The sequence below is a fragment of the Podarcis vaucheri genome, assembly GCF_965113315.1.
Source record: "Podarcis vaucheri genome assembly, chromosome: 2".
Taxonomy (NCBI): domain Eukaryota; kingdom Metazoa; phylum Chordata; class Lepidosauria; order Squamata; family Lacertidae; genus Podarcis; species Podarcis vaucheri.
Genome location: NC_138760.1, coordinates 88544965 through 88833322, shown reverse-complemented (window position 1 = coordinate 88833322; position 288358 = coordinate 88544965). Strand labels below are relative to the sequence as shown.

Sequence of the window (288358 nt, the reverse complement as noted above, 5' to 3'; positions counted from 1 at the left end):
TTTCTAGGGGAAAGCTGTGGGGGAAATGCAAAACCCACTCAGACCCATGCCTAGAAAGTGTGGGACAAGCGGAAAACCGCTCAGACACCTGCTTTCTGTAGGATAATCAGCCTCATAACATGCTTAAGTCTATTGCATGAGAGGGTTAATACCATAGAGTAAGCTGTCCTGCCAGGCTTAGCTATGTCACTTCCCCTTACCTTGGGAGGAAATAGGTAATCAAGCCTTTGCAGCCTCCCACTCTAGCTGCGAATTCACCATGAAAAGAGGTCTGAGGTGCTTCCTCCAGTTCAGCCACAAGGCTTTCAGCATATACCAATAGTTTAGGAACTATTAACACTTTGTAACTAAACTATGTTTTACTGCCTGTGCATCTTTTTCTGACTGATGTATAGAAAAGCACATCAACCTGACCTTTGTAAGAGAGTTTGTAAGTAAACTATTCCTTAACTTACCAAATGTGTGGTCTGTTCCTATGCTGGGGGAAGAGGGAAACTTTGGAAGGAACTTTTAAAGGCGACAAATTTGGAACTCACTTGAAAGAGCATATCTTAAAGGTTTTACAGCCTATATTTCCATGCTTTACTTTGCTGCTTCCATGCTTTGCTTTGTGATTTTAAATCTCTGCTGGAGTTCTCTAACCGAACAGTAGTTGCCCCAAACTTGGACCTTGGCATTCAAGGAAATCTCCCCCCCCCCCTCTTTTCTTTTTTGAACCAACACTTTCTAGACATGGGACAAGCAGAAGTGTGAATGAGCCCTAAGAGGGGGAAAGCGATGGTACATGTTCAAGTAAAGGAGGGATGTAAGAAGAAAAAATAGCAGTGTCAAACAATGGCAAATGTTTGCACAAAGCACTGTGGAACACTCCCAAGCATTTATCTCCCTGGTTACTTTATTTGTTTTAACTGAAAAGCAGCTTGGAGTTTCATTAGTTTTGTTAACATCAATAGGAAATTTGTTGCGGCCCTTAATCGGAGTAGGGTGCCACATTCAGCCTATCCTGACTTCGTTTCATAGTAGAATACAGAGGAAGAATAAACAGACTCAGGACTTACCAATTATGGCAGGAATGTCTAGATGAAGAATCAGCCAACATTTATTGGGCAATCCCCAGGGAGCACATCAACAGAATATTACACTCAAGGCTATTTTGTCTCAATGAGTCACTAAAAAGAGGAATCCAGAGATTCTTGCACAGCCCAAACACCTCTGTAAACAGGGACCTTTTCCTGAAATTTACACCCCCAGTTCTGCATCCATCACTTTGCTGGAAATATCACAGTTCAGCAGAGCACTTAATAGCAGATCCCATATTTGTGGGAGGCAGGCAGATTAAAGGCAGCAGGACTGCCTGTCCCTCACGCACATCACAAACACTTGGAAAATTGCATTTAGAACTTGGGAAGGTCATTTTTAAACAGGGTTACAGTAATGGGGTGAACTGGGATTAACAGGAGATATAACTAAACAAATGGTGGATTACAGTGGCTGAAACCATATATACACTTCCTTGAAAGTTAAACTCAGTGGAATCAGTGGAACTTACTTTCAATAAGCATGTTTAGGATCAGGTATTCAGCAGACATAATATGCTGCTTGAGCTGTATTCTAGCATTGCAGAGGGTTGGACTAGATGACCCTCAGGGTCCCTTCCAACTCAACAATTCATGATTCTATTAATAAAAACTACTGACATCTCCAGTCAATATTTTGCAGGGATTCAAACATGTATTGGGAAACTGGCATTTGTGCAACTTTGTTACCCTAGTGTAATAAATCCAGTTGTTCTTTTGTGTGTTTGTTTGTTTTTAAACCTTTTTGCAGGTAGGAAAGTGAAAGGGAAATGCATTGTAAAGAGCTCCTGGGTATAGCCTTATAGTAGCCTATGCTAGCACGAATCTGCAATTTTAATGTCATGTTCTTACCATAGGGGTTTCTGCATAGCCACAGCACAGCAAGAATTTTCTTCCAGATCTCACTTTTCCCTTTGAACTTGGACCTGTGCAGTTTTCTTTGCTTTAGAAAAGAGTTTCTCTCCCCCCCCCTCTCTCTCTTAATACACACAAGAATACGTGCACAACCTGTTCCCTTCATGTGCCACCTGCTTAGTTACTTGAGAGCTGACAATTATTTTCTCTCACAGCTGAGCTGTACCAAATGTTTCCTAATACTCAAAAACTTGTAAGGATTGCAGGAGAGAGGGAAGGAGGGAGGCAGGCAGGCGGTTGAAGAAGACCTCAGGGTTTACTCCAGCTGAACCGCCACTCTCTTCACCCACAGAGCCACCTATCACCAATTGCTCTGTGGGAAGGATCCTGATATTGGTATACACATGTCAATATCAATTACTGCAGTTTTCAAATGTTTCTGACATTATTTGTAAGCTGCCTCAGAAAGATTTGTAACCTGAAGAGTGGCGTATACATGTAAATCAGGCAGGGGCTACTTCAGCCCAGACATGGCCTTCCAGCAGTGGTGGCTGATGCCCAATGGGAGCAGAAGTCAAGGAACACAACAGTAGGTGAAGCCAATGACAGGATACAGGAGCCCCGAGAGTGTAATGTCTTGGCAACCTAAGTAGACAGGAGGGAGTCAACCCAGATTTCCTTTCTGTGTCAAATGGTCATGTGACCCAGCTTCCCATGAGTCCCTTCCTCCTGTGGCTGCTCCCTCCCTCAGCTGCCATGTCTCTTTCTCCTCAGCTGCCATGTCCTGTTGTGACATCACCACAGTCCAGAGCCAATGGCAACAGCTGGAGATGCACCTGAACAGCCTCCCAGTATTCATCTTGTGGGGTGTTGGGGAAGGTGTAATGAACAGTGTATTTAGAAAGATATTTCTTTAGAAATAGAAGCTGGCTGGCTTAAGCCCTGTGGTTCTCTTCATTACTTCCACAGGTGGCCTCGAGAAAAGCCTTCCCATCTTCAGGCATCCTGGAAAGCAAACACATGCACAGTGAGAGGGATGGATACTATCCAACAGACATCTTCACTGGCTTCTGACTAGCAACTTCATCCCTCGCCTCAGCCTGCCTGCTTCCACCGGCTTCCACCCATGAATGTCCACAGGCTCATCCATTTATCTTGTGCCTGCAGGGTGACCTCCACTGCCCACTGAATGCACCCGAACACACACCATTTGCTTTGACCACATTCAAAACCTCCCAGTCACGCACACAGACACATACCAGCTGACTTCCACGAAGAACGCCAAGAGACACATTCGCTCGTCAGCCACTCTCAGTTCAATACGCAAATATCCACACAGTTCATGTCAATCAGCTTCTGAAGGTAAATTCCAACCCTCTTACATGTGCAAGCAACAACCTGCTTCAGCCTTGTGCCACCCACTAGGTTCCAAATGTGAACTCCACCAGCTTCCACCCACCAACATCTGTCAGCTTCCACTAGGTCCATCGCCAGGCTCCAGACAGCTTCCAACCATCGGTATCAGCCCCCTCCATGCTGCAATCCCACTCAGCAAGCAAACTTGCTTTCTATCACTCCATAGCAGCTTGCTGCTGGATGATCTCCTCATTCTGTCGATTAATTCCATGTGAAATCCAGGAGTCCTGAATGCCACAGCTGTTACCTCCTGTGCTCTGTTAGGGAAGGGAGAAAGCCTTTCCCCTTGGACCATGTTTATATCCACTCAGTTGCCATGTGCTTTTGTGACATCACAGGCAGTCCACAGCCAATGGCAACAGCTGGAGAGGCATCATTGATGCCTCCTCAGACCACACAATTGTGGGTGCAGCGGGGAAGTAATCCGTTCTTTTGCTTGGTTATTATTAAAATTATGTTGTTGTTGTTGCCGCTGCTTTTTATTTTATTATTATTATTACCACCAAATAAATGCCACATTTGCATTCATTGCCCTGCCCACTTTTGCCTGTGACCCAACCCAACTGGCATGTGCCCCCTTCCCCAAGAAAATTTTCCAAAAGAGAAGGCAGTCCTCTGGCTGAAAGAGACTCCTCAGCCCTGCTTATGTCAATAGAAACAGGCAGGAAATAATGGTCTGCCATAGGCGACTAATCTCCCCAGATTAGGAAACGTCATTCTCAGATTGTCAAAACCTAACAAGGTACATGAAGTGCAATCTTCATGTTAGTGAGGGGTATTTTGTCACATGCAATTCAGTGCCATAAAGTTCCTCGTCTTGCTTCTGCTAATTCTGCAGAGGAGGAGGAAGACGCTAAGGGGTGGAAAGGGAATGGGGCATTCCTGTTTGTGCGGACGTGTCATTGTGCACGGATGCTGGCAGAGAACCATAACCATGGCTCATGATTTCAGATGTGTGCTGCTCCAAATAGGAGTCAGTTTATGAGCCACCCTTGCCCTCCCCCTGCCCCCCCCCGTGCTGTCTTAGCTCTATTTCTTCAGAATTCTGTAACTCTTGGCTGTGCAACCAGAAGAAAATGATGCCTAAAGCCAAATGAAAGATTTTGATAGCATGGTTATAAAAATAGTGTTAATTGCACAGTGCCTGATTTACACCTCTTCACTTACTGTTTACTGGATCAGAAGCAAACAAGCACCCATTAAAAGGACCTGAGTGAGGATTTCCCAACCATCCTACAGGCACGTTGGTTTTTAAATCTGCTGACATCCCGTCTCGGACAAGTCCTCACCTATTCCAAGAACTTCGTTTGCCCCACCCCCAAGGTCGCTCATGAGCACTGCAATCCATGCTAGAGAACAGTTTGTATTACTCTTATTATCATGATTATTAAACCTTTCTTAGACCAAGGGTGGCATTCTCATCTGGGCAATGATCTGGGCAGTGGCGTAGCATGGGGGGTGCAGGGGGGGCTGGCCGCACCGGGCGCAACATCTGGGGGTTAGGGTTAGGGGGCACAAATCCACTGGTTAGGGGGCGCAAATCCATGGGTTAGAGGGCGCAAATTACTTGCCTTGCCCCGGGTGCTGACAACCCACGCTACACCACTGGATCTGGGGGCTGCATGACAGTGCAAGCATCCCAGCAAACAAGAGGTGAGTTCGATAACATCCCAGCCGGGCAAAAACACTTAAGGCACCTGCAGAGTAGAGCATGTGAGCAGTGCCTTTTTTGTAAACCAATACTCCTATCTCAGAGTGTCCCTATTTTCCAGCATCGTCCAGGATCGGTTTCTGATTTCATCCCAGAATGTCCTGCTTTTCCTTAGAATGTCCCTATTTTCACTGGAGAAATGTTGGAGAGTGTGGAGTTCTCCAACCCCCAAGCTGTCTGAAGGCAATCCTGTATAGGGATTTTAAAAAAAATGTTTAATGTTTTAATATGTTTTTTCATATGTTGGAAGTTGCCCAGCGTGGCTGGAGCAACCCAGTAAGATGTGTGGTATATAAACAGTAAAATTATCATTATGGAATGGGATGTCCCTATTTTCATTGGAGAAATGTTGGAGGGTATGCTATCTTGATAGACATGCAGCGTGCGGGTAGAAGGTACGAAATGGCTGTTGTGTTCAGCAAAAAAAAGATGCTGGTACTTCATACCAGGGAGTACTGGTACAAAAAATGCCCTGCCTGTGAGGGATGCGGACTGGGGAGAATCCCGAGGTCCAGACAGAGGGGCTTGGAGGGCCACATTCCCTGTTGTGATTGCACTGTTGAAGTCTTAAGCAGTAGAAGAGATGCAGCCTAAGCACACATTTGGATCCTTCCATGCTGCCTCTCCTTAAACCACATAATAGCTCTGATCCATTTGCTTCTGCCTAGCCGCACAGATCTATAGCTAATAAAATGGCAAAACCTCCAAGCTTGCTAACTCCTGTCCGTTCAGTGACCAGGGACTGAATCCCAAGGGGCTGTGCTGGTAAGGACCATTAATGTTCTTGTGTGAAGCACCCTGCTTATCTCAATGGGACTTGCACAGGAGGCAATTCCAGGAAAGTGATTAATAAAATGAATTAGAAAACCTGTGTGGGCCCCAGAACTGGAACAGCTTTTGCAGGATGCTGATGGACAGAAACATCAGCAAAGCTCTGCGTAGGAGTGCTTGGTTATAATAGCTGCAGGCGCTGTGGATCAGGCTGAGTCAGAGAGCTCACCCAGAATTACATTTAAAAATGAAAACTACAGAGCAAGACAAACAAGCCATCCATTTCAACTTGAAACAGCAGTAATGATATGCTAAGAGAACTGGCCATGAGGCTATCAACTCACGTCATGCCTAAGAACAAAGCAGTAGCAGCCAGGCACATATAATCAGGAGGAAAACCTATATATAGTTCCATCTAAATAAACTTATTCCTGGGAGACGATGAAAGGAATGGGGGAGAGAAGTTAGAATTGGTAAAAAAAGAGAGGCTGAAAATGGTTGGTTGGTTGGTTTTGAAAAAAGCCCTCTGTGGGTGATCAGTTGAGGCTGCCAGCAAGAGCACCCCGTCCCTCCCGGAGCAGCCCGCTAGGCAGGGATAAATAGAGAAGATATAATGGAGTGGTAGAGCAAGAGAGAAAGATAGAAAAGAAGGGCAAATGGAAGGGGAAATGTGTGCACAAGCCACAGGTAGACAGGAATGTCTGCTACCTGACATCATATGACATCAGGTGATTCAAATTTTGAGCCATGGCTACAAAGGAATATTGTTTTCTTGACTTGAATTCAAGCCAGGATGCAAAGGATCTTGGGCAGAAAAGGGAGCCAAATTCCAAAAGCGCCAACTTTGAGCAGCTTAAATTCAAGCCTTTCTTGAACTTTCCAATACCTGACATCATATGATGACAGTCTCAGCTAAGATGGGGCATGGTTTGCCCAAAACAGCCTGCAAAGCCAACCTCCTTCAAGGCCTGTCGGGCCTAATGAGGCCTGTGGGGTGGAGAGATCACTATGATTACCCTACAGGCCCGATGCAAACTGCTGCTGATGGAAAAATTGCTAAGCAGGCTACCACTCTGAAAAGGGCTTCGAGTGAGTCAAATCAATTAGACGCTGCCACTGAGGCACAATGAGAGGGAAGAAGCAAGTAGCCTGTATCCCAAGCAAAGAAAGCAATTTCCTCTGCTGATTTGATTTGCTGAACGGAGTCGCTAGGAAATTGCGGTGCTCAGAAGCACGGGTCACCATACCACAGAAAGTCATGAGGGGAAGGCTTCAAAAGGGAACAGAAGGACCCCACGTCTTTATACAAGTAAACAAAGCAAGGGCTATGCAGATCAAACAATTTTTGTGTGTGTGCTTTGGGGGGCGGATTTATGTGGCCAAGCAGGATAAAAATACCCCAAGGGCAAGGGAAGAGTCCAATTAGCAATATCCAGTGGAAAGTGGCCCAGTCAGAACAGTTGGCCGGTTTCAACCAGCACTGAACGGAAACTACTCTCCTCCTGATGGCACGCAATGGTGTCTGAATCTGTGTGCTTACGCTGGTTTATGTCTGAAAGGATGTTCCCCCCACCGCCCATTATTTTAGTACAGCGAACCTGAATAAAGGAAAGAGCACTTTGAGAGAGAGTCTGTGTATTCCTCAGAAACAGGGAAAGCAGCATCACAATCCACCAGGTTGCTGAGCCGTCAATCACGGTTCATTTAGCTGGCTGGGTTGCAAGTTTTATATTTTATAGCTATATACTATTTTTAAATAAATAATGCTACTTCAGCCTTTTGGTTGAAATGATGGTCAGTACTGAAGTGGGGGGGGGGGCCTGGGGAAATGGAGAGGAAGCTTATATTCACATTCTTCATATTTATTGGGCCTTAGCAGGATATGTTAAGCTGGTCATAGATGACAAGACTAGGGAATGCCTCTGATCTTAGCATTAAGGCGCCTGGGCTTATAACTGTACAAGCCACCAACGATATAGCAGGTATAGCAGCAGCTGTCTCGGCCCACCCTATCATTTATTGGGTTTCAGAATGCACAAGTGCCGGCTGAAGTTCAGTCCAAGCTATTTATATGGATTAACTAGCCCTGAGTGGAAAGGGTGAGCAGGCTGGGGCTACTAGTACTCAGTGCAAAGGCAGGGAATCCACAGTTCACCTAGCATGGCAGCCCGTGTGGTTCATTTAGGGTACATGGGCATCTGCAGGGGAGATCAAGGCAGGGGGATTTGCCCACCAGGATAAGCAAATAAAACAAAAAAACCACACAACAGATAAAACAACAACAACAATCAGGAAGTTGCTAGCATTTTTAGAATCTGAGATGTGCAGCAAAATATACATCCCCCCCTTTTTGTGTGAAAAATGAGCCTGTTCCTCCCACTTCAGTGTTTCATTCCCCTCTCTTTGGAAAAATACCCACAGACAATCATGCCTAGATATCTCTAGAACTGTAAATCCTAGTCCTCTGAAGGTGGTGGTGAAATAGACCAAGAGCAGAAAGGAAGGGTTCTGAGACAGCTATGCCACCAACTAAGGCAGTGATGGCCAAACTTGGCCCTCCAACTACAATTCCCATCATCCCTGACCACTGGTCCTGTTAGCTAGGGATGATGGGAGTTGTAGTCCCAAAACAGCTGGAGGGCCAAGTTTGACCATCACTCACCTAAGGCATGTGAAGGACTGGAGCATTTCAAATATGCTATATATACTCAAATGAGTGAGTAGTATGATTCCTGCCCCCTCTTCTTCCTAGACTGCATGGGCCCCTTCCATGGGCCAACCCAATCTTCTCTCTCCTTGGTTTATACCAGGTATGGGGGGAACTTTGATCCTCTAGATGTTGCTGAACTCCCATCATCCATGACCACTGGCCATGCTTGCTGGGGATGGTGGGAATTGTAGTACAACAACATCCAGAGGCCCAGAGGTTCCTACACCTGGTTGGTAACAGTAGTCTTCCACACACCGTCCCAAGCCAGTATGTACCTTGTATCCATTTCTGGTGGGCTTCCACATACATCAGGTTATCTTCCAGAACTCTGGGCTTATACAGTGGTACCTCTGGTTGCGAACAGGATCCGTTCCGGAGGTCCATTCGCAACATGAAAAGAGTGCAACCCGCAGCGGCACGTCTGCACACATGTGGGTTGCGATTCACTGCTTCTGCTCATGCATGTGACGTCATTTTGCACTTCTGCACATGAGCAAGCGGCGAAACCCAGAAGTAACCCCTTCCGGTACTTCTGGGTCGCCGTGGGATGTAACCTGAAATAACATAACATGAAGCGGATGTAACATGAGGTATGACTGTACTTATGATTGTCATCACTGACAATGGTCGATTGTCAGTGATCACACTGGGATGCAACGCTGAGCAGATCACAGCAGTACCAATACTAACATCTTCCCAGATCTACTTTGAAAGCCGCCCCCTCCCACTAAAGCTGTTATATAACAGCCCTGTTCTCCACAGTTGCATGGATGACAGCTTGAAGGACCCTATTTTTAGATTCTGCTCAGCTTTCTCAATTAAAACAAAAAGCAAAATCGCTCACGGGGGGGGGGAGATTTCCATTCTGCCATGAAAACAACTTTGCTATAGTAATTAATTGTGCAGATATCAAATCCCCACAAAAGAGAGAACACTGTGGGAATTGGAGGGCACAGCATCACTTTGTTCAGCAGATCATGCACAAAGCAACCCCCCTGATGCTTCTTTCAGAAGAGAAACAATGCAGCAAATATGAAAAACAAATTAAATCCCTAGGGGCACAAGTGAATGGGATCAGGAGAATGACTCAGGTTTGGGTGTCAAGCGAAACCATAATTTAGCAAGGAAAGAACAAGCATTGGATTCATGTGCTTCCTTACTCTGTCCCAGCACTTACATGAGGGGCCTGGAAAGCTTTTATTTGTGGTTGAGACTAAGTAGCTTGCTGTGTAGTTGATACTAACCACAGTTTAGGGTGCACGCATCATGCAAAACTGTGGTTAATTGAAAACCGGAGCAAAACATTTTGAATTCCTCCTCACAGACATGCCAGAAGAGGAGAGGGGGCTTAACAGTTCACTGCAGTTTATTCTTATTCTGCTAAACCAGGTGTCTGAAGATGGCCTTTGAATGTTTTGTGAAAACAAACCCACCCAGATGATTTCAAGTGGTCCTTAAAAATTAGGGAAATGCAAACCCAAAGCTCTAGCTGAATCCAGGTGTATTGTAGCATCACCAACCTAGAAATTGTACATTTTTCAAAATAAATTTTTCAAATATATATATAATAGATCAATACTTTAGCCCTGGTGTTAATAGATATTTTTTAGAGATGTAGTGGTGTACAGAGGCTGGGAAAGTTTCTAGATGCAAAAACAGAGATAAGGGTACACACCACAATGCCTCTTTAATACAATCCCCAACCACAATGCCACTGCTAACATAACAGCAAGACAATTAAAAAATGCAAGCCAGGGAGGGAGGAGGAGGAGAAGGTTGGGTCCTCCAACCTAAGACAGCACAGTATCTTGCATCAACCCAGTGGTCCAGCATGGTAAATGTCAGGTGTTTCACAACCTTCCTGTTTTTTTGCAGTTTCTGGCAGGGAGCAAAGCAGGGAGACTGCCCTACATGGCCAGTGAAGAGTTGCCAACTGATTTGCAAGCTTCTTCTCTGTGCCTTAATTAGCAGCTTGTTGTGCAGACCTTAGCAGGTGATAAGGCTCCTCTCCCCATGCCATAAAAAGCTTCCGAGGCACATACCAAACTCCTTAAGTGAAAAGAACAGGCCAGGTTGCTCCTCTAGTTACATTCATCTTGGTGGGTTCCAAGTTGTGCAGGCCAGTCGTAATTTTTATTTTTACCAATCCTAAAAATGTAAACTAAAACGACCGATTACAAAATAATACCAGCGTTGCTATGGAGGCGACAGCCTGGTTTCTGTCTGCATCTTTAAAAAAAGAAAAGAAATCTGGCTAGGTTAGACTTGTGCTAACCCTCTAACGGATTTTGTGGAGAAACAGTTGACCTTCATGGGTCCAGAGACTCCTCCTTCGATTGAAGCAAAACAATCCTAACATACAGAGCCTGCCTTTTGCTCTGCATCTGCAAGACAAGGTTGTGGGTGCCCATTCAGTCTCGCCCTGTCACAGGGGAACTGACACCTTGTTTCCCACCTCCCCTTCTTTCCCTGGCTAGTGATAAGCATCCTTAACCACTCATCTCAGAGGCGCCCAATGCTTACACCAAACGCCTGTCACCACCTCCTGATGGGCAAAGAGCTCTTGACCCATCAAGCACCTCCTCTGGAGCACACTGAATAAAAGGGGGCTGGTTGTTTCTTCTGGAGCAATGGGGGAAAGCCTTCCAAGTATGATTGATGTCACTCTGTAAGTCTATCTCAAATGAGACTAATTAGAACTGTTTCGTGAGCTTTCTCTGTTAATTTCTTTTTTCTCCTACTCTCATTAAATACGCCTGCATGCTTTGGAATCTGGGATCTTTCGCCTGGCTCAAAGGATCTGTCCCACCCATGAGCTCAAGCCACTTGGTCCACTTGGTTAAAGAGGCAACAATAGCTTGAGCCCCAAGTCTAGGGGCAAGTGGGATGTCTTGCCAAGGGTGCCAACTTGAATAAAATATTGGGGGTGGGCAGGTAAGCCCCGCACCACATAATACATGGTATGGCATGGTGCACACACACCATTTGAATGGCAATGCCCATCAACTTTGGAAGGGCCCAGCCCCATCAAATATTTTATTGAGGGGTGAGTTGCCATGTGTCCTCTTTTCCCAGGACACATCCTTTTTTTTTCCAAGGGTAGAGTCGTCATAGCGATCCATAGTTTAAAAGCAGAAGTCGGCAAATGTATCCTCTTTTTTACTCTTCAATATATTGAAACCTATATGTCTTGTTAAGAGTACTCACCCCACTCTCACGTAGAAGTAAGATTATTTTTAAAAGGTCATAGGGGTGAACCGGCACCACACAGGATCAGATCCTTCCACTTAACAGCTATTAAGCAGAAGAATTTGATCCTACATGTAAAGGTAAAGGACCCCTGCACGGTTAAGTCCAGTCAAACTTGACTATGGAGTAAGGTGCTTATCTCTCTTCAGGTTGAAGGAGCCAGTGTCCACAGGCAGCTTTCTGAGTCATGTGGTCATGACTAAACCACTTCTAGTACAACAGGACACCATGACGAATGCCATAGCACACGGAAATGCCGTTCACCACAGTGGTACCTATTTATCTACTCACACTGGTATTCTTTCAGACTGCTAGGTTGACAGGAGCTGGGACAGAGCAACGGGAGGTCACCCTGTTGCACAGACTGCTGACCTTCCGATCGGCATACCCAAGAGGCTCGGTGGTTTAGACACAGCGCCACCCACTCCCATTGACCCTGCATGATCCTGCTCTTGTGCAAGTGATTTTGCTGCATGCAACTGAAGCTCTTTGTGAAAGAGCAGCACCACATAGGATTGGATCCTTCAGGGGGCAAACCAGGAAGGCAGAGAGTTTGGAAAGTGGCAAGAAGAGGGAAAGGCATAGGAAGAAGGAGATGCCTGGCAGAAAAGGCACCCCTCACCTTTTCATGAACTACTGTATTTTAATATTTTGTTGGAAGCCGCCCAAAGTGGTTGGGGAAACCCAGCCAGATGGGCGGGGTATAAATTATTGTTTTTGTTGTTGTTGTTGTTATGTGAAGATGCAACCACCCAGTTGGTCACTCCATTTCATGATTTACAGGTTTTCTTCTCACTCACATCTGCCTTCCTGCCTGTTGCCCTTCCCCCTAACAGCCCCATATGACTCTGGGCCCTCAACCCAAGCTATAGCAATCTGGGGCTAATGCTAACAAGGCCTGGGTTGTTACTTCATACTTCATGTTACGTTTGCTTCAGGTTATGTGTTTTCAGGTTGCAGACTGCGGGAAACCTGGAATGGGTTACTTCCGGCTTTTGCCACTTGTGCATGCGCAGAAGCAATAAATCGTGCTCTGCACATGCGCATAAGCACCAAATCGCACCGGCGCCTACGCAGATGCGGCGCTTCAGCTGCGAGCGCTGTGGGTTGTGGACGTACCTCCGTCATGGATTACGTCCGCAACCCAAGGTTCCACTGTACTGTATAAAACAAACACACACACACAGTAGTCCTCCTCAGAGTAAATCCATTGAATTTAACAGACATCTGTTAATTCAAGTGGGTTTCCTCTGACCAGAATGCAGTTGGATACAACCCCTTATTTCTAAATCAGCATTTACACAGAGAAATTAGCATCTGCAAATCTGATGCAAGTTGGTGCCCTCTTTTGTGGTAACGTATTTCTTCTTTTCTGGTGATATGGTAAGTTGCCTGGGCGCAGGTTTACCAGCCCAATGAGAATGAGGCCTAAGAAGAACACAACGCCTGCCAAGAGTGTCCCCTGCTGCCTCATCAACCTACTTTCATTAAAGCAAATAACAGAGGAATGTTTGACTGCTACTTGTGGTGCTGCTATTTTTCTTCTAGAAACTTCCCCTCTCTCTGCTCCATCACTACCACCACCACCAGAAGGAAGAACTATCCATCACTCAATATGCCTACAGGGCCAGTGGGAAGCCTTCACAAAAGATTGACTTCTAGCGATTTCCTGACCCAGCATGAGATTCTGAGCAACATGTTGTTTAAAGGAGAGGGCTGCCTGCCTGAGCCAACGCTGTAATTATCGCTCACTGAACAGCATCAGCTCATCGGGCAAGGGGAGGGGCTCAGCAAAAAGAAACCCACCACTCTAAGAACTGCAGCGCTCCAGATGTGGAAGGGAAATGTAAATTATAACTTCCTGGGAGTTTAGATTCATTAATCTCGATTATTTCCTCCATGGGAGATACTCAGGCGAGGCTCTGAGCAGATTCCCACAAATCACTCCTTGAATAAGATAATGAGAGCAAGGCTCAGGACGTGCACAGCTAGCTTTTATTATTCTTCACTGATTCTCAGCTTCCCACTTGTTATGTCAGATCAGGGTAGTCATTCTCCTGCACTACCACCAGCCACCCACCTCAGAATTTGATCACTGGATTATGCTTTGTCTCTGTCTCAGCTTCCTGGAAGCCTTGAAATGTTGACAGGCCTTTGCAGTAGCATAGGAGTGGAGGAGACGCTGTATTTAGGCAGTTCTCTTCAAATGTTTGTCCTAGCCAACGGTAATTCTGTTAAGTTAGTCCATTTTCTACACTACACATCTCTAAGGGAGAGAGTTTCAGTGTGTTCTGGGAAAATCTATAAGGAAGCCTGTCAGGAGTTTGTGAATATCCTTAAAGATGGTCAAGTTTCTTCATAAAATAGGATGCCCTTCAATATTGATTTCCCCTTGTTCTGCACTACAGCAGAAGAGTTCTGGGTAATTTGTGGCATATTTTAGGGAGCAGCACAATGAGGCCCAAGGATGTCAGTGTGCTGGGTGAACCCTGTGTGGATTGTACAAAGCTCCGCAGAATCGTTCACAACACAACAGGAGTTCTCAGGAGAAAAGGGAAAGAACCTTAGTACTACATGCAACAGGACCACCAGCTGAAGCTGACAGAAGGCACTCCAGGCCATCAAGGCTACTTGAGCCTCAAGCGACAGTAGTGGCTCCAGAATTACTCCTAGGCTATGCACTTGCTTCTTCAGACGAAGTGTAACTCCATCTAGATCCCATCTATCTGGTGTAGGGAACCACACACTAAAATCTTGTCGAGATTAGTCTTCAGTCTATTGACTCTCATCCAGTCCATGACTGGATCAGTCTAACCTCATCTGCTGCCACACCCGCAGAGCTGTGTGTCATTAGCATGTTGCAGACAATGCACTTCCAAATTCTGGATGACCCCACTCAGCTGTTTTCATGGAGATGTTAAACAGCATGGGGGATTAAATCGAATCCTGCAGAAACCCCACCCTGAAACCTCACTCACAGGGCTGAACAAAACGACCCAAGCACCACCCCCTGGAAATAGTCATTCAAGTACCACTGGGCTCTAGCCCTTGATCAGCTTGGATCTACTTTTGGGCAAGGTCCTCTCCTGGTTTCTTCCTCAAACTCCATCCAGGTACTAGACCTATATCTTTCAAGAGTTGGCAATCCTATTGTGTGCCTACAATGCAGTGCCCTGGTGCTGACATAAACATTGGCACAAAATCATTTATGCTCTCCTATAGCACCGTTTGGGGGGGGGGAATTATGTACGCTATGAAGAGGCAGTTTAAAGAGAGCAGTCAATCTGCAGCATAAACCATTGACCTTGATCTGACATTTAAGAGACAGGAAACCCAACCCTGCCTACAAGAGGATCTCATTGTTAATGGACTATATTACATTTAATGACATTAACCCTCTGGTGACCAACATTACAAAGCTCTATGGCAAACTAGTTTGCATTGAACCTAGGAGAGCCAGTCTCTGGGTAAAGGGCCTGTCATTTCCCTGAAAGAATTTACTTATACATTTCCAAGGCACAATTTTTTTTTGGGGGGGGGGGGTTGTCGGTGGTTCCTCCTGTAGTTTCACAACTCTTGCAGTTACTCTCAAGACCACCTATATCTGTATTTATCATGAGTAATAAAGACTGAGTAACCACACTAAGTGTTCTTAAAATACAGACTATGCAATTTAATCTCAGATGAATACTTTTTATAGCACAGAAGCATTTCCACACTGGGAAGACACAAGATTTACCCACCAGGGAAGAATGGCAGATGAAGTTGATGGACCACATGGAATTTGCGGAAATGACTGGCAGAATCCGAGACCAGGGGGAAGAGTCGGTGGAAGAAGACTGGAAAAAGTTTAAAGACTATTTATGGAAATACTGTAAAATTAATGAATGTCAGAAAAATGTTGGAATGAAGTTATATGGCTTTAGTAGAAATGCTATAAGGAATTAAGTATAAATAGATTAATAGACCTTTAAAGGGAAAAATATGGTTAGAATGTGTTAAGACAATTATAAGATAGAAAACAGAGGAAGATGGAAAGGAATTGCTGAAACAATTAACAGAAGTGGAATACAAAAAGGGAGGTGTGAGGAGGTCGAGGAAATAAGGGAAAGAAAGATAAGATGTTGAAATTGGATTGTGTTTTAAATGGTTTTTGTTTTGTTTTGTTTTGTTTGTTTCTTTTATTTTGTATTGTATTGTATTGTATTTTTGTTTTTTGTTTTTTTGTAGTGTTGTATTTAATTTGTTAGAAATCTAATGAATATTATTTTAAAAAAAACAACAGAAGCATTTCCACACTGGTGCTCGATGGGTCAGACATTGCAAAACATGAAAAGGGGAACTGGGCTTTCATGGTATGGTTGCCAACGTTTCAACCTGTCATTGTACCTTTTTAACAGCAACTTGACACGCAGGTATGAATGGAGGATAATGTCACTATATTCATACCCTGTGGTAGTTCACTTGCTGATTTAGGATATTAAGTTGCTACTAATAGCACAAGAGCAGCCCAGGCTTTTCTACGGGGTGGGGGGAGGGGAGGGTCAGTTGCTATTGACAACCCTTTTAAAAAATAAAGAAGATGTAGCCAGTTTCGTTTCTGTACTGCATGTTCAGCACTGTTGAGAATTCCATTCCTCCCATGTTGCAGATGTGTGGGATTGTTACATGTCACATGTCTGTTTACATTCCAGCACTGATTACTGGAGCCTTGTGGGAGGAAACTGAGATACGCTGTTTCCGCTCTGTATAGCTTTTGCTTTTGCAGTTCTCTCTCCGAGGAAGAAAGACAGAGAGAGAAGCCATGTTTTTCTTTGTTCTGTTCTGTTTGTTTTAATTTGCAATAAATTAGGCTTATATGTTACTCCTTAAAGCTGAACTTCTGTTTTGAACTCTGCTAATCGTGTGCTCATGCCCCTGGATATGGGTCACATCAGCGTGACAGGAGACCGGAGTGATGAATCCCAGGCGACGCTGCGTTGTGGGGAGGCACCAGGCCTCAGCGTTATCACCCAACAAGCACACGTTCCTGTTTTATTTTTTATTTTTACAAACACTCTCTCCACCCTGCATTCACCACAAGATACACAAAATATACATGTGGCAAATGTGTTTGCTGTGTCAAGCATGAATCAGCACAGTGCATGGCAAAGCATGTGTTTTTAATAAGTGGCCTCACATAATTACAGTGCTTCTGCATTTATGCTATGTAAGGTCCCATGCATGTCCCATATACAGATAAGAATCCAGACTACATTCATACCATACATTTGAAACACTATGATACCATTTTAAATAGTCATGGCTTCCACCAACAAATTTTGGAAGCTGTAGTTTGTTAAGGGTGCTGAGAATTTTTAGGAGACCCCTATTCCCCACACAGAGCTACAATTCCCAGAGTCCCCTTGGAAGAGGGATCGGTTATTAAACCACTCTGGAATATCACCCATGTTGTCTTCTAATATCTAATAATTTCCCAACAGAATTTCATTCACACATGTTGTTACTTTATTTAAAACCAAAGCCAACGCTCTGGGCATCCATAACTGGCACAAGATGCCTCCAGGTTTCTGTGATCCCTCTGTCATCTGAATGATGTGGTTAGCTCAGGCTAATTTGAACAAAAACATCCCAGTAACTTAAGAGGGAAGCTCATATGAAATAGCATTAATACCCTCAGACACACTGGCCTCAAAGCATTTTATGATAATAGATGCATGAGTTGTTGGCTAGTTGGTCCACCTGCCTGCTAAACCAAGACCTCATCCCTTTTGTGTACATCCAAGTCCCGTGGATATGCAGAGAGTCATGCCAGTGGTCCATAAAGCTTTACTACCAACGACCAATTATATTAAGCCATAGAATCATAGAGTTAAGGAGAGGAGCTTCTAGGCCATCTGGTCTAATCTGTTGCTGAATGCAGTAAATCCAGGGTTAGAACATCCCCAACAGATGGTTGGCCAGCCTCTGCTTGTGGACCTCCAGTGCACGAGAGCCCACTACCTCACTACAGTGGTACCTCGCAAGACGAATGCCTCGCAAGACAAAAAACTCGCTAGACGAAAGGGTTTTTTGTTTTTTGAGCTGCTTCGCAAGATGATTTCCCCTATGGGCTTGCTTCGCAAGACGGAAACGTCTTGCAAGTTTGTTTCCTTTTTCTTAACACCGTTAATACAGTTGCAACTTGACTTCGAGGAGCAACTCATAGAACGCGGTGTGGTAGCCTTTTTTGAGGTTTTTAAAGACTTTGGTGATTTTTGAAGCTTTCCCAAAACTTTCCCGACACCGTGCTTCGCAAGACGAAAAAAATCGCAAGACGACAAAACTCGCGGAACGAATTAATTTCGTCTTGCGAGGCACCACTGTAATTGGTTACCTTGTCAAACTACACTTACTGTCACTGTGTTTCTCCTAATATTCAACTGAATCCTGTCCACCTGTAACTTAATCCCGTTGTATCTAGTCCTGCCCTTTGAAGCAGCAGAGAGCAAGTCTTTGCCCTCTTCTATGATAGGTATTCAGATACTTGAAGAGTGCTATCATCTTCTTCAGGCTAACACAGCTGCTTCCTGCAACCTTCCTACCCCCGGCTCCGTTAATAGGACTTGTGCGCTGGATAGTCCTGCATGCCAGCCAGCTGCAGTCACACTGGCTATTTGGGATCTTTGTAGAACAAATGGAGAAAAATAAATTGATAGATCAAGAACATGAGTGCAGGATCATGGGCACATGATGAAGCAGCCATGGACTCATGCTGCAACACAGTTTACAGGTCCCACAAAGCTACTGAGAGTACACCGAGTGTCGGCACAGAGTGATAAGTGTGACTTGAGTTGTGAGCTGGTCATGTGGTGGTGCAACCACATTTCCACTCCACCAAATGAAGCATAATAAGCTGTATTCTCGAAGCTACCAGCATGAGTTTGACCAAACTGTGGGAGGCAGTGGAAGACAGGAGTGCCTGGTGTGCTCTGATCCATGGGGTCATGAAGGGTCGGACACGACTAAACGACTAAATAACAACAACAAAGTGTATTCCAAACCAGGTGTGGGTGTGGAGGAAAGGTGTTGGGGCCTAGAATATGTAGGATCTGGTATGGAACAAGTGGTGGAAAGAGAACAAGGGTAATTTAAACATGTCGCCCACTGGGAGACCTACGGAGCAAAGCCTACACAACAGATTATTCTTGGCCATGTAAATACACATCAAACAACTGCAGAATGACTTCATCCCCTCCTGCATTGCCAAAGCCCAATTCTTCCAAATGACTCATTAAGAGCTGCTCACAAGTGGAGTCAGCTCTTAACAGCTCCCTTCAATTACTTCTCCATAAACATTCCCTTTAGCAGAGGCACACAGCAAGATCGAAAAACATGAGGGGGGAGGAGATCACGCAGCAGTAATTATATACTAGCAGTGAGCAGAGAGCACAGAGAATTTCTCTGCAAACCTGTCAACATTCCCAACCTCACAGTGCATCTCTCTAACATTTGCTTGGATGCTTTAGGTTTCAATCCAATGTACTCTTAGGTAGGAGTAAGTCTTCCTTTTGGGTAGACATGCATAGAGGACTGCAGTGAGGAGCAAACATTCTCATGGATGGCACAACACTGTATATTTTTGAATTTATCCACTATCTTTTTTGTCTCTTGTGCATTCGCACTGCTAATGCAGGTTCTTTCTTCACTTACACATCCAGGAATATAATTGAAGGGCAGACTATAAATATAAAAATATATTTTTACTAATTTATTCATTTTCTTACATTTTAGTGCACCTTTCTTCCACCATAGAACCCAAGGTAGCATACATGTGATTCCTAGGCTGTCACCTATCCAGCCAATGACCAGATCCAGACCTGCTTAGCTTCATCAAGGTGATAGCCTTGTGTGCCTTCAGACTATATCAATATGTGTTACTTCATCTGATTTGATCTGATTCTGAGAATACCAAAAGATCAGAACTCACTATAGTAAGCCATAGTTCTGATGATCCCACTATCATTTTCCTAACCACTTAGTAGTCATGATTTTTTTCAGCTGTCTGATTGTCCCTAGTTATACGTCCCAAGAGGAGAAAATGACCTTCTTCCTTTTCTATGTCTATAGGTAATGATGAGTGCAGCAAGAAAAACCAATTCTTGGAAGATACTGTTTGAGAAGCAATGCAACCATCCCTTTGCACAAAACAAAATTCTAACAATAACAATACATATGTATGTTTATAAATGTGTGTGTGCAACTGCACAAAAAGACAGTATAGACACACATATGTCTGATAGCATTTGATGTGATTTGGTGACCCAGAGATACATACTTCCTACAATATGGTCCAAACTCTGATAAATAGCCCAAAAAGAGATTATAAGAAGTACTGTCTGTGGCAAAAAACTGCAAGTACAACCCAAATGTATCTTTTGAATGTCCCTTTAACACATCTCTTCCCCTAAATTCCACGGATGACTGACCTACACTCTCTTGCCTGCCTCCTTTCCAAACTTCATATGCACTTCACTAGTCATGTGGCATGCTGAAGGTCATATCATATATTCTATTAGATTATGAGCCCAAGGACAGGGACATTGGTCTCACCTTTTAATATATGCAAAGTACTTAGAAATGTTAGGCACCTTAAAACTGTTTATCATTGTTACTGATGGTGATATCATCTTAATGAGCAAGCAGATTTGGAAGCCTCTTCTTGACTGTCCTGGCTTGCAACAGCTACTACAGGCAGCCAAGACTGGAGAGCTCCTATCCAACCTTTACTTTGGCTCACCCTCCACTCTCCTTCGCAGCAGCACTTAGCATTTCCTTGCCAGGCAGAACAAGGAAAACACTCCCATCTTGTTTCCTCTAGTAGCCTCAGGTACCCAGCCTCCAGTGCTTCCAGTGCCTTCATTGCTTCTATTAAGTTTCTCAGGAACAGTCACGACTTCCGTACTGATCCTAATGTCATGGATTCTCCCCCCTCCCTTGTCATCCAGATAACAGAAGTGGCAATTATATTTGTCTCGTTTTTATTGATATTTAGTGTTCCAGCAAGCATGTGTGTTTGGAGAAAGGCTGTAGTTCAGTGTTGGAGTGTATGCATTGCATGCAAAAGATCCCAGGTTCAGTCTCTGTGAGAATTTGTGGCACAGTGGGTCAGTGCAACTCGCTATTAACCAGTTTCAAAACTGTGCAGTTTCAAAACTGATCCTGTCAAAGGTGGGCAATGGGATCTGTACTGATCATTCACATCACACTCAGCACATGATATTTTCCGGTAATCACTTCTTGGGCTATGGACACTGTGATGTGGTTAATGTGTTCAATGTAAGTGGGTTAAATACATGCCCCAAGGACACTGGTTGGATCTGCTGCATTGAATTTAGACACCACCACCCCCCCCCTTGTAACGGCCAGTAGCACTCTGGGATGTTATCTCTTACGTTTTCTAATTCAGCTTTTTCTCCACTGGCAACATTATCAGCAAGGCACACCTGGCACCAGCTGGCAATCTCAGCAATGGACGACATGAATGATCTCTTACCTGTGAAAGAGTACAAGGACAAAATGGGAGAATATTATTGGGACAAATAATCCGCTGCAACCTTGGATGACGTGGTGTCTCATAAATAAATACCATTCTAGGAACAATATCCCCCTGATGTCAGCTATGGTGAGCTGCAGCCAGAGCCCTAATACATCAATAGTCTTATTGTCTTCAGTGGAAAAACAGCCCTTTTGAGACAATGGATGGATTAAAGGTATATTAATCCTAGACATTTCTCAGAAGACATTTCTCAGAAGATACTTTTCCTAGAAAACATCTGAGTTCCCCCACTCTTTCTCATCCCCCCACTCCCCAGAAAAAGAAAGCCCTGAGTTAGTTTTTTTTAATGGTAGCTGCAGTTTCCTCCAGTGGAATCACACTTAAGTCCAGGATGTTGGGGTAGATGCAAAGTGGTGGTCACCATTTGCTGCTGCCGCCACTTGCTGGGTGGATCTGCCAATTTTGGCTTCTCTCCAATTCTCATTTTCCCATTTAAGTTGAATTATCCATCAATAATTTTTTTTTAAAAAAAGTATTTGCAAAGCTTCACCAGCATTTCTTGCAATTCATTTTAGGTGTGTATTTTTAGAGGTGTGTACAGGCCTCAGGCAAGTAAAGGTAATAGGGATGAAGGTGGTGCTGTGGTCTAAACCACTGAGCCTCTTGGGCTTGCTGATCGTAAGGTCAGCAGTTCGAATCCATGTGACGGGGCAAGCGCCCGTTGCTCTGTCCCAGCTCCTGCCAACCTAGCAGTTTGAAAGCACACCAGTGCAAATAGATAAATAGGTATCACTGCGGCAGGAAGGTAAACGGCGTTTCTGTGTGCTCTGGCTTCTGTCACAGTGTTTCGTTGTGCCAGAAGCAGTTTAGTCATGCTGGCCACATGTCCCGGAAAGCTGTCTGTGGACAAACGGTGGCTCCCTCGTCCTTAAAGCTGAGATGAGTGCCATACCCCATAATCAAATTCGACTGGGCTTAACCATCCAGGGGTCCTTTACCTTTTACTTTAATTTAAAGTCTCCAAGATTCACCTTACTCTGTATCCGTGGTTCTTTTTTTAAAATTGCAATCTGTTTGCCTCTGTGCTCTCTCTGCTTCAGCCTGTGCTTTCATAGCAGGGTCTCTGGAGGGACTCACAGCAACTGACTCATGCAGGCGTAAATAACATAAAACTCTCAAATGTCAAACAATAGCCATTTACCTTCTTCACCATCTTAGTGCTAAAACCAAATAGTCAACCATGCAAGTGCCACATCCTGGATCAGTCCTGACAACAGCTGTGGAGCTGAGGACCAGCAATCAACTGTTATATGAAGTAAAACGATGGGCAAATGCTAGCAGCTAAGGTCCTCTTTCTCCATGGAGTTTTCTTGGCAGGGATACTGGTCCGTATAGTTAAAGCTATGGTTTTCCCAGTAGTGATGCATGGAAGTGAGAGCTGGACCATAAAGAAAGCTGATCGCTGAAGAATTGATGCTTTTCAATTATGGTGCTGGAGGAGACTCTTGAGAGTCCCATGGACTGCAAGAAGATCAAACGTATCCATTCTTAAGGAAATCAGCCCTGAGTGCTCACTGGAAGGACAGATCGTGAAGTTGAGGCTCCAATACTTTGGCTACCTCATGAGAAGAGAAGACTCCCTGGAAAGGACCCTGATGTTGGGAAAGATGGAGGGCACAAGGAGAAGGGGACGACAGAGGATGAGATGTTTGGACAGTGTTCTCGAAGCTACAAACATGAGCCTGACCAAACTGCGGGAGGTGGTGGGAGACAGGAGTGCCTGGCGTGCTCTGGTCCATGGGGTCACGAAGAGTCGGACACGACTAAACGACTAAACAACAACAAAGGTCCTCTTAAGATTCCTGCCCTTGTATCAGGAATTAATAAGATATTTGCACAAATGGACTCTCAGAACCCCCCACCCACCCTATTTCTGAACAAAGAAATTGGAGATGGCAGCAATTTGACTGAATTGCTCCTGGGGCAGGATAAATATTCAACAGGTTTTGGGTGGAATGGAGATTCATAGTGCCAGTAGCACAGCTTCTTTCTCCCCCCGCCTCCCCACCCTGGCATGCTGCTGGGAGTTGGGATGGGAGAGAGATTTGGCCCAATAGTCACTTTAATGCAGACCTACCTAATTCTTACCCTCCGAAGGCACACACAAACTGAAACAAAGCTATCCTTCCAACAGGACTGGGATGCAGTTCTCCATTCTATATAAAAAAAATGTGCAAAGATATTAGGATGGTGCTACTGGGACAGAAAACCACATTCCAAAATGTGCTCCTTCAGTATCACCAAGAGGAAGGGTCTTGTGGTTTCACAAAGACAGTCTCGCTGCAGCACAAGCTTCCGCAGGCAGCTACCGTATCTATTTCATTACCTGCAAAGACACAGAGAACTCAGAAGCTGCCTTATACTGTCTACACCAGCCGAACACATTTTGGCACCTGAGGCAGACCCCAAAATCGTGCCTTCCCTCCATGCCAAGGAAGAAGGGGTTAGAGATGATCTACATTAGGAACAAGGGAGGGGCGAGGGAGAAGAATTATATATATTCCAGTAACAAGAAGCCGAAAGCACCAGCCTGACTCTGTTCCAGTAACAAGAAGCCGAAAGCACCAGCCTGAAGATGACGAGTGAGACCTCGTCGAAACGTCGCACAGACACCCCGACTCTTACACGGGAAGACACCCGAAGACACCAAAACCTGCATATATATATATATATATATATATATATATATATATATATGGGATGCTGGTGGCGCTGTGGTCTAAACCACTGAGCCTAGGGCTTGCCGATTGGAAGGTCAGCGGTTCGAATCCCCACGCTGCACAGCCATGGTCGTGTACATAAATAGTTTCTTCTGGTCCTTCAGGATCTCTGATCCAGGAGTAGAAATATAAACACTGGGATCTGCTGCCCTGGTGAACCTTGCCACCTGAGGCAGTCTCCTCCCCTTGCCTCATGTGTGAGTTGGCCCTGGTCTACATTAACCAGTAGTGCTAGGGGTTTAAGACAAGGGTCTTTCCAAGCCCAACCTGAAGATGCCAGGGGTTGCAAACGGTGTCTTCTGCATGCTTTGTATGTAAAGTCGTACTTTGGAGGTCGAACGGAACCAAGGCTTGGCTTCTGATTGGCTGCAGGAAGCTCCTGCGGCCAATCGGAAGCCACGGAAGCCGCAACAGATGTTCAGGTTCCGAAGAACGTTTGCAAACCGGAACAATCACTTCCAGGTTTGCGATGTTTGGGAGCCAAAACGTTTGTCTTGCAAGGCGTTCGACTTCCGAGGTACAACTGAACTCTTAGTTCCTGCACAAGATGGACTGCTCAAATCAGAACACACACTGTGGGCCTTGAAACTCTGACACTGTCAGTAGAACCTGCTTCAGAGCTCCTTCCTCCGCCAAGCCTCATTTCAGCTGAACTTCAAATCTGTCTTTAGTCTCCCAAACTGCTGCTCCCTCATGTGACAAATGTGTTCATAGAGTGTGCTGTTCCTGTTTTACAAGCCAAAGGAAAGGATGACTTAGAAAGTGCCCTGTGCCGGAAAGGTTGCTGCCCTCAAAGTTGGAAATGGGTGGGGAGCTTAGACGAGGGTGGGGAGCCACCCAGCACATCAGTTAGTCCTTTGAACTATTTATAGTTTCTCTGGATTTCTTTTCTATAGTTAAGCCCCCAGCTGTTTGCAAAGGAAAGTGTAAATGCTTGGCAGATAAACTTAGCTGAGGCTCTTCACTTGTATGGGCTCTTTCCTGTATGGCACAGGTCTACCTACACGTACACAAAGTTTGCTGCACCAGCAGCAGGATGCGTGGGATGGGACTGAAGTTATCGCACTTGGCTCGGATTGCTATTCTTATTTTTCTGACATTTTCCAAGTAATATAACACCCCAGGATTTCGCCTGCTGCCAACATCAAGGCCACTAAGTGACGTCCTTTTCCAGGGAGAAAGAACTTCCTCGTGCAAATATTTATTCCAGGCCTCTGTGCTGCAAGTGTGTGTGTATTTATGAAAATTGTGAGTTTGCCTGGTATAAGGTCACTCCGGAGTTCTGTGGCCACATGGCCTTGGTGTCTTGCCCCCTCCTGCCTTGTGACATGCATGCTTTGACAGAAGACCTCAGGAATGGATCACTCCTGACCCCCCTCATGATCCCATAGTCAGGGCAAAATCACACAGGATCAGTTTGACGAGATGGCACAGGCAGGATGTCAGATGCAGGCAAGATTAGAAAACCAGGAATCAATAAAATCCTGCCTTATTAATAGATGGCAAAGATAAGATCTTCACAGTGAGCTGAAGTAGCAAGTTACTGAGCTCTAGAAATGTCATAACTAGCATTTGCCCTCCAGACAGTTGTTGAAAGTAGGGCCAAAAGCCACTTAGGGAATGGGCACCACTCAGACAAATGTTGGTTGGGATTGGTAAAATTATAAAGTGTGGGATTGATGGATGGTAATTGCTTTCAGAGGGAAAGGAGAACATGGATTGAAGGCTTGACTTAATTCATGACAGGAAACCTGCTGGTGTGTGTTTTATTTATTTATTTTAACACATTTACATCTCACCTTACTTCTATCATGGAATCCAAAGTGGTGTGTGCATGCAGTTCCTAGGTGATCACAACACTGGCCAGGGCTGAGGGCAGTTGGGAGTCCAACAACATCTGCAGATCCAAAAGTTCCCAATCCCTGACTCAATTGTATGGACCAATTGTCTGGAAATCTAAACCCACTGCAGGTAGCCAAATTCAGAACAGCCACAGGCCACTGCTAACCTCTGCCTTGCCAGTAGGTTTTGCAGCTGGCAGACCCCCCATGCCCCCCAGCCCTTGAAACATACTGACTCATTTCACTCCTTAACACTGCACAGGCTTAAACCTGGCCTTTCTCAATAATGTTATTCCAACTAGCCTTTGCACCAAAAATTACATAAACGTGCACAATTATCTGATCGTTCTGGTTCCGTCTTCTTAGTTTCCTAGCAAGAGACAAAGATCTTTTAGAAAGGCTCATTTCCATAATAAACACAAATGCTGTTTTCCCAAGTCCTAGCACTTGCCTGAGAACATACACGATGTTCTTTTAACGAAGCCCGGCTCCTCTTCATGATTAATAGAGAAGGTGTCTGATATGTCACATTTTAAGACAGCTGAAATGCTTCAGTGGAATAAGCAGGGGGCTTTGAGTGGGCCAGCCGCAGCAGAATTTTTAAGATGCTTTCATCCTTTCCAGCTGTAGCATTTCACCCACTATGATTAGTTCAGGGCTAGACTAGCGAAAGAGGCAGACAAGTAACTGGATCACCTTCCTAAAATGGAATTTTTCCAATTCACAACAGAGAAGAAGGAAGTTCAAATGCCCTGCTTAAGCAAGTCCAGTGAGTCAGCGCTTCTGAATTCAAGCACAATCCTAATCCCCCCCCCCTCTGCATTAATTTTGTTGACACAGGTGACCTTATATTTCTGCACAATGATTTGGTACTTGGCTGATGCAGGGATCCAGATGGGAATCCTGAAGGATGTTTTTCTGTTTCCATGGTATTGCCTATTTGCTACAGGTGAAGAGCAAGATTTTCCCGTCTCTGAACTGCACATCAAGGCAGTTCATACCAAGACATATCAAGGTACTTCACAAGGCAGTAAGGCAATGGCTTTATTTATATAACACAATTTATATATTGTTTGATCATTTGATCTGCCTCTTTCCCAGCTCTAAAATAGCCTTGTTGAGCTGTGACAATCAGAACTGTTCCAACTGTGATCACACCATGGCTTTCTTTAAAGGCAGTACACTACTGGCAGATTTATTTATTATTCCTCTCCTAATGATCCCTAGCGTAGAATTCATCTCTTTACAGGTGCAGCGAACGGGTCCCATAATTTTCCTTCCCCCCCCAAACAGCCCAAGAAGATTCCAAACTCTAAACTACTCATCTGATCTACAGAAAGGAGCAGAAGACTTCTGCAAAGCCGTTCTGTATTTTGTTCAAATATATATCTCCCCTGCTTTACTTTCGATCCATTCAAAGCAGCCTAGTAACAAATCAAATTCTACTGTGGAAAACCTGCAGTCGACTTTTCATTCTCCAAGGAGAGCTCAAGATAATCAGGGCAGGAGAGAGCTTCTTTTTAGCAGAGTAATCTTTGCCTGCCTTTGGAAACCTACAAACACTTCAAAGGCCCTTGGGAACATTCCAGCCTAATCCCCTTGGATTAGTGGCTTTCAAAAAAATGTTCCGTTCTCTCCTCCCCTCTTTAAGAAAATCAGATTAATAGTGATAATTGTGCATAACAACATTAAGGATGAGCCACTCGATACCTTATCTGGGCAAAGGTCATTGTGTCAGGATCAGACAACAAGGGACTGTCACATCTTCAGGGACAGTAGCAAAAGTGTCTGTCTCACTCAGATGACAAAACACAGTCTAGGCTAGGGCCTCTGGCAGCCCTTGGCTGGAAACACAGAAAGGGTGTCATATGGAACAGCACCAGAAATATAGGGCATTGTCCAGTGAAGTAGATCATCATCATCATCATTTTTAATTTGTATACCGTCTTTCTATCTTACAATACTCAAGGCGGTTTACAAGCTGAAGAAACAAAAAATGTACATCTTATAACAATCTAATGCAATACAAAAATTGTGATAATAAAACATAACTTTAAAATAGGCAACCTCCATCAAAAAAGTAACATTTAACAGTCATTATAATAGTATAAAATAATAATATCAACATATAAAAGTTAAACAGAAATCCACTCAACAATTACAGTAAATAATATCTAAACTATAATCAATAAAAAAGGGCAAGCCACAGTACATAAAATAACACAATACACATTGAGAAGCAGGGACTAGAGGGTAGAGCAAGGCAGGTGGAAGGAGGCCTTGCCTGATGGAGTCTCTCACCTCACCTTCAGGATAAGAACAGAAATCGTGCTCTGGAGGCACGGTGGCAGCGGGAGGCCCCATTAGCTAAGTGCAGGGACTGTTGGCTGTTCAATGGAACTTCTCTCCTCTTCTTGTCCATCCCCCGTGTTCCCTGAAATCTGTTCTGGAGGATCTCCCAGCCCTCTGGGAAAGATTTGGGGAAGGCATAGGGGTACATGGGGAGAGGAGAGGGAAGGGATAGTTCCATTGTTCCATTGCACAAGTGGAAATCCTTGCACCGGGTGATTTTTTAAAATGCAATTTCATCCATAGTGCCTGGGCTAGCTTCATGCCCTGGTTTTGGGTCTCCAAAAATTGGACAGCATGCCTTCATCAATGCAGGATTAGGATTGCTATATTTTGCTTAACTCTCCCCACAATCACCTATGTTATTACTCTCTTTGTAACCAGCAGTGGTCCGTAGCCTATTGGGATTGGTAAGGCAGGGAGGCCAATGACAGGCAAATACATGCCCCGACTGGCTGTTAATAAGAGGTTGGTGGGGCCGTGTTGCATTTGCCCTCATGGACCATCCGCCCCTGTAATATAGTCACAGGCAAATTGTTAAAATCACAGGAAGGGATTGTGATTATTCTTGCTCCCCCATAATTTCATAAAAGTCAGTATCTTCCTCTGCCTACTTTTCCAGCTAAGTAAACTACCCCCAAGATGCTAGTGCCAGAGATTTGCCATATCAGCTCGATCCATTTATCATCCTGCTAGCAGACAGCTGAACTAGCCTGCATAGAGGCTCCTTTGCTGCAGGTGCTGGTCAGCTCCTGCCCACAAGCGGAACAGCTGGATGAGTCACCACTCATATCCCCAAGTGGCAGCTGTGAATTTTCCTTGCCATGCCAAGTTTCGTGCCAAAAAATGGAGAAGCACAAAGGCTGCACAAAGGCAATGACCCAGTCCTGAATATATTTACAGTGGTACCTCGGGTTACATACGCTTCAGCTTACATACGCTTCAGGTTACAGACTCCGCTAACCCAGAAATATTACCTCGGGTTAAGAACTTTGCTTCAGGATGAGAACAGAAATCGTGCTCTGGCGGCGTGGCGGCAGCGGGAGGCCCCATTAGCTAAAGTGGTGCTTCAGGTTAAGAACAGTTTCAGCTAAAGAACAGACCTCCGGAATGAATTAAGTACTTAACCCGAGGTACCACTGTACTAGGAAGCAGATACTGTGGAACTCAAATGGTTCCAAATTAAGTGTGTGTGTGTGTGTGTGTGTGTGTGTGTGTGTGTGTATTTATTTATTTGTTATATTTATACCTCACTTTTCCTTCAAGTGGCTGAAGATGGTGCACATGGTTATAGCCCTCTCCCCATTTTATCCTCACCACAATCCTGTAAGGTGGCTTAGGCTGAGAGGCAGTGAGTGGCCCAAGGCCACCAAGTGAGCTTTGTAGCTGAGTGGAGATTTTAACCCTAGTTTCCAAGGTTCTGGTCTGAAACCACTACACCACACTGGCTCTCAGTTTAGGCTTGGGATGCCGAGGTCTTTGGCTTACATCCAACTAAGTGATATTCAGAGTTGACCCACTGAAATCAATGGACTTAAGTCTATTGATTTCAGTCGCCCTACTCTGAACATGATGTGCCATATTGGCCCAAATATAAGCCGCACGCAAATATAAGCCACACCTCTAAAATTGGAGGGGGGGAGAAAAAAAGAAAATATATGATAAGCCACTCCATTCCTTGCTGCTTCTGGTTGCATACTGGGGGGGGGGCTGCATTGCCAGCAGCCTTCCCCCTTCTTCACTTTCTCCCTTCCCGGCCTTGGGGGAGGGGACAGGGGCCTTCGTACGGGGCAGGCACTGCTTTGCCACGCTCCTGGTGCTGTTTGCCCGTGTTCCTGCCTACATACCATAAGATCAGGAAAATAAGCTGCACTTTAGCTTTTCATTGTCAGAATTTGGGGTGAAAGTGAGGCTTATATTCAGGCCAATATGGTAGTTGAATGCATCCCTTTGTTCCTTGAGGTCTTGAGCTCCAAACAAGCAAGAACAGGGATGATCAACTTGTTTTGCATACAAAGCCATTTCAAGGCTGCTGACCACGCACAACAGTCTTACTGTGACCTTATTGCATATACAGTGGTACCTCAGGTTACATACGCTTCAGGTTACAGACTCCGCTAACCCAGAAATAGTACCTCGGGTTAAGAACTTTGCTTCAGGATGAGAACAGAAATCATGCTCTGGCGGCGCGGCGGCAGGGGGAGGCCCCATTAGCTAAAGTGGTGCTTCAGGTTAAGAACAGTTTCAGGTTAAGTACGGACCTTCGGAACGAATTAAGTACTTAACCCGAGGTACCACTGTATACTCTACGTGGAAATGTAATCTGAATCCTGGTTGGGTGGCTGTATCAAAATTGAGACTCTGGAACCATATCCAGGCATATACAAGAAACTATTTAGAGATATGAAGACATGCTGTTCCAAATGCTATACAAGCCTTGCCATAGCTACTAGCTTTGTTATAGTGTGTGCTCTCTTGATCATAGTGAATGAACCTATCATTATGGTTTTACTCAGCAAGTCACCTGATGGCCAAATAACAGAATGTTCCTTGACGGCTTGAGCCTTTGGAATGTGACATCCGTCACAGTTTGGAGGAAAGGAGGCTGGTTTTGACAATACTTCTCCCCTGTTCCAGCATATGGATGGGGACCATTGCACACAGACCCCACCCCAATCTAGCATGTGGTCTCCACATGTGAATAGATTGTCTGATGGTCATCTGTGCATGTGCATAACATATTTGTTTTCCGAATTATATATATCGCCTGCCGATTGCTATGACCTGAATGTGATCAGCTCACAGGAACAAGAAGGCCGGCTGCTTCGCTGGAGGCACCTGTGTTACGGGATGCAATCCCTGATGAGAACCAAGAGGCCCCATCTATATCGGCATTCTGACGGCTTTTGAAAACACATTCCTTGACCTCTGTCCCTGAGTCTCCTGTTCTAATTGCTGGGTTGTTTTCACGAGATGGTTTTACTGTGTATTTTAATTATGGGTGTCTATATTTTAACATTTGTATAACTAGTTTTTACACTTTGTAAACCACAAAGAAGCCTATTTTGACACTGGCATTAAGCGTTATATTAATGAATGAATGAATCACCAGGAAAACAACTGTACAATTTGTACATTCATAGGTAGTAGTCAGACAACCCATGCCCTCGTGTGCAGATGGGAATAGCATAGGGTTGAACACTCAGTTAGGTAATAGGGAAGACCTGTGCACATTCACTCCCCTCCATGCATTGGGCTAGACTGGAAAGGAGGGGTCAGCAAATATTTTAGCAGGGGGCCGGTCCACTGTTCCCCCAACCTTGTGGGGGGCCAGACTATATTTTGAAGAAAAAAAGAATGAACAAATTCCTATGCCCCACAAATAACCCAGAGATGCATTTTAAATAAAAGGACACATTCTACTCATGTAAAAACATGCTGATTCCCGGACCATCTGTGGGCCGGATTTAGAAGGAGATTGGGCCAGATCCGGCCCCCGAGCCTTAGTTTGCCTACCCATGGTATTGTCTGAAGCGACCCAGAGACAGCTAGGAAGAATTTGGAGTGAGGATAGTAATTTTGAATCGAGAGAGGGGAAAGAGAAATAGTGCTACGTTGAGAGTTTCTACTGGGGGACAAACCTTGTGGTAATTGCAACAGCAAATTTCTGGGAATCAAGCGCAGTACAGTTGTACCTTGATTTTCAAACAGCTTAGTTCTTGAATGTTTTGGCTCCCAAATGCCACAAACCCAGAAGGGATTGTTCTGGTTTGCGAACTATTTTTGGAAGCTGAATGTCCAACAGGGCTTCCGCAGCTTCTGATTGGCTGCAGTTGACTTCCAAGGTATGACTGTATTATGTTGCCTGCTTACAGGTCTGCATTTGCTTCCACTGTGTTCTGCTTGCATATTAATAACCAAAACAAATAGTACAAAGACACCTAAGTCTCTGCCGATCTCATTCAAAGGAAATGAAACCTTGTGTAACATCACCACTAGACTTCTTTCCACTTGGGGAATTGGGAGCGGGGTGCATAACAGCATCTAACACAAATGCACCAAATGGCTTAAAACAGCCTTTGGCTCTTTTTCTTAAATTTACTCTTACAAACCAGTTTGGTTTGGTCAAATAAATCCTGAAAGAAGGCGGCTTGGAGACATGGGAATGCTTGAATTGTAGCTTTTTTGAAGTGGTCTTTAATGGGTTCTGCATGACAGCAGCTGGGGGAGGCAGGCAGGGGAGAGGCAGGATTTATTGGCTTGGGAACAGCAAGCTGCTACTCTGGGATAGAATTATCTGGATCGAACAATCTTTAGAAGCACACCATTCGTGCTAATTTGCCCCGTCTAGCTTGTACGGTTAATGTAATGGCCTTTGTACCAGAGATAAAATTCTGGAACCCGTTGTAATGGCTAGTGAAGAGTTTCAACATCTCTTCTGAGAATGAAAACACAGTGGTGCCAGATTCAACAGAGAAACTTCAGATGCTGAGAAAGTGAATCTCCAGGGCAACAATTAAAAACGCAGGAGATTTTCCTATCTTCTGTGATGGCGGTCTTCAACTGGCAGGTTGTGACCTGCCACTGAGTCATGAAGTGCCATGTCCAGATTTCAGAGGACCCTGGGAAAGATGCCCTCTGGGGACCCCACCACCACCCTGTCACTTTCCCTCTCCTCCAACCTGGAGAGCATTTCACTTTCTTGATAACTCCAACCAGGTTGTTTGTTTGTTTTTAAAAGAAGTGGGGAATGAGCTCCTTTGTCATTTTGATTAGAACATGTTAAACTGCTTTTTTGAAAGTAAAACAGACTCAGCTTAAGGCATGTATATCAGTTCCTAGGTGTGAGCCTACTCCAGTGTTTCCCAAACGTTTTTGGGCAACGGCACACCTGTTTACCGGAAAAAAATCTCGCGGCACACCACCATTAAAGCCCCGCCCCGTGACGTCAGCGCGCAGCGTCACGCCGGGAGGGACGCACAAAAGTGAACGTTTTTTCCCTTCCCCTTGCCGGGGTGGGAGGAGGCAGCAGAGCGAGGGACTGAGGGACGGCGGCAGCTGAGGCGGCGGCGGCTGTTGTGGTGGTGGCGGCGATAGCGGGCGGAGGAGGAGCCGTCGCCGGGAGTTGCTGCTGCTGCTGTTGCTGCTGCTGCCCGGACATGCCGGCCTCCTCCTCCTCCGCTGTCTCGCGCTCCTCCCTTTTGCGCGCGCTGCCCCGCCGCTCGGCACCACCACCGCGGAGCCGCCCCCGGCTCGACACGGATCCTCGCCGCCGCCGCCTCTCGCTGCCCGACTCGCCCGCCTCCCTCCCACGGCACACCAGCCGGTGTCTCACGGCACACTAGTGTGCCGCGGAACACCGGTTGGGAAACACTGGCCTACTCCAAACTGAATAAAGATCTTACCTTATGTTGATGAAACGGATGGAATATTCCACAGCTAATCCAGTGGGAGTTAAATTCATTCTGCCTAGTTGCTGCCTGTTATCTTATTTTGTCTAGGCGGACACCCTAAGTGAGGGAACATTGGGAGACTTGAAAATATAGCTTCCTCTCACTTGATTTGTATACTTTGACAAGGCCAGCGTGACCCCCGTAGCCTTTGCAGGATGCAATCAGAAAACTTGAGAGTGAAATATAAATGTTACTGGCATGCCCAGCTTCTCACCAATATCCAGTTAGTTTGTCCCCTTCATGAGAGTCGAGAAGACCAAGCTGAGACTTACTGGATTCCCTGAATCACCTTCCAGTAACTGGAGCAATATGTTTGCCGCATGCTGTCCTCAGGAGTTCCCCAGTTGTGCTAGCTTAGTTATTGCATTCACTTTTCCTTGCATGTCTCCAGTCATTTCAAAGGCTCATAACCATCTCTGGTTTCATGTTATTTTAAGTGATGGATCACTTCCCACTGGCATGTAAGTTTTTGTTGACTCATTTTCAAATTACAAAGGGAAGAACACTTTATATGGAACACACTCTCAATGTTTATAAAACTTTGTCTGTTTGGGAAGAAAGTGTGTCAGTGCAAGACGGTTCAGGTTAACTCAGCCTTTGCTAACCTGGTGCCTCCCAGATGTTTTAGACTACAATTCCCATTAGCCCCAGCCAGGGGCAAAGGCTGGGTTAAAATATAGCAGTTTCAACATTTTTAGTGCTTCTTTTGTAAAAGTACTGGCCATAATCCAGGAAGGAGTTATGTATAGATCTATTTCCTGACATTTTGAGGACATACTGATGGCCAAGGCAGCCTCCACTGTTCTCCTGATGTTCTGAGCTCCCCACAGCACTCTGCCACTCCCCTTCTGATCTACAAGATGTCTGGCAGGTCTCAAAATGATTTATCATGCCCCTTGTTACATCTTAAGGTTGCTAGGTCCAGGCCCTCAGAGACAACATAAGAATTTAGGGGGATCTACCCTCCCATCCCCCCACAACTCTTAGCAGTATTACATATAATTCGTGGGGCTGTTTCTAAATACAGAGAGTCCATCTTGTTCTGTTTAATTGGTCAAGGGCATGAGAAGTTTTGGAGTGGGGTGTGTAAATGGATCTTCTTACTAGGGGCATTATATAAGCCCTCTTAATTCCTTGGATTCCTTCTCCCAGATCACAGAAACTAGGTTTCTAGGTTAAGCACTTAGATCCTTGGAAATTGCACCGCAATTTGCTGTTTGATCACAGGTGAGTTGACTGTAAATAGCAGTCACACAATAACTGTCATCTATCAATCAATCTTATATAAGCTCCTACTGTTTTTGTAGATGTAGATATGGATAGGGAATAAAGCCACTCCTTCGAATCCACTCATGGAACTGTGGGAAAGTTCAGGGCCAAAGCTGGCCTAGTTCTTCCAGGAGACCTATTTCTGGCATTTCCTGAGGTGTCAGACAGTTAACTGAAAGATACGGAAACTTGGCTCAGCCTCTTTCTCCTGGATTACTAAGGAACGGGATTGTGTGATTACTTGTGAGTGCCTATTCTTAGTTAGCCTCAGCAGAACGAGAGCCAAAGAAACCTCCCATTTCCTGATCCTATTAACGAGGGTCTATTCTGTAACACCGGCGAACCAAATGGAGTGATGCAAGAGAAACTTTCCCCGTACTCCTGTTTCACTACTGTAATTTCCCACCCCTTCCCCCACAGTTGTGGCTATCAGTAACACTGTTTTATTGCCAGATTTGTTGGCAAGCTTCCCTGCTACTGCTTTGAAGGGGACAGCACTAGAGTATGGGCAGTTTTTTATTATGATTTGTTTTATTTTTAAAGGGGGGCATGATTCTCAGAAAGCTTAGAAGTTAAGGGCAAGGAACTAGTGCTGTACAGTGTCACCTCTGGATATGAATTTAATTCGTTCTGGGGGTCCGTGTGCACCCTGAAACATTCGTATCCAGAGGTGGCTGTTCTGCACAGGTGCGCAGGCAGTAGCCCACTTCTGCGCAGGTTCTGGAAGCGTTCCCATTACTTCCAGGTTTGCCGCGTGCGTATCCTGAAGAATACGCAACGAGGGCGGTATGTAACCTGAGGTTCCACTGTACTGCATTCAGGTATGGCTAGAGATATGCAACGAGAGGTGTCTGGGGAGCAACGAGAAGTGGATGATTTTGCAGACAGAGTTCTTAACAGACGTAAGCGGGTGCAGCTGAGATAAAATAAATCTAGAAAGGAGAAGTTGGAATAGTTAAGATGAAAGATGCCCAGAGGGGGCAGAGAGAAAGGGCCATAATTTTTTGTAATGTAAGAAGAAGAAATGGCATGATTTGGTGACAGACTTAATACGGACAGGTCATGGTAGATGGCACTACCCACTACTCTCCTGGAAAACAGGGGTCAAAGCAGAAATTAAGGGATTTCCCCCATTTATGATTGCTAGAGAATTTGTTCAAATTATTGAACAAATAATAAGCAATGAGAAACCTAGACAGCATCTTAAAAAGCAGAGACATCACCTTGCCAACAAAGGTCCGTATAGTTAAAGCCATGGTTTTCCCTGTAATGATGTATGGAAGTGAGAGCTGGACCATCAAGAAGGCTGATCGCCAAAGAATTGATGCTTTTGAATTATGGTGCTGAAGGAGACTCTTGAGAGTCCCATGGACTGCAAGAAGATCAAACCTCTCCATTCTTAAGGAAATCAGTCCTGAGTGCTCACCGGAAGAACAGATCCTGAAGCTGAGGCTCCAGTACTTTGGCCACCTCATGAGAAGAGAAGACTCCCTGGAAAAGACCCTGATGTTGGGAAAGATGGAGGGCACAAGAAGAAGGGGACGACAGAGGACGAGATGGTTGGACAGGGTTCTCGAAGCTATAAACATGAGTCTGACCAAACTGCAGGAGGCAGTGGAAGACAGGAATGCCTGGCGTGCTCTGGTCCATGGGGTCACAAAGAGTCAGACATGACTAAATGACTAAACAACAAAGGCAGGGGTCAGCTCAATATATTTTCTTGCCTGAGGCAGAACAGCAAATGATGCTCACTTCCAAGTTTGCATCATACCCATGGCTGCCCAGGTTGTTTCGGCACCTGAGGCGGACAATCCCACAAACGTATTTCCCTAGGAGTAAACAGACAATCATCAATGAAATAGCTAACCGCTTGCTACCCATTCACGAAACCCAGAGTGATTCCAGATGGGACTTAATATTGCAAATCATTCTGATATCACAGACAGGACATTGGCAACATGGACCCCCCCCCCCGACAATCTTGATTCAATGGAGAAAAAATGCAGGCTGGCATTTTGATGCCAACAACTCATGCGGATAGTGTGAAAAATTTGCATGCATGAGAAACACCCATACCACAATAACTATGGGGAAGGGTTGTAGCTTCCAGGCAGAAGTTCCTAGGCTCAGTCCCTGGCACCTTCAGTTACGGCTGGGAAAGAGTCTTGCCGGAAACTCTAGAGAGAACCGCTATCAGTGTAGACAATGCCAAGCTTTATGGACCAATGGTCTGGTTCCGTATAGAATCATAGAATTGTAGAGTTTGAAGGGCCTCAAAGGGTTGCCTAGTCTAATCTCCTGCAATGCAGGAATCACGGGATTCTTATGTTCTCAACACTCATCTGGAAGCATCCCCCAAACCAGCTGCCTAGGGTAGCCACCACAATCTGCCACACTAATACCTGCATAGAGGTGAGGTATCCATTCTTTACAAAGGTTTGCAGGCCAACCCCTTTGGACAGAGGAAGCTTTGTATTTTGGTCCTTTTCTTCTCAGGATTGTTGGGTAATAAGCAGAATGCGGGACAACCGGGAACTCAAATGGGTAAAAGGTAAAATAATTTCACGTGATTCATTATGTGAAGGTCTCAAAGGGCACCGACTGCAAGCTTATCTGCTGGGTTTTTTGTTTTGTTTGTCCAGAGCTATCGACTTAGGTTATATTTAGCAAAATGCTTCTGCAACTGGGCAAGACTTCCTGTCCTGACAATTCCCTCTGTGTTTGTGTGTTCTTAGGACATTTACCTCTTGACCTCACCATAGTTGCTTAAGTTTCCAGGCCTTGCACACGGTCGGTACGTGGTCCAGGCACCCGTTACAGTGTTCACTTTAACGCTGAATCAGAACAAACAGCAATCCACATTTTCCACAGATTGCTGTTTGCTCCATTTTAATGGTACAGAGCGGGTTTTTGTGGAGAAAGTGTCAGGGCAAAAAAAGAGACATGGAGCTTTAAAGCATGAACCTGTACCTAGAAGCATGACGTGAAAGGAAGTCTGGGGGAGCCCTGAGTGATGCAAAATCATCCTTGACAAAGTTCTCTTTTGCATACCTGCCAAGTGTCTCGCTTTAAGTGGGACATCCTAGATTTACAGCAGCCGCTCTGGCAGCATGGTGCAGGGAGCTGTCCTGGATTTTGGTTAGGGTATGCTTTTGTATGCTGAAGTTCTTGAGACAGTGTAGCTTACTTGTTGTTGTTTAGTTGTTTAGTCATGTCTGACTCTTCGTGACCCCATGGACCAGAGCACACCAGGCACCCCTGTCTTCCACTGCCTCCCGCAGCTTGGTCAGACTCATGCTGGTAGCTTCGAGAACACTGTCCAACTATCTCGTCCTCTGTCGTCCCCTTCTCCTTGTGCCTTCAATCTTTCCCAACATCAGGGTCTTTTCCAGGGCGTCTTCTCTTCTCATGAGATGGCCAAAGTACAAAGTAGCTTACTAGGCACAACAAATAAGTAATGTTTTCATTATGATACAAGAAGCAAAGATCATTCTCATGTAACTGAGGTCTCCATTAAAAATGGTCTGTGGAGAGCAGTTTCCTCTCATCTTTAACATGGGAACCTTCCTTCAATCTGCACAGATTCGCTGGTTCCATGCCACCTTTTAGTTTCACGTGTGCGAAACAATATCTGGCATGCTGGGAACTATGACAAGTTCCTCTTGGCCATCTGAGCCTTCCAGCCAGCTGAGATAGCCAAGAGCCACTAATATTTCTGACATCAAATGCTCAAAAACATGAGTCAACTGTCCTTAACAAAATCACAGAACAATAGATTTCAGCAATACATGCAATAGATCCCGTACCTCTTTTGATTTCAATTCCCTGCAATGAGTCTGAGCTTTTTGGTTATGCTGAGGTCACGTTTTCTGCATTTCTCTGCCATGATGAGGGCAAACGAAACCTGAGCTTTTAAAAAAAGAGAGCAGTCATTTGAAGGCCACACAAATGATCCTTCTGTGCTCTGTGGACCACATTCTGCAATGGTGCTCCTAAATAACAGCAAGCAAATAAATAAAAACCGGCAGTGCTATTGCCAGCCACGGTTTCCCATTATATGGACAGAGCAAACATTATGTAGCAGATGTTCCAGCTTCCCAGTTTTGCCATAACAGCAGGACTTAAAGGAAAGAGTGTGCCGAGAGAGGAACGAGATGGGAGAGGATTTCGATTAGGTTCACATTTATCACCTAATTTCCACTTTCCAAAACCATATGCAAATGGGAAAGCAACCACACTCTCAGTCAGTAGAGCATGATTTTCTTAATCTCAGGGTTGTGGGTTCGAACCCCACGTTGGGCAAAAGATTCCCAACAGATTCCTGCAGGAGGTTGGACTTGATGTCCCTCATGACCCCTTCCAACTCTACAGTTCTGTGATTTGAAATTTGTACTTCTCTGTATTCTGCAATGCACTTCTCCAGCAAAGTATACAAAATTCACATAGTGGGGCAAAGTGTGCAGATACATGCATTTATTGGTGAAAGTAATGAAGAGAGAGATAGTGTGTTATGTTAAGTGAAACTGCAAAAATAAGCTAGGGAATATTGCATACCAAAATGTGTATACTAGGAGAAAGCTAAAATGCTGGTGTGTTTTCAGGAGCACTTTTTGGCCATAGGCTTTACATGGCTCCAGGACTGTGGGGGTCACCCACCCCTGAAACAGAGCACTCATTTAAGGATGGGTATGTGAAAATCCACCACCTTCTGCCCTATTGGAATGCTGGAGCATGCATGGCCTGCGGAGGAGAGAAACTGGTGAAATGGCTCCATTGACAAAGCTGCACAATTCTTGGAGGAGAGGAAGGCTGTAAATAAGGGCAGGCAGAACGGAGCGTAGCCTTGTTTTTGGCAAGTGCAGCAGAAATGCTTCCTGAGGCACGAATTCTCTTTCGCGAGGCAGAAGCTCCAGCCCCACAGCGCCCTCTAGTGCCACGCTGCAGCACTGAGTAAACAGCAGCAGGGAGAGGCAGACTGTCCTTTGCAGCATCAAACTTTATCTCCCATTTTGCCCAGATCGCCTTGCCCTCTGCTTATATCCATGCCATCATAATTAATTTATTACTCAGATGAGCTGACGTTGACCGAGAAGGGAAAGACAAGTAGGTTGCTTTGTTTTTAGCCCTGTCCTTTGCTCATAGGAAGGAAAAAACCAGGCTAACGCGAGATGCATTGGAAGATGTCCGGGTACAGAGCTCGCCTCCGGTCTAAATGGTTCACCCAAAGTGAGCTGATGGGAATGTGTGTGACTGAGCCACATTCAGAAGTGGCCGGGACTGGTTTGGGTGCCTTGAAAAACATTACTGGGTGTTCCCTGCACAGCAAAGAGACGTCAGGGACAAGTAGAGGTTTTAAACAATTAAACAAAAGCATTTCCTGTATAAAGAGGCCGGCTGGCAGGCTGTTTAATCTCCCTTCTTTTAGCAATAAGGACATGAAGGTAAATAGGGACTTCTTGCCAAAGCCGGTGGAGTGAATGACAGGACTGCAGAGTCAGTGAACATGACTCAGTGAATTTTGCTTTCCAAACACCCCTCTGATCTGAGATGGGCATTTCTTTCTTTTTTTAACAGCTTCACTAGTAAAAGGCCATAATGACTGTTAAATTGTTGAATCATAGAATCATAGAGTTGGAAGAGACCACAAGGGCCATCGAGTCCAAAGGTTAACCAGTTTGGCAAAGTGATCTGAATTAGCAAAAACAATGAATGGCATGGCTGTTCTGAACTGCCTGCCATCATCGTTAGATCTACCAACCAGTCAGCATTTTCTCAGTTTGATCCCTAAAATGATGTTCTTGCAAATAGCTAGGAGTCTGAAAAGCCAGAATCTATTAGGCTCTGCTCAGCTCAGCTCTGCCCATTATCTGTCTGGAAAATCAATAATTAGAATCCATCCTGATGAGTATTTGTTATTTGTTATTTTTAAAAAATGACCCAAGGATGCATGATTTGTCTCACAGATATGCTTGCAAAAACTCTGAATTAGAATCTCAAAATGGGCAGATTATCAGATGAAGGTTTGACTACTCTGGAGGTTAGCTACCAGTGATGTTGACAAAGTTTGCAATTCCTTGGCTTGGGATGTTGGCATCCATCTTTCTTGGGAGAGAATGGAGGAGCATTTGGGGGTGAAGTAAAAATATGAATATTAATTTTGACCACTTGCAATGCTCACCGTTAATACACTACTATGCACAAGTACTATGTGCACTATGCACTATTCCCAGCTCTGATTTCAATCTAAGTCAGAGATGAACACCTCCATTCCAATCCACCTCTGCTACGACTGCTACTCCAGCAGCAATAACATTGCCCTCCTCCTTCATACAATGAATGCTGCCCCAGCAATAGCATCTCGAGCACAAAGAACCCTGGGAAATATTGCTTCTCCAGGGCACCTGACTAATGCTGCCACAGAAGCAGATCCAGCTGAAGATATTTTGCTGCTTGAGATGCAACAGCAAATGGCATCCCTCTCCCAAGTCAATGCACGCAGTGCCCAAGGCCACCAAGTTATTTTGGCATCTGGGGCAGGAAATCCCACATGCCCCTCTCTTCCCTGGAAGTAAAAATACAATAGCAATAAACTAAATAACTAACAATATGTCATCCTTCAATGACACCCAAAATCAGCTGCCTGAGGTGGCTGCTTTCCTTGGTCTAATGGTAGGGCAGGCCCATTCAGGGAAGATTGATGGATGGAGAGGAGAGAAAGGGAACTCATTTTCTGTTGCTTGTAGCCATCAGGTAATGGAAGATTGTCCAGAGTGGTAGTGAGCTGGGGGCTCAGAGGTGGCAATTATGAATGAATTTAAGAACTATTGGTGAGGGATAAAACTTTTCTCCTCTTCCAGTCCTGAGCCAAAGCGTAGCTATTCCACAGTAAATGTTCAGCGTGGAAGCACACTCAAGAGAATGAATGAATCTCCCCCTATATCACACTTACTGTTTATCAAATATTTTAGCACATTTACCTATAACTTAAGAATCAAGATCCCAAACTGCATTGTGACCAACCTAAGGTGGGTTCCACTAACAACTCAACCTCTGTAAAAAAAATGTGTTTTTTTTTTCTTTTTCAGAGAGGGATTGATAAAGAAAAGGAGGAAGAGAGGGGGAAGTAGGAAGAAGAGGGGGATGGAGAAAGAGAAACATGTGGGAACAGCAGGCCAGACATATATAGCTAAAGGAAAATGGAAAAGTGGCTTTCATGTACCAAATCGATTGGGGTAAAACATGGGTAACAGGACCAAGGATATCAAAATCTACTGGAACAAGCTATTTTCTACTCACAGTTGCTTCAAGTTTTCCCTCATGAATGGCTGGGCACGGGGAAGGAAAATAGATGGTGTCAGAGCTGCTTGAAGATCCTAGCTCACAGAGGATCACGCTAGCCAGCGATCATTAAGTAAAAGTCTTTATTGAATTACAGTTTCCATTCTCACGCTGCTGCGCGCAACTCTACGTCTAGTAGCTAGATCGACGAAGCTCCGTCTGAGTCTCCGCCCCGTGCGCACCAACTTAATATCCTAGCCCTGCTCCACCTTTTCCGCCTGACTGTCCTCCTCTGGGTCCCTCTACCCCCCGGGGCTTCTTCCTTCCGGGATTCTTCTGACGCTGACCCGGACCCTCCTGCCTCCTTGCGCCGGGCTTTAGGACCTGGCTCCCTTTCCGGGCTGCTTACTGCGCCGCCTTCCTCTGCATTTGAACTTGGCGCGCGCGCCCAACCTTCCACTTTCCTCTTAACCGTTTCTTCGCTCCCCGATGGAGGTGTGGCCACTCCTGACTCATGCCCTCCCTCCTGTGGTGAGCTGCCAGCGCTTGCCCCCTGGCTCCCTTCCTCTTCCCTGCTCTCTGGCGGTGACGCTGGTCCCGATTTCCAACTGCTCTCCTCTGAGTCCCCTCTGGCTCTATCTTCCTGGGGTGCCCCCCTAGACTCCCCCCTTGCCCTGGCCACTGGTGCTCCTTTCTGTGAATCCTCTGATTCACTGGAAAGACTCGGAGATCTCGGGTCGTCGTCATCACTCATCTTTTCTTCTGCCTCCTCCCCTTCGCTCTCTGTTTCCTCCCTTGCCCTTGCCTCTGCTCCTAAACCCCTGACATCCATCCCCCCCTCGAAGCCCCCCATTCCCCCCTCCCCTCCTTCCGGTGCTGGAGCTGGGGTCTGCTGTTGCAAAGGGACGAACGTCGGATATCGTTCGCTTCCCGTGGCGGGCCTCCATCTGAAGTCTCGCGGGTCTCCCTCCCTGCTCTCGTCGACGACGGTCACCTCCGCTTCCATCTCTGTGCCGCCGTGCTCGAAACCAGGGTCGTCCCCGAAAACGTCCATGTCCGTCTCTCCCTCACTTCCTCCTGGCGGCGTTGCTCGTCCTGGGCCTTCCAGCCACCTTCTGCGGAACTGCTCCTCTGGTCTATCGTCCCACCAATACGAGGGTTCTGATGCAGATCCCGAGGGTGACCCCTCCGGGGAACGGACGTCTTGTGTCGGGTCCTCGTCCGAGTCGAACCCCCGGAAAGTGCTGGCCGAAAGCGTGGGCGTGAAAAGCCAGTCGTCGAAAAAGTCTGCTGGCATAGGTCTATGTGGGAAGAGGGCATGAAACTCGTCTTTGAGTAGAGGTTCGTCCAAGGCGTAGCCCGGCACCCAGCTGTTCGCACTGGCCGGGGTGCCCTCCTTGGCGAGAAAGTATTCTACCCCCTCTTCCCCCCATCTGGAGTCCAAAATCTCCGTGACGTCATTGATGCGCTCCTTCTGTGCCACTCCCGCGTGCCCCGTTCTGTCTCTGACCGGACTCGGCGCCGTTCCGGGTTCCTGGAACCTGTGCGGTGCCTTGTAGGGAGTGAGCACCGATCTGTGGAACACCGGATGCATTCTGGAACCCTCCGGAAGTGCCAGTCTGAAAGCTACCGGGTTGACCTGCTCTTCGACTTGGTAGGGCCCCAGTTGTTTATGCCCTAGTTTCTTCTTGGCCAACGACCTGGCCGGCACTGCGTGGGCTGCTAACCAGACCCAGTCTCCCACGTGGAGCTCTTCGCCAACCCTTCTGTGCCTGTCCGCTTGTACCTTGTATGCGTGTTTGGCCAGCTCCAGGTGGCGCCTCAGCTGATCGTGGACTTCCTGCAGCTCCGACGCGAACGCATCTGCTGTCTGCGGCTCCCCCTCCCCCATTCTTTCCAGTCCCGGGAAGGTTCTGGGGTGCCTCCCGTTGTTGGCGAAGAACGGCGTGACCCCCGTGGACACGTGCTTCGTGTTGTTGTAGGCGAACTCGGCAAGCGGCAGGTAATCCACCCACGTCGCAGGCTGTTGATTCGCATAGCATCTCAGGTACTGCTGCATGATGGCATTGACCCGCTCCGCTTGCCCGTTGGTCTGCGGGTGTCTCGCCGACGCCAGGTTGATCTTGACGTTTAGGAAGCCCATCAGCTTCTGCCAGAAATTCGAGATGAACTGCCGCCCGCGGTCGGACAGAATAGACCGTGGCAGACCGTGAACCTTGAACACGTGGTCTATGAACAGTTTGGCGGTTTGCTCCGCCGTGGCCACCTTCGCACACGGAATGAAATGTGCCATCTTGGAAAACAGGTCCACCACCACCAGCACTGCCGTCTTGCCCCTCGAGCTGGGCAGATCTGTGACAAAGTCCAGAGCCACCCTTTCCCAAGGTTCGACCGGAGTTTGCAGCGGTTCCAACAGTCCTGCCGGCGGTCTGTGCACTGGTTTGGCCCTCTGGCAGGTGTCACACCTCGCCACGTAGTCTGCGACCTCCCCTCTCATTCCAGGCCACCAGAAATCCCTGGCTACCAATTCCACCGTCTTCTCCTTGCCAAAGTGCCCGGCCGTGGGCGCGTCGTGCAGCTGCTGCAGCACCTTGGCGCGAAGGTCGTCTCCCGGTACGTAGATGGCCCCTTTACGGATGAGCAATCCATCTCGTAGCTGGAAACCGTCGGCCTCAGCCTTGCCCCTTTGCACCTCTGCCATCTTTGCTTGCGCGAAGGAGTCATCCTGCAACGCTCGCCGCACCGCCTCCAGGTCCACGGTGGCCGCGGCGCACGCCCATACTGTTGGTGCGAAGATGTGCATGGCGGCCGCTGGCGTTGCGTCCTCCAGATACTGTGGCTTACGGGAGAGGGCGTCCGCCATGATGTTAGTGTCCCCCGGGACATACTCTATGCGGAAATCGAAGTTCGCAAAAAACTCAGCCCAACGTATCTGCCTCTGGTTTAGGAACTGTGCCGTGCGCCAGTGCTCCAGATTCTTGTGGTCCGTGCAAACCTGCACCGTGTGCTTGGCGCCGATCAGGAAGTGCCTCCACGCTTTGAACGCTGCATGAATGGCCAGCAACTCCCTGTCCCAGATGGTGTAGTTCTGCTCGGACTTGCTGAGCTTCCTGGAGTAAAACGCTCCCGGCCGCCACACCCCCTGCTGGTCCTTTTGCAGCAGGACCGCCCCCACGGCTCTGTCCGAGGCGTCTGTCTCCACCCTCATCGGCCTGCTGGGGTTGACGTGAAGCAGCTGCTCTTCCGACGCGAAGAGACGCTTGAGTGCCTGAAAGGACTGCTCCGCCTCCTTTGTCCAAACAAACTTCTTTTTCTTGGAGCTAAGCGTGTCTGTGATGGCCGCTGTCTGCATAGCGAAGCCCTTGATAAACTTGCGATAGAAGTTCGCAAAGCCGACAAACCTTTGGACCTCTTTCCGGTTGCGTGGACTCTTCCAATCCAATACCGCTCGAACCTTGGCGCTGTCCATGGCGAGCCCCTTGTCAGACAACTTGTAGCCCAGAAAATCCACCTCCGTCACGTCAAATTGGCACTTCTCCAGCTTGGCGTAGAGCCTATGTTGCTTTAGTCTGGTCAGCACTTCCTTGACGTGTCTGTCATGCTCCTGCTGCGATTCCGAAAAGATCAGGATGTCATCTAAGAAACAGACGCACGTCTTGTAGAGAAGTCCCGCCAACACGTGATGCATGAAAGCTTGAAAAACGTGGGAGCCATTTTGCAATCCAAAAGGCATAACTCTGTATTCGTAGGTACCCAGTGGCGTGAACATGGCCGTCTTCCACTCATCTCCCTCCCGCATGCGAATGAGGTTGTACGCCCCTCGCAGGTCTAACTTGGTGAACACTTTTCCCTTCCGCACCTTCGCCAGGAGGTCGTCTATTCGGGGCATGGGGAAGTCCGACGGCTTGGTCCCATTGTTTAAAATGCGATAGTCCACGACCAGTCTTTTTTGGGGCGTGTCTCGCTTTTTAACAAAGAATACAGGACTGCCCCCCGCTGCCTTGGACTCTCGGATGAAACCGCGCTCCAAATTATGATCTATGAACTCTTTGAGTTCCTGCAGCTCGTCCTCTGACATGGAATACAGTTTCCCTTTAGGCAGCGCCGCCCCCGGAAGCAGGTCAATTTTGCAGTCATATGGTCTGTGGGGGGGTAGCTTGTCTGCCTCCTTCTCGCAGAAAACTTCCAAAAATTCTGCATACTTGTGGGGAATCGCTTGCAGCGTGCCTAGCAGCAGCTGTGACTCCTCTTCCTCTCCTTCCTGCCGGGGCACGATGCAGTGTTCAGCACAAAAGGAAGAGCCGAAGATCAGCTGCCTCTGGTACCAAGCCAGCGTCGGGCTGTGCTTGTCCAGCCAACTCATTCCCAATACAATGGGCGTATCTGATAGTTGAGTGACATTGAAGCTGATGATTTCTTTGTGATTCCCAAGTCGCATCGCCATTGGCGGCGTCTGCTTCACCACTTGCCCCCCTAGCAACTCCCTGCCATCCACCGTGACAACCTGCAGGGGCAGTGTGGCCGGCAGCAACTGTATAGCGTGCTTGTCGACAAACTCCTGCCCTATAAAGTCCGCGTTGCTGCCCGAGTCGATAGTAATTGGCACGTCCATGGTGATTCCATTGGGCAGCTGGAGAGATGCGGTGAGCCTCACCACTGGTTTGGGCGGGAGGGGGTTCACGGGCTGTAAAATCTCTGGGGACTGCGTCACTAACACGTCTGGCTGGGCCCCAGGGCCTCTTCCTCCAGCCAGACTGCTTCGTTTCCCTGCTGTGGTCCTCCTTGCTGCGTTGCTGCAGTCACCATTGCTGAGGCTGCAGTGAGCTTGTGGAGCCTCTGGGGACACTCTTTCGCCATATGCCCTGGCTCCTCACAGACGTAACACTTCCTGTTCCCTCTAGGAGGCTTCGCTTTCACTGCTGCCGGTGCTAGGGCTCTGGTTGCTGACTGAGCCCTTGCACCTCCAACCTCCATAGGTTCGGCTCCTCCTCCTGGCGGAGGCGTGGATTGCGCCCGCGCTGCTTCTCTGGGAAGGAAGGAGGGGCCCCTGGCTGGTTCGCGCCCTCCACGCCCTTCGTCCCTGCTCCACGGACGTTCTTCCAGCCTCACCCCCACTGCCAGTGCCCTCTGAACGACCTCCTGGGTGGTTCGGGGTCTCTCCCCCCTCGCGATCTCATCTTTAATCGAGCTGTGCAGCCCCTCCCAAAAGAGGTCTCTTACCGGGGCCGAATCTCTGTCCCATTCCAGGGCACTGACCAAGGCGAAAAAGCGGGCATGGTACTGTCTGACGCTGGCCCTCCCTTGTCTTAGTCCATGCACCTCCTTCCGGGCAAGATCCACGTCAATACTTGATAAAAAACACCCATCCATCGCTTTAATAAAGGCATCTGCATTCTGGAGCGCCGGATCCTTATCTCTCCATAAATTGCGTAGCCATGCTTTAGCATCCCCATGCAAATGGGACATGATGAATCCCACTCTCTCTTGCTCATCTCTAAAGTCTTTATGCAGCAGTTGCAGTGCGCACAGTACGTCTGCTCTAAAGTTGGGATACTGTTGCAGGTTCCCATCGAAGTGAGAGACCAGCCCGCCTGTTCATCTCGCCAACCCAATTCCCTCCTGCCGGGGTGTCTGCTTCGTCAGCACGTCTAACCTGACCTGGAGATCCCTGCAGGCGGCAGCTGCCTCCTCCTCTCTCTTCCTGGATGCGAGAGCCTCGGCATTCAGTTGTGCCACTGCTTTTCTGAGTTCCTCTATCTGCTGCTCAGCCGTCATGTCGTCTGCTGTTCGTGAGCTCACTAGTAGGCACCTGTTTCTCTCCCCTCCTCGGGGCTGTAGATGCCCACAATTTGGAGACGGAGCTTACTGTCAGAGCTGCTTGAAGATCCTAGCTCACAGAGGATCACGCTAGCCAGCGATCATTAAGTAAAAGTCTTTATTGAATTACAGTTTCCATTCTCACGCTGCTGCGCGCAACTCTACGTCTAGTAGCTAGATCGACGAAGCTCCGTCTGAGTCTCCGCCCCGTGCGCACCAACTTAATATCCTAGCCCTGCTCCACCTTTTCCGCCTGACTGTCCTCCTCTGGGTCCCTCTACCCCCCGGGGCTTCTTCCTTCCGGGATTCTTCTGACGCTGACCCGGACCCTCCTGCCTCCTTGCGCCGGGCTTTAGGACCTGGCTCCCTTTCCGGGCTGCTTACTGCGCCGCCTTCCTCTGCATTTGAACTTGGCGCGCGCGCCCAACCTTCCACTTTCCTCTTAACCGTTTCTTCGCTCCCCGATGGAGGTGTGGCCACTCCTGACTCATGCCCTCCCTCCTGTGGTGAGCTGCCAGCGCTTGCCCCCTGGCTCCCTTCCTCTTCCCTGCTCTCTGGCGGTGACGCTGGTCCCGATTTCCAACTGCTCTCCTCTGAGTCCCCTCTGGCTCTATCTTCCTGGGGTGCCCCCCTAGACTCCCCCCTTGCCCTGGCCACTGGTGCTCCTTTCTGTGAATCCTCTGATTCACTGGAAAGACTCGGAGATCTCGGGTCGTCGTCATCACTCATCTTTTCTTCTGCCTCCTCCCCTTCGCTCTCTGTTTCCTCCCTTGCCCTTGCCTCTGCTCCTAAACCCCTGACAGATGGGATATGCCATTTGTGTCTCACAGCTTTGAAGCAAACATATGGCTTTGGATTCCTAGAATTTCCCAATTCCAATTTGTCTCCAGACAGACCCACGCTTGCGTGAACATTGGCTTTGCAGATCTCTCAGCACACAAGGCCTGTCTGTCATAATCAGAGTATCCTGGGATAACCTCTTCATACTGCTTCCTCTTTTCAGTCTTTGGTTTTAAAAAGGACCTACTTGGCTATATTTTCAGGCACCAGGATATAGCAGAACGTGCCCCAAACTTTCCATACAAGGGCGCAATCCAAAGTTAAGGGCCCAAATTCCACAGAGTACACATTTTGCACAAGTAGGGCTAGGTGCTCTCTGCATAAGTGAATAAAAGAAACTGGTATTCCAGTCAGCTATATATATCAAAGAAGATAGGAAGGATGAATTCAGTATCTATTCATATCCTGCATTTTGTCCTAAGAAGTTTTTTTTACATACACAGATACGTACAAAGAGAGCCCAGTTTTCAGATCAGGCTTTAGAATTGCATCTATGCCCTTATCTATTATTATTAATAGAAGTATTAGAGGAAGAAGCAGCAACAGTTTTATCACCCTCCTCCCTTTCAATCATATTTCAGAGTAGCTTACAAAAGTAATAAAACCAGTGCTTTTTCTGGGGAGGGGGACACAGGGGTACCCAACAATACCCCTGTCTTGGTGATCCCAATGGAGAAAGTTAAACATGTGCTTAGATCCAGATATAAAGAGAATTTGTGCTTCGTTATTTCAAGACAAGAATGTATGATCCGTCTCTCAGAAACCCTTCCAAATATTCTGTGCTGCTTTCTTCACTCAAGAATCCCCCAACAATTCTGCAATACTCTCTTCCTCACAATTTCCAGCAACTTGGAGGCAAATCATTCACAGTGGACCTAAATTCATGAGAGAGTATATTGCACATAGAAATAGAATGATGGTTTCTTTGAATCAGTTATAGATTCACACCCTCAGTGCTCAAAGATATTTGACTGAGAAATCACAGGAAGGAAAGCTATCTAATGCCCCCAAAGACTCAGGGCAAGGAGTGAGGGAGAAGCTGTGTATATGCCCCTCTTGCACTGAGAACCAAAATGCTTCTCCTGTTCTGGAGACCTTCTGCTCTGTGGCACATTTCCCCATTTGCCTGCAAAGGAGAATACTGTATTTGGTTCAAATGACAAAAGTGTAGGGGAGGAGAGAGAGGCGGCAGCTAGGGAAATCTGCTCATGTTGTGCCATGTGAGGACGGCATTGTGCAAAGCGTAGCTGTAAGCAGTGTGTGTGTGTGTGTGTGTGTGTTGAGTTTAAAACTCCCCCCTCCAAAAAAATATACAAAGGGGGCAATGGAAGAGGCGTGTGGCCATTGCCGGACTGTGACACAGCAGCTGAGAGCTGCTGGGCTATGTTAACAATAGCAGTAGATATTAAAAGGTCAGAGGGAGGAAGGGAGGGAATAAGAGAGCGGTTTATTTTAAATACAGTTGATGGAAGTGAAAATAAGCACACACAAAAACCACTTGAGCCAGCATTGGTAGATTATTCCTGGTAGGTTGGAAAGAACAATTTCCAGGGGCAACAAGGGTGGGGTTACTTATTCAAAACCAGTGAATTTCTCTTTTCTTCTCTTCCCTCTCTGGTATCATTCTGCTTTCTAAAAATAGTCAGCTGTAGATGTTCTATTTATTTCATATAATTTACACACTGTTTGGTTGTGGTTGTTTTAAAAAAAGCCTTCAAAGCCTTTTCTTTCCATTCTGTTGGTGCAATTAAGGAAGTGGAGACCAGGAGAGGTTGTCACAGAGGCACCTAAATGTCCCCTGGTTAGAAGAACATAGTTTTCCTTCCCAATCCATTTCTCTCCTAGGAGAGACTGATATCTCATGGGACCAGGAAGAAGACAACAGATCTAAAGCATAACATATTGTATGTCCAGAGAACCACCACCCGCTTCTCTAGGTAAGAGTCACATCTGTTGCTCCGCCCACATTTGTCTCTGGCCACACCCACTAAGAGCAGGTGCTCCCAGGAAGGTTGCCTATTGGGAAATGTGGCCCTTTGTGGGAATGTTCAGGGAGGCAGGAGAGGATAGATTGTTTAATTATATCCTTTCCAACTTGTGTTAACAAGTTCTACAATTTAGCAGAGTAACACCCCCCTTTTTAAACTTGTACAGCAGATAGTGTTTGCCAGGCTTGTATAAACCTCTAAAATAAGTTTCCTTGGTAATTCCCCTTTATTCCCTCATAAAAAGATTAGACACGACACAGTCTTGTATAAAAGTATAAAAGAGTTTACTCACACATCCTGTTCACAGAAAGATCCCAGAAGGCAGACTTAGGTTACAAAATATGTACACCTGGAATCTATCCCATAAAGAGATAGTCCCTTTGTCCTCTCTTGGCTAGAAGCTAGAAGCCAAGAGAGCATCTTAGGCTAAGCAGATGTTGCTTCTTCGACAAATGGAGTCAGAGAGAGAGAGATGGCGGCCAGTCCTATGCTTTTGTTACCTGCACAGGTGAGGCCACACCCACCTCTAGTCACATGCAGAGGAAGTCTGTCCCAGCCTAGGAGGAAACAGGAAGTTCTGACTGGCTGGTCCAGACATCCCCTTTTTATGTCCACTCTAGGGATGTTGTACTTGACTGCTCTGTGTTTCGCATCCCACACCCTTGGACTGAGAAAGGTTTCCCATCCCTATTCTAGGGCACAAGAACATGAGAAGAGCCCTGCTGGATCAGGCCAATGGCCCATCAAAGCCCAGCATCCTGTTCTCACAGTGGCCAACCAGATGCCTGTGGAAAACTGCAAGTCGGACCAAAACACAAGAGTATTCTCCTCTCCTGTGTTTTCCAATAACCGTGTATTGAAAAATATTGCTGCCTCTGACCATTAAAGCAGAGCATAGCCAGCATGGCTACTAGCCTCTTTTAAGGCCATCCAAGATGGTGGCAATCACTGCCCCATGTGGAAGCAAGTGCTATAGTTTAACTATATGCAGCATGAAGAATACTTTCATCTGTTCTGAATCTTCCAACATTCACCTTCCTTGGAGACCCTCAAGTTCTAAGCCATGAGAGAGGGAGAAAAATTTTTCCTCTATCCACTGCCTCTATGCCATGGATAATTTTATAAACAACTATCTTGCCAACTCTTAACCGCCTTTTCTCTAAATTAAGAAGTTCTAAACATGCCTCATAGGCCTTGTAACCTTCTCAAGGTGTGTTGGAAACCCCAACTTTGCATTGTAAATTATATTACTGGGAAACAGACAAAGGCTTCATCCTGACTCATTGCTACAGTCATTCATTTTCATACAAAAACACACCTGTGCACACCCACACAAGTGCCTCACTCACACAACTAAGCATTTTGATTGCTGCTCTGCTCGTAGAAACAGGAGCGGAAAGGTTTTGCTAGTAGGTGTGTGTCTTTTACTGACAACTAAATATCAGGGTTACTAATTAGACATATCTAGCACCCCTGCAGCCAATAATCACAGCTTTGAATAACACATAGTTCTCTGAGTTTTCTACTGGTCAGCACAGCTTCTTGGACGTGACAAATACAGTGGCCTTCCACGTATGCAAAGTTCACATGGGTGGAGTGGAAGTTGAGGAGAATCTGAACCTGTAAGTTGTTAGTGTACCTTCCATACACTGAAGCGCAGCGTATTCTATATGGCTTCTGCACGTTACTCAACCTCATGGATTCCTGCACCTTGTCTAATTGCGACATTTGAAAATGAAGGTGCTTTGCGGTGGTATGTGATCTGAAAACCATCTTGACTGGGAATGTAAAGCAACTCAATGCATATCAAATATGTGCAAGGGGGGAGAAATATTAGCTCATTAAATATATGTGTAAATGTAGCCTCAATAATGTCTCTGAAAAATAGCAACCATTGCCTTATACAGAATTTGGGCAAAGCTAAACATCTAGCCCCACATGCTGAGGCAATGGAAACAATAATCATTTCAAGCTAGGGAATTTTGTGGACAAATCGTTTGATCTTCCTAACATTTATTTCAGAGAAATTAGCAAAATTGGTGTCCAAAGCCAAACCATGTTGGATCAGGACTTTGATACCCAGGTGGTTTGCACAATGCAAAGGCTGCAATCTCTAAATAGCACACTTACCAAGAAGATGCCCCATGCAATTGTGGGACTTCTGATTCAACATACTTAGGGCCACACTGTCAACTATGCAGCTAGATTTTCTATTTACTAGGCAGGTGAGGTTCTTCGGGTGTAGCCCATCCCGTTTCACCACCTGAGGCAAAACAGGAAGTTGCTGCTTCCCCTCTGCCAAAGCCTCATTTACAAAGGTCATGCATCAACTTCTTGCTTCTCCAGTAGCATTGGCTGAAGTGGCGAGGCACCCACAGGGGTGCTGCCCGAGGCTTCAATCTGCCTCATCAGTGGGCTGGTCCTGAGGTTCACATATCCTTAAGGCTTCATATCACAGCAGAACTCCAAAATGACGTCTTCTACCTTTGCAATGTTATAGCATGCAAGAAGCCAATACAGTGGTACCTCGGGTTAAGTACTTAATTCGTTCCGGAGGTCCGTACTTAACCTGAAACTGTTCTTAACCTGAAGCACCACTTTAGCTAATGGGGCCTCCTGCTGCTGCCGCGCCACCGGAGCACAATTTCTGTTCTCATCCTGAAGCAAAGTTCTTAACCTGAAGCACTATTTCTGGGTTAGCGGAGTCTGTAACCTGAAGCGTATGCAACCTGAAGCGTATGTAACCTGAGGTACCACTGTATAGGGGGATAAATCATAGCAGTGCAGGTTGTGGAGGGGAGCAAGGAGAAAGAAGCACACTTGCCACTCAGCATCAGGCTTCCACCTTCCGTGGAGTAAATGGGCACCGCAGCTTAACTTTCAGCAGATGGCATGGACAGTCAAACAGCCATTTTCTGATTCACAAAGAGCAATGAAAGCACTCCTCTTCTATCAATATCCAGCAAGGACCTTTCCTTGCTGGCAATCTTGCCTACAATTCTGAGAAAGCCTCGTTCACCCGGCAGCCTTAAATGGGCACTGGCATGATTCTGTCAAGTCCATTCTGATGGAAAGAGCCTGGCAGCCAGAGCAGAGCCTTCTGGCCCCTGTGCTCTGCCTTCCGGTTCTGCTGACTTGAAAGGAACAGTTCTTGCAGGCTGTTCTGACAGGCAAAGAGATGGTTAGATGCTGCGGTGCAAAAATAAAACTCTGATTCACAACCCGTCGTGTTTCACACACTGTGATGGAAAAGCCAGGCCTTGCCCAGAACAGGGCCACGCTGTCCTGTTATTCAAAACTATGCAGAGGTGTGTTTGCAGATGAAGAATGCCGATTGGTGGGTGATCAAGGCAGCAAATCATCTCTGCCACCTAGGAACATGCTCTTGAATGGTCAGCCCTCACACCTACTGCAGACTGGGAGGAGGTGTGAAACTGGTGTACCTTATGTGAACCAAGAAACTTGAAAGTGGGGCTGAACCAGAGGAAGGAAAGGAGCTCTAAATGTTTTTTTGACCTGTCCCCTGACTGGTGGAAATTGAAAGGCTGCTGTTGTTGAGTGTTGTTCTTTTAACTTTTAACTCTCAGGTGGGCACCATTGCCGTTATAAGAGAACAAGGGGCAGGCGTTCATGGTGAGTTCTGTCACCTCTTTTTCTAGAAAATTGGCACTGGTCCCAACCCTCTTGAGTTGTGTGTAGTATACACAGGGAATGTGGATGTGCATGTGGGTTCAGACGTGCGTAACGACACTAGGGTAAGGTATGCATTAAAATGCATATATTGGTAAAAATAGCATTCAAAAATATTAGGAAAATATACAAAAATGCATATATTAGGAAAATTGCATATTGTGCATATTAAGAGAACATATACTAAAATGCTGGTGAATTTTCATTGGAAAACTGATGTGGAGAACTGAAATTAAAACTGGAAAAATGAGAAACCAAAATTGATCTCTCTGTGTGTGTGCTCTGGTGTGTTCAGTGCTTTTTTCTCATAAAATGTTTACGGGTACTCTCACTTTGACTCAAGAAAATCACCATTTTATAGTTCAAATGGAAAGAAATACAGTAAATGGACAAAAGTACAAAGATTCACAAAATGTTTAAGGGATGTATTTACCCCTGCGTCCCCCCAGAAAAAAACACTGTGTGTGTGTGTGTGTGTGTGTGTGTGTGTGTGTGTGTGTGTGGTACAGGTCTAGGCCAGTTGACTCAGAAGTGGAGCATCCCACTGAGTTCGATAGCAATGGATCTCTATTATTTCTTTATTTCTTTAATTTGTATACCGCCCTTCATCCATAGACCTCAGGATGGTTCACATCTCTAGTAAGTGTGTGCCTTGGACTGCAGCCTTGCCTGCCTTCCAGTTGCTAGAGAGAGGGACAACTTTATCTTGGTAAATTGTTGATATTGCAGCACTCCTCTCATAAGTAGGTACTCTATGTTTACAGATTACTGCTGAGCATTGTAAGAGCAACAATGGACAGTTTATCATCCCAGAGGGGGGGAAAGCTCTGAGTTTTTGTATTGCTAGGACAGCTAGCAAAATGATAATGTTGTTTGTTTTCAGTATTCCTTTGCCTCTGTTGGCCGTGAGCCGTTCAAGGAAGGGACTGTGACTTCTGGTAATGTTTGTGCTTGGCCTGTGAGCCTGACATCGCTTGAGTGTTCTGTTCCTCTTGTGGGTTCAGTGCGATGTAAGGATTTCCTGTCAAACCCCTAATTCCTTGGAACAACAGCGCCTCTGAGATTACTCTTGTCTGTCTTCCTTTCGTGTGCCAACCATAGCAGATAGGGTTGCTGAACAGTGAGTCATAGCTTCCAGATGAACCAATCTAGCTCTTCAGACCTTAAATATCAGTTAGAAAGGTACGAAACAGAGAAGAGTCTAAGGCTCTTGACCTAGCTGCTCCGGCCAACTGTCAAATTCATAGATTCATTCATCATTTTCTTTGTCACTTATCCATAGCCAAAACCATGCTCAATGGGACTTAAAGGTAAAGGTAAAGGTACCCCTGCCCATACGGGCCAGTCGTGTCCGACTCTAGGGTTGTGCACCCATCTCACTTAAGAGGCTGAGGGCCAGCACTGTCCGGAGACACTTCCGGGTCACGTGGCCAGCGTGATGAAGCTGCTCTGGCAAGCCAGCACCAGCGCAGCACACGGAAACGCCGTTTACCTTCCCGCTATAAAGTGGTACCTATTTATCTACTTGCACTTAGGGGTGCTTTCGAATTGCTAGGTGGGCAGGAGCTGGGACCGAAAGACAGGAGCTCACCCCGCCGCGGGGATTCGAACTGCCGACCATACGATCGGCAAGTCCTAGGCGCTGAGGTTTTACCCACAGCCACCCGCGTCCCTCAAGGGGACTTATGACATGACAAAAATTGCATAATTATAAACATAACAAAAGTAGTCATAAACAATAAATAAAACATCAAAAAGTACACAACCAAAGTGAACAATTTTCACATAAATCATAAGAACAAAAAATAAAATATACCAAAAAATCAATTATCAATAACAGCAACAACCCCTTCCCCAACTAAAACCCTAAACAACACCCTTGCACAAGAGTCTGTCCAGCAGCCTCAGCTTTTGTAGATGGAGTCAGTCAGGGCAAGGGTTGTTGAGGTAATGCATCAGCTTGGACTTGTCAGTTTTGATAGTGATGCTTGCTTGGAAAATGCTGAACATTCAAGTCCTTCTGTCTCTAGGCCACATGACCCACATATGCATTCCTGTCAAATCAGTTCTGCACTTAGTTTCTGTGACTTTTGGTACCCACTGAACAGAACACAAGCCTGAAGTTGGCTGTGTTTTTCATTCATCCTAACTCTCTAGCCCCTGCCAACATCATTCTGAAATGTTGTGAGTTACTTCCTGGGGGCACCTCAATGATTTATGCTATTTTCATAATAAAATAGTTGCCTTCTAAAGCAACTAAGGAAGAGATGTAGATCTCTTTTTTTGTTCTCCCTCCTCCCTCCAAAAAACAAAACTTCAAAATTATCTAAATCAGAAACCTTGTATGTACATTGTCAGGTTTATTATCTTTTGAATTATGGTGCTGGAGGAGACTCTTGAGAGTCCCATGGACTGCAAGATGATCAAAGCTATCCATTTTGAAGGAAATCAGCCCTGAGTGTTCATTGGAAGGACAGATCCTGAAGCTGAGGCTCCAATACTTTGGCCACCTCATGAGAAGAGAAGACTCCCTGGAAAAGACCTTGATGTTGGGAAAGATGGAGGGCACAAGGAGAAGGGGACGACAGAGGACGAGATGGTTGGACAGTGTTCTCGAAGCTACCAGCATGAGTTTGACCAAACTGCGGGAGGCAGTGGAAGCCAGGAGTGCCTGGTGTGCTCTGGTCCATGGCGTCACGAAGAGTTGGACACGACTAAACAACTAAACAACAACAAGTTATCTCAGGGGAGATCAAGTGATTCCATTTTTATCTACCTGAAACAATGGCTGCCTTAGGAAGAAAACCACTGCAGCTATTTTTCTAAAAATTTCTGAGGCTTCATCCTCAGAAGTGGATGCCTACAAAAATCATCTGTTTCTGCCAAAATCTTTTTTAAAAGTTACATACATTTCCTTTTTTGCCGGAGGTGGTGGTGGTAGGTGGGTGAGCATTAAAGGTGTCTTGCAGAAAAAACCTTGAAATTGTTTGACTGTAATTTGAGAGGATTTATCCATTCTGGACAGCCTGCATATGCCTGCAAAATTTATCCCCTTCTGTCAAAAACTGTTTTTGATTCCCCTTAAAAGTGAATGGGAGAAAAATAAAGGTTCTCCCCCACCCCCACACTAAAGCATATTCAGATTCAGGCCCCAAGCCAAAGCAGGCAGCCTCTGAAGCACTTTGCTTTCTGAAGCGCTGGACTGAGATCTAAGCCAGTCTTGAGGCTTGTGTACACCTCTAGCTTTTACACAATGCAACAGATACTGTTCACATTAGAAAGTTGAAGTGACGGTGGTAAGGGAGGCACAGGGGGGTTTCTTTTACACTGACTAAAAGAAGTTAAAGATTACAATGTCTGCAAGATTACATTAACTCAAAGGCCACAGTACAACACAGTGCTGGATTAGGGGGCTAATAATGATTAATAATGCAATTATTACAGAGCCTGAGTGGACAGGTGCACAGGAGGGGGAAAACAAAATAGATTATAAAATATTTCCTCAGTAGAACATTTCCTTCTGCAGAAGTAGTTTGTGCCCACAAAAACAAAGACTAATTCTCCAGGACTCAGCCTGTTATTCTTTCTGGCTTTTCCCACCAGCTTTTTCTCACCATTTTTAGATTGTTTTTCTAACCCCAGAGACACTTCAATGGATGAGATTCATTTGGGTACTCTGCAATATAGATGCAAATCACATCTCCTTGACAGATACATGCCTCCGCAGTTGCTACTAATCCAGAGCACAGGGGCGGCAATCACCCTTCACCCAACAATATTTTGTGTGTGAAACATCCCACACTACTACAAGAGGAAAGATTTCCCCTTTAGTGAGGAAGCTCAGAGCCTTTCAAACATCTAGCCTTGTGGACAGCAAAAACTCCTCTATTTTCACTTGTTCTGAAGGGAGAGACCGAACAAAGTCAGCCTGGATCAGCACACACACAGGCCCTGGGACTGTGCGACCTTTAGACTGCACCATGTCAGAGCCAGTTTAAAGGGCAGCTGAGGACTTTCAGGGAAAGATGACAGCAGTGGAAGAAGAGGATGAGGAGACAACACAGCGATACCACTAGGGCAGGGATAGGCAACCTAAGGCCCATGGGCCAGATGCGGCCCAATCGCCTTCTCAATCCGGCCCACTGACGGTCCGGGAATCAGCATGTTTTTACATGAGTGGAATGTGTCCTTTTATTTAAAATGCACATCTGGGTTATTTGTGGGGCATAGGAATTCATTCATTCCCCCCCCCCAAAAAAAATATAGTCTGGCCCACCACATGGTCTGAGGGACGGTGGACTGGCCCACTGCTGAAAAAGTTTGCTGACCCCTGCACTAGGGGAACAAACAACTATGGTATGTTCAAAGTACAAGCCGGCATATCAGAAAAGATTGTTGATGCAGTTGTGGGAATATCGACCAGGTTGGATTGAGGGACAATGTTCTACTCTCTGCCTTATAACCCATTTTCTTCTGTTGCCAAGTCCACCCTGTCTCCACTCTTCAGGTGTGCTGCTTTGTGCCTGGAACAAACCACAAACCAGGGCACTTCAATTTCACACCAGGGGCTCTGATACAGGGATGGCACAGAGGGCTCAAACCCCTACCCTCCTCCAACATTTTCAGAAGGCAAACTGGGGCGCGCACAAACCCCACCAACCCCGTCGCTTGCCCACAGTTTAACATTCTATCCAAACCATAGTTAGTCTGAAATATGGATTATTGAAGTCCAAAACAGCTGGAGGGAACCAGGCGGGAGGAGGCTGTGAAATATTTCAGACAAGAATAATGAGCTTGGGTCTGTATTCACACAGCAAAAAAAAAAAAAAAACCTCTCCTTCGTGCTGCTGGTCTTTCACACCTTGTTTTTTATTGTGCCCACACCCTCGTCCCTTGATACTTTATCCCAAAGATGCTTACGAGGCTAGTAAATAATTAGCTGTTTGTACCATACAAAGAGCTGACAGAGCCTGTGACTTTTGCCTTTTAAGGAAAGGAAAATATGCAGGATAGGATATTTCTCCCACCACCGCTGTATCTTCTTGTCTCCTCCACCTCCTGTAAATGCCAACTTGCCTGGAAAAAGGACTGAGCAAGTGCAGCTTGGAATGTCCTCCTAATCCCCAGGTCAGGGATTGGCATCCGACTATTGAGAAATCGCCCTCGGGTAGTTTTCTCTTGAAGCCACAGCAATGGACTACTAGGATTGTTCGGTCAGCAGCCTTGCTAGATTCTGTGCATAACTTTAGGGTAAAGGAAACCTTGAATACTTTTTTTTTCTGCCAGGGATGCCATGGAAGGAGGATGGGTTTGGGTAGTGGGACATTGCCCCTCTTGCATTTCAGAATAGCTGGGGCTGTGCTTTGGGAGGAAAGGTATTTAGGATCAACTCACCTATTATTCCTTCAGAGTGGCTATTAAAGTGGATAAGATAGATATTGTTATTATTATTTCAGTTATGAATCATTTCCTTCCAGATGTCTCATAATGCATTGAACACATATGTAAAACAACTGCATGTATCAAAACAATTTAAAAACTGCATATAAAAGAACAATAATTTTATTATTTATACCCCACCCATCTGGTTGGGTTGACCCAGCCACTCTGGGCGGCTTCCAACACATGTAAAAACATAATTACAGGCATATGAATGCATGAAGAGAGAATCCAGTGTATGAATAAAGAATCCAGTTTTCCTTTTGCTAGTAAGAAATGACTCTATTGTTAGGTCAGAGCCAGCTCCTTACAGGGTGCTGTGCTGAGCAGGTGCCCTGGAAATTAGCTGGAGGTCTTCAAACCAAACTGGACAACCAATTGCTGGAGATTTCTCTAGGAATGGATTTTCTGCCTTGCGCCAAAGATGGGGTTAAGTAGACTCATAGGCTGAGTGGGCCTTGAATGTTAAGATTGGTGAATGTGGGATGTCTTAAAATGAGAGTACCCCTAAACATTTATTTATTTTTTAGAAAAAAGCACTGCCTATTACGAATGCCTCTAGGTCCTTCAAGCACAGTTGCCTTGTAGCAGGGCCAAGGGATGCATTTATGAAAAGCAAAGCATTGCAAAATTTTCTGTCCCAAACTCATTATCATGAAGCAAATCCTTATCGATTAAAAGAAAGAAAAAACCACCTTGGAAGAACTGTGCCTAGGATTGTACCCTAAGAGCATTTTCAGCCAGAGTGTCTCCTCCCTGCACTTTCCTCACCCCTCTCCAGAGACACTCGGCAAAGAAAGCATTTGCTCAGGAAATGTGCTGTACAGCGAGAACATTTTCCCTCCCTAATTCGACGGTTCTAGGAAATGAAGACCACACAATGAACTGCAATGCATATTCTTTTTTTAAAATTTGGCTGAATTCCAGACAGGAACGCAGCAGGCCGAGAGCCAAAGCTGCTGGTGGCAACCATGTTTGTTGTTTGCCTGACTACCCTGTTCATGTCTGAAGCTGGGAGGCAGTGGGTCATATAGGTATTAGAAGAGTCTTTGGCTCATTGGCCAAACATCTTTTCCTCCCAGCTTGGCTCCCATACCAAAGTGAGCTCAGTCAGGAGGAAAATGTTTGTGGCAACAGGCCATGGGGAAATAAAGTGGAGCTGCCCTAATCCCTGCACCTTTAACATTATATCCTGCCCCCTTCTACATGAATAGGGAAGATACAACCTAGATCAGAATAAGGATTAAGGAGATAGTTCATGAGACTCTTACTCTCAGGATTGTGGGTTCGAGTCCAACGTTCGGCAAAAGATTCCTGCACTGTAGAGGGTTGGACTAGATGACCCTCGGGATCCCTTCCAACTCCCTTCCAAGAGTCCATGACTTCACCAAACCTGGGTTGTGTAGACATTACCATGGATTCTGGCACCAGCGCACTCCTGGTGCTTGAAGCCAAGTACACATAATGTTTTGGCCACCTCATGAGAAGAGAAGACTCCCTGGAAAAGCCTCTGATGTTGGGAAAGATGGAGGGCACAAGGAGAAGGGGACGACAGAGGGTGAGATGGTTGGACAGTGTTCTGGAAGCTACCAGCATGAGTTTGACCAAACTGCGGGAGGCAGTGGAAGACAGGAGTGCCTGGCGTGCTCTGGTCCATGGGGTCACGAAGAGTCAGACACAACTAAACGACTAAACAACAACAACAACATAATGTTAGCCACGATCAGTGCAGTTTTTCTAGAAAAAGAGGTGCTGGAACTCACCATGAACACTTCCCTCATTCCCTTAGAATGGCAATGGCACCCACCTGAGAGGTGCCAGAACTAAGTTCTGGTGAGTTCCTGCTGAAAAGCAAGCCCTGGTCACAATCCATTTTTACCCTGGAGTTTCTTGAGAAATACCCCCATCTGATGTGATTGCACATGCTCAGCTGACAGCAAATGCAGAGATGACAATTTCCTTGCATAGAATGGGATTGCAGGTGCAAGGAAGCAAATCGGGTCAGGGCCGTCTTTACCTGGGGGTGCAAGGGGTGCGGGGCACCCAAGCGCTGAAGCTGCCTTAGCTCTTAACCGTGATCACAGTTGATCGCTGGGTCATTTCCGTTCTATTTTGCGGAAGAGCTGCAAAATCAATGTATCCGGCAGCACCCCAGTGGTGTCTTTCATTTCCACATGATCACAAAAAGAGAAGATGGAATAAAAAAATTCCTTCCTGTAGCACCTTAAAGACCAACTAAGTTAGTTCTTGGTATAAGCTTTCGTGTGCATGCACACTTCTTCAGATTCGTGTGTATCTGAAGAAGTGTGCATGCACACGAAAGCTTATACCAAGAACTAACTTAGTTGGTCTTTAAGGTGCTACAGGAAGGAATTTTTTTATTTTGACTATGGCAGACCAACACGGCTACCCATCTATAAGAGAAGATGGAGCTATTGCTGCCACTTTTTATTTTTTCATGTTAGCGGGTTTCCCCTCCTTAAAAGCTGAACAACTTAGACTTGTGCCCCTAAAAAAATCTCAACAACATTGACCTGCCCCCCCCAAAATGGGGGCACTGGGCAGTTTGCACCCCAGCAGTGCATATGTTAAAGATGGCCCTGAATCGGGTGATATGCATAGGGCAAAGACACCCTGCTTCCTTTCCAGTATGTTCAGCAAGTGCAAATGCAACTTGAAAGTTAGCGTATTGGAAAAGCCTTGCTGCATTTTGAGCCACTAACACTGAGCTTTCCAAACTGCATGTCACAACACATTAGTGTGTCAGCTGCAGTGTGTCGTGTGAACGCTCCCCGTGCTCCTCCCGGGGCTGGAAAGGGGTTAGTTTAACCTCCGGTTTGCTAGTAAAACTGAATTACTGTGTCGCGAAATGATGCCTGTCTGAAAAGTGCATCACCGACATGAAAAGTTTGGAAAGCTCCGCACTCATGTGTATGTAGCCCTGGTGCCCTTCAAATGTTTTGCACTGCAACTGCCTTCATCCTTCACTGATGGCCACACTGGCTGCAGCTGATGGGAGTTGGAGATCAGCCTCATCTGGAAGACACCAGACTGGGGAAGCCCCAACAAAATAGAGAAGTGATGCTTGGCAGCAGCTCATTGCCAGGTGGTTTCCATATGCCAAACTCCAAGGGGGGAAATAAAGATGCTGTAATGAAAATGAGAGACCAGGGTCAACAAAAACAATGAATGGGAATACAGCAGATTGAGAAGTTTCACCTCAGGGAACTTATATTAGGTCACAATCACCGCAATAGGTTCCGTGGTCTCCATTTACACTGTCTTCCCATTATTTGTGTCCATAAAAGGGTCTCCAGGCAGTACGACCATTTGAGAATAAAGAGCCCACAGTTGAGGATCATCTGTAGCTGGTGAGAAGGAAACCCAGTTTCTGTATATTATCCTCAGCTGAACTGTTACACAACCAGAGGGACGCGTGAAGACGGCCGAGTGAGAAATTTAAACAACGTTTCTGCCAAAAACACAAGTTGAAAACTAGTAGGGAGGGAGGGGAGGGGGAAGTTGAGAGAGAAGCCAGGGAGGGTTTGAGATCACAGGCGCCCGGGACGAAAACAACACAGAGGGCTAAAGCAATAGCATGGAAGTCAATGGCACGAACTGGAAGTGTGAGGAGGGTGAGTGCTCATGCATCCCCAACAACGCGGGAGCCCATTTGCACTTGTACCGATTTATATGTGTAGGTGCAAATTCAGAAGTAATTATTACAATTTAAATAGAAATACTATACATCCCAGCAGGCAAAGGCTGCAACCATCAAGTGATTTGAGCACCTGCCCATTCCAGGTGTGTTCCCTGTACATCCAAGGTCCCTGGGGATGTGGGTGGCACCGTTGTCTAAATCCCTGAGCCTCTTGGGCTTGCCGATTGGAAGGTTGGCAGTTCGAATCCCCGTGACAGGGTGATCTCCCATTTCTTTGTCCCAGCTCCTGCCAACCTACCAGTTCGAAAGCATACCAGTGCAAGTAGATAAATAGGTAGTGCTGCGGTGGGAAGGTAAATGGCATTTCTGTGCACTCTGGTTTCCGTCACGGTGTTCCGTTGCGCCAGAAGCGGTTTAGTTATGCTGGCCACATGACCTGGAAAGCTGTCTGTGGATAAACGCTGGCTCCCTTGGCCTGAAAAGCAAGGTGAGCGCCGCACCCCATTGTCACATTTGACTGGACTTAACTGTCCAGGGGTCCTTTGCCTTACCTTACCCAAGGTCCTTGCCCTTCCTTCTTAGGGTTATTTATGTTTATTTATTTTTTTAATAATTTTTATTAACCGGCCAATCAAATCAAATTAAATCACATCACATAAATTCCGAATTACAAAGCCGAATTTTAAATTTTGTTGGGGGGACCCATATATCAAGATCCGAAGGGGGATTCTGATCATCTTCTTGCTACTGCGTTAATGTCCAAATCAGTCCAAACAGAGTTCATAATTCTATCCAGTCTTATCTTGCTGTTTCCACATCACATCTTGTTCATATATTTTCTCTTTTTTCTTTATGATCTCTTCTGATAGTCTCCTTAAGCCGATAAACACCAATAATAATAATCCTGTGTGAATTTTTCCGTTCTTCCAATCCTCAAATCGAGATGGTTTCCATATATCATCGCCTTCATAGATAACATCGCTCTTTCCATCATTAATTACAGAACTGTCGCTCTTAAGTCCCTCTGAGCAGTTTCACCCACAATATAAAAACAGCTCTATTTCTCTATTTCTCCTCCCAGACTCAAGACCTCCGACAGAACTTCCCAATATGGCGACAGCATTTTTATCTGTGTCATTCCAAAGCCCTTATACATTCCACGCTCTTCTTAAAACATGCTTTGGTTCGAAAGTTTATCTCCACACAGCCTTAAATCCACAGCTTAAGTCCTTAAAACAACATTTCTGACTTGTGGGGGGAGGGGATTCTTGTTTAAACACATAAGGAAAGAAAGGAAAGGTTTTTTCCCCTCCCTCATCAGTCATTTGCCATACCGAGTCTTGGCGTATCTTCTCATAATCTATGCTTGTTCCTGCGACTCGTCTTGTTTTATCAGAGATCTCTTCTATTAGCAGTCTTTACTCCCCCTCCTTCCTTGAAATATGGCATTCCTTCATCCAAATTGTTTCTTTTGAAGTTCTTGCAGCTAGTGGCGCGGATCAGGGAAGGCGTCCAGGAGCGCCGGAATCCCACAGGAGGGCTTTGTGCCTAGTGCCCCCATCCCCACAAATTCGGGGGTGGTATAGGGCACAGCAGGCAAGGGCAGTCCCCACCACCATCCTGGGGGGGGGGTAGGGAGGCTAATTACTCCCATCATAGCCTCCAAATTACCTCGTGTGAGTTGGAGAGATGTTATTGTCAGCCATCTTCTGATGCGCCCCCTAGTGGCCCCCCTAGGGTCACTCTGGTTTCCGTCACGGTGTTCCGTTGCGCCAGAAGCGGTTTAGTTATGCTGGCCACATGACCCGGAAAGCTGTCTGTGGCCAAACGCTGGCTCCCTTGGCCTGAAAAGCAAGGTGAGCGCCGCACCCCATAGTCACATTTGACTGGACTTAACTGTCCAGGGGTCCTTTGCCTTACCTTACCCAAGGTCCTTGCCCTTCCTTCTTAGGGTTATTTATGTTTAAACTGGGCTTGAATCAGGTAGGCCACCCAAAGTTTAAGATCCAGGGGAAATGAAAGAAAGCTGGTGTTTGGGGTGATGGAAGTGCAGCTCACTGGGGAAGTCATCAGAAAGCCAGGTCAGAAGAAGATGGCTCCTTTTTGTGAATTTTCACTTACCCAGAGCTTTTAGAAGCCTGTTAAGGGGCTTGGTTTGGTTTACATGTTTCATTAGCAGCCTTTCTTCCTACAATTTGAGCACTGGGACACTTATGGGGTGTCAGGAAACTGACATCAGGGCAGAAGGAGAAGGAGAGGCTCTCCAACTCTGCAGGAGAAGGTACTAGCACCAGGGGGAGGCGCAGCTTGGTGGAGGGGGAAGGAAATCAGAGTAACACCAAGGATCCAGGAGAGCCAATGGAGAAGGAAGGGGAAGGGCTCTGGGATTCTTCCCTGGATGTCAGTGAGGAGAGCACTGGTCCTCCACTACCCACGCCCTCCCTGCGCAGAAGGCTTCCGCGCACTGAGAGGCGGAGAAGATTAGGTGTCAAACAGCTTTTATGCTGGAAAAGGTTTAAGAAACGCCCACAGACAGATTCTGCTAGCGACTGAGGCAGCCACGCTGAGATGGGCTGTCCAGTCAAGACGGTTTAACCCAGGCAGTTGAGCTCCCAAACGGAGACAGTTTACGCATGAGTAACTCCAATCCACTACATGGGGCAATGCTTATCATTACAGTCATTGGGTGGCATTCAACTAAGTTTTACTCTGAGTCGACCCAGTGAAATTAATGAACATGCCTAAGTTAGGTCCGGTGATTTCAATAGGTTTATTCTGAGTAAAACGTAGTTGCATGCCACTCCATCTGGGTCTAATAATCCCCACAGGCTAGCGTTTCACCCTGGCTTTAAAAGGAATATCTAGCTTTATATATATTTCTTACACAAAACTTTCTCAGAGCTCAGTTCAAGATTTAAACATGCTTCAGTGTCGCTCTCATTCCTTGGTCTGTTTATGGCCCTTGCACGAAGTCTCTTGATGGCATCTTTGAGCAGCAAGAGGTCTTTTTAAAAAAACCTTCGGAGGAAGAGCAGGTGAGAAAGGGAACTTTGTGAAGTAGCATGCTCAGAAAGCTGATAGACGTTTTAGTGGGGCTAGCAGATGAAAACCTCCTGGGCCGCTTGAAACCAAGATATAGAACTGGCCTCATTATGTCCTTCTAAATGGTTATCCAAATTTCTCAGAGCAAGCCTTTTAGTGTGGCTGCCTCTCTTCTGGGGAATAGTATTCCTGTCAAGATAGGACAGGAGCCCACTATCTGCATCTACCAGGAACAACTGTTCTGACTGGCTTTCCCAGATGGATAAATAGTTGGGTTGTTTTTGTTTTGCCATGAGTGTCCTCTTGTTGGGGTTTTAGTCTTGTTTTAAGTATATTTGCCTTTTTTCTGCCTTTAACAGTTTTTAATTAAACTGCCTTGAGACAGTTGTTTAGAAGGCAATTAATAAATTGATGATGATGAGAAGAATCATAGAATCATAGAATCATAGAATCATAGAATCATAGAGTCATAGAATCATAGAATCATAGAGTTGGAATAGACCACAAGAGCCATCGAGTCCAACCCCCTGCCAAGCAGGAAACACCATCAGAGCATTCCTGACATATGGTTGTCAAGCCTCTGCTTAAAGACCTCCAAAGTAGGAGACTCCACCACACTCCTTGGCAGCAAATTCCACTGTCGAACAGCTCTTACTGTCAGGAAGTTCTTCCTAATGTTTAGGTGGAATCTTCTTTCTTGTAGTTTGGATCCATTGCTCCGTGTCCGCTTCTCTGGAGCAGCAGAAAACAACCTTTCTCCCTCCTCTATATGACATCCTTTTATATATTTGAACATGGCTATCATATCACCCCTTAACTTCCTCTTCTCCAGGCTAAACATGCCCAGCTCCCTTAGCCATTCCTCATAAGGCATCATTTTCAGACCTTTGACCATTTTGGTTGCCCTCCTCTGGACACATTCCAGTTTGTCAGTGTCCCTCTTGAACTGTGGTGCCCAGAACTGGACACAGTACTCCAGGTGAGGTCTGACCAGAGCAGAATACAGTGGCACTATTACTTCCCTTGATCTAGATGCTATACTCCTATTGATGCAGCCCAGAATTGCATTGGCTTTTTTAGCTGCCGCATCACACTGTTGGCTCATGTCAAGTTTGTGGTCAACCAAGACTCCTAGATCCTTTTCACATGTACTGCTCTCAAGCCAGGTGTCACCCATCTTGTATTTGTGCCTCTCATTTTTTTTGCCCAAGTGCAATACTTTACATTTCTCCCTGTTAAAGTTCATATTGTTTGTTTTGGCCCAGTTCTCTAATCTGTCAAGGTCGTTTTGAAGTGTGATCCTGTCCTCTGGGGTGTTAGCCACCCCTGCCAGTTTGGTGTCATCTGCAAATTTGATCAGGATGCCCTTGAGTCCATCATCCAAGTCGTTGATAAAGATGTTGAAGATGTTGAAGAAGAAGAAGAAGAAGAAGAAGAAGAAGAAGAAGAAGAAGAAGAAGAAGTAGTAGTCTAAAAATCCAAATTAATGCTTAAGATTAAGTCACTTCTTCTGAAACCACCGGTTTCAAACCAGGTATGATTTCCTTACTGCATTTGACATCACTCTATTTGCCAGTGACTATATCCTGAGGCACGCCACGCCAATAAATCTTTACTAATTCTCAGTGCCTGTGTGTAGGAGTGTGTACGTGCTGGATATAAACTCCAGGGAAATATTTATGGGAGGGATTTTAATTCTTCTTGGCTACAGGATTTTGTTTGTTTCCTTGGGTGATGTGTTGGCAAGGGTAAGAGAAGCCTCATGAGAGTCTGTGGTTCTTTGGAAGGGAAATGAGTCTCTGCTCAGGATAACAGACAAGTTTTAACAAGCAGTGGCACCTCACACCTAAGGCCGAAACTCATGGCGTGATGCTGGAAATTTGTGATCTGATCTCCTGATTTGTTTGGTTTTTTTAAATTAAAGCAACCACAAGCATCTCTGATTCTTATCAAGGCAGTAACACTGGGAAAGTAGGTGTTTAACCCTTTCCTCTGTGCTATTTGCCCAAAGCAGTCACATTAGGTTGGAAAGGCATGATACAGGTAAATAAAGAAACCAATACCAGGATTTTTTTTACCTGTAGGAACCAGGGAAAAGAATTTATAAGGGATACTACTGAATCACCCCTTTCCACATATTTATCAACCATCTCAACAAATTCAACAATGTTAGAGAGAACTTACCTTTGGAGAAACCATGCTTATTCTTCTTCACAAGACTTATTCTTCTGTATCAGGAATGGGGAACTTGTGACCTTCCTGATATTGCTGGGACTGCAACTCCCATCAGCTCCAGCTACTGCTAAAATGTTTACCGTTGAAAGGTGGTGTCCTTCATTGGAGGTTTCAAGCAGAGGTTGGATGGCCATCTGCCAGGGATGATTTGATGGATATTTCTTCATTGCAGGGAGTTGGATTAGATGACGCTTGAGTCCTTTCTGACTCCACAATTCTATGATTCTATTATCTCTGTCTTACAACTTGAAAGGATTTATAATCATATAAGGTGGCTCCTGCTAGATCAGACAAGGGAGTATCTAATCCATTTTGTTTCCATCCATCTGTGGAGAGCTCAGAAGCAGGACATGAGCACAGCAGCACTCTCTCCAACTGGTACCCAGAGATGTACTACCTCTGATCCTGGAGATAATAGTGCACAATCAAAATGGCTACCAGCCACTGACAACATTTATTATTGTTGTTGTTGTTGTTGTTATTTATATACAACCCTATACCTGGAGGTCTCAGGGCAGTTCACAAAGAAGATCAACATAAAAACCACAATATATATATAACAAGGTAAATGGACCCTTGTCCAGTCGCAAACGACTCTGGAGTTGCGGCACTCATCTCGCTTTACAGGCCGAGGGAGCCAGCGTTTGTCCACAGACAGTTTTTCCAGGTCATGTGGCCAGCATGACTAAGCCGCTTCTGGCAAACCAGAGCAGTGCACAGAAACGCTGTTTACCTTCCCACTGGAGCGGTATCTATTTATCTACTTGCACTGGCATGCTTTCAAACTGCTAGGTTGGCAAGAGCTGGGACCGAGCAACAGGAGCTCACCCTGTCGCAAGGTTTTGAACTGCCGACCTTCTGATCGGCAAGCCCAAGAGGCTCAGTGGTTTATACCACAGTGCCACCCACACCCCTAGACAATACATATAATCAAAATAACCCAATAACACCCCACCCCCCAAAAGAGCCACATTTTAAAAGGGCATAGGATGTCAATCAGATCAATCAAAGGCCTGGTTAAAAAGGAACGTTTTTGCCTGACGCCTAAAGATGCACAATGAAGGTGCTGGGCAAACTTCCCTGAGGAGAGCATTCCACAGACAGGGAGCCGCTGAATTTTTTATTTTAAAAATCATGAATAAACCTTTTTTGATGGACTCCAATTTGGTGGCCATCACTAGATCTTGTAGGTGTGATAGGAATTTTATGGTCTTAGATATATGGTAATGTTCATAAGTGTACCAACCAAGCACGTACCTAGATCAGCACAGGAAGACCAACATGGAACCATTTTGATTCCTAAACTGAGCAAATGTTTTCTCTGCAAGGTCAAAGTGGGAAACCTTCCATTGTCTCTTTCCTCACAAATCCTGTCTTAAGGGCACATTTAAGATATGAATAGGGTGTGAGCCTGTGACCTGGCCCAGGAACTAAGTATTTATCATTACAAAAGACTGGCCAGGCTCCCCAGGAAATCCAATCAAGTAACCTGCTAGACAGGAGATAAACAACGACAGGAGAAAAGAAACATTCAAATTTCTGTTTAGACCACCTTTTTGTGATGTAGGTATGATGTATCTGAGGGGTGGTCATAGGTTTCAACCCTTCTGTGATGCATGTATGATGTTTCTGGGGGTGGTCTTGATCTACAGGGTGGCAATTCCAAAAGTCTTTATAAGGCCTTGCACGCCATTTTTCTGGGTTCCTCCTCTCTCCTGTGGGTGAGGGGAGCACCCTGTTGCAACAGATCAATAAAGATCAAGCTTACGAGCTGCTTTGCTGCTCAATATTCTCTGGTTGGCCTCTGTTTTCTTCTCCTACCAATAGGGAATCTATGTAAGGACTCTATATGGGCTCTTGGATACCCCATAAGGGAAAAGGGCAATTTTTGTTTACAACATAGGTCTTCCCCTTATGCAGACAAATGTTTCACCACAACTTGATTAAAATTTGGTGGAGTCACCTGGTAACGTTTGTTCCCAAATCATAGCTCAGGGCCCATTTGCTTGTTGTGCCAGCTCCAGGGAAAGGAATTTTGCTTGTCTGAGAATCAAGCACTGTTCTAAGGTACCTGCTATTGTTATCTTCTGCTGGGATTTCCCCACAGTCCCTTGGTTTGTTTCGGACAGGGGTGGGGGGTGGGGTCCAAGACCTTGAATGACTTGATCCAGAGGTGTAAATTCTTACAGGGTCCTTTTGTAGACCAGGTTAATGATTTAACCTGTTCTGAGCTAACTTGCCATTAAACTTCCAAGTCCAGACATTTTATGGAATAAGCTTTAGCCTTGACAGCTATCAGCTCCAAAGGGTCTGAAACCCCAACCACAGACACAGCTTGCTCTGCACATAGTAAAGTCTCACTCATTACAGTGCAATGGACATTCTCCTAATCTAGATTGTGCTGTGTAAGAAAACTTCCAGAGGACAGCACTGAACACGATTCCTTTATCAAATAATCACTGCAACCACACCTGTCTCCTCAGATAAAAAGGGTAACAAACAACAGCTTGATGAATCTAGACAAGAGGTCGCCTGTGCCCCTAGAATGGAAGACTCCTTCTTCACCTTCCGGGGCTATTTGCTAAAGTGGAGCACTGAATCTCCAGATTGTCTGACCTGTTCCTGTTCTGTGCCCTACCTTTTTGGGGTAGATTGACAGTAGATCAGGGTCTACTAACTAACAGATATTGTAGATGATTTGCAGTAGAGCAGAAACAAAAAGCCGCCGCCACCACCACCACCTCCAAATGATGCTGCTAAAATGCTTGCTGGGGGTGTGGGGTAAAACAGGAGTGGATTTTTCTGTGACAGGATTGTGAGCTCAGTTCTGGTAATAAAAACAAATTCTTCAACTGAGCATGAACTCAGAGGCACCCCATTCCTTAATCCTACGCATATGCCTGTTCCTCTGAGTTGCTATTTTACATCTGCCTTTGGCTGATCTGTCTCAGGGTTCCAGTAAAAATGAAAGGTTGAATCCAAACTATTTGAAGCATGCCCACTCACTCAAAAAAGAATTCCAGGAAGCATAGTTTTCCTCCTCACAGTGCTACCATTCCCAGACCCCTTAACAAACAACACTTCCCAGGATTATTGGGGGTGGTGCTTTAAAATGCACAGTGTATATACAGCCTAAGTAAGTTGAGCTTAAGTCCCATTGTCTCGCTGGTTTCAATGGGACCCAAATTCAATTAACTTAGCCTGGCTCCCACATCTCCTGAAGTCTACCTGCCCTTGCTTATACAGATAGGTAGCCGTGTTGGTCTGCCATAGTCAAAATAAAAAAATTCCTTCCAAGTTAGTTCTTGGTATGAGCTTTCGTGTGCATGCACACTTCTGAGTGTATCTGAAGAAGTGTGCATGCACACGAAAGCTCATACCAAGAAGTAACTTAGTTGGTCTTTAAGGTGCTACTGGAAGTAATTTTTTTATTTTGCCCTTGCTTATAGTCACTTGAATGGTCCAGAACAATTTTGCTACTGAACTTCTCAAACGAATTCAAAAAACAACCTGATTGGGTGGCAAGGAAGGGGCAGAATGAGACATTTATATATTTAAAATTAGGTAATCAGAATGGGACGTGGGTGGCGCTGTGGGTTAAAGCCTCAGCGCCTAGGGCTTGCCGATCGAAAGGTCGGCAGTTCGAATCCCCGCGGCGGGGTGCGCTCCCGTCGTTCGGTCCCAGCGCCTGCCAACCTAGCAGTTCGAAAGCACCTCCGGGTGCAAGTAGATAAATAGGTACCGCTTACCAGCGGGAAGGTAAACGGCGTTCCGTGTGCTGCGTTGGCTCGCCAGATGCAGCTTTGTCACGCTGGCCACATGACCCGGAAGTGTCTCCGGACAGCGCTGGCCCCCGGCCAATAGATGTGAGATGGGCGCACAAACCCCAGAGTCTGTCAAGACTGGCCCGTTCGGGCAGGGGTACCTTTACCTTTACCTTTAATCAGAATAGGCTTGCTCCACGTCTGGTTAGCCCCACCTAGAAATACCTAGGTTTGTACCAAGCAGAATAGTCATCATCAACCCATCTAATGGAAGAGATTTACTTAAGCCACATCTTAGCCAGTGCTCAGCTCACCAAGGGGGGAGCAAGTAAGGAGAAGTGATCTCTTTCCTTCCCCTTTTGTGATGGCTTCTTCAGCTCCTGTTTTTAGAAGAGGGCGGGCATAATTTGACAGGTGGCTTAAAGAATTCTTCTAACTTTGGGGCCCACAGTTGAACACTGATCTTCCCAATGCAGTCCTCCAGTCACACTAGCACAAAAGCATTGGTCTTCTCTTTCACAGTTGGCATCTATCAACAGCCGCTCCAGCCAGCTGCAGCTAATGGAATAAGGAGGTTGTAGCACCCACTCCATCAGCTTAACTGTGGGTCCACCTGTCTCCCCACCCTGACCCCCACCATCCCTGAACAGTTGCATTCAAGCTGGTCATCCTAATAACTTTGCAACTTTAAGAGCCATGAGACTGTGATGAGGCAGAGCAGTGCTTTAATCCATCGTAAGGGACAGGGCAGCCATTCCTGACATTTATTACAACTAGTATAAAAAGCCCAGTAAAAAGGGTGGTTTTAACTTGGCTGCCACAGATAATACTCAAATGGGAGACACGTTTTTATGAGCGATCCTTGTAATTCTTGCTCCAAAGACAGTATTTCCTTTGCTGTTGTCACTTATTTTGTTAGCAACCTCGTTTTCTAAATTACATCATTTTCTAAATTACATCATTTACCTATATGCTCTACACTGGACAGTGCCTGCCCGCAGGCTTACAATCTAAAAGACATGACACAAAAGGTAAAAAGGACAGGGAGGGAAGATGACAAGCGAGCTCAAGCACCTAGCCAATATCATTTTACCATCATTTAAGGCAATCTTGTGTCCTTTACAGATATTCACTGTACAGAAATCCTGGAGTAAACACCAGTGGCCACAATGGGATACACAATGTGCCAGGAGTTGAAGATCAGGACCCCGTGTTTAAAACCCAACAAGCAGGCATTGTAGGAAGAAGGAAAAACAAATATATTGGCTTAAGGAAAAGTACAAAAACTCCAGCTGTCTTAGTGACTAGAAGAATCCTTTTAAGGGAGGCAATGCTGCCACCTGCTGCCACTGTTGGGAACTTGCACCATCCTCTGTACCAGAGCTTTTAAATGACAAAATCCAGAAATTTGTCAAATCTCCTTCCCTTACCCTTTTCCTGTTAGCTCAAAGAACAGTGCTGGGACAAAACGGGTTTGCTTTTTGCAGTTACACCCCCTTTTCTTCATTTGCTCTCCAGTAAAAGGTCTCGTGTTGAAATTCCTCTGTGCCTTCACAGTTCCTTCAAGCCGTTCCAAATACGGCTGTTCTTTCTTCCAAATAAATGATGCTGTTTGCAGGGCTTTGCTAGCAGCAATCAAACTGCGCAAGCCTGGTTCTAGCAGAAAGCAAGAAAGCTGGATTAGCCTTCTGCCGGGAGATGGCCATGCTGTCAGATAACATTTTTTTAAAGGAAATGTTGTAGATGAAGTGGTGTGCTCAGGAGCAGCTGAAGGGTTTGTTTACGAGCGAATCGCTTCCCAGCGAAAACATGCAAAGCGATGAACATTTCAGCATTACATCATGCCTTCAGGTGCAGCCTCAAGAAGCACAAAAGCTACTCTTCTGCATTGTTCACCCAAATGACGGGAGGCTGCATGGGAGTGACACAGCCACTGTGTGAGAGCCAGCTCTGTAAGGACTTCCCAACAGTCTTCCAGTGTCCCTCCAAGAAAACTGGCTCCTCTGTCTCTGGGGTTTGCAGCCCCTTTACCGTCACAAGAAGAATCAGCAAATTATTATCTGGGCAGACACACACGCAATACCCTCCAAGTGTCCCTATTTTCCAGGGACCATCCCAGAATTATGAAAGCCACCCCAGCTTCTGATTTGATCCCAGAATGCCCCTGTTTCCCCTGCCAGTGCTGCCTCTGCTGAGCTCAGGTAGCGATGACAGTGGTGGTGGTGGTCATGTCTGTGAGGGAGCATCCTGTTGCCTCTTGGTGGCTGCCGGCCTCCTCCCTCCATAGCAGCTGCTGGAGAGCAGGCAAGGAGGAGAGGCTGTTAACCCCATGGGACACACCAGCTCTGAGGGGTAGGCAGAGGGCAGGAAGAAAGAGGAAGCACAGCAGAGCTCAGGGAGTCTTGGGTTTTGTTTATTTATTTTTTTTAAAGAGCTTTGTGCATCTCTGTCTAATCTTGTCCCTTTCTAAAATTTATTTATTGGTGTGCACATTTCTTTTTTAAAAATCTGCTAAGGAATAAAATAAAATAAAATTGGGATTAAGGGATTTTCTCAGGACGGGGGAGGGAGTGTGTGCTGTGTCCCATTGGTGCAGTGGTGCCTTTCTTCTGATAGGAAATTGTCTATGGGGGCTGGGGACAAGAAACAGGGAGTCAAGGAAGGCCACCGGTGGGGGGGGGGTGAGAAAAGTCCCTGTTATCATCTGAGGAATGTTGGAGGGTATGAACATGTGCACACACAGATACATGCATAGGCAAGAAAGACCAAGCACACTTTGTAAAGTAGCAGGGATCCTCCCATCTTCCCACCCCCATTCTTGCTTTTAGGCTAAAGAGCAAAATAATTTGGATGCTTTATAAGTGTATTCTGCCACTCCACCATGCGACTGTGTTATGTACTGAGTTGAATAGGATCCAAACTGAAGCAGTCTGATTGGTCCTAGAACAATAGGATCCAAATTGCAGCAGTCTGATTGGTCCTAGAACAATGCAGCAGTATGATTGGTTGGCAGGAACCACCCAATCATGCTCCAATCAGTGAATCCACAACCTGATTGGCTTACAGTAGAATTCCGGAATTAGCCAATCATGTGCAGCCCATTGTGTAAATAATGTATATAAAGCAGATACTTTGAGGGGACTTTCATTCATTCCTCCTCACCACTATGAGCTGAATAAAGAGCATGAAATCACTTTGCGACTCTGAGTATATATCAGACTGGAAGCCAGGCTCTTCAAATAATTAGAACTCCTCTGGTGCATATCCTTCCCCCAATATATTTTCCTCTTTCCAAGTCCCCGTTTAGTTGCTTGGATTTTCTGACTTCTTTGCTGGTCTTGAAAACATGCCTGAATATGTCCTTATGCTTTATTATACAACAGATTACACACACCCCTTCCTTCTTTTTGCTCTCAGCCCTTTGAGTGTGGCATAGAACTGATTTTCTACTACTGTACTGTCATATTCTTAAAAGTAAGTCCTCGTAAATGGCTTGCTCTTGCAACACACCACCCACACACACCCCTGCCTCTGCTGCCCCCTTCACAACTCATGCTTAAGCTCACAGCCTCATGGTTTCCTGCTCTTTGTGGTCTCTAGATGGTGCTATCCCCTTTCAAAATCCCATAAAGCTAAAGTTATTTTGCGATGAAGATTTTGTTGCGTGCAAAATGCAAATACATCATTACTAAGAAAGGAATTTCTCAGCTGAAACTTGGATTCCTGTTGGGGGTTCTCCACAGGAAACCAATGCCACTCATTTATCCAGGGCCATTGGTCGCCAGGTGGAAATACTAGTGACAGTGCAGACCCACAGGGGAGCCAGATGTCCCCAGAACATCAATGCGCCATTGAACAAAGCAGGCATTCCTTATTTCAGAACACCACAGCTGGCAACGCTACACAGAGCAGCTATATCACAGCCCAAGAATCCTTTCAAAACAACAAGACAGGTTGCTTAAAAGAATACTGGGGTAGCCTTCGGAATGGTTTATCCCACCTGATGTCTTGCTAAATTCTCTCTGCAGTGGGTTGATAAGGGAGTGGTTGAGAAACAAGGGATGGGGCTAGAGATCCTGTCAAGCAGAAGTACCATCCATATTGTCGCCCGAGCACTCTGTTCCTTAATGGTGTCTGAGAACCACAGGGCAGTATTGTTAGGATACTGACATGTCCTTGCAAGAAAAGGACTGCAGCTCAGTAGCGGAGCACATTCAAAAAAGCCTCAGGTTCCACCCTTAGCATCTCCAGGTAGAAGATCTGGGAAACACTTCTCATTGAAAGGCTGGAAAATATCTGCCAGTCACTATGGACCAGACTTCTTTCAACTGTGGATCCAACCAGGTACTCCCATCACCCCTGACTATTGGGTTAAACTGGCTTGGGATGGCTGGGGTTGTGGTCTGACATCATTTAGGAACTGAAGATGGAAGGTGTTGGTCTAGACAACACTGAGCCGGGTGGAGCAATGTTCTAAGGCAGTTTTGTGTGTTCCTGTGGCATTTCCCTCACAAAGGGCAACATGGAGAATTGTCACCTATTCAGTTCCCTTCCCAGTCACAAGAACTACAAATTTCTCTCCTTCCTCTCCCATGTTGAATTCCGAGATGGAGGTTGAATCCTGACAAGACAGAAGTACTGTTTTGGGGGACAGGAGGCGGGCAGGTGTGGAGGATTCCCTGGTCCTGAATGGGGTAACTGTGCCCCTGAAGGACACAGTTCAGTCCTCCACATCAGTTTCAGGATATATATATATTTAAGTCCTCATGAAAATCCACCAGCTTTGTAGTGCAATTTTCTCCTAACAGGCACGTTTGCATGCAATTGTGCCTCACATACACAATTATCCCCAAAATAATGCCTCTGTGTATGTTATTTTGACTAAAATTTGTATTTTTAATGGATACTTTACCCAAGTATATGCATTCTTGTAGAAATTTCTCGGCTGGAGAACGGCACTGCAAAATTCGGAGTCTCGAAGGATGGCTGCGTTTCAATTCATGTACCATTTCGGTCCACCTTTAAATGCAGATGGAACTGAATTTCTCTCCCATCTCTAGAGGATCTTTTTTTTCTGTCAAGAGGCATTATGCCTCATGTGTAATCTGCTGGAGACTGCAAACCAGCAGTGGGCAAGGCCAGAGCCAAAGGCAACCCCCCTTTCCCCTTCACTGTTACTTTCTGCCACCCCTTTGTTTTCTTGGCCACTGCCAACCCAAGCCAGAGAGGGAGAGCATCATTCCCACCCAGGGGAGCCAGCAGTAAATCACACAAGGCAAGTTGGAGTTAACTCTTTATTAGCAAGAGCATGATCTGCACAGACTTGGCAGTGTTTCAGGCCTAATGAGCACAGCAGTTCATCCCCAGGAGGTCTTGCCCCATAGATGAGTTGCTGGGATTGCAAGTCCCCACCTCTCCTCAGCCGTATAAGTCCCATCCTCTCCAGGGTTTTCCCCAAGCAATCAGAGACTATGCCTGTGAGAAGCCAACCTCTCCTCCACCCTTTTCATGTCTCTTCTAGTTCTGGGACACCAATGGGAAGGGAAGCTTGTCACAGCAGGAGGGAGAGACACCTGTGCCTCTTCACCAGGAGGACTTATCTCTACCTCTGGCCTCCTTCCTCCCTTGCTTCAGCTTCTGCCTCTGATTCTGGACTTCTCCCTGCCACAGACTCCCCCAGCTCGCTCAGCCCTATTGCCTCTTCAGCTTCTGACACTGTCTTCTCCCTCTGACCACTCATCATTGTCCCACCACCAATCCTTGGGTTCCAAGCCTTCTTCCTTTGAGGGTTCCCCAGCTAGTTCCTCCCATCACCAAACAGCCTTGGCCCAGTATACCTGAAGGAGTGTCTCCACCCCCATTGTTCAACATGGACACTGAGGTCCAGCTCTGAGGGCCTTCTGGCAGTTCCCTCATAGAGAGAAGTGAGGTTACAGGGAACCAGGCAGAGGGCCTTCTCGGTAGTGGTGCCTCCCCCATGGAACGCCCTCCCATCAGATGTCAAGGAAATAAACAATTATCTGATTTTTAGAAAACATCTGAAGGCAGCCTTGTTTAGGGAAGTTTTTAATGTTTGATGTTTTCTTGTGTTTTTAATGTTCTGTTAGAAGCCGCCCAGAGTGTTTGGGGAGGCCTGGCCAGATAGGCAGGGTATAAGTAATAAATTATTACCATCATCATCATCATCATCATCATCATCATCCCTCTGCACCCCAACCAGTCAATGACATCCAGCCCCCCAGTTCCACACACAAAAATAAAATTATTATTATTAAAATGTTGTGGTGTCAAGCTTTGTTCGGCATACACACATTTTTTGAAGCTGTGTGAGAGAGAGGGGTATGTGTGTCCATTATTCAGATCTTTCTTGGTCTCTCTTAATTGGAGGGAAGGAGAAAGAACATCGTATGCCCCACAAGAGAATGCATATTAGCAGCTGCTAAGCTGCTTATGGGGAGAAGGGGGGCAGGTTATGGGGGAAATGGAACTGTTTCCAAAATTACAGAACTGCACAGGTGTTGGGGTGATACCTACACCCCGGCAACAAAATGCAGGTAGACATTCTCTGCAGGCAGCGCAAAGTATCCAAATGACATGCATGCAACAGCTCTTTAAAGCAGGGGCAGATGGTGGCAACTTCCTGCAAGAGATGAGCTCTACCTGCACTGTCAGACACAAGCAGGGTTTGGAGGAGCATGGGCAATTCTCCAGATGGCAGCTGTTTCAGCAGGAACTTAAAGCTTTGGCACGGCCACATCTGATGCGTAGGCAGTGACAGCACAGACAGAGCCTTGGGCGACTGCTCAGCGTAGGCATTAAAAAGGTAGCAGCCAAAAAACAACTAGTATGACTAGAATATCACACCTGGCTGGCTGTTAGCCTGCTCTGTTCCCATTAAAGGTAAAGGTAAAGGGATCCCTGACCATTAGGTCCAGTCGCAAACGACTCTGGGGTTGCGGTGCTCATCTCGCTTTACTGGCTGAGGGAGCCGGCGTACAGTTTCTGGGTCATGTGGCCAGCATGACTAAGCCACTTCTGGCGAACCAAAGCAGAGCACGGAAATGCCGTTTAGCTTCCCGCCAGAGCGGTACCTATTTATCTACTTGCACTTTGACGTGCTTTCAAACTGCTAGGTTGACAGGAGCCGGGACCGAGCAACGGGAGCTCACCCCGTCGCGGGGATTCAAACCGCCAACCTTCTGATCGGCAAGTGGTTTAACCCACAGCGCCACCCGTGTTCCTCTGTTCCCATTATGGGAATCTAAAATTCAACTAAGAGCATGCAAATGGGGTCATGCATTCTAACCCAACAACCACACTTTAAAGGACTTGAGCTTAGCAGAACTACCTGAGCCCCTGGATATAAGAGTCACAGTTCACTAATGTCCATAATATTGGTTTAGATAGTTTGCTGCTAACTCCCAAGCCAGGAAGTTACTCGCAGCGTTCTGCAGGAGGTCCAGAGAGAACGTGCAGGAGCATGAATTGCACATCACTGAATGGCACAACGCCCAAATAAAAAAGAACTTTTATGATGACATTGATTTAAAAATAAAAAACTGGTTCTTTATGTATGCAGGGTGGTTCTCCCGGCGCCTTGCGTCTTAAAAGGAGAGCAGAAAACTCTGCTTCTGTTGTGGGACAGACATGATGAATTTATCATGAAGGCAAAGGCAGAAGAAGGCTGCCCTCCAAGGGTTTTTCCTAACTCGGGCTTTCAAAACAATGCACTGCTAAAACCTTTCTGTCCCTCTACAAACTGAAATGTCATATGAGGATGGTTAGCTCTAGAGAAGTGCAGCCACTTTGGAAAACAGGAGAAAGCAAATCTCTCTCTCTCTCTCTCTCTCTCTCTCACACACACACACACACACACACTGCAAGTTGCAAGAGGGCTGTAATAAAGCCCAGTCTTGGAACAGCAAGAAAGGTGAAACAGAGGTGAAGGTGATGTCATGCTTAACTAAATTGTATGAGGCAGGCCTTTAAACAGTTACATGCTCCAGCCTGAAAAAAATCTAAGCCCCTTCATTGTCACTGGTGAACTGGACAGCTTCTCATTAAGCACTTAGCAGTGCATATATGAATAACAACAGTTAAGGATTAAATCTATTGTAATCACTTTAATTACAAGAGAGGACTCGTATGGAGCAAAAAGCCGCTAACAGACACAGACAGAATTTCCATCCCTGCTCTAATAGGCTGAACACATTATGCTATTTGATGCAAAATTTAGCTCAGCATCCCCATAAGGATCACTAATATAAGCGCCACAGCCACGGGGATTTAAAACCAGACAATGGTGGGGAGAGAGATGTTGCCGGTTCCTCTGTTTACTGATCTCAGTAAAGCAATATGCCCATTTCTCTCTCATACAAGATTTGCAGCAAGTTCTGCAACAGGGACACACCCAGAGTAAGAATTATTCTCGGTCACTTTTCCCCCCTGGGGTGCATTAAACCCAAATATCCTGTTTTGCCACAGTACTGAAGTGCTACCATTTCACAAGAGAGATTCTTCAGTGAAGGTTATGCGTTATTCCTGAGCGTCAATAACTTTTTTGTGAGTATTTGGACCTTGCTTTTTAACTAAACATAGTCCAGTGGCGCTTGCATTGAACATCCATCTGGATTTGCTTGCGGAAAGCTAGACAATGTTTCTTATTTAATGAGCATTTGCTACGATTTGCTTGTGGGGAGGTTCGACAACGTTGCTTCAAAGGAAATGCTATCCTGTGTGCTCCAATGCATTTCCCTGTTGTTATGTACTGAGTTGAATAGGATCCAAAAGGCAGCAGTCTGATTGGTCCTAGAACAACAGAGTTCAGAATGCAGCAGTCTGACTGGTCCACAGGAGCCACCCAATCCAGCTCCAGGTGGAAGTGAATCCGCAACCTGATTGGCCTACAGGTGAATCCCGGAATTAGCCAATCACATGGGGCCCATTGTGTAAATAATGTATATAAAGCAGACATTCTGGGGGAACTTCCATTCCTCCTCACCACTGTGAGCTGAATAAAGAGCATGAAATCCACTCTCGATTCCGAGTATATTTCACCTGTCACTTTCCTTATCGCAAAAGCCTGATCTTTGGAGGGAAATCAGTTTGTTGCACATGACCTCCACATCACCTTTAATTTGCTTGAATGCAATAGAATCCCACCCCCAAATAAGAGGCAGTCTGGAAGTGCCTCCACATTTCTTTACCTGAATGGCCCAAGAAGGGAATAGAATTAAACAGGTTTGGATGTAGATGATCCATTTGCCTACAAACAGGGTGCCATTTACTCAGAACTGTTTCCAGAGGCTGGAATCAATGGGCCTTTGCCAAGGCTTACATCCCTGTAGGGGTGCAGTGCCAGTCTCTGGAGACTCCTTCCTGTTTCTCCCTGTCTTTGCACTTGCTGTCCATTCACACATGCACTCACATTCTCTTTTAAATCCAAGCATAAAAACAAGCATTATAGCATATTAAGACTATCTCTAGCGTGTGGATATTTAGTTTGGAGGGGGTGGATTGCAAACTAAATAAGGTCCCAGTATTATGAAAACATTTAAAAGAGAACTAGAGTTTTCTTTGTTTACATTTTAATTACCGTATTTTTTGCTCTATAAGACTCACTTTTTCCTTCCCAAAAAGTAAGGGGAAATGTTTGTGCGTCTTATGGAGTGAATAGAGGTTGCACAGCTATCCCAGAAGCCAGAACATCAAGAGGGATTGCTGCTTTCACTGCGCAGCGATACCTCTTGCTGTTCTGGCTTCTGAGATTCAGCATATTATTTTTTCTTGTTTTCCTCCTCCAAAAATTGGGTGCGTCTTATGGTCCAGTGCATCTTATAGAGCGAAAAATACAGTAAGTCCTTTTGCCGACATGACACTGACTTCTGAAAGCCGTACCAAAATAAAATAAAATTCTAACTCCTCTGGTTTTTGTAGGCATTAAGATGCCAGTCTCTTTGAGTAGTAGATGACCAAGTCCTACTCAGAGCAGACTGACTGAAATCCATGTACTTAAGTTAGTCGTGTCCATTAACTCCAGCAAGTCTGCTCTAAGTGTGTCTTAGTTGGATACCACCCTTTGTTTTTATTTCCATCAGTTGCAGCAATGTTGATCAAGCAATTACTGGATAAAAGCACACATTTTCCCGATCCCCTCAAATAAAAAGGTGGAAAGTTTCCTTCCCCCACCTGTGCAAGAGATAGACCAGCAATGGCTCAAACACAGGGATGCTATGTATCACGTTTCAAAAGGTACTACGGCAGTCATAAATGCAAGTTTAGAATACACAAATACTTACAAATTAAAGAAACCATACCTTTAGCACTTACATCCGGGGAAGAAATGGAGTAGCCATACAACTACATTATGGTCCCATGAACTCAGCAGCCCCACAGAAAAGCAGAAGGAATGCTGAGAACCAAAGTGTGCCTACAAAATTATTCTGAAGTTGCAATATGTAATCAGCGTACTTTGGAATGGATCCACTGACTTATTAGGGATACTCTGGAGTAAGCGTACAATAGGCTACGAGCAGGGATGGGGAAACTATGGTCTTCCAGAAGATGCAGAACTGCAACTCCCATCATCCCTGGCTGTTGGCCATGCCAATTGGGGTTGATGGGAACTGGAGTCCAACAGCTGTTGGGGAGCCACAGGTTCCCAACCACTACACTATTGCCTAAGTACCCATACCACTCACTGTAAATTATAGCTACTGTAGACTCGACAACGGTGTTTGCTGTGTGTTTCTTGGTATGGGAGATTTTCAGAAACCTCATTAATGTGTGTGGGTGTTTTGTTTTGTTTTGTTTTGTTTTAGTTTGGTTTGGGTTTTTAAAAAAGGAGCATCACAAATAAGAAGATGAAGCAAACCTGGTTCAGAAATTTCACTCAGCTAAAGAGCTGGAACTGCAAATGAGTACAAATACCTAGAAGGAGGAAGGCTGATCATATTTTCTAAGCTCTGGTCCAATAAACTTGAAAATGCATCTGATAAATAATTCACTTTAGAGTACCCTAATTAGATTTTATTTTTACATGTAGACATTCCCCCCTCCCCTCCCAGCCAAGACATTACCATTCACAGAATTCACAGAATTCATTAAGAAACTCAATTATTTACATCAAAATAACTCAGCAGAACAAACAATTAAGAAAAGAGCTGAGAAAACAGCTCATCCCAACTTTAACCTGAATTGGATCACTTGTGCATCTATCTACATACAGCATTATTGCTTGGAGAAAGTCCCATCTAGATGGAAAAAAATGGCTCCAGAAATGGCTCCGCTTGGTTTATTAACTGCACAGAAAGATCACTTTTCACAGGGAATATGCTAACCGCTTGAATCAGGAACAGTCCTGTTGATTTCAGTAGACCTAAGCTCTGTGTGTGTGTTTGTTTAGTACATACTCAGTGAATTTCCCCCTTGAGTCTGAATCCCGAAACCAGTTACTCCAAAATTGTTTGAATACTACAACCATAAAAAAAACCTTTCCTGATTCAAATCAGATTATACCAATTATTTCAGCATTACTGACTATTAAGGCAGTACATACATAAGAAACAGAGCTCTTGAGGGATACAAAAACTCATCCATAATAAATCAGTGTAAACATTGCAGAGTTGCAGATTCTCCAAAACTTCCGTGCCCTTAAAATTTTATGCATTGCCTTCCTTCTCTGCTGAAATCATAAATTGATGAGCGACATAAACAGCACTTTAGCAACCACCTGGATCCTAAGAATCATTTGTAACAATTGTTTATCATGCAAGGCCATACATACTAAGAGGCAGGAACATCCCTTCGCTCTCAGTCTATGAAGTTTTACTCCTTACTGATTCTTCCTATATGTTTCAAGATGAATGTCATTGGCATCTACATTCCAATTAGCCAGATATTATGCTAGATCACATAACACAGCTGCATAAACCTAGGAGTGGCCAGTACATTCTGTGATATAGAATTTTCTGAACTGAGGTCATAGTCTAGTTAATATATAAATAATTATATTACATGTATGCTAAAGGTAAAGGCCAATGGATATGCAGGGTACATACTTTCCAGATAATTCAGGAACTTCGCAAAGAAATTCACTAAAGTCAGAAAGAATCTGAAAGATCTGTCCTTCTTCCAGCTTCTTCTCATGTTACTAGATTTACAATTCAATGAAAAATTACCAAAGACAGTCTAAGAAATGGGTACATTTCTGGCAAGGTAAGATAGGTCAGAGGCTCTCCCGACTCTGTCTAGCTAGCATGCATGTTATCTAGCCCAAGTTGGATAGAAAGGAGTGGGAAACATTATCAAAAAATAGACGGAAAGTGCCTGAACGAAAAAATCAAGAGTCATAAATCTGATGGCTCTTTTACTACACCCAAAATATCTGGATAATGTAAACTTTATTGGACTTTATTGGACTCAGTATCCCATGAGCCACCTCACAGATGGTCCTACAAATTAAATATATCAATTAATCTGGTTTCTTCAGGGATTTTGGCACAGTCACCAAGTTCAGTATGAGACCCCTGAGAATTGATCAAATCAGCAGTATTTCATCATAACTGAAACATCTAGCTTAAGGGTTCAACTTGACAGTGGGCGGTTCAAGCCAGCTTCTTATTGTGATCCATATTCTGTACCGTAGCTAAAAACTCCAGGAGGAGCTTTGCCGTCTTCCTGGGCCGTTCCACGACTACCGAGTGTCCACAGTTTTCCAGAATGTGTACCTGACATCCAGGAATCGATTTTGCTAGGATGTCCGCTCCTGAAACATCTAGGACCTAGGCGAGGAGAAAAAGGATTCAACGAAAGAGGAACTGGTGTCACTCATATAGAAGGGTCCGGCAACTTCTGTTTCAGTGTATCTGAAGAAGTGTGCATGCACACGAAAGCTCATACCAAGAACTAACTTAGTTGGTCTTTAAGGTGCTACTGGAAGGAATTTTCTTATTTTGACTCATGTGGATGACATGCTTGTCAAAGACCATGGAAACATGCCAAAGGGGAAGCAGAGGGCAACCTTTTGCTCAGTTCCTTGGCCTGGATCAGAAAAACTGTCCCAAGAAGCATTCAATAAAGGCTAGCATTGTGATATAATGTGCCTCTTGAGGAAGGCGCGTTTTGTTTTGATTAAGACTGACGTTTAAACAAAGTTGGCTCTAATGGAACGCCCAATACAAATAGCAAGGGCATGTGGGGGGGTTGGGGGGTGTATGTGATCTTTATTTGGATTGCAGAGGAGGTGTCAAAGCTGCATCCCAGGTTCTGATCAGGGCCCCCACACTCTTACCATTCACTCTTGCATTCACACAACTGCTAACTGATCCAGTTGTGCCGTGGTTAGTTTGGCCCATAGGAAAACATTAGCCGAGCAACACTCGACCAAACTGGAGGAGGTAACCAACGATAATGGGGATGCAAAACCAAAGAAGACACACACTCACACTCCCGGCAGCTGAGCACTAAACCTGAATTTAATATATAACCCAAACACTGTATTGGTGTATCCCCCAGATTTGCATCAACCCACATTCGTTTTTTTCCTGATGACAGTTGATTTCTATGGTGCAAGGCACAGGAAGACTTCATGCAGTAGGAAATCTCACACAGATCTGTCTCCTGCTCCACCCCTATCTCCCAAGACCTCTGCCCTGCCCTCAGTTCCCCACACATTTCCTCCTTGCCTGCAGATCTGTAGCTAAGGACTGCCCCATTCAACAATCACACTATTTCATTCTGTGTGTGTGGCATAAGCACATGAGCATACACAGAAACCACAGTGAGCTACCGTTTCCCCACGAACAAACATACAGAGCGTCGTGGACAAATGTTAAAACTGCCTATCGGTCTCATGAGAACGGCTGTCAGTGTTGGAACTTCTTGACATTTGAAGCAGCTCATCATGGTCAACTCTTATGGACCAAAAATATCTCAGCTTGCAGGGCTGATTTGTACCAGCTCCAGCATTGCTGCAGTTGCTCAGCAACTAGGGACATGAATGCTGGGGGAGAAGAGAAAGAGATCAACTACCAGCAGGAAATAGGATACGATTGTTGGAGGCTTTCTGAACACCACATATCCTTAGCCCCCAAACCAATTCTTGTACCTGCTCATCCAAATCAGCCTTGCTTATATTCAGCTTTGCCCTCCGTCCCCATTCCCCCCCCCACCGGCGCTCCTCCATACACAATCATTTCCTCCTCCTACTCACTGATAATTTCTTCACATTCCCCTCATTTCCTTCCCGTAGTTAACATTTTTCAGCTTTCTTCTTAACTGTGCCAGCAAATCGTAGAACAGTTCCCCTTTTTAGTTGTCATGGCAACGTCTCTTTCTCGCTAACTTACAGATCTCATGCTAATGGTACCTTTTCTCAAAACACATTTGGAACTCGGGGTGAATTGGTATTCGGCACAACCTTTTTTTAAAAAAAATCATACAACCCTCACTCATCCCTCATCCAACCATTTTGTACAGGTGTGGGAGCACAACATTCCCATTCAATTCAATGGGGCCAGCAAATTTGTATACACAGGAATATGCGCACGGGTCTGCTACCTCTGCCGAAATGAATGGGGAAATCTTTGAGCACATGTAAGAGTTTGGCGTGTCCAATGGAGAAGGAATGGGCAGATCAGTCGATTTGCACCTTGAGTCTGTGTATGCTCCATATTTTTATAGCACACAAACATACAACCCAAAGAATCCTGGGAACTATAGTCAGTTAATGGTGCTGGGAATTGTAGCTCTGTTAGAGGAACAATTGCAGTTTGAATGCGCGCATTCATTACAAAGCGAGTTCTGTCCCATGAATATTATTTTTAACTTTATAAAACTTGTATTTAAATATGTATTTTACTGTTTAAATACATATTTTACTTCAGCGTATGCATTTCTAAATGTATTATCCCCCAAAATGCATTTTTATTTTTACAGATTTCATTAAGTTTTTTTAGAAGGGGGAAATCCAAAGAATAATGGTGTTCTAATCTGCACAAGGCAAGTCCGTCTCTTTAAAAATGTGGACCAACAAAATTCTCCTCTGCCTCTATGTGCAATTCTCTCATCCAATATCATCCCCTCATCTCCCACTACATTTAATCAAGACAAAAGTCCACTTGAGCAGGCAGGGATCTTTCGTTCTCACACATTACATAGCAGGAAAATGCACATGCAGCTTTCCTAATCTGATGAGGTGGGGTTTGGTCTTACACCATATAGCACATTTGCTAATTTTTAAGTTGCCGTCATTATCTGCCTGCTCTCCCTATTGGTTACTCTGCTGTTCTAATTTATCTTTAGATGTTGCACTAAGGAGAGAAGAGGAGAAGGAAGCAGAAACAAATTGGCTGAGGCACCTGATCTTGCTTTCCCCAGATGATCTGCGTTGCAGCTTTGATCTTGCTCATGTTTTCATAAAGCGAGTTGACGGACTTCTCATCTGCAATCTCAAAAAACACTTTCCAGAAGAGGAAAAAGGAGGAGGAGGAGAGAGGGGGAAAAAATCAGTCTAGCTCAGCTTCATTGCACACAACTCAAATTTTAACGAGCTGGGTTTTTTAACATTTTACTCCTATCTCCCCGCCCGAAGAAAACCATCATGCAGTTTGGGCCAATGAAACCGCAGAAAGAAGAAAAAGATTTCCCACAGCATAAATAACAAAAGGAAAACCTTCCTGGCCAGAGAGGGATGTGCACAAAAGCCTTTGGAGGAAGTTCCCTTTCTTCAAAGTCAAAATCTGCGTCTTGTTCTTCGCCACCCATCCCAATACTTCCCCATATAGTTTAGGCCATAGGTGGGAATCTGTGCCCCTGCAGAAGTTGCTGGACTACAACTCCCATCATCCCTGACCACTGACCATGCTGGCTGTGACTGATAGGGTTTGGAGTCTAATTTTATCTGGAGGACCACAGGTTCTCCACCCCTAAGCTATGTGCCTGCAATTCCAAACCTCTGCTGTGAGACACAACAGTCAAACAGAACCTCAAGATCCAGGAGGCTGTTGATCATACTCGATTCCAGGGGAAAGGCAGGAATGGGGAACCTGTGGTCTCCCAGGTGTTGTTGCACCACAATCCCCATCAGCCCTTGAAAAAATAAATCAGTTTGCAGGCCCCGCAACCCAGAAAATTGCGGGAGTTCTGCCTGACAATCTTCCCGCCTTTTCCACAGGATCACACTCCAGTGGCTCACGTGACAAGTCGTGAGGCGACATGCACGGTGCTCCCTGTCCATGCTTTGGGGCTTGTTTGTTTTTGGCCTGACATGAACGTGCCTTGTTATTTCAGCACGGAAAGTCATGCCCAAAAGGTATAGCCTAAAAGAATGGCAGAACTTAGAGGGAGAAGGACAGCATAGAGAAATTACATGTGTCAATGACGTTCACTGCAACATGGTGGTGGTGAAGCAGTGGAACAGGCGTACACACTGTGGAAAGAATGTTAGAAAGTGGGGCTGAAGCGCTAGCCTTACAAACAGTTGAAGTAATGCAGTAAACCCCATGTGTGAATGCAGCTGTGGTCCCATTGATTCTGGAGGGCCAGAGGTTCTCTCCATCTCTGTGTATGACCATGAGGTGAGTTTCTGGCCTGTAAACTTCCCAAGGGTATATGGCTGGTTGCTGTTGGCAACAATAAAATAATAAAATAAAATAAATAAAATAAGACCGGGTGCACCTTTGGTCTGAGGCAGAGGAGTTCTCCTTTCGTTCCTATGGTGGCATACACAAAGCCTCAGCGATCCCCACTGTTTCATTTCCTTAAAGACGTTTTTAACAGGTGTGCTGCTTCAATACTGGGCCAAGCTGCCGTCCCATGGGCCTTAAAACCAAATCACACCATGGGGAGTGGGGGGAGCAGGCAAGCATTTGACCCACGGTGTAGCCTGCACCTTCAGATAACAGAAGCGGCCAGCACCAATTCCAATCCCAAGCTAGAGAAATGACATGATGCACTTACATTTGCGGTAGAAGTCATTGTGCGGGATGCGGACATCGACGAGGCCCTGCAGGATCTACAAACACATAATGGCGTCTTAGAAGAATGGCTTGTGGCGGGCAAGGCTCTCAGGGGCTTCTAGCCACTATGGCTATACTCTGCCTCCACTGTCAGAGGCATCGTGCTTCTCCACACCAGGTGGGGAGAGTGTTGCTGTGCTCAGGTCCTGCTGGCAGGCTTCCCACATGCATCTGGTTGGGCACTGTGAGACAGCATGATGCTGGACCAGACAGGCCCCTGGCCTGAACAAGCAGGGCTCTTATTACGTCCCTATGTTACGTAACAGGGCAAGCACACCGTGTCCATCTGCTCCGCCTCTCTTTCCCAGTAGGAGCGGTTTTCTGGACACACCACAGAATCCATGCTGGCAATCAGGACTCTTGAACACTTGAGCATTGCACAAAGCAGCCGAGGAGTAAACCCGCTTGGAGACGCACTGCAGCAAGTAGAGGCAGGGAACCTGGGCAAACAAGCTTTGGGGCTGCTAGAAGGAAGAGAGCCAGCATGGAACACACTCAAACTAAAGATTACAAATCTGTAGGGCACGGCAGGGGAACCTGAGGCCTTCCAGAAGTTGCTGGACTACAACTCCTATTGTCCCCAACCACTAGGCATGCTGGCTAGGGAGGGGGGAAGGTGAAGGGCCTCAGGGTCCTCATCCAAGCTGTAAGGGGAAAGGAGGCACATCTTCCACATAGAGAAAGTTAGAATCCTGCTTCGGAAAGATCGCCGAGGGGAGGATGAATCACAGCTCTGCACAATTTTTAAAGCAATTGTTTCGCACTTTGCTTGCCCTGTGTAAACCCACGCAGCTCAGACTTCAAGGGAAATCAGGTTTCCCTGTCAGGGAAAGCTTGGCTCTTCAGAACAGGCTGCACACACACACACACACACACACACACACACACACATACACCACATCCATTTCACTTGTTCTTCCCAATTTTAAAAATCATATCTTGCATATAGCACCTCGGTATCTATCTGCTCTCTGTACAAACACCCACATGGCTACTAAGGAACATTCAGCACAGAGCTTGAGAAAGGTGGGGAAGAATTGATGCTGTGGAGAAGGAAAGCAATACCAACCAGATGAAAATTTAAAACACAATCTGAAGCAAGTGGCGCTGAGTTCAGCAGAGAACACTCCCAGGAGGCTGCGTATAGGGCTGCAGTTGTGCTAATCCTGTTATATTGGACACTGTGCTAAAAGTAGGGCTGTCCCTTGCTATGTTGCGTGAGTGTGTGTTAGATAACCTGGACTCTCCTTGGAGGCTGTTGTGATGAGGTCCTACACTTCCAAATTTATCAGTACACCATGGGTTAGGTTCAAATCCATGGCTTTCAAAATCCGCTAGACCTCATGGATTTTGAGATAAGGATTTATATCTGAAGCTCAGAAACCAGAAAGCTAAACACGAGGTGTACAAGAGTGTGCTAATTTCCAAGTGTTACAATTTGTACAGTTTATTTGTGACTGAGGTACTGATTCACGGTGGGTTTTGTTTTTTAAGTTGGAAAAAAATAGGACTTCCTATTATCTTTTTTTAAAAAAAAATATTTATTAAAAGTTTAAGAATTAAAGAAAAAGAGAAAAAAGAAAGAGAAAAAACAAACAGCACAAATCAACACACTACAATACATACAAAAAAGCAAAAAACACAATACATCAAAACAAAAACAAAATCAAAAACAGTTAAAAACAAATCCAATATTTCCATATCTTTATCTTTCGTTAACCTGTTTCATCGACCTCCTCACACCTCCCTTTTTGTATTCTAGTTATTAATTATTCCAGCAAATCCTTTCCACCTTTCACTATTTTCTGTCATTTAATTATCTTAATTTAATTTTAACCTTATCTTACCATTAAAACCCAAAAACCTATTTGTACTTAACTCCTTATAACATTTCTACTAAAGCCATATAATTTCATTCCATCATTTTTCTAATACTCATTAATTTTACAACATTTCTCTAAAATTATTATTATTTTTTAAAAAACTTTTTTCCAATCTTCCTCCACCGTCTCTTCTCCCTGGTCTCGGATTCTGTCAGTCCTTTCTATCAATACCATATAGTCCATCAACCTGGTGACCTTCTGTCCGAGGCTCTTAACTCTCTTCCATGTCTCTTCTGCAGATCTTCTTTATATTTATACATGCACTTTACTTTATCTTGTGCTGATCTTGTTCTTAATTTCCTTCCTTTGGCGTTAAGGAGTAGATCTCGGGGAAACTCCAACCTAACAATGTCTTTATTCCCTCTCGACAGGTTAGCCAATTCTCCATAGTCAGAACTAAAATCCAAAAGATATTTCAGAACGCCACTCTCCCCCTGACCCAAATCCAGATCCCAAAGGCCAGAGCATCCCTGCATAGGAGGATCTACAAGCAGGGCTCCATCCCCCACCAAATCTGGCTTTCTCTAGATTCGATCATAAAGGGCAACAGCTTATGTTCATCAAATTGCCTCTGTGAGGCCGAGGCTCTCTTCACTTGAATTACTTGAAGTTCGACAACATTCTCCTTCGTTTTCTCCACAGCCTGCCATGTCAAAACAGATTCCTGGGTCAATTCCTGAGTGATTTCTGTATAAGTATTCCCTTTTTGTTCCGACTCAGTCATTTTTTGTCCCAAATTGTCAATTTTAATAATCCTCACATCCATCTTCTCATGAAGCTTTTCCAGTAAAGCACTTGTCTTGCAAAATGCAATCACTAAGGCTTCTTCTGTCAACATTCTAATCCAAGGTCAGACTCTGGTTCTCACGCTTTTTAATCTCTGCAGCTGGAAAATTCCCCAGCTCCACTCCTGCCACTGTTTCAAAAGCTCCCTCTAGGTGAAACAATTTCTATTTGTATCCATCCTTTTAAACACAGGTCCAACAACAGAGTTAGTTTCGATTTTCAGTTACTTTTTTTGCTCCTTTTTAAGTGCAAAAGGAAACAATGGAAACAATATATTTCTCTTATTTAACTATCTGTCAACATACGTTTTATTCACAGTCAATGCACTTTCCCAAAACTTCAATCTTACTGGCAGCCCATTCCCAGGTTCGAAACGGTGGTGATTTATCTTTCTTCACTCTCTCTCCTGCAGGCTTAAACAATCTAAAATTTTCCCCCTCTTCTCCTGCTTACAAGGGGGGTTTAGTAATTTCAACCGATGGAGATTTAATCCTTTACAAAAGACTTTCCAGGCTTTAGCTTGCAACGTCTTTGCTTCAATCTATTTACAAAAGAGGAAGGCGGACTTCCTGTTTGAAGCCTTCCCGTTTCGATGCCAAATTAAGAAGTTTAAAGATCCAATTTTCCGTTCTACTCACGGGTTGTTGTTTAGAATCCAATTGTCCACAGGAAAAAGTCAGCGCTCTCCGGCAACAGCAATGCGGCTTCACTCCGTGAAAGAAGCAGTCGATTCGAAGCACCGCGCCGCTCACCCCACGTCGCTCCAGATCCCCGAAACCGGGTTTCCCCGCGAGTAGGGGAGGCGCATAAGGTGCCAGCCGAATCCCACGTCCACAGGCTTCTTCCGCCTGTGGTTTTTGATGGGTCTCCGCCTCGCCATGGCGGTCCAGACCCTGATTTCCACGGAGCGGATTCCTCCAGATCAGAGGAAATCCGCCATTGCCGGAGGCGCTAACCCGGAAGTAGGACTTCCTATTATCAAGCCTACCTAGGGACCAGGAAGCAGCTGTACAGGTGCTGAACTAAAATTTTAAGGATTAAAGGGGCAGAATTCATTCATAAATAGTAATTGAAGCCCTTCTTTTTTCAACAAGACCTATAACTGGATTTTGTTTTTTGTTTTTTAACCCCCGTCTGTAGATGTGTTAGATTTGAAACTGTCTTTACATAGAAAATCGTTTCATTTTTACATAGGAAACACTTCTTGTTTTTATTGCTGTTGTATTCATTGTCAAATTGCTTTAAGGCACTTTATAGGAAGCGATTCACAAATGGAATTCATTCATTAAAATGCATGTTACCTCAGAATCGGTACAAGCCAACCAGTTAGGAGGCCACATCGTGGGTGGCAGGAGGAGGGGGTGGATACTGTACTTTGCTTTAATCAAATGTTTACCAAGGCAGCAACCAGCCTCGACTTAAGAAGAACAGCCTTGGGGTGGGGGTGAGGGGGCTACAGAAGATTCCCAATTAAGGGCGCCTCTGCCATTCATACTTCTCACCTGCTGGGGCACTTTGAAGCGTACGTATGAGCAAAGCTTTAACATTTCTGCCATTTCCTCCGGGGTGGATGGAATCAGGGGAATCTGGCTGAGGGACTTAGACTCCTTCAGCTCCCACAGTAGCTTAACAAATTTGCTTTCCGTGACAGGCGGCAGCCCTGCAGGAAAAAAGAGAAGAACAGCCATATGCTGAGCTCCAGAAGCAACGCAATAGGTAGGCGGCCTTGACAAGCCTTTAATTCCTCCAACAATCCCTCCAGAGAAAACATGCCAATTATTTCTTAAAGTCACAAGCAAGGAAGGAGGGGGTGGGGGGTGTCAGGACCTGACTTAATCTTATCTCCCAAGTACAGAACCACCACGTTCGCCACGTAGGGTGAAACGACACTTTGAGTTGCACACATGGCTGTCACCAAGGCACCTCCTGCACGTTTGGATTCCTCTTGGGATATCAAAGGCAAAGATAACCAGGGTGGGGCCCTCCAGATGTATCTAGACTACAATTACCATCATCCGTGGCCATTGACTGGGACGGACAGGAGTTCAGTGATCCAAGCTCTGGGGCAGGCATAAGCAAACTCATGACTACAATTCCCATCATACCTGACCACTGGTCCTGTTAGCTAGGGATGATGGGAATTGTAGTTCCAAAACATTTGGAGGACTGGAGTTTGCCTATGCCTGCTCTGGGGGATACCGTGTCGGCCACCTTTCATCTAGGGTGACTCAGACTCATGGTGAGCTGCATTTCCCAACCATTGCTGAGTGCTGCTGGTGGTGGAAGGCCTGCAGGATGCTCAGCACTTTGATGTGTTGACATTAGGATTAGGAAGAAGGGAGCTAGACACTGGTTTGCTCTTTCCAATAACAGCCACGTGTCTGTTATAACAGAATGGGACTTTTCTGTAGCAGCTCCCCATTTGTGGAATGTTCTCCCCAGGAAGATTTGCCTGGCTCCTTCATCAGCATCAGAATTTATTATTTATACCTCGCCCATCTGGCTGGGTTTCCTCAGCCACTCTGGGCGGCTCCCAACACAGTATTAAAAACACAATAAAACACCAAACATTAAAAACTTCACTGAACAGGGCTGCCTTCAGATGTCTTCTAAAAGTCAGATAGTTGTTTATTTCCTTGACATCTGATAGGAAGAGGGCGTTCCACAGGGCGGGCATCACTACCGAGAAGGCCCTCTGTCTGGTTCCCTGTAACCTCACTTTTGCAGTGAGGGAACTGCCAGAAGGCCTCAGTGCTGGACCTCAGTGTCCGGGCTGAATGATGGGCAAGGAGACACTCCTTCAGGTATACTGGGCCAAGGTCGTTTATACACCTTTAGGCACTGGGCAAAAATGTTCCTCTTTAACCAGGCCTTTGGTTGACTGATATTCAGTGCCCTTTTAAAATGGGGGGTGTGTGTGAATAGGGTATTAATGATGATGATGTAGGCCTGCTCTTAACTACAAGGGCACAGGGGTTGCCAAGGTAGCAAACACATGAATGCTGCTTTTACCTAGTGTCTTAACATGTAAACATTGAGCCTAATTCTAGCTTTAATAGGAGGTGTGGAGCTAAGCTGGATGTTTCCTGAGCCAAAGTGATGTGTCTTGGAGGGTTTGGCAGCTTGTTAGTGATGAAGTGGGATGTCTATGAGGTAGTACAAATCGAAGCTGGGTTCCCTGAAGCACTTTGTGGTGCCTCAGTGATCCGGAGATAAAGAAAGGTGCATATTAGCACCCGCTGAAAAGTAAAGTACAGGTTACCCTATGAAAAAATAACATCAGGGTGGAGAGATGTGGGAAGGAGTAGCAAACACCACAATGGAGAGAAGCAGGAAGAAGAGCCTCACTGTGGCTGACAAGTTGGTCTTGTAATCAGAGTGAATGATCTTACCTAAAAAGTCAATCCCTTTTTGTTCCCTCCACAATCGACTTTACAAGGTACCTAGAACAAACACCCCTGGACTTCTCTTTTGTTTGCAACTTGACAGGTGTTAATCAATTGCACTCCCAAACTGTAAGGGCTACCCTTTCAGGGAAACCCCTGTGGCAATCTTTCTGGCAGGATTCACGCCTTCAGAAGGAGTGTCCTTATCCACAGATTTAATCCAATTCTGATCCAAAATAAAGTTTTAGATGTTTCCTTTTAAAGGGGGGGGTAGGGGAGAATGAAGCTGCCCAAAACAACACCCCCTGGATATACAGTGGTGCCTCGCAAGACGAAAAGAATTCGTTCCGCGAGTCTTTTCGTCTTGTGATGTTTTTCGTCTTGCGAAGCAGGGTCCGTCGCAACTGCGCCTCTTCAAGCGGCTTTTAAAAAAAAGCGCAAGACGTTTTCGTCTTGCAAAGCAAGCCCATAGGGAAATTCGTCTAGGGAAGCAACGCAAAAACGGAAAACCCTTTCATCTAGCGAGTTTTTCGTCTTGCGAGGCATTCGTCTTGCGGGGCACCACTGTATTTGCTTATAATTTGACAGGCTTTAGCCACTCAGGAGCAGCTACAAGGTCTGCAAATTTCATTCACTTCTGCCAAAAGCAGAATTGTGAATAGGGAGGGCAGGTGGTGGTGACCAAAAGAAGGGGACTTAGACTGACCACAGCCCAAATCACAGAATCATAGGGCTGAAAGAGACCCTGAGGGTCATCTAATCCAACCCCCTGCAAGGCAGAAATCTCAACTAAAGCATCTGTGTCAGGTGGCCATTCCACCAGGCAGCCAAAGCACCTTTGACATGAGCAGACTGTTTTCCAAAGCACCAGGTCAGGAACCAATCAACTCCTGTGGTTGGTGCACATCCTGAGTATTTAAATTCACCAGACACATGGACCGTGGACACATCTCCTGCCTCAGGAGGCGAAGTTCATTTGTGACACTCACCCGCAGGGCATACAAGACTTAAGCTGCAGATCTCCGCTGGGTACTGAGCAGCATAAACTCCTGCAACATTTCCGCCCATGGAAGTTCCAAGTAGATGGAAGGGTTTCCTGTTCAGATTGATACATTCAACAAACTGAAAAGATAAAAAAACCAACACTTGGGTTACTATGGGGCAGGCAGCAACTGCAGTAGAGTTGGGAGAGATTAGAGGAACTGGAATGGAAATTAATACTCACACAAGTAAAAGCGCATGAGATTCAGTACCATAACAGATGTTAAGGGGCAGCCCAGAGGAAGTTAGGCTATGTGCAGTGCCCTACCTGGCTCTTCTTTCGGTAGTATTAAGAAAGTATTAGTGTTGCTTATGGTTGGGGGGATTGGCTTAACTGTGCTGGGAAGAAGAAGAGGAGGAGTTTGGATTTGATATCCCGCTGTATCACTACTCGAAGGAGTCTCAACGCGGCTAACATTCTCCTTTCCCTTCCTCCCCCACAACAAACACTCTGTGAGGTGAGTGGGGCTGAGAGACTTCAAAGAAGTGTGACTGGCCCAAGGTCACCCAGCAGCTGCATGTGGAGGAGCGGGGACACGAACCCGGTTCCCCAGATTACGAGACTACCGCTCTTAACCACTACACCACACTGGCTCTCAGAGCAGGTACTGCAACTTTAACAGCAGCCAAATTCAATCCTAGGTCTGGGAAAGCTAAAAACAGGCATCGAAACCCTCTTCAGGTATTCAGAGCAAATGTGTGGAAAGGGTGTTGTTGTTTAGTCGTTTAGTCGTGTCCGACTCTTCGTGACCCCATGGACCAGAGCACGCCAGGCACTCCTGTCCTCCACTGCCTCCCGCAGTTTGATCAAACTCATGTGGAAAGGGCAGTGTTTATTTATCTCATTTATATCCCACCTTTCCTCCAAGCTGGCGTACATGCTTCTCCCCCTCCTCACTGAATCCCCACAAGAACCCTGTGAGGCTAAGAGACAGTGACTAGGCCAAGGTCACCTAGCGAGCTTCATGGACAAGTGGGGATTCAAACCTTGGTCTCCCAGGTCTTAGTCTGACACTCTAACCACTGCACCAGGCTGGCTTTCTGTGTGCACACAACCCCATCCTCTTTGTCCTCATCCCCACAGGAAAATTTTGCTCATCAGTCACAAAGGTCTGAAGGGGGCTTCTGGGCATGTTCGGTGCATGTGGAGTTAAAAGAGGGGAGGGGTGTGCAAAGAAGCCCCCGCCCCCAACATCCCCATGAAAGTCAGCTTCACTTCAGACCAGACCTTCCCATGCTGAGAGGGAAAATCTGATGAGGATGTCTACATGTGTCTGAGGGAATGAACATAGAAACCTTGAGATCCAGAACCCTGTTAAGACAAGGCTCCTGATCACAGGGTGTATTCTAAGGACAGTGGTGCCACGCAAGACGGAAAACCCGCTAGACGAAAGGGTTTTCCGTTTTTGAGCTGCTTCGCAAGACGATTTTCCCTATGGGCTTGCTTTGCAAGACGAAAACGTCTTGCGAGTGTTCCGATTTTTTTTTTGCTTCCCCCCCTTTTTCTAAGCCGCTAAGAGCCTTTTAGCCGCTAAGCCGCTAAGCCTTTAATAGCCGCTAAGCCTTTAATAGCCGCTAAACCGCTAATAGCGCTAATCCGCTAATCCGCTAATAGGGTTGCTTCGCAAGACGAAAAAACCGCTAGACGAAGAGACTCGCGGAACAGATTAAGTCTTGCGAGGCACCACTGTACACTCTGATGATTCCTTCAATCTCCCTTCAGGGCGTGTGTGGCCAACATGGAAAGGTTTGAATAGGCGCCCGACGTCCACAGTGACATTGTAGGTGGGACTTGTGGGTGCACCCCTCCTCACCCTTCATTTTAGCCCTCAGGTAAATGGGGCTTCTGTCCCCAGGGGTTCAGAACAGCGGCCTTCGACATTGCTAAGTGGACAGACAGGAAAACCAGCACATCCTATGAACAGGCCCAAAGCAACTGAAAACAAACCTCTTACCAGAGGGAAAGCTTGCGAGCTAAAAGTTTGATGGCTGTCCACTGATTCTCAGACCCTGGCTCTGAATTGTCTTTTTAATACATTTGATCTACTTATGTTTATGGAAATGCTGAGAGCATAAACAAGTCTGACAAAGCGGGCCACATATTAGCAGCTCAGCTGCTGACAGAAAGGAGAGGACCATTTCTACAAGGTAAAGAAGCTACTTCTTTGATAACTTCTCATAACTCAGGATGTACGGGAGATAGGAAAGGAAGTGGAAGATATTAGGCATGCTCCGCAATTCAGTTCCTTTGGAATACAGTGGTACTTCAGGTTACAAACACCTCGGGTTACAAACACTTCCGGTTACAGACTCCGCTAACCCAGAAGTAGTACCTCAGGTTAAGAACTTTGCCTCAGGATGAGAACAGAAATTGCGCGCTGGCACTGTGACGGCAACAGGAGGCCCCATTAGCTAAAGTGGTACCTCAGGTTGAAGAACAGTTAAGTTTGTAACTAGAGGTACCACTGGACAGAGGAACCCCACAGTTAAAACGTGAACTGACTACTCACCCAGTCAGAAGGGTGTCCACTTACATATCACCAAAGGGAAACGGGAAATACGCCAACGCTAAAAGATTTATGTAAATTACCATGTGCTGATTGTATATGTATAAATGAAAGTTTAGAAATAGTTGCAATAATTTAACTTTTAAAAACTATCCATCTTGCCATAGGATGGAAGGCCATGATGCCTGGCGGTTCAGACATGGCTGAGTCTGCTGTGCAGGTAATGCCTGGGTAATGCCAAGGCCCTTCCTGCTCTCATGATTTTTTTCTCTTTAAGCCAGTCTTTTAGCAGACAGCCCTTCAAATGGCAGCTCTTCCCTTTGTAAAGGAGGAAACAGACAGTCACCTCACAACCTGCAAACCAATTCTTTTGATCACTGATGGACTTAGATCTTCACAGAACAGGATGTGAAGAATTAAAGAGATTAAGGATTTGAGAGTCAGAACGAAGACAAGAGAATCTTTTGAGACTGTAAATAGCTGGCATGTCTGCTGGCCAGGAAGGAAGGAAGGAAGGAAGGAAGGAAGGAAGGAAGGAAGGAGAGATCTTTCAGAAGGGAGAGTCGCTGTACTGAAATATTGGGATATATCTCCAGGGTTTTGCTGTAACCCATCTCCCATCACTCTTTACAATGTTGCTTAATCTTCCCCAGACTCTCCAAATCAAAACACTAATCACCTCCGAACAATGAGTTCTGAATCAGTCCATGGACTCAAGATGGTGGAACAGAGAGAACATCCCAACCGTTTCCAGGGTCATTTCTGGAGCATTTATTACCTGGTGTATTCGTTTCACTTGCCCATAGATTGAGTAGTCATCTAGGGATGAGCGAGTGGTACCCTCATGGCCAGGCATGTCAACACAAATCAAGTGCAGGTTCTTTGGAAGGAACTGCATGAAACAAGTGTCATGTGGTTAGGATGGAGGAGAGATCACACCAGAAGCAAATCGGAACAAATGTCCAACCACTGCCATCATGGTGGAAGTGGAGCTGAGCAAGCACTGCATTGGCAACAGATGAATTGTATTAACACTGGCCCCATGCAAGCTGTTCCTTAAAAGCTAAAATATATGAAGAGAATTCTTATAAAAGAGAGGAAGAGAAGCATGCGCACATGCCGTTACCATAAAGACTTTTGTGTGAATCCTAATGTCCTCAGCATATGATTTATTTTTTTAAAGGCACTTTAGGCTAATCCCAAAGTAAGCAAGTAGGCAACCTCCCCTCCCAATCTCATCACAATAATTCATTTGCAGTTAGCAAGCAGCAGCCTCACAGGGATCGAAAATAGGAGTATTCTGAGCACAGGTGGCTCCGCAGTAGATGCAGAAGTGTGACAGCCCAAACTTTCCACAGAACTAACAGGGACAACTGTGGGATGCTCATTTTGAGCAGCTGGCTTTCCATACTGAACAGGTGGGTGGCCAGGAAAGTGGTACCTACCTTTTCCCATGGTGAAAGCCAGGCATGATCCCAACCAAGTGGACCATTTGAACTTATCCTCAAGGCTGATTCACCTGTTACTTTTTCAGCATGGCTGATAGCACAACACCACTGCTGGCACACTAATATATGGATTTTATATCACATGGGTGCTTCCCCTGTAGCAGCGCTGATGGAAGGAACACATGATCTGCAGTGGGAAGCCGGGGGTTACTGCATTACAACTCCCAGCATCCCTGAACTTTGGGCTGATGGGAGCCTATCTACATATGGAGGGCGCAGATTCTCCACCTTTGGGATGTAATACATACACAAATCAGTTACAGATAGGTAGCCGTGTTGGTCTGCCATAGTCAAAATAAAAAAATTCCTTCCAGTAGCACCTTACTTAGTTGGTCTTTAAGGTGCTACTGGAAGGAATTTTTTTATTTTATACACAAACCAGTAATAGAAAAGTGACAAGGGCACACTGGAATGGGCTGCAACTTAGCCCAAGAGCAGAACGTTGTCCCTCCCAGGTGAAACTGTTATTTCCTCATAGAGGAGGAGAAGTGTACCTTGACTACAGAAAGCCACATATCCTTGTGGGCCGAGAATCCATGCAGCATGAGCACAGAGGGCCGGTGGCCAGGCCTCCCTCGGTAGGAGTAGCAGAACTGGTAGTCGTCGTAGTTCACGTATCGAACTTGCATGCCCAGGGCGCGGCGCCAGTACCTGACAGCAGCAGGGGCAGGACAAAGGAGAAGGGTTGCAACGCAGCAGCCTCAGCACAAGAGCAAAGCATTTCTGCAATCAATTCAAATCACCACTACCTGCTCCCCCTGCAGGAGACCGCAGCGTGACTGCCACACTTGAACTTGTTTTTAGGAACACCCAGTGTCAAACAGACAGTCTCTCCAGCCCTACCTGGTAATTGAACCTGGAACTTTCCACATGTGAAGCACCCTCTCCACCCTGAGCTACAGCCCCTGCCATCCCAGGCCTTCCTCCCCACAAGGTTGTGAAATCACAATGTGACCCTCTCCCACTTTCCCTTGCGCCAATCTTTTTCACAGTTCTCCCTTTACTGAAACAACCAGAGCCGCCACTCTAATCCCTTTGTAACAATTTCCCCTGCTTAGGCATTTAAAATAGCTTTACTGATTGATGAACCTTCCTGGCAAGCAATTTATCCCCACTCAGAAACGAACCAATGACATCTGCGCCCATGGGGAGCTAATCCTCCGAGTCAGCCGGAGTAAACGGGGTAATAAAGACCTGCCTAGCAACAGGCGAAAAAGGCATGCTTTGGTAATAAGATAATGCAGAATTCTCCCAGCAGCATTTACATTAATGGAACAGCCACAGCAATAACCATCTGTACAGGAAGGGATCTAAAAATCCCAGTTAAGAAAGATTATGCATCTATACATACATATGTAGACTTCGTAGCCCCTCTATAAGCATAAGGAAGTTGTAAGGCAGGGAGGAACTTTTCGTCCTCCAGATGTTGTTGGACTCCAGTTCCCATCATCCCTGACCATGCTGGCAGGGGCTGATGGGAGTTGGAGTCCAACAACATCTGGAGGGCCAAAGATCCCCTAGCCTAGTGTTAATGAGTGTGCGTGTGACTCCACTAACCTACAACATACATCCACTACAACTGTTATGGTTGGTTCAGCAGTTGAACGCCTTCTTTACATGCAGAAGGTCCCTAGCTCCATCCCTGGAACTTCCAGTTTAAAAAGGAGGAACGGCAGCAGGTGCTCAGAAAGACCTCTACCTGAGGCCCTGGACAGCTGCTTCCAGGCAGAGTAGAAAATACATGCATATTAAGAAGTACGTTGGCCTTGTGTTTTATGTTATGGCATTTTAGTGTACATTGCCATATTTACTAGGAGCTTATAAGCACTCTTATAAATAAAGTAAATCAATATACTGGGTTAGATGGACAAGTAGTTTGACTTAGTGAAAGGCACCTTCCTGTGTTGCTATGAGGAGGCTGTATGCGCAGATGAAGCCTTCAGGAGGTGGTCGGGGGGAAAGACTGTGAACTTTCTGTCTATATGCTTGATCACCCAACACCACAGGTATGGTGGGAGAGCATAAGTGTTTCATACTTCCATGCCATGCCTAGAGATGAGCCAGTTCAGCTGAATATGTGGAGCAGGCTTAGGAACAAACACTATCTGATCAGCACTGGTGATGAGAAAAGGCTTCGTTATCCTCTTGGCCAGCTTAAGGCAGTCCGAGTTTAGTGGACAAGTTGAAGGAGCTCCGTGCTCCCAAATGGTTCTAAGTCAGTCTTTGTCAACCTGACACCCTCCAGATGTTTTGGACTTCAACTCCCATCAGCTCCTGCACAGCTGGAGAGCATCAGGTTGGCCAAAGCTGTTCTACATGCACACCAGGCTTTGTCCAATTACCTCTTCCAACCATGAACTAACAGTGCTACATTGGACGCCACTGCCAAAGGGGACCTTTGACTTTTGGGGGAGTTGCTGTATGAAGCAGGAGTCTAAACAACAGAAGGATCAAGGAAAGGAAACCTTTGCAACTACTGCTCATTCAGAAGTTAAGAACTATTGATCATTCGGTTTCTAGCAATGCCCACGATTCAATGGTGGTTGTTCTCCGTAGCCCCTCCAGGGGCTGCGAAGGAGTTCAGGCAGGGGAAAGGAAGGGAATGAGGCATAAACCCTCCTGATGTTTCCCAGTGGGGTCTAGGAAGTTCACTGCATCCTGCAGTGTTGCACAATCCCATGTCTGCCAATTTGGAAGGCAGAACGGGAGCGATCTTGGAGTGTGCCCCCACCATGGATGAGCCTCCGTTATGGCATGATTTGTGGAAGGTTCCTCCTCAATCTGGATAATTGGCATTAATCAAGAGGTGCTCCTGAAACATCATATGCAAATAGGCTGCAATCAATCAGCTGCTGAAGGAACTGGGACTGGTTTTTAATTTTATTTTTTTTAAGGACTATTGATCATTCATTCTAATTGTGGCAAACTTTTTGGGAAGTACATAGGCTTTCTAGGAAGGCAACACCAATCAGAGCCAGGATTCTGAATAACTTACCAGTAGTATATTCTGATCAGTGCTGAAGGCCACAGAAGGAAGGATGCCACAAATGCCAAAATTGGGATAGCCAGAGTGCCTCCCGCTATTACAAACATGTTCAGCACATCAAGGTCCATTTTGTTCTCTTGGTGGCTCTACCTCAGCTGCAAAAATAGATTTAAAAAATGGTCAGTTATAAGCACTGGAAATCATGAACAAGAGGCGGAAGGCAAGAATATCCCAGGATGCAACGGATACTTTTCCAGACCACAAACAATGCTTTGAAACCCTGCCCTACCCTTGCAAATCCCCCCCTGGACTGTTTCCAGACCATTTCTCACCATTTGTGCCCTAAGACCAAATGCAACTGCATCAAAGAAAGGGGGGGGCATTTTCAGGAAGAGAGTCAGTGGCTGTAGAGAAAAAAAGGATGGGAGGTATTCTTCCTTTCATTCCCTCTCCCTGTGGTCTCTGATGGTAGTGGAGACAAGAGGGAAATACTTCTCTGGCTCAGATTTTAGTCTGAGCCAGAGAAGAACTCCAGAGTCTGGTACTTCAGGTGAGCACAGTGAGCCTGACTCAAATCTCCACATCTAGAAATGCAAATCTTGATGACATCACTAATTTCATTCCACCAGTCTGCAGCTGAGGGAAACGTGAGGCAGCAAAGCCCAACCAGCACAGTTGGAATCGACTGCCATTTAGCAACTCCTGACCTCGAACTGTCTCCTGAAGTGAATATTCCCCCAGGTTGTTAAACACCTGCACCATGTACAAAAGAAGGCTTGTCTCTGAAGGGTTTGTAAGCAAGGATTGCAGGCTTACCAGTCAATGGGTGATGTAGGAGGAGCACCACCACCTGTAGCTCTCTAAGTCCCACAGCACCTTAATTATTCTCTCTCTTTCCTAGTGCAAAGTGCTTGGAAAGAAAGGGAAAGCGTTAAAGGGCCTGAGGAACCCAGAGTCCTGCAGGTGGCAGTGCTTCTCCTCCATTGCTGCCAGCCCACAGCAGGGAAAGCAGAGGTATCTCCAAGGCTCCACTACTCTGGATGGGTGGTGACGGCAGCAAGAGGACAGCAATGAAAGAGAAGGACCAACACCTGCACTAGTCTAGGCTCCCTGGTTTGAGTTCTGCCCTCATCACTCATTCAGGAAAGCCTAAGCAAAGGGACTTCCCTTCCCAATGCTTCTGGGCCTCTCCTAGAGCTAGAGTGGGTCCAAGAGGGACTGGAGAGAAGGATGGTGATGTGGAAGCAGAGGTTGAAGCTATCTCACCCAGAGAGTCTATTTACCATGTAAAGTAAGTAAGACCCCTCACCCCCAAAATATATATTATATTAAAGAAGAGGCCAATGTCAGCCATATTTAGCTCCAGCATTTGCCTGACCATGCCAATGCTGACACCACACATGGAATTGGCATATGGATTTTCTTCTGCTTCTGATTCTTCCCCTTTCCTTTTGTATCCCATCCACTACACAGTAAGCCATTTCTGTATTATAATATATAAACTGCCCATGACAATCTGACAAAAAACCATTCTATAAAAATAGTAAATACACGAAATATTTGTGAAGCAGCAGAGCTTTGAAACAGTAGACTCACATTGCCCTGTTCCAAAGGTGTTAATTTAAGTTTCTATGACATCAGTCAACAAAACTTCTCTCAAGCTTTACCATGGCATAACCATTTTTAACATCTCTCTGCAAACGGCTTGTGTTCCATCATGTTTTAAAGCAGCCACCATTGTCCCAGTCCCAAAGAAAACAGCAACTAACTGCCTAAAGGACTACAGACCTATTGCATTAACATCTGTAGTGATTAAATGCTTTGAGAGATTGATCCTTCAACACCATAGGACATGTTTTATTTCGGATTTTGATAAACTTCAGTTCGCTTATAGGAGAAATAAGTCAACAGATGATGCCATAGCTACAGCCTTTCACCTTGCAACAAGTCATCTGGAGAGACCGGGGAATTATGTTAGAATGTTGTTTATTGATTATAGCTCGGCTTCTAATACCATCCTTCCGGACATTCTTACCAAAAAGCTGATGGAACTAGACCTTTCTTCTACCATCTGTGACTGGATTAAAGACTTTCTGAAGGATCGGACACAAACAGTGAGGATTGGGCCTGTTACATCTACCTCCCTGAAGCTCAGCACTGGCACCCCACAGGGATGTGTGCTGAGTCCCTACCTATACTCGTTGTATACATATGACTGTATTTCATCTGATCCATCCACTGTAATTATTAAGTTTGCAGATGATACTACCATAATGGGTCTAATTACAGGTGGAGATGAATCAGCATACAGGGGGGAGGTTCAAAAAGTATCTACATGGTGCCTAGAGAATAACTTGCAACTAAATATTAGCAAGACAATGGAGATTGTGTTGGACTTTTGGAGGAAGAGAGGGGAACTAGCCCCGTTGTATATCAGACAGGGGTTGTGTGGAGAGAGTCTCTTCTTTTAAATTCCTGGGAGTTTACTTTAGTGAAGACCTCACTTTTAAAAACAATATAACTCAGGTGGTTAGGAAGGCCCAACAGAGACTCCATTTTCTCAGGGTCTTGCAAAAGAACAATGTTAAACAACAATTGATGACCTCCTTCTACTGGTCCACAATAGGAAGTGTCCTCTCATATTGTATCAAAGTGTGATACGTTGGCTTGACAGCCACGGACAGAAAGTCTTTACATAGGGTGATGAACACAGCTCATGATATCATGGGCTGTCCCCTGAGCCCGCTAGATGACATCGCAAGGGATCGTTGCCTTAGGAGAGCGAGAAAAATTCTCAGTGACGATTCACACCCTGGTCAGCACCTCTTTAATCTTCTGCCCTCGGACAGGAGATATAGAAATATAATCAGTCGTACCAACAGGCTAAAAAACAATTTCTATCCGTGCGCTGTTAGGCTGCTGAATGGAAAATAATATAGTCCAACTGATTTTCGGGGTTGGTGTGTTGTGCGACAAGCACACAGAGTGCAATGAGATTGAGTATTTGGGGGGGGAGGCTTGGTTAATTTCATTGTACACAGGTTGTACATTGACAATAAAGGTATTCTATTCTGTTCTATTCTATTCTATTCGCATACATTTTGCCCCAGTTCACAAAGAATTTCCTAGAGCAGCCTTTCCCACCCAGATGCGCTCCAGATTTTGCTGAACTGATTTTGTATGACCATTGACCATGTTCTCTGGCACTCATGGGAGATGGAGTCCAACCCCACCTGGAAGGGCAGTGGGTTCTCTACCCACAATTTAAATACTACATCACAAGCGGAAATTCAACAAATGTCGCTTTCTCCACCACAGAGATCGCATAAAGCTGCATTCCTAAAATATCTTCCCCAGAGCATAAATAAGGCCCCAAACCTACAAGCACATTTTATATAAAAATGCAATTCACAGTGTGAATATTCACAATGTGAATATTCTCAATCACAATTTCAATGAAGCATCTGGAAATTAAATACACAATGCTGCTCACTCAAGTATTATTAATCAGAACTGATTAAGGAAACACAGAAATGTCAGACATTTTCGTCAAACAATCTCCCTCTGGACACATTGAAGTTTCTTATTCTGAAATAAAATTCCCTCTAGATTTATGTTAAGGATACTAGGGCAGCTTTTATGAGCTGGAAACACAAAAAAGACTCAGAAAACAATTGGTGCAACCCTTACCACACAAGCCAACAGCTAACCATGCCAGCTCATCTTTTTATCAAAACCACATCTCTGTCTGATGCAAGCAGCATCCAGGAGTGCTGAATGTACTATACAGAGGGTGTGACAAGTTGAGACACCCTGATCACTATATGAATGGCCAACTGGAGAGTTGCAATAGACAGGAACAAAACAATGCTAACTCTCCCTAGACTGTGGGAATTCCTCTTCAGGAAGTGAGCACTCCAGCTCTGGGGAAGCAACAGAGAAGCAGTTTGAAACTAGTTTGCAGTTTGAATGAGGAGTGGAAACTAGGAGACTGAGAATTAAGGATTGCCTGAAAGTGAAGCATCTTGAAGTGCAGAATCTTCTCTCTTTCTCTCTGGAAATCTGGTACAGGATGAGTAGATCTGCTTGCCTGCATATACTTTATAGGGAACTGCTTGCTTCTACTTTGGCACTGTGTGGATATTTCCAAATGGAGCAAAGGCTACAAGCATCTCACTGCTCAGAAATGGGGAATACATAGTAACAGACCAGAGATAGCTAAATGAGGTATAATACATTTCACACCTGAAAGTAGCCTCAACTCAGAATACATTCTGAAGGCACCATGTACGCACACAGGAGATGCACCTAACTTGTGATGGGCAGAACTCAGCTATTGCCTCCCTGATGATTCCTCTGAATGTTTCCTCTTCTCACTTCTTCTACCAAAATTTTCTTCAATCTACAAGCACCAAGGTACATCATTCTACAACTGTGACCAATAAGTGCAGAGTATTTTTCATTGCAGTCAGCAGATTCTTGTTCAGTGCACCCCCCCCCCCTTCTCTCTCTCAGGATGCATTACATAATCTACACAGCAAATTTCTTCAAGGGATGTTCAGCAAACTGAAGATAAATGGCAGCATCCAGAAATGCTGGGGCAGCAGGCCAGATTAAAATGCTTGCAGTTGCAATAACTGCAGGTAACTGCCTGTCTTGCTCAGAGAGAGTAAAGCAGGGATGTTACAGGAGATGAACAGGATCATGGAAGAAACTTCAGACCCAAAGAAAGTGTACTGAGGAGAAGCAGCCATAAAGTTACAGGAAGATCTAGATCTGTACTGGGCAAATCTTTTCCACATGTTCATGCACATGTCCAGTTTTACAAATCAGAGTGGAACACATGTGGGGCACCAGATGCTGCTGAAGTCCAGTTCCCAGCCGCCCAGCCAGCATGGCCAATGGTCTATGGATGATGATAGTAGACGTTCAACATCTGGAGGGTCACAGGTTTCACATCCTTGTTCTAAACCAGCACTGGCTGCATATGAAGTACACTGGATATTAGCAAAGCTTTAAGTCAGGTATGCAAGTAGATTTTACCAGCATATAACTAACAAGCATTTTCTGGAACATAGTAGATCAACAGGAAGAACTTCAAGACAAATCCCACAATCTTCAGTTCAGAGAAATGTCAACTTTTGAAAAACCATTGGAATGAAGACTTGGAAAGCATAGCAAATTACAGGTATCAATAAACCAGGGTTTCTCCCCTATTTCCTAATAATTACTTTTATTGACAACATGTTTCCTGCCCAACTGCTATCTTCTAATTATAAAGGCCCCAAACCATTCTTCTTACATGACAGGTCCAGTTGAACACTTTCCCCCCAAAAGTATGGCCTTTAAGACTTGGAGTACAGAAGCTCAAGTGATGTAACTAAGCTGCACATGGCAATCCCTGGTCCGTGAAAAGGATCTAGGGGTCTTGGTGGACCACAAGCTTAACATGAGTCAACAGTGCAACATAGCAGCAAAAAAAGCTAATGCTATTCTAGGCTGCATCAATAGAAGTGTAGTGTCCAAGGGAACTTCAAGGGAAGTAATAGTACCACACTATTCTGCCTTGGTCAGACCACATTTGGAATATTGTGTCCAATTCTGGGCACCACAATTTAAGAAGGCTGTTGACAAGCTGGAACATGAGCAGAGGAGGGCAACCAAGATAATTAAGGGTCTGGAAACTGAGCCTTACAAGGAACACTTGAGGGAGCCAGGTATGTTAAACCTGGAAAAGAGGAGACTGAGAGGAGATATGATTGTTGTTGTTTAGTCGTTTAGTCGTGTCCAACTTTTTGTGACCCCATGGACCAGAGCACACCAGGCACTTCTGTCTTCCACTGCCTCCCACAGTTCAGTCAAACTCATGCTGGTAGCTTCAAGAACACTATCCAACCATCTCGTCCTCTGTCATCCCCTTCTCCTTGTGCCCTCCATCTTTCCCAACATCAGGGTCTTTTCCAGGGAGTCTTCTCTTCTCATGAGGTGGCCAAAGTATTGGAGCCTCAGCTTCAGGATCTGTCCTTCCAGTGAGCACTCAGGGCTGATTTCCTTAAGCATGGATAGGTTTGATCTGCTTGCAGTCCATGGGACTCTCAAGAGTCTCCTCCAGCACCATAATTCAAAAGCATCAATTCTTTGGCAATCAGCCTTCTTTACGGTCCAGCTCTCACTTCCATACCTCACTACTGGGAAAACCATAGCTTTTACTATACGGACCTTTATTGGCAAGGTGATGACTCTACTTTTTAAGATGCTGTCTAGGTTTGTCATTGCTCTTCTCCCAAGAAGCAGACGTCTTTTAATTTTGTGGCTGCTGTCACCATCTGCAGTGATCATGGAGCCCAAGAAGGAGATATGATAGCTGTCTTCAAATATCTTAAGGGAAGAGGGAACATGCTTGTTTTCTCCTGATCTGGGGGGTAGGACTTGAACCAATGGCTTCATGTTACAAGAAAGGAGATTCCGACTAAACATTTGGAAAAACTTTCAGACAGTAAGAGCTGTTTGGCAGTGGAACAGATTCCTACGAGAGGTGGTGGACTCTCCATCTTTAGTTTTTTAAGATAGGTTAGATGGCCATCTGTCATGGATGCTTTAGCCGAGATTCTTGCATTGCAAGGGGTTGGACTAGATGACCCTTGTGTACCTTCCAGCTCTAAGATTCTATGACAGGGGTCAGCAACCTTTTTCAGCCATGGGCCGGTCCACCGTCCCTCAGACCATGTGGTGGGCCAGACTATATTTTGAAAAAAATAATGAACGAATTCCTGTGCCCCACAAATAACCAAGAGATGCATTTTAAATAAAAGGGCACATTCTACTCATGTAAAAACATGCTGATTCTCGGACCGTCCGCAGGCCGGACTGAGAAGGTGATTGGGCTGCATCCAGCCCCCGGGCCTTAGGTTGACTACCGCTATTCTATGATATCCTCAGAGAAGCTCCTTTCTACACCTTTTTCAAGCTGTGCAGTATTATTCTCGAAGTACAGTGATGAGAACTGGTCACATATTCCAAGCACTGTTGCACCACAGATTTGTATAAGGGCATCGTGACATTGGCAGATTTATTTTCAACTATTTTCCTAATGATCTCCAATATAAGAGCTCGCTTTTTCCACAGCAGCCACACATAGGGCCAATGTTTTCCTTGAGCCACCTACCACAACCCAAAGAACTCTTTCCTGGTCAGTTACTGCCAGCTCAGATCCCATCAGCATATATGCAAAGTTCGGATTTAATCCCTCCCCCCCCCCCATGTGCATCACTTTACATTTGCTTACACTGACTCACATTTGCCATTTTAACATCCTTTCCTCTGGTTTGGAACAATCATTTGCGACCTCCTTAGAACTGTAAAGTTGGAAGGGACCACAAGGGTCATCTAGTCCAACCCCCTGCAATGCAGGAATCTTTTGCCCAACACTGGGCTCAAACCTACAATCCCAAGATTAAGAGCCTCATGCTCTACCGACTGAGCCATGCGCCATAATTCTTGCTGTCCCTTTTTCTTTTTTACTACCTTAAATAATTTGGTGACTTTGCCATTTCACGGCTTACCCCTAACCCCATCCTCCAGCATCCACTATCAAATCCAACTGGTATCCTTCATGCAACCTTACAACAAACAGTTACAACATACCAGTTTACTTATCTTCCTATTTAGCAAAGATCTGACCGTCCTCCCTAAAACCTTTCTATGAAAGAGATTTGTCCCTGTGCACAGTCCTAGTCCAATTTAAACCAGAGACTCCCTTAGAGGTGTGTTCAAAACATTTCCACCAGTTGGCAGGTCTTGATGTGAGACCTGTAGCTGGGCTTCCAACAACCATTTGATCTGCTGCACGTAGCAAGCGCTCACGCTTATCTTGCTGGTTCTCTGCAACTCAAGCCGCTTTTAATGCTTTTAAAGGCGCATGAGGAGGCCACAGCAGGTTTCCCCCTCTCCCCAAGTAGCTGGCAATCCTACCCACAGGAGTAAGAGCCAAGGAATAATTGGAAATCCCAATCCTCTAGTAATTCCTTCATCTCCTGGGACCTTTCAAATACCCACCTACACCCTGCTGAAATTTCTTCATCTACACAAGCATTAAAAGTGCCGGAGCCCTGTCCTCTTTTCTCACCTGGGTCCCCTACTGCTTAACCTGAAATTTAAGCATGCAACCTTTTAATCTTTTTTTGCAGAAAGCTTCTCACAAGGCATTTGGGGCAGACATTGGCTCTGGAATTCAACTGTTCTCTTCTTATAGCTCAGCGGCAGCATAGGCGCCGACTCCATGGGGCTTGAGGGGGCTTGAGCCCCCTCAAAAAAATTTTTGGGGGGGCTCAGCCCCCCCAATAATCTCGGGCGCCGCCGCCGTCCCCCGCCTCCTCCCCACCTGCTCCCCCGCCAGCCAGCCAGCCAGCCGCGCGCCCTAGCCGGAGAGCCCCGGCCGTCCCCCGCGAGATTAGGGAATCCCCGGGGCGGGGGCTCCTGCCTCTAGCCCCAGGTTTCCCGCCTATCAGCTGTTCCGGAGCTGATTAATAGGCAGCAGCACGCTCTCCCCTATTCGCTCACGAGGGGGCGGCGCCACTTTATTTGCATATTCATGAGCTTATTTGCATATTCATGAGCTTATTTACATTTCACGAGCTTTCCGGGGCCCCCCAATATTTTTTATAAGTCCGCGTCCCTGAGCGGCAGAGCACATGCTGTGCATCCAGAAGGTCCCTGGTTCAACCCTCAGGCATTTCCAGGTAAGGCTGGCAGAGATCTCCAACCTGAATTTCTGGAGGGCCACTGCCAGGTAGCCATCATTAATGCCACTGGGTGAGATGAGCCAAGGGTCTGACTCACAACAAAGTAGCTTCCTGTGTTCTTATTATGAGGCGTATTTTGCCATATTTGTTTTTAGCACTGTAATTTTTACATGTTCTAACAACTGATCGTAGAATTGTAGAGTTGGAAGGAACCACAAGGGTCATCTAGTCCAGCCCCCTGCAATGCAGGAATCTTTTGCCCAACGTGGGGCTCGAACCCACAGCCCTGAGATTAAGAGTCTCATGCTCTACCGACTGAGCTACCCAGGACTATTGTTTACATTGTGCACAGCACTGGTATCCTTTACGAGGAAAGGTGGTATATAAATGGAATAATTATTACTGATCAAAACTTAAAATATGAATCCTTCAGATGTTAACTCAGCGTTTTCAACTTAGGTTTGTATTTCTAGCTACTAACATGTAGATTTGGGAATGAATTTTGTACAAGAAATTTGTTTTGTTTTGTTTTGCCTTTCTCAGAGAAACTTGAGGCATCCAGAAGACTGTGCAACTTCAGATATGGTAGCTCACCTTGGGCCAATCACAGTCTCTCAGCTCAACCTACCTCGTAAGACTGTTGTGAAGATAAAGTGGGGAAAGGAGAACCATGGGCACCACTTTGAGCTCCTTGTGGGGGGAAGGTGATATAAAATATGTAATAATAATAAATAAAGCACTCCTGGAATTGGATGTTGTCTCCTCTGGCTTCCTGTTGGTGAAATGCTATTACAGTGGTACCTTGGGTTACGACTTAATTCGTTCTAGAGGTCCGTTATTAACCCGAAACCGTTCTGAACCTGAGGCGAACTTTCACTAATGCGGCCTCCCGCTGCTGCCGTGCTGCCGGCACGCAATTTCCGTTCTCATCCTGGGGCAAAGTTCGTAACCCGAGGTACTACTTCTAGGTTAGCGGAGTTTGTAACCTGAAGCGTTTGTAACCCAAAGTGTTTGTAACCTGAGGTACCACTATATAAGGAAATCATGTGGATTAATCTCTGGCTCCTTGATTGTTAACAAGTTTCTGACTATAAAAAGCCACCTCATCCTTTGCCAGATAAGCCTGGCTTCGTCTACTATGACTGCAAGGGGGTCTTTTCCAGTCCTGCTACATTTTTAGGTAAATCAATCCATTTTTCTCTTTTCTATTTATTTATTTTAGAGTACATTGTTTCAAAAATTAAGTGCATGCTTCTTGGCTCGACACCCATCTGATTAATAGTCTCTCTTCCCTTCTGCAAAAACCAAGCTGTACGTCACAGTCCTCTTTGCACAGTGCAGTGAGCAACATATAACCAAACAAATCCTCCCTGACATATTAAGCTTTCTCGGCCGCATCCAATATTTCCTCTAGTCTTCTCGGGACTGGCGTGGTCCTCCATTAAAGTCTCAAAGCATCAAGCGGCAAAACCTTCCTGCCCTCCAGTCATGGCTTCAGAATAGAACGTTCTAAAAGTATTAATAAAAAAGGGGGCAGTGCGAGAAAGTACATTATTTTACTGCTTTCGTATTAGAACGCTGGGCTGAAATTGTGGCACTTTCACAGCTAAAAAGCTAGATCGGGGTAGCAAATGTGGCATCCTCCACTGTGCCATAAGAATTGCAGACATATCTGCGTTAGGCCTGGCATATATCAAAGTTCACATCTGAGCCTAGGAAGATATAAAGGCCGGCTCTATCGTCAGGCACAGGTCACCTCAGGCAGTAGATTCTGTGATGCAGGGGGCAGCAGTGCCAGTCACTCCTTCTAAGCCATTCTCCTGTTAGAGGACAACAAAAAATAAATGTGTGCATCATGTAGTGTGTCCTGTCCCCACCCCCAAGCTAGACAGATGCCCTCAATTACATGGAGGGTGCTGTCCCATTATAAATGCTGAAGTAAGAATCAATGGCTAGCTGCTCAGCTTCTATAGGGAGACACTGCATTGTCCTTTGCCCCATGCAGCAATTGCCTTGCGTTGGCACTGGGAGGTCCCTTCCCCCCTTCAGCTATCATATGTGGCATGGATTCCTGGCTGGCATCACCCAGAGCCATTTACTCCGCAGGCTTCTTTTGGCAAGGTAGCTGCTTTCTACTTGTGGTCTGCTGGCCACAGTGGCGGGACATGAGCGCAACAGTTTCTCTCCCCACTGGTGTTTCCTAGCAATCAGTATTCAGGGGCACGCTGCCTGGTTACTCTCACAATCCCTGGTTACTATCAGCAGCAGCGGTGGCATAATTGGTGTATGCCGAAAATCAGCTTCACTGCCTCTCCGATATTTTGCCACTGGAAGAACCATATTACAGTGGTACCTCGGGTTAATTCGTTCTGGAGGTCCATTCTTAACCTGAAACTGTTCTTAACCTGAGGTACCACTTTAGCTAATGGGGCCTCCTGCTGCTGCCGTGCGATTTCTGTACTCATCCTGAAGCAAAGTTCTTAACCTGAGGTACTACTTCCGGGTTAGCGGAGTCTGTAACCTGAACCGTCTGTAACCCAAGGTTACAGCAATAAAAGGTAAAAGTTAAAGGACCCCTGGATGGTTAAGTCCAGTCAAAGGTGACTATGAGGTGCGGCACTAATCTCACTTTCAAGCCGAGGGAGCCAGCATTTGTCCACAGTCAGGTTTCCGGGTCATGTGGCCAGCATGACTAAACCGCTTCTGGCGCAATGGAACACTGTGACGGAAACCAGAGCGTACAGAAACGTCATTTACCTTCCTGCCACAGCGCTACCTGTTTATCTACTTGCACTGGTGTGCTTTCGAACTGCTAGGTTGGAAGAAACTGGGACAGAGCAACAGGAACTCACCCTGTCATGGGGATTCAAACCACCGACCTACTGATCGGCAAGCCCAAGAGGCTCAGTGGTTTAGACCACATCGCCGCCCGTGTCCCAATTTACCTTTACCTATTACAGCAATACTTCCACACAGCAATAAAGGCAAATGGATATGGCTTCGCAGACACAAGCCAGTCCAACCTGTGTCTACAGGCCCACCAAATTTAGCAATGCATACATTGTTGCTCATACTTGATGTAAATACCATCCCCCCACAGTGACTGCTTGCGCAGAATGGGAAGCAGCTCGAGTTTTTAAAAATGGGGAGGAGATGGAAGAACATACCCATTTTTATATCCACACTATGAAATTAGTTTCTTCAGCTTTAAAGGAAGTACAGTGGTACCTCGAGTTAAGAACTTAATTCGTTCTGGAGGTCTGTACTTAACCTGAAACTGTTCTTAACCTGAAGCACCACTTTAGCTAATGGGGCCTCCTGCTGCCGCCGTGCCGCCACAGCACGATTTCTATTCTCATCCTGAAGCAAAGTTCTTAACCTGAGGTAATATTTATGGGTTAGCGGAGTCTGTAACCTGAAGCGTATGTAACCTGAAGCGTATGTAACCCGGGGTACCACTGTATAAGGAAACAGAATTGGGGGGGGGTTGGAATTCATGCAACCTAAAGAACACTGGCACCAGATGGGAATTTTTGTCTCAATGCAAATAGCTACACCAGTGAGGGAAAGGATTCTTACATGTGATTTATATGAAATAGTTCTCAACCACCCTTCATCACAAAATTTCACGGCAATGTCATGACAATGGCTAGTGGGGATTAAACCTTTCAGGCCTGCGTGCAATGTCCCAATCCTTCCCCCCACAGTCCTCCACCACCACAGCTATTTGCATGGGGTGGGGGGGACCCACATTACTGGTTAAATGCAAAAACAAACTTTCATTTATCCCCATCAGATTTCTACATAGCAACCTGGAGGCTCTCCTACCTAAAAGATAGCAAAATCAAATATTCAGGACTTTGTATAGTCTCCATTTTCTCTATACCAGAAATGTACCACATACCAGGTGTTATTGCCCTTTGGTTCAGCTGTCCACAAAACACATGCCAAGTCCTTTGACAGAGCTAGGCACGCTTCAGATGCTTTTCGCATGCCAGATGGATGGCAGTGCAGGCTAAGAAGCTGAAGAAAGCCTTTTTAAAAAAAGAAGACGAAGAAACGAACCTACTTTCTACAACCAGTGCACCTTTTACACTGACATTACAGACATGGGGAAAGAAGCGGGTCACCAGGGGTCCTTCATGAGATCAGATCACACACACCTATCTTCCAGTAATCCGGAATAACCGCCGATTATCAGCACCTGATTCTGTCCTCAGAGCACTAAAGCAGATTACAGCTGCCACTCCGAGCATAAACAGACAGCAACGAACCGAGAAACAAAGGAGAGGCGAGCGTGCCTTCGCCGGAGTAACGGAGAAGGCGCCCGATTTCCTGGGGAACTTACAGAGGGATTTGGAGCCTTTCAGCCCGAGACTAGAAGTCTTGCGAGTGCCACCGGGTCCAACGGGGGCTGGCTCCCTGAGGAGGATCCTAGCCGACGTGCCAAGCGACCGTGTGAATGCGCCAGAAGCGACATCGCTTCCTGGGCTGACACAGCAAAAACGTCCGCTCGCAAACCGGAGGATCGCTCGACCCATACATTACGCGTGGTCGGTCAGTCGGCGGAGGAGAGGGGGCTGCCTGGCCTAAAGAACGAGCCAGGAGGATAGGCGGGCCTGGGCATTTATTTTAGCCGGGGAAGCATCCTCCCTCCCTCGCCCGCCCGGCTGCCTTCGCTGCACTGGCCAGCATCCAAGTCAGGGATGCCTGTGCAAGGGCGCCCTTGGGCCACACCGGCCTGGCCCTCCGGAGTCCGACCCCCGCTGCCAACATCGTGACACAGCAGGGCCCTCTGCTCGTCGCACGGTCCCCGATGCGCCACCGGCCGGCACCTGGGGGCGAGCCGCGCAGGAGGAGCACCGCACGCAAGCGATGCCGCAGCGCCTTCCTCCGGCTGCCCTCGCCTGCCTGCCCTTGCATTCCGCCGAGTCTGCTCACTCCATCGCAGCAGTGAAGCGGCTGTCTTCTCTCCCCGCCGGCCTGTTAACCTCCCAGCCCCTCTCCCCACCGGCTCGCCCTCCTCCCTCTCCCCTTCCCCGGTCCCCAGCCGCTCTGCGATGCAAAACCCCCACCTTGCGCCGCACCAGCTCGCTCGCCTCGCTGCACCTGCTTCTTCGGCTGCGCGGCGGCGGCGGGGGGGGGCGGGTTCCAACTCCGGGAATCGGCGCGCGCGCGCAGCGCCCCAGCACCACCACGGCTCGGCCGGCCGGCGCCTTTGGCCACCACCCCCTTTCTTTTCTGTCGATTGAACCTTAAAGGCAAGGGCCGCGCGTGATTCCCCACCCTCCGACAGAAAAGGGGTTGGCTCAACGGAAGGCCCTTCCCCGCCTCCTCGCAACTACAAGGCAGGCCGAGGCCACCCAGGCGGCTTTGCGCTCGGCTTCGGAGCCGAGAGAGCTGCTCGCCCGCGCCAGACGAGGGACGGAGATGGGAAATAAAGGCGGCGAAGGATCGGCCCGCCGCGTTCTGCACTTACTGGATTCTTGGGATGCGACCCCAAATTAGTGTAGAGCCGCGGAGAGATTCGCCTTTGGCTCAAATTAAGCGGCATTTTCACGCTGGCAGCTTTGGGGATGCCTCCACGCCGCCCCATCCCGAACAATGCTTTCCCCCTCATCCCTGTGCAAACGATAAAACAGAGCTAAAATTTGTTCATTTCGCACCAAAAGGTGCTTTTTCCTTCTTCAAAAAAACCCAGCCCCCCCAAACGCAGTTGTTATATGGGGTTTATTAGAAGCATTTATGTGCTGCTGTTTTCCTGCGCTGAAAAGTGATACAATATTATAATATAGGCTTGTGCAGTCCTATTTTTCTAGAAAAGGAGGTGCCAGAGCTCACCACGAGCTTCTCCCTTGTTCTCCTAGAGTGCCAATTCTAAGACCTAAGAAGTGCCAAAGTTGAGGTCCAGTGAGCTCCTGCTAAAAAAGAAAGAAAGCCCTGGGCTTGCGTATTTGTATAATACAGTAAAATATAATACAGACTTCTGTAAGGTGCCATGGGGTGCACTTTGGCACTTTTAGACCCTGGGTGCATTGCCACTTTAGATGGCAATGCACATTACTTCACATACATGGTCTCTTCCAGACAACCATAAGAACAGAAGAAGGGCTGCAGCCCATCTAGTTCAGCATCCTGTTTTCATAGCAGCCAACCAGTTGCCTGTGGAAAACCCCCAAGCAGGATTCAAACGCACTCTCCCCTCCTGTGGCTTCCAGAAACTGGTATTCTGAAGCACTGTTTCCTCCAACATAGGGTCTGAAGAACAGAAGAAGAGTCCTGCTGGGTCTCTCAGCATCCTTTCTCACAGTGGCCAACCACATTGGATCCCCACCAACTGGTATTCAGAGGTATACCACCTCCAATACTAGAGGTAGTACATAGCCATAATGACTAGTAGCCACTGATAGCCTTATCCACCATGAATTCATAATAATACCTTCAAAAAGTCATCCAGGTTGGTGGTCATCACTACATCTCGTGGAGAACAATTGCCATAATTCTAATTGTGAGCTGGCTGAAATAGTACCTCCTTTTTGTTAGGATATTTCCGTTCCACCTTAAAAGGGAGCAGGATGTTTGTGTCACAGCCTGCGTATTTCCTGTTCACAGGATATTTATGTTAGCTATTGCTTTCGTTTCTCTCTCTGTCGAAGACACTGACGCAGAACAGTCATGTCTTTCTTTGTTCTGATCACAGATAGGTAGCCATGTTGGTCTGCCATAGTCAAAATAAAAAAATAAAAAAATTCCTTCCAGTAGCACCTTAAAGACTAACTAAGTTAGTTCTTGGTATGAGCTTTCGTGTGCATGCACACTTCTTCAGATACACTCAACACTGTTCTGATCAACGCTGAATAAAAGCTTATAAATAATGCTCTCCTGAGTGCGACTTCTGGCTGTGCATTATCTGCTGATAAGAGTGTGCACGAGCCCTGGAATGTGGCAAGGTATTTCCAGGGAACTCGTGTCGCTAATAGCTCATACTGCGTGACTACGGGAGGTCGATGGATCGTCCAGCAGCCGGCTTGGGGGCCATGATGGACTTTATCTCCCTGGCAGTATCCCAACACTTTTGCCTGTCCTGGATCTTCCAAATTCAGCTTTTTTGGGTGACCCTGGGTTCTAATACCCATCTACGGTACTTTCTCCATATCATGCATAATTGTACACATCTAAATAATGTCCCCACTACAGTACTCCCCTTTACTCTAAACTCAGTACTGCAAATATTGTAAGCTTTCTTCACAATAAAGTTGCCCCAGCTCCTTGGTTATTTTGATTGTCCTTTTATGTGCCTTTTCCAGTTCTACAATATCCTTTTCTGAGTTACAGTGACAAGAATTGTATACAGAGTTCCAAGTCCAGTTGCACTTTAGATATGCATAATAACATTATTATATTGGCAGTTCTGTTTCCACTTCCTTTCCTGCCAGAATTACTTACGTTAACAAAATCTGCCTTGTTCACTGTAACGACCTTTTTGAATATGTAGGTGTGAGCTGGTCGCTTTGAAGCTATTAACCCATGATAGATGTTGAATTCTTTGGCATTTCATAGATAAGTAATCTTGCCACGTAGCAACCAGTTTTGCTGGTTTTAATATTAATACTTTACCTTGCACAAAACCTCCACCCAGGTTTTAAATTTGTTTAATGATGCAGAATTGCCTAGGGAGGAGATGGGTTTGTGATGTCACTGATGTTAGCCAATATATACCTTCCTTGCTCAGATTTTCAGGCTACTCCACTATAAAAACATCTACCATCAAGCCCGGCTTTTCAAGATCTCATTTAGAAAGCATGAAAACCAGCACCATCACTTTGAAAATGTCTTATCAGTCTTCACTGTATTGGGGCTGTTTGAAGTACCTGAAATAACCTTTGGAATGATTTATTAAAGATAATGCTAACAGCCAATAAAGGAAATCCATGGGTCAAGGTTTAACTGTGTCTTTAGAGAACTTTCCACAGTCGTTGATAAAATAATGTTTAAAGAATATAAGGATGTATCAAAATGGGATCCCTGCAAACTAAGTAAAGGTTAGTTGCACACTAAAAAGCCTGACACTAATAAATAGCTTTTTTAGTGCAGTGAACACTTGTTTTCACAGCAAAGGGAACTCCCTGTTCAGGTGCAGGGATGTAATCAAGGAAAAATGGGAGCATGAGGGATATATTTGGCTTATTTGCTAAAGCAACTTCTTCAAAACAGCCTTAACAGATTACAGATTAGCAGTGGGTGAATACTGTCTAATTTTCTTAGTGTCTTGCATGTTGGGGCATTGTTTTTATCTGTTTAGGAATCACTTCTCCTAAAGTAATAATAATAATAATTTATTATTTATACCCCGCCCATCTGGCTGGGCTTCCCCAGCCACTCTGGGCGGCTTCCAAAAAATTACTTCAGAGTAATTTCACACTACAATAAAAGTAATTGAAAACATAGAAAACATAGAAAAATAGTTTAAAAGAATTGTGTGCGCGTGCACACACACACACACACACAATTTCAAATCCAGTAGAGATACCAACTGGAGTTAAAAAAACAACAACAACACCAACATCTATTTGGAAGGCTCGTGGAAAGAGGAAAGTCCTCAACAGATGCCAAAAGGACAAAAGAAAAGGCACCTGTCTGATATGCAAGGGGCAAGGCAACAAGATGGCCATGCCCCCTCCTGGGCCTGCAGGCCAGATACTTCCTTGTCTATGTTTCATGTTGGCGGCATCCCTAGCATGGCTCCAGCTTGGTGGGGTGTGGCCCTGTTTCCATGGGCACTGTGGATGTCATAGAATCATAGATTTGTGGCAATGGAAGGGGCACTGAGGGTCATCTGTTCCAGCTCCCTGCAATGCAGGAATCTTAACTAAACCATCCAGGACAGATGACCATCCAACCTCTGCTTAAAAACCTCCAAGGAAGGAGAGGCCTTTGCCTTCTGAGGGAGTCTGACTGTTCCACTGTCAAACAGCTATATCAGAAAATTCTTCCTGATGCTTAGTCAGAATCTCCTTTCTTGGAACTTGAGTTCATTGGTTCCCTTGGCTTCCGGTTCCGCTCTGCCTTAATGGAGGCAGCCACCATGACAGCGGGAGATCGTTGGCAAAGCAAGGATGTGTCACACACAGGAAGAACAAGGATATATTTTGAGTTCCTCACTTGTAGTTTTATAAATCATTTAAAGTGTCAACATGAATAGAAATTATTAATATTGCAGTTGTTGTATGGGGATTATTATTATTACTGGAACGTAATGGAAATTAATAAGATTTTGGAATGCAGAAATAAAGAAAATCAACAAATCATCAAATCTAGCACGCGGGGGGGCACTTTATCTAAATTATATAATTCGGTATTTGAATGATTGGTATTAATAATTGTATTATAAATTGGTATTGTTATAATGAGGCTATTATTGGATTGTAATTGAAAACTAATTAAAATTATTCTGAAGTCATTGATTTCCTCAAGAACAGGGAAAAACAAGCTTGCTCCATCTGGGAAACCCAGACAGATGGGCGGGGTAGAAATAAATTAGTAGTAGTAGTAGTAGTAGTAGTAGTAGTAGTAGTAGTGACAGCCCTTTAGATATTTGAAGACAACTATCATATGTCCTCTCAGTCATCTCTTGTCTAGGCTAAACGTATACAATTCCCTTAACTGTTCCTCATAAGGCTTGGTTTCCAGACCCTTGATCATCTTGGTCACCCTCCTCTGAACATGTTCCAGCTTGTCAATATACTTCTTAAATTGTGGTGACCAAAACTGGACACAGTACTCCAGCTGTGGACACAGTACTCAAGGCAGAACAGAGTGGTATTATTGCTTCCCTTAATCTGGACACTATACTTCTGTCCATGCAGCCTAGAATAGCATTAGCAACTAGCTCCAACACACCAACTGCATCTTCAAATCCAGGATCAATGGTCAATGGTGTTGTTGTCCCACTATCCTGCATCCTAGGTCTCTTATCTATGTCAGCATTTCCCAGCACTGCTTCAAAAAGAAAATTGGGGGGGGGGGGACGACAGAGGTGAAAGATGGTGGGAAGCAGGAATGATGGGGAAATCCTTCTGCTCCCAGCAATTGGTTGGCCTACTGTACAGGTTATTTATCTACTATCTCTTTTGGAATGTGGTTTGTTTGTTTGTTTGTTTGTTTGTTTGTTTGTTTGTTTGTTTGTTTACTGCCCTGCTTTCAACCTATGTGGACATTTTCTTCATCTGCCAACGGTCACCATTCACTCAGGAGACAACTGTGGTTGTCAGAAAGCTAGTCCATCCCTGTGTATGCTTCAAGCCTTTGTATCCATAGCTGAAGGACTTCTGCAGTGAAACAAACCAACTAACCATGAGCAGAAGTAAGGTGGCCAGGTGAAAAGGGGGATAGGACTCCTGCACCTTTAATAGTTGTGTAGAAGAGGTGGAGTTTGATTGACAAGCTACATCTTCATCTGCTATATCTCCCTGTTCTGCTTCTGGCTACTCCATACAAAAGCAGGCCACACCACCAGTTTCATAATCTCCCCAAGGCAGCACTATGTTATCTGGCAAATGTTTACTTCTAGTTTTAAGTAGGTGTGCAACTTTGTGTGAGAGACAATAAGCCATCTGATGAAAGTGATACAGAAATGTTGAAAGGCTTAGGGCTCCTAATTATTTGGTTACCAGGTGTAATTAACTATGGTGTAAGCAACTGACATCATCATTCTTATGACGTGAGATATTTGTCTCTTTGCCAAAAAGAATTTTGATCCGTTTTTCACAAGGAACCTATTATCCAGCTCTTCCTTATACAATGTTCTATATAAACCTAAAAGAGGAATAACTTGTTTGACAGAGACTGCCTTTTGTGCTATCATTCCTGACTCTGTCTTAAGGAATATGTTTGTTCACCTACAAGCTTTAAATTATACAGGAGTAAATTTAAAGTAAAGCTAGTGAAGTGAAGTTCAGGCATTCCCCCCTCCCCACATACCTGCGTACTACTCACATGGCTCCAGGAAATAAACAAACAAATAGAATCATACTAGGAAATGCTGGGGAGGATGTTATATAGATGGTATATAACACCAGTAAAATTGGGTAAAATGTATAAAGTGTGTAATAAATGTTGGAAGTGTAAGGAGACAGAAGGAACATTTTGCCATATGTGGTGGGAATGTAAGAAGGTAAAAAGCTTCTGGGAGATGATTTATAATGAGTTAAAGAAAATGTTGAAATATACTTTTGTTAAAAAACCTGAAGCTCTCTTGTTGGGAATACTGGATAATGAAATTAGTAAAAAAAGATGTGAAATTAGTTTTATATGCAGTAACAGCAGCCATAATTTTGCTGGCACATAAATGGAAACAGGAAGAGATGCCCACGAAAGAAGAATGGAGGATGAAACTGATGGAATATGCAGAAATGGACAGATTGACGGGGAGAATTAGGAACCAACGTGATCAGAGATTCTCCGATGACTGGAAGAAATTTACAGAGTATATCAAAAATTTATGTGATGAGCAAATAACGTTCGTTGGCTTTCAAGAAGCTCTGTGAAATTACTGTTAGAAATATTGTTTAAAAAATATGATGTGATTAAGAGTATATAATATTGGGAAATGTGAGACAAGGATAAAAAAAACAACGGAAAATTATCAGACAAGTTGAGGGAAGTTCTGGAAAAAAGGGTTTAAGTTAAAAATGGATGTATAATTTTGTAAAAATGTTTTGGGTTTTTTTTTTGATGGAAAATCTAATAAAAAATATTTATTTTTAAAAAAAGGAAATGCTGGAGAGAGCTGGGGAGTCCTCATGGCTCGTGAGGAGCCTCCCCGGAGCCCAAAGAGACTGTCAGTGAGGATGGAGGAAGCCCCAAATAGACTGGAGGTACACCGGAGCTTTGTTTAGGCTGCTCAGCTTCCCAGTCTAACAGCTGACACACAGCGTAGAGCAGCAACAGCAGCAGTCACTTTCCCACACGTCCTTCAGCCTCCAACTGGCCCCAAAGTTTCAACTGTAGTTGAGGAGAGAGTTGTGTGGCGAGAGAGAGGGAGAGAGATCTGAAGAGCAGGGGAAACATTTTAGTGGGTGCTGCCCACTTTATTTCACTTACGCACCCAAGGTCCTGGAATGTAACCACATAAGGTGGGGGGGCTGGCTGCCTGTATAGTAGCCGAGTACAGTAAATTAAGTAACATGGTCCAGAAATTCAACCATTCAGTTGCATACAAGCAAAATGGTACATGTTTATTCAGAATAAGTCAAGTCCCACTATATTTAATAGGACTTTCTCTCTAGTAAGTGTGTTTAGAAGTGCTCCCATAAGAATTCAGTGCTACCTGATGTAAGAATGGGAACCACATTCAAGTCTGTTTAATGCAATCGCTTTTCAACTACAAAGACTACCTTTTCTTGCTATATTCAAATAAGGCAAGAGTTTGTGTGAATGACCCTCCAGAACTCACAGAGCAAATGGTCAGCTATTTCCATATATGGCACCATGTGCATATTCCAATTCAGGAAGCCAGAAAAGGTCTGGACCTTTCTCCTAACAAATAAGTTTGCTAACCTACCATATCACTTCCAGGGGTATGGTGTCAGGAACGTGGACTCCTAGAGCGCAGGGGAAGAGTTAGACTCAGAAATTGAATTAAGTGGACGAGGGACCGACTCTGCAGATGAGAGCTGGCTGACAGAGTCGAGAAAGGGCAGTTCGACACCCCCCCCTTCCCAGGGAAGACTCTGTTAGCTCTAAGAAGAGGAAGAGTTGGAAGGCAGCCAGAGCGTTGCTAGGCAATCAGCAGATAAGCAGCGGTCTGAGTCTGTGTTGAGTGGAAGTGGGGAGGGGGAAGGCCAGCCTCTCAGTCCTCGTTCAAGGCGACTGGATAAGATCAGAGGGCAATGGAAGGGCAAGAGGGAAAAGGCGGGAGTTTGGCGTCCTTCCTGCTGCGGGATGGACGAAGATTCAGACTGGCCAACTATTGTAAATGCAAGCAGGTGAGAAGCTGTGCTCTGGATGTGTCTTTTTTAAAATAAACTTACATACATAAAACTGCTGGAGAGTCATTCCTTCTTATCAGGGCTTGCTTGCCTACCAGAGATCATTACATGTGGCTTGGGCTGGATTTGAAGGCCGAACTCCAGGGGCTCCCAAACCACTACCCAGACAGTGACAGGTAATGAGGTTAAAGGCTAACATTTGCCTTGTTTGCACCATCAGTCAGAGCAACCAGACCCTTGGCTAATAAAAACCAACAGAGAGGGAACAGGTGGCTGGGCCAGGGAGGTGATCCTCCTTACGAGAGGGGGTGGTTCCTGCCTGTTTGAAGAAGGCAGTGGTAAAACCACTCTTTAAGAATACTTCCCTGGATTCAGAAAACCTAACTAACTACTGACCAGTTGCTAATCTCCCTTTCCTGGGCAAAGTTCTGGAGCAAGTGGTTGCAGACCTGATCCAAGTGCTTTTGGAAGAAACTGATTTTCTGGATCCATTTCAATCGGCCTGGTTTTGGCACAGAAACTGCTTTGGTTGCCTTGTATGGTGACCTCTGTCGAGAGAGAGACAAGGGAAACATCCCTGTTAATTCTTCTCGACCTCTCAGCGGCTTTCGATACCATCGACCATGGTATCCTTCTGGAGTGACTCTCTGAACTAGGGATGGGTGGCACCGCTTTGCAGCGGTTCCAGCCCTACTTGGATGGTCGTTCCCAGAGGGTGTTACATGGGGAATGCTCTTCAGCCCCGTGGAACCTTCAGTGTGGGGTTCTGCAGGGCTCAATCCTACCCCCCATGTTGGTTAATTTCTATATGAAACTGCTGGGTGGGGTTATCCGGAGATTCAGAGTATGTTGTCAGCAGTATGCTGATGACACTCAGCTCTATTTCTCCTTTATATTTGCAGGTGCGGTGGTAGAAGCGCTGGACCAGTGTCTTGCCTCAGTAATGGCCTGGATGAGAGCCAACAAACTGAAGCTCAATCCACATAAGACTGAGGCACTGTTAGTGGGGGGTTCTCTAGACCAGATGGGTGGGAGATTGCCTGCTGTTGATGGGGTTACACTTCCTCTGAAGGAGCAGGTTTGTAGCTTGGGGATACTCCTGGATCTTTGGCTGTCGTTCGAGGCTCAGGTGGCCTCAGTGGCCTGGAGTGCCTTCCATCAGCTTCGGCTGGTGGCCCAGCTATGGCCCTATCTGGACAGAGATAGCCTAACTACTGTTGCCTATGCTCTGGTAACCTCAAGGTTAGATTACTGCAATGAGTTATACATAGGGCTGTCTCTGAAGACAGTTCAGAAACTTAAGCTTGTGCCGAATTCAGCAACCAGGCTGCTCACCAGAGCACTACGATTTGATCATATTACACCAATACTGGTGTGACTGCACTAGCTACCAATTAGTTTCCAGGCTCAATTCAAAGTGCTGGTTCTGACCTATAAAGCCTTAAATGGCTCAGGACCACAATACCTCAAGGACCGCCTCTTTCTATATGAACCTACTAGGACCCTGATATCATCTTCTGAGTCGTTTTTCATGTGCCTCCTCCTTGAGAGGTCTGGAGGATGGCAACACAAGAATGGGCCTTCTCTGCAGTGGCTCCCTGTCTGTGGAATGCTCTCCCTAGGGAAGTTCGCCAGGTGCCTTCATTATACACCTTTAGGCACCAGGTAAAAATGTTCCTTTTTAACCAGGCCTTTGGTTGATCTGATTGACATCTTATCCCCTTTCAAAATGTGGGTCTTTTTAGGGGGGGGATGTTATTGGGTTGTTGTATATATATTGTTTTTTATGTTGAATTTTTCTGTGAACCGCCCTGAGACCTCCGGGTATAGGGCGGTATATAAATTCAATAAAGGAGGAGGAGGAGGAGGAGGATTGGGGCAGGTTACCACAGTATCTCTCCTTCCTTCCTTGACTTTTTAGCCCAGTGTGGCTGGCTAGACATGTACATGGTTTCAGATGTTCATGTATTATGTTTATTTTAAATGTATATTATCTTTTTCTACAACAAAATAGTGCTTCTTTCCAAAGAAATGTATTGAGCACTAGAGCAGTAGAAGTTACCATTTTATTCCCAAATATGTGATTGTGCTATAAGAAGAAGAAGAAGAAGAAGAAGAATTTATTATTTATACCCCACCCATCTGGCTGGGCTTCCCCAACCACTCTGGGCGGCTTCCAAAAAAATATTAAAATACAGTAATATATCAAACATTAAAAGCTTCCCTAAACAAATTTGCTATAATTTGAGGGCATTTAAACTGCAAAAGTGCAGGCACCTGCAGTGTTTCTTTCTGATCAGGGTTAGCAAACTGCTTTTTGTTCATTTGTTGCCCTAACATATCAGGAATGTAAAACGATTGTAAAGCATGAAATGACTGCAGGGAGACCGGCAAGGAAGAGTTATGTGAAGTGAGTGTCTCACAACTGAAGTAATACACATTGCAATCTAAACAGAGTGCAGAGGATAAGACCATTAAGTCCATGCCCTAAAATTACTTCGTCACCCACACTGCTGCTTGTTTCCCCTCAAATCCAGCTATGTTAACTAGCCTTGGTATTTTGTCCTATCCCCTTATTTGCAGCTGTTTTGGTGCAATCAGAGGCTCCAGATGTCACAGTTAACGATGAGACAAGCAAGGATGCAGCTAGACAGCTCTGCCTGGATTCAAGTAGCCTCTAATAAGATATACGGTATCTGTTTCCACAGCCTTTCTTCAAAGCAATTCTATGCTAGCTTTCAGACCTCTTGCTAGCCACATTGCATATTCCCATTTGCACCTCACACTGCCATACTGATCACTGCTGCTTGGCTGCAGGGGGACAAACCAGCTCCCTGTGCCAGAGTGCAATAGTATGGCTGTAATCCAAAGCCACTTTACCCGAAAGTAAGCCCGAGTGAATTCAGTAGGACTTACCTCTGAGTAGACATTCTTAGGACTGCTGTAACAAACTTTTTACTGCCGAATCCAGCGTTCTCCTAGGATCCTTCACTTGTGTTGAGGCCCAAAAAATATTCAGTTCCCCTCTGACTGGACTATGGAATCCATGCCATTGATCTAAACTGTGTTGCACAATTGGATCTTGAAGTTTAGAAAACAAACACAAAACCTTGCTTTTCACTCACCTGAGTGCAAAGTACCCTGCCTGTGCTGCCTGATAATCCTGGGGTTTTCTAAAAGACTCAGATGACTGAGTAAGCAATTATAAACCCTGCCACCTGCTGGACACAGTTCCTTAGCTCAAAGGCCATGTTGCCAGCTGCAGTTACAACCCTGTGTGTGTGTTTGCACTGTAAAAACGACACCTATGGCTTTGACAACCTGGGATGTTCTGGCATACCTGCCAACACTTCACATTAACCCAGGAAAGTAAATATGAGTTGAGCTAATGACCTCAAAACCCACCTGGTCTATTTCATTGACATTTCACACATTTTGATCCAGGTTGGGAGTTGCAAATTAATTTTAATTAGGTCACCATGCAATAATTAAGTAGTTACACGTATTGCTGAACTTGTAATAAGGAGGATAAAAGGGCACACGTGACTGTGGCCAGGTTTCCATGTGTGCGTTTGCAAACACCCAGTCATTATTGGATGATGCACCTTCAGATGGTAAGAACATGGTATTTATCATGTCCTAGAAAACTTGACTTCTTATTAGTCCCAGATTTCAGAAGAGGGTTGCTAACTGACTTTTTGCTACGTGGTCCAAATTGGCAAACAAGGCAGGGATGTGGTTGGACTCCATCATCTCAGATGGATGTTTTATGGTGGATGTATCCTGCAATAAAGTCATAGCACAATTAGAGTGCATTTGAGGTGGATTTCCCCACACTGCCACATATTGCTGCCGGAGGAGCTACGGTACAACACGAAAAAAGGACAAAAAGAAATCAGAACATTGGGATTTCAGCAGGATATGCACTGATTGGAAACGAAGCAGTGTGATCACTCCAAAACTTTTGCAAAGTGGAATTTCATGTGACCACACCAGTAGCATCATGAGCATCATCACAATGGATGCACAATAGAAAGGACGCGTGGAAGGGTTCTGGCTTTGGCCATGCAGGCTGGGTGTCATGGGCCAGGAGGCAGCTTCACCTGCTGAGCAGCAGCCTGAAGGAGCAGAAGGCAAAGTGACACCTGCTGATGATCAGCCTTCTTGCTCCGGATGAGAACCAGCTGGCTCCAGCTTTCTTAAGCTGGGTTTCCAGCCTCAGTCAGTTGCTGGAAACATTCCTGGCCAGACCTTGCTGCTTCTTGCTTCCCATGACATTGGACCCTTGGCTTTCTTGACTCCTGGGTTGTCTGACTACGTGAACTAAGATGCTCCAGACCTTAGGACTGGACTGAACGTGGCAAGTACCCAACCCCTCCCCAAGACTCAGCTGGTTGGCTGGCTTCTCCCTCCACTGAGCTCCACCATGGCTGGCAGCACAAGACTATGACACTGGAGACTGATGGTCCAATGACATTGGGGGGGACTACTTGTTCTCCATTATTGATCTAAGGGTGCAATAATGTTATTGCTTCCAGACTTTTGGCAGCAAACATTATTAGCTTGAAGCCAACCAGCGATTGCCCCTTGTAAATTTGGACAGTAAGTATAGATTCAGCCAACCCCAAGCTTTTCCATAGGTTCCTTAGACTCCCGTTCCCTAGGCCAACTCATCTTCAGAGTGGACTTTGGTGGTGGTGGCTTTTTTTCCCTCCTGCAAAGTTGGTACCAGGATAGTTCTATGCTTAGGATGCCTTTATCTGCCCCGGCTGCAACAAAACATTTCTCACCCATATTGGTATCTACAGCCACAGCAGCTGCTGTTGTAGCACCCTGCTTGTGGTTAACACTTAGCTGGAATGAAATATTCAACGCAGCAATAGAGAAATTAAAATAATAATTTGTCAGACAAATAAATGAGAGACACAGTGGTATATGGATACCAAAGCTCTGCCCACTCCAGCCCTGATGGGCCAGCACTTATATTTCCTCAGCCCAGCCCCCTTGCTCCTCCTTTAGCTGCCTCTGTCCAATCAGCCTGGTTGAAATTCCTATTGGCTGTTTGCTAGAACCAATCATAAAAGATACACCCATTTCCTATTATCTTTTATGGGAGACAAAGAGCTATATTTCCTTCTATCCATAAATGGCAGACAAGTAGCCATATATCTTACATTTGCCTCGACAAGGCACCTTAATTATCAGATCATCTTTGCCCTATTGCCCTATTGCCCTATTGCCCTATTGCCCTATTCACTCCAAAACCGATGGCTAAAACAGATGGCTCATTGTTTTAAATTTTTATCTTAAACAGAGATCTTGGGTTCACCTTCTCACACACCATCAATGAAATAAGAATCTAACATAAGAATCTAACATTTCTTACTTTCTAAATCCTTTGCATAATTACATTTAAGCCAATATATTTCATACATAACATATATAGCTTTTTAGAAGGAAAGGAACTTAGTAAAAACAGTTTCCAAAAGCAACCCCTTAAATTTACCCCCCTTTCAAGCCAGCTGCTGTTTCTATTAGCCCTTGCCCTTTAAACTTATGAAAATATGGCTCAAGTCTAATAGGAGGCACCTAGTATTATTTTCTGTTAAACAATAAATCTCACTATTTACCAACTCTTAATTAGTGTTTTTGCAGCTTGATTGTATTCTGTAATATGTATGGTCAGTATGACCTTTTGCTCCCAGCCTGTAATTTCCTTTTACAACCCTGAGGTACTGCTATAGATCAGGGGGGCCCTTGATCAAGAAGATAAACAACTGCCAGAGTACTCGGCCAGCTGCTTTATGTCTGGCATGATTTTTTAAGCTCATTTTAAAATACAAGTCTTGATCAGATGCCTCATTGTAACTCTCCACCATCTGACATTACCCCTGAAGGCTCACTCATCCTTTGTCTCCCAAGACAGACGGATGCCAACAATAATATAATTTTGGGGGGGAAGACTTCCGGGGTGGCGCCATCGGATTCCCTCTGATCCAGAGGGACTGGCTCCATGGAAAACGGGTCTGTTTCGCTACGGTGAAGCGGGGACCCTTTAAAAAACCACAGGCGGATGAAGCCTGTGACCATGGGACTCGGCAGGCACCTTTCGCGCCCCCCCCCCCAATTCGTAAAGGAACCCAATTACAGGCTCCGGAGCGAAGAGGGGCTAGTGGCGTGGTGCTGAGAGTCAACTGCTTCTTCCGTGGAGCGAAGCCGCACAACCGTTGCCGGAGGGCGCTACCTTTTTCCTGGGACAATTTGGCTACAAAAACAACTACCCGTGAGCAGATTAAATTTGTTTTTTGGTTTTTTTTATAAAAGTTTTTTTATTAAGTTTTAACAAATGCAAGGTATGCAAGGAAAAATACAAGGACAAAGACAAGAAAAACATAGAAACACCAAATACTACAAAATACAACAATACAAACATTAAGCACAAAAATACAAAAATACATACATTAAAAACTAATAATGAAAAGAAAAAGCACATATAAAAAAACACAAAAATTCCCTCTTTCTTAGTTTTATATCTTAAATTCACATATTTCCCTGACTTCCTTGCGTCCCCCGTTCTTGTATCCCTTTTAAAAGTTGGTTCAGCAAATTCATAGCCCATTAATTCATCTGTTGTTGGTTTAATCTTAAATTTTACCTTATTGCTAGAACCCCAGCATTTCATTTCAATGTCATCAGCATTCAGAAATTTTACAATATTTCTGCAAATAGGTTTTAAATTTCCCCCAATCTTCTTCCACTGAGTCTTCTCCCTGGTCTCGGATTCTGCCAGTCATTTCCGCCATCTCCATATAGTCTATTAGTTGCATCTGCCAGTCTTCCAGGGTGGGTAGATCTTGTGTCTTTCAATGTTTTGCGATGAGAATTCTTGCTGCTGCTGTAGCATACATAAAGAAAGTTCTATCCTTCTTTAACACCGATTGGTCGACTATGCCCAGGAGGAAGGCCTCTGGTTTCTTCGGGAAGGTATATTTAAATACCTTTTTCAGTTCATTATATATCTTTTCCCAGAAGGCCTTGATCCTTGGGCACGTCCACCAAAGGTGAAAGAATGTACCCTCGATCTCTTTACATTTCCAACATTTGTTATCGGGCAAATGATATTTTTGCAAGCTTGACTGGAGTCATGTACCACCTGTACATCATTTTCATAATATTCTCTCTTAAGGCATTGCATGCCGTAAATTTAATTCTGGTGGTCCACAACTTCTCCCAGTCAGCAAACATAATGTTATGACCTATGTCTTGAGCCCATTTTATCATTGCCGATTTTACCGTTTCTTCCTCAGTATTCCATTTCAACAGCAGATTATACATTATTGAAAGTGTCTTAACATTGGGTTCTAGCAATTCTGTTTCTAACTTTGATTTTTCCACCTGGAAACCAATTTTTTTGTCCAAGTTGTAAGAACAGATTAAATTTGGACAATTGGACTTTAAACAACGATCTGTGAGTAGAACGGAAGATTGGATTAAGAAATTCCTCTTAATTTGGCACTGAAGCGGGAAGGTCTAAACAGGAAGTCAGCCTTCCGTTTCTTGTAGATAGATTAAAGCAAAGACATGGCAAACTAGAGTTTAGAAAATGATTTCTAAAGGTTCAACTTTCATCATCTAAAACTACTGAACCCCCTTCAGAAGCAGGAGAAGAGGGGGGATTTTATCCGGACTGTTTAAACCTGCAGAAGAGAGTGTAAAGACAAGTAATTTTCCACTGTCTTGAACCTGGGAGCGGGGTGTCAGGACAGACTTTTTTGGGAAGTTCATTGACTATAGACAAATGTTTTTGACAGACAGTTAAAAGAAGAGAAACATAGTGATTCTATTGTTCTCTTTCGCATTTTAAAGGAACAAATATTGACAAAATATCTGAAAAAGGAAACTTTGTTGTTAGATCTGCTGTTAAAAAGAAAAAGGAAAAAGGAAAAGAAAAGAGATTGATACAAATAGAAGTTCTTCCCCTAGAGGGAGCTTGTGAAACTGTTATTAAATTTGAACTGGGGAGCTTCGCAGCTGCAAACAGATTAAGATCGTGGGAACAGACTTCTGACCTTGCATAACAATGTATTCAGAGGCTCTGGTGCGTGCTTTCTGCAAGACAAGTGCTTTATTGGAACAGTTACATGAGAAGACGGACTTGATGACTGTTGCGATTAGAAATTTTGGACAGGTAGTGGGTATCTATATAGACCCCACCCAGGAATCAACTCAGGAGTGTGCTCTGACAGATCAGATGAGAGAGGAGGTTGTTGCTGGACCTCGGGTGGCAGAGATGGAGGGAGCTGTGGCTCAGCAGGAACATGAGTTGTTGGATCTGACAAATGAACTTGGAAAAAGCCAGATTTGGAGAGATAGAGTTTTGTTTGGCTTGGAGATGGGGGGCTGGATAGACCCCCCTATGCAGGGATGTTTTGACTTTTCAAGTCTGGCAATGGGCCATGAGGAGTTTGGGGTTGTGGGGGTCCTCAACTCTGGAGGGACCTTGAAACATGCTTTTAAATACCACATGGAGTTCAGTGTGGACTATGGAAAAGGGGCTGATCTGTCGAGAAGGGACAAAAATACTGTCAAATTGGAGTTTTCACGAGTGAAAGGACCAGGAGACAAAGTAAAGTACAGGTATAAATATGAAGAAGATCTGCGGAAGGGACATGGAAGAGACTTAAGGGCCTCGGACATAAGATTACCAGGTTAATGAACTAGATGGATGGGATAGAAAGGACTGACAAAACCCGGGACCAGGAGGAAGAGACGTTGGATGAAGATTGGAAGAAAGTTTTTTTAAAAAAATTATTTAGGATTGTTTTGTAAAATGAATGAGTATTAGAAAAATGTTGGAACAAAATTATTTGGCTTTAGCAGAAATGTTAAAAAGAACTATGCAAGAATATGTTATGGTTATGAGAAATTGGTATAAATAAGATTTAAGTTTTAAGTTTTAGGGTTTTTTATAGTAAGATAAGGTTAAAATGGATTAAGGTAATTTAATGACAGAATATTATGAAAAATGGGAAGGATTTGCTGTGATAATTAATAACTAGAATACAAAAAAGGGAGGTGTGAGGAGGTCGATGAAATAAGGTAATGGCAGTTAAGGATTTGGGAATATTGGATCTGTTTTTAAATTTTTGTGGTTTATTTTTGTTTTTGGATTTTTTGTTGTTTTAAAGATATTTATTAAGATTTTCAAAATATTACAAAATAGAAAAAAAAGAAAAATACAAAATAAAAATAGTTAAAAACAATTCAGTCTTTCAATCACTTATCTTTCATTTGCTTGTGTCTTCCAATACTTTGCGATAAGTATTCTTGCTGCTGTTGTGGCATACATAAAGAAAGTTCTATCCTTCTTTGGCACCAATTGGCCGACTATGCCCAGGAGAAAGGCCTCTGGTTTCTTCAAGAAGGTATATTTAAATACCTGTAGTGGTTGGGAGTTACTCATGCGTAATCCTACCCCGTTTGAGCATCGGATTGCCTGGTTAAACCCTCTGGACTGCACAGCCCATCTCAGCGTGGCTGCCCTTAGTCACTTGTAGAATCTGTCTGTGGGCGTTTCTTAAAGCACTGCCAACATAAGAGTTGTTTGCCGCCTAAGCGTCTCCGCCTCTCACTGCGCGGGAGTCTCCTGTGCAGGGTGGGCGTGGGCAGCGGGGTGCTTGGGCTCTCCTCACTAACTTCCAACGAAGAGTCCTGGAGCCCCTGCACCTCCCTGTCCCGTTGCTCTCCTGGATCCCTGGTGTTACACTTATTCTCTTCCCCTCTTTCCCAGCTGAGTCTCCCCCTAGCGCTGGGACCTTCTCCTGCAGAATCAGAGACCCTCTCCTTCTCCCGTGCCTCTGATGTCAGTTCCCTGACAATACCTTTTTCAATTCATTATAGATCATCTCCCAGAAAGCCTTAATCCTTGGGCACGTCCACCAAAGATGAAAGAATGTACCTTCAGTTTCTTTACATTTCCAACATTTATTATCGGGCAAATGATAGATTTTTGCAAGCTTGACTGGGGTCATGTACCACCTGTATATCATTTTCATAATATTCTCTCTTAGGGCATTACATGCCGTAAATTTCATACCTGTGGTCCACAACTGTTCCCAGTCAGCAAACATAATATTATGTCCAACATCTTGTGCCCATTTAATCATAGCAGATTTCACTGTTTCATCCTGAGTATTCAATTTCAACAGCAAGTTATACATCTTTGACAAAATCTTAGTTTTGGGTTCTAATAGTTCTGTTTCTAGTTTTGATTTTTCCACCTGGAAGCCAATTTTCTTATCCAAATTGTATGCCTCCATTATCTGATAATAATGAAGCCAGTCTCGCACTTTGTCTTTTAATTTCTCAAAACTCTGCAATTTCAATTTGTCTCCTTCTTGTTCCAAAATTTCCCAATATTTCGGCCACTTGGCCTCCATATTGAGCTTTTTCTGAGCCTTTGCTTCCATCGGTGACAACCACCTTGGGGTTTTGTTTTCAAATAAGTCCTTATATCTTATCCAGACATTTAACAATGCTTTCCTAACAATGTGGTTTTTAAATGCTTTATGTGCTTTAACCTTGTCATACCACAAATATGCATGCCACCCAAAGACGTTATTGAAACCTTCTAAATCCAAAATGTCTGTGTTCTCAAGAAGCAGCCATTCTTTCAACCAGCAGAATGCTGCTGATTCATAATAAAGTTTGAGGTCTGGCGGGGCAAATCCACCTCTGTCCTTTGCATCAGTTAATCTTTTAAATTTTATTCTGGGCTTCTTACCCTGCCAGACAAATCTAGAAATATCTCTCTGCCACTTCTTGAAACAGTCCATTTTGTCCAAGATTTGCAGTGATTGAAACAGAAATAACATTCTTGGCAATACATTCATCTTTATAGCAGCAATTCGACCTAACAAGGAAAGCTTCTCTAGATCCTTTTTCACTTCTGACCAACATTTCTCATAATGGTCTTTAAAATAGGTTTAAGTTCTTAGCGGTCATATTAACCCCTAGGTATTTTACTTTCTTAACCAATGTTAAACCTGTTTTTTGATTTTGATGTGTTATGTGTTTTGGTTTTGCTTATTGATTTGGATTTTTATTGATTTATATTGTTTGATTGCTGTTTGTTTTTTCCTTGCTTTTTTCTTCTTTGTCTTTTTGTTTTTTCTGTAATTTTAAAATGCTTAATAAATATTATTAAAAAATATATATATAATTTTTTGGGGAGATGTCCGTGACAATTTGTTTTATTTCTGTTAATAGTAATGATAAATGCACATGCCACTTAATACCAAAATAAGCTTTTAAGTAGTTTCCAAGTATAAAAACCAATTACAATAACGTTAAACTATAAAAACCCATAATTAAAAGATGTAATCAAACAGTCCCATTAAAATAACACAAGTACTGTAATTAAAACAGGTCAGGAGATCAATTGGGACTACAAAAGCCCATACACACATATACACACACACACAGAGAGAGAGAGAGAGAGAGAGAGAGAGAGAGTGCTAGGGACAAGGGAAGTTTGCTTGAATCCACTTATGCAACCAGTCTCATAAAGTGCCAGGCACTGAGCAAAAGGAATAAGCCCAGTAAGCATAGCACAGGTTTATTGAGCCAAGAACAATGCTCTGTTACACCTGCCAACTTCTGATGCATTGATATGTCATTATTATTACTATTTATGTTAGCAACTAAATAAAAAATAGTAGTAAAACGATCATTAGTATCCAAGGGCGAGATACAAATTAAAAATATCCAATGGAATGCGGCATATTTTGTATTCCAGTCTCCTCCCTGCACACACCAAATTTCCATTTAAAGTTCATGCCGCTCTGCCTTCATATTTCTCCCAGGCTGAAGTACCGCTTGTTATGTTTTGTGCTTTCCTTTTGTCACGTATGCTCCCATCTCCCTCTATTTGTCTATTCCTGGAACACTCACATCTGTGCTTTCATTGTTGCTTGTGCCTTGACCCCAGAGCTATTTTGGAAGACTAAGATTTGCCACCTAAATGGAACTGATGAAAACCTGCCAGAGCCGCTGCTCATTTGCATTTGCAGTGTACGACAAAACATAGAACTGGAGCTGGGGTGCCAGTTCAGAATTCACCAAATGGGCATTTTCTTGAACGTCCCCCATTCCCCCCACCCCCTGAGCAGCCTATCTCCAGAAGATCCCTACCCCCTTCCTGTTTAGCTGTTGCTAGAGAAGCAATCTGCGCCACATTTCTCTTATCTCTCCCCCCAGACTTCCTCTCTGCCTTGGAAAGGACCATCAGAATAATTGCCAGGTGGCTAGAGAACTAGCAGCTGTTGCCCTTGGAAATTCCCTATTGACTTCCCACTTCTGCTCTGAGCTTCCCTCATGTGGCTTTGGGCTTCTCTACTTTTTCTTTCCTTCTCAGGATTTCTGTTTCGGGGACAAAACAGTCACAGAAGAAGGGCCCTGCTGGATTAGGCCCGAAGCCTGCCTATCTCATCAGTCCCAGGCAGCATATTCAGGGACTGGCATGAATGATGGGAGTTGTAGTCCAACATCATCTGGAGGTCTACAGGTTTGCCACCCCTTCTTTACCATTTCCCCTTTGGGGGGTCTATGAATCTAGCCATGAGTGTGGAACAGTGGCGTAGCGTGGGTTGTCAGCACCCGGGGCAAGGCAAGTAATTTGCGCCCCCTAACCCATGGATTTGCGCCCCCTAACCCGTGGATTTGCGCCCCCTAACCCATGGATTTGCGCCCCCTAACCCTAACCCCCAGATGTTGCGCCCGGTGCGGCCGGCCCCCCCTGCACCCCCCACGCTACGCCACTGGTGTGGAAGGGACACAGACACTTGCCCTAGCTCACAAACCTCTTGCATGTCATTCTGGAGGTTGTTTCATGCAGGTGTATAGCTAGGGGCTGGCTAGGTTGGCTCCCGCCCAGGGATGTGTGCAAGAATTGTGACTCTCCACTCTTGCTAGGAGTCCGTCCACCCATCTGCACGCTCTCCAGGCCTCTCCTCCTTTGCTCTGGGCAGCAGGGCAAGGCACACAGGCTCCTCTGGGTGCCTTGGCAGATGAGGTTGCAGGCATGGACCATCACAGCAGTACTGCGGGGGCTCCTCCCCAGTTGGCCAGTGGCACTATTAGAAGAGTGAAATTTTGAGTTTCTGCTCCATGGTCTCTCCTGGCTTCAGAGCTGCCAATACATCTCCTTGCCAAGGGTGCAAAGAAGTCTAGGCACACCTCTGGTTTCATGCTAGGAATTTCCCATAGTCCTCTCTGGAGGTCCTCTTAAGAGTAGGAGTAGTGGTGTTACCAAGTTTGCATCCCTGCCCCACCCCATTGCCCTGATTGTTCACTCCCTCTCCTCTGCTAATCCAGGCAAAAGGGGTTCCGGGAGGGGGATGGAGACAAAGGGAATCAGTAGTAGTAGTAGTATTTTATTAATTATCATTAATTTATTGGATTTGAATTTATTGGATTTGAATTTATTTATTGAATTTATATACCGCCCCATACCTGGGGTCTCAGGGCGGTTCACAGAATAAAATCAAGATATAAAACCACAAAATACCTAATACTGTAAAAAGAAAAACCCATTTCTTCCCTTCTTGCTGACTGGATATTAGAGGAGAACTGGATCCCTTTTAAAGCATTAGATTGGGTACAGTTGTGTACAATCTCATAGGGGACACTTTTATAGAGAAGTGGATTGCTCCAAAATCTTAGTTGGGAGGCACATTCCCACTCCCTTATCTGCAATCATCATTTGAGGGGGCATCATGCATTTAAGAGCGTTGTGGCAAACCAACAGTTTTGATAGCAGAGAATTGTTGTGGACCTGAAAGCAGACACACACACACACACACACACAAAATATGGGGTGGGTCAGCATTTCTTATGAGGTGCAAGAGCACATCAACCAGTTCCTTATTAAGTCTTCTTATCGAACTTTGCTGTGAACGTTTCCGTAAATAAGGAACTTGGAACAAACTTCAGTTTTGTATTCTCCCATGAGGTTCAAGAAGAAGCGTAGTCAATTGTGGAAGTTGGCTCTAAATTCAAGTAATCCCCTATGGCAAAAAGTTGAGTTCCTCAGCAACAGATGTTAGTCCCAAAAATAGAGAAGTTGAAGACCTGTGAAAGAAGCCAGTGACATGCATCTTAATTTGCATAGGAATCATGAAATATAAAGAGCTAAATTCCACTGGTTTTTGCAGACCAAGTGCTGAGTGAGAGAAGGACACCTCACTGCATTTTCTTTTGGCCCAGGTTTGAAAAGATGTTCTGCGTTTCTCTGTTTCTGCTTTTCTCTTTTCACGCAGCTCTGAGCCTTAAAATCTGCTCTTTCAACGTGAGGTCATTTGGAGAAGCCAAGCGAACAAGACCAGAAATCTTGGACGTCATTGTAGAGGTATGTTGTTCGCTCTACGGGATTAAATAAATACTCAGCTGAACGGAGGGACATTTTATCTAGCTCATCTTTCAGGGTATTTTATCTTCACACAGCCAAGTCCTGCTAATGAATGGCTGAACATTAATAAATCTGCTGTGTTCCTAACAGCGGAAGAATCAATTTGCAGACCTGAAGCCATATGTTCAGCAAGATTTATTTACACATTAAATCTAGCAGAAATACAATGCCGAATGCTGTTGCAGATGAACATGAGGGATTATGGGAACATTTTGATGGGCAAGAAAAATTGTCCCCTTTTCATCTATAGTCTCATCAGACGTTGCTTCGTTACTAGCATGCTTAATTTGTTTAATCACCACTATGAAGTACTCTGGTCTCATTAAGGAGAAATTACAATCACAAAATAAGTTGGACCCTTGCAGACAAAAGTGATTGTATTATAAACACCTTCCGAGTGATTTAAGCACTTTGGTGCCATTCCAAAACCTGTGCATCAGATGCTTGTAAACAAGAACAATACATCGCCTTTGCATTGCAACGAGCTCTGCTTGAAGCCATTTAGTGCTTCTAAAGTGTACAAGAAGACGTACAAATGCAACTGCTGTTCTGAATCCTTTGTCTCCCAGCAAATTATGAACTTCAAGTATTTTGTTTGACAGTGACAAAATGAGGGCACACGCAGCGTTTCGTGACATGACTATTTCTGTATCTGCTTGCAGACTCATTTCTGTAATTTTATTTTATTTTTAAAAAGTGGCCCAAAATGCTAATTTGGCTGAGTGGCTTTAAACCAGTGATTCAGCACACAATACATGAATGCTAAATTCAAGTCAGCAATTCAGATGCCTCTATGGATCTTCTGCCACCATTACAGCTATAGTTTGTCCTTTAAACATAGGAACACAGAAATACACCATATACTGAGACAGGTAATTGGTCCAGCCAGTTTAGTATTGTCTGACTGAGAGAGGATCTCCAGGATTTTAGAGAGGAATCCCAGCCCTACTTGGAGATGCTGGGGGTTGATCTGGAGACTTTCCACAGTCCTCTGTCATGGACCATCATCCTTCCCCAAATGAAGCCTGCCAATAGCTTCATACTGGAACATGCACAAGTTTACTCAGAGTAGACCCATTGAAGTTAATGAACATGTCTAAGATAGGTTGATTGATTCCAGGGCTTGCTTTTAAGCTAAATGCATTATTCTTCCCTGACTCTATATTTAATGTTTCCCCTCCCTCCAAAGAGCTCAGGACAACATGGACAGGGGGGTCTCTCTCCTCATCCCCTACATTATCTTTGTCAATGTTTCAACTTTATATGTACTTTCTATGTCTATTCAGGAGTTCCACTGAGTTCAATGCGGCCTATTCCCCAGGTACAAGGGCATTGGGTTGCAGACTTATTTTATTCACCTCCTGTCTTTTCATTGGGGGGGGAATCACAAGGTGGCTTGCAATCACACAAGAGGACAATAAAATAATATTAAAGACAACATGATGTCCTTGCAAAATGCATATTGACAAAGCAGCAGAAACACAGCATATAGCACAACATCAAAACAGCAGTAGAGGAACATAGCAAGAAAAGATTGAGCTAGCCGTAAAGCAATTTTTATCCTCATACCAATTCTTTGGGTATGTTAGGCTGAGAGATATTGACTGTCCCAAGTTCAGCCAGTAAGTTTTACAGAGGTACCTTGGGTTAAGAACTTAATTCGTTCCGGAGGTCTGTTCTTAACCTGAAACAGTCCTTAACCTGAGGTACCACTTTAGCTAATGAGGCCTCCCGCTGCTGCTGCTGCTGCCGCGCCACCGCTGCACGATTTCTGTTCTCATCCTGAAGCAAAGTTCTTAACCCGAGGTACTATTTCTGGCTTAGTGGAGTCTGTAACCTGAAGCGTATGTAACCCGAGGTACCACTGTATTGTGGAGCAGCATGTTAAACTGGGACTCCCCCACTCCACTTCAGTCTAAATCCAGCACACTAGCCACCATGCGCTGTTTTAATGTGATAACAAGCCAAATAAAGGGTGTTTTCAAATGTTTCAAAGAAGCACCCTGGCAGTCTGGTTGCACCTGACCTGGTAGACTTCATTCTCCAAATATTTTGCCAAAAGACTCCATCTCACTTTGGTTGTTTCTGCAAGAAAGAGAGAAGGTTTGGGCACCTCAGCTGAGTGCCTTTATAGCTGAACTCTCCCCATAAGAAACCCATCTCAGCTTATTGCCGCCTCATTTAGTGTTGGGGCATTTTGTCGATATCATCTTGTGTTTATATTTTTGAGGTGGGGTGTTGTTTTTAAAAAGCTTTTACTGTGTAAGCCACCTTGAAGTTCTGCTTCGAAGAGCAGCCTTTAAATTGTTTGAATAAATGAATGAAATTATGACAATGTTTTTAGATGTTCTTAATGTTTTGAACTGTTTTAATAGGTCTTTATTCATTTTTAATTTTAGTCTTCCACCCATTATTTTCCATGGCTTCACAACAGATGTGAATACCAGCAAATCAAATACTGCCTCAGCCACTAGCTTTGAGATATCTGGAATTCTAGAATACACAAGACATTAATTGGCTTTGCCTCTCTCTAAATCCCTTCATCTATCAAGAACAGTGGCCTGCAGATGGGCTGCACACTTTCTAAACTTTTTTTCATGTACCACATAACTGTTCCCACATTTATCCATTTATCCACCTTTTTAAAGAAAAGTTGGGGGGATTTGCACAAAAGTACTCTGGAAAAATCTGGGAGCAAAATCACTGAGGGATCAGCTAATCAGTGCCATACACAGTTTGTTTCAAACTTGCAGAAACAGTCTTTTTCATAGTATGGATTTGGAAAAGGATAGATGTGTTTGGACTGAACTTAGTGAGAGTGCTTCTAGAATATTGCTGCTACTCTCAGAATTTTGCTTCTGTCTTCCCTCTAACTCAGGAGCTCTCTAGTACAGGAGCTGAAAGACCAGTAATTTTTTTGAAGCCCATTTCTGATAGGTGAAATGTTCAGGAGGCATGCAAAGCCTGTTCATTCTGGGAATTCCAAGTGTGTCAAATAAAGCATTCTTAAGAATGTTCTTTCTTTCCTCCTGCAGGTTATTTCTCAGTGTGACATCATGCTTCTGATGGAAATAAAGGACAACAGCAACAGGCTATGCCCCTTCCTCTTAGAGAAATTGAATGGGTAAGATGTGAATGTCAAATTTATTAAAATATGCAGGGTCAGATCAAGGGTTTTTTGGAGTTGGGGTCTTGGGCAAAAAGCTTTCAGTGGGCCCACTTCACAGCTGGCCCACCTCCTTGCTACTGCCATCGCTGTTCATTAGGGTCTGGTGGCCCATGAGGCAGGATGAGGCAGCCTCCTTTGGTGGTAGAGTGCTACAAGGCAGCACCCCCAGAGACTCCTCACCCCACCACCCCCACTAATGGTGGCGAAGCAGTGGTAGTTTCTGGTGAGATCTCACAAGATCTCTTCAGAAGCCACCGCAGCTTCATGGGCACTGCTGCACGACCCAAGTAAGGGAGACTGGCAGCAGTGGCACCAGCTTCCTGTTTCACCTCAGGTGACTAAACAGGATGTGACACCCAGTGGAGGACCTACAATTTTAGGGCCCTGAAGCTTGAACTGCCATGGAAGGCCCCTTCGCAACCAGCAACTAGGTCTGGATAACCACTGTTGTCTTCTTCAATAGGGTTGCTCCACGACAGATCACCACACTCTCAAACTTTGTTGAGGTGTATATACAACAAAAAAGTGAATCAATTTGAGTTGTGTGACTCAAATTGACATCACCAGTTGTGTTTTATGAATTTCCTGATTGTAAGTGAGCCAGAACTGGTCTGTGACCATAATAATAAAATTCATTTGTACACTAGTTAGGGCTGAGGATCTTCTTCTTTAGCAATCACTCGTAGCCGAGTAAGATTGTCTTCCATAAACATGGTGTTAACAGTGAATCCTTAAGTGACTGTGGAGGCCAATTCTGGATCCACATATCCTTCCACAGTGGGGACATAGGTTTCCAGGCAGGAGTTCATCATGGTGAGGGTTTGCCAAGCATGCCTTCCTCTTAGAGCTTTTCTCTCTTTCGCTCTGAGTTCAAGCATCTTCAAAGCCCATGACACCTTTGCCTGGGAATATTCCCTGCTATAAACCCCTGAGAACCACTGCCGGTCAATGAGGACAACACTGATCTCATTGAAAGGCAGCTTTCAATGTTTCCAAGTAGCAAAAGCTAGGAGTAGGAAGAGAAGGGCAAGTGGGCCTCTTCTGGGATGTAGGCCTCAGGAGGTGACCAACTATGGCAGAGGAGAGGAGAATGAATGCTGAAGGAGGCCTCCCCTTTTCAAGCATGCCATGGTGGATGCCTCCAATATGGTGGATTAATTTCTTAACTCACACTTCAGGCCCCCTCACGACACATTGTTTGGGAAATCACTGCACTAGCCCTCTTTCTCTGCCAGAGATGGGGAACCTGTGGGTCTTCTTAGACAACTCCCATCATCCCTGGCCATTGGCCATGGTGGCTGGGGCTGATGGAAGATGGCGTCCAACAACATCTGGAGGACCACTGGTTCCCCTTCCCTATGGTATGATATTTCCCCCAGAAACGTTATCCACACTGCAGACCATCCCACGAAGCAGAGCAGGAGAACCTTGGGATGGACTGTGTCAGGGCAGAAAGGGGATTTTGCTCAGATAGTTAAGCAGTGAGCTCCTCCACATGCCAGAGCCAGAAGCATTGGCCACTGTTTGTGTTTCACAATGCTGTGTGTCTTTCCTGTGTATTCTTTCAAATATATAAAAAAATAATCATTTTTCTCCAGTCACTCACAAGAAAAGTACAGTTATGTGGTCAGCAATCGGTTAGGAAGAAGGACCTATAAGGAACAATATGCTTTTTTCTACAGGTAAGTACATTTTGCAACTTTCTGCATGTGGCATTCTTTGGAAACTGCAGGGAAATAAGCTGGTGCATTAGCCTTCAATTCCCAGTTTATCTCTTGGGGCAAGGGACCTGTCTTTTGTATACTTATTACACTCTGTACTCTCTGATGATACTGGGTAATAAATAAGAATAAAAGACTCCTCTGGGGCATCTAGATTGGCTTGGCAGACTTGGGAGTGGTTATACTAGCTCTAATATTGGGGGCCTCTCCGGACACCCTTTTTATTGCACATTCGTGATGATTTGTGCTCACAGGCGCATTCACACATGACTTGAAAGCATTGGATTTTGCAAGAGACTCCCACACTGAAACCAGCGAAACAACCCTTCCTTCCCCTTGGGAAAATGCCTATAGAGCACCCTGGAAGTGATGGCCTTATTCACCATTGACCATGGTGGCCCACTGGTCAAACAAGGATTTCTTCCAGTGCTACTCACTGTACAGAAGCAGTATTCATATTTCTTTCAGATATATGGATGTTATTGGATCCAAAGACTAGTATCTCCCATTTGCCTTTTTTCAATGAATAAGCAAAAACTAACTTGCAACAGATCTTCTCACCTGCAAAACTACTTTAAGTATCCTCACCAAGGGTAGCCTCCAGACGTTGGACTTCAGCTCCCAGGCAGCATGGTCAGTGGTCAGCAACGATGGGAGTCGTCGTACAACATCTTGAGGACACCACATTGGCTAACCTTGATCTGCACTAACATCCCCTTGTTGCATCACTTTTTGTTTTATATTGCCCTCTCACAGCATCTCACTGGCTTCATGGCATCTAAGCATTAAGCTCTGAACATTTCTCATATAAACATGCTTCCGTTTTTTAGGACTGTGGTGGGTTGATGCATCTGTAAAAACAAAACAAAAAACAACCACCACCACATAACTCTGAACACATGATTTTCTGTTCCTGAAATGCATTTTCACCCCACCTATACAGCAGAACATGCAAGGATTTCATAGCTTCAGGTAGTTGTATTACTGAGCAAGAAAATTTGAGATTATGAAAACTAGCTTGCTTTTTTGCAGCATTTTCATTGTTCATTGTAGTCTTATCTATTAGCTGCCTTGTGGATCTTGGGACAGAAAGCCAGCCTATACATTTTTTTTTAAAGGTCTAAACTACTTTAGAGAGCTGATATTCTGTCTGTATGTTAATTCACACTTCAGATCGAAAATGGTGTCAGTGAAGCAAATCTATCAGTATCCCGATCTGCAGCCTGATGACGAAGATGCACTTTCCAGGGAGCCTTATGTTGTCTGGTTCTCTTCTCTAAAAACTGGTGAGACATTGCTGAGCGTGCACCATCCTCCTCCTGCGTCTTTCATAACCCACAAGCAGAGATACAGGAAAAGGATGAGCACTAGGGAAGCCCCAGATCTTTATTTTAGACTCCACTGATGAGCTCCGAATGGCAAGCCTTCATGTAGGGCCTGCTGTCTAGGCAGCTTATGGGGCCAGGCCTGCTTAATTTCAGGAGTGGAAATGCATTATGGGCCTTCATGGGATTCTGTGAGCCACAGAGCACTCTTCAATCCCAGTGTGGCTGAGGTTACTCTGCAGCTTCTTTAACTTCACGATTCATCCACCCTTGATTGCAGCCTTTTGTAGAACCACAAGCATAATCCAGAACTCGCCGCACGTTGACTTATTTGTGCTAAATTTAATTAAGGTCCTAAACATTAAATAAGTCAAGACTGTAAAACTCCAAGCACTTTGCAATGAGATCTGTTGACTTCAACCTTTTCCAGCACTGCATAGCAGCTAGGCTTCTAAGCGTGATTCATGTCCTAGAGCTAGATAGAAAACATCTGAAGATAGGGTAGTAAGTAGCAAGAGGAATGCAGTGTGGCACATGATTTAAATGGTTGAATCCTAATTCCCATTAATATATTGAGGTTTAAAGGTCCATACAATAATGTGCAGGGCTGGGTCTACATTTTCTCCTGGAGGGGGCAAAAGTCTGCACTGCTACCACCCCTTCTCTTGCAGCTTCATGTAGTCTCTGCCGCCATCACTGAGAGGACGACAGGGGCAGGCAAAGAGATGGGCCTTTCTAAGCAGCAGCAGCAGCCTGCCAGACCATAAGGAAGTCACCAAACATGCACCGAGGTCATTGTGTACCCCTCTCCTCTTTCTCCTATGCCGCAGGGCAGGATGCTGTTTTGCCGCTACCCCAATCTGCTGCCCAGGGCATGTGCCCCCTTCCCCTCCCCTTGATCCAGACCTGGGAATATGCATATTTTGCAATGCTAACATGTCAACATCAAGATGTCCTTTTTCATCCCAGTTTTCAAATTGGATATAAGGATAGGATTCCCAACACACATCCTTGAATGGAAAAAGACCACATGCTGGTGAGAGCAGTTCCAATGCAAATACAAGACCCTCCAATATCCATGACCTGTAAAAGGCAATATACCCAATAAACATATTAGATCTGTCAGTTTTTCTAACCATTTTGGAAATGCTGATCATCTTGTTTTTCAATGTTTGCTTCTTAAGTGGTGAGGGAATTTGTGATAATCCCTCTGCACACAACACCTGAAATGGCTGTTCGGGAAATTGATGAACTCTATGATGTGTACTTAGATGTAAGACAACGCTTGAAGTCTGAGGTCAGTCGCTGTTTCCTTGGTGCGTTTGTGCTAAAGTTGTGCTGAATATCACCCCACCCCACCCCTGTGAACATCGGAACTTAGAAAGCTGCCTTCTGCTGAGTCAGATCAATGGTCTACCTAGCTCAGCTTCCTCTGTGTTGACTGGCAGGAGCTGTCCAGGATTTCAGATGGGGGTCTCTCTCAGCCCTACCTAGAGACCAGGGATTGTGATCTTCCACATGCCAAGCAGAGGCTTTACCACTGAGCTACTGCACTTCTCCTAAAGCTCCTAGTCAAAGTGTGGCTTGGTTGTTCTGAGCAGCCCGGCCATGTTCCTGGAGACAGGATTACTACTGCCTGTCATCCGTACTAATGAATGAAGTCATTTCAGAATTTTATCTCTCCCTCTTCCTCATAATCACACACCATTAACTTCCTCTCCTTTTTCATTTCTCTGATACTCCCCATAGATCTCTTTGCACCTGAAGATCTATTGAGATAATTCTCATATGTGGTTGGCACACCCAGGGAAATTCATCAGTGGCTCTGTGAGCCAGTCTGATCTGGGTGCGCCTCCTGCCATGATAAGGCACCTTTGCTAAGAAGCTCAAAATAGATCACTTTACTTTCCCAATAATAAAAAGTGGTGGAGGAAGTTGTCATACCTTTCTGCCCTGCTTTCTGCAATCCTGCCTCTTCAAATTTGTCTTTTCACAATCTCCTGCCCCACCTTGTAGAATTTCATCTTCATGGGAGACTTCAACGCTGGCTGTGGCTATGTTGCGAAGAAACACTGGAAGAATATCAGACTGAGAAATCACACTGAATTTGTTTGGCTGATTGATGACAAAACTGACACAACGGTGAAAGCCAGCACCCGCTGCCCCTATGACAGGTAACAGCTGGTTTTAGAGCTGACTTGTAACCCTCCCATCTAGAGCCTCTGCTAAGCTACCTATTATCTGCAGTGTTGGAAGAACTCTGCTGGTTACCTTAACAAAATGCATGTTGATTTACTACAGGTCGTTAATATTGTGAGGGGGAAAATGTGCACCTGGGCTATCTATGCATGGATAAATTATTGCATATTCTCTTACCTGTGTGACATCACATCCATCTATTCATCTATGGATAACCAATCTGTGACAAGTGCAAGAAATGGGCCTAGGCAGCTGGAGACTGTGGCTTTTCTGGACTGGAACAGATTCGCCAATCTAGCTTCCACTGTGCCATTATTTCTTAAGAACATACACTGGAATGTAAGAGTCCTGCCAAAAACCTATCAAAGTCCAGCATCTTGTTCTCTAAGCAGCCAACCAGATGCCTAAGGGAAACTCACAAGCAGGGCCTCACCACAACAGCGCTCTCCCCACTTACAATTCCTGGCAGCAGGTATTCAGAGACACACTGCCTTCAGCAATGAAGGGTGGAACATAGTCATCATGGCCATTCATTTGTCTAATCCTTTTTTAAAAGCCACACATGGTGTCTATTTCGGAAGTGAAACCCATTGTTTATGTGACAGGGTGTGAAGACATTCTTCCTATTCCTTGGCTCAGAAGAATAAAGCTATACCAATGCTATCTCAAACCCTCAGTGAGTTAGGGACTTCCCCTGCGTGTGAAGACAGGCTCTGGCAGATTGAGCAGACGAGACCAACAGTGGGTCCAACAGTCAAGAAGGTGGTTTCTGCATATACTGTAGAGGAAAGTGAGCGGCAGACGGGGCTTGTCAACCTGGGAAGGTAGCTCATCTAGGAGAAGGAAAACTCTGATCTTAAACCTCCGCTGCCTTGTGGGACATCTTTGGGGGAAGAAAGGTCTGAGGGGTAAACTCTACACAAATCCAGAGAGGAGGCCCCAAGGTGGTTGGATGGTGTCTTGTACACCTTCTTTTAGTAGCTCCTGCAACCAAGCTGATGCCCAAAGTATTGCTCTACTTTCCTTTGGACCACATCAGCGAGGCTGAGGTGGGGGTCTTGACGCCTGGGCAGCCCAGACCTCCATACACACTGCCCAGGTTTAGGCCTCAGGAGGTCACTTTGGTGCTGCTAACACAGCAATTTGACTTCACCCCAAGAAGCACACTCCATTGTCTCTTGAGACAGATGCCAACAATTACCAAGGCACAATGGGCTTCATAGAGAAAAGTTTTTCTTCCTCCCTTACAACACTAGAATTCATGGAGCTCCAATGGAGCTGAATATTGGAAGAGGTGGGACAGATTAAAAAATGTACTGTTTCGCACAGCTCATAGGCTATGGAACTCGCTCCCATAAGAGGCAATGATTGCCACCAACTTGGATGGCTTTAAGAGGATTGGGCAAATTCATGGGGAATAAGCCTATCCACAGCTGCTAGCCAGGATGACTATGCTCTACCTCCACAGTGCTTCTAATTGCCAGTTGCTGGAAACTGCAGGAGGGGAGAGCACTCCTGGGCTTGCAGATTTCCCACAGGTATCTAGGTGGCTACTGTGAAAACATGATACTGGGCTAAAAGGGCCATTGGTCTGATCCTGCATGCTCGTCTTATGTTCTTATATGTACTACTGTGTGAACTTGAATGCCACCTCCTCATACTTCATACCTTCCTTGTTGCACACGTTTTAATTCATTATATTCCATCATTCTTGCACATCCTACTGCGCTATGCAAGAAAAAAAGAATGAGAACAACTGAAACCATTCTAAAATATTTAAAAGTCTACAAAAGAGTCAGAATGTTGCATCAGTGATCCGGGGATGCAGGGAAACAGGTTAGCCACCACTGTGATCCCCCACTGAGAGGCAGTAAGGGCAAGTTAATTGCAGCGTTTGCGACAGAACCATTCCTGGGTTGCACATTGTCTTCCTCCCTGTGCAAGCCCTTTGGTTGATTTCCAGACAGAAAACTTTTGACCTCCATGAAGTCTGCCAGGATAATCACCTGAACATACTGATGCTCAAGATGAGCTCATTCCCTGCTGTTGGCACAGCACTTTCCCTCCTTCTGCCCACGCTGTTACCCTTGGCAAGATTACCTCGCTCCCTTGTTCCCGAAACAGCTGGCAAGCAAGCGCTGTGTTAGAGTGTGTGTGCTTCTGAGTCACAATCCAGCCTCCTTTCCCAGCACTGTGCATTAGGTAGTGCCAGGATGATTAGTGATGTCTGAACATAGTCGTGTGAGGACGGGCAGTTTGGGAGAAAGAGAGAAATCACTTGGGGAAGCTCTTCTCTGGTTGTTTTTTGCACAAAGCACTGCACAAATGTGTCAGGTGGGTGGGTATCCCTGTGGCAGCCTACCTGCAGTGGAATGAACTTCACCCAGCTGAAAGCAAACATTCAATCCCTGAAGATCTCCAGAGGACTTCGCATTGCAGAATTAGATGGAGAAAAAGGCTGGTATCATTGGGTTAGTAACTGCATCCCTAAGCAGTGGTGAACTGGTGAGAGTCCCAAGGCCAAGATAGAGAGGCTGGAGGGGGGCCTTTTTGCTCCCCCCTGGGCCTGAGGTTCCCCATCCATGATCTGAGATATGCAGCTGGCTAACTTTCATGCTTCTCAGAATTTTGACTGACACCAGAACAACAAGAATATCAGAAGCAGTCCTAATAACGAGCACTTACGCTTACCTGTATCTATGCAGCTCAACCAGAAATACTTGAGAACCCACTATGTTTGGGATAATTTTAATTGGTTATTCTTTTGTTTTTCCTATCTTTATGACTAATGGAAACTGATGCACTACTGAGGCACTTAAATTGCCATTTTCCATCGTCCTCTACCACCCACGGAAAGATGAAATAGCAACTAAGAGACAAGCTATTTGTGGATCAGCTTAATTGCTGGAGTTTGCAGGCAACTCTCCTTGCCTTGCCTCTGGGTCACTTGCAAATTCATCTTTCTGCTATCAAAACCCACCATGCTCCCTGCTCACCCTTTCTTTCTGACAGCAGCATATGTATTCTCCTCCTGCACAGCAGGCTAACACCCAGTGGTCTTGTTTTCGCCTCTTACAGGATTGTGCTCCGTGGGGATAAACTCATAAATGCTGTTGTGCCAGACTCAGCCAGCATCTTTGATTTTCAGAGGGCCTTTTCGATGACGGAAGCACAGGTTTGTGTAAGACAGGAAAAGTACACAAGCGGAGCGTTTTTGCGTTCTCGTCCTGCATCCGCCGGGACTTGAGTCCACAGCTGCGCTGCGTCAAAACTGGGGAAGCAGACCAGAGAGAGAGGCAGGCAGCCAGTCGAGGGGAAACAAGCAGGTAGAGCCGAGAAGCAGGAAGAACCATGAGCGGAGAAATATAGGGAATCACATAACAGAATTTCAGGCCCATCTGCACAGATAGACAGGTGTGTGCCATGTGTGCAGCCAACATACTTCCAACACTTTACCCCCCACTGTGTTTGTCTACGCAAATCAGAGACCTGTGTGGATCAAGCTATGTAAACAGCTGGAGTAACACAACTCCAACGACTGAGGAGCCAAGAACATGATTTATGTAGTACCTGCAGCTGCATCAGTGGCTAAACCGTGAGCTGATAACAAAATACGCCATTTTAGAGCTGTACTTTGGCAGTCTTTAGATGAATGGCCTGCCAGTGTTTGAAAAAGAAAAGGTTCTGACCTCCTTTTTTACTCCTTTACCTAATCCTCAGACCTTAGTTGGCACAAAAGAGTCTTTGAGAAAGAGTATTCTTGCAGAGTATTGCTGCTTTTATTCTTAAAAAGTCGTCTTCTCCAACCACAATCGAGATCGACAGCTTTTTACACACACCAAACGCAACCAGCTTTCTACCATCCAACCAACCCACACCCAACACTAACATTGACCACTCTGTATATACAGGTACAATTAGGTGAAAGGTTGCATGAGCCATTGTAGGCCGCTGACTCATGCTGACTTAGTCCTTTTAGCATTAAAGAAACAGCGGCCAATTTTTAGCCGTGACATGCCCCATGTGCTCTGTCAGCGAGTCCTGCCACTGATAGGGCACTCCAACTAGCTCCTCCACCCTAGTGTCCCTGGGAGGAGATAGAGCTCAGTGGCATAGCATCTGCTATGCATGCAGAGGGGCCCAGTATCGTATAATTATAGAATCACAGAACTATAGAATTGGGAAAAGCCCTGAGGGTCATCTAGTCCAACCCCCTGCAATGCAGCTGTCCTATACGGGGATCAAACTTGCAATCTTGGCATTATCGGCACCATGCTTTAACCAACTGAGCTGTCCAAGAAGGACTAGGGGGGACTCTTGTCCTGAACCTGGAGAGCCACTGCCAGTCAGTGGGGACAATGCTGAGTTACAAAGACCAGTGGTCTGATCCTATGTTCCTGTGCACACACAGCAGGAGTGTCTGCAGGGAGGGAGACTTTGTGCAGGCTGCTACACACACAAAGGAGCCCATGTGCATCTAGAATCCTGATTGTGCAGGGCACAGTGGCGTAGTGTGGGCAGAGCCATGGGGCACTTACCCTGGGTGCAAAATTCTTAGGGGCACAAAATTTCAAAGGGAAATAAAAATATTAATAAAAAATAAATAGCGGACCCTCCTGCTAACACAGAATATCTCCCAATGTTTATGTGGATGGGCTGCGGAGAGGATTTGAGCTATGGCTGGTTGCTAGGGCGCCTTCTGCATGGGCTTTAGAAACATGACCACTCTCCCTTGGCCATGGCTGCCACTTGGGTTGGCTGCCAAGCTATTGCCCCTTCACTCCAGCCTATTGGCAGGCAGTGCCAAGGATACTTGCCTTGCCCCAGACACTGGCAACCCATGCTATGCCACTGGAAGGATGTACAGATGGCAAGCATGGATCTAGGGTGTGATGTCATGGTCAGGACTACTCAGCACAGCCTTCTCACATATTGGGTGAATGCACAAGAAGTTTCCCCGAAGAAGGCTAATGTGACATGGGGAAACCCACACTAACACAGTGCATTGTGCTGCAGTATTCACGATCTATTCCCTGTGCTGTAATGTAGTAGAGCTCTCAGGTTGGTTGCATATTCCATATGTGTTCTTGTCGGACAGATGCATCCATAGCCTTCCTGAGCAATTTGGCTTTGGATGTTTGAAAGCATAGCAGCCAGATTTATTGGTGGCTTCCCTGGAATAAGGGCTATGCACCTCACTTAGGGGCTATCTTTGTGTGGCTTCATATAGCAACAAATGGCAATTACTCAACATAGTATGGCTTTTAAATATTTGTATGCAAGGGACAGGGTGTCCAATTAATCCACCTATTTTGTCCCTTACTCTGCAGGCTTTAGCAGTGAGCGATCACTTTCCAGTAGAGTTCCAGCTGAGAGCCAGCAGACATTCCCCAAGACGAGCAAGAGCAAGCAATCGTAGGCGCCTCTTGCAACAGGGCTAGACAAGAGACTGCTGTTCTCCAAAGAGAAAAGAAATTGGATGTATATTCACAAGAAAAGAGTGGGTTTAGTTTTTGACCTTTTCCTTGATGTATGTCGGCCTCCCATATGGCCTATTTCACCAAAAATATGCAAACCGAAACTATTTTTATTGTTAAAAGCATTCAAGGTTAAATAAAATAAATGAGCTAAAATTAACTTTGCCGTAACCTGAAAGACAAACGCAGTGAGGCAATCTGAATGCCTTAGCAATGTCTTCAGCAGGGGTTGTTTGGTGAAACAATTTGTTCAGAGTTGTTCAGCATCTCTGCCTGTTCCCAACTTCGGTCTTCTGGCCAAAGATATTTTACAATCAAGAACTCAGAAAGAAGCTACAGAAACACACTTTTTGCCATTGACTGACTCCAATCTTGTAGGTGGGTGCATGCACACGGGCGCGCGCACGCACACACACACGTCACATTACTTCTTTGAAGTTAGAGAAATGTAAAATTGTTGATTTAGGTGGAACTCCAAACGTTACCAAAATAAAAACCTAGCACTGAGACACTGAGTACTCAACTCTCCCCTCAGATCAGATCCAAGAAGAATGTGCCTTAAGGTTTTTTCAGTTTTTCCAATTTTAAGTTCAGTTCAGAGGGAGAAGTTTAACCCTCAAGAAATTTCATCAGCGTTCTAATACATACGTTTTTATAAATAAGCTTGCCTAACATAAGCAATTTCATTTGATGTAGTGCATTTTTGAGTGATATTTTCACCAGCATACACATTTGTACACACACACACACACACCGGAATATGCCTTTTCATGCACATTACTTGGTTGGAGAACTTTGCTGCAAAATTCAGAGAACTTCAAATATTCAACAATGGCAGTGTTTCTGTTAGCCTATGGTTCCAAGGAGTGTGAATTACTGAATATTCACCTTACATACAAACTTAATCAAGTCTTCTCCCTCATCCTTAATCAAACCCAAATTCTCAGTCTGGATGAACTGAGACCATGCAAGTAGGTTGGGAAATGATGCTTTACATTTGCCTTTCTAGATTATTGCAATTTTAAAGATGGGCCAGTAGGATGAATGTTGTAATGCTAGACTAAATTTTATTTCACAGCTTGATCTTGCTTGGGTGCTCAGGATCTAATTTCTTCCCGTATTAAGGTGACAGGGAAAATTATCCTCAAGTCAGACTGATTAATGACTTGGGTGGCTTTTTGTCCTTTTCTCTCTCTTATGGAACCATCTGTTTTATCTTCACTCAAATTGTTTGTCTTTGCACACCATGCACAAAGTGATGTCCTTTGTTGGATCAATTAATGTGCAGCATGTTGGAAGTGAGATACAAGTAACCCAGGGCTGTTCTCCAAGATCACAGTGAAAGGTAGCATTACATGGCAGGCTGATATGAACCTAGAAAAAGGATTGTCCTTAAAAGCAAAGCAGCAAAACAGGTGAGAACTGAAGAGGAGGAACACACCTTTGTTTAGATCTGTAATCATGTACAGCCAGTTTTCCCACCACCCTCTTTGCATATTGCAGAACACCAGTGGGAGTGGAAGATAGCTGGTTGGTGCATTTACCCTTTTCATTCATTCATTGCATTTGTATATCACCTTTTTCTCCAAGGAGCTAAAGGTGGCACACATGGTTCTCTCTCACCTCATTTAACCCCCACAACAACCCTGTGAGGGGGGTTAAGTTGAAATTACTTGCCCAGGGTCACTCAGTGAGCTGCATGGCCAAATGGGACTCACAGGTCCCAGTCCAACACTCTTAACCAGTACACCACACTGGCTCTCCATTTTGTTTTTTGGGTTTTTTAATCATGATTTTTATTGAGTTTTCCATATTTCATTTCATCACATTACACATATCTACAGCTTACATTATTACTCAAAAAGAGCATTGACCTCCTTCCCTCCCTCTTTTCTGTCATCCCTATAACTATAATGTATCTATCGCATTTCAATAGTCACTTCTTTACCTTATATCAACTTTTAGAATCACCCTCTAGCTTGTAAATTAGCTCCTTAATTCCACATTACCAAACATTTCATGTTAAAGCTACAAACGATTTCAAATGTTTACAATTTTCTTTCAAATAATAAATAAATTTGCTCCAGTCCTTTTGAAGCCTTTCATCGGGTCGATTCCTGATTTTCCCCGTCAACTTCGCCAGTTCCATGAATTCTACCATCTTTATCTTCCAATCATCCAGGGTGGGGAGTTCTTGCTGCTTCCATCTTTGAGCCAGGAGGATTCTTGCAGCCTTTGTGGCATACATAAACAAATTTACATCTTTTTTGTGAATTTCCTCGCCAACTAACCCCAATAAAAATGCCTCTGGTTTTTTGCTAAAATTGTATTTTAATACCTTTTTTAATTCGTTGTAGATAATATCCCAGAAGGCCTTAACCTTAGTGCAGGACCACCAACTGGCTCCCCATTTTGATGTTCCAGCACTCACTACCATGAACCACAGAGCCCATGGTGCTTCCATGTTCAACCACACGGGCCAGCAGTAGAAGGATCAGCATGGAGATATAGTGAAAGCAATCCTAAAATGGGCATGAATTGGAGTGAAAAGGGAATGTGGCATCTCCTATTTTAAAATTTGATGGATGGTAGGATTTTCTTGGAAGTGTAGCCCACCAGTGCTGGGCAGCTGGGGTGAAAAATTCAACTGGTGAGAGTTTTATTTGGATATGGCCCATAGGGTTGCATCCAACTTGGTGCACAATGAAGTGCAATGGAAGTTCCTCTTTCTCTCTCTTCCCTGTGCCCCCAAAATGTGATAATGTTCCATCCCTCACCCTCTGGAGCCGATTTTGCAGCTGAATAGGAGGGCTGTAGTGGAAAGGGAAAAGACGTTCTGTTGTGCAAGCGGAAATCTGTTGCAGAACCTCAGCATTACTTAATTTTGCCCCAAAGGAGGAATATTTGAACTAGCCAATGATATATCAGAGAGAGAGGAGAAATGTATTTTTTGTGCAGGCAAACAGCCAGATAGTAATGCAACAATGCCCTACTTGTTCTCTTACTTTCGTCAGCCAGCCATATTCCTCTACATACTATAGATCAGGGCTCTAATGTGATTTCTTATGAGAGAAATATGGAGATATCAAATAACTGCTTTGTTAACAAAGAGGTTTCACCCTCCCCAGACATCTCTCTACTGCAGATTTTTGAAATGCCATGGGAAATGTTTGTTAATGACTATGAGTATTCTGTTTTTCCACCCTTCCCTCTGCTTTCTTCCCTACAAAAAACAAAATTATTCAACTTCCGTTTATATACTTTGGCCTTTGGTCCAGCTGTTGGGACAAAAATATATGAAAGCTGACACAGTGACTCTAAACATGGCAGTCTCCCGAAATCAATGCTCTTTAACATTTAGTAGTTGGGGAATGCAAACAAGACACTGTTTTTAAAAGGAACACGAAGTGGCACATGGAGACAATTATCCCATAGGGAGGATGTGCTCAAGCTAGAACAATGGAAGAAGTTGATGGGGAAACAAAACAGGAATAGACAATTCCATAACCTCCCCTTGTCTCAATCCCCCAAGACTGAAGACAGAATAATGATAAATATAGAACATGCTGACTGGCTCACACCAGACCAGATAGGTTTCAATTACATGTTCTTGCACAAAAACTACTGTGATCTCCAGACCTGATGCAGTGATTCTCAAAATGTGGGGTTGGTCTCCCTTAGGAAAGGCACATTCCAGGAAAAATAGGATTCTGAGACAGGGAAAGGACTCGGTAGTTAGGGCACATGTTCTGCATGAATCATAAAATTATAGAATTGCAAAGTTTGAGAAAGTTGACAAGACATGCAGGATTTCTTAGAGGCTATCAGAAAGAAGCTATATGCATATCACTCAAGAAACCACAATCCAATGAAAACGGGTGTAGTGAGCTCCCAAATCTTACTGTAGGCACAAATTTACTAGGAGTCATAGGTATGCCATCTGTTTCTCAGCCTCTGTCTTCTCTCCACCGCCACCAATTGGCAATAAGGAGATAATTATAGGTCTGTTGTACAAATAATGGAGATATTATGTGTGCTGTAACTTTATATGTGCTGTACATGCAGGTCCTGCTTACTGAACACAATCCATTCTCACAATCATTTGGTAGACAAGTGTTTGCATAACGAGCCCACGGTGTCCATTGATTTCTATGGGAACATTCCTAATTCGGGATTGCTCCAATCTCCCCACCCCCACTTTCCCCTCCAATGGTTTCTTCCTGAAATGTCTACAGCCAACCAACAAAGAGAGACAAAGGGGGGAACTTATTTTTCCAATAGCTCCTGCTCTCCGTTTCACCCAATCTTCCCCTCCCTGAATGGCTTCTGCTCCAAAATGGCTGCCGCCGACCAGCAAAGCAGAAACAAGCAAGAAATTAAGGAAGTGGGCCAACTGTCTGTTTGGATATCAGAATCAGAACCTGGAGTGTATAGTAGAGTTTGGGGATAATTATGTTTGGATAAGTGACCTTTCGCATAGCAAGCATGCAGATAGCAGGACCTGCTTGCATATAAAATATTGTCATAATCACTGCCACCTCATTTCTTACACACCCTTCACCAGTATGTCCCATTACAACAATTTAAAGTTCAGTATTAAAAAAAACAGTTAAATGACAGTCATAGGACTAGGGTGGGTCCTGAAAACACACATTTCAGGTGTCAAAGGTCAGGGTAAGAGGTATTTCATGATGAATCATGCTGTGATATACTAGAAGGGCTGATCACACCACTAGGTGGAGTGAGTTTGTTGCCCAGGCAGCTGGTTTTGGATGCAATGGTAGCAAATTGTGATTTCATTTATTACTGCTGTAGTTTTATTACTGGGAAGAGACCCTGTGGCATTTTCTGCCAAAAATAATTGGACCAGCCTTGGGTACTGTATATAAATTTAATAAACAATGTTGTTGTTTAGTCGTTTAGTCGTGTCCAACTCTTCGTGACCCCATGGACCAGAGCAAGCCAGGCACTTCTGTCTTCCACTGCTTCCCGCAGTTTGGTCAAACTCATGCTGGTAGCTTCGAGTACACTGTCCAACCATCTCGTCCTCTGTCATCCCCTTCTCCTTGTGCCCTCAATCTTTCCCAACATCAGGGTCTTTTCCAGGGAGTATTCTCTTCTCATGAGGTGGCCAAAGTATTGGAGCCTCAGCTTCAGGATCTATCCTTCCAGTGAGCACTCAGGGCTGATTTCCTTAAGAATGGGTAGGTTTGATCTTCTTGCTTCTTTGAGTTATTCAAGCTCCTTTGCCACGACAAGGCAGTGATCCATGAAGGAGTAATACACAATGATAATAAATTAAAAAATAGGCCAACCACCACTATATCCTTTGGTCAAAGCCCTTCCTGAGACTTTAGAAGGGCATTGTGGGGAGAAAACTTAAATGAATTTGAAAATCTTAGATTATTTCCTTGCAGCTCTCAAAAGCAGGAGAATTTCTACATTTTGTTTTATATATATTTTTGTATCACATTTTCCCCACCAGGGGGAGCATGAAGTCCTTGCTGTTGAAAACAAGGCAATGATTCAGATATAAAGCATTTGATTTATTTTTCTGACAAAAAATCAGGAATATTTGTTTGGTCTGCGTTTTGTTCCCCTGAGATTTATTTTCAAGCTCTACAAGTGTGTGCGCGCACACGCACACACCACATACATATACATGGATAAAACCACGCTTTTACAAGCCCAGTTGTCCTCTGAAGCCTCGCTGGCCAAGCCCAAGATGACAGCCATGTTTTCATTAGAGCAATCCTAGTTGAGCAAATACAGAGCTCAGATAGGAAAAACTGAGGGCTCAGTACTTCTGACTCAGGACAAACTCCCATTTTCTCTAGTGAAGTCATTTCCTTGTGACTCGTCTGGGAATATCCACAGATAATGGTTTACAGAATTTTGTGTGTGTCAACAATGAAATTATTCCTCTAAAATGGCTTCATTCCACTCCGAAGAAGCCAGAAATGCACAACCGCACCTCTCTTTCCATCAAAAAGCTATCAACTCTTGGTCCCCACAGTGAAATACATTCACATTTCAAAATAAACAAGTGCGGTTGATGTGGCTCCCGTTTGTCTTCCGTGGGGTTTCTCTGCTTGTTTGCCATGGTCTCATTTCTTTGTTTATTCACTCAAATCAATGTTTGGGATTGTTTATATATTTTCGTCTACGTTGCATTGTGTTGAAAATCTCCTTGTTTGTTCTGTCTGCCCTTGACTTCACCAGCTAACTGGAAAATAAATAACTGTCCATTTGTAGCTGGGTTTGGTGGGCAGACTAATGTAACTACACAATGTGAAAAAGATTTGAGGCATTCATAAATCAAAGGAAGGAAGGAAGGAAGGAAGGAAGGAAGGAAGGAAGGAAGGAAGGAATCCTAACATAAGCTTTGCTATGTTTTCATCATACCAACTGAAATGAATGACCATGGCTAACTTAAGTCCATTCATTTCAGCGAGTCTACTTTGAGTAGACATTCATTGACTACAATCCTATAATTCCCGTGATTCTTCAGGGTAAGCCAAATTGGCCTATAAGAGAGATACATTTAAAATTTTGGTATGACCTCATTGTCCATCTTTGCAGAGAAAAGCATTATATTCAGATGTCAATTATTTTAGCAATGAACAACCCACTGTGGAAGTGCAACTCACTGTGTTTGTATTTCTAAACAATCATATCTTCTGGATCAAGCTCAGGGGAAACTAAGATGGAATCTACACACATAAAAAAACGCTGTGAAAATGCTTTTTTTAATTAAAAAAACATTTTGAAAAATACATTGAATTTTGCATAGCTCACTTTTGTCATCTAGTGTCACATTTGTATATTGCACTCTACAACACATTTAAGATGTTTTATTTGCAGCCATGTAGCTGAGTCCCAATTCACTCTGTCTACAGCAGAAGTCATGTGGGTAGAGTTGTTTAAGAATGGGAGGGCATTTCAATTCAGTTTCATTAAAGTACAATCGATTTCATACATTCCAAAACAATGTCAGCACCAAAACAAGTATAACCATCAAAATCTGCACTTACCTGAATTTTTCAAGGGAGTTCTCCAGCCAAATAATATTTACAAAAATGAATCTATTGCTGTATACAAATATGTGTCTTAGGAGAAATTCACACTAAAATGCTGAATAATTTTAATGATTTGTTTTTTTCAAATTGCTAGTTGCTGCAGGATTGAATTTAAGAATGGGAAAATGAGAAACTGAAAGAAACAAAATTGACAAATCCTTCCATCTCTAGTGCTGATTGGGCTGTAGATGTGACATCATTAATCCACCTCCCATAAAACATTTTTTGCCGTGTTTTAAATATTATTCTCCTGTTTTGAAGTAACATATTGATGTATATTCAACCGAATGATAGAACAAGTTCTGATTTCTCACTCTGGGCTGCCTGACCACCAAAGTGGAAAGTAACAACCGAGAGAGACTAGAACAGTCTGGAGGAAACTGAAGACCCCCCTCCTCTTGTGCCAGATATGAAAGCTCAAATCTCTGTTTCTGAAGTGGGAATTTAAAAAACCCCCACAACAATTAGAAATGAGAAGAATAAAACTAAGCAGTATTAACTTGTCAATTTTAATCAAAACCATAACTTTTCAACTGCTTGGCCTTTAGCCACCCAGCCACAATGTGCCCCCTTGTCCTCCCGCCATTCATAGCTCAGCATAGCCCATGAGGACAAAAACAAGCAAAAAGTAAGTATATTGTGTAATGCCAAAGTAAACACAAGTGTTTATTATTTTTTGCTGGAGCAGAAATGTCAAGGATTCACCCAGCCTTTTCTGTTCATAACCTACATGCCCCTTGTAGATACCTGAAATATGTCACCTCCGCAAATTGTATACATCCTGATGCATTAAGCGGGTGGGGGAAAGTGAAGAAGAAAAATCTCTGTGTGGCCATCGAGAAAGGTGGTGTTGATTTTATGGCTGGCTGCTGCTAATACCACCCAGGTTCTTATTTCAGGCTGTGGCCATATTTAGTGCACAGATTTCTAACCACATCTTTTTCACAGTCCTGCAATAACATATAGTCTTTTTAAAAATGTATACAGATAAAAATGAATGAGCCATTGGAATGAACACAGGTGTGAGGATTGGAATAATTCCCCAAACTTTCCATAATGTGGTACAAATATTAAGTCTGTGTGGGTAAAATGCAACCTTCCTTTTTCTGGATTGGAACTCTCCCATCTTCAGCATTATGTGTCACACCTGTATCCTTCAAATGGCTCAGTGCAGTGTACACTCGGTTCTCATTTTGCCCTACAACCACCCTGTGAGGTAGGTTAGCAAAGGCTGCAATCTTAAATGCACAAATTAATAAGTCCCATCAAACTAAAAGATTGCTCTGTAACAGCGGCGTAGCGTGGGTTGTCAGCACCCGGGGCAAGGCAAGTAATTTGCGCCCCCTGACCCCTAACCTGCCGCCGCTGCCAGCTTCCTCTTGCTGCTGCCTGGTCTGGTCTGGTGTGGTTCTCTCCCGCGCTCAGCACTGCGCTGGGCGGCCACTGCACTGTCCCTCCCCCAGATAGTCCCTCGCTCTCTCTCCGCACCACACACCTGGCACCCACCCCCTCCATAGTGGGCGGCGACCCAGCGGCTCGGATCGGATTCGCACAGCCAGCACTGCAGTGAGAGAGAGTGAGCCAGGTAGGGGCAGAGAGCTGCGAGTGCGAGCGCGCCCCCCCCCAGATGTTGTGCCCGGTGCGGCCGGCCCCCCTGCACCCCCCACGCTACGCCACTGCTCTGTAAGAGGATTATTGTTACGTAGGCCAGGTCAGTATTATCCCCCCATTCCACATAGGGAAGCTGAGGCTGCAAGATCGTGCCTGGCCTAAGACACCCCTAGTGCAATTTATAGTTGTGACATTTGAACCACTTAGTTCTCAGCTCATATTCTTGGGAATGTTTATGCTATGTGAAGTTTAAAATGCCTCTAAACCTCTCCCATTCTCTTTGAGCAAATATTTGATCATTGTTAACACAGAAGAGAATAGTGGTTTGGTTTTTTAATTGTGTATGAGCGTTCTAGACTATAGGTTTTACTTTCAAATTACATACTCACTGTAAATTTCATGGTGGGGATTACAGTGGTACCTCTACTTATGTGCACCTCTTCTTGCGTATCCTTTGGGATACGCATGCGGCAAACCCGGAAGTATATTTCCGGGTTTCGCCGTGTGCGCATGCGCAGAAGTGCTTTTTCGTGCCGCACACGTGCGCAGAAGCAGCACCTCTGGTTGCGGAAACCTCAAGATCTGACTGGAGCTCTGGAAAGGACCCCGTCCGCAACCGGAGGTATCACTGTATATTCTATTTTTGTAGGGTGGCCTTCAATAAATGTGTTTCTACAGTGCATGGGTATCTATTTGGGCAGTGGGACTTTTCCCATCTCCCCACCCCCACCCCCTCCCCAGATCTGCTCCAGGGTGTTGGCAGAACCCCTAGTACAAATTTAAGGGGCACACAGGGTGAGTTTTGTTGTTCAAGCAGAAATCCTTGCACTAATAGGGACGTGACTTAGCCCTTCTTTGAATATAACCTTTAGTCACTAGGTGGCACCAGGCTTAGTTGTGTCTGGACAGAGTCAGGAGTTTCCTCTTGCTGTTTTTCTTCTCTGGCTTCCTGACTAGTCTGAGTTCTAAGCCTCCCATGCAGCTTCATAGCTAAATGGGGATTAAAAATCTGGCTTCCCACATCCAAAGACAACACTCCTGTCATTCTACTAGTGACTCCTCACAACGCCCTTCCTCCTGTACAAATTAGCACAGCTTCAAGCCCTCACCACTAAATGTTCATGCATGTGCTATTTTATAAAATGAGGCTAAAATACTAAAAAGCATATTTGCTATAGCTTCTATGTAAACTAATTAGACAAATTAATTGCAGGATTTGATATAAAGGCCTGCTTCTGTTTAAAAATTCCTGTGCAGGAAATACTACCAATTCTGGGAAGACAAAACAAATAAGCAAGCAAGTTTCAGTGAAGCTATTTTGATAACCTTTTAAAATAGGTGGCTCACCGTAGATTAGGATGCCAAAAAATAGTTTGGCTCCATCATGCTGCTTCCTCCTTGGTCCGTATTTCTGAAGGGATCTCCAAAGAAAGCTGTGCTTAACTTAAGAGATCACCTCTTTGTTTATTTCCCATCATCAAAATAATACTGCACTCTCAAATACAAAATCTATGTGTAATGTAGATGTCATTTCCTAGCTGAAATGCTGCCTAAGGTAACATACCCACATAAGGCAAGCAGTTTCAGATGTGGGGCTCATTCAGACAACTGGCTTATTGGACATTCATCCTGCTTTTGTTCCACTTCGTTTGCAGGGCAGTTATATGACAGTGCTAATCCTGATTTGCTTGTGTGGTGGCTGTGGGTCTTCCTGTGAATCATTCATTCATCCTTCATGTGTATGCACATATAGAAATTGCTTGGGGAAATAAAATCCTACACTTGCATTCCCAGAAATTGATGTGTTCTCTTAGGTTCACTGGCTTTGCACAGAAAGAGGGGCTCCCTGTGGCTTTTCTAACTTTAGGGGTCTTTAGAGGAAGCGAGTCTTTAGGGGAAGAGATTTCCAATGGCCAAGCATGAGAAAGGGCCATAGCTCAGTGGTAGAACTTCAGCTTTGAATGCAGAAATTCCCATGTTCAATCTCTGACAACTCCAGGTACAGCTAGAAAAAAGTAGTATCTGAAAACCTGGAGAGCTGCTGCCATCCAGTGCAGAGAATACTCAGCTAGATGGACCAGTGATCTGAATTCAGGCAGCTTCCTACATCCATATCTCCAGAAGATGTTTTTATTAAATTGTCATTTGCTAGTCAGGGAGGGTGTAGAATAATTATCATACTGCTATCTGTCCTGAGCCCTGTCCAGAGAAATGCAAAGAGATGGTGAAGCCTAAAACCAAAATGAAATGGGGTAAGTATTGGTCTAGACCAGGCATCCCCAAACTCAGCCCTCCAGCTGTTTTGGGACTACAATTCCCATCATCCCTAGCTAACAGGACCAGGTCCTGTTAGCTAGGGATGATGGGAATTGTAGTCCCAAAACAGCTGGAGGGCCGAGTTTGGGGGTGCCTGGTCTAGACGCAGCCTCTTATTCAGTCCATGGATTGGCATAAGCTGAATCGCAGGACTAAGTTGTGGCTTTACTGAGAGCAGATAAAATATCAGCAATATATATCACACACGGACTGAAATTTTCATCCCTTATTCCCTGCACATAGACAACATTCCTGTAGTAAATCACAACACTGAAAGTATATTTCATGTTACTATCAAATTTCAGTCAAGTGAGACATAAGACACTATGAAATTATTCACATATACTTGAAAAAGAGCCACCTTTTAGATACATTAGCACACATAAATTTATGGTTCCATTCACTAAATTTATTTTGCAGCTCTCTTGTTTTATGCTATTTTGTTCTAGTCAAGTGGTCTCTGTGGAGCAGTGAGTCACTGGATCTCTTCGACTTCTCAAGCAAACAAAGCCAAGAAAGAAAGAAAAATTATCACCACCCTGGTTCCGGATCAAATCAGGAGAGTAGCTGAAGTTACAAAGTCCATTGTATGAGTGTATACAGAATGAGGGTAACACAAGCTGTGAGTTGCAGGAGCACAGTTTGTCTTGGCTCCAGGGAGCACCTTCAATTTTTCGGGTATCTCAATTTTCATATAAAATACTTGTATGTCACAGCTGTGGAGACAACCTTGAAAAGCATGCCTGCCTTATGCACCCTTAAAATGAGCATGAGCACCCACACAAACCCCCATTTTAATTTTAAATCTCATGTTTTTCAGCCAGGCTTGTTCGAGCTGCGAGTAACAACAGAGCTTTTGTTCACTCTCCTGGCTGTAACGCAGCAGTTGGAAGCAGTGGAGGCATGTCAGCAAAAAGCTTTCGAAACAAGGGGCATTCTGAGGCGGTCATGACTATTCTATGGAGTGGGGAATCACATATCTGAAAATAACCCTTAGAAAAACAAGGGAATTCTCGTAGCCCCAGGTTCACCTCACTTGGGGGGCCTCTGTCCCCTGCAGGCAGCAACCTTGGCTCATGGATCAATTTCCTGCTCAGTCTGAGCTTTGCTATGGATATGACACACAGCAAAACATGGCTTTCTCGCATGATCTTCTAAAGAAACCAGGGTACTCTCACAAGTCAGTCACATCCATGCCTGAAGACCTCTAGGAAAAATAGCAAAAGCCACAGAGCTGCCCATCTCCGAGGGCTGTGTCCTGTGAATTTTTGCTCACCATGAGTTTGTTGTCTCCATGACTGATCAGCATACCCATGTCTGACATACACATAATTGCGGCTATAAATTCCTCATAGTCTACCTTTATTGTACAAGTGAATGATGGGTTCGCTCCCATGAGTGAAAATAGTAAAGTCATTGTGGTACTCCACCCCATGACTAAGAACCAATACAACAGCTCACACAACCTCCAGGGAAGAATACGATAATGTACCCAATCACTAATGGAGCAGACTTGGTCCATCTACTCCTATACTGTTTACTCTGACTGCCAGTTGCCCTCCAAGGCCTCAGTCAAAGGTCTTTCATAGATCCACTACCTGGAGAACTGGGAATACTTTGTCACAAAAGTTTTTGTTACAGACCTGCACCCTTTTTGAATTTCAAAGCAGTTCTCTAACTTCATCTTAGTATAAACTGTGATAGGTGCTTTTTAAAAAAATCAGCCTACGGCAGGTCTTCTTTCAAGGTGTCACCACAAAAGGAAACTATCACAAGAAACATCACAACAGCCATACGAATTAATTGGCTCTAAATCAGACTCTGGTCCCAAATGTATGCAAGGTTATATACACATCCTTGACAAAGAACCCAGTAAGTTACTCTGCCAGAATGATAGGTGCTGTGCATCAATCACACAAGAAGCAGAGCTACATGCTAAAGGGAGAGGAAGGCTAGAAGCAAGTTCTAAATCTGATGGAGTAATTATGGAGGGAAGTAATTATAGAGGGTTGTCTGATCCAATACCACAACAAATACCCATGCTAGGCAACATTGCACAAACATTTCCACACGTCAGTTAGCAACAATATTCATGACAGCTTGTCAGTTTTTGATGGATGATAGAAGATTCCGTTTTTGAAGTAGAAAGTATCCTTTACAATTCGGGATTTGCCATGAATTGGTGTCCTCATGTCCTTAACCACGTCTCCTGGAAAAATAAATGTGTAATTGAGCATTAAAAATTGCATGCCTAAGATAACCTAAAGCAGAATGCCAGCTGCCACATGATGTGATTTTCAGATTCCCTTACAGAACAGTCACAATTTGTAAACTGATAAGCAAGGAGCAGTATAAACCTGTCATCCATTTCCTGGATTTGGTGAAATCATCACCAGGCATTTAACTGACTGCCATACAAATCATCAAATCATCATGAGTTCACCACCTGTAGCTGTGATGACTACATCGCCTTCCCGGGGCTGCTCAGGTAGTTCCGCCTATGCTGTAGATAGATAGATAAACTTTATTCGCATTAGCCAACAGCCATAGCAACATAAAACAAGCAATATATACAATTAAAAAGACAACAATGGTTAAAAAGGGCTATCAAATGACCAAGATTATCATTCAGTTGCCTGCGTTTACAATTGGCTAAAGCCAATATGTGCTCTTAACTGAAGAAGAAAGCACTAAAACCTGTTTGGGTCTTTTGGAATGAGGCTGATAGATCTGAAGAGCTGCGATGCTTTATAGCTCCCACTGAACAAAACTCTGCTCCATAAAACAATAATGCACAAAACAGCAGCTTAGTTCCACTATTAATAAAAGATATAAATGCTTAGATCAGGCATAAGCAAACTCGCCCCTCCAGATCTTTTGGGACTACAACTCCCATCATCCCTGACCACTGGTCCTGTTAGCTAGGGATGATGGGTGTTTTAGTCCCAAAACATCTGGAGAGCAGAGTTTGCCTATGCCTGGCTTAGATGATGGCAAACTTTTTCCCTGTCTTGTAATAGCAGCAGACTATACAGAAATTCAGCAGGTGCACCCTTGCCCATCATTTTATCTTAAAAGCTTCACCTGCCTAATTTCTACCATTCAGGGGGCAGGCAGGCAGGCATTTCCTCCAAGGAGCTTAAATGTGGCTTCCCCCTCCTTCCATTTTATCCTCGCAACCATCCTATGAGGCAGGTTAGGCAGAGAGATGGTGCCTGACCAAAGGTTCATGACTGCATGGGGATTTGGACTCTGAAGTGGGGCCTGTAAAGGTGGTGTTATCCCAGGCAAACATCACCAGCTTCACTCTATTTAGTTCTTACTGTTTTCTATTTCTTCTTAACACTTACGCTCAGTGCAAAGTCACCATGTAAGCAAATGAAACATTATTCAGACTCTGGCATACAGAACTAGATTGGCTTCTGTCACCGTGACTCACGAATAATGCTTAGCTCGCAATTCAGTGGTTTGCTGGGGGCTTATGCAGAATGAAACAGGAAGGCTGCTAAGTGGTAACAGATAGAAAGGCAGGCATAGGGCAACTAGAGCAAGCGGAAGGTACAATTTAGCTCCTGCACCTCAAAAAGTGTTTTTGAACAAAGCTTAAAAGGGTGACCATGCAGCCTACTTTAGAGAGGACAGTCCTCTACTGAAGAACAGTCTGCTCCAAAGGAGACAGACGTCAATGGAGTTGTCAATCAACAATTGATACCTGGACTGCAGGCACACAGGCCACCTGGTCACAGTCTTCCCATTTGACCTATACTAATTAATTTCAAATTTGCAAACATATAAATTACCTTATGCTAAATACTGTGCTGATTTCTGGCCTCTTTTGAGGAGATACATTTCCTCAGGTTTTTGCCAATGTGTAAGTGGGCCACCATACTTAAGACTGTTCAGGAGCCGGCATGTGTGCATAAGGAAAGACAGACAGCTGTCAGGGACACATCCTGTTAGTGCCCTGTGCCTTCCCAAATCTGCTAGAGATCAGGGGAAGTCCTACAACAAATTTAAGCATGTCATGGCAGGGGAGATTACATAGGGACAACAGACAGCGCTACACTGCATTCCACCCTAATAATTTCCCCCTCACAAAGACAATTAAAGCAGGGGAGGCAGAAGCAACTTGAAATATTTCTTGTCACTGGTGAAGCATTCTCTTAAGCCTACTGCATGCCTCTCGTGCTCTGGGATCCATGCAATAGCCATTACTGGTTCATTACTCTTACCTAAGCGCCAGCCGTATTCCCACGACGACAGCACTGGGTAGCAGAATTTCTCCTCGGGGCTCTTCATCTTCCTCTGCTTGAGGTAGTGGTGCCTCCCTTTGCCTTCATGGGAGAAGCCCTGGTATAGCAGCTGAGTTGTCTGTGGTGTGGGAACCCTCATCTCGGGAAGAGGCCCCTGAAGGCTTGGCCCTTCCTCCTCCTGCTTCTCCTCCTTGCCCGACAGGCGCCGCCTGTCCTCTTTTTGCACAATTACTTCTTGACACCGGAGGGAGCTTGCACTCTTCTCAGGAGGGCAGATGGCAGGCAAGAAACACTTCCTCTTGGCGGCGACCCCATAGTCAGTCACCCGCCTGGGGTATTTGTGCCCGTATTTTGCCTTCCAGCTGACCCTGCAGGAGGCCTCCTTGTTAATAAGCTCCCTCCAGCCATCTTGCTCCCGCGTGGTCAGCAGGCCCCTCATGGCCCCAGAGAGATGGCAGAGTCCGTGTGGTGACCACCATGTGCTCGGCAAATGTTACTTCCTGCCGCTGGTGTCCAAGGAAACATACACAAAAGGGCCAGTGAAGCTATTCTCAAATTACAGCCTCTGAACAAGGCCTGTGTGTGTGCGCTCTCTCTCTCTCTCTCTCTCTCTCTCTCTCTCTCTCTCTGACACACACACCTCCTGCAACTAGGTGACTACAAGGCATAAAGCTGCGTTGGAAGGGTTTGTTTTTGGTGAAATGTTGAAAACCTTAGGTGGGCTTCTTTGCAGCTACAATTGCCCGACAGGTGGAATTAGTTACCTTACAACCTAGCTGGGGCTTTGTAACTGCTGAGCTCGTAAATCAAACTGAAAGTAAAGAACTTTGCCCTCCTCCCCCTTCTGCTGACTACAGAGAATATTTACACCTGAGACACACACGAGTGTGCACACACACAAATAGTGATTTAACAAAAACACTTGGTTGGAAGTTAGCAGCCCATCTTGAATGCAAGTCGTGCAAGAAGCAAGCAGGGGATTTGCCAATCTTCATTTCCCCGATTTTAAGTTGCATGGACTCAACCCAAAGAAAATCAAAGCCAAACTCAGCGGAAGCCACAAAAAGTTAGATTGGCTACCATTCCATGTGGTGCCTGTGATTTCTCTCTCTGAAACCACAAAACTGGCTGTGTGCCCTTGCTCAAAACCCACCCTGGGGTTTGGGTGCGTAATACAGCCCCAAAGCAGGCAAGTTTTGACTGGCTCTCTGTGTGTTACACAAAGAATTCAAACACCTTCTTAAAAGACCCCTGCCTTACAATGCAGTCGTCATAGTGATAGCTGAAAGGTAGCACAGTAGGGAGATAAATCTTTTTCAGAGAAATGTATATAGCACACAGCTACAGAGAGGAAATTAAAATGCATGCAAAGGTACTTCCTCTATCTTTCTTGCCCTGTGGACTTAATTTGAGCAGTTGCCCTTTAAAAGCAAAGCATCTTAAAATAACAGAATCAAAAGCATTTGTAGCCGAGAGATGGGTAAGGCAGCTGTATAGAGATGAACTCCATGCCAGCCATTTGGTTTCCTCCTCTAATGCTTTCATCGCAATGCAAGAACTACCACACCCATAAAGAAATGGGAAAGTTTTAGACCTCTGGAGTTAAGCCATAAATTATAAGATTCAAATGCCAGGCCTCCACCCAAGTTTCAAAGAGTACATAGTGAGTAAACTAATATAAAGAGGAGAGAGAATATGCTGAACAAATTCATAACACTGAACTTTGAAACTGTGGTGTGTGCCTAGGAGTGACATGGAAAACAGTGAAAGCTTTTGTACGTTGCTCTAGCTATTAACTGCCCACAGATGTGAGAATCTGACATCTATTAGAAAACATGGCACAGCCCTTTTAAGCTAGGGCCACAGTGGGAGAATATTAGCACCGAAAAAAGAACATTGCAAACAAAACAAAAACAGCAACCATTACTTCTGGTTCGATGGTAGCGCTAGTTACAAAGACTGATAAATTCCACATACACTGTCCATCACCCATAGCTCAGAAGAAGGGTGCATTCTATGCAAGCAGAAATCCTGGGTTCCATTCCTGGCATTTCCAGAGCAGGTTGGAAAAACTCCTGACTAAAATGCTGATGAGCTGCTTCCATGTCAACACAGCTCAGACTTTTTCAACCTGGTGCCCTCCCAATGTTTTGGATTACCAGCTCCCACCATCCCAACCATTGGCCATGATAAATGGGGTGCATATGAGTTGGTAGTCCAAAAAAACAGGAAGGCACTGGGTTAGGGGAAAGCTGGCTACGGTCAACTGACAGCAGCTCTGGAAAAAAACAAAAACATTTTACATAATTTGCTACGTGGTCTTTATCTGGAGAAGCCAGGAGTTGAACCTGGGTTCCTCTGAATGTAAAGTGTATACTCTACCACTGAACTACAACCCCTCCCCAAAATTCAGATCTTCAGAGTGCCTTTCAATGGCATGGCAAGAACCAAATGATTTTAGGGATTGGGGTAGACTTCGGGCAGAGCCATGCAAACAAGTAGGAGGCTTAAGAGCTAAATACTTGACCAAGGGCTAGCTTGTTTTCACAGCACAAGACCTAGAATATTTAGTGTAAAAATCTGTGGAAAAGACAGAGCATACCTAACTCAGCCACAGAGACAGTCTTAAGAGCTAGGGAGCCTGTGTGTTTAAAATCATGCATGATGAACTAAAGAGCACATCTGCTTTTACCATTGCCAATTATGGTCCATGTTCAAGATCTCCGTACTATTGTAAGGCACTTTGTTGCCTTATGCTATTTCGACCACCAGCAGGAATGACATTTGATGCCGGTATGATACAAGTTAGTCCATTTAGACAGACATGAGTCATGGCAAAACCAAAAAAAAAAAAAATACTTAGCAGCCCACCTGAGTTTGTTTTTAACATGCACATTTTATTTCATGAAGCCAACATTCATGGTTTTTAATAAGTTATGGGATACAATATTACAATCTTGCAATTATTCCAGTTTATTCTGCTTTTCCTTATAGTTTACAATGTAGTGAGCATTTCACATTAAGGCACACAGCACAGTAAAAAAAGAAAAGAAAAAGGGATGTCTTGTTACTCTAGCTCCACCTCCAAGAATCTGTGCTCGGACTTAGTGCACTGATATACTACTACAAAAATAAAGCTGACCAAGTAGAAATCTTTCTCTAAACAGAGGGAACAAATTTCCATCAAGTCTCTTCTTCCATTAGGCACATTTAAAGCTCTTTGAGAAAGAGAGAATCTGCTAAAAGCCACAGGAGTTTTGTAGTAACCATTAGTTGCATACCTGGAATGTCTTTTGAAATCTGGAACGGCCATGTGCTCATTCCCTTATCCCAAAACAATGAAGGGGATAAACACTTTGTGCATGAACAGGCTCAATAAACTCGCACCATTAGCAGAAACATTCAGAGGTACACTTAATATTGACTGGCTGACTAGGCTAGTTTTCACATCATCATGATCAGGGACACGATGAGCAAGTCAGAAGCTACTTTTTGTTACTCAACTAAGAGCCTCGTGTGCTGGAGATAAACGTCTTTCTAGCATAGCCAACGTGTGAGTTGCACAAGCATGAATTTTACACTGAGTGCAGAAACAAGCTTGGGAGAAACTGAGTTCCTGCATGTTGCACCTACTGTGTGTCAGCAAAATGCACCTGTGGCAGAATATCAGCTGATTTGGCATCCTGTCAATCACAACAATCATGGTTAAAGTAAGCTAGCATCGTAACTGTACACAGCAAAAGAGGCAAAGACTTCCAGGAACAGTTTGATACCCCTTGCAGTTTTCATTTTCTGCTAATGTAAACAGCCAAGCTTTCTGTTATGGTGTTTTAGTGTTTAGCTGTAACGCTTGAGAGTTTTCAATGTTACGTTTTTTTAAAAAAAAAATCAAGTATACAAAAGGCACAGTAAGTACCAGTTTTACCTCATTTTCTTTACAGAAGAACTTTAACTGGCAATAGCCAAAGTGATTTTCTACAGCTAAATTTAAAAAGTTTCCAGTCTAAAAAATGTCCATCAAAAGTCAGTAGTTTAAGCTACCCAATTATCAAACACAAATTCCAGTTTAACATGTAAATTCTAAAATCCACAAAAAGGATAGTGACCTTGTTACATGATTGCATATCGATCCGAAAGGTACATTGGTTTACATTTGTATAGGAGGGACGCTTAAGACAAATAGAACACTTTTAAAAAGTTGCAGAATTTAAGTTGGGGGTGCATTAAAAAATGTGTTCTGTATACATGAAGGTATACTCTATTTCTCACAGGAATGCTCACAGTACTGAATTGTTCGGATTTCACTTGAACAGAGCTGAATGTTTTGAAACAATACGAACTTAGGGAACTGTAACGTGGAAGGGGCTTCCAGGAATGTGTTCTTCACCCCACTTCACAGCTAGAATATAGTCACCCTTCTCCTTGACGACGTACTTTACACCGTACTGTTGGTTCCCAAGGTGTTTCACAGATACTTCTTCACAAGGAGTTGTAGGTCCATGGACACCAACTAACAACATATTTGAACCTAAGGCAGAATGAAGAGCATTACTACCACACCCCAAATTCAAACAGCTCCAATCAAGCTTTACTTTACCAATCAGACGCAAAGTTAAGAGCCTTGCTAGATCAGTCCAAAGGCTCACTTAATCCAGCGCCCTGTTTTTGCCAAACAGGTGCCTATGGGAAGTTGGGATGCAGAATCTGAATTCACAGCACTGTCCCCATTTGAGAGTCCCATACTTGGGTCCAGAGACATACTGCCTCCCACAGTGGAACACAGCCATTACGGTCAGTAGTCTTTAACAGCATGCTGCTCATGGAGGATAATGCTATTTGCAGGGCAAGGTATTTCTGCAGAGAAAAAGCACTGGGCAAAAATTATCAAGTAAACCTTGCTGACTCCTGTGCAAGACAAAGAATTCTAGTTCTTTTCTTAGCAGTTCATCTTTAGATCAGGCTTTCCCAAACTTGCCTCTCCAGCTGTTTTTGGACTACAAATCCCACCGTCCCTGACCTGCTAGCTAGGGAAGATGGGAGTTGTAGTCCAAAAACAGACGGGAGACTCAAGTTTGGGAAAGCCTGCTTTAGATGCTCTTAAATGCTTTGTAAAGCGGCGGGAGATCCAACATTCCACTGCCAATGGCAACTGAATACTTTTCTCTGGGGTGAAAGCAGCACTAAAGATTTAGTGGACACTTAGAAGGTGGAGAAGCTCAGGTCTTTGGTCACTGGACCAGTAATAGAAACCCACATTTATTTATTTATTTTAAAAAGGAAGTTACCAGCTTTGCTGCAGTCGACAGAAAATGTGTTTTTCTGGCCCACGAAAGCTCTAGAGAGCCCTGCTCCCGTGGAGATCACTCTGCTTGCATCAGATGACGATCTGGGAATGGCACTATAGCAGGTATCCGTTGTTGACCTGGTCACAGATTCCACCATGATGGAGGATGTTTCATTGGACACACCTGGGCTAACCAGCCGCTGGCCTACAGAGCAAGATAACCAGAGCACAGTTTAAACAGTGTGGCAGTACCCCTGCTGCTAAGTGAAAGAGCTCAATGGCTACCGTCAACTAGATGCCAGTCAAGTCAAAGACACTGTGCCACCTTGGGAAAGTCCATCTCTCTGCACCCACCCTCCCGCTGAGAACACAACCAGGTAGGTAATACTGGCTCATAAGTCTTACCTGTCACTTTTGCTTTGAAAGGGCTGCCGGCTATGTGATTGGGCCCTCCGTATTTAATTCCAATTAAGTAGTTCCCTGGGGCCATAGGTGTGTACATTACATGGTAGCCCTCCAGAGCTTCTTGACAATCCATTTTCACCTTTGACGGCCCCTCGATTGTAACAGCAAGGGTTCCAGGGCCTGCTTTGGTGGTGTCTATGGTAAATGCCGATTGTAACCCTGGAAAGCAAAGGAGAAATAGGAAGCATGGGTTCCAAGACTAACCATTTGTCACGTCACACTTTCATGCAGCAATCTTGTTTGCCAAGTATATGTCATGGATACAGCCTCCCATCCTGCAACAATCTGCCATTGCAAATTGTGTATTATTTTTAATAATAATAAAAAGACCACTTTCTCAAGAAATACCCAAAGTGAGTCACGACCACTAATCCATCAAAAAAGCAAATACTCCAAAAGATTTAGAAAAAACTTGTCCCACCTCCTAATAAAAGCAGCCCTTTCTTTGATGCCTTGCGATCACAAATTTCACACTTTCCCATGCTGCTGCACAGGCAAGTGCAGGTACCCCCAACCTGCGGCCCTCCAGATGTTTTGGCCTACAACTCCCATGATCCCTAGCTAACAGGACCAGTGGTCAGGGATGATGGGAATTGTAGTCCAAAACACTTGGAGGGCCAAAGGTTGGGGATGCCTGGGCAAGTGTGCGAAGACAAGCAAAAAGCAAAACAAAACCCTGATGAATGCTTCTTCTAAGGTGGAATCTACACGCATATAAAACGTTCTGAAAATGCTTTCCTTTAAAGCGTTTTTTAAAATACATTTAATTTTCCAAAAGGGTCACCATTACCATCTAGTGTTACACTTAAAATGTTTTATTTGCAGTTGTATAGCTGAGTCCTAAGTGCAGCCAGACCATCAGTAAGTAATGTTTGGCTGTGTGGAATCCATTACGGCTTGATCAATAGCAAGGACCCAACCCAAAATGTTAAGCATCAACGCTGCCGAATGGGTATGTTACTGGTACTCCTCTGTCGAATTTCATCGAACTCGTCTATCGAATTTCACTTAATTTCTCCCTTCAAGGGCCTCAGGAGATATAAACAGGCACTACTCCCATGTGACCCACTGAAAACTACACAGGCCAGAGATGGAGAGCCTGTGTGTCCCCCCCCCCAACTGATGTTGTGGAACTCCCGACAACCCCAGCCAACATGACCAATGGTCAGGAAAGATGCGACGGTGTGATAAACTGCTAAACTGAATTGTTCAAATCAGTTCAGCATCCATTTCTGCATTTTCTTGAATATTAGCTTTTCCCTGTTTAACTGAAATGAACCGAGACCACCACCCATTTTGAAACATATTGGCTGAGCCTATGAAAGGTATAGCCCTACTGTGCACATCGGAGAGAAGAGTGTTAGCTAATGAGACAAAGGCAATCTCTGGGTCAAGACCACCCTATTTTTCAGAATTCTAACGCAGAAAGAGGAAACCTCTCACCTGTTACGCCACTCTCAAGGCCTGGCCCGTAGGCGGTGACAAGAGCTGGGCTATCTGCTTGACCTGGTTCACCGACTCTAACTTTAAAAGGACTGCCTACCACATGGCTACCGTTGAACTTCACATCAATAGAATGAATGCCGTTTTCACGAGGGATGAACCGAACAGCGTATTTATCTGCAATACATATACAGGCAAATCATCATAAATGTAGGTTGAGAACTTGATGTTAAAAAGCAGAGCACACAGCATCTAAAACTATTTCTATGACTGCCATGCCTGGGCCATGGGAAGGTGGCACATGGAACATGCCTGAGGAGAAGCAAAGCCTGTGAAATGCAATCCTCATGTGGAGAACATGCACAGGAGTTGGAGCTGTCACTTTAAAATCCGTTCTTATTGCTTTAACCACCAGCATGCTGCAAAATGGTTATCCGCTTGCACTGGTAGAAAACTGCAATTCTTTATTCTACAGCAAATATTATAATTATAGCACAATTGAGTATAGCTTGTTCCTTTTCATCAGTGGCTAGTCTGAAAACTGTCTGGGAAACATAGAATACTAGAATGGTAGATCTGCATGGTTAAAAGTAGCTAGAAATGGCTATCAAAAATGTAAGGCCAATTTAAACAAATTGGCACCAGCATCAGATGAGACCCTGTTGGAATCAGCCTACGGGTATGCTGTGTATTTTCAAAAGTGAAGGATGAAGGGAGAAAGAGTTAACGAAAATGTATAGGGCAGGATGGAAAGACAGGAGCCATTTCAGGTAGCTAGAGTTGGAATATCTACAGCAGGCTTTCTCAACCTCGGCCCTCCAGATGTTTTTTGGCCTACAACTCCCATGATCCCTAGCTAACAGGACCAGTGGTCAAGGATGATGGGAACTGTAGTCTCAAAACATCTGGAGGGCCGAGGCTGAGGAAGCCTGATCTACATGTACCTGCCCTATGTAGGATTATAACTTTTCCTTGGTCCACAATTCGGCTAAAAGTTGTGAAGCAATCTCTCTACTATGCAGAAAGATGCACATGCAGCCATTCAACTGAGCTATTAGCACTTGCAACCTCATGCACACCTCTGTTCACAGGAGGACTTCCTCTCTGCACAAACAAACAACAACTGGGGTTGTGGTAAAGTGCACATGCCAATTAGCCTTAAAATGGGTTATGCGGAAGTATTTTGTTCAGTACTTCCTTTTTTCCTTTTACCACCAAGGAAGTAGTACTAAACTCCTTTGTGGAACACAGTCCTTTGTACAATAAGCATCCAAGCACTGTTGAACATGTTTCTATACTGGCATGAACTGAAATGGCCACCTCCTGTTTAATTCTTACAACCATTTTGACTGTTTACATATTTAAAGCAGTTTTGAGTACCAAGTTTACGACACATCCTTACCTTGCTCCAGTTCAGAAACATGGCATTCTTCTACAGCTCCAATTGGGCTATGCACTTTAGCGTCAATCTTGCCCTTTGCCCCGTTAAGCCTTATAGCGAAGGATGCTGGCTGGTTAACCTTCAACCCAGACTCCTAACAACGCAATAGTAAGATCCTCACATACATATTGACATTTGGCTTGCAAGGAATATATAACAGTTCGGTCCTTTACTGTCTCCGAAATATAGCAGCAGCTTTGCATATTTTGTCTAACACAGAACCAATATTTGACACGTGGTAGCCCTGTACCACATTTGCAAATGTAAAGTTATTGCATCACAGAAGTTATGGCCGTGGAAAAACGTTATCAGTCTCACTATTTACAAAAATGTGTCTGACAAGGACACAAGCACCCCTAACCCTGCTATATGTTATGCTCTTCTCAACTGGGTATTCTCATGTCTTAAAACTAGGAATATTTTTTATTTTTAACTTCCTAGTTCTGAGGGTTCCAGATACCACTAAGTGATGCGATCTTTTCTCCTGGTATGCCCCGCAGAGGACCTTAAGGTCCACAAATAACAACACTTTAGAGGTCCTGAGCTGCAAGGTGGTTAGATTGGTCTCAACTTGGGCCAGGGCCTTTTCAGTACTGGCCCCGACTTGGTGGAACGCTCTGTCACAAGAGACTAGAGCCCTGCGGGACTTGACATCTTTCCGCAGGGCCTGCAAGACAGAGCTGTTCCGCCTGGCCTTTGGTTTGGACTCAGTCTGACCCTTATGTGTCCCTCCCCTTATAGTTTTGATTTATGGGCTACTACTAAAATGAGGCAGCATTTTAAATGGTATTTTAACCCGTATTTTAATTAACTGTCCCCCCCCCATTATGTTTTATTGTAATTTTGATTGGTGTTAGCCGCCCTGATCCCGGTTCTGGCCAGGGAGAGCAGGGTATAAATAAAATTATATTATTATTATTTATTATTAACAAATAATTATATTCCTCAACAGCAGTACAATGCATTCCCAAAGTGTGGGCTTGGTTAAGTTTGTCTACCCACACACTTTTTTCTGGTCTGACTATAAGTATGCAAGGTCATCATTTTGCTACAAATGTAGGATGCCAGCCCCAAAATCATCAAATGCATTAGCTTTAAAACAAAATGCTTGCGCTGCCCAAATCTTTATGGTTGTCTGGGCTGAATTTGCTTTGCCATACTCCCAAAATCACTTGAAATCTCTTTTCCTAATTGTGTAGCTAACTCATTAATATGCTGCCAAAAACAAATTTCCATATTGCACCGACAATTAAGCCTGGAGCTTTCTGATTAAGCAAAGCATGTTCCACCCCATGCCAACAAATACAACGTTTTGGAGATTTCTGTTAACATGCCAGCAAAGGTGGGACCAAAAGTATATATCAATGCACACCTGCTCCCCAGTAGCGGTCACCACGCATACAAAAAAAACATTCTCCTGGTGTTATGCATGTGTGATTCCCGCCCCCAGCCACTGGAAAATTGAAGTTCCATCGGGGGGGAGGGTCGCTGGAATGCTGCGCTTTTGCTTTCAGTGCAGAGCTTACCTTAATGTCAACTTAACAGTTTTATCCTCAAGAGAGAAATAAACTGAAACAGGCAGCTAAAATACACCAAGGAAGTTTTTTATGGAGTGCCAAAAGAATCTTTTGTAAAAAGATTACTCCTCCCCCCCCAAAAAAATAATAATAATATCAGTTGTATTTCCCTCTTCAGGGTTTAAGTCAGCTGACACCACACATTCTGTCAAGAGTCTTTAAATGAAACACAAGAAAAACATCAGTACCACAGCAGCTAATTACCGTCCTTGTAACTCCTTGTTTTAAAGTTCAGCTCTGGCTAGAAAGTTACACCAAATGTCAGTCTATAAAACCATAGTTCTGAAAAGCAGTGCAATTTAACCAATACTGCTGCCTCAAGCTGCAGCAAATCTACACATCATGGGCTGCATGACGCTCAATCTGAAACTTCCAGGCTTCTTATTTTAGATTAAAGACAGTCACTTAAAAATGTTGCTAGATGCACACCACGAAAAAGTCAGGACTATGTACAAACTCAAGCCACTAGAAGTCTGGAATCCACTCAGACTTTGGCTGCTGTTTAAGAATCCTTTAAAGTACAAGCTTGTGGTTTTGCAACATCTGCACATGTGTGAATTACTGCTCTGTGCTCACCCCAGAGCCTCATTTGTTCAACCATGTGCATTCTGGGAGCATACGCCAAGCAGAAATGTTGCATGTTAGCCTAACTGCCTTGTCAGCATGCCATCATGCAAGCCAACTTACCCCACTTAGCATTGCTTCATTGCTGAACGCTGTCACACAGACAAACCTTGTGAGAAAATTAACAGCAAGGTTTATAGAACTGCTTAGTGCCACTGTGCGGGGAGAATGGAGGCCATAGTTGTTCCTTAGCTGAATAGTACTAGGAAAGAGTCACCCCTTTTCAGATGCTGTTTCCTAACTTGGAAGGCCTACATGCTTGCCAAGGGATTTCCTCTGAAGAAGTGTAGCTAGTGAGCAAGTAATAATTTTAAGGAGCTTGAGCACAAGGATGGTATCAGCTTGTGGTAGGCTATGGGAGATGCTTCCTTATGTCTCACCTGAAGGCTCATAACAGTGAGCCTACGAGCATCATCGGAAGGAGCAATCACAGGAACCAGGTAAGGGCTTTCCGGAATATGCTCATCGTTGAATTTGATGGACACCTCGTAGTTACCTGGAAGAAATAAGAACTTTGCTAAGCAAGGAGGAATTGTTTTTGTGGTGTTTTGCTTCATTTCAACTTGCTAATGCTTAAGATATCCATACCAGGCTCTTGAGCAGTGTATAATACACCACACGATCCATCTTTATGGTCTTCAAAAGCAATTTCTGCCTTACTTGGTCCTTCTACTGCAATGGAAAGACCTCCAGCTCCAGCTTCCCTTGTCCAGATGCTGAACTCAGCTGTTAACAACAACAACCATGCAGGAATTAGAAGCAGGCAAGTGACCCTCCAATCCCTTTGTGATATGGGGCTCTGCAACACAAGGCAGGGTCACTAGGCTTCCAGAAATGTGCTCTAGTGTTACAAGGTGTAAGCACCCTGTTCCAAGATTACAGCTATAGTCCCCTCTCACTGCAAGGCCCTTAGACCCATGCCCATGTATTCAGATGAAATTTAGTGAAGGTCTTACCTGGGATGCCTGCCTCTGCTCTTTCAAGTCCTGGACCGCCAGCTCTAACCTTATTGGCCCCTCCTTCACCAAGCGGCCCAACGGTAAACTGGAATGGACTGCCTGGCACATGCTGTCCTCTGTATTTCACATCAACATTATGGACCCCCATTTCTTGTGGTACAAAGCGGACACAGTATGTGTTTTTATCATGCTCTACTATTTCTGCATCTGTCATTCTCCCAGATGGACTAGTAACCCGAGCTGACATGTCACCAATGTCGATTTCTAAAAAAAAGGGAAAGGAGCTGACCATTAATGGGGAGCAGGTAGATCCGGTTTCTAAACATCTTACTCTGTCACACAATGCCCAGTGTACGAGGGCAGAGCTCCCCAGTATTTCAGTTGTTTTGAAACCTTCCCCATAGGAAACCCAGTCACCAAGTTTAGTTGACTATACAACTGAGGTTCTTGGGGTCTATTGGAAGTTCCAAAGGCAGCTGCTTTCAGATGTTTGAAATGCCCTCAAACATTACATGCAAAGTGGCCCTTGAGTGCACATTCATCTACAGATCATACACCAAAACATTTTTACCTGCAGACATTTGCTGGGAACCTGATGGAACTCAACTTCCCAGAACTGCAACCAGCAAATCATAACTGACAATTAAGTGAGTGCATACCAAGCATTCACCTGTGCATGCAGAGTGTCAGATATATATAAGGGACGAGCACATACTTATCAGTTCAGCTCAAAAACCAAGAATCTTCACAAATCCAATTATTTTGTCACCCACCACCCTTGACAAGCAAGTCATGGTGTCTCCAGACTGCAGAAAGCAGAGTTAAGAGAGCTTGCAGCTGGTAATGAGAAATCAATACATTGCTCTTTGAGTCCCCACCATCCATTTTTGAAGCTATAGAATCTCTCAAACAAGAGAATCTCTCAATTCAGAAAGCAGTCTGCCGCTTTCTGAAGCACTTGACAAATGAATCAAGAATTGAATCACCCAACTTAAGTCCACTTCATCCCCCATGCCAATAACTACTGGGAAGTAAAAAAAACCCCGACCTTTTCCTGTTGACAGAAGAGGACAGAATTTGCAGGCATAATAGACTCCCCCCACAACAGAGCAGATCAAATCTACCAAGTTACAGACAAATATGTCCAGGAGGGGTTGTGCTTTGAAGTTCTTTGAAGTTCTCAGAAAGGAAAGGAAAGGAAAGGAAAGGAGAAAGGAAGCAAGAAAGAAACTAATTTTATTTGGGAACAGAGTTGGGTTTAGTGCAGTGAACATCACCCATTCTGAGAACTGGTAGGAATTGGAATTCAACAATATCTGGAGGGGCACAAACTCCATTACTGACTGAGGGTTTGTTACAGGTCTTCGTAACAAATACTTTTGCTGCTTACTTGCCATGCATTGCGCCTTAAAGCAAATTTTATTGAAGTATGTAATACAGTTATAGAACAACCTCAGTACTACAACGTACCCACTACCCCTAAGGAGCCAGGTATGTAATACATCTGTAGATCCCATAGAAGGACTGATTGGAAACATTGTTGTCTGATGTTGGCTGATTTTTTTGTGAAACTAGGACACCAAGATTCCCTCAATTGAGTCTGGCAGTTTTCCTTCTGCTCAACACACAGGAAAGTGGGAATGAACTGGTGTGAAACACGGGACAATCTCTCCAGACATATAGCCATTTGGAACCATGTAACTATGAGAAGGCAATAGGGGGAAAGAAAGGAACAGAAGACAGGAAGACCAAGATTGATTAGAGCAGCAGAGAAAGAGACAGAAACAGACGTCAGAATACATATTAAACTGAAGCGGCATGCTGAATATATTCTGTATATTAGTGCATTCTATGAGCAGGATAGCAGTTATTCTTTAACCAGCCAATTATTTTATGTGTCTCCCCCAGTTAGATCCACATGATACAGATCTCTATAGCAGCAACTGCGCTCCTACCCTTCCAAAAACACGGCTGAAGGTAACTCAAGCATTACAGTGACTCAAGTACAACCTTCTGAGATCATCCTAACACCCGTACTTCACACATAGCATGAATTCCCAGAACAGAAATTTTGGGCGTATTGTTCTTCATCGAGTACTGCTGTGCTACAGTAAGTTAAGCCATGGTTTGGCTTAACATGTAGCCTAAACTCAAGCTCATGGTTTGTTTCCTCTAGACAAACCATAAGCTGTGAAACCAGGAAAAAACCTTGGTTAATAAAACAAATCTGGGTTCAGCCATGTGCTAAGTCAAATTGTGGCTTAGACTCGGGTAGAATAGCAGCAGGAAGAAGGTCTAAGAGGCAAAAATAATGATATCATTTTGAATAGCCTGTGCATTCACCTTAAGTCCAGGTTTGGCTTAGCATTACATGTGAACCAGGTCACTTGTTATGAGAACTGAGTCAGTGGGTGATGTGCTGGAAAGCAAAATTTAAATGCCACTGCCGCTTCATGGGGCCTAGGAAGAAATGGGTGTGAGTCCTACCATGCAAAGCCCCAATCTAAATAAGAATGCTTCCCTGATCTCTAGAAGATCAGGATAACAGAAGAAACAGATTAGTTGGATAACATTCCATTTTTAAATCTGATTGCAAAGAATGCCCAGAAGATTCAATGACTTATTGGTTTATGGTTTCCAAAACAGTAAATGTATTAGTAGAACTAACTTACCTGGAATTTTTAAGTTAAGATCACACAAGCTTCCAACCGTGGCCACAGAAGGAGCCCGCCGAGTACGTGTAATGCTTTCCTTCACCCTTCCTTCACCACTGATTTTCACAGTAAATGGGCTCCCTGTAGTTAGTAGAGACAAACAACATTGAGTTCCATCTATCAGTACAGGAAGCATAAAGACTTTCACAGGCAATAAAGTAACATATCATCTACTAATAGTTATTTCCACTTAGAATTCTTTCCCAGGAGGAAGGCTGGACCACTGCATTGTTAACTAAGCACATTAAGCATGAGACTTATCAGTGATGACCATCAAGGAAGCCCCATCTTCCTACACAGATTAACTTGCTATTTACACACATTCAGCTTTACATGCTTTGCGAATTTTAAACAAATTAAAGGCGGGGCAGGTGTCCAGGGAGAAAAAGGCTTTGGCAATCCCACCCACCTATGACCCCAATGTATTTTGACTATATGTGATTTTGGCTTTGCAAGCTACACCCTAGAATGCAACCCCCATGTACGCTGACAGTCACCTGTACCAAACCAATATTCTAGTTTGAGTAACGAAGAGATAAGTGTTACACTGCAGCAGGAGACAACCCCTCAAACAAAAACACCTTCAAGGTGCGCAAGAGGTTTATTATCCTGCCTTCCAAAATTTAGCAGTCAAGCTTCTTCAGGCATTTTCAGAACATGAAAGCCCTGGTGGGAAGCCTAGATAGTGTCCTATAGACTCTGCACTTATTACAAGAGGTCAGCGCTGATGGGGAAGTGGACCAGCAATGGCTCGCTTACGTAGGCTCCTTTTCTCTTACCTGGGATGTGCTCATCAGCAAACTTAGTAGATACTATGTAGACACCAGGTACAGTTGGAAAGTATGAAACTCTGCAAGTTCCATCCTCTAGATCTTCTGTCTGGATATCTACTTTGCTAGGTCCTTCAACTGCCAACGATATCCCACCATAACCTAGAAAAGAAAGCAGCTGGGATGAGTGCAAGCGGTTGTAAAGAGCTCCAATGAGCACTGCCTAAATCTTGATGGACGGCTTTATGGATTGCAGTCTTTTGCAGTATATCAATTGTATATTAACCATTACAAGTGAGCCAGCTGTTTCAACTCATGGTCACATATGGGATTTTGCTTGATATGCTGCTTGTGGTATAGAGCTGTGAGTTTTAACCTATATAAATTAGCAAATTGACAGAGCATACAAACCTGTTCTACATCATGGCAACCACAATTTACAATTTTGCTCTGCTCAGTTGCTGTGATGGTCGGACAACTGAGACTCAGAACAACAACAGATCAACCACATCACAGGTGGGCAACCCGCGGCCCACAGGCATCCCTTCAATACCCTCTGGCAGCCCAGGAATCCCAGTACTGACCTGCATCTCTTGTATCTACAATGAAGTCACACATTTCAAACGTGCGTCCTTCGACTAAGCCACGTCCAGAAACCCTTGCTCTGCTCGCATCACCAATCTCAGACTGGACCACCATAATGGACACCGGACTGTTGGGGACATGGCTCCCATTCTTCATAATACTGACCAGGTGCTCTCCCACCTCCCGTGGAATGAATGAGATACCTGCCAGACAGAGGTTAGCAGCGAGACAAATTTGTAACTTCCCACTTTATCTTTTTGCCCCCCTCCCTCCACACACACTGTCAAATCACAATACAGAACTGGAAGACAGGTAAAGGTAAAGGGACCCCTGACCATTAGGTCCAGTCGTGGCCGACTCTGGGGTTGCGGTGCTCATCTCGCTTTATTGGCCGAGGGAGCCGGCGTACAGCTTCCGGGTCATGTGGCCAGCATGACTAAGCTGCTTCTGGCGAACCAGAGCAGAGCATGGAAACACCGTTTACCTTCCCGCCGGAGCGGTACCTATTTATCTACTTGCACTTTGACGTGCTTTCGAACTGCTAGGTTGGCAGGAGAAGGAACCGAGCAGCGGGAGCTCACCCCATCACGGGGATTCGAACCACCGACCTTCTGATCGGCAAGTCCTAGGCTCTGTGGTTTAACCCACAGTGCCACCCGCGTCCCTGGAAGATAGCTGGCATTAAATATTATTTGTGGCATCAAAATCCCACTCTACCCACAAATTAAAAGTATTATTCGTTTCCAATTGTGGCGCAGGCTCACAAGCTTCCCCAAGACCACCCTGCCAGCACCACACAACCAATACACCAGCCTCCCTAGAAGGTGATTAAGACTTACCAATGTGGTTATTGGGTAGCCTTTTCAGAAGACAAGGTTCATCTCGGCCAGATGGGGCTTTAATACTGGCTGTCAAGAGGCTAAGATCAGTCTCATTAATGTCTAACAGGAAGTCAGCAGCAGAGCCCAGTTTAACTTGAGATTGCTTCCTATTGTCATCTTTAAGAAGGAAAATTCCCCATTAGGACTTTGGATTAAAACACCACTAGATATTAACATTACTGGATCTTAACATTCTGGGCAAACCATCCAAATGCCTTTCCACTTAAATTTACAGAGAAAACATCGATGAGAATCAGAAGACATGCATGCTGCTTACAAATGCAAATTTATGCTCCACGAAACCAGGACTCTAGTGGACAGTAACTGGACAACACTTGACAGCTCAGAAGTTATTGCAGGGAACCTTTTGTTTCTGCAGTTCATACTAAATTACTGGGCAAAAGCCAGCTAAACACAACATGACTTCATCACATGGTTAAAAACAAGTTGTCAGTTCTCCGTTTGCAGTCTGTGTAGAGTATGAGTGTTAAAGGCAAGTCTTTTCTTTATGTACATTTATACTAAATGCAATGGACTGCAAACACAAAGCTTTTAGGCCCATCGTAGCTGTTTCAAGTGCTCCTCGTACCTGTGATTTTGGCAGTGAATGGGCTTCCTGGGATGTGTTTGTCATTGTATTTGACTAATATACTGTAGTTTCCTGGAAGAGTTGGCAAGTAAGTCACGGTGCAAGTGCCATCCTTGTTATCAATACAACTGATCTCTGCCTTGGAGGGACCTTCAATTGCTAGGTCCAAGCCACCTGTCACGTTGGAGAAAAAAGTGCCACAAGAATTCTCAAACTTACATTTTTCAAGACATTGTCTGAAATAAAAATCAGTGAACTTCAATTAAGAACCAAGTTTCAGTTCCAGATGTGGGGGGCCCTGCTTGAACTGAGCATCATGGCTAGCCCTCTGAAGATCTCATTTGTCATATACAAGTTTCAAAAATGTTTTATGGGGAGTGAAAGCAAGCAACTTTGAATTAAGGGAATTAAGTCTGTGTCAAACTGACTGTAATCAGCTCTGAATTTCAGCTGCAAACAAGCGGTTGGACTGCAAGGGCAGAAAGACCCTGTGTCCCAAGTCTATGGCTCTATACAGAAACATCTACGTTTCTCCTAAAGGAGGGTTCAGTGTCCAGAATTGTATTTGGACTTGCAGGTACACATCCAAGCTCAGCCATAAAGCTCACTTCGTGGCTTTGGGTAGCTCTCAGCCTAACCCATCATTAGGGTCACCATAATGTTAGATGGGACAGTTGTAACACATCATGTAATCTGCAAAATGCTTCAGAAGTACAATCTGTTAGTGATGCTATGTTGAACCATGCACTGGTATATTTTATGGATCCCTAAAGTTACTGGGGAAATGAAGAAAATGATGAATTATTTCTATTCAACCTCTATGAAGTCTGATTATAGCATCCGCCTCGGGATTTAAATTTTGGGGCATGCTTACATGGAAGTTAAATATTCCACCAAAAATCAGACAGGATTCATGTCAAGTAAATTCTTCCGAGACTACGGAACAGACCACTTACCCTCACCAGCATCTTCTGTGACTATGGTAAAGGTTGCTGGCTTGTTTGCTACACCATAGACAAGGCCAGGTCCATAAGCAGTTACATTTCCACTGTTGGGATAATTCACGTAGAACTGTAGAGGGCTCTCTGCAAAGGTTGAAAAACTATGCATAAACACACTTGAGATAGGATGTTTAAATTATTTCAACATCTTTTTGTACATCTCTCCAAAGAGAACGAATATAAATTTGTGTGTTTACTCAGCAATTTAATACGTCTTAAGCTTGCACACACAGTATTTATTTTCAGTCCCTCCCTATATTCCCTTCCGTATGACAGAGAATGCTACGTATTAAGGCCCCTGCTATATAAGACCAAGATCTATCTACTCCAGCATCCATTGGCCACAGTGGCTAACCAGATGCTTATCTAGGAAACCCACAAGCAGGAGGACATGGGGGCAATCGCTCTCTTGTGCTGCAGCTGTCCAGCCATTCATATATGGAGGCATGATGCCTCTGATGCTGGAGAGCCTTGCAAGAAATTAAATGCAAGATCCACTGTCAATCATGAGCATTTAGGAAAGTTTTTCGAGCCTTCTGCTCAGTTCCAGTAACTTTATCCTCCTCTGATTTCAGTGTTTCACTAGTTTCCATTTAGGTTTCACATTTATTCACTGCCCCAAAGTGTACTAGAGCACTCTAGAAAGCCTACTACTGCAAATAATGAACATATGCAGCACCCAGCCCTCCATCAAAGTCTCCCAGCTTATACATCCACACAGCAGGGACTCCAACCGTCCCGTGCAGTTGCTTTCTACCAGCAAGCAAAAAGCAGGTCCTCAGTCATGCCCATGTAAAGGATCCTATTCCTTACAAATTTATCAACTGGTTGCTGCCAGTGAAGTTTGAGTTTGCCAGAGGTTCACTAAGCCAGTCATCACGGAGCACATAAAAAAGCCAATGCTATTTTTTTATATAATAAAAAAAGTCCAGATTTATGCAGAGACTGTTCTTGTGGCTGGGACTTAACTGGCGCTTCTATTTCTAGCTCTGCCACAGGCTTCAAAGCTGAAATAGCTGAACATGTCCCTGTCCCCAAAAGCTATGAGCCGGCTCCAGTTTGTCTGGATGTGCCCCAGTTCAAGGAACAAAAAGCCCCTTTTGACATGGGCAGAAACCTGCAATGCCGCTTCCAAGAGTAGATAGGGAGCTGTACACACAGGTAGCATGGAACAGGACATCCACCTCTTTCTGTTTTATGTATTTAGAAAGCTGCTTAGTCACAAAACTCTAAGTGATGTAATAGAAATTATTTGAGCAGCGGCACTACAGGTGCGGAAAGGCACCGAGTGTGATCCCCGAAGCACCAGCATGCCAAAGAGGAAAAATATCCATGCAGAATTCTTGGTTGTATCAATACCAGTAAGCCAGGAGAATATGTATGCAAAAGCTGAACTACCAGGGATTTGTCCATTTTCCCAGATAAAATTAATTGAAAATTCTTGCCAAGTAGTAAACCTTAAGCTAGCTAATAGTGTTGGCTTAAGAGAGGAGGCGGGGGAGGGGGGAGGCCAGATGGATTGTATTCAGATTTCATTTTTACAACTTCTCAATGAAGACCATGCATGCGAGTCAGCCAGCAAAAGTGGCGCAGGCAGTCAAAACTGGCAGCATAAGTACTTCACTAGGAAATTGGGCTGAGCTCTTTATAGCTTGATCCTTTCCACAGATTATAGTTTAAGCAAAGGAGGCCTAATATTTTACACATGCATTTCAAAACTTTTTCTCAAATCTAGTTGTAGTACCTCCTCACTAAAATAAGTTAATTATAAGTTCCAAGCTAACTGCAAAAGTAAGGCCACAAAACTCTGTCCACAAAAGCCAAATCTGTTTTAAGTCTGGCACAGGCTGTAAACCCACTAAGAATTCCTCCTGCCTTCACTCAGCTGCCATCGCCATACGAGGCATGCAATACAACCCTAGACCAAGGCAACTCATAGGACTGAAGTGTCCACAATTGAAGAAAAAGTGTGAATAAATGAAGCCCTCAACAACGGCAAATGCAGCAAATCAACAACAGCTGAGTTCTTATAACGTAGCGCTGATTTGAGATCAGCTGGCACTCACCTGGAATATGACTGCCCATGTATTTGATATGCATTTCATGCAATCCAACCTCAACAGGGGCATAGCTGACGGTTACAGTGCCATCCTTGTTATCAACAATATCTGCTGGTGCAGTCTTCCCCGAGGGCATGTGAACTTCCCCTGAAAACACAAGGCTCAAACTGAATTCAAACTGCAAAATACTTCAAAAAGCAAAGCCATGTGTTTTGATGTTTTCAAACTCAAATCCACACGGTATTGCCCCCCCCTTTCACTCATATAAACGGGGGGGGGGGGGGCGTTTATACAAAGGTGCAAAGGTTTCCCTGCATTTCTTTGAAAGCATTCCAAAAATTCTCCTGCATTAAGGTTTGGAGATCCATTTATTCTTCTTATAATGACCAGAGTATAACACACTAATATTCTTTAACCCAAGTCGTGTCCTTGAAGGTTGGCTTAGACAGACAAAATCCATAAAGCCATCAGGTGGCATCTACAACTCTCTATAGAGTTTGCCATGGTGGCATCTACAACTCTCTATAGAGTTTGCCATGGCCTGCCAAAGCTGACTGTTTTCAAGCTCAGAACCGCAATACCTCAAGGACAGCCTTTCCCCATATGAACCTACCCGGACCTTGCAATCATGATCAAAGGCCCTCCTCTGTGTGTCTCCTCCATAAGAGATCTGGAGAACATGAGAAAGGTCTTTTCTGCAGTGGCTTCCCACTTGGTGGAATGCTCTCCCCAGGGAGGTTCGCCTGGTACCTTCATTGTAACACCTTTAGGCACCAGGCAAAAATGTTCCTCTTCAACCAGACCTTTGGCAAATTAAACAATCTATGGCCTTTTTAACAGTGCAGGGGTGGGATATTATTTTCAGGCGCTTTGGTTTTAGCATTTTGTGCAAGGCTTTTTCTTGTTTTTGTTGTGAACAGCCCTGAGATCTATGGATGAAGGGTGGTATACAGATTCAATAAATAACAATAATGATAATTGTTATGTTATGTATTTTTGGGTTTTTATATTGTGAAGCGCTCCATGATCCTCAGATGAAGGGCAATATAGAAATTCAATAAATAATAATAAGAAATAATAATCGAAGGCCCCAATGAAGAGCTGGATGATGCTTAAGAGCAGATTAAATAGACTTGCGCAGCGGGGAACAAGGACAGGACAATCACGGCTACTCTAGGAGAGCTTCATTTTTATCTCCTCCCAGCTCTGCTAAGGCCAAACAATAGCGCAATCTTTTTGAAGGATTATATTGCAGGGTGAAATCTATGCTTCTATTACAATGTATTACAAAGCTAAACTACTGAGCCATGCAAGGGGCACCCAAAAGACAGGTGGGGGCAAGGCATTTTCCTTGACATTAACTAAGGGATGGAGACTCTGTAGCTCTCCAGATGTTGCCTCTAACCCACATCAGCCCCAACCAGCAGTCAGGGACTGTGGGAGTTAAGAGCCCAACATCTGGCGGGCCACAGGGTCCGCATCACTGCTTTAAAGAGAGTCATCAACTGTGTGCTGAAAGCTTGTTTACCAGTTATTTCTCCTTTTCTTACTGCGAAAGGAATGACCATATCAAAGGGCTTAAACCCAAGACCATTCATGTCACCATCAGGAACATAAGCTTCTTCTGTGACCTATTGTGGAGAAAAAGTTATTGTCATTTTAGGAGTTCTAGCACAAAACAGTTTGCTTAGCTATTTTTGGTCAGTCCAGACAGTTGCATCCAGAATGAAGACACCACTCAACTGCCGACTGTTGACCACCACACAAAGCTTTGCTCCCATTCATTGTTTAATGCGAAAAACATTCAGAAGAGAGTTTTAAAAACATACAAAATGGAAGAGTAAAAGATGCAAGGATAGCTCCGTCCAAAGGAACACTGAAGCTGGCTATGGTCTGGAAGAAAGTTGTGGTTTTTTTAGAGCAGAAGAGAAACCAAAACATAAAGCCAGAGCAACATGGTCAGTGACAATACTCTAGGAAGAAGCCGTTCACCATCTGAAGTCAAGAAGAAAATAGCTCCCTAAGGACAAAGTACCACAGATGCAGCGTTTAAAATGATTATGATGTTAAGAGTTGTTAAATATATATATATATTTGAAGGAAGGTTCTGAATCAAACCCAAGTTGCCCCAAAGTAGCTTTTTGATCACCAGTAAGATATGACAAGAAAGCAAGCTTAAACAGACCCAAGAGGCAGGATGTCAACTCTTGCATGGAACACGGAAGACAGTGTAAAAAAACAAAACTAGGTACCCAGGGATGGAATCCAGGGGGACATGCTGCATTTAGTGGCTCCTGAGACAACACTGCAACTTCATCTGCATCTGTAGCCTAGTTAGTGGCAAAAGGCAAGGTATAGTTTTAAAAACCCTCTTCATTCATAGAGCTTATAAAAAACATCACAACTTAAGAGGTACATATGAAAGCAGCTACACCAGAAGCAGAATGCAAGGGTTCCATGGCACTTCCAAGCTAGCCACCTTCCCTCTCTTCCACATGAAACGAGAATGTGCCCCAAAGCCCTTTGGGACGGAACTCCATTCTTGCGCAAGCACTCTGTGTTGGGCTGACTTCTTGCTCACAGTTCCCAACTAGCTGGGACCACAACGGCGAAGAGCCCTGAACAAGGGGGAAAGTGGTACAACAGAACATCTGAACAGAAGAATGGCATCCGACACTAGGGTTTTGTGAGGTAGTATTTCTCATAGCCGGAAAAAACACTGCTTTGTCCACAAGAACCACATAGGCAAAACACTCAGCTCACGCCAAATGCTAATTTAGGCTGCAATCCTAGCGCCACTTACCTGTGAGTTTGTCCTACTGAACTCAACAGAACTTTCTTCTCATTACTCTTGATAAGGTTTGGACTAACAGGCTGCAAACAACTGTGTGTCAAACTTCATGTGACTTATTAAAGCTAACGTGCTCACTACTTATCAGTCTACTCTTAAGTTCACGCAAAGGGTTTCAAAACCAAAAGCCAGGCATCTTACCATGACAGTGAAGGGGCTGTTTGGAATGTCCACTCCACCGAAGCGGACATGAATTACATAGGTTCCTGGTTTGGCAGCTGTATAATAGATGTCGTATGTTCCATCCTCGTTTTCAATGACCTCTGCTTCGACTTCTGTACCCTCTGGTGTCAGGACAGTGCACGTCACTTTGCCCTTGCCTGCAGATTTAGCATCAACCACAAAGCCAACTTCCTCTCCTGACTTCACTGTGTCTGCAATGCCAGGACCTACGAGATAAATGGTATGGTGAGCATCAGAGCAGATTCTCATATCTTATGCCAAGAAAGTCCTGTGCAGTTTCCTTTTGGACACCTGCATTATGAAACACACAGCAAGCTATTCCAAACTTCTGCAGACAAACAAGCCTAAACCAGGCTTTTGTCATGAAACCTTTGCAAACCAGCCCAGCTGTTGCGCAAGGCTCCCCTGGGTGCGTGTGGAGGTGGATGAAGTGGGGAAGAGATTCATTTGCACCTTCAGATCCATTTCTCCTTTATCTGGCACTCGTAACACATCAAAAGCATTTTTCACACAAGACAGCAATGTTTTACAGATGAGAATTTTTATCAGGGTACCACAGCATACTTTGATAAGGAGAGGTCTGTACGTTTGTGAACACTAAAGTAGTTTGGCTTAACTTTAAAGGAGCCCTTGTGTCAGCTTTCAAACGACAGGTTGCTGGTTGTAAGGTGGGGAGTGTGAAAAGAAGTAGGTGGTTATCACAGCAGAGACAGCTGCTCTTTCCCTTGAAGCCCACTGTGCCCCCTTAATGCCTTTAAACAACCAGAAGATGTCACAACATACACCCTACCAGAAACAGAACGCTGTGGATTAAGGCAACAATGCAGTCACTCCTTTGGTGCAAACATGGTCTTTCCCTGCAGTCAACCCTAGGCTCTAGCATTAGAGCTTTGCTGCAGGCTGTAATGGATGCTTTCCTAAGAGGCTGGCATGCTTACCAACACTTCCACATTCTTTGTGCTTGATAGATGCCTATTGGGGGCCCACAGTTGGCATCTGGCCACAGGCTCCACTTTGAACTAGTTCTGCAGCAGACTTTTGGGCTCAACTTATTCTTGCATCAAGCTGCAATCACCAAGGGGAATCACTGTGCATGGTGAAGGGGTGCAGCTCAGTGGTAGAGCATCTGTTTTGCATGCAGAAGGGCTCAGGTTCAATCCCTGGCATCTCCAGGTAGGGCTGAGAAGGCCCTTTACATGAAACCACTGTCAGTCAGTTTAAGGCAAAACTAAGCCAGATTAACCAAAAGTCAGACCTAGTGCAAGGCATTTTGTTTGTTTAAAGGCTGCACATCAAAATGCTATCTTGGTACAAATGCGGATTTTAAAAGTTACTGTTTAAGTATGTGTGCTGATCATATAGGGCAGGTAGCCCATTTCACTTCAATGTATCTGTGCATAGGCTTTTAGGAGAGCAGTTTGCATAGCTTGCCTGACTCTTATAAAACACTTGCTTACAGTGAGAAAACAGAACGAATTTACCTGTTGCCTGACACTTGCTAGCATCTCCTGCTGGCGACACACGGATTCGGTATGGAGAAAGGGGGATATCGTCCCCACCGTATTTAATGCCAACTGAGTAGCGACCAGTCTTGTCAGGGAGGTAAGTCACTGCATAAGTGCCATCTTGGTTGTCTTGGACATCAACCCTCTTTGGTTTGCCTTCTTGGTCCTGAATGCCAGAAGCGAAGCCACAATCAGCAAGAAAGCCGCAATCACAAAGAAGACGCAGAGCGTAAGCTCTAAAAACAGCAGACGTTCAGGTTTACATCTGAACTTCAGGTTTACCCTGAAATTGACAGTTTCTATAACATGCTGTTTTTTATTTTCAAGGGGACCTGGTATTTAAGCAATCAAAGGGCAGTTTGAGGTTGACATGGAAGTTCAAACAAATGTGATTTGTTGCTGCCTGTAAAAGCCAATCTTGTGACAAGAAAAAATCCTTAGGACAAGATTTGGCAGTAAATATCCACATTGCCTGGATCCTGCAAGAAATATCACAGGCTTTGGATAAGCAATGTACAATTGGCTTTCTTCTGTGGGTAATGCAAACACTTTCCATGTTACACTGGAAGCAGTCATTTTTGTTAACCTGTTTCTGCTTCATTAAGAATGATCTAGGTTTATACTGAAACAGGAGTCTAAATGCAAGACTATTGCATATCATGTCACCAGACAGCTTTTAGGTGTTGTATCTGTGCAGTTTTTGACTAATAGCTGCAAGTCAAAGGTCCTCTGGGTAAAATGCAAGCTCTACTCTTCCATTATATTTTTATAACAAGTTTTCATAGCACTGCTTATTAGGGGAGTGGGACACCATGCATTATTCTGGCTAATACATACTTGTTTGCTTTAATGGACTGTGGGGGTTAACTAGCATCCCTCGAAACCAAGGTTTGTCTTTGCAAATGCTCATGACAAAGCTGCCTTGAAACAGAGCCCAGAACAGCTATGATTACCTCTGAAGTATGTACTGGCCCTTCCACAAAACCTTGTCTATGTTCATTCATGGTGAAAACTGCAGACTGGCCTAGTTTATGGGGATCTGAAAAGGCTAGGAATAGTTCACACCAAAAAGCACTGTACTATGTCCAGGACATCCTCTATCTATTAGGAGCCAAAAGCTTTGCCTAGAAATAGTCAGCACACAGTAGCCTTGCTAAATTTGGGTGATATATAAAGAGAGCAAAGTTTGCCCACTGATACTTTTAAAGGAAAGCTTTAAGGGCACTGCTGAATGGAGGCCTGCCCTGTTGAAACCCCAGTAATGCTCAGCAGTGCATCAGAAGGAAACATTCTAGTTCTCCTACTCAAAATACCAGGGGTCTTTGAGTTCAGCGTGTGAAGATTCAGCTCCTGTGTTAAATGGTCAACAGTAGGAAGAAATTGTATCTTACAGTCACATGCACTGAGAGAAGTCCTTGGCCTGCATCTCTAGCATCAACAGCAAACTCGGTGGGCATGCTGGCAGGAACCCCATGGGAGCTTAGCCCTGGCCCACTCGCCGTCACTTTACTGGCATCGTATGTTGGAAGCACCTTAACTTTGAATGGGCTGTTGAAAGAACAGAGCGACATATTTCAGCAATGAAGATCATGTAAGCAGATGCCTCACCGGCATGAAGAAAGTATTTCTGAAGGTTAAACAAAGGTACGAGATTACTGTCGAAGGCCAGACACTGGATTAGTCACTGAACCTTTTTGATGTAGGAGTTAGGGAACCACTCATTACTATACGTACAAACCTACTAGACATTTGGGGAAGAGAGTGGGACAGACATACCTGTTTACGCAGGCATTCCCTAGAGATTTTTTGACCCCTGTTTTTAATTGCTGTGTTGTTTCGTTGTGCCTTTCAGCGATGGGCACTTGCATTTTAATGCTTGTGTAACTCGTTTTGGTGGTTTGTAAATCTTCTCGGAAGCCTATTTTGGCATTCAAGCAATAATAGCAGCACATAAATAAACAAGCTGGTCCTTGGCAGAAGCAAACACTGGGCTAGTTACAGAATGTTTGCTAGATTCTACAGTTCAAGGAAATGCACAGCACTTTGTAGCCTCTTCCCCCTCTCTGACAACCACCAGGAGGAACCAAGTCCTTGCTGTAGAAGCATTTCTTTGAAGCCTCTTTGCCAAAACTAAGTGCAAAGACTAAGCTCATGAACAACAATGCAACCCACCTCAAATTTGGAGGCCAGCCAACAGCACTGCAGTTTGCACAATAAGCTTTGTTTCCTGCACCCCACTCTTACCTGCGAGGAATCTCTTCATCTGCATATTTTACTGCAACTGTGTAGGGACCTTCTTTCGTAGGTGTGTAGGCTACTGTATGGGTGCCATCACCATTGTCAACTATATTTACGGGTTCTGCCAAGCCTAAATAGTAAAAAGACCACATTTCAATTCCTTTGGCCACCTTCTCATCAAAGGCCTCAATGACACACAAGCAATTTTTGCCGCTTTGAGCACCGACACACGCACACAATGCTGATTTAAAGCTTTGCAAGAAATCTGCAGAGACATCTGCTTTGTGGTCTGTTCAGATAAGGCAATTTATTCCTATCATTCCCAGTCTGTGACCTCATCAATTAGAGAGAGGTGAAATCACTAGCAGTTCCTTGGCTGGCTCAACTCCAATGGCTGTAAGCTAAGAAACCCCCATCAAATAGGGGTTGGAGTGATTTATTGTTCCAAAATTATACAGCTGGTTAGGTCAGTTATCGGGCACATTTAAATATAAGCTTCCAGAAAAAGGAAGACTTTTTTTATTTAAACACTACTACTGATTAGGCTCAACATCCAATTCAGTACTGCGTGTTAGTCTGGAATAGTTAGTAACTTTCGTTATAACCCAGGGATGGAGGAGAGATTTATTTGGTCTGCATCAATGAGCAAACCAAATCAATTTGCACCTCCCAGATTAATACAAAGATCAGAACAGCTCTCCAAATTTTGCAGCAAAACACTTCTCAAAAACAGCAAAATGTGTAAAAAATTAAACTGCATATTTTAGCATTTAAAAGGTTGAGAAACTGATAAGATATGCATTTTAAAGTATTTATTATGACAATATGTATTTGAATACAATGCTCATGCTTTTTATATAAAAAATGCAGATTAATGTAGAAATGGGATCAAACTGACATATGAATAAACATATGAAAACTGGCACAGAATGGGGAAAAAATACCCTGCCTTCTTTAGGCTCTACGCCTCAGTATGACATTGACAAGTTGAGCGCAGTCAACAAAATTTGGTGCTGTCAAACAAGTGTTATGATCGGCTAGTTCAAGGTAAGAAGAGCTCCAAGGACCTATTCCCAGAAAATCAAGATATGTGGATTGGCACATGCAGCTATTTCACAAGATTAGTTGCAAACGTGATTAGAACTGCCTGCAGTTACAATTTAGATCAAGGACCAAAGTAAGTGTGCATATAAATCAAACAAGGAATTGTTTAGTAAAAAGGATAACTCAGTGGAGAATTAATAGTACAGCAGCAGTTAAGCACAGAAGTTCAATTAAGCTCATTCACAGCAGCACTTTATACAGTTTAGAGGATTTGCTGGAGGCACAGGTAATTAGTTAGTAAAAGTTCAAACCTGTCTCATTAGATTCACCCTGTGGGTCACCTTTAAAGAACTCTGAAATTGCTTTCAGCGGACTGCGCCATGACTGGGTATCCGGCTCATCAGCTAGAATTAAAAAGCTATTAACTTAGTAATACAAAATCAGAGCTCTGTCAGTTGTCCCTTGAGACATGTTTGCCTTAAAACCAATTACACAAAAGGTGGTTATTCATGCATCGGCTACGTTAGACCAAGTGCATCCCGTTCAGCATAGGTTCACGGTGTGCAGTGCACATGCAATTCAATTCCAAATGCCATTGCCTCCCCTGGCCCTTGGGCTGAGTTTCACAACTTCAGCGAAGAAAGACTTCTTAAGATGAAGCTGAATTAGATCTGCCAACAGCTGAAATGTACTTGCTCCAAGAAGTATTTTACATACTCAAGTATTCTTGCATAAGTCTGCAGTACTCAGAACACATTAAATAAAAGCCTGTTAGGTCTTCAGTAACTGGAAGAATGAGGTAAGAGAGGGGACCCAACTACAATTTGGGGGCAGGGGCTTCATTCATCTGACGTTCAATGAATTCGCATTCTATATCTGGCAATATTAGATAGTTGACACGCAAGAGTGCTTAGCATCTAGTAACATCAGAATTGCTTTGGGCTTCTTCCACTAGCCCTCATCCCACCAGGCTGTTCCTTCTTCCAACCCTTGTTTCCTAGCCACCCTGTCACAGCGCTTTCCTCAAGCCTTCACCTCTGTCCCCTTTCCTCCCTCAGTCTTTCTACATGCTCTTATCAAGGATCAGGGCACTTCACAGAGAAGGCAGCCAGACACTTACGTCTCACAGGAGTGGATAGGACCAAGGGCAGCTCAATGAACTTGTTGCCAAAGAGATAACCACCTTAACATTTTCTAGTACATTCACAAATACAGAGTAAGCGGTGGTGTATCTTTAACAGGTTGTAAGCGGCCCTTCAAGGTAGCCAAGAAGTGTTTCAAAACGCAGATTACCCCCGTTCAGCTGTCAGGTGATCCTAGGCCATTTCTCACCACCCTAAGAGTATATAGTACTATTTTTACCTGAGCTACCTTGATTTTTTAAAAAACAAAACCCCAACATTAATATATTTGGATCAGCATGTACCATTTGCTTTTATTATTTAAATTTATGTTCTCATAGCGGCTCAGAACAGAACAAAAATGCAAATCAATATATCATGAAAACAATCAAATATTAATACTCCTGTCTGCCGCTTTCTATGCAAGATTTGATTACAATGACTTGTTAGCGGGATTGTTGGTTGAAAAGCATATTGTCTTAGTGCAAGAAGTTTGTTCAATGACCAGATATGCTCCACTCCAAGTTTCATGTACAGTCGTACCTTGGTTGTCAAACGCCCTGGAACTCGTACGTTTTGGCTCCTGAACACCGCAAACCCAGAAGTGATTGTTCCGGTTTGCAAATGTTCTTTTGGAACCCGAACATCTGATGGTGCTTCCGCAGCTTCTGAATGGCTGCAGGAACTTCCTGCAGCCAATCAGAAGCTGCAATTTGGTTTTCGAACGTTTTGGAAGTCGAACGGCCTTCCGGAATGTATTCCGTTCAGCTTCCAAGGTACAACTGTACTCAAACTGCTGTCCTCCTATGTCTGTTTAAACACTAGACTTGCTTTGAAGACTCCCAACTGAGTTATAAAGGAGCAGCTTGATTACTGAAGCTCCCAACTTTCTGAAGCACTACAGAGTAATAGCTATATCAGCAGTACCCAAAACTTTGTACTTCAGAACTGTACACGACGCTACTTTTTCTTAGTACTTCCAACTCAACTCCTACCAGTTACCATTCAAGTGCTTCCAAGTGATGACTTCTGCTAATCATACAACTCATTTAAAAGAAATATCAAGCGATTGCAGTGGAACACGTTACCTCTGGGCGCTGTTACTGTAACCTCAAGTGGTGCTACCCCAGCTTTACTTGTATCTACAGTAAACGACTGGGGAATTCCGGCACGGACTGCTGTTCCCAGGCCTGGTCCAGAGACTTTCACCTTGTAGGGGTCAACGACATCTTTTACAGGAACCTTAAATGGACTGCCTGCCAATGAAGCAAGTGCTAGCTCAGTACAAAGGGGAATGTAGCAACTTGTGTAAAGGTGCGTCAACAGCCATCCCTAAGCAGCCCAGCTCCTCTCACACTGCTCTCTTGGTCCCCTACTGATGACTATCCTGATAAAAAGGGCAACTTAAATCAGATTTATACTGGCTATTTTAGATGGATAAGGATTAATTTTTAATTGAAATGGGACTGTATGCAATGTGAACTTGATGCTCTAATGAGGTGAGAAAAATAGGTTTTGGGGCACTGAAAGTTGGTTCTAGCACCCACCACAAAATCTTTAGATACATTTGGGGTAGAGCAGTGGCTCAGTGGCAGAGCATCAGCTTCGCATGCAGGAAATCCCAGATTCTCAAACTCCGGACAATCCAGGTAGGGCTGGCAGATACCCCCAAACTCAAAACTTGGGGAGCTGCTGCTGGTTAGTGTAGACAACACTGAGCTAGGTGGACAAATTCTTATGTAGCGGTCAAATAGCAGAAAAATATACTACTATTGTATTATAGGTCAATATGGCTATTTGCTTTGTATTCCCAAAAATCTAAAGGCTCTGCTATGAGACCCTGGTCCCCACTGGGAATGTTCTTGCAAAAGCATGATGTGTTGACTTTTTCAAATGCAATGCACATTATTTATTATACATTAAAGGTAAAGGGACCCCTGACCATTGGGTCCAGTCGTGACCGACTCTGGGGTTGCGCGCTCATCTTGCTCTATAGGCCGAGGGAGCCGGCGTTTGTCCGCAGACAGCTTCTGGGTCATGTGGCCAACATGACTAAGCCGCTTCTGGCGAACCACAGCAGCACACGGAAATGCCGTTTACCTTCCCGCCGGAGCGGCACCTGTTTATCTACTTGCACTTTGACGTGCTTTCGAACTGCTAGGTTGGCAGGAGCAGGGACCGAGCAACAGGAGCTCACCCCGTCACAGGGATTCGAACCACCGACCTTTTGATCAGCAAGCCCTAGGCTCTGTGGTTTAACCTACAGCGCCACCCTTCATTATACATTACAACATCCTTAAAAAAAAGAAGTGTTCTCCAATATGAAAGTGAGTTCACAGGCTTTTACTTTGAATCCAACCTCAGGATGCAAGTGTCTTACCAGGGATGTGTTCGCCCCCATAAGTTATGTTGACATCATAGTCTCCTGGAACGTAAGGAATATATTCTGCACTGCAGCTGCCATCCTTGTTATCTTTACAACTTATTTTGGATTCTGAGGGTCCTTCAACAGTTATTCCAAGGCCGCCAATTCCAGCCCCTCTGCAAGCATTTAAGAAAAGGGGAGGGGAACAGTTAACAGAAACATGTTACAGCATTTTAAAGTCAAGAGCCCACTTTGCTTTGCATGACTGCAACTAATTGTTCTCTGCTGCATTCTCTCAGAATGACAGTAGCCTACTAGACAGTTGAGAAGAATAAGAACCTGTAATGCAGGTAGGTCTACATGTTGATTGATTAATGGTTTCTTCAGTTTAAAGTCCAATTTAGCCTGGGGAATTCTGAAGTCATTGGTGAGGACATTACTTGGCAGGCGTGTGAATCACACAAAGACAGTCTGGGGAAAGTCATCAAGAATCAAAGCAGCGAGTTGAAGGTGTGTGGGCGGGTTTGTAAGGAAGATGACAATGTTTAAGCCTGTGGTAATGTCAAGATCTCTAAGTTGCTTCTTGCTATTTGTACCTAGCCCATGGCATGTCCCTGTCAATCACCTACTTTGGGAGGAGAGGCAAGGACACCCGCAATTCTACTTCATGCATCTACAGTCAGATCTTCCAACTTTATTTTATAAATACGCAGCTTACTCTGCCCACATTAACGTATCAGAATACAGTCCATCATACTTACCGAGTGACAACAGTGAATGGGTTTGGTTTATTTGTGAAGGCTTCTTGTAGCCCAGCTCCTTGGGCCACCACCCGAGAAGGATGGCATCCTTCTGTAACATCAACCCTGAAAGGGCTGTTTGGTACAGGAACGTCATCATAGGTTACTTCAACAGTGTGAGGACCTGCAAGCAGAAGATGAACGTTTACTGGGGAAGTCTCTGAAGCCCTGCAAAAGTTACATCACAGGTGTTTGACAATTAGTCTCCACCTTATTTGAATTAACTATTTTCAGAATGCAAGAGAGTTTACTCTAGATCGGCATCCCAAACTCGGCCCTCTAGATGTTTTGAGACTACAGTTCCCATCATCCCTGATCACTGGTTGTGTTACCTAGGGATGATGGGAGTTGTAGTCCCAAAACAGCTAGAGGGCAGAGTTTGGGGGTGCCTGCTCTAGAACATGTAGTGCCTTCCCCATGTTGTTCAACTACAACTCCCATGAGCACCAGCCAGCAGGACCGTAGCTAGGGGTTGGTGAGGTGGGCCCCCACCAGGGGTGCAGGCAATGGGGTGTGTGTGAAAAATTGGCTAAAAATATGTCCATAAGTATAAATATTGATTATTGCCTCATAAGAAATGGTTTCGAATTTATGGTGAATTAAATAGGTGGAAGGTGGTGGGTTGGTGGAGAGGCAGAAAGAAGCGCTAATTTGTCCATGGCTAGGGGGCACAATATGGGTGGTTCTGCCAGGGGCGCAAGATCACCTAGCTATGGCTCTGCCAGCTAGCATTGCCTATGGTCAGGGAAGATGGGTGTTTTAGTCTAGCAGCATCTGGAGGTCATCAAGTTGGCTACCCTTGTCCTGGAGCAAGCCTGCCCTTCGACGTGTGTTAAAATATAGAATGGTGCCGCTTAGTACAATCTATTTCCTCCCTTATTCTTCCAAAGTCAGTAGCAACTAGCAGACTTTACCTCTTTCATAGGGCGTGAACTCTACAGCATATGTCCCATCGGCATTGTCTTTGATGAGGCAGTCTGTGGAAGCTCCAGAGGGATTTGCAATCTGAGCTTTGATATGGTCTCCGCCAGTCTTGGTCAAGGGTCTAGCATCTACGGTGAAATCGGTGGTGGCTTCACGGAAAACATCTATGAAATAAAGGTGGGAAACAGCTTTGTTTTGGGCAGAACCATGTCCAAGAATTCCATGCTTCTGCATGGAAATAGGTTCAGCCACTCTGAGACAGCAATGGTACTCAAGAGACCCAAATGGTATCGTGCAAGAATGATCCCAACCAAGCAGTTTCCGGCAAACCTGCTCACCTAAGCCATATTTTGCCAGGGTGCTTTCCTACAGTCTCATGAGTCACTATCAACCCACAGAAATGAGGAAGTGAGCCATGCGATTTGGTAGCGGGAAGGGTGCTTTCCTGGAAAGCACTGTGAACTGCCAGGGGCACATCTAAGCATGTACTGGGATATGCAGGCTAAGAGTCATGCGAGTGACAACAAAAGTACAGTGGTACCTCTGGTTACGAACTTAGTTCGTTCCAGAGGCCCGTTCTTAATCTGAGGTACCACTTTAGCTAATGGGGACTCCTGCTGCCACCGTGCCGCCAGCGCGCAATTTCTGTTCTCATCCTGGGGCAAAGTTCTTAACCCGAGGTACCACTGTATAGTGTGTGCATGCACACAAAAGCTTATACCAAGAACAAACTTTGTTGGTCTCTAAGGTGCCACTGGACAATTTTTTTATACATATCAAGGAAAGTAGTAGTACCACTCTAGTCTGCCTTAGACAGATCACACTTGGAATTTTGTGTGCAATTCTGGGCACCACAATTTAAGAAGGATGTTGACAAGCTGGAACATGTGCAGAGGAGGGCAACCAAGATGATCAAGGGTCTGGAAACTAAGACTTATGAGGAGAGCTTGAAGGAGCTGAGTATGTTTAGAGGAGATATGATAGCCATCTTCAAATATCTTAAGGGCCGTCACATGGAGGAGGGAGCATGCTTGTTTTCTCCTGCTCTGGAGGGTAGGACTCAAATCAATGGCTTCAAGTTACAAGAAAGGAGATTCCGACTAAACATTCAGAAAAACTTTCTTACAGTAAGAGCTGTTCGGCAGTGGAACGGACTCCCTCAGGAGGTGGTGGACTCTCTGTCCTTGGAGGTTTTTAAACAGAGGTTGGATGGTCATCTGTCATGGATGCTCTGAGATTTCTGCATTGCAGGGGGTTGGACTAGATGACTCTTGGGTACCTTCCAACTAGATTCTACAAGTGCTACAAACCTAAAGAGAAACTAAGGAAGGCATACCTTTTCCTTCAATTCCTGGCCCAAACACTTTGACTTGACTTGTGTCCACAGCCGGATCAACTTTGACCCGCGCAGGGAAGTTTGGCACTGGTTCTCCGCCGTACTTCATCTTGAGTGTGTACATCCCGGCAGAAAGGGGGACGTATGTAACTGCGTAGGTTCCATCCTTGTTATCCTGAACCTCGACATCTGCCTTGGAGCCAGAATCAGACACAGCTTCCATATCCAGAGTCCCAGGCCCAGCTTCTGAGCAGTCTACGTGCAGCAAGCCCGCTTCCCCCACTTTGCCACGTTCAAGCCCAGGGCCTGTGGCGACTACTTTAGAAGCGTCAAACGGCATTTCAACATCTGCTCTGAAAGGTGAGCCAGGAATATGGACATCTTCAAAGAGGATGTTCACAAGGTATTCGCCAGGTTTCGTAGGCAGGTAAGAGACTGAGCAAGTGCCATCCCCATTATCGGAACATTCTATCTTGGCTTCGCACGGGCCTTCGACTGTCAACCCCAGACCACCAGTTCCAGCTCCTTTGGTGTCTATTGTGAATTCAGCAGGCTTTCCAACAAGGCCTCCTTGAAGACCTGGACCATAGGCTCTCACCTGGGAAGGACAGGAAAGTGCTGAATTAAGTATTTAACTAGGAAGGGATCGGAGCCAGTTCTAGAGTTCTCTTATGTTAGTGGTCTGCAGTCACTAAATAAATGTATAAGAACCAAACAGTATTTCTGTTGAGCAGTAGCTCAAAGGTACTGTTATCATCACTATCACAAGTTATCGTTATCACAAGTCAGCAAGATTTCAAGCTCAACATTTTTTTCTTCGATTTTGAAAACATAGCGACATTGCACAACAGTTGGCCTAATTAGCATATTGCCGCCAATTTGATTCTCATTAATCTAATCTGTTTTGAAAGCAAGAGAGTTGACCCAATCAGCACAAAGGAAAACAAGAGCTAAAACGGTCCCATGTGATTTATCATTAACTTCTTCAGAAATTGCCAACATTTCTTCAACAGGAACTACGAAAGAAATAGGCCTTTTAACCCTGCCAGCTATTACAAGGCTCAACATGCATTAAAATAACGTAGAAGCTTAGATCGTTACCAAAACGCCTGACATTAATGCGTAATCACAGATGATCCAAAATAATTCTGAGTAAATTGTAATGTCTTATATCAACTCATTGCACAATCTAACAAATTTACCAATATGTAATATATGAGAACGCCAAAAGAGAAAACAATTAAGATCCATGGCTATTACTATACCTCTTTTGGAACATTTCTAAGTCCATAATGAATTTGAGGGAAATTGAATGGTGGGGGATAAATATCAATAGACTATTTGAATGAGTAATGAATGGGGCAATTTGATTTGAAGGAGGATCTGCTAGGAAACTGGGTCAAATTAACTGAAGAGGAAGTGCTCTGGGGTGATCTGAGAGGGTGCAAATTAAATAATTTGGGTGGTTAGTAAGTTTAAGTTTCTGTGAAATTTGAATTCAAACTCATGTAAGGTTAGCAAATGCACATCTATGTCTGTGGGCCCATGCCCCAAATTTGCGTCTAAGGGCTTCTGCTAAAAGATAACACTTGTCACACTTTTCAACAGTGTAATGCACATACATCACAACTTGCCAAGCAATGGAAGCATCCAAATCTCACCCACCCATGGAGCAAGGGTTAGTAACAGCTTACCTTGGAAGGATCTGGTGGCAGAGTGGCTTCCACAGCGTAAGGGCTTCCTGGGACTGGATTCCCATCATAATTTACATCAACTAGATAAAGGCCCTCCTCCCGTGGGATATACTTTGCAGTGCTGCACTCTTTGCCTACTACAGGCTCCACAAGACATGGCACGGCTTGCTTGCTGGGGCTGAAGATGTTCACATCAAGTTTGCCCTGTCCACCAGCGCCTTTTGAATCAATTAGAAATTCTTGATCCTTCCCTACTTCGACTCCTTCAGAAAGGAAAGGAGACTCAGTTATGGCATGTTCTCTTTCTCTACACTGACCATAGGTCATATTCAGAACAAAATTCATACCGGCTATCAATACAACGACATAGGGAGACTGTACATTCCAAAATATGTTGAGTTACTATTTCATTTTACAAGCCAACCCCAGAGTTAATGCTCAAACTCAGTAGAACGGAGAATTGCCCCTGCAGCTCACTGGAACACATTCATTTTGAAACACATTCAGGATTTTGCTCTGTACCAATATTGCCATGAAAGGTGTGATTTTTTGGGGGGGAGGGAATCAACAGAGAGCAATAGGTGTTTAAAACAGTCACATAACACAACATACAGGGTGAGAACTTTTTTTAAAGGTACTCGTTTTTTATATAGGCCATTTTCACATTGCCTCACCATAAAGTCTAGAATGGAGAAGGCAGTTTAACGTTTGGTTAACTGAAGGTCCAGTGCTCACTGATGCAAAACTCTTCACTGTAGCTCAATGTATTTCATAGTAGAACACTCCCTTCAGGAGCCTGCAGGTCTTTCAAGTTCTTAAAATTCAAACGCACCTTCTTTAAAAGCCAATCAACTCAAGTAATGGCTTGGAAAAGTGGTAGAGCAGGCATAGGCAAACTGCCCTCCAGATGTTTTGGGACTACAACTCCCATCATCCCTAGCTAGCAGGACCAGTGGTCAGGGATGATGGGAGATGTAGTCCCAAAACATCTGGCGGGCCGAGTTTGCCTATGTCTGTAGTAGAGCAAAACGTATCATCTCCACATCTATGTTCCAGGAAGTCATCAAATGGGATCTGGAGTGCTACATGATCGCCAACCTAAAATTCTGCATGACCCTCAGTGTATCCATTTTAAAAAATAAAGCATGCTTTGGATCCAATCCATGAGCAGCCCTCTGTTCATGGAATGCTGTTTCCTATTGTCCTGCCTCTCCACTTTACTCCTGGAACCCCAATTCCAAGGAAACACTGCAGGATGTAGCATAGAGAGACTGCAGATGGGGAGCAGATGAAAATGGGAACTACCTTCCAAACAATCTCAGTGTATCCAACCAACTTTTTAGCAAGAGCAAACATCATACAGGAAGGTTTGGTGAAGGGTTTAGAACCAGAAGGATTCCTGCTTCCCCATGGTTAATGGGCGGAACTCAGGAAATCTTCAACGCCTTCCTTTTTTTTTTCCTTACCCCACATTTTGGGTATTGAACGGGACTTATCCAAGGAAAGTCCTAGGGTCAATGCTGACCTTTAAGCTCGCAACTTCTTTTATTGCCAATACAGGCAGAAGTCTCGCTTCAAGTACTTGCCTTAAATGGGCTGCTCTTTCCAAAGCAGAGAACGGCCAAATTTCAGTTTAACAGCGAGAACATATACATACACCCTTCTCCACCCTAAATTCTCAGGTTTGAACAAACTCAGAAGTTCAAACAACACACAAAACAGTGATATCTGTCAATTCAGGTGTCTACTGGCATCTTGACCTCCAGTCCAGATAAGTTTATTCTGTACATGAGTTTTTTTAAAAAAAAGCTCGCGTTACTTAAGTTACTTACTGTTTTCCAGGCCATTAACTTTAATTTTGCTTAGGTCAAGTGGAGCGGCAACACCTACAGTGAAAGGACTCCTGGGGATGGGATCACCACCATAGCTCACTTGAACATTCATGCTACCCTAGAGAGATTGGAAAACGTTGTTTCTGATTTCAGTATTTGCTACAAGCCAGAAACTACAGCAGCAGAGTCTGACATACAACTGCCCCCTAATACTTTATCATGCATATCTTCAGACACCAGGAAGCAAAAGCTTATCCCAAACCTCCAGAGTTCTGCTTAAAATTGTTCGGCAGTCTATACAAGCAAAGTTGTAGAGGCAAGTAAATAACTGGTAGGAGAAATCCCAATTGGTAACGGAAGCAAGTTTTGTGCAGATGCAGTCTTGGCATGAAGCTTTTAGAAGTTCTGCATTTAAAGGCTAAAATACTATGTTTTTACTAGGATACCAAGATGCTCCACCCTGTTATAGATGAAAGCCTGTGCCCAGTCATGCCCTATAAGGACCCGTATTTTGCTAGCTTCACTCTTAAGCCCACTGTGTTTCCAACTAATCTATTTTCTACAAATTTCAGCAAAATACAAGTTTTTGAACCAAGGATACTGTAAATCAGTTAACTACAGTTAATCTGCAAGGGCTTAATACAAGCACTAGGCAAAACATCAGAAATAACACGACGACTACTCTGCAGGTTAAGGTTTGCTGTTTTACCCTTCTTATAGATGTGTAAAAATACTGTTGGGGTCCTCTGCAGTTTTATTTTATGTCTATACCACCCTATAAGGACACAGGTGGCGCTGTGGTCTAAACCACTGAGCCTAGGGCTTGTCAATCGGAAGATTGGCGGTTTGAATCCCCACAACGGGGTGAGCTGCCATTGTTCGGTCCCAGCTCCTGCCAACCTAGCCATTTGAAAGCACGTCAAAGTGCAAGTAGATAAATAGGTACCGTTCCAGCGGGAAGGTAAACGGTGTTTCCGTGCGCTGCTCTGGTTTTGCCAGAAGAGGCTTAGTCATGCTGGCCACACAACCCGGAAAAACTGTCTGCGGACAAACGTCTGCTCCCTCGGCCAGTAAAGCGAAATGAGTGCTGCAACCCCAGAGTCGTTCGCAACTGGACTTAACTGTCAGGGATCCTTTGCCTTTTTATACTGCCCTATACCTGAAGGTCTCAGGGCGGTTCACATTAAAAATCACTTACATAAAATAAAAACAAAAACCAGATCCCACCCCACCCCCGGGGGAAAGAGCCAGCATATTAAAAAGGGTATAGGATGTCAGGTCAGGCAAAGGCCTGGTTGAAGAGGAATATTTTTGCCTGGTGCCTAAAGGTGTATAGTGAAGGCGCCTGGCGAACTTCCCTGGGGAGAGCATTACACAGACAAGAAGCCACTGCAGAGAAGGCCCATTCTTGTGTTGCCACCCTCCTGACCTCTACATGGATGTCTACACTGTGTATAATGTGGATATGTATACTCCCAAGTCCGTAACTATCAAATTTATAATCTACAAATAAGAGATACAGGAAGGGCCAAAAAAAAAAAAACCCCACTAATGAAAATGTAAGAAATCTTCAGTTGATAAAACCTTTGTGTATGGCAAAGGGTGGTTTTATATATCAACTCCAATAGTTTAAACCTAACAGACCAAGCCCATTCAAATCCCAACATTATGTATCTAAGGTATTTCCAACATCAAAACAGGCCACCCATACGTTGGCTGCAACCTGCTTTCCCAGTATCCCATTCGTCCGTTACAGTCTGAGCTGCACCTATTATCACCACAAGACAGACGGTCAGCTTCACTTTTGATTCTGTAAAACAGCCAAATTAGGTGCCAAGAAACGAAGCATTTGCTGCCTAGAAACTGCCATGCATTCATCTGCAATGTTCCCATATGGGCACAAGATTAATGCATCCAGAATCTTCAGCCTCCCTTTGTTCATTTGCTGTAGAACACTAATAAATTTGAAGGAACAGAGCTGGCTATACAGAAGAGACTTTGAAATTCAGATTTTTCAGTTAAGCTAGTTGGGCACGGGCCAGCAAAGCATAGCATGTTAACTCCCTGTGACTAAGGTGCATATAATGCGGCAGTTCTGGAAATTAATCCCTTGGATAAGGCATTTGGGAATGGAAGTTACATTTTCACAGAGCCCGGAGCAGTTTAATGTTTGATAAGTAGTATTTGTCACTGCTATGTTTACAGACTGACAGAGCAAAAGAGCAGACTGCAATGTTTGCTTACTCCACCCCTTATTCACTTTCACCAGCTCACTCTCCCCTTCCCCCTCCAGAACCTCTATCAACGTTTGCTTCAAAAATGCAATGTACATATGGTGCAGTGTTCAAATAAGGCAGTATTTCTCAACAGTGCCACCACCTACTATAATTTTCAACCCCTGACAGAATGCTGGCAGAATGCCAGCACTCAGTTTCCTGAGTTTATCTCCGCTTCCTTTATCTAAGCTGGGAGCCCATGGGCCAAATATTCTACACTGTACCCAGAAAGCGGGTCGCATTTTTGAATGCTCTCCATTCAGAAGAGGTTCCCTGCACAAAATAATTCAGCATCATCTGTGAGTTAAGGCCCAGTGTAGTCTTCTCCTAAATGTGCTAGTTTATGACACACAACATGGATAACTTTAAAGGACGATGAGGCTATTCTTGGCCGCTAGCCGCAATGGCTAGGTACTGCCTACACTGTCAAAGTCATCTTGCTTCTGAATACCAGTTGCTAGAAATTTGAATTGTGGAAAGTGCTGTTGTACTCAAGTCCCATTTGCAGCCACTGTGAGAACAGGATGTTGGACGAAACGGGCCTTTGGCCTGAACCAGCAGGGATGTTCTTGGGACATGCAGTGAACTTTTTATGCAAAGAAGCATTTACAAACAAGGCTCTATGCAAATGGGTAGAAACCACAATTCTACAATTCTGTAAGGATTCAAGCGTAAAATGGCTTAGCTGTCATCCGTGTGTATCTTGGATTTGGTAAGCATAGGAAAAAAATAGTTCTTTCTGAGGTGTAAGCAAGCCAGGAACAGTTAACTGGCCTCCAAAGAACACATTCAACAAGCGTCAGCCATATTTTGAAGACAGTCCCTCAAATGCACCCCACCACTTGCAAGCTTGCTGCAAGTTGCTGGAGCATAGTACACAGCACCACTGTTTTCCGAAGTCATAAACTCCAGTTCTATTTACACCAGCCAGTGTCACGAGCGGCATGCCAAAGAGAAAGCTGGCATTGATGTCTCTGCTACCAAGATCCAACTAAAACAAAAGCCTATAGAACCCAGCTACTCCAAATTATGGACACCTAAAAGTTGCACAAAATACCCAAAAGATCATCTCGGCATGAAAATGAACATGGCTTAGATGAAAGACCATCTGTATCAATGGACCAATACAGATGCCTGGCAGTGAAGAAACCAGTGTCTGCTCTGCTAAGGATTACAAGAGTCATATAAGGATGTTAAAGATCCAATCCAGAATGACCTGATGGGTTTTTCAGTTTTGTTTTACTGCTTGCCTGAAGGAGATGTACAAGGACCAACAGAAACGCCACTCACCAGAAGCACATAGCAGTCACTATACTTAAACTACTAGGGGCAAAAATGAAAGTTGCAGCTGGTAACATAATTTTGAACATAAAGTGATAGTTCAGCCAAACCATCCCTGGGAGAGGAGATCATGGTCTCCTCCTCTGGTCCTCCTGCTATCATGCTGCCTGGGGCTAAGCCATGAGACAGAAGAGATCACATTAATAACCCTTATAGGAAATCCTACCTGCTGTACTGGAGTGTATCTTACGGTGTGTGAATAATCATAGTTGTCAATTATGTCCAAATCTTTGACAGCATCTCCTGCCATCGGTCCACTGAACTGAACATCCAGAGGGGCTTTGCCAGCACCTTTTGTGAACACAGTGAAATGTGTTGGCTTCCCATTTTCCACACCTAAGTGGGAGAAAAAGTAGAATTTATCATCACCCCTTAAGGCATATTCAGAAAGAAGGTGTGCCATGCTTTCTTTTTCTTTTAACAGAATGAAGACGCCAGGCTAATACCAAACTGAACTCTTCATGATTACGTTGTGGGGTTTTTTTGTATCAATGGACTGATCTCTCCTAAATCCAGAATTGTACAGGTGAGATCCAACAGTGTTCTAGTGGATTTCCCCTTCCTTCTCCTTCCCACTGCAGTCCCCTAAGGCTAAAGAACACATTTTGGATTTGGACACATGCAGGGAGCTGCGAAGGAGGAGAGGGAAAGGAATTCCCTTCTGCTTAAGTGGGAGTCCATTGCACAAGGAGTATGCGCAATCTGGGTATTGCTCTGTTTTAATATGAAGACAAAAGAAACAAGCAAACAGCTATCATGACAGCCCCCCAAACTTCCACACTCACCAAGTTAAGGTGAACTCTCACCTGTTTTACTTAGTCCAGGCCCTTCAGCCTTCACCTTGCTTGCATCATGTGATGGTTCCACTTTCACTCTGAAAGGGCTTGTAGGGATTTCCTTCAAGACAAAAAAAAAGAAGCTTTGTTGCAATGTAAGTCTTCTTTTCAAGTAAGAAAATACAAAAGTACTAGCTCACGAGACACCCGGGGCATCTTTCCAAAATGTATATCTTCAAACATACACCAGACTATGTAGCTATTGATTTCCTTTTATTTACAAAGAATACCAAAATAAAATCAACTTTTTGTGGCAGAGACCACCTTAAGTAATCAACTCTTTGTGTGTACTCCGGAAACCCCAATATTAATCTAATCTTCTGCTCCAGAAGGTCAAAAGGCAAATGCTGTTCCTGCACATATCATGGAACATTTCAAGTGGTCATTCAAGCAAATGTCACAGTGCCATACAGAGAGGAAGTGATGCTTTGCATGGTACCTTTTCTGCCATTGGTTTAATGAGCATTCCTATTTCTTGGTGTGTGCCTTTTAGAAGTGCCCTAAATTTTTATTTAACTGATGCTAAATCAGTTCCGACTACAATCAGTCCTTGGCCACAGAGCAAGAGAACATCAAATTTTTTATCCGTTTTTGTATTATCTGTGTATTAAACAAGTTTCATTTCTAAAGAGCAAACACTGAAATTCATTTTGCTCTTCAAATATTAGTGACAACTGCAAGGGAGTCAGAAACAACTGCAGAACATGAAATCAAGAGCCCATTAAGTGGTTTTTTATCTGCTGCAACCATCTCTATATATTATCAGATACGTTTTTATAATTGCTGTTCTTTGTCATAAACCACCCTGAGGACCTTCAGGTGTGAACCCTTGTGAGACGTGAAACAGAGCTTAAAAATAAATCAGTCATACGATAATGTCATCCATACAGAAGCTTCAGCTAACCAGAGAGCAATATAAAATGGCCTCTCAACTCCCCCCTCCACCATCTTAACTACATACCTCTCCAGCAAACAGCACTTTGACAGTGTAGCGCCCAGCTGCAGGGGGTGTGTATTTAACTGTGAATGTATCATTAGCATTATGTATGATGCCAAAGTCTATGTCCTGCTCTTCTTCACCCAATACGTGAGCATCACATTTAATGCCCACACTGACATCACCTAGGAAGAAAACAAAAGTATCAATGTGTTAGTAAAATGACTTCACAATTGCTCCCTCGTATCAGTAGTTGTGGCTTGACGCCCAGTATGGAGAACCCTACGCCCTCCAGATGTTGTTGAACTACCAACTACCCCTGACCATTGGTCATGTTTGCTAAAGCTGATAAGATGTTGCTAAAATGCAACTCCTGAGAGCCCAAGGCTCTCTACTCCTCCTTAACACATCTACACAGACTTAACAGCTTTGTCAGCCACTTCCATTAGCACATTTCTTTCTAGAACAGTTCCACTGGAACAGCAGCAAATAGAGCTTAGGTTAACAGTGTTAGTGATTCTGGTGTTACCTTCTCCTGCCTCTGTGCAGTCTACTGTGAAGTGAGTAGGTTCATTGGCTTTCAGACCAGTTCTCTCCACCCCGGGTCCAATAACTTTCACCTTCTGGGGATGACTGCCTTGCCCAATCTGGACCTAGGGGGGAACATTTCATCAAATTAAAGGAGGAGCCACTTTGATTACAACATTTGTATGCCACTCCATAAAAGGGAAGGCTTACAGTAAGTATTCGACAATGTGGAGACAAAATAAAATCATGAACAGGGAACTAAATACAAAATAACAAAACCTGAGGCAAAGTTAAAAATGGATTTAAGAACTGAGAGGACCAGAAAACATGAGTATTTTTGAATCTGCTTTATTTTATGGTCATAACTTTTCCTAATCTCATTTACATCTTTAATGGTGCATTATTAATTATTATTATTTCTATTTATATACCACCCTTTATCAAAAGATCCTAGGAGGGTGCACAACATTAACAACACATTTTACAGAGCATAATTATAAAAACTTAATAAAAAGCGTAATGACAAACAGCATAATAATAAAATAGTCAGAACAGTTTTCCCCACCCAAGCTTTAACAGGCCATAGATTGTTTAATGGCCAAAGGCCTCAGTAAAGGGGAATATTTTTGCGTGGCACATAAAGATGTGCAACAATGGCACAAAGCGACTGAACTTTTGGTTACAGCAGCAGTGGAGAACACCCAAATCAGACCCACCAGGCTTCTCCATTTGTCCTACAAGACCATTTTGGCCTAAACCACACAGACCTGCCCTACAGCCTCGTATGATGTCAAGGGTGCTCGGGGTATAGGGCTGAAACAGAATTTTCAGGCACTGCTCAGCAGCAGCAGCAAAACTCTGTTGGGTCTTGCAAGCATGTTTTTCTTTTAAAGAAACTGGTCACCTGGTATCAGTTGACTGACGGGCGGGTGGCACCACCCACTTGTCAAACTTGGCCTGCAAGCAGGTGAGGGAGATAAAGATCCAGCCTGCCAGATGGATACAGTTTTTCACCTCTGGGCTTAGTGTAATACTACCATCTAAACGCCAATTAACATAAGCAAGGGTTTGTGCATAATACATGGTAAGACATGCTACAACTGGAGGATAAAGAGCTGCAGCTATTTAGCCGCTTTTAAAACTTACCCTGTAAGGACTATTGGGCACATTAGCTCCTCCCCAAGTAAGAGCAAGTGTGTGCTTGATTGGTTTTGTTGGATTGTAAGAGCAGGCATAGATACCATCCGGCTTGCTTTTCATTTGGATGTCAATGGGATTCCCTTCTGCATCCTGTTAAAAAAAAAAAAAAAGGAAGATTAGAGATCCTCTTAAGAGGGGCGACATACAGACCGACATGGTTTTGGAATCCTATCACTGCTGGTTTACCACAAATGATGACGAGTCAAGAGTCTTTAGTGTGAACTTACTGGTCAGCATTTAAGACTTCCATGCAGAACATCTTTCAATACCTTGTGGCACCGTATGTTCTAACGGTACATAGAATGTATAAACCTTTTGTAGGCAAGAACACAACAGAGGTATAGAGGACGAAGAAGTGTTTTGTTTACCTTCTTATCTACAGTATTGGAAGCCCTTCCTGCTTTCTCTTCACTGCCGCCATGTAAAGAGCCATAAAACTTGCTCCACTTTAATCCTATAGGCTATAGCTAGATTTCACAGAGCAGGGCAGATTGTAATATCAGCCACTCCCACTTAGGACCAAATTCACACTAACAAGTGTTGCTAGAACCACGTACCAGCAACCACCTGGGTAACATGGACAAGCTGACATGACCAATAGTGCAATTCTTTCCTATCAAGGAATAAACTTGACCCTGTATCTTATAAGGACTTGGGCTCAGGGCATACTCACACTCGCCAATATGGCAAGTGCCAGGACTAGGCTAATTGCCCATCAAGTCCAGCATCCTGTGATGCCTGTGGCCATATGGCATCTTAAGTATTTCCAGCCTGGAACTCTGGACCTTACCTGTGCATAGATCCTCAGAGGGGCACTCCCAGCTTCCTTTGTGTCAACTGTAAACTCTGCAGGGTTGTTCACAATGCAGCCAGTCCGCTCCAGCCCTGGACCATAAGCTTTTACCTAAGAAAGATCAGCAGAAACATAAGAGAATATGTCAACATACCTTTACAGGTTGTTAATAGCTCAGACTACAATGCCCGAAGTTTGTTTGAGTGAGATACCTGGATATACCTTGCATGTCACTGCTAAAATAAATAGTTTTCCACTTGATGTTCTTGGGAACATCTCACAATGCAAAGCATACATGCACTAGTGCCTAAATTTACAACAGTCCTCAATGGAAGGAGTTTCTCCTGTAATGAACTTCTAACCTGGGACAGACTCATATCTGGTGTTGCCGTGAGTTTCCTTTAAATTGGGGCTAAATCCTGACCCTGAATACCATCTAGCACAGTTTATACAGAAGGCTGACAGATTAACAGCTTTTTTGAGAGAGAGAGGCAGCTCCTCAGATACTTGCCTTGTCAGAGTTGAAGCCTGGAGAAGCAGGCTGGATGAACGCCATGTAGGGGCTGTCTTTGATATCTTCGTCATCGCACATGATGTGAACGGCATATTCGCCAGGCTCTTTGGGCCAGTATTTCACATCGCACGAGCCATCGTTCTGATCATCACATTCAATTTTGGCTTGAGATGGGCCTTCAATGGCAAAACCTAAAAGAAGCAAACATGTTAGTAGTGCTGTTAAGAGGTGCCATGCTTTAGCAAGTAGGACTCAAAGACCTTGGGCTGCCTGTTCAAAACCATTTTTTAAATCCACAGCATTAAAGCCTGTTAAGCAGGTTTTGTTTGAGGTAACCCTTATGTGAACTGAAACCATCTATTGCAAAGCAAACCAGAAAACTCACTGCAGTTACTGCGCTTCAGGGGCCGTGTGCTGAATTTCTCATTACTTATGTCAGAAGCCAGTTTAGTGTTGCGGTTAGAGGGCTGGACTGGGTGGCCTTGGGGCTAGTCACAGTCTCTCAGCCTCACAGGGTTGTTGTGAAGTTAGAGTGGGGTGAAAGTGGGACAAAGAAGACTAATGTGTGCCAACTTGAGCTTCTAGGAGGAAAAAATGGCTTATAAATGTACTAATTAATTTTAAAAGTCCTTCCCCTTGGTGTTATAGCACTGGAGCCTGCTAAAAGGCAGGGTCAATAATGAAGTTACCAGAGACATCGTAACCGTCACAAAATCATGAGAATCAAAGGCATCAGCCAACATTTACTGCCTGTCATGCTAAAACTGGGTGGAGGACAGTGTCATCATTGTTCTTGTCAGAAGTGTTATACAAACCAATTTCTTTTAAATCCAATTGGATGTGATTCCACACCCACTGCAATGTGATGTTGAGAGACTTTCTCCATGTGAAGTTAGCTAGGCATCACATAAATGCAATAACCATATAGCAAAGCAGGGCATGCCAGGCAAGTTCTTACCTAAGGATCCAACTTCTGGGCCAATGGATTCTACCACAAAGTCGGCAGATTTACCAACAACGCCTTCATGAAGGCCGGGCCCCCAGGCTCTTACTTTCTGAGGACCAGGTTCAGGGCCTACTTGAACTTCAAATGGGCTATGACAGAAACACCAGAAAGCAGGATTAGGAGCAATTAATATCAGATACTAAAGATGGGCTCAGGTAGAGCTACAGAGATGTAGCTAACCAGAAACATTGTCCTCCTGCATTTTTGTAAGCGCCTCCTGGATTGGATCCAGACTTCAAAATACCTCTTCCTTTCTTTTCCATTTCTGCCACTGGAATCAGATGAGATAGATTGAGGAAGGATATGATGCACCTGGGACTCTAGAAGAAGCTTGGGACTAAAAGCAGCAATGGTCACCACTATCCTTCCCTACACTGTCAACGATTCCAGTTACAGCCTGAATCCAGAACAAGGCAGAGCTTACTGTGCAATCACCTCTGTCCAGCTAAAAGACCGAGAGCTACAGATAGATGAAGTGGGAGCCTAACCTCTACGTGGTGCATCACTTGGAAAACAGATAGGGACCAATGAAAGTTAAAATACGGCAGGTATTCCAAAGGTTGCCTACATTAAAATTCCACTCTTTAAATAAAATCTGAATAATCTTGGTGCTACCAAATAGTAATCCAATACCTAGAAATACAGATGAAAGCTTGTGCCACAATAGTTTGTTGGCCTTTAAGGTGCCACGGGATTTGGTTTAATGCAGCAGACACAAGTCCACCGCTTCAGAAATTGAAATATACAATTTGTCCAAACAGGGTAGTACCCTTGTACTAGACACTAAAAGGTAAAGGTACCCCTAAGCATTAAGTCCAGTCACGGAAGACTCTGGCGTTGCGTGCTCACCTCGCTCTATAGGCCAAGGGAGCCGGCGTTTGTCCACAGACAGCTTCTAGGCCATGCTGCCAGCATGACTAAGCCACTTCTGGCGAACCAGAAGCGGTACCTATTTATTTACTTGCACTTGACGTCCAAGTAGATAAATAGGTAGTGCTAGGTGGGCAGGCAGGATCTGGGACCAAACAACGGTACTACCATCAGTTAATTTGCTCTTGGCAGCTGTGGAAACTTAAGCAGTTCCAACGTGTTTGGTAGGGAATACACATCTATTGCTAAAAACAAACAAACCTGAAATGGATGTTCTAACTCACCTTTTAGGGATGTTGTGGCCTCCCCATGAGATTGTCACAATGTATTTTCCTGGGGTTACTGGATAGTATTCAAAGGCATACACGCCATCCACATACTCCTTTTGTTTCACAAGTTCCTCCAGACCTTCTGCAGAAATATCATCAATCTAGCATTAGCCTTCCATAGTTACAGCCTCAATCCTCTGGTTACAGGCAATTTTGCCCCTTTCCAGTATTTTAAGAAAATTTGCTAAGAATGAAGTCATTCCGCCCGCCCCCCCCCCAACCAGAAATAGTTTGCAAGGAGGAGAAATGGCCTCTAAGTTGTCATGCAAGAAAGATGGCATAAATATTTCCAGAAGAGATCGATGAATGAAAGTGTTACGTTACCTCGCTTAACTCATTCCCTTATGTTATTCCTTAGTCTAAAGAATTATGTGTGTCATGTTAAAACAAGGGAAGCTTAAGCTTCATCAGACCTCATGACCACAAGTATTTGGGGAATGCCTACTTGATTTAATTTTCCTGTAACAGTCTAAATATGCCGAAGTTTGTTGATACAAGACTATTGTCTTTAACAGTGCACAGTTGGCAACCCTGCCGTAGCCAACGCTTTAAGCACATTACAGCTCGCAAGAGGCCCACCAGAATCCCCAATTTGTACAAGGCTGAAAAGGATTGCCATTCATTTTGATCTGGGGCCAGAAGGTAACAAATCCCTGCATCTATTTCAAGCCGTACTGTGATCCAAGAGTAGAAAAAGGTGTCTGCCATATGATCAGCAAGCCAGCGGGGGACTTTCTGTCCATTATGACAGAAGCATTAACTTGCTAAAGCAAAGCAGAGGGGAAATGATCCTAGAGTTCAGTTTTGAGTATCCATCTTTAAGGTCAGAACTCCCAAAAATGTGTAAAATGTAGTATCCTGAACTGCCAAGTTTCACTTATTTTTTTACCAAGTCTGAGACAAGGAAAAGAATGACGGTCTGAAATCCTGAAACAGTCAAGTTAAGTTGCATAAAAATTGACAAATCATGTCCAAGTTACCTCAAGCAGCTGAGGAGTATTTCAAACAATTAATACAAGTTCCATTAGTTTCCAGTATTTACACTTCCCCAGGTAAACCACTTCTGAAACAGAGGGGAACTCCTCAGCCACACATCTCATTTGGTTATCAGTTTGACACACACACAGCCTCTTATTTATATTCCATTCAGGAAGATAAGCAAAGAAACGCAAGCACCTGATACCATCCTGTCTAGTTTGGCCTAACCTTTCTTCCCCTTTTGCATGTTTGCTTCACATTTCTTGAGCAATGTTGTCATGAAACATTATTACTGAACGTTTTTTGCTACATACACACCCCCTTTTGTCCAAGAGCTTTGCACCATAGATAGTGAAGTAGAAGTTCAAGCCTTTCCAAACCCACTAAAGCAGTTGCACAGCTCAGATTACTTCTGTATAAACAGGTAAACAAGGCGGTTATCACACCCAAAGAACCAGTCATTTCAAATTTCCAGCCATGTTTACCTAGTCTCGTCTTGTGCAATTAGATATGAGAGAGAGAAAAGAACGGCTCCATTTCACTTCTGGAGTTTCCCCAGGGGATAAAGTCAACATACAGATACCAGAATCACAAGCCGATGGATTACACTTTTAAGCCCTTTGCAAACTTCCCTGGCCCCACCCCAAAGCCCCAGCAATGCTAAGAAGCCGAGCACTTACTTGGTCCCTTTATTGCCACATGGATATCTCCACTCCCTGCGGCTTTAGTATCAACCTTGAAGTCTGCGGTTTCTCTGATCCGAACTCCTTTAGGTTGGAGGCCTCTACCACTGGCACGGCAGGCATTTGGATTGCACGCTGCAAGCGAATTGCAGACAGACATCAATACAGCCTTTGATTCCTAGAGATATTTAACTTAGCCAAGCTACTCTGGAACGGTTTCTCTCAGCTTGCTTTAAGATGGATGAGATTTTAAGTTTATGAAATGTAAAACCTGAACACCATTTTGCAGTCTTAAGGAGGCAAGACTGAGGCTGTCAATGCACATTATATTAACATAAAACTGGGGGTTGCAGTTTTTTTGCTTCACGTGCTTCACTATGTACAAACACAAGTCTCATTTAAATGAACTAAACTCCTAACAAACTTACATCAGCGTGAGAGACCGGGGGGGGGGGGGAATGCAGAAACTTGTTGTTGTTTTTTTAAAAAGGAAAGTGTTTTAGGTAAAAGGAGCAAAGTATCCTCATTTTCAATGTTTCAAACTTAGGATGGCATATTGCCTTACTTAGGGCATGCATGCAGATGAAACCTTCCAGTTTGAACCAGACTTTTTTTCCCCCAGTGAAGTCTCAGGTTTCAAGGGGTGGGGGGTGAAGAAGAGGGCAAGAAGTGAAACATAGCATGAGACAGGGAGCATCTCATAGAGATGTTGCACCTTGCATTGTTGAGACAGTGTTGCTATGCTGATCCTGCTACTGCCCCTAAATTAGCAAATTTAATCGCCAGAGGAAGCCCCATGCAGATGTGCCTGAAATGAACAATACCATGGAGGTGGGGAAATATAATTCTCACGCAAGAGTTTAAACATGCTTCGCTGAACACCGTCACCATTAGGGAAAGCAGGTCTGTATGCAGAAACCACTGGATACACAGTGTGAAAAAGACCACATACAGAATGATGATTTATGGGAGATAAGAAGGCTCACAGTTGTCAGTATTTGGCCTAGCCGTGAAATTGGACCGCGAGGCATGCAGGCTTGGGCTCCCAACAGCTCAACTCCATGCCTTTCCTTCTGGAGTTGGCAACCATTTCCTTGGAGGGAAAACCAATTCATCCCACAAAAAGCTGTCCTGCTGCAAGCATGCAGGGAATTCTGATCCCCAGCCAATCTCCATTGACTAGTTCTACATCCATCTGCAGATGCAACAAACCAGGGATGTAGCAGCAAGCCGAAGTTCAGTTTCAAGCTCCTTGCAACAAAGTCTGGCAGTTTGTGGTTAAGCCGTTTGACTTCTTGCGAGACTGCTTGAAGCCTGACCTGCTGCTTGCAACATTTTCATACAACCCAGCCACTTCTGCTTAGGGCTGCAAACCTGCTGACTAGGTGTTCAGAAAAAACGCAGCAACACAAGTGCACCCTGCACACCCTCTTACCGACAGAGCTTGCCCAACTATGAAGCCAATAGCAGTGAAGTCCAACATCTCACAAATTGAAAGTAGCTCAGGAGAGGTGAGCAGAGGTCTGAAAGCACAGGAGCAGGCAAGGATGGAATAGAAAGCCAAGTGTCAGTTCAAGAAGGAAGAGAGTTGTGATACAAAATAAAGTGAATATAGTTGGTTTTAAAGAGACACAGCAAGAAAGCTCAATTCTAAAAGTGTAAGAAAGAGCAATGCGGTCATTTAGGATGACAAGACTGATAAAACCCAGTTAGTTAAACGTGGTAAGATACTAACATTTAAAATTCCTTTTTTTTGGGGGGGGGGAAATGACTCATGCAAGAATTGAACTGCTTTATCCAAGCCAAAAGACTAAATTCCCACATTTAGAGAGTCTCATAGATACTGCACTTAATGTGCACATGTATCCAGTAATATGGTTAAATAGTTATACGTTTGCCCTAAACACATACCTTCACCAACATGAATACCCCAAGGGCTTTTGGGAATTTGCTCTCCAGCAAACGCCACTTTAATGGTATGGGGACCAGCTTGAAGAGGTTTGTACACGCAACGATAGACTTGATTCCCTTTGTCTTCTATTGCAACTTCCACGGGGTTCTTCCCTTGAGGATCTTCAACTTCTACACCTATATCACCAACACCAGCCCCTACAAGATACAAAATAGGAGCTCAAAAATTATTTCTACAGTTAGGGAAGTCTCCCGGTTTCTTATATTGGCCAGTAGCCATACCAGTGGAAAGAGGGCCAAGGAAATGCACATTCTATAAAGGCAAGTTGGGGTGTTGGGAAATGGGACACGGAGACCATCTCCCCTCAAGAACACATTGTTTTGTCAATAATTTCCAGTTTAGCTTTTCCAAAAAGAACCCATAAGCTATTGAGTACGATAATGATCCATAACAAAGGGCAGGAGGACCTCAAGGTTTGCAGCCTCAGGAAATGAGTTGCGAAATGCCTGATAATACACCCTTGACATTTGCAGCCAGAATTCTCCTTATCTTTATACCAAGGTCCTGCTTGTTTTGCAGAAAACGCTGCTAGATTTATTTAGACTTATGTCTAAATAGTTTTCCTATTTGGAAGGATTTAAAAGCAGCTTTAGTTCTGCAATATAGCCCAACAAGACTCACACACCCAGTTGGGAAAAGCCTCGTTATACTCAATTCGCAGTCACCTTTTTGTTTAAGTTACTACTGCAAAATTCAAGCGCTATAAACTCCTAAGTCTAGTACTCACTAAGTTCGTCTTAAGTGACTTCTGAAGAAACAATAGCGAAGCTACATGGCCAGATGTTGGAAGACTAGTAAGTGTTGGTATGAGGCAGGCTTCTGTACTGGACACCAAAGAGATGTAAAGCAGATATACACCCCTTCATGTCCAAACTAGGTGTTATTAAGTACTGTGGCCAAGAATTTCAAATTGAACCCTGAAGCTTCAAATGCATCTTGAGCATCCTTAACCCATTTATTTGTATTTATTCTAGCTAGCAAGATTCATATACCACTTCATAAAAAATATGTCAGTGGTTTATATAAAGTGGCATGATATTAATTAAAAACAGAAATAAAGACAACCCTTTCAAAACACCACAAATAATAAAATTTTAATAAAAGTAAATGCCCAATCCATGGAGCACTGTGCATTCCTTCCACCCTCACATGTGCTCTGTGTCAGGGGAGGAGTCTCTGGCTATGCATCCAATTCCCATCACTCCTGACGTCTGGAAAGGTGAGATTCAGTGCCCAAAAACATCTGCAGAGCCCCAGGGTCCCTATCCTGTGTGGACACTGTAGGGAGAAGCAACATCATGGCCCATACGAAGAGAAGGCAAGCCTGCTCACAGCTCCATGTCACAAAGGAAGGAATCTATTCAGCCCATCTTACCTGCTGTGTAAATTTCAAAGTAAGTAGGTTTATTGGCTATATTTCCTGTTACTTCCAAGCCTGGTCCTTTTGCGGTCACTTTGCTGGCATCTCCCTGGGCTTTATCAACATTTACTTCAAACGGGCTCTTTGCAATGTGCTGGCCAGCAAACAGAACTGTAACCTGGAAGTGTAGTAACAGTATTCAAGTTAGATATGCACCACTGCAGGAGCCAGTTTGCATTCACTCAATAGCAGATCCAGAGGAGTTCTAAATTCACAAGCTTTTAAAAGCCAATTTAAAAAAAACCACAAAGCTTCTGGAGAAGTGTCTGCAGGCCCAACATTGAATGTGGTATGCCAGCTACCATATCCAGATGAATTATGCACATTTTTACAGGCAAAACATATTTTAATAGGGCATTGAACGTCAACCAACCATATAGTTCACTTTCTCACCAAAAGAGAAGGCAGGATAAAAAAGGCAGCTTACCTACTCTAAAATAAATCTGACTACCAGTGTTGCCTCCACCTCCTCTTTTACCTGAACAATTGTTAGACCAGCCAATCAGTACTTTAAGCTGGGGAGGGGGGGGAGAACGTTGTCGCTCTCAACTACAGCTACAAAACTAGACCAACTTGTTTTGAGATAGTATTACAACAAGATTGTCCTGAGCAAAATGTACTTGGCAGCTAAAACTCACCTCTCCCTCCAGAATCTTCAGACATTCTTACCTTGTGAGGTCCTGTAACCTTTGGGAGGTACTGAACAGCGTAAGTCTTGTTCTTATCGTTGTCAGGAGTCACCAGGGCCTAAGAAAGAGGAAGGCATTAGGCAACTCAGTCATGCTTAAGTCTCTCAATCTTTTTCACTGGGTATCATATTGGCTGCTGTGGTCATTTTAGAATTTTAATTCTACACATTGTGCCTATTTTTAGAGAGACATTTTTGTAGCCTGCACTGGAGAGCCTTTTGTAAAAGGCGGGCTAAGAGTACAAATAATCAAATAAATAAAATGCCAGGGACTAAAATTAGGACCTTCTATATGGCCTGTACCCCTTAACTATGGTCCATCCTCATGATTCATGAAGCTCACTCAAATGCCAACATACTTGAAGAGGATTCCTTTACCATAGTGTAAGATAGTAGCAAGTGGTCAACCCATTTCCCTTCCCAGGCCCAAGACCTCTCAATATGCATACCTCTTCTCTGTTTCCTTCTGGATCTTCTACAAAAACCAATACCTCGCCTTGGCCAGCACTGATGGTGTCTACACTGAATTTGGCAGGCTGTTTCACCATATTTCCATGTGGTTCAATTCCTGCAGGAATAAAAGGCTGTGCTTAGCTGGCTGTAAAGACGACATGCAGAAAGTTTTTACTTGCTAAACTGTGATGCAAGTACATTATTTCCGAGAATTATCAGCACCAATTTGTAGCTATCCTTGCTCTTAATGTAGCATCAGGACATAATGGTGAAGAAAAGAAACACTGCCACAAAATATGAGAAGTTCAATTTGTGGCTAACGTGGTTAATTGCCACTGACAGACAAGGTGATGAAGCTGGTCTTAGCTACCGTCATATTAAACTGCATTTTTAAAATAAATGTAAATACATACTTCTCAATGTACACATTTCCAAATGAATTTTATCCTAATGCACAGGTTTTGAGTAGCGAGTTGTATTTCAAAATTTGGAGGTGTGCAGAATCCAAAAGAACTGTGTATTCATCTGTGTGTGTGAATTAGGAGTTTGCTTTAAAATTCTTAGTGTTGCTTAAAAAAGAAAAAATCTAGCGTTGACAACATTGATACCCTAGATTTTGGTGGCTTTGTGAATATACATGTGCATTAGTTTTTCATGGTCTTCACAGGATCCCTGCTTGTTTTCCTTCGGTAGAACTTCTGTTCCTCTCCAGGTTCTCATCCCATCCCCTCTCATTCCAACCCCACTCACCAGCCTGCCTCCATCCACCTCTAGTCACTCACCCACCCAAGCCATGCCCCCCTTACAGCTTGGCCAAATGGCAGCCCAAGTCAGCTATGGAGGAATAGGTTAGGGAAGCTCCTCAGCAGACACGCCTCATAGTGAGGTCACCTAAGCTGCTGAGGTTCACAGGGAGAACAGCAGGATGTTTGCTGGGGAACCCTGCATGTTCCTCTATAACTTGCCCAGACCAGCCACCACTGACAACACTCACCTGGGCCAACCATTCACCCACCTGCCTAGCATGCCTTCCTGCTAACCCTCTGCCTGGGCAGTCATGCAAACTGCAGTGTAACAACATTCTTACCATCTTATTATACACTAAGATATATTGTATTTTGCTGTATTATTTGAAAACAAACTGATGCAATTTGTGCAAAATAAAAGCAGCAATCAAAATACAATTAAAAACCATACAGCATAGTGCATTACAATTGCTACAACAGGCAGAAATACCATTAAGTGGACTGGACCCTCTGCAACTTTCCAGGTGGTCCATGATGGAAAAATGTTTGGGAACCACTGCCTTACACGAAGCAACTGGTCCCCTCCCACTGACAGTGATGAAGTTTAGGTTTACAGCTTAGAACAAGACAATAGCCTTGCTAAACTGGTTCTCAAAGTGGGAATTTTCATGTGAAAGTAGGAGTGGCTTTTGGATTATTTCCACATTTTTCTGAATCTCAGCACTGCACTAAACGAATACAATACAACTTGGAAGTCTACAAACATGATTTAAATAGAGCAAGAACCAACTGGTCTTTTAAAGCACAATAGTTTTGAATGTATGTAACAAGATATAAGTAACAATACACATAAGTTATAAGAAAAGCATTTTAGACCTCACCTCTGCCATACGCCCTTGCCTTTTTTGGATTAAGCTTAGGCTTCAAAGGAGCACCAGGTTTCAGCTTTGCTTTGGGAAACTGTGACAAGTAGGTCATTACAGAGTGTTCATCCACATCAGGGTGTATGATTTCTTCGGGAGCGATGACCTGGTAAATAAGGACATATTTTCATTAGGATTACAACATGTGAATCAGAGTTCCCCTCATACATTCCTACACATCCAAATCACTGCCCGTCCAATAATTCCCAAAGTTTGGAAATATAGTTAACCAGTAGCATTCCTAAGAGCAAGAAGCCTTTTGAAAGATTACGCCATGTAATTGCAACACATAGAATAAGTGCACTTTATTTGCACACATAGCTTTGTAGCTGGGTCATTTGCAGTTGAGTTACTACTGCCAGTCAAAAAGTTATGATGCCACCTTCCTCCCAACAGCCAATCGCTTGAAGTTGCACTGAGTGTTTGACTGGTCCCCCTAAACACTGCCTAGGTTCTATGTACAAACTTTTTTAGACCTGTCAAATAAATACTTCAGTAGGACCAATTCAAAAGTACATAACAGCAGACAAGGGTCTTAATCATAGAGAAACACTGAGGGCAGCTAGGCAGATTTATTGAACTGGCACTGGCACAGTAAGTCGTAAGTGCTTTCTTTTACTGGAGCAAATAATGGGCATAACATGAGTCATTTCAATAAAGGCAGAGGAAACTATAGAAGTGTTTCTAGCAGGGATAGGATCCAGCCCAACCTTCAAAGGAAGGGGGAAGGGGGGCTTCTATCCTTGTAAAAATGAGAGGGGAAACGCGAGTTTTTCAATATTGTAAGTTTGTGATTTACGCACTTTTAATTTGTGTGCATTCAGCTTTACAGGCTTGGCAAATAAAAATAAAAGGGGTGTGAGGGCATCCAGGTAGCAACTGCCAATTCCACCTACCATTGAACCCAATGTCTACTGACTACACAGAACTTTGGATTTAGGCACGATTCCCAGAATGTAACCCATGCATAAGTTACGGGCTTACTGTACACTCAAGAGGCAGCTTTCAAGGAAGCAGTCTCAACAAACGCATTCTGTGTGGAGGACCCACTGTTTTTAATCATTTGAGACGGTGACATTTCATACCACAGCAGGTATTTTTAAGCACAGCTGAATTTGTGGGACAGGGACCATCAGATGCTACAAGTAAAATTATTTCTGTTCATATCCTGCCACCTGGATATGCTGAAGCTCAAATGTCATTTCTCTTCTCCATACCTGAGGGACACCCAGCCAGTCATCTGCTTGCTGCATGGCTTCACGGGCATTATCAACAGGCTTCTTTGGGTCCCAGGTTTCCCAGTCTGGGCAGAGACCTAGCGAAGCAAGAATTATAACGTTTAAAATACTATGAACATCCAGAAGCATTTACACTTAGCATAAATCCATTTTAATTTTAGCTAGTAACAGTCAAGGTCTACCCACAGAAGTGCACTTGCATTGCACAGAGTAGGAAGTGGAGATTATAGCCTGGTAGCCAAGGTTTTCAGACTGCAAAATCGGGATATGTGAGATAAATCCTGTTTGTATTGTTTGGCCTCCACTCCCATTTGTGAGGAAAGAGATTCAATGCCAACTTGAGATCTAACGGATTGGAACTGCCAACTATCCACTGAGCAACACTGACTGCTGAACCACTGATTGGCTTTTCCAGTAATCCATGATGCCAGTCTTGTCAAATTCTATGATTCTGACAAACTGCTCTCTAATTTACAATATGCAATAACTAAGGATTATCCTGAAATTCTGGATGCAACATTTATCAAGTTGTTCTGCAGTGCTGAATTTTCAGAAAATTGTTGTTTCGCCAGAAGGAGGAACAAATAAGATGCTAAAGAATCCTATTGACAACAGCAGGAGTAGCCAAAATGGTCTTCTGCCACACTCTCACCAGCCCATGCCAGGGGCCAGGGGTGACAGCAGGTTTAGTCCACCAACATCCTTCTTTTCTTAGCTCAGAAACAGGTGCCAACATCTATAAGGCTACTGGCTACTCCTGGACCACAAGAAGGTTAACATAGCCAATAGTCTTCTCATTCACTTGAGAGTTGGGTGCAGCAAAGGTAACAGCTCCTAAACATGACAAAACAGCTCTACTGCTGCATTTACATCCAAAATATTTTGTTAAAAAAACAACTGTAGAAAAGATTTCAGAATCCGTGCAATACTTCATGAAGCTAAAAACGTGCTGAACTATGATTGGTCATTTTGGAATCCATAAAATATGTACCAAGTTTTTTTTAAGATGCATTGCAAACTTAAAGCAATGCCTAAAAGTTGTGAAACCTTCATTAAGGGTTCCTGACCTTTATACAGACATTTAGAGCTTGTTTTCATAGGTGTGACTTCTAGTCAAGTACAGGACTTCTCAAAGCAAGGGAATCTTATTTACATTAAGGTAAAGATAAATCAACTGCTACTGACATAGGGTGAGAAAATGGAAAGGTCACAGGTGGCTTACCTGGAGCACAGCTATCAACGAGGGCACCTAATGCTTTGCCATCTTGCCAGTTTTGGTTGAAGTTTGTTATTGGCAAATAAGGGATTTTGTTCTGAATCCATCCCAAGAGTCTCTGTTTGGGAGTCTGTTTCTTGGCATCGTCATCTCCTTCATCTTCCCACACTGGCATAGAGATTGAGTAATGGAGGATAAGGGTCCATACTAACCCTAGGATTAGCTTCAAGTTCCCATCAACAATAGCTTTACTATCTGAAAAGAAGAAAAAACACAGAATTACTACTAAAACCACCATTAGGCATCAAGTCAAGCTGAAAGGTAACAAATCCACTTAAAGGCATTTGCTTTGAGCCATCAATCTAACCACGCAGACACATTGGTTCTTTTTATCTACCTAGGTCTCTGTTGAGATCTTTTTACACATACTTTACTTGATTCATGGTTGGAGTAGCTTCCTCCAAGTTTCTTCTCAAGCCATTAGTTCAGCTATCTACTGTCAACAGACAGATCATAATAATGTGAACTTGGGAACTAGGACAACCAGCTTATTGTCCTCAATCTAAGACCTTGCCCTGAAGGAGAGCATAAACACGGTTTATAACTTTCATTATGTACATCCATAGTAAGTGGCAGTAAGCCAATCATACTAACTGGTGGATATCCCAAAAGGGTAGAAATCCTTTGCTCTGGTTTCTCTTCAAGAGTGAATCAACCATGATTTAAGATTAATGTTTTACTCAGCTTCTTACAGAATCTGCATAATTGCAAAATTAAGCAGATTGGCAGCAACAGACCTTGAGTTTAAAAATGGGGGTGGAAACCATGAGCTATTTCTACAACACAAACCTTTCTTGTAGAAAGCTACATTACATGGTGAATAAGATATACAAAGACAAGATTGAACCAATCTGCATCAGTCATTTAGAATTTAGAGAACAAAAGGAGCATTTACACAGCTAGATTTCTATCCTGTTGCATATTTGGCTATAGCTTATTCACATCAATATGAAAATGTTATTTTTAGTCCAAGTATTTCCCCTCCTTATCACTCAACTATTAGTAGCAGACTTTCTACCAAGCTAGAAATTCCTTAGTACCCTAGTCAACATTTGCCCGGGACACATCAGTATGTTGATGAAACTAGAAAGCCAAATAGATGAATGTGCTTCTAAAATGGCATCATGCCGACAAAACTGGACTTGGAAAGCAAGCTTCCCTACTACCTGGCTCAGATGTATAATAAGCAAAAGTTCATTTCTATATTGACTCTTACAACAGCTATTTGTGACTGGGTACCAAAGAGATCTAGAAATAAACTTAAAATGAGTCCTTGCATAAGTGATACTGCGGCTAGAAAACTTATGAAGCGGTTTGCAGTGTACCACCACTCTGGCCAGTAGTAAAACCAAAATCACACCAGGGAAATTTAAAGATTCATAGTTACGAAAACAAGTCCTTCCTGGGAACTCTTATCCAAATATTTTCAGGACTCACATCAAGCCCTGTTTGCCAGGTCTGTTTGAACTAGACCAGGACTCACAGACCATGATGAGGAACTGCTCAACTCTCAGACTATGATGAGGAACTGCTCAACACAACTCTCTCCATTGCAAAACTCTATTGTAATGTTTCTGGCCCCAAGCACAAATATATTTCATGAGCAATTAACAGTGGAATTTCTATCTAGCCACTGTCATTTGTTAATTGCATCTTAAAACTGTTTAAGCAATACAGCTTCAGTCTGGAGGTTATTAAGGTACATGGCCTGAGGAACAGTGTTTAGTTATATTGCAACATTTAAGCTGTAGACTCACACAAGCCAGGTTTGCAGGGCAGATCAACTGCTGAAGATAAGTTAGCTTTGTGGCTGCATACTGGTCTTTTAACATGTGAAGTCTGAGATTTGTCGGATTCCAGAGGGTCATTGCTCAATTCAGTATACAGCTACAATATGCACACAAGATTTAAAGGGGTGTGCAATCGCCTCTTCTCACATCTGCAAGGGCTTGCAAGAAAACAGTAGCCTAAAGTAATTCCACCAGTGAACCAAAAGTTGCACAAAGTGTAGGAACTCATTTTGCACCAATTGGACATTTCCTCCTTATGTGGAAAACATTTCTACTCAAGAACTAGTACAGTGGTACCTCAGGTTAAGTACTTAATTCGTTCCAGAGGTCCGTACTTAACCCGAAACTGTTCTTTACCTGAAGCACCACTTTAGCTAATGGGGCCTCCTGCTGCTGCCGCACCGCTGGAGCATGATTTTTGTTCTCATCCTGAATCAAAGTTCTTAACCTGAAGCAATATTTCTGGGTTAGCAGAGTCTGTAACCTGAAGCGTATGTAACCCAAGGTACCACTGTAATGTCTTTGGGTAGCAGGCACCAAATTTTTACCTGCGCATTTCCTAACTGAGTCATTGTATTTTAGATAATATGCAGTCATATTAGGGCAGGTCCTACATTAGCTGCAGAGGGATAGAGCTATAATGTAATGAATTGAGTTGCTTAGAGCCATTAGCCACAGGGAAAGATTTACAAGCATCACTGAAGAAAAACGGTTCAGGCAGAAGCAGGCTTCCATAGGGATACAGGCACCGCAGGTCAAAAGTGCTCCAAATTTAAGGCTGCAACTGCGTCTATAGAAACAATGGGGAGACCTTCATATGATCTTGTGTGGTGACGACTAGAGCATAGGCAGATAACTTGTGGCCCTGCATGTGTTACTGAACTACCATCAGCCCCAGTGAGCAAAGCCAATGGTCACAGATGGGAGTTATGGTCCAACAACATCCAGAGCTGTGTTAGAAGCTCATATATAAGCTCATTGCCAAATGGCACCTTCAACCTAGGTTACGGTCATAACAACAAGACTGTCTAGTTACCTTTTGGGAGTGGGGATTTAATCATCAGTGGCGTAGCGTGGGGGTGCAGGGGGGGCCGGCCGCACCGGGCGCAACATCTGGGGGGGGCGCTCGCACTCACAGCTCTCTGCCCCTACCTGGCTCACTCACTCTCTCTCAGCGCTGTCACAGATTTCGCAAAAATTTCGCTATTGTCACACGGATCCTCCTCCTAGCCAATCAGGAAGTGGGATCCACTTCCTCATTGGCCAAAAGGCGAATGCATGCAATTGGCTGAGCTGCCGAGCAGGAGGCGGGAGGACTCAAGGAGACGCGGGGAACTGAGTAGAAGCCACCGCTGCAGGTAAGTCTCTCTGCATTGAAAGGGGGCACACTGGTCATTCTGCATGTTGAGCTGACCAGATGGATTGAAGATTGATATCTTGCACTTCTATTAAAGAATTACAATTAGAGGTACAGGATTGAGGAAGTTGGCTCCATCTAGCCCAGTCTTGGATCATCTCCAGGGTATGGTTCCATTTTGATGTTTAGTTTTTGTTCTTGATATTTTTTGTCGTTTACGATGGTTGTGAGACGACATATAATAGCATGGCCCATGCCAGGTTACTACATTTGTAAATTTGTATTCATAGACCTGCTGAAAATGTGGAGAATGTGTAATGCATGTTCGCACTCAATAAAGTGTTTGAAAATAAACTTGTCTTTAGATGCATTTTACTTTAATTACATCAGTATTTTCATAACAAACAATACATGTGCTTAGGGGGTAAGGGTTTCTTTAACTAATCTAGTGGAAGAGACTCGAGTGCTAAAATCCACGGGTTAGGGGGCGCAAATTACTTGCCTTGCCCCGGGTGCTGACAACCCACGCTACGCCACTGTTAATCATCATTATTCGTTTCATTTCTATATCATTTTATGCAGTGATATAAGTTTTAAAAACTGCTCCTTTCCCCTTATGGGGTACCCAAGAGTCCTTTTGTAGGTTCTCTATCGGTAGGAGAAAATAACAGAGACCAACCAGAGAATATTGAGAAGCAAAGCAGCTAGTAAGCCTGATCTTTATTGACTGTTGCAACAGGGTGCTCCCCTACACACAGGAGAGAGGACGACCTCGAAAAATGGCGCACAAGGCCTTATATATCCATTTTGAAATTCCCTGCCCTGGAGCTCCAGACCACCCCTCTATACATATATCACAGAAGGGGTGTAGCCCAAGACCACCCCCCACATCACAGAAAAGGTGGTCTACAACAGAAATTTGAAGGTTGTTGTTTTTCCTGTCTGCCAGGTTATCTGGTAATGCCTTATCTGATTGCCTTTTCTGGTAGTCTGGTAGCCATTCCTTTTGAGATAGTAATTACTTAATTCCTGGGACAATGGGAAGGTGTGTTTTTTTCATTTTCTCCCTCCTTGCAGAGAAACATTTCGTCAGTTTGGGAGTTAAAATGGTTTCAGGACTGTCTTCCTGTGCTGCTTCAGACATGTGGTTTATATATATATTTATGTACGTGTTTGCTTGGTACATTTATGAACATTTATTATCTATCTAAGACCTTAAAATTATTATAACAGCAGTTTAAAGCACATTAAAACAGCAAATAAAACAATCCAAAATAAAATAGCGACAAGACATCTCCACCGATCAGCCGACTGTATGCTAGAGAAGACAAATTTAGCATATAGTGGCACCTCAGGTTAAGAACTTAATTCGTTCCGGAGGTCCGTTCTTAACCTGAAACTGTTCTTAACCTGAGGTACCACTTTAGCTAATGGGATCTCCCGCTGCCGCACGATTTCTGTTCTCATCCTGAAGCAAAGTTCTTAACCTGAGGTACTATTTCTGGGTTAGCAGAGTCTGTAACCTGAAGCATCTGTAACCCGAGGTACCACTGTAGTTCTTTTCTGTTTTTCCAACAGTGAATCGTTTAAGTATTTAGCTGGTGGCCTTCTCACTTTCAGATGCTAGTTCTTCAGAAATTGCTGTAATTTGTTCCAAATACATCTTTGGTTGTCACCCATGCATTTTAAAACCTGGGACACGTTCAAAACAGTAGTAACATTCTGCCCCTTCTCCTACTTACAGTCCATTGTGAACCTCACATGAGTGATCAATACTAAAATGAGCAATCTCGCAAGTATGTACTTGCAGCCCTGGGAATTAGTCAGATCCTGGGGGCCAGCGTTAAATATTTACTAAAAAGAAGAACAGTTATTCAGGTTTATTACTGGCATTTACTAGCTGGGTTAGTTCTGCACTGCAATCCAAAGAATTCTTTTCAACACAGTCCAGAGTGACACCCAATAGGACCTTTTGCCTTGCTTACAAACAGTTCTCATTTTGCCAGCAACCCACTATTCTGCAGGACCACCGTTCAAAACAAAGTTTACGGCTCAGTTTATTCACGAGTGCCTGGACTGGGAAACACCAACTATCACCTCGTTGCATAAGAGCCAAGTGAATTTGTTAATTTTAAAAAACTTTGTCCTGCTGCAGTACTACAAGGAATTTGCTCTTAAGACAATTAGCGGAAACACGATAAGCTACTGTGGTCAGTTTCCTTGGTAACTGGAATACACAGAAGAACTATGCTTTTTACTGGCATGAGCAAGAGATTAGAACATGGGCAAAGGAAGGACAGTATTGTTATAAACTAGATTTGGCAGCTTGAGAAAACCAGGTTAACTGTCACTTGAAACAGGATAGCTCAGTCGGTAGAGCATGAGACTCGGCCTCAAAGATCATGGGTTCAAGCCCCGCCCCCCATTGAGAAAAGATTCCCGCACTGCAGGGGGTTGGACTAGATGACCCTTGTCCCTTCCAACTCTACAGTTTTATGATATTATGACTCTGGAAGTGACCAAACTGGGACATACCTACGGTGAACAAGCTCCTATGTAGGACTGCAGACCTAGAATGAAAGGCAGCCAGTTCTTAACATATTCACTGGCATAGCAACCATTTGGACTTGTGGAAGTAAGAGGTTCAGCAAACAGCACAAACTCCAAAATTTGACACCACTTTGAAACAGGGTATCTCAACTGTGCCACCTGTGCACCTAGTTTAGAACAGCAAGAGCATGGAGAAAAAGGCTGCTCCATTGCAATGGCAGCCCATTCCCCTAGATTTTCCTAACCCAATCCCAAAATAGCTATTATTTGGGCTTGCTTTCAAATGCCGGGAGCAAAGTTGAGGGCGGGAAAGTAAGACTTCTAGAAAAGATTTTATGTTGGATTTTTAAAAATGGTTACCAGCAGGCTCTGGGCAGCACACACACTTATCTGTTCCACTGCAGGTCATCATATTTGCCATTAGCTCGGTTATGGTGTGCAAATTCAAATTTATTCCCTCCTGTTCATTTGTATTTGTTAGCCACACTATTTCTTGAAAGGGTATGCACTTTTTGCAATGTTTTCAGTAAGAATGATGTCACTGAGATTGTCTTCTCCTGGCCTAGCCTTGATTTGAGATTACACTCAAGGCTCCTACGGAAGGGAGACAGATTTATCATTTATGAACCTAGTGCCCAGAGAGTAATATACTACTTTTGGCAAGCCTTCAGAATTTTGTACTTAAAACTTAAGGTGATAGTTCAGAGTGAAGGCAATACAACTAAAATACAGTATCCCCAGCCATTATGTTTCTTTTGAGGGATTTACAGTATCTCAAAGGGTATGAGCCGCTATAACTTAAATGACAGGATTTCTTCTGTAGCCAAATGCACCCCTTGGGTGACCCCTTACACTGGGTTCCAGGCATTGAAAAACGGTGTGCCTTATAGGCAGACACCCACCTATGTGCTTGCTGCCTTCTAGACTGCACCTTTTCCAACCAGGGTTCCACCGGATGCTTGGGTCTTTCAACATTTTACAATGCATTACCTGTTTTTACTTTGTAGGGTGAATGTCAGGGGCAGGGAGAAAGGGCCACGGTACAAAAAAAAAAAAAAAGGTTTGTTTCCTATAACCTAAAAGGGCTGAAATCCACTGGTATAGCACAGCTATTTTTCCATGAAAAAGTGTAAGCCAGTTTTATAGGTTTGGTGCAGATCATGCAGATAACAGCAGCTAGTAGTACGTAATTTGGTAACTTCTCTTTTTGGGGGGCCTTCCGCTGGAACAGAGGGCAGAGCTTAGAGACACATCTGCAATTTAAAATGACAAATGTAACCACTGAGATTATTACAAACCCGAACCATGTTATTTTTGGTACTGTTAGCTTATAGTCTTAAAAAAAAACTATTAAAAAAAAATCACTAGAACTGAGCAAAGATTACTATATGCCTTAAAGGGGCAGCAGCAAAGGTTCTGCTACCAAGCTGCAATGCGGTGTGTATATGCTCACATCCACACACACTTTCACTTGGGAGAGGCACATTGTTCACCAGTATGTTAACCACCAACAACTGACAAGCGGAGAGTCTAAAACATGACCATTAAAAGCATAAATGATGTTTAGGGACAGAAATAGCTCTGAGGAAAGTCACAGCAGACCCATATGCCTAAATTTGCAAGATGTATTCCTTGGAAGCAGATCACCCCCATGTCAAAGCAAACAGAGGGTGCCAACTAGCTTTCTAGTTGTAGCATATGCTTATCTTAAGATAGGAGTTTTAGGCAACATCAGACACAGTTTGTTGAGTTTGGAGGAAATGGCATGTTGCAAGCCATCAAACAATGGAAGCATATGTACACATGTCTCACTACAAAATTGTTCCCATTATGTAGGACATGGCTTGTCGTAATGTCTGAAACAGGTCATTCCTCCTGACCTTAAGACTCAAGCCTGTGGGTCCAAACCATAGCAAGAGGACATGATCTCTGAACTCTAGTACAGAGAATAAACATGTTGCAGGAACGAGCAGTGCAAGTTCTTGACGAGAGTTGTGAATAGAAATGATATTATTTGCAGATTTCCCTGAAAGTAGAACTGAACCATTTATTTTTTTCAATGAAGAGTCATGTGGTCAGAGTCCATGAAAGCTTACATCATAATAACTGTGTTGGACTTGATTGATAGTGCCACATGAATTTGATGTCCCTGCTACAACAACTAACACAGCTACCATTCTGGACACTAATCATTTCAGACACCAGGAAAGAGCCAAAGAATGATACAAGGAAAATACAGAACATACTAGAAAAGGCATGGGGGAGGGGGGTATGTGGCTATCCGTATGCTGCTGACTACATCTCCCACCATCCCTGGTTGCAGCTGATGTGAATTAGTCCAGCAAGTGGAGGGCCACAAGATCCCAATCCCGCCATCATCAGCTGCCTTACAATGGCTGCAAATGCACCCTTAGGTGTCTTGTAAACTAGGGAAGATGAAGCTGTTGCACATAATGTTTCAAATCAAGAGTCTGTTGCAGACAATTAATCACCTGTGGTTCTTTGGGTAAAGTGCCACAATGACCCATTGTCAACCCTCCGGGGGCCACATATCAAAATGGGTGCGGCTTAAGTGTTAGTATGAGTGTGGTGCAAACTGCAGTTCTCAAAGCTGCCTTGCAATGGTCCCATCCACCATTGTGTATCATTTCAAACCATTTATCATTAAAATCAGTAAATTTTAAATTTTCAATATAATTTTGAATGGGCAACACATCTTCAGAGCACATAGAACAACTTTTGGGGTTGCCAAATACTGCCCGTGGTTTAGGGCCCCCCGCCATGTTTAAAGGAAGCATTTTTATACCCCCAACCACCACAAGGACCAACACTATTCCCTGCACCTCCCACTTCTCAGAAGGTATTTAGTTTTTGAATGTGTTAGAAGTTTCAAGTTTCTTAGTACAGAGTCGCAAGCCATTTGTCTTTGGCAGCTGTAGTATTTAACATGGAAATACTGTCTCCATATTAAGCAAGTGTCAAATCTTATGGTTGCAGGGATGATTTAGTCCTGCAAATACTGTTTGCAACATACTGGTATTCAGGAATGGCATTCATGCCCTGCCCTGTTTACTCTTGCAGTATTGCACCTTAAAACAGAACTGCTAACTTTCCCATCACCTGCCTCCGAATAAAGCACACAACTATCAAAGTGGGAGGTTTTCATGTTTGTGATTTACCCTGAAAGCAGTGTGAACTGAACGTCATGCAACCAGAGCCACATTAACAAAGTTCTTCTCCCAAGAGGACTGTGCTTTTAAAGAATGCAGTAGGCATTTTAAATAAAAAGGTATGGGGTGTTAGGGGAGGGACAGTAACTCTGGTGGGGGACACATTGTACCCCTTCTGGGGTAGTTTGTCCACCTTTAGTCCCCACCCTGCACTCAGCTCTCACCTGTGACTCCTAGAAGCTGTCAGCATGTGACAGTAGCCACACCCCGGGAATGGCTTCCATTGGCCACCTAAATCAGGCAAGGATAACCAATGGGTCTCAAACCCTTGGTAAGTTAACAACTTCCTCCTGCATGTAAACACAGGCTCTGGTGGATTAAGCAATCGAGACCAATAGTGACTCCAACAGCCTGGAAGGCAGCTCATCAACCTGGGAAGGTAGCCCATCTAGGAGAAGGAAAACTCTGGTCTTAAAACTCCACTGCCTTATGAGATAACTTCAGGAGAATAAATGGCTCAGGAGTAAACCCTACACATATCCAGAGTATAGTCCTTAAGACGGCTGGATGGTGCCTTGCACCCCTCCTCCTGACAACTCCTGCAGCCAGTCTGGTGCCAAAAGCATTGCTCTGCTTTCCTTTAAACCACAGCAGTGAGGCTGGGGGGACAGTCTTGTACCCTGGGCAGCCCAGGAGCTCCACACACACTGCCCAGGCTTGTGCCTCAGGGAGGTCACTTTGGAGGCTAATTTGACCTCTTGAGACAGATGCCAACAAGTGGGATGCCAAGAAGTATGGCAGTGAATACTGGGGCGCTTTATTATGCTGCTTAGAAAACATCTGTGGCACATTTGCTAAGTGATCACTACTTAAGTCCAAACTCAGGTTTGTTTTTCACCAGTTCTTGTTATCACTTAACATTTACCACCACAGTTCTGAGTTAAGAGCCTTTTGGCTATTAAGATCTGGCACTAGTGGTATAACAGGAGTCAGCACCTGGTAATGCTTCCTTTTCCAATAAAATTTTTCTACAGCCAACCTGGAGAACTTTGGTTCCATTTATTACTAAAACAGAAACTTCGGCTTTCGAAAAGCCCTTCCTGTGTCCTTAAAGCCTGCTGCAGCATGCTTTGAATAAATGACATCATTGGCAAACTTGTTATGCTGACAATAACCCCCAGGAGAACAGGCCCCCCTCTTACACAAAGCAAAGCACATTCCACATTAGTGAGGTCACCCCTTGTTCCCCATGTATGTGAAAAGCCCCCAGAAGCTGCAGATGAGATCAGTTTGCTTCATTACTGGCTTGACTGGAACACTGCCTTGCAAAGCATCCGAATATTGATGCACACATTCCCAGGAGATTTTCTTGGCAGCCATTCTAACCTGCACATGCACAGAATCATTCCCCAACCCCCCAATGCTGCCATTCATTTCAACGCAAGCTGCCTCAAGCGTTTATAGAGATCTCTCGTTCTCGCTTCTATGGCAATTGCTTTGGCAGCCCAAACCTACCTCAGAGGTTCTAGATTCATTCATCCAACAACCGACGGGTGAATGGATGCTGTGGAAGCAAGCATCCTGAAGAACAGAGCTGCACCACTGGACCCCCAGGGCGCTGACGGTCAAGGAGTGGCAGCTCCAATGGAAGCACATGACTGTGCTAATCGCTGCTAGGCCAAGTGGCAAATCAGGAACAGAATGGGTGGGACAGTCCAAGACAGGTTGTGCAAAACAATGTCAGGAAAGTGCTTTCAGAGGTAGCACTATAGTCAACAGCTAATGGTGTGGAAAACTATTGTCTGGAAAGCCCTACGGTTACGTCTGCACCCACATTCACCCACCATGTATGAGTACAATAGTGTTCTGAAGTAGCCCTGCCTGCTGATTAAGGCTCCAATCCTGCATTTCGTTTCAGATATGCCAGAAACACAACATTGTTCATGGTAGCTGTCTAGACATACAACAATGCCCCCCTTCAAGTTTGCTGCTTGAGGCTGCTGTCTGGAATATTTGTTCATGGGTCTATTTTCAGGCAGGCATCCCACCAGCCTGTTCTCCGAAATACTAGAGTGCCCACTCATGAGTATAATGCACCAGTCAGTGGCTACACATCACAAGCACATGGAAAAAACCAGTAATTCCAGTGATAGATCATCTAGGAAGGAGACAGGACACCCATCACCAGGCCTCAAAAGGAACTGAACACTCCGGTAAGTATGTTTCTCCAGCGGCTCACGGTGTATCTAGAATCTAGATCAACTAGCCACTGGCTCTGGAATAAGGCAGCCATATAAAATAACTGTTTGAAAGGCACATTACACTTATGGCTCCTGCCTAGCATGCGTCCATGTCTTCAAACCTCACTTCAAAAACAACAGCATATGACTGCAGAGTAAGGTAAGATGCTCCATCTTCCAATGCTATTAAATTTAGGTAAATATAGGTAGAAACTCCCATTATTCTGCTGTCAAATAAATTTGGGGTGGGGTGGGGGGCAGAAAGTATGAAACAGATAGCATACACATTACAGAGACCTTGCATGGCCCCATGAAAGTATAGAAAGCTATAATGAAAGTGTATCTAAAATACACTAGACTTCCCCCAAACTAGTGATTTTGAGCTGTTGCTGGACTGTAACTTCTACAATCCCTGTTACTGAAGTGAGTTCAGGTGATCATTACCTTGGAGGGCACCAGGTTGAGGGAAGACTGAAATTACAACAGAACTGAAAAATACTAGGAGGATTCAGTGCATGATAAATTGCACAGTCATTTTTGTTATTTTTCCCACAAAAGGCCTCTCAAAAACCAGAACTTCATTCTCCAAAAGGCAGGCCAGTCTTGCAATTTGACATTTGCCAAGACAGAAGTAAAACAATCCTTCCAGAAAGACCAGGCAGAAGAATGCAGGTTCTGTGGGCTTGGCAACCCACACAACCATCATCAACATATGCCATAGTTCAATGCATATTATTCTACTACAAGTAAACATTGACAGTATGCAAAAGCTTTCCAACTGAACAAGAAAAGTGCCACCTCAGATCGAGGCTGGAAGGACTATGCACATCACACTCCTATTTCAGTGGCTAATTGCAGACAACAGACCCTCATTTAAGCCTGCAGTTATCTTTAAGGTATGTTTGGCTTTGAGTCTGTGGCATTAAGAGTGCAAATTATGTCAGCTTCAAGCCACTGTTGCCTTCTCATTTCCTGATCGCAATACCCTCTCATTTGATGATACAGAGTCTTGTCAAAATGTATGGTTTATGCAGACAATTATTGCTATTTACAGTTTACATGCACAGATCATAACTGCATCTGAGGTTCCTGTTGCCAGGAAGGCAGCAATCAAGGAGCAATGCGCTTTTTTTCAACACTATTAACTAGATATATGCATTGACATCCTTTATATGTCTCTACAGTATGTTCTGCTATAAGTACCCTGGGCCCAGAACAAAAAATCAGAACCTTCTTGGCAGTCTACATTTCCTAAAGTTGTCCTTATTGCAGCGACCTATCAGAGGTCAGGGTGGTAGACCTGGAATAAGTAGGCCCAAACACCTTTGACTTGCACTCTAAAGGGAGTTGTGCAAGATCTCCTTAGGCTTCATTATCTAAAAGCACAATGGGAGTTTATTTTTAGCTTTTCCTAAAGCCAAAGCCTTTGCAATACCAACTCTCAAACTATTTGGAATCTCAGGTAACAGACTAGCTAGGTCTCAAAACCAGCCAACTAAACTTCACTCATCTTGCTCAGTTTTGATCACTGAATACTGTTCATAGGAACTATTCAGAGACACAGCCCTCAATACCCACCTTCACCATGACGAGTAAACTACCACCTGGTGCCCTTTGTGGGGGGTCAGATAAGGGTGCTTCATAGAGGGATGGCCAATGTGGTGACCCCTAGAAATTGCTGACAGACAACTCCCACCATCCCTGATCACTAGCCATGCTGGCAGGGGCTGATGGGAGCTGTAGTCCAACGACTTCTTCTGGCCTTATCTATCCCCAGTGGTAGAAGCATGCAGACTCAAAATACTGGCTACCTCCCAGAAACAGGAAAGGGTACATCTGACCCAGGCAGGCTTGGAGTGAAGCTGGAAGTGGCCATCTTTCCCACAACTAGCTTACCCCAATATTTGTTCCTTATCCATATAACTATGCTCAAAAAAGGTCTCATAAGATTCCAGTTACTCATCTGCAGCAGCTTGTTTTAGCAATCAGTCAGTAGTAGAGGCTACATGGTTAGTGACAAAGTCTGGGGAGCTTCCAAGACCAACATCCACAGCATTAGCAAGCATGTTTACTCACACTGGGTGTGGGTCAAGATGCTTCCAGGCAGCCATCACACCAGCAGAGGACTGCACAGATAAGTGAAGCTATTTAGATATGGTAGAGCCAAATATCTTCTGTGCAGCACACGCCAAACACTAAAGCCACAGTGTATATGGGTTTTTTAGAGCCAAAACCAACACGTTGGAAGTAATCAGAAGTGATTACTGTTTGGGGAAATCCTTGACTACAATGTACACTTTGATTCAGTTTTTCCATCTGAAACCATCCAGAGTCACCACACATAACAGGATTGGTGAGAGGAAATCCCATTCATGCAAGTATGCACAGTTCAGCCAGGCTCCATCACAGGCAGAGAGCAGCATTCAGAAAAAGGAAGTGTTCTAGTTAAAGGAAAAACATTTTAATGTTCATAGCCTGGTACACCTCTTAAAACTTTGATACATGCAATATTTTGGCTACTTCCTCAAATTAATCTGTTTTAAAGCATTTTGATTAAGGTAAGCAACGCAAGACTCATGGCATGAGCCCAAAAGATGTTCCCATTTGTGTTAACAAAACAACCAATGTTTCACCCAAGTCACACTTATTGTGGCCACCACATTAAGCCCTGGGCCAAAAATTACAAAATAGAGCCATAGAACTGCAGAGTTGGAAAGGACCCCAAGTCCCCAGTCATCTAGACTAAGCAAGAATAGGGGAGAGGCCAGAGGCCATCTTGGCTGTCAGTCCTGGAAGAATTTGACCACAACCATGATTTAATTGCAAGGAATAAGTAATCAACTGGGACCAGTACTTGTGGGAAGGGATGCTTTCTCTCTCATCAACATTAACCGAGGAAATGGTTTGCCTGTGCAGCTTTGAGAGACCAGCCTGCCTTCAGTAGTTCAGCATCACCTCCAAGAGAGGAAGATGAGCAGTACTGCTTCCTCTGCCCAGCACAGATATTCTTCAGTGACCACACCAAGCAGGCCAGTGACACATGTCTGACTAGGGGGACTCTAAGAATTGCACACAACCTATTAGACATTTACCACACATAGGCAAGGTTAGTCTCTCTTTTAAAGTTTATGAATAGCATCCCATGAAACATCACAAAGCCATTAATGCTCAATAAAGTCATATGTAAAAACTGCATCAGATCCGATACAGATTGGGATATATATAAAAAAAATCCACTTAAAGGGTTTGTTGGAAAAGGAAGGCCTTCAATGGGAGTCAAAAAGGAAAGGTCTGGTGTATAATTGGGAGGGTGCCACCACAATGAAGCTCCAAATACTACATCATAGAGAATGGATCACCTGATAAGGTCGTATCTGCAGGAGACCCTCTTCTATAGAGCACAGTGATTGGTTAGGTATGTAAAGGGGTGAGACAATCTTTTAGGTATCCTGGTGGCCTTTGAACACCAATACCAGCACTTTGAACTTAGCCTGACAGCCAATTCATAACCAGTGCAACTCTTTCAGCAGCAGGCAAGCCATCTGTGCCGCTTCTCTCCTGAAGAGGAACCAGTATGCCTCACCGCATCCCGCCAGAGCTAGCCGGAGTCTCCCCCATCAGACAGGCACCCTCCTATCAGCAGCAATTCAGACTGGCTACAGCCCCACTTCACTTGGGGATGCTCCTTGCAAAGAAGTGGCAGGAACACCATTTTTGAAAGGGGTTCCTTTTTTCCCTCTTGGCTCACTGCTTGATGGGTCTTTCCCCTGAAAAACACAGAGGCTGCAGGCAAGAGCGGAAAGCGTAAGTAAAATGTATGTTAAGGTGCAATCCCAGTGTATAGGGACTTTCCAAGTCTTTGAGTCACTGGCGCGTAAACCTGCTCCTCAGCAGTTCAAAGTCAGAACCTTGCAAGTGTCTGAGCGGACCATCTCCATTTCCTGCGTTAAGTTGCAGCAGGATACTGTTGCTGCAGGGCCACTAATTTCCTCAGCTGCCTACCGAGTTTCAGTTCCCCAAGCTCTTTACACTGGTACCTGTTTACGAACTACTGGTAAATCCATTCCTGAAGTCCATTCTTAAACCAAATGCACTCTTAAACTGAGGCACACTTTCCCTAATGAGGCCTCCCGCCACCGGTGCCCTTCCACCGTTTGGCATCTATTCGTAGACCGAGGTAAAGTTCACAAACCGGAACACTACTTCCAATTTTGCAGAGTTTGTACACCAAATAGTTTGTTAACAGGGCTGTTCATAAACCAAGGTACCACTGTGCTCAGAAATCCCACCTTTCACTCCACCCCTGAAGAGCCCCATCAGCCGCCACAGTGCCCAGAGGAAAGGGTTCCCTTGCAGTTTGTAGAGCTCCAAGCACATTTTCATGTCAGCTGTGCTGCAGATCAAACAGTTATCTCCACCTCCACACAGAAGTCTTTTTAAGATTTCTGCCTCCCACCCCCACTAACTTAATTGAAGTTTGGGCCTGGTCCCACGCAGAGCAATGTTATGTCAAAGCGGCCTTCACTTCCTAAAGCAGCAAGTGGAGCTGTGCTGCTAAAAGCATTAAGCCATTTCGCTATTCATTCCTAAAGTGAAGGAGCACAACTTGAGCGTTATTTTCACCTGTTTAATCCAATTAGGGATCCCACAGCAGCCGATGAAATCAGAAAGTATAGTACTTGGTCAGGTTTACACCACCAAGTTTCCAACGTCAGAGTTAAGGACGCTGGCACAAGTCCCAGTTCAGTTGTCAGATCATGGTGGTTATTGTTCACCCATTTCTTGAGCTACTTCCAAGACACAGAGCACCGCAATGCAAAGTGCACATGAAACACTCAGACTGCCTGGGTGGCCTCTATCATCGTAGCCCATATGGATGCAATACCCTAGCTTTTAGCACACTTAAAAAAAATGCACTGCTATAAAGAATATGACTTTGCACCACCACAAAACTATGTTATGTCTTTGACTTCTACTGAACAGAACTGGGGGGAAGGGGCCACAGATAGTGAAGCCTGAGTTTTCCAACCCTCGTGCCAGAAATATAAAGCAGGCAAGTGGGGAGTGGCTCCCATCCATAAAGAAAGGGGCCAGGAAGCCACTGGCCCTACTTTTATCTCAGCTTCATGCTAATGTTTGGGGGGAAAGTCGATAGCAAGAGAGTTGCTTCATGTATTTAATGGGAAGAGTTGGAAGGAGAAAAGAGTGGCAAACATACTTGCTGCAGCCAGCTTCCTCAAAGCATAGAATGTTTTTTTAATTAATCCTACCCACTCCTCCCAAGTTCCCAGCATGTGGTAGATATGAGCTGTTTGCAGTGGAGCAAGCATTTCCTACTTTCCTTTATCAACAGCAACAAAAAAAGCACCTCTAAACAAATTAGACTAATAAAACACATAGTTGCACAGGGGGTTGAGGAGAGAAACACAAGGAGTTAGCAGTTCTGGTACTGAAAACAGATTCCTGGGCTCAGAAGCTCCCTAGGATATATTCAGCCCCACCCTACCTGCAGACACTATTTTGCAGACCATGAGATGCCAGCAGAAAATACCCTGAAGGAGACCCCCCCCCCAAGTCTGAAGTCTGCCCACACCTGTGGTAGAGGATTTGTGGGAGACAAAAACAGTACACACAGCATGAAGTGAGAAACCCCTCCAAGTTAAAGTTACCTACAGTGTGTGAATTGAATCTAAAGGTGCAAGTAGTGATTTATGTAAGTTTGTGGGACCCCTGCCCTAACTCAAGGAGATGACCCGCCATAGGTTACCTTTTCCACGTAACAATTCCTTTTACAGAGAAAAGAAGTATAGAGCGAATCCATTAAACGCTCAATGAAAACAGGAGCAGCAAGGCAGCAAGCCCAGCACCCACAAACAAACGCTGGAGAGAAGGAACAGTCTTTCCTGGCTCACAGTAGGAGCCTTGGTCTTTTACCTCCACTATGACAGCTCAATAGCACCAAAGAGTTATGCCCGGCCTACAGTTCTCTAGAACTGTACAGAAGCATATTTCACGTGATGAATTGAGTACATCTTTGCCAACAGTCATTCTTCAGATTAACAACGCAATTCTGCACAGATGGTTCATTTTTACATGACATGATTCCGCTGCCAGCAGCAGCAGCAGCGCCAGTTTCCCTCCTTTCTTTTTGGTCGTGTTGAAGGGTCTCAGAGGATTTTCAAGTCTATTAAACCCAAACGTCCCTGCTTCTCTCTTACAGGAGAAAACCTTCAGAGCGGAGGTAAACAGTGTGAATCTGTTTGCAACCCTCAATTTTGCATACTCAGAAGTAAGCCCCATTGAACAATGGAAGCTGTTCTATTTTGTTGCATTCCCATCTCACTTTTTTCCTCCAAGGAAATCAGGACAGTGCACATGGTTCTCCCCCTCCTCATTTAACCCCCACAACCACCCTGTGAGGTAGGTTGAGCTGAAAGGCAGTGACTGGCTCAAGGTCACCCCGTGAGTTGCATGGCTCATCTCAAGCTATAGCCCAGGCTTCCTCAACCTCGGCCTTTCAGGTGTTTTGAAACTACAATTCCCATCATCCCTGACCACTGGTCCTGCTAGCTAGGGATCACGGGAGTTGTAGGCCAAAAACATCTAAAGGGCCAAGGTTGAGGAAGCCTGCATAGCTGCTAAACTTTACTTTTAAAAAATGGGAGCAGTTGCCACTTGTTTATGCCAGAATTCCAGGTTTAACCAAATACTGTACCCGCAAGGATCATAACACTGGCAAGCACCTAGCAAGCTAATTCATTTTTGCAATCTCCATCTTTAGACTTGAAGGCCCAGCCAATTTAGTTTTTATTCCCCATCCCCATCCCTTGCTTTGAAACTCATCTCACCTGATTAAGAGTTCTGGAGAACTTGAAAGCTTGCACATTTCATGATTCTTGGCTTGTCCTAATGAAGGTATTATATAGCTATGGGTGTTGGGAGATATTTTTCATCCCAACACAGCTGTCTTTGTTGGTTTGTTTTTATGCCTCATTTACGTAGTTGTCTTTCATTGTAACTGCATCTGCCCTCATATTCATATTCTCTCTCTCTCTCTCTCTCTCTCTCTGTGTGTGTGTGTGTGTGTGTGTGTAAATATATACATTAAAATATAAAATGTGCATTAAAATTCCTGATAAAAACTTATTTTAAAAACAAGTTCTTCTAAAAAGACCACACTACATATACTATGGGCAGGAATTATTCTAACTTCCCAGCTAGCCAGGGCTGGGAATATGTTCTAAGTTACCAGGACATTTAGATGCCCAGGCAACCAGGCACACACACACACAAACATGTCATTGCAAGGGGTAGAGCAGAGTGAGTCAGTGTTTCATGTCCCTGTGTCACACGACTATAAGCTGGGCAAAAAAAAAAAAAAAAAGCCTCCTACACAGCAATTTTATCTACAATGATTTTACATTTCACCCATTATTAAAACCTAGCACATCATAGGAATAACAATTCTTGTGTTCACTAGCAATAAAGAAGTAATGCTAGCTGAAACTCGGTGGTAAAGCCCCGAGATAAGTAACTCGGCTTTTCAAGTAGACGGAGTTTCAACTAAGGATGATTAAGGAGTCAGTCAACAGTCAGAAAGCAATCCTTGAACCTTGGGTTCCTCCTCAGGAAGTGTGCCTGCTAAATCATTGTTCTAGGAGCAAAGGTGGCGAGTTGCGCTTTGCAGCACCATTTCCACTGTGATAATCTCTAGGCATTTATAGTTCCTATGCAAGGATCTGCAAAATGGGAGGAGAGGGAGGAGGAAGCTGCCAACATTCCTTTCAACAGTAAGTTGTAAGATGCAGCATTTGCTCTGATCAGGCAGACACAGAAGAACATGCTTTTTGAAACAGAACAAGCAAAGTCTGCTTATAAATTCAGGTTACACATGTATTTCAGCTACCAATGCCACCCTTTATTATGAGTACATTAAGAAGCTTCCATTTCAAGATTAAAGACTACAGTCTAAGCACCAATGGTTCCAATACTATCACACACACTCCAAAAAAAAAGATTTGCTAATGAGGTTTCTATGTCATTTTTACCCAGGAGAGTCCTTTTTAATTGCAGCCAAAGCCTCTTTGCACACACCAACCTGAACAAAACTATAAACTCATAAGCACAGTAGAGAGAGAAATTATTTTTTCTATACTAAAGTGCAAACATGTTTTCTGTACAACACCCAGCACTTCATGCTTTGTGTGACTATGTTCCAAGTTCTAATCACCAGCATCCCTAGGCAAGAAATTTCAGGTTGCAGGACTGGGGAAGCCCTCTCTGCCCAAGACCTTGAAAAACCACTGCCACTCAGAAAGGACAATACTGAATTTGTGTTGAAGGTCTGGATTTTTCAAGTTCAATGGGTGGCAACGGCACGCAAACCCTGGGGCCCGATATGGCAGATATCGTTTTTGGAATGTTGCTCAAAGTATTACGCCATCTTCGCCTGACCAGAGAAGGGTGCATTAACCACTGTCAAGAGGATTCTAAGGCATACGCTTTCATCACTCTGCTCCTTGCCTGAGGAAACTAGAATATTACCACAGTATGAACATCATACTAGGCTGGGGGTGAGTCTGCAATTACACAAGGTATGTTTCGTGCATTGTACAGACTAGAAACATGCTGGTTTCCAGTCCCCACATCCTAAAACAGCAAATTATTGCTGCATAACAGTAGCTAGCTTTGCTGTTACCTAGGTTTTTGAGTATATATAAACATGGGGTGTGGACATTAGCTGGCAGCAGTGAAACCACCCTCTCTATTTAAAAAGCTACTAGTTCTGTTCACGGAGACAACTGCATATAAAGAAACCCATAAATCAAACATTTCATTTGAACTACTCCACCCAAAAAAACCCAAGTCGAGTACAGGTTCGTTCCTTGAACTGCAACATGAAGACAGGAAGTTGCTTCAATAGCATTACTAATTGCAACTCAATTCACACACCCAAACACACACCCTAGTGAGCCACTGATAAATAGTACAACAGTTGCATGACTGAATGTCTAGCACGAATTGGTTCAGTATTTCTCCATATAGTGACATCCGAGTATTGCTTATCAGTGTTCCTGTTAAACTGAGTCAGCGTGGGTGTAGTGCTTTTCTACTTCAGAAGTTATCTGCCCTATGTTGCAGAGAGCTATTGCCTCTACCACACGATGGGGGTAAAAGATTATGGTTTGGATCAATACTTTCTGTTCTGCAAATGCAATGGCACCTTCTGCTTGTGGTACATGCTGTCCGATTCAATGGAGGTTTTCACTGGAGGAGAGGAGATAAGACCTTTGCACCAATTCTGCTTGCAGCCTACAGCATTCTGAAGGATCCCCAATCCTTCTGAGCAATTGGCAGGGGCACAGAGGCTACAGGGGCAGGGGCATTGGGGAGGGGAAATAGCTTTCCCCCCCCTTCCATCAGCAGAAGCATCAGCAGAATGGAACTCTGATCAAAGAAGTCTGGATCCAATCCCTGATCAGTTGGGAAGAGACCATCAAACTCCACGTACGCACACATTACCATGGGTATTCAAAAAGGAATGTATTAGGAGACTTCTGAATCCGAAGCTGACCCAGGACAATAAAAATGATTTTGCTTACTGGTGGCTCATGGACATTTGGTTCCATGTTTCCTTTGAGCCTTTGCCATTAAACCAAACTGCATCTCCTACCACCAGCAGACCACTGCATTCAGTGCTGCAGTTTGTAGTTAGTTATTCAAGACATCTGGTTCACTGAAGGCAACCCAACTGCTCACTTGGGTGATTCATTAAGGAGTGTAGTGCAGGAGATATACTAGCATTTTACTGCTCATGAAAAAACCTGCCAGGTTTACTGAAGGAAAAGAATTCCCACAAAGATCTGGCAATATATACCGAATGAGGAGAACACTCATAACCTGTACTTCAGGAGTGGCACTCTCAATCACACAGCAATCACAATTTTAAAAGTTTGGATCAATTCCCACTTCTTACACTTTCATTTGCAACCCAATTCTGAGCCTAAGAAGAAAGCTACACTGGAACCTGCTTGGGGCAAATGAACCAAAATGGTTCACTAAAATCTCAGTTATTAAATTTGATAGCTAGTCATTAGCTGCATGTTAACTGCCAAAATACAGGTGCTTAACTATGCATCTTCCAACAAAAAAGGATTCATATGTCTCTTGTTGACTGAAGCAGCTTTCAATATAGAGGTATATGCTGCTAAGTAAGAGTCTAAATTCCAGCTACCACTACTGGTTTAGCAGAGTACAATTCATTACGTAAATCTGCATCTAGACATGAGCTACAGGACACTAGAGGGCTGATCATTAAGGGGAGGGTTTCGGGCAGTAATATTTAAGGTTTCAGTATTTCAATGTAATATAGAAAGAGGGTGACAAAATAAGGTATTGTTTAGATTACTGTGATGCACTTATATTTGAAATGTGATATTTTAGACCTAAGCACCGCTGAACAGGGCTATCCAAAGCAATGCCAGATTTTATCTGATTCAGGAACATAAACACCTGGAGCAAAATTAGTAGGGCTGTTTGTACTTAAGATTTCAGTAAGAACTTTGTAACAAGTTGCAAGTTTATAGATCACATTGAGGCTCAATCCTATTTCAAGCAAGGTGATTGTTTTATAAGATAACCTATGCCAGCAACTGAATCAGAGGTAGCAGCATGCTGGTGGGACCTTCATGTGTACACTTGAAATTCTGAAGTTCCCTTACTTTGCTTTAGGCTGCAATCCTATACCTGGGCAAAGGTCCAATGAACTCATTGAGGCTTAACTTGGGAGGCAACATGCATGGAATTTCATGTTCAAGTTCTAGCTATGGCACAGAATGCCTTCCAAGACCACACAGAAACTTTTGACCCTTCCTGTCCCATGATGAGTGACAAAGTACCTAAAAGAAGGAGGATAGTCCATCAGCCTACTTGTGCCTCACAGGAGGTGAAGCTAAAGCAGCTGTAAAGCAAAGCTTGATCCTTTGATCTCTAATCCTTTGGAATGTATCAAAATGATGCCGCCACCAAATTATACCTCTGCTATTCCCTGGCCCGAAGATAAGTTTATGCCTCTCTTTAAGTGACATGACATGTTAGCATTTAAAGCAGCTTGGAGAAAGCAGCTTGTAGAATTCAGGATATATGGGAAGAGCACTTGCTCCAGCATCCTATTTTCACAATGGCCAGCCAGATGCTTATGGAAAATCTGAAAGCAGGTCCTCTCCCCCACCTATGACTCCCACCAACTGATATTCAAAGGCTTACTTCCTTCAACAATGGAGGAAGAACACAGCTATCATTAAGCTTACCCAGGACACACACATTTCAGAAACTTTCCTTAAAACATGTTGCAATGAATCTGATAGAATCAAATATATTGCTGCTACATAGAATATACTGTAATCCACACATGCAGGAGCCTAACACTTCCTGCTTTGCCCAGACATTGGAGTACCAACTTGTAAGAGGCAGCTTGCCATCTCCCAGGGGCAGTACAGGACGGGCGGGGCCTCGTCTAGTGAAAGGCAAAGTTTCCCCCACCCACCACCACAGTTTTTAATGGGGTTTCTGAAACTAGCAGCACTAGTTGCAGGAGTACACATTATTCTGCTTGTTACTTCTGTTGGCGCTTTGCACCAACAATATTCTGCTGTTAATATTTAAACTGAAAAGAAATCAGAGTGAAGTAATCCCTGGAAAAGCAAGTTTGCAACAGCTGTCAAAGGTATTTTCCCACAAGGAGTCTGATTCAGAGCTCAGCAAGGTTTCCGTGCTTCGAAACATATGGGTTACATACAGAGAACCAACATTCTTTTCTCCTATACTTTTCCTTGAAGCCTCAACTCTATTTACACAGACAGGACGTCTCTGAAGTTCTGTTTCAGGTCTCTAACTCAAGGTCACGTTTTGCTCATAACATAGTTCTATACTCCAGAGACACCACTGCAGAGAGAACCGAAGTTACTTCCCCAGTTAAAACTCAGACAGACTTCCAAACAGGGCAACAATTGTTAGAAAGTTAGATTTCAGCTCCCACAGGCAGGTATTAGTTTTATTTTCTTTTGCTTGTTAACACACCAGTTCTGTGCTACTACTTGGCTGCTAAGAGAGAACACAGCAAGATCTGGCTATGAGAACCACTTGCTATTAACCCATCTTTTTAAAAGTTTGAAAGCTGCCTTCATTTGAAAATGATGTACTTTATACTCATGCCCCCACTATTTCTGCTGGAGGTTCAGAGTAGCACTTAGTGTTCCCAAAATATATCCATTACTGCCTTGAAAAAAGCTGCATCTGCAACTGAGAGCATTAAACTATCATTGAGAATGGTTACCAAGTTGCTTGGTGGCAGAATTTTTTTGTTTTGGGTTTTGGCCAATGGATGAAGTCTCTGCCCAGAAAAACCCTGCCAATTAAGTTTATCTTTGTGAAAATGTTTTAAGAGTATTTGTCACTTTACTGATACCACATTTGCAACTTCTGCTCTTAAAATGGGAATTATGGGCAGTTGCTAGTAGATGCATAATTTCCTCCCTAAATATCATATAGCCTTCATCCATAAACATTCACGGACAAGTTGGATAATGCGCCTTTTCTGCAACAGGGTATGGGCCTGCCTTAGTAAAAACCTTATTCTGCAAGACCCCTTCCTGCTTTCATGCTCTATGGACCCAACAGGCTGTGCACACGCACTCCCAATTATCCCCCTTTGATTTACTTCCCAGAAAACATGCAAAGGCTCATGTAGCTGTTAAAAGCAGAAGTGTTCAATTTTGTGTCACTTTAGATTGGCAGCAGAAAAGTGGGTGCGCTGATGGTGTCACTTCAGCTGCTGAAAAAGCCATTTAAGCTTTTTTTATAGTTAACATTTCTAAGCCACAGTCAAATATTTTGTTTGTACTACCTACATGTTTTCACAAACACAACTGTTGTGAAGTATATCCTGCATTCTTGGTATACACTACAGGTGTCCACAAGGCATCAGGTTTAGCCTCTCGATAATTTCAGCTGGCATTCTATCCATGCAATATTATCCAGAAACACCTCCTAGTGCTATTTTGCATTATTTATTCCCTCCTTTAATACAAGTTCGGCATTTTGCAAGAAAAGATTCCCAACACAAAAGACACTAGAAACACAGTCAACGCAACAGTACTTAGCTGCAGCACTTTCTATACAATTAATGGCTATTGTAATCAGACTACATTTATCCATTCTATAGTTCAACTGTATCTTGGAAGTTTGTTGTGCTTAGGCCTTTTAATCACAGCATCTGAAATGCCATCTAGTCCTTTACAAATGGTTTCTGACTAGACTGAAGCTGACTATCTTCCCTCTCTACCACTACCACCTCCCAACCCATAAGCTTGGAAAAATTCAGCTTTAAAAGAGAAAAATACGGAGTGTCATTATCCATGGACAATTTTTAAGGGAGTCCCAATAGTTTCCTGTATTCGCAAAAGAATGGACTAGATGACTGAGATCCTTTCACACTTCAATTCTACAACACACACTGCATATGTACCTGCAATTCAGGGTAACATCATGCATCTAATCTAGTGGGCTAGTCCACAAAAGCTTATGCCATCAGGATGTCAGTCTTTGAGGGCTCAACAAGATTGTATTTTGCTGCAGCTATCCCTTTGATAGATGACAAGTTAGTTAATAGTGTACAACGCCTTATAGGTGTGATGTGTCAAATATGTACACACAGATTACCATACATAGCCTATCATTTTGCAGTTTGTCCCATTCCACCAAGAACCTGGTCACAGCTGACTCAACAGCAGCAGTGCCAACTGAAAAAATAGGTGTGAATAGTCTCTACCAAATTAGTCTTAATGTCAAATCCTAATGGTCAAAATAGATGTACTATCACAGTCACACTTTTCGAAATCCAGACACTTTAGAATGCTTGCTAAGGTATTAAAACAATTTAACAAGGAATTATTAGCATTCCTTATATACTGCATCCTTAGTGCACAGAACCAACAGCACAGCACATTTTGGCTACACCACTTTCTCCAGAGAATAAAATGAGAAGGCCGGCTGGGTTTTCTTCCTGACATGCTACTTGAGGGGCAGAGCACCGCTTTGCAAACTATCACTACAAGCCCCGCAGCTGCTCTTTTTCCATCTTTAATTTTAAAGGGGAACCAAGTTCAGCCCAATGCCTGCTTCTCCCAGGAAAGCAGAGAAGAAGCTGGTCTCAGATCAGAGACTGGGCTTTTACACAGCGCACACCCTTCAGAAACCTCCAGCATGGAAACCGAAGTCTTTGCCGCCAAAAGGAAGTGGCTCTACCTGCTGGGAGGGAGGCACCTCAGGAAATCCTGTCTGAGCAGCGCCAGCCATTTCTCCGCTTTCCCAGGATTAGGCTCGGGCCCCGTTTACGGTTCAATTCGAGCTCGGGGACGGGGGAGTTTGTAGATGGTGGAGACACCATTAATTGGGGCGGGGGAAGAGAGCATGCAAATACCCGACGCCTGGGCGTCCCTCCTCCTCCTTCCAACCGGCGTGCTTTACAAGAGTATTTAAGAGACCAAGGGGGGGGGGGCTCTAGATAGCTTAGGGGTCCTCCTTTGGCGGGCGGTAGGCTAAGAACCGAGCTGGTTTCCAATCTCGCAGGGTGCAACAAGCCGGCAGGTACCCGCCCCGGGAGGGTCGGGTTGGGCGGCTCCTCCCCACAGCCGCCCTCCACGCTGGGCTCCCGGGGGCTCGTCGGCGCCTCAGGAAGACGCTCAGCAGCAGAGCCGCGCCCCCCTCGCCCGCCCACCCGCTCGCTCGCTACTCCAGCGGAGCGGCAACTCGACGGGGCACCCACTGCCAGGCACTTTGGCCCCATTTCTGCCTTCCTCACGCCGGGAGGAATTCAGACATCTCCCCGCAGCAGCGAACAGACGAGCTGGTTTGAGTTTGCCCCCAAAACCTTGAGCCGTAACCCCCAGGCACAAGAGGTGCCCGGACGGCTGGGTTGAAACGAAGTACCAAGCCCGACTAAAAAGGTCCGGGGGTGCAGGCACTGAACCGCTTCCCTCAGGCAGCCTGCTGCCCGTAAGCGCTGCTCTCGCCACACGCGGGAGCCCGCCCGCCTAGGCGTCACGGGTCTTTTGCCCAGCCCCGACGGGCGCGCCACCAGCTCACCGATGGAGACCAGCTTGATGTTCTCTTTCTCCAGGAACTCGAGCGCCACGGACACGTTCTCCAGCTGCATCTGCCGGAAGGTGGGTCGCTGGTGGTACTTGCGGTACATGCGCTTCTGGCTCAGCACCTCCAGCAGCGCGATGAGGCGCAGCCCGTCGCTCAGGTCGAACTGCAGGTTACCGATGCGCTTGTTCACGCAGCGGAGGTGCTCGTTGCACCAGCGGGTGAAGGTGTTCTGCTGGATCCGCTTCCAGGGCGCGTCCTCGGCCAGGTCCTTCTCGGTCACCGGCATGGCTGCGGCGGGGTCGCCTTCGAGGTCGCTGCGGCCCAAGGGAGGAGGAGGAGAAGGAAGGTGGTGGAGGAGATGTTGCTGTTGCTGCTGCTCCTGCCACTGAGGCTGCAAGCTGCTGCTGCTGCTGCCGCCGCCGCTCCAGTCACTGCGAGCAGCCTGGCCCCGCGCCTGCGTGCTCATGTCGAGGCCGCCGCCCCGCCTCCTCCTGGCGGTAATGAGCGGGCAGGCCGACCAACCCGCCCGCCGAGGCTGGTTTGCTGGCTCCCTCCCTCGCGCTGCTGCTTCTGGGTCGCAGCCAAGTGTACAAGCGGCGAAACCTACAGGGGAAGAGAAGGAACAGCGCCGCTAGCTTGGCAACCCCAGCCGCCCGGCTCCACCAGCCCAGCGTCGCCTCCGGAGCGCACACGTGCTCGCCTCCAAACAATCCCGCAGAGAGGAACTATTGCGCGCCGTCTGCGCCTGGAGATGCTATATGTACCCCGCGGCGGCCAAGGGATTGGACCCCAGCCACGGAGGGGGCGGAGCACGCGGAGCGGCACAACTGCGCGGGGGGGGGGGAGAAGAGGAAAACGCTGCCCCCCCCCCGTCGCGCAACGCATGACAGCCCCCTTCCATTGCAGTCCTGGTTTTCTCAGGCCCGTGAAACCTCCTACTGCCGCCCAGTTTTAACTTTTTTCCTTTGGAATGCCCAGATTCAAATCTCTTCCACCAATAACACTTGCATGAAAGAAATGTCAAATAATATTGGGGCACAGGCACCTTAAAGATTAACAATGCTCTAATCTATGGAAGGTTTCCATAAGGTATTTAGTAGGCTTTTAAGTTTCAGGTTTATGGCACCACCTATGTGGGGTGTGTTCCTGCAGCAGTGTGGTGTAGTGGTGAATGCCAGGGCTAGGGCCTGGTGGGAGGCCAGGGTTCAAATTCCCACTCGGCCACAAAGCACACTGGATAACCTTGGGCCAGCCACTATCTCTTAGCCTATCCTAGGGTTGTGAGGATAAAATGTTGGGAGAAACCAGCCTTGAGGTCCTTTCAGGAAAGGGGGGACATACTGTACATGTAATTCTGAATAAGAAAAAAGACTTGTTTCTGTCTGTGGAAGTTGTATCTGCTGAAATCACTTCACAACTATGCAACTGTGAGACCACAGGAGCACATGTTCTCTTTTGAATTTTTTGGTTCTCCATCTTTTTCTGCTGTTGCCTTTAAAGCTAAACAACAACAAAAGAGTAGCAATGCCAGCCCTCCAAGGTCATGACAGCCACCTGTTTGGATGGCTAATTTAAAAGAGGACCGGCCAAATTCATGGCCATCAGTGGCTATGTTCTACCTCCCGTGCCAGAGGAAGGGACTATAAGAAAAGCAGGGCTTTCCTTATAGTCTCATGCATGTAGGATCAACATCAGAGGACAGCACTGTTAGGCTCACATCCAAGTAAGGGCCTGCAGCTGAACCCCATGCCTTCCTTTGTCAGTTTTGGCAAGGATGGGAGGCCTACTTGAGGAGGTAGGCCCACTGGGGGCATCTTGCTCAAGAGGTCTTCCCCAAGAATATGGAAGCAGTGATGAATCACAGCACAATCCATTTTCATCCACACCCTATCACTTTAAGGTCAGTGTGGAGAGGGTAAATTTCCTTTAAGACTGAGGTCTCCAAACATGGCACCCTGGCACCCTCAGGCAAGGCCCACTGCTCCTCTCAATTTGTATGTACTGTATGTGTTAAAGGAGGCTTTTCGGTGCTGTTTTCAGGTGGTTGCCTGCTGTTTCTTTGTCTGTTTTTTATTTGTTTTGGGGAGAGTTGGTTATTGTCGCAATTTCACAAATAAGGTTCTGAAGCATTGCCAGATTTCGTTGTGTGGAATGTGTATTTTCTGCTGCCCAGAACAGTTCATTTCCCCCCCTAAATGTGTCCCCAAAAGGTTGTGCACTCCTGCTTTAAGATATGATGAGCTGGAAGCCACCAAGGAGTGAGGAGGTGTGGCCAGCTGCAGAGAGGGCGTGGGAGAGAACAAGCTGGAAAATCAGTCGAGGTGGAAGCCTCCTGTTTTAAATCCAAAAAAATGTCACTAGCTTACAACAGTTTCTAGCCTTGTTCCATAAATCTATGGAACACAACACACAGTGGTCTACACAAGTGAATACCAATCCTACATGGGCTTGGATTGCCACCCCCCCACCCCCGTGCTTTAACAACTTTGTGACTAGGAGAAGTTCAGTGGGTGAAGTCTTTCCCCTAGCATGGTGGGAAAGCGTTGATTTCATTTCTGCCTGGAATGAATAGGTAGCTGCCTTATACCAAGATCTAGCTCATGATTGGTCACACTGATTGGCAGCAGCTCTCCAGGGTTTCAGGCCTGGGTTTCCCACTCCTCCTTGGAGATGCAAGGGATTGAATCTGTGAACTTCTTCATACTCAACCACTGAGCTACAAACCCTTCCCCTGTTAATAGGAAATGTGTATAGGATCAGCCTGCCTTTTCAGCCAAGGGCTGTGTTTGGATGTTCTAATGCAGGGATCACCACCCATGGGTGCCATGCTTTCCTTGGTGCCCCTGGAATAAAGCACAACCCCCAAATTCCCAGATTTCATGGTTTTTTACTAAAGTAAGTTTGTCATTTTTGCAACCTGAGATTTGAGGCAAAGCATGCAAACACCATTCTTCTCATTTTGTTTGTGAGAAATTTGCCTGTTCCACCCTTTCAATGTTTTATTTTGCCCCACCCCAGGAAAAATACCCACCCCAGGAAAATATCTGAGGATGCTCATGTGAGAGAGAGGGAAGGCTGCACTAGGAAGAAAGAGGGAGGGGGAAAGAAAAGTTAAAAGAAGTGGAAATAAACGATCTCTTTGTAGACTTTTGCTGTGCTTCCCAGTTAGGAGGCTTCTTCTTTTTTTACCCAAATGCTCACTTAGACATTTAAATATATTAGTCTACCTGTATTTATGTTCTGACTGTTCTTCAATTTCCTATCCTCCAGGACTCTCACCACAAGAATTCTGGCTGTGGGCTTGATCCTTTTTGAGCTTGTGCACCGTTCTGCATTCAGATTTATTGGTAAGGGCGACTGGCTTTTTGAATCATGAGCTCAGATTCCTCTTCTTTCAGAAACTTCCTCTGTATGGTTGGGTTAGTCACAAAAGCACTGTGTATCTGACTGTGGCTATTTGCTCAACCACAACACCACAGGAAAGAAGAGCTATGTGCCATAAATGTAACTGGCACATCCCCAAGATAACGGATGTACACATCATAGCATATGGCTAAGTGGCCTGTGCCACAAACAGCACATGTCACATTAGGGGAGGCATGGCGGAAAGGACTCCAGCAGCCCCCATCTGCAATGTCTCTTGGTGTGCTTCCAGAAGCCCTTCCCTGAGATTTAAAGGGAATATGTCATACTTGGATAATTCCTTTCCTGTCATCATGATAGTTAGGAACAGTAATTGCATTTCCTAGCCAGCCATTGAAATGCCTCGAAGAGCAATGCCTGTGAGTTGCCCTCTGAGCTGATGCCAAGTCCAATGTATTTATGGGGACAGAGGGGTTGGGAGACCAAGCAACGTGTTTTGGGTCATGGAGGAAACCAACTTCAGTGCAATGTTGTGGATATTTCATAGATCCCCACTGGCACTGTGAGAATGACACATGCTCCCGCCTTTCCAGTTTGATTCAGGGTTGCTGGTGGAGGGCTTGTTGCAAACTTACAGCGCCTTGCCCCTCATCCTGATTTGGCCACGGCACAATGGCTTGCTGCCGAGATGGGAAGGAAGGGAGAAGCAGATTCCAAACTAATGCAAATGTCAGAGACCCTTGGAAGACATGTCAGCCATGGAAAGAGCTATAATCGGAGCAAGTCGGGCAGGAAGGTTCACGTTCCCAGCAGTCGCTGGAAAACAGGATTCATCAGTGTAGGAACTGTAGCATTGCCTCTTATTGTGGCCATCCTGCGCAACCATGCCTACTCAGGAGTAAACCCTACTGAATTCAGTGAGTCTTACTCCCAGGTAAGTGGGATTAGGATTGGGGCCTTAGCCATCACCAGCAGGGAAGGACTTTAATTGCCTGCCAGACTGGGTGTGACAGCCAGTGGTGGAAGAGCCACTGTTGCCTCTCAGAAACAAGCCCCAGTGATAGTTGGGGTCATCTTATGATTCCCTGCTCCAGATTCCAATAACTCCAGAGCAGCTATGGGTAGTGCCTGAATTTAAACTTTACTTTTGCGATTGTCCTAAAAGTAAAAGTATTATAAGGTGGGATTTTTGTTTTGTTTTAAGTATGAATAACGTACTAAGGGGCTGGCCCACCCATTCGATAAACTGAGCAAGTGTACACAGTAAATGGCTTATAGGCAACTATGCAGTTAGCTGCCAGCTGCAACTCATGACTACGCATGGCCTTTTGATACTTCGGCTGGTTGTTCTGGTTCTTCCTATAAAGGGGGAAATAACTGCTTTTATAGTTATACTGTTGTTGGGAGGGATGTTTGGTGTGGGCTGCTGGTAACCAGCGTTATGAAACATTAACACAAAACACCCAAGACTTGAGATAGAATCGGCAAGTAAAAGTAAATAAAGTTTCTTTTAACCACCTACTTAGTAAAAAGTTTTTGATCTGATAACTGTAGAAAGTATGTAAGTCATAGGAGCTATAGAATCTACCTGCCACTGATTTCAAACATCTGGATTTTATGCTTAGCTTTTGTATCTGTTCTCACAACTTTTTTCTGAATCTGTGTATTTTTGATATTTTTATTTAACTGGATTAACCTGTATGTTCGTTGGAGGAGCATCCATCCATAGACTGCCATTGTGGAAGAGCCCCTCCAACTTATCATTATATTGATACACTTAAGCTGTGCACAAACTCCTGTTTACTCTGCATTCACTGGTTTGGGAAGTGGTATACGCACGGTGATAACCACAATTCATATCTATGCTAGAGTTTCTTTTGAAATACTATGTTTTGTTGTGTTTTCCGCCAAGCCAGCTTCAATCCAAATTGAGAAAAAGAATGACATAGCTGTGTTTCAAGCTATGTACAAACATGTACATAGCGACAGAGCAGCGGTAACCAACAGGGTGCCAACCAGATGTTATTGGTATACCACCTCCATCATTCCTGGCCAATGGCCATGCTAGCTGTGGCTGATGGAAGTTTTACTCCAGCAACATCTGGAGGGCATCACATGGACTACCATTGCACTAGAGCAGGCTTCCTCAAATTCAGCCCTCCAGGTGTTTTGAGACTACAATTCCCATCATCCCTGACCACTGGTCCTGCTAGCTAGGGATCATGGGAGTTGTAAGCCAAAACATCTGGAGGGCTGAGGTTGAGGAAGCCTGCACTAGAGGTGCATAGCTGGTTAAGCTGAAGATTTTGGTGGCCATCAGAGTGTTGTACTATGACCTGGTAGACCAGGGTTCAAATTTCCACACAGCCATGAAGCTCACTGGGGGACTTGGGCCAGTCACTGCCTCTCAGCCTAACTTGCCTCACAGGGTTGTTGTGAGGATAAACTGGGGAGTTGGAGAACAGTGTGCAGCACTTTGAGCTCCTTGGAGGAAAATGTGGTATATTTTTTCCCAAATAAATAACTAACCTAATGTGCCTCGCTGTTGTCCAATGGAGACAGCACTCCCACGGGATCTGGAATGCCATGATTGTAACTCAGCTATGATCTCACTGGTCAGCTGTGGGAAAATTGCTTTCTTTCAGAATCAGTTCCCCGTTTGTAAACTAGGAATAATAATGACCTACCAAATAGGCAACTTATCCATGGAGTGTAGAAGTACACTCAAAGATTGCCAGATACGTGGAAGAGCCCTTGGTGCTTTCATCATGCTGGCAGAGGAATCCAATGCCCAGAAAGGGAATATGTACTTTCTGATGTACCCACTGAAAATTCCTGTCCAGGTTCCCCTGAATCTGAGCAACAGCCCTGTGAATGTTCAGTGGCTGGTGAATGGATGGGAAAAAGGAATGCCTTATAAAGTCATGATGCTGTCTACAACCTGAATGCTTGCCCTTTAGTTTGCAATCTCTTTTGCAAGGTGGACTCACTGGCTGCTTTTGTCAGTTCCTCCTTGGTATTCTGGTTATAAGGTAGCTACTTAAAGGTCTTAACTTTGGACAAAGATCAATTAGAAAGGAATCATACCTTGTAACATTGATAAGACAGATGCTATGTTCTAAAACGAACCATGTCTAATTCTTTCTTCCTTTAATTCATTAAATTAAATTTATTTAATTCATTCTTAATAGGCCTTACAGGAACAGAAGAAGGTTCTCATACTGAGACAGGCCATTGGTCCATCTAAGCTTAGTATTGTCAACTCTGATTGGCTGTGCCTCTCCGGGGTTTCAGAAAGGAATAGGGGGGTTTGAACCTGGGACCTTCTGCATTCAAAGCATGTGCTTTATTACTGAACTATGGTCCTTCTACTCCACCAAGAAAAGAAAAGAAAAATACGTCCCAAAGTATGCCTGGAAAATGAAAAGCAAACTGGGAATCAGTGGAGTTTTTCAATTTTTTATTTTTGTATAATGCTGGTGAGATACATTCCAAGCAGACAGTGCTGCATTCTGGTCCTGGCTGCCACGTTTTGAACCTATTGTTGATTCTGAGCAATCTTCAAGGGCATGCATAATGTCTTGCAGTAGTCAAGTCTGGTTGTAAATATGACCTCCACCTCTTAACAGCACAAGGTTATTCACATTTACTTGGAAACTCTGAGTTCAGTGGGGCTATGTTCAAGGGAGAAGTGTGCATAAGACTGCAGCCTAATAGTTTCTCCCTTTTAGCAATGCTATTCAAATATACAAAGGGAAGGCTGTTTTCTCATATCTGCTATGATCCCCATGCCCCAAAATATATACAGTGGTACCTTGGGTTACATACGCTTCAGGCTGCATACGCTTCAGGTTATAGACTCTGCTAACCCAGGAATAGTACCTCAGGTTAAGAACTTTGCTTCAGGATGAGAACAGAAATTGTGCTCCGGCGGGCGCGGCAGCAGCAGGAGGCCCCATTAGCTAAAGTGGTGCTTCAGGTTATGAACAGTTTCAGGTTAAGAACGGACTTCCAAAACGAATTAAGTACTTAACCTGAGGTACCACTGTAATTGACTGAGATTATTCCATAGTGCAAGTACGCTAAAGTTGCTTCAGAATAGTAACTCATTGGTGGTTAGATGCCACTCCAAATGTCTGGTTCACAACCGCCTTCCAAGTGCTATTTTGACTCATGTTTTCTGCATGGTTGGTGAATATGTTTTATATACAATCAGCTTCAGATCTAGGTACATATTTAAGTCAATCAAGGGTCATTTTCCTCTGTGTGGATATCTGCTTTTTTGCAGATCAAAGTGAGGGCTGAAGCAATGTAGGTGGCAGCTCTCTGGCCCCTCTGCTTCACAGAGATGTGTGGGACCTCCCGTGAGTAGATATACATAGGATGCTGCAGTTGTAATCACAGAATGACTTTGTAGCTGCTTTCAGACTCGGGAGAGAAGGGGGAGGGCAAATACCCACCCTTGCCATAAGGCAGAGACAGGCCAAACCCTTTATCCATGATCTTTAGCTGAGACTATCTAGGGGGCCAGGATTCAGCCCCCAAAGCTGGCCGCAAGTATCATTAACATTTGCTTGTAAAGTGAATTTGAATGCTTATTAACATCGAGCACATGTTCCAAGTTATGTTTTCATCAGGAGACACTGAAAGAAAACATACGTTGGAAACATGCGTCCAAATTTGCTGGAATATCTTCTTCGTACTGTATATTATTACAAGTGAACTAGAGCACAGGGAAAGATCTTGGCTGTGTATTTAATGAGCAAATGTTTGTATATGTGTGTACATTACACACACATGTACTTCCACACTATCGTCAACATCAGATCCTGTTCCTTTTTGTTTGACTTCTACAGCAAACACAGAGAAAGGAAGTTTCCTTGCCCATCCTTACATATTGCACGATTTTAGATGGATACCCAGAGGGCATTTTCCAACATGGTCTTCCCACTTCTTCCTTGAAATAATGATAGGGAGATATGCCCTTTTAAATTACTAAACACCCCCCTCCTGCCAAAAGATAGCAGCTGGGGCAGGTTTGCTTGTTAATAGCATCATTCTTGTATAGCCCTGTTGATTGGCTATCAAAAAGCTGTTCAGAGCCTTGTGGGTCAAGGCTGTTGAATGTCCTGCTGGCATTTATTTATAGATTCATAAGGCTGGAGGGGACCTCCAGTGCTGTTGAATTGTATTCATTTCTCTGAGGCAGGATTCACTAAACATAAATCATCCCAGTGGGAAACGTTTACCTGACTTCTTGTTTTTTTTTAAAAAAAAAAAAACCCTGCAAGAGGAGAAATATACACTTTGAACAGTCAAAATGTTGTTCAGTCGTCCTTTCACTATCATTCCTTAAAAGAAGGTCAACCATATGGTCAGAGAATGGCATCATCTGAGCAACCCAGGGCTTTGCATGCCCAGCTTCTAGCACCCTCTCAATAGTATCAGACCTTCCAATGCTCCTCAGATGAAAATAGGGACATTTCTCACTCTTCCCCCCAACTGACCCTCCTCAGCTCCCAATTTTTGTCTCCCGCCCCCACAGAGCATTTCCTAGCACAAGAAGGGTGAGAGCCGCTACAGCAATGGAACACATGCCCTCTACCATCTTGAGAAAACCCCTTAATCCTGATTTGATTTTATTCTTTGGTAGATTTACAATGCAGTGGAAGACAGGAGTGCCTGGCGTGCTCTGGGCCATGGGGTCACGAAGAGTCGGACACGACTAAACAACAACAACAGATTTACAAAAAAGAGAAAAATACACTGCAATAAATAAATTTTAAAAAGGGCGAGATTTGACATGGATGCACAAAGCGTGTTGTTGTTGTTGTTTTTTTAAAAAAGACAAGCAAGACTCCTTGCTCTCTGCTCTTGCAGCCATGTCCTCTGCCTGCCCCTCAGAGCCGGCGTGTCACTCAATGCTGGGCCTCAGCAGCAACAACCTCTGCTCCTCCTTGCCCTCTCTCCAGCAGCTGCTACAAGCTGCTCAAAGGAGGAGGCCAGCAGCGGCAGCCAAATGCTCCACCGCAGCCACCACTGCAGTCACCACTGCTCAGGCAAGCATCAGCTCATTCTCCCTGAGCTTGGGAGCAGCACCACTGATGGGGAAAATAGGGACATTCTGGGATTAAATCGGAAGCCAGGGTGGTTTTTGTTATTCCAGGGCTGTCCCTGGAAAACAGGGACACTTGGAGGGTGTGTAAGAAGAGCTCTGGCCTTCAGCCTTTGTGCAGCCTAGCCCACATTGCAGGCCTTCCCCTAAGCCACAAACCCCACCCCATCTCTGTCTCTGGTTCCAGCTCATGAGAGATAATATTTACTCCAGGCCATATTCCATGGCCTTCCCTGGTCCTGCCTGACAAAGGTATGCAAAACCACATGCAAGCCAATCCTTTAAAGTAAACAACACTAAATAGGCAACCATCGATCTACGTTTGTTTTCTTAAAATCATTGGCTTTACAGATCTTAATCTTCTCCCATTAACCAAAGTTGTGGAGGTGCCAAAAGAAAGCCTTGAACTAGATCCGGAAAACCTAGTGCACCAAAATGCTTTCCAGTTTCCACTCTTACCTATGATACTTATGTCCTATTCTTTTTTTATATATATAATCTTACAAGAGAAGTAACTTTTTCCATACAAGGAACATGAACTTTGTACTACATGGCTGGTTTTTGCAAACACCTACTTAAGTGGTCACTTCCAGGTTACGATTTAATTAAGCCTGGTTACTAGTCCCTCCTACTTGTGGGGAACAAGTAGTTGTTTGCAAGCCCCTAGCATGTAGCACCCATGTAATGTTCCTTTGATGCAAAATGCTGTTTCCCCCAATTCACAATATTTTGGTAGCACAAGTCTGATACCATATAATCAATATGATTGTATATTGGGGAGCTCCTGGTGTGGGGTGCAAAAAAGTACAAAAAATACCTTTATCCAAAATTGAAAAGCTTCCACCTTTGATGTCTGGTGCTCATTCGAACTATAGGGCGGAAGCCAGGGAGGCCACCAGCAGGTGGCACCAGAGCCAATGACAGGTGGTCCTAACTAATTCTGGTTTCATTCCCATCCTCCTCTCTGCTAAGTTCTATAAAGGAAACAATGAGACTAAGGAAGAGGCTGACAACTAGTGCCCCAAACCCCTCATATTGCTGGTTGTAAGGAGGCAGGTTTGTGGGGGCAGCCTGCGGGCAGACTTGGTGGGACCGTGCCCCACAAAGCATCTACTGGCTTCTATACTAATGCCATAGTTAGATCTCGGCAAGAAAAGCGTCTCTGCTGGAGACCTTTTTAGTTTTTTTGCTGAGGATAACAACAATTTCATTGTCATTATTTCATCAAGGAGTGGTTTTGCAGCTTTGCTTCCAACGGAAGAAGGGTGTGGGAGAGACAACTATTGCTGGCGCTCACTGATACTAGTAAAACGAGAGTGTATGGTTGCGGCTGACTAATGCAGTCATGAGGTTTGCTTCATTCTAACCAGCTTTTATCATAATCTTATGTGCTTGTATATTTCTGAAGTCCCCCATATCGCAGAGTGCAGAACAGCCCTGGGGCAAGAAAGATCCAGTGCGTACTTGGATCAATCCCCAAACATCCTGCATTTTGCAGCAAGAGCTCACCATGATCTTGGGAGATAAAGCAATTGAGATTAATATTAAAATGCTAATGTAACATCTGCAAAAGTTTTAGGAGACTGAGAACTGGTTGCAGCTAAAGATATTGGTCTTTGTTCTACTGGCCAGGCAAACAAACAAAAATCCAGTTTCCCTCATGCATTTTACATAGCTGTGCTTGTTGAATATAGTTTTGTCATGTATAGCAGCAAAAGATGCACATTAAAAAATATTGCACAGTAGCTACACAGCAGGAGTAAACAATTAGTTTATGAAGAGGCATTCTGCTTTGAAGAGGCATCTCATGTCAGTAGCAATGATTTGTACAGAAGAAGTGGTGGCATTTGTCTCCTTTAGTCTTTTTCTTTTTTTAAAGACCTCCCTGGATGATCCAACGTGCAGGAAAAGGTTTGTGCCTAATTTTTTCCGCGGCTTGTGGGCAGGCAGCCTGGGTATGGCCTTTGAAACAACTGGGGCAAAAAAGAATAATGTTGCAACCAGATGTTTTTGGAAAATTAGCACTTGATTTAAAATATTTATAAGTTTGCAGCCACGTAAGAATCTTGTGTAAACATGAAGCCTCTTTGTATGTTTCAACAAAAGCACATGAATCACAACAAGCTACAGAGTTCAAGTAATTAACACATTTGGTACTTTAGCATACACTTCTAACTCATTATGTACCTGGGAGGTACATATTGCTATATATCCATTTTTGGCATTCAGGAACTATAATATTGGGGAAACATAACAATTTGCTATTAGAAATGGTAGATGATAGATGATAGATGATAGATGATAGATAGATAGATAGATAGATAGATAGATAGATGATAGATAGATAGATAGATAGATAGATAGATAGATGACAATTAGCTATCAAGTGGCTGAGATCAATAGATTGATCCAGGGAAACTTACAACTCATACATTAAATCAGGTCAACCCACTTCAGTTGGAGCTATTCCCAAGTAAATGTTAAGACTCTTCATATCAATGCAACTCTAATTACAGTCTTTCTATTACGCCCCAACTCCCAAACAAAACAAAAATCACCCTAGGTTTGGGACTTCCTCGAGAATGCAGCTTAAAGCTGCGGTGGGAAACCTGTGGCCTATCAAATGGCATTGGACTTCAACTCCCATCAGCCCCAGCCAGCATGACCAATGGTTAGAAAGAATGGGAGCTGAATTTTAGCATCATCCAGAGGACCTTAGGTCCCTCCTTCCTGGCTTAAGGCACCCTATGAAGAGAAACACGGCTGAGGAATTTGGCCAGTCTCGGATTTATGTCCTCTTTGTCCTGTACGTTGGTGCCCTTAGCCAAAGCAGAGAACAGAACCAATCACACAAAAGGTGGACATCAAGAGATCTACATTGCAACTGCAGCCTCTGAATAACAAATAATTTTGCCCAAGCTGTGAATGTTTAAACGAAATACCTACACGTCTCTATTTGTTTTGCTTTGTCATTTTTCAGACTCTGAGACAGAAACAAGTATAGAATATTGGCCCTGGTCTTCCTTTAGACATCTGGAGGGCCTTTTACAGGGCAGGGACTTTCAATCAAAGCTATCCTGGGTGGCCGCTGCTCAATAACTTACAAACCTACAAACCAAAGCACATATGCACACATTATTTTCCACAGGCTTTCTTAAAGCCAATGCATGCAGGTACATCGACTCCTTATTGAATTTCTATGCTCTTTCCTAGTGTTATCAGACTCTAGAAGAATACTTTTTGCAGCAGTCAGCTCCAATTCCTTTGATTAGGCTGGCTTTTTGTTGCTGTAGTTTAAGCTGCCAAAATCACAGAGATGGTTGCCATGTGCTCTACTTGTGTCCAGCCTGGTTTACACTAGGAATATAAGAAGCTGCCTTGAAGTAAGTCAGGTCAATCTCTCTCAGTATTGTCTACACTGGCTGGCAGTGACTTTCTCAGGTTTCAGATGGGTCTCTCCTAACCCCACTTGGAGTTGCCAGGGATTGAACCTGGAGACCTCCTGAGACCTCGACTGCTACAATGAACTTTGGATGCTCTGTCCTATACATGAGAAGAATTGCATGGAGAGCTTGCTTGTGCAAACTAGTCATTGCTTCTTTCCAGAAATGCTCTCATACATACAATGCGCCCCCATCTTGTTCATCCAGAGACTGGTGAAAGGCGCCGAGACTTCTGGGTGGGTCACAAATTGTACAAAGCTGGCATCGTGGAACATATGGTATTTTAGATTCCAACTTCCAATGGGAATGTCAAAGTGATTCATAAGGTGTTATTGCTTTTTAATGACAGAGAAAATCCATACTTTTTCTAAGTCAGAGCAACTCAGAGATTTTCATCCAAATTTATTTCCAACACCATTGTCTGTCCTTGTATGCTTAAAACAAACACAGAAATGCTTTTCTCTTTATACCTAGCACCTTGCAGGATTGAGCCCTACTGGGTAACTGCTATGAGCTAAGGGAGGCAGAGTTAGATCTCCAGATAGATCACAAGGGCCAGTGGAAGGAGAGGGTAGTCAACATCATTCCAATGGATTAGAGACCAGATTTTAAAAATGGAAGACTTCTGTTTAACGCTTGCCTCTACCATTGTTATACCATGTGGCAGAGGAGGAACAAGATTGCCTTTCATCTCTGTTTAGCAATCTTTACAATGGAGATCATAAATCACAGCCATCTTAGTGAATTGCTCTAAGTTCAGTGGATAAAAAGCATTGGCCATAAACTAGACAAAAGGTCATGGGTGGTGAAGAAGCCAGTATGTTTATCAGCACGATAAGGCTCACCGCGCTTATTTTGTAGTTTGTGTCCCTCCTCTTGCGCTGGAAAGACGGCAAGCGACTGATAATGGAAATTAGGGGCCCATCCTATTAGGCATGTCCAGCTGACAGCAACAAAACAAAAACTCCAATTACAATACAGATGCATTTTAATTCAAACTGAGTTCTGCTTAAGCAGTACTGAATTAATTGCTATGGAGTCATGCAGGAGGCATCTCACACAAGTCTCCTAGTGAAATAAATCATACAGTATTTTGTGCACATAGGCTTCTTTCCCCCTCCTGGTGAAGACTGAAACAGAGAGAGAAGTAAAGATGGCACAAATGTTAACAAGCAAATATTGTCACTGAGGCTGCACTCCTCAAATCAGTTATCTGAGAATAATCATATTTAAATTGGTTGGCTACTCTGCAAATGAGCAGTTTGAAGTCTGCAGCTTAAATTGCATGCTTGACACAGTTACTCATGGCTAGGCCTATTCACAGCAAGAAGTCTGATCTTGGGGGAATTATTTAACCGGTGCTTGCACGTTCGTGCTGCACTCCTAAAAGAATAATGCCTTGTTCAAGCCACCAGTGCAAACAGACCAAATGCGTGGGTGCAGAGAAGAATATGATTATGGCTTCAGGCTCCACCCGCAACCTCCTCATATGAAAATGAGTCAGTTAATATGGAGGTTACAGGTGGAGTCTACTGGGTTTGAGATAACTACATTGTCTGCATGCATAGCACAGTATTCTTACTGAAATCAGTTGAATGGCTTTTCAAACAAACATGGACATAGAACCAGGTTGCATTGTATCAGTTGTTTATTATATCTATTATTTAATTTATACACCATTTATATGCCCAAACGGCTTCGAGGCACTTTACAACTATGCGTTCAATTGTAAAATCCATACATAATTAAAATACACAATTATTCCATCGGAGCAGTAAAACACCCTTAATTAAAATAGACAATAAAACAAGCCAGCTGAAAAGCATGACAATTAAAGTGGTTAAAATCCCTGCATCTCAATGCTGGCGGAAAAGCTGCTCTCGCTAAAATTTCTGACTGCCATTCAGGTGGCCAGATGAAAAAGAAGACAGGGCTTCTTTAACATTATGCAGAAGGGGTTTTCAGCAGGTGTTGCTTGTCATGCAGCACGGCCAACTCAACCCCACAAAGCTGTACCTGCTGATATTCCCTTTCCTGCGTAAATATTAAAGGTGCAGGAGACCTGTCCTTCCTCGACACAACACAACCCGCACACCCAAATTGTCACACAATGAGGTTTGGGGGGGGTGGCAGCTGTGTTGTAGCTTCTCCTGTCATGTGGTGGGAAAAGCTTCATTGGCTCAGTATCTGCATAAGGTCTGAAAGATACAGAAATGGGGCCAGTGAGAAGATGGCAGCTTTTCCAGGGAAGCCCTCATTCAGTGGTAGAGCATACAGAAGATCTCAGGATCAATCCCAAACATCTGCAGAAGTTTTAGAAGACACCTGAAGGCAGCCCTGTATCGGGAAGTTTTTAATGTTTGATGTTTTATTATGTGTTTATATGTGCTTTAAGCCGCTCAGAGTGGCTTGGGAAGCCCAGCCAGATGGGCAAGGTATACATGATAAAATGATGGTTATTATCTGAAGGTAGGGCTGGATCTGAATCCCTAGAGAGCCACTGCTTGTTTATATAGATAACACTAAGCTAAGTAGATCAATGGATTGACTCAGTCTTAAGTCACCCTCCTGTGTCCCATAAGCTGCTTGGGGGTACTGAAAACTGTGGCTAATGGGTGTGGCAGACAACATGGGTTTAGAATAGCCAAGAGTATTAGAGAACATAGACCAAAAATGGGGCGTTCATCCTGTCTTATGGTACCTGCTGCCTCTTTGCCTCGTCCTAAACTAACAGAAGAAAGTAAGAAAGAAATGTCTCCTTCAAGAAGGGCCGAATATGAGCCCTAACTTGCAGTACTTGCCAGGCAGGTAAGACCTGAGGGGAAAGGCCCTGAGGCTGTAGTTAATGATAATAAAGCAACAGAGCAACAAAGGAGGAGGAAGCATCTTCGCAAGCCTGGCAGGCACCTGCTTTCACCACAGAGACATAGATCCACCCCCCAGGGTGCCATGCAGAAGTCTTGGGCCGCAGCTGGGGCCAAGGGGTTTTCTCAGGATAATATTAGCACACAGGGGGATTTGGGGAGATGCAGCAGTGATAAAAACTGCATGTTCTGAAATGGAGATGAGAGTTGCTCTGTGGCTGGACCTTAGGCCTTGCTTGTAGTACGGGGTGGGGATTCAGTTCTACCCAATTTTTACTTGCCGACACAATGCGTGAACGGAGGAGGAACGGCCATCTTTCAAAATCTGCACCTTTCCAGATTTTATAGTGCAGTTCTCTAGCTAAGTAGCGTCTACAAAAATGTATGCACTAGGGATAATTGTGTATTTATTAGTGGAAATAAAATGGCAAAACACATCAGGCAAGGTAAAATTACTTTGCAAAAATGTGTACATTGAGTGAAAATGCATTCAAAAATGTGTATATGAGGAGAATTTCGCACTAAAATGATGAGAAATGGGGGGAGGGGTCACAAACTTGTGTGGAAATGTGAACTAAAGATTGGAAAAGTTATAAAGTGAGAGAAATGAAAATTGATAGTTTTGTCCATCCCTGGTTTGTAGGCAGATGGTCTGAGGTTCAATCCTTGGCATTTCCAGTCTAAAGGAGTTAGAGGGCTGGCACTTGTCTATGTGCAAAGGGTACAACTTCGAGTATAAGGAAGTTCAATAAGCCAGTGTGGTGTAGTGGCTAGAGTGTCAGACTAGGACCTGAAAGACCTGAGTTCAAATCCCTGCTTGGCCATGAAGCTCATGGGGTGACCTTGGTTCAGTTGCCACCGCTCAGCCTAACCTCCTTCACAGGGTTGTTGTTGGGACTAAAATGGGGAAAGACTGTGTGCTACCATGACGTCCTTGGAGAAAAAGGTGGACTTGGAATAAGAAGTAAATAAATCCCCCGTTCTTTGCCCCTGTTGTGCCCTTGACCTACTTTCCCTCTGGTCATTCTACGTGGGATTAGTGCCATCCTAGATCTTACTCAGAAGTAAGTTCCCATTGAGTTTGCACCCAAGAAAGTATTAACAGAACCTAGTACCCACGTGTGTGATGTGGCAGGCTAATTCAGGGAAAGGGGGGCTTTGTGTTGCTATGAAAGAGAAATTCTTCTTGCTCAACTGCAAATCATCCAGCAATCTGCCAGTAGTTCCAATTTACCGTACTTTCTGCCCACTGCCTGGCTTAACTAATTTCCAGCAGCAGACTGGGAATAATTTGGTTTAGTGCACTGTTCTTACAACTTCAGCAAACTACTGTATAGTATTGTGCCACCAGGGCTTTACAAGGGTGGGGAGAGAGATTAAACCATAACAGGTAGAGCTGTGTTTGATGTTGTTCCAGCTCCTTCAAGGGCAAATTTCTTGCCACCCCACCTATCAAGCTGTGAGCAGAATCAATATAACCCATTAGCCTGGGAGAATGAACAGGATCCCAAAGCTGTTTGTTTGTACCCTGCCTTGTTCCCTGATGGGACTCAGTTGCTTTTCCTTGCAGCTTTACTGTGTGTCCATTATTGCCTGTCCCCAGTTCATCTGGTGACTATATAAATATCTAAGAGACCTGCAGGAGAAAATGAAAAGAAGAATGTTTGCACTGGTGGTTCTGCACTCTTTACCTACCCATTGATTACTTTTATGAAATGGGCTGAAAGCTTGTTGCATTGTCATAACTATCCAACTAATTCCAACAGATAGTAGAAAGTGGATCATCAGTCAAGGAGGTGAGCAGAACAGGAATGGGAAGATGCAGTTTGCTGGTAAAAGTCTCTTTTGGCCTGAGCACAGTAAGAATGATTGTGAGAGATCTCGGTTGCGATAATGAGACAGGGCTTGTAAAGCAACTTCTACACCAACCGACTACCACAGATTTGAGGAGTAGTCATAAGATTACAAAATTTGACCCGCTGAGCAAGGAAAGGAAGGAAAACATTTCATTCTGTTTGGATGACTAAATATATGTCATCGTTTAGAATTGCCATAGTTCCCACTAAAATAAATGATACATTTCAGTGCCGAATGAGGAGTTCCTGGTGTGTGTTTTGGACTAAAGTTGAACTAAAGAACCAATATTCATTACTATAAACAGCAATATTCCCTTAATGGAGGATGTAAAAAAGCCAGGATGCAGAGGCCTTTCAGAAACAACACTGGTGCCACCTACTGCCTGCAAATAAAACTAGCAAGGGGTTTGTTAGTTAAAACCAAGCATTCAAATACTAGTGGCAATCTTTAAAGCCCAGAAAATTCTGGGCTGTGTGTTCTGTCAGGAGCAGCTCTTCATTACCTTGCTGGGAGGGCTGTCCTCTAAATACTTTCTTTTCAGTAAAATCTGTGGGTGGCACCATTATTATGGAAAAGGTTGCTCAGTGAAGCATGCAATGCAACACCCCCAATGTATTTTTTAAAAAATATAATATTACATTTCCATCCCATTTCTAATACAGTGGTACCTCAGGTTAAGAACTTAATTCGTTCTGGAGGTCCGTTCTTAACCTGAAACTGTTCTTAACCTGAGGTACCACTTTAGCTAATGGGGCCTCCTGCTGCCGCTGTGCCGCCACTGCACTATTTCTGTTCTCATCCTGAAGCAAAGTTCTTAACCCGAGGTACTATTTCTGGATTAGCGGAGTCTGTAACCTGAAGCGTCTGTAACCTGAGGTACCACTGTACTCAGAAGCACTGCTGCAATAGTTTTGCGTATTTGACCGGTGTATTATGTTAACCCCGCGGTGGGGTGCGCTCCCGCTGCTCAGTCCCAGCGCCTGCCAACCTAGCAGTTCGAAAGCACACCCGGGTGCAAGTAGATAAATAGGGGCCGCTTACTAGCGGAAAGGTAAACGGCGTTTCCGTGTGCGGCTCTGGCTCGCCAGAGCAGCTTCGTCATGCTGGCCACGTGACCCGGAAGTGTCTGCGGACAGCGCTGGCTCCCAGCCTCTAGAGTGAGATGAGCGCACAACCCTAGAGTCTGTCAAGACTGGCCCGTACGGGCAGGGGTACCTTTACCTTTACCTTTACCTTTACCTATTATGTTAATCCCATCCAAACTCGGAGGGCGGGGGAAAGAGACACAGGATTAAACCAGCTCAACATATTCAGGGCTGTTCTTTTGAATGCTGTGCAAAGGTGCTTTCTTATACCGGGCGCCTGTGAACTTGTATCTCAGAGGCTCCAGGTTTTAGGGGCTCTTGGGCAAGGTATCTTCAGCGGAGTCTCCTCTTTGTTGGGCCCCATCTGCTCTCCACGGAACTGCCCTTGGCTTTCCCTCCCACTCTCCGCTCAATGCACACAACTTCCCAGAGGGAGAGCACAAGGAAAGTCTTTGCTCTTGCCTAGGGATGAGGGAGAAAATTTATTCGGTTTGCAATTCAGTGCAACACTATCTGATTTGCACTTCCCAAAACAATACGCGATCAAGCACACCAAACTCACACTTCTCTTAGTTTTGCAGTACAGTTCTCCAACCAAATGATGTGCGTGGAAATCTGGATATTAGGGGAAAGTGCGCCTATATTTGTGGAAATGCATTATATTACAGCAAGCAGCATGGCAAAACGTGTCTGTTAGGAGAAATGTGCACTTGGATGCTGACGAATTCTTGTGAGGTCTTTATTTATTGTTTTAAAAAGTGGTGAACTGAATTTAAGACTAGACAAAATGAGAAACAGTGAAACAAATGCCCATCCCTGCCCTTGTCATTGCCTTCCTTCTCACTCTGGCCATTCCATGCATGCATGCTTGCAATGGGGAAACTGGCAGCATCCACAATATTGCAGCAGATGAACAGGCAGGTTGAAGAGGAGGCAGGGTTAGGAGGCTCTAGAGCAGCCTTTCTCAACCTGTGGGTCCCCAGATGTTGTTGAACTACAACTCCCATCACCCCTAACTAGCAAGGCCAGAGCTCAGAGATGATGGGAGTTGTAGTCCAACAACATCTGGGGACCCACAGGTTGAGAACCGCTGCTCTAGAGCGTGGTCCTCACATGGGTGCAGACCTTGGCAAGCACCTAACAATCTTCACCCGTGACACTAGCCCTGCACTGTCATGGCATTTTCATAAGCAACAGTAAAGGTCCTTTTGGGAGAAACTGGTTACTTGCAAATGGGGCGGCTGCAGGACAAAATTTGGAAAAGAGGCATTAAAAAAAAATCATTATATATTCTGGGTCCTAAGAAGTTAAGCGAGGAATGTTAGAAGCTCCCACATGGATTTGATCTTAAGGTACTTCCAGATGTCGCCTTTCCCAGTAATGGTAGCAACAACACAGTTGGTTCAACAGGAAGCACCCCTATGTTTGCTTTGCATTCAAATTGCAGATAGAGGAAGCACAGAAACAGATGGACGTTTCCCTTGTGAAAGCATGTCTATCATAAGATTGGGTCAATAAACTTCTGGGGAGCCTGTGCTGCGTATCAGTCGATCAGCACTAATCGAAGGTAGAGAATTAGGCAAGAGCATTTGTGAACATTCTCCTCTAATGCTCCAGGCATGCGATTATGTCATTGAAAAACCCACTCACCTTACAATTGCCTCATCGCCCTTCTGCTGTGAGGAAACACTAGAATGTCCTCACAGACGGCAGAGGGGGAAGTGTGTTGTTGAAAGTGAGGCACAGAAAACTGCTGAGAAGCCTTTTCCAACAGGAAGATAGGCACGTCTCTGCCACAATGGGCTATTGAAACGAGGTTACAATGACATTCCACATGACCCAGAAAGCAGGGGTAGAGGAACCTGAATTCTGTGAGTCAAAGTTTACTGTCTTGTGGGAGAAGCCCTGGGAGCGAGCAATTCTCTAAGAATGACTGAGATTTAGCATAACATGGAACATGAAGACACGGTGCGTTTCTTTTCATTTGTTGTGTTTTTGTATCCCGTCAGCCAAGTTGCTCAGAGTGACCTTTTATTTTTGTTCTATTTTTATTTTCACAAAATGTGGTCCAGACCACCTATAACAGATGAAATAGAAATAAGGACACATATAGAATCCTCCCAAGATCCTTTACTTAGAATCTTGGCATGCTCGGGTTTGGACTTTGGTACTGGTGGAAAAGTTGACTTCTCAACTTTGAGCAGCCAAATGGGAATCAAATCTGCTGTCTTTTTATGCAACGTGGCAGCAGTTTAGCACCTTTATATATCCATGAGGTCCAGACCTTTAAGATGTCCATACCCCCTCGCCCACATGGGGGACTGTGGAGAGACTTGTTAGACTAACACAATAGTGCCATGCTCACCCTCTTCCCTTTTGGTACAGAACAATGGACTTAATCCAACCCTGCATATGTGAAGTTCCACTTCCACAACAGGGCTTCCCCTTCTTCTCCTCTCCCCATACGTTCTCAAAATCTGCCCTGGTGAGTCCTCCAACTTTCTGGAGTAGATCTTGAAGGTGCACAGGGGACTGCAGAAAAAACTCAAGTGCACAAGTAGCAGTCCAACAACATTGGATGCAACATCAACACCAATCTCCACCACAGACCTCCTCTCATACAACTCAGACCATATGTTTTTGATCTGGCCCTTCACAATGTATGCAAATTTGCCAACCTGTCTGACTCTTCTGCCATTGCTAAAGATCTCTTTCTCCTCCTGCCCCCATCCTTTGCACCATGGTTCCAGTGCCAGTTAAAGTTCCACTGAAATGAATGGTTTTACTTCCAGATTAATTGGACTTCCATCCTCCCATCCTGATGCCTATGAATCTGCTCCAGATCTACTGTAGGGCCAAACCAGATGCACACAATAAGCAGCAGACAGCTACATATCTTGTTTTTCTTAAATAACTACAGATTCAGGGGAAGGCAGTGCAGAGAGAGGAAAGGCTTATTTCTTCACTGCGCTCGAAATGGACTTCAGGCTCCCAGCATCACTAAGAGCCTTAGTGGGGAAATCCCATGTCAATCAACCATAGTAGTTGTCCAGCATAGGACAAAGCATCACCCTGTCAAAACTCAGCAGAATGGTTTGATCTGTTCCACTAGTATATACTCATCCTGCCCCTCTTTTTGGCTTGTTAAAGGCTCTCCAAAATTAAAGGATACCTTCGTTAGCACTGACATATTTAATTAGAAGGATTTTAATTTGCTATGGAAACATCCAAATTATACATTAGAGAGAATACAGTTTTTGTATGAGTTCAGGGTAGGGGGACATTCCTACAGTTGCAACCCAAGAAAAACTCAAGGCCTCTGCAGCTATACATAATTTTGTTTATCAGGAATGTTTGGCTGCTTGGTAATAACATGGTCTTATAAACAGAAAAGCATGTAGGATGTGGTATGTCTGTAACCAAATGATTCAGAAGGGGGAAAGCCAAGATGGCCATATACTTTCTTCTGTGGTGGAAATCTGAATTAATCTTAATAAGTGCAAGAAAGCAATTCATCACAATCACTAGCAAGGAATGGGACTGATCTTTTGTTGGCTTTGGCTGTGCGTTATAAGAGACTGACCCTACTCTCTTACAGAATCTTTCTTGTCTAAAAGGTTCCTACCAAGGTGAGCAAAATATGCTCCTTTACCACCCCAAAAGCAAGCTGTGTATTTAAACCTGAAATCTACAATTTAACCCATTTCCATACCATTAATGCATACAGGACAACCACCTTAGATCGCAGCCCAATCAGGCCTAAAGGCTACATCTCATGAGATGCCTTGTACTCAGATATGGCTTGATCCCATTTGGAAACAAATGAGTCCTTAACACCAAGAACTTCCCAATGTTATGTTTGCGATTTTGATCTGGCTGAAGTTATGATTCAAAGCTTTGGCACAAGCTCAAGAGCTGCTAGCAGGTCTGAACAGGCACCTCATTTGTTCTGAGTACCAGATTTATGGCACGGGCAAAAGTTCTGTTATCGATGTCGCAGTTTTAGCTTTCCAAAGACTTTCAGCTGCAGAAGGCAAATTGCTTTCGTGTAGGTGCTTCCAAGGTCCCCCTTGATTTGATTACTGTTCTGTTTCCCTTTTCTCAAGCCTTTTGCCATCCAGTTTTTAACGATGTATGGCATGCTGTTTTTCTTATACTGTATCCCCAAGAGACCCAGACGGACATTTTTCCAATTGTTTCCAAACACGTTTGTTTTTCCTGCTGCTTCGGAGAGGAAAAACTCTGCACAAAAATAGGAAGCACCAGTCATCTGCACGCACACACTTGCTTCACTTAGGCATGGCTGAAGCTACCATGAAATGTTAGACAACTGTTACAAGCAGAGCATATGCTAACAAGGGCAGAATTGGTGTTGAAATAACCCCCTAATACCTGGTGAGATTTGGTCTTGCAGTGGCAGTTTCTCTCTGTACATGAGAGACAGTAAGATGAAACTGAATCCAGACAAGATGCGGGGGCGGGGGGAGGGAGCAGAGGCTGTGTTTAAGCGACTCCCTGTTCTGGATGGGGCTGCCGTTCTCCTTAAGGAACAGGTATGTAGCGTGGGAGTGATTGCATACCCTCCAACCTTTTGCCGATGACCATAAGGACGCCCTAAGGAAAAGCGGGACCTTCTGGGATCAAATCAGAAACCGGGATGGCTTCTGTGAATCTGGGACTGTCCCTGAAAAATAGGGACCCTTGGAGGGTCTGTGCTTGTTCAATCATCATGGTCAACAGAGGACAAAGTGGCCAGAGGAGTTATGAGTTATATTTTCCAGCTTTGGCTGGTGTGATGGCTCTGGCCGTTCCTGGACAGGAATCACTTGGGCGCCATGATCCATGTGTTGGTATCCTTACAACTGGATGGCTGTAATGCGCTGTATGTGGGACTACCCTTAAGGTTGATTTGGAAGCTGCAGCTTACTCAAAACACAGCAGTTTGGCTACTAACCAGAACAGCCTCCTGGGATCATGCAACACCTCCAATCAATGAGCAGCCCTGGCTGCCAGTTTGCTACCAGGCCAAGTTTTCACATCAGCTGCTGATTTATGAAGCGCTAAACAGCTTGGGGGCTGGTTATCTGAAGGAACACCTTTGCCCATGTAGGCCAGCCCAGTTGTTATGATCACAGGCTGAAGCCCTTTGGGTGTGCTGCAGTCTACAGAAATACATCTGGCAACCTCCAAGGGCGTGCTTTTTCTCTGGTGGCATCTAGTTTAGGAACTATGTCCCTCCTGAAATAAGGCATCAGTTGTTGCTTTTCCAGCACCTCCTTAAAACACATTTATTCACCCAGGCTTTTGTGGGTATGTAATACCAAACCACAGAGAATTATCTTGCTATTGCAGTTTCTGCACTTTGTTTTACTTAATTGTAACATGTTTTATTCCATTTGTTTTTAATGTATTGTTTTATTGGAGTTGAGTTGTAAGCAACATTGGAATTTGTATAATGGATAGTAAATAAATACAGTGGTACCTCAGGTTACATACGCTTCAGGTTACAGACTCCACTAACCCAGAAATAGTGCTTCAGGTTAAGAACTTCGCTTCAGGATGAGAACAGAAATTGTGTTCCAGCGGCACGGCAGCAGCCGGAAGCCCCATTAGCTGAAGTGGTGCTTCAGGTTAAGAACAGTTTCAGGTTAAGTGCGGACCTCCAGAACAAATTAAGTACTTAACCTGAGGTACCACTGTACTGGTATAACTGAATTTAGCTTTATGAGGACCTGCTCTCTAGGGCTTGAGCAGAAGCATCCTAGTGGAACAGCACAAAAGGAACTCTTTTGCCAGGGATGAGCAACCTGTGGGCCTCCAGATGTTGCTGGACTGCAACTCCCATCTTTCCTGGCCACTGATCATGCTGACAGAGGCTGATGGGAATAGTAGTTCAGTAGCATCCAGAAGGCCACAGGTTCCCCATCTTCATATTTTGTCAACACCAGAAATTGACTCAAACTTCAGCCTTGGCACTGACGATGTTGCATTGCTAGCTACTGCCTGCTTAGGTGCAGCAGTGTAGTCACAGCTTGTTTTGTTTATACATCCAGTTCACCAATTGGTGCTAAAGTCAGGTGGCAAACTTGGTTATGCGAACTAGCCCTTAGGTTGCAACCATATACCTATTCACCTGGGAGTAAGTCCAGCTGAACTCAATGGAACTTACTTTTGGAACAGGCATGCGTAAGATTGTGCTGTCTGTTACACCAACAGGAGTTGGTGTATGTTATGTCTTTATTAAAAAATTCTATCTCACCCTTCGCCCTAAGGTCGCATGGCAGATTACAACATTAAAGGGCATAAACAGAAATGACAACCATTAGCCACAAATAAATAAAATCTCTAAAACCAGTGCATGCAGAAGACTTCCTCACAATATTTATCTCATTTAAAAAAACAGTGTAACTGCTAATACTCAAAGGCCCAGCAAAAGCAGAATAAAAAGGTAAAGGTAAAGGACCCCTGGCAGTTAAGTCCAGTCGCAAACGACTCTGGGGTTGCAGTGCTCATCTCGCTTTACTGGCCGAGGGAGCTGATGTTTGTCTGCAGACAGTTTTTCCGGGTCATGTGGCCAGCATGACTGAGCCGCTTCTGGCGAAACCAGAGCAGCGCACGGAAACGCCGTTTACCTTCCCGCCAGAGTGGTACCTGCTTATCTACTTGCACTGGCGTGCTCTCGAACTGCTAGGTCTGCAGTAGCTGGGACTGAACAACGGGAGCTCACCCCATCGCGGGGATTCAAACCGCCGACCTTCCAATCGGCAAACCCTAGGCTCAGTGGTTTACACCACAGTGCCACCCGCATCCCCAAAAGCAGAAGACCAGAACCCATTCAGCATAGGAGCCTGCCTGATCTCAAGGGGGAGCTCATTTCTGAGCCGAGATTGTGGCCCATGTTTTCATGTGATGACCCTGAGGGGAATGCAGCATTTTTCTTGCCCCACCCCAGACCTTGTGACCCAGACATCACTAACACAGTGTTCTAGAGCTGCTGTTCTACATCATGTGTTACCATAAGTCCAAAATATATACCAACAAAGTCAGAAGATTCTCCCCTATCTCCGCCCCACAACAGTTGACTGAGAATTTGTTTCCATCAGCTGACGTATTAGTAAATGTGATGCCTTTCCTCCCCACAAAGTAATGGGCCTATTTCAGCTCCCACTCAACTGTCTGGAGCTAATGTTTAGCAGTTTTCAGTTTGGCTGCCTTTTCTCTTCTTAAATCATGGCTTGTGTATTGTACTCATAAAATAACTCAAGCCAAGAAATTGCAGAAATCTGAAGAGGCAGAGGTAGTCATTGGGCCACTCCCTTTTAAAGAGACAATGGAGGAAAAACAAGGAATCCCTTGTTGGTTGCAGGATATTCAGATTGCGTTCTCTCTCATGAATGACACGTGACTCCTACTAATTAATGGATAGTGCTTGCTGATTGCAAATAATTGGACAGGGCTCTGTCCTGTTCCCTGTGAAATTAAATTAAATGCATTGCGTGTGTATTTTAAAGTAACGTTAGTTAGCTTGACTAAATGAGATTATTTTAATATAATTTTCCAGCTATCCACAATCATCTGAGAAAAACCCTGGCAACTTGCAAACTAATGTAGAAGTTCTGTCTTTGCTTGCTTTCTTATTGGACAAACCAGCAAGACAAGGGGATAGAGGCAGATTGTATAAAACTGGATCATGCTGCACATCTGACACAGCCTAACACAGGAGCAGAGTGTCCCAAAGGGTGGTTTATGCAATCTTGAAAGGGATGGTCTTCCGCTCTTTAGCCCATGGGGAGAAACATTCCTCTCCATTAACTGTTTTGGTTTTAAACAATGCCTGATCCGTCTAAGCAAAGATGAAAGGGAAACATTATTTATGCCTTCCTTAAAGGAAAGGTGAAGGAAAAAAACACAGCATTGTTCATTGCAACACAGAGAATTCTCACTCTAAACAGGGAAATGCTGTAAGATGTGACAGTTCTTAAACTGATTTTTTTAAAAAACAACTTTGTTGGTGAAACTTCTGATTCATTGGGTGGTATTCAACTACGTTTTACTCAGAGTAGCCCTACTAAAATTAATGAGCATGGCTAAGTTACACCCATTAATTTTAACAGGTCTACTCTGGGTAAAACGTAGCTGAATACCATTCACGGGCTTTATCGAGAAACGAGTGGAAGCTATTTACTTCTTCTAAAAAAGAGCAAACCTAGTCAATAGCTCCCTCTATACCTTTCAAAATGATGAAGCACAGAATTTTAATAGCATTTGACACCCTCAACATCCTAAGCGTCACATATTTGTCAATTTGAATCAAATACGAATCAAATACGATACACAGGGAAGGTCTTTGAGCATATTACATTCCGTGACGGCTCACAGACCAAGTGTTAACATTTCTCCTCCAACCTACCAGCAAAAAGGAAGCAGGCAGCAGCCTCTGCTGAGTCCCAAGGCGATCTTTCAGGATTTTGTTTTCCTACCACTTCAGTTGCTTCACGTTAGGCATTTCCCATCTTTGTGTTGCGCCGTCTTCTCTTTTCCTGGAAATAGATCCCACAAAACGTATGTCCTGATCTTTAGCTGCTGAATGACTCTGGCTTTAACGGCTGGAGGTTCCCAGGCTGACCTTTTTTTTTTTTTTTTTTTTTTGTTAATCATAAATTCATTTTTCAGCTTAAAAAGAAAAAAGTTTAACCCCTTGGTGTCTAGCTCTACAAAGCAGTTTGCCTAAAATGCCTCAGTTCAATGCATACAGGACAGCAGCAGCAGCTTATTTGTAAGGAGGAAACTATATAGCTCAGTTGGTTAGAGCGTGGTGCTGATAACACCAAGGTTGTAGGTTTGATCCCTGTATGGGACAGCTGCAAATTTCTGTGCTGCAGGGTGTTGGATTAGTCACTAGAGCATAGGTAGGCAAACTAAGGTCTGGGGGCTGGATCTGGCCCAATCATCTTCTCAATCTGGCCCGTGGACGGTCCGGGAATCAGCATGTTTTTACATGAGTAGAATGTGTCCTTTAATTTAAAATGCATCTCTGGGTTATTTGTGAGGCATAGGAATTTGTTCACCCCCCCCAAAAAAAAAAAATATAGCCCAGCCCCCCACAAGGTCTGAGGGATGGTGAACAGGCCCACGGCCGAAAAAGGTTGTTGACCCCTGGACTAGAGGATCCTCAGGGTCCAACTCTATGATTCTATTCTATGTACCGGAGAAGGCCTATTCTCTGGAATATAAGAGGACTATTACACACATTGAAGTGAGGTAAAGCTATGCAGAAGTCACCAGTGTTAGATTTATTCCATTTGCCCAGCCATCTGAGAGAGAATTTGGCATCGCCTGCCTGCCTTCCAAATTTTGCTAATAATTCTGCTTTGTTGTTATCAACCTCGTGGAGTGCAGTCCTGTGCATTTCTACTCAGGAGGCTCATGCAATCCTAGGCCGCATCAACAAAAGCATAGTGTCCATGCAGTAAGAGATAAAAGGCAAAAACGTCCCCAATAATCAGACCTTTGGCTTTTAACTATCTGTGGCCTTTTAGAAGTGGGTGGGATATTTTTAATTTATTTCTTCCTCCCCCTGCCCTTGGTTTTAATGTGTCTGTGTGGGGTTGCTTGTTTGGTTGGTTGGAAGATGCTTTGGGTTGCCTTGGGCAAAATAAAGCAACTAATAAATTTAATAAATAATAATATTCATAAGGCAAATGTTCTATCAGCTCAAGGATTTCACCTTGCACAATGGAGTATTCTCCCACTTTCCTCTCCCTGTGTGCCCCCTAAATCTGTTCTAGGGGTTCTCCTGACCCTTTGGGGCAGATTTCAAGATGGCACAGGGCACACGTTGAGGGAAGAGAAGAGGGAAGTCGTATCACGCTAGTGGAAATAGTTCTGCTTGCACAATTGTTTCATTGAATACTGCCCTTGATATGTCTTTCTGTGGTACGGCACCTGAGAAACCTCTTGAAAACTCAACAAATGAATCACCAAGAGGTTGTACATTCTGGAGCTTGGTCAACATTTCAAGTAATCTTCTTCCAGTGGCCGCAGTCCAGAAATCACTTATTAGCACCTTGTCCTCCTATTGGAGATCTGGACTACTTGGAAAAAATAGTGTTCAGATTCCTGCCAAAGGCCATTACGTTTCGTATTCCTCAGGTTGTTTCTTATTGGCATTAATCCAAAATGGTTATTATTCTTCCTCCTTCCTTTGAAGACCCTCCAGTTTAGGATTGATTGAAATGGTTGCATGGGTGGGGTGGGGTGGGGAGGTGTTAATGCCTTGTTTTGGTGGGGCGCCTGTGGCTTTAAGAGCTGGAGGAGAGGGCAGATCTTCAACAAGCTGATCAGTAAAATTAACAACACTGAGGAATTAAAATATCAGAGAAAGGAAAATAAATAAGGGTCTGGCAAGGTAATGTAGGTAGCTTTTCAACAATTCAAACCAAGCTGATAAAGAAGTTTCATTTTCCATGCTTCAGAATTCACACTTCTCCGAACTTTGCAATGCTGTTCTCAAACCAAGTAATGTGTTCAAAAATGCACATACTACAGTCAGCTGAGCATAGAAATGCAGATATTGTTGAAAATAGTATCCAAAAATGCATTGTATTAGGGAAATTGCTTTGCAATTGGTGTATATTAGGCAAAATTACCGTATTTTTCGCCCCATAGGGCGCACCGGCCCATAGGGTGCACCTAGTTTGGGGGGGGGGAATAAAGGGAAAAAATTATTCCCCCCCTGAGCTTCCCCCAACCTCAGCCCCCAGAACAGGCAGCTCTCCGCAAGCTGTGGGAGCCCAGCGCGAAGTCGCGCCGGGCTCCCACGGCTTGCGGAGAGCTGCACGAAGCCCGAGGCGCACTCTGCTTTGCTCCCCGGGTTTCGGGCTGCAGGCTGCTATCCGCAAGACTAGGGAGCCCAGCTCTCCAGGCTTGCGGACAGCTTCCTGAAGCCTGGAGAGCGAGAGGGGTCCATGCGCACCGACCCCTCTCGCTCTCCAAGCTTCAGCGAAAGCCTGCATTCGCCTCATAGGGCGCACACACATTTCCCCTTCATTTTTGGAGGGGGAAAAGTGCGTCCTATAGGGCGAAAAATACGGCACATATTTTGTATGTGTATATTAGGAGAAATCTGATTAAAATGCTGGTGATATTTTATGAGGACTTACCAATGAGCACTGACCTTTCATTACAAAAATGTCACGTGGTAAAGCTATGTAGCACAAGGGAAAGTGGTGAATGATAGCTCAGTTTGGACTCCACCTTAACACACCACTGAGAGAAGGGTGAGCATGCCAAGTCTGAGCAACATGATATTCCATATTGTCAGTGTTTCTGGTCTTGTTCTTTGACTTCCAATTCCTCGCTTCTTCTGCCTTCTGGTTCATCCTTGGATCCTGTCTGGTCTTGGCTCCTGGCTTGTTCTCCAATTCTGATTGTCATTGGGTCCTGGCTGTTTTCAGGATGCTGCCCAAGCCCTAGACCTGACCCCTAATCCTGGTAGTCCCAAGGAAATTAAGGACCATTCATTCCAGTGTTGAATCCAGATACCACCACCCACTGGACTCCTAGAGCTGTAGCAAAGTAAAAATAATTACATGAGCAGAATGACTTCCATCTGTACCATGGAACTTCTCCTCTTCTCTCTCTCCCCCATGTGTCCCTAATTTCCCACAATTCTCTGGACCAGATCTAGAAGGAGCAGGGGGAAGGTACACAGGGGGAGATGAAGGAAGCAAGTTCCATTGCACAAGTGAAAGTTGTTGGACACAGACCCTGCTTAGGTCTTCATATCCTGCTCTACAATGTGGGCTACCACTCCTGAACAGCTCTCTCAGATCCTAAAGTGAGTAAGTGGGCCCCAGCCCTGGGCAAGACCAGCAGTTCCTTCTCCCAGAGGGCAAAGTGTTAGGTCTCTCTGCGCTCCATAAAAACTAGAGCCATCTCCTAGTTTTCTGTTGCTGCAGAACTGCATTTTGTCAGTGACAGTTCTTCTTCGCTCTAAAGGATTTACCGTATTTTTTGCCCCATAGGGTGCACCGGCCCATAGGGCGCACCTAGGTGTTTTTTTTTGGGGGGGGGAAATAAAGGAAAAAAAATTCCCCCCCAGGCCCGAGCTTCCCCCGACCCCAGCCCCCAGAACAGGCTGCTCTCCACAAGCCGTGGGAGGGCTCCCGCGGCTTGTGCAGAGCTACCTGAAGCCGGGGCGCGACTGCTCAGCACACCCAGGCTTCAGGATAGAGGCAGCTCTCCGCAAGCCAGGGGAGGGCTCTCCCGGCTTGCGCATAGCTACCCGAAGCCCAGGCGCGACTGCTCAGCTTCGGGATGTAGGCAGCTCTCTGCAAGCCATGGGAGCCCAGCGGAAACTCCCGCGGGCTCCCAAGGCTTGCGGATAGCTTCCTGAAGCCTGGAGAGCGAGAGGGGTCGGTGCGCACCGACCCCTCTCGCTCTCCAGGCTTCAGCGAAAGCCTGCATTTGCCCCATAGGACACACACACATTTCCCCTTCATTTTGGGAGGGGGAAAAGTGCGTCCTATAGGGCGAAAAATATGGTACATTGGCAACAGAGTGACCAACACACCTGCCCCCCTTTTCCTGTGACTATTCCCTTAGGGTTTTTGTTTAGCTACCCCCTGCCACATTAACCAGACCAAAACACTCATGCTGACTCTGCATCCAGGAAGCACTCCAAACCATAACACAAAGTAATGAAACACTAATTTACATTATACATTCCCATTTGTGCTTTTACAGAACAAAGAACCTGAAAGCCAAAATAACGCTGGTAAGTTCCCATCAGCTTTTCCTGGCTTCTTTTCCCCTCCCTGTGTTTCTGCAATCATTATTTAGCATGTTCCACTAGATGGCAGGCTTCTAAGGCCTAATCGGTTCCATATGCAGCTGAATGAAGTGGTGAGGTAGACGGTGCCAAGGAAAGATTGCAGTGTTTGGGATTTTTAAGTTTTGAGAAACAGAGAGTCGGAGGTGGCAGCATGATAGACATTTATAACTTTATGCATGGCGTGGAGAAAGTAGATAGAGGGGGGAAATCTCTGTTGCAACACTAGAAGTTGTGAACAGCCAATGAAACTGAATGTTGGAAGGTTCAGGACAGATAAAAGAAAGAACTTCTTCACACAGCGCATAGTTAAACAATGGCACTCGCTCCCCCAGGAGGCAGTGATGGCCGCCAACTTGGATAGCCTTCAAAGCGGACAAATTCATAGAGGACAAGACTTGATGGGAGGTCTAGTTCATCCTCCAAGGAGTCTTGTGTCCAACTCCAGCCCAGCGTTGTTACAATTGGCTTAATGATGGGGCCTTTGGAAGGAAACTGAGCTGGTGCTGTTTGTTTTTTGGAAGAGCAGACACAACTCTCCAGACTAGCACTGCCTGACCAGATCTCTTCTACACTCCAAAGTCGTGATAACTGCAAATAAACGTAACAACCACAACAACCACTTTCCCGAAGATCCAGATTGCAGTGCAGTAGAAGTCAAAGTGATGGATTGAAGGGAGGCAGATAGTTGTGCACAGCAAAAAAAAAGGAGGGGGGAAGCCCCACTTCTTGACCTCGCTTTGTTCCATCATATCTCTAGCTATCAGATCTCCAAACACCCTTTAAAATAAACAGGGAATGCTGGGATACTCGGGATTTGCTCAGTTGTCAAATTCCATATAAAACTAAACACAAACTGACATGCAGAAAATAGCAGTTTCTAATCTAACTGCCCTCCAATGTCCTAAAGAAGATAAAGGAAAGGTAGATAACAACCACTTCCTTGAGAGAGAGAGCAATTACAACTGGACCATGTCCTTCCCCTTCAAATTCTGAGTTCTTCTGCATAGCACCTAACAGGAACCACTCAAACAAGTCAGCTAACTGAGCCGATACTCTCTTTTGGAAAGTACCCCTTCTGATAAGACAGATGAAATGTACAAGGCTGCCCAGGGGCCAAATGCAAGAGTCCCGTGTCTTTGAGCTGTTTTGGAAGTCATTGCAGGGACTTGAGATCTGGGGACTGTCTGTTAGTAAATTCTCCGCTGTTTCCAGTAAGTACCACAATGGCTCACATACATTTGCAGAATTAACACCGATAGAAGTATTGGTCTCCGAACTGTTTAATTTTCAATGGGGAGATCAGCTCATCTATTAAACCCTGTAGGGAATAAATCCCTGCCCCCCTGGGAGGTTTGATGACTGTGTCCTCTTGCTTTGCTCATGTCCCTTTCACCATCTGAACTCCGCCCCCCCCATCATTAATCAAAGTAATTGCTCCGAGAATCAGCCAGGAATGTTTTAAACATTAGAAGCGAAAAGTTGTCAGTACAAATTTGCCAGAAAGGCTAAAATATGGATCCATTCTGTCAAATTCTATGGGAAAGTTTGCTTTGGAGCTCTGGGAGCAAAATACAAATTTGCTCCCAATCTATCTTGTTTATTTTCAGCACATATGTACATGCACGGTGCTTCAGTTAAATGGTATTTTATCTCCCCGCCCCCATGTGCGTATCATTCAAAGTTTAAATCTATGCTGCTGGCTCATAGCCAACAAGGCAACCCATCAATTGAGCCACTGTGGGACATGTTGAGCTGTTTTGCAATTTGTAAGTGTGACTTCTTTCTTCTCACTTCTAATCACACAGAAAGACAGGTCGACCCTTTTCATTCGTCTCACTTCTGATCACATTCAGAGGCATGTGCCTGCTTCCCCACGATACAGTGATAGATTTATTTATTTTTACCAAGTGACATAATAAAAATGTTGCACAAAGGGATATATTTTATACTTGATATGAACGGCATTGGTAGCCTCAGGGGGAATCTTTTGCCTTATGCCAACAGTAGGGGGA

General features: G+C 44.5%; 4 protein-coding genes and 2 long non-coding RNA genes across 16 annotated transcripts; 2 read left to right on the top strand and 4 right to left on the bottom strand.

Moving 5' to 3' along the window:
* Window positions 1-2806: 2806 nt before the first annotated feature.
* Window positions 2807-3800, bottom strand: LOC309525480. The gene is made up of 2 exons (XR_014216332.1): window positions 3314-3800; window positions 2807-2936 (listed from the first exon to the last, which is right to left on the bottom strand). It is a non-coding gene; the product is annotated as an uncharacterized lncRNA (long non-coding RNA).
* An 80251-nt stretch (window positions 3801-84051) lies between these two features.
* LOC309525103 (monoacylglycerol lipase ABHD6-like) lies at window positions 84052-128927 on the bottom strand. Of its 8 annotated transcripts, none has more exons than XM_082210498.1 (9): window positions 128743-128927; window positions 103897-104042; window positions 101396-101552; window positions 100172-100285; window positions 96835-96967; window positions 93962-94119; window positions 89732-89786; window positions 88132-88232; window positions 84052-85554 (listed from the first exon to the last, which is right to left on the bottom strand). In XM_082210498.1, exons 2-9 carry the CDS (start codon window positions 104013-104015, stop codon window positions 85378-85380), a joined length of 1014 nt encoding a protein of 337 aa, XP_082066624.1. In that variant the 5' UTR covers window positions 104016-104042; window positions 128743-128927; the 3' UTR covers window positions 84052-85377. The 8 variants fall into 8 exon arrangements, with proteins under 8 accessions (XP_082066624.1, XP_082066622.1, XP_082066623.1 ...); XM_082210496.1 differs by lacking the exon at window positions 128743-128927 and adding an exon at window positions 128534-128736; XM_082210497.1 differs by lacking the exon at window positions 128743-128927 and adding an exon at window positions 117738-117874.
* An 8973-nt stretch (window positions 128928-137900) lies between these two features.
* Window positions 137901-154135, top strand: DNASE1L3 (deoxyribonuclease 1L3). Of its 2 annotated transcripts, none has more exons than XM_082210598.1 (9): window positions 137901-138182; window positions 139936-140024; window positions 143120-143208; window positions 144852-144935; window positions 146148-146260; window positions 147484-147596; window positions 148316-148473; window positions 151577-151673; window positions 153829-154135. In XM_082210598.1, exons 3-9 carry the CDS (start codon window positions 143141-143143, stop codon window positions 153937-153939), a joined length of 744 nt encoding a protein of 247 aa, XP_082066724.1. In that variant the 5' UTR covers window positions 137901-138182; window positions 139936-140024; window positions 143120-143140; the 3' UTR covers window positions 153940-154135. The 2 variants fall into 2 exon arrangements, with proteins under 2 accessions (XP_082066724.1, XP_082066723.1); XM_082210597.1 differs by lacking the exon at window positions 137901-138182 and adding an exon at window positions 139198-139675.
* Window positions 154136-165127: 10992 nt separating this feature from the next.
* On the bottom strand, window positions 165128-169816 carry LOC309526753 (protein SPMIP1). Its single transcript, XM_082212968.1, has 2 exons — window positions 169214-169816; window positions 165128-167190 (listed from the first exon to the last, which is right to left on the bottom strand). The coding sequence occupies exons 1-2, from the start codon at window positions 169671-169673 to the stop codon at window positions 167072-167074; spliced, it is 579 nt and encodes a 192-aa protein (XP_082069094.1). The 5' UTR covers window positions 169674-169816; the 3' UTR covers window positions 165128-167071.
* Window positions 169817-172110: 2294 nt separating this feature from the next.
* Window positions 172111-255227, bottom strand: FLNB (filamin B). 3 transcript variants are annotated; one of them, XM_082210910.1, is made up of 47 exons: window positions 254779-255227; window positions 228474-228722; window positions 227231-227328; window positions 225972-226119; window positions 224341-224459; window positions 223873-223950; window positions 223159-223321; window positions 221723-221920; window positions 219809-219946; window positions 218106-218232; window positions 216904-217040; window positions 215943-216136; window positions 215429-215542; window positions 214585-214728; window positions 213440-213563; window positions 212935-213095; window positions 211944-212034; window positions 211304-211473; window positions 207521-207638; window positions 205689-205951; window positions 203995-204592; window positions 202649-202822; window positions 201696-201858; window positions 200950-201110; window positions 199658-199825; window positions 197760-197852; window positions 196411-196534; window positions 195558-195714; window positions 194143-194332; window positions 192620-192867; window positions 191880-191957; window positions 191156-191258; window positions 189634-189774; window positions 187523-187651; window positions 186567-186740; window positions 185936-186094; window positions 185096-185299; window positions 184521-184673; window positions 183700-183822; window positions 181025-181291; window positions 180657-180794; window positions 180449-180564; window positions 177829-177961; window positions 176427-176603; window positions 174924-175142; window positions 174520-174723; window positions 172111-173762 (listed from the first exon to the last, which is right to left on the bottom strand). In XM_082210910.1, the coding sequence occupies exons 1-47, from the start codon at window positions 255068-255070 to the stop codon at window positions 173575-173577; spliced, it is 7908 nt and encodes a 2635-aa protein (XP_082067036.1). In that variant the 5' UTR covers window positions 255071-255227; the 3' UTR covers window positions 172111-173574. The 3 variants fall into 3 exon arrangements, with proteins under 3 accessions (XP_082067036.1, XP_082067037.1, XP_082067038.1); XM_082210911.1 differs by lacking the exon at window positions 197760-197852 and having other exon boundaries at window positions 254779-255226; XM_082210912.1 differs by lacking the exons at window positions 191880-191957; window positions 197760-197852 and having other exon boundaries at window positions 254779-255226.
* A 19-nt stretch (window positions 255228-255246) lies between these two features.
* LOC309525482 lies at window positions 255247-259664 on the top strand. Its single transcript, XR_014216334.1, has 2 exons — window positions 255247-255605; window positions 258055-259664. It is a non-coding gene; the product is annotated as an uncharacterized lncRNA (long non-coding RNA).
* The last annotated feature ends 28694 nt before the right edge of the window (window positions 259665-288358 follow it).

What these genes read in the sequence shown, in the direction of transcription:
- DNASE1L3 (XM_082210597.1), top strand. Translation starts at nt 139,624, where the DNA reads ATGAGGTTCAAGAAGAAGCGTAGTCAATTGTGGAAGTTGGCTCTAAAT. An exon ending in CTCTTAGAGAAATTGAATGG is followed by an intron (nt 143,209 to 144,851) that starts GTAAGATGTGAA and finishes ATTTTTCTCCAG; the next exon opens with TCACTCACAAGAAAAGTACA. An exon ending in ACCCGCTGCCCCTATGACAG is followed by an intron (nt 148,474 to 151,576) that starts GTAACAGCTGGT and finishes CGCCTCTTACAG; the next exon opens with GATTGTGCTCCGTGGGGATA.
- FLNB (XM_082210910.1), bottom strand. Translation starts at nt 255,070, where the DNA reads ATGCCGGTGACCGAGAAGGACCTGGCCGAGGACGCGCCCTGGAAGCGG. An exon ending in TTCTCTCAGTGCATGTGACT is followed by an intron (nt 194,333 to 195,557) that starts GTAAGATACAAT and finishes TCTGGCATTCAG; the next exon opens with GACCAAGAAGGCAAACCAAA. An exon ending in TGTCGACTGCAGCAAAGCTG is followed by an intron (nt 173,763 to 174,519) that starts GTAACTTCCTTT and finishes ATTCTGCCTTAG; the next exon opens with GTTCAAATATGTTGTTAGTT.
- LOC309526753 (XM_082212968.1), bottom strand. Translation starts at nt 169,673, where the DNA reads ATGAGGGGCCTGCTGACCACGCGGGAGCAAGATGGCTGGAGGGAGCTT. An exon ending in GGAATACGGCTGGCGCTTAG is followed by an intron (nt 167,191 to 169,213) that starts GTAAGAGTAATG and finishes TTATTTTTCCAG; the next exon opens with GAGACGTGGTTAAGGACATG.
- LOC309525103 (XM_082210498.1), bottom strand. Translation starts at nt 104,015, where the DNA reads ATGGACCTTGATGTGCTGAACATGTTTGTAATAGCGGGAGGCACTCTG. An exon ending in AAGTCTTGTATGCCCTGCGG is followed by an intron (nt 94,120 to 96,834) that starts GTGAGTGTCACA and finishes TTTTTCCTGCAG; the next exon opens with GGCTGCCGCCTGTCACGGAA. An exon ending in GCTTCAAAGTGCCCCAGCAG is followed by an intron (nt 89,787 to 93,961) that starts GTGAGAAGTATG and finishes ATGTGTTTGTAG; the next exon opens with ATCCTGCAGGGCCTCGTCGA.